At 32.9% G+C, this 288358-nt stretch overlaps 4 protein-coding genes and 1 long non-coding RNA gene across 9 annotated transcripts; 3 read left to right on the top strand and 2 right to left on the bottom strand.

Moving 5' to 3' along the window:
* Positions 1–11381: 11381 nt before the first annotated feature.
* LOC126893232 (14-3-3 protein zeta) lies at positions 11382–31996 on the bottom strand. Of its 4 annotated transcripts, none has more exons than XM_050663211.1 (6): positions 31833–31996; positions 27707–28027; positions 27357–27480; positions 21450–21613; positions 18267–18383; positions 11382–12555 (listed from the first exon to the last, which is right to left on the bottom strand). In XM_050663211.1, exons 2-6 carry the CDS (start codon positions 28007–28009, stop codon positions 12517–12519), a joined length of 747 nt encoding a protein of 248 aa, XP_050519168.1. In that variant the 5' UTR covers positions 28010–28027; positions 31833–31996; the 3' UTR covers positions 11382–12516. The 4 variants fall into 4 exon arrangements, with proteins under 4 accessions (XP_050519168.1, XP_050519167.1, XP_050519169.1 ...); XM_050663210.1 differs by lacking the exon at positions 31833–31996 and adding an exon at positions 31107–31278; XM_050663212.1 differs by lacking the exons at positions 21450–21613; positions 31833–31996 and adding exons at positions 21150–21313; positions 31107–31278.
* Positions 31997–40181: 8185 nt separating this feature from the next.
* Positions 40182–71638, top strand: LOC126893234 (ATP-dependent Clp protease proteolytic subunit-like). The gene is made up of 4 exons (XM_050663214.1): positions 40182–40359; positions 45364–45674; positions 66868–66985; positions 70910–71638. The coding sequence occupies exons 1-4, from the start codon at positions 40330–40332 to the stop codon at positions 71141–71143; spliced, it is 693 nt and encodes a 230-aa protein (XP_050519171.1). The 5' UTR covers positions 40182–40329; the 3' UTR covers positions 71144–71638.
* A 52849-nt stretch (positions 71639–124487) lies between these two features.
* LOC126893231 (uncharacterized) lies at positions 124488–125627 on the bottom strand. The gene is made up of 2 exons (XM_050663209.1): positions 124832–125627; positions 124488–124745 (listed from the first exon to the last, which is right to left on the bottom strand). Exons 1-2 carry the CDS (start codon positions 125412–125414, stop codon positions 124552–124554), a joined length of 777 nt encoding a protein of 258 aa, XP_050519166.1. The 5' UTR covers positions 125415–125627; the 3' UTR covers positions 124488–124551.
* Positions 125628–133442: 7815 nt separating this feature from the next.
* Positions 133443–265141, top strand: LOC126893230 (putative gustatory receptor 28b). Its single transcript, XM_050663208.1, has 6 exons — positions 133443–133507; positions 133656–134044; positions 142003–142294; positions 153351–153413; positions 261113–261202; positions 264615–265141. Exons 1-6 carry the CDS (start codon positions 133499–133501, stop codon positions 264666–264668), a joined length of 897 nt encoding a protein of 298 aa, XP_050519165.1. The 5' UTR covers positions 133443–133498; the 3' UTR covers positions 264669–265141.
* Positions 158256–161823, top strand: LOC126893235 (uncharacterized). 2 transcript variants are annotated; one of them, XR_007701088.1, is made up of 3 exons: positions 158256–158729; positions 159832–159992; positions 161676–161823. It is a non-coding gene; the product is annotated as an uncharacterized LOC126893235 (long non-coding RNA). The 2 variants fall into 2 exon arrangements; XR_007701089.1 differs by lacking the exon at positions 161676–161823 and adding an exon at positions 161087–161234.
* Positions 265142–288358: the final 23217 nt, after the last annotated feature.

Genomic DNA, 288358 nt, shown 5'->3' with positions numbered 1-288358 from the left:
CACTTCCGGGGTCCGGATTAATGTTGCCTGTGTCTGATTGTTTTGATTCGGATTCTTTGCGGATTATTAACAAGAAGACAAATCAGAAGAGTGCCGTGCGAAATTTTTGGGCAGAAATTGTTTAACAAATTTTTTTTTTAAATTCAGTATTTAGTTTTTCAGCCCCGAAAATTTAGTTTCAGCATTTTTGGTTTAACAAAAAAATCTTCATTTTTCTCAAAGTTTATAGATTTCGAGTTTTAAGCGATTAAAATCTGAAAAATGCAAAAATAAGCATTTTCGAAACTTGAAAATTCATGTGTAAATTATTATTTTTGAGGTTCTCAAGTGTGTAAATTGAAGTTTAAACTTAAACATTCAATTTCAATATTCTGATAAGTAGCAGGCGTCCATTTCAATTTAGACTGTTGTTTTGGATTGTTAATTATGCGCGTCCACTTTAGCCGTAAACGGCGCGTCGCACTATATGGTGCATATCGCACTATATGGTGCGTATCACACTAGATGATTGCTGTATTTAATTAGCATATTGGCAATAATTAATTGAATAAATTAATAAATTATTTAAAAAAACTATGTTAATAATATATTATAAAATTTTAATAAATGTCAAGTACTTGTTGGGAATTTCTGGCATAAGTACCTACGTATAATATGTATACGCACCATAACGTGCGACGCGCGACGATTAACCATTAAAAACCAACGATCTATATTGAAATAAGCCACGATTACTCGTTAGAATTTTGAAATTGAATGTATAAGCTTCAATTTAATCACTTGTACACTAATAATTAATTTACACATGAGTTTTCAAGCCTCGAAAATGCGTATGTGTATTTTCGCATTTTTTAGATTTTAACTCGCTTATAACTCGAAAACTATCAACGTTTGAGATAAATGACAAAAGACTTTTTGAGAAAAATGACTTTTTTGTTCAAAATCATCCAAAAAAACCTAAAAATACATTTTTCGGGGCAAAAACATAACTTCTAATTTGTTTAAAAAAATTGTTTCCTCTGTAAAGAAAATGTATAACCTGTATGAAGTTTGAAATGAGTTTAGTGCAATTGATTTTTATTAGGTGAGTTGAGATATTGAGCTGAGAGCTGTACCGATTCTTAATAAAGTTCATTCTTGAAAAAACGGCATCGCATCCATAAGTTGAGCCTAAAAAGTAGTACACAATTTCATGGCCAAAGATTTTCAAAATTGCAAAACATTATATTCTGAATGTAATCGCGGTCCGCACAAAACTAGCCCACGGCCCGGATGCGGACCGCGGTCCGCTAATTGGTGACCCCTGTTATAAAGGGCCAGATTTTGGTAATCGGGGGTTTTTGGGGTCGCTAAACATGAATACGCCATCAGAACCGACCCCCCGGAGCACCTGATGCTCAGGGTCCCTGTTAAGGCACATATTCTTGAGTTTCTAGAATTTTCGGCATTAATTGATGCAAACAGATTATTCGGGGGTTTTTAGGGTAGCTGAGTACAAACACTCCATCAGAATCAACCCCCGGAATATCTGGTGCCCAATTTAGAGGCTTTCCTACACTAAATAGATGCAAACGGAGTACTTGGGCATAGTAGTCACACTGAGCATAATCCGAGGGTCGGTTCTGATGTCAACTACGTGTTCACCAACCCAAAAACCCCCGAATAATCTTTTTGCATCAATTTAGTGCCGAAAGTCCAGATGACGTCGACGTGCCTTAGCAGTGACCCTGGGCACCATGTGTTTCAGGGCCGGGGGTTGGTTCTGATTGCGTATTCGTGTTTAGCAACCTCAAAAACCCCGAGTAATCTGTTTGCATCAATTTAGTGCCGAAAACCTTCGAAACTCCGGAAGATGGCGTGCCTTATTAGCAGTGACCCTGGGCACCAGGTACTTCGGAGGTTAAACCGACAATCGAACTCTCAATCGCATAAAAAGAAAAGAAATATACAGGTCATAAATTTAATCACATATTCTGGGACCAAAAATAATTCGATTGAACTTAACTTACCTTAGTACAAATGTGCACATAAAAAAAGTTACAGCTCTTTTAAGTTACAAAATGAAAATCGATTTTTTCGAATGTATCGAAAACTATTGGAGATTTTTTATTAAAAATGGACATGTGGCATTCTTATGACAGTAGCATCTTAAGAAAAAATTATAGTGAAATTTGGACACCCCATAAAAATTTTATGGGGGTTTTGTTCCTTTAAACCCCCCCAAACTTTTGTGTACGTTCCAATTAAATTATTATTGTAGTACCATTAGTTAACAACAATGTTCTTAAAACTTTTTTGCCTCATGACAAATATGTTAAGTAGATTCTTCTCATCGGTTGTCATCTTTATTTTCAGGATCCTTTCGGTGATACATTCCCAATCCTTAATGCTGCTAGTCAGGTTTTTATTGATTAAACAACCAACCCCTTCTCTTGCTCTTTCTAATTGCGATACTCCGCTGAGGATTAAAAAATGGCCATTTTCTAGGAACTGTGTGTTCTTGCCCTTTCTTTTTGTCTCTGTTATACCTAGTATGTCTATTCTAGCCTTATCAAATTCTTCTGCAAGTTCTGTCTCCTTACCGTTGAGACCTCTTACGTTCCAAGTTCCTATTGTCCATCCTTCGGGTATTTTGGTCTTTTCAGTAGCAGTTGTTTCTATACTTTTGATCTTATTGTTTGCAGCTGTTCTGTGTATTTGTAAGCATTTCTCATCATTCTTACAGTTTAAGTTTCTATCCTGATCGTTGCATATTGCTTTATTTTTACTCGTGTCCTTGTTCATTGCCTGTTGGATTATCGTTTTTCCATTGGCGCTTTTTATTAGTTTTTTGATTTTTCTATCTTATCTTCTTTATTATTTCATTTCCATTCTTCATTATTTACCCAGAGTTTATTTGTACCAATTTTTACCTCATTACCTTTATCTCTCTCTTCTCCTGCGATCATCCGGATAGTTTTTTGTATGTCTCTTTCTCTCATTGTGGTGTATTGTTGATATATATTTTTTCTTCCTTGTAATTTTTTAGCTTGGACTTATTCTTCATGACTTTGATTTTGTCTTCTAGTTCAATCAGACATGTTTGTTCCCAACTTGTATGCATTTTTTATTTTTACCTCAATTTCCATATGTCCTTTGAACAAATTCAGCATCGCCTCTTTTATTGCTCCTTGTTCATAGGTCTTCTTCTTCTTCTTCTTCAGCCTGTGTTCGTCCACTGCTGGACATAGGCCTCTTCCATTTGCTTCCATCAATTTCTACTCTTGGCAATTCTCATCCACTGTTTGCCCGCGACTTGTTTGATATCATCTGCCCACCTCTTCTGCCTACTCCTCGCCTGTTCTCTCTTGGTCTCCAGTTTGTTAGTCTCTGTGTCCATTTTTCGGGATTATCTCGGGCAACATGTCCGACCCATTGCCACTTGAGCCTTGCTATACGTTCTGCGACATCAGTAATCTTTGTTCTTTCACGAATGTCGATATTTCGAATTTTGTCTCTCAAACTAATCCCTAGCATGGCCCTCTCCATCGCTCTTTGAGTTGTACTGAGCTGCTCTAAGGTTTTCTTTGTAAAGGCCATGGTCTCCAGTCCATATGTAGTTACAGGCAAGCTACATTTGTCATAAACTCTACGTTTTAGACACATTGGTATATCTCTATTCTTCAAGATAAAGCTTAACTTGCCGAAAGCTACCCACGACAATTGTATTCGTCTTTTTATTTCGGTTATTTGGTTTTCTTTGCCGATTTTAATGGTATGTCCAAGATATATATAGTGGTCTACATTTTCAAGACTGACGTTGTCAATAACAAGATTAGTTTGTATATTACTCATTATTTTTGTTTTCTGAAGATTCATTTTGAGACCTATTTTATTTGACTGCTGGTTTAGCTCCTTCATCATTTGCTCCAGTTCCTTGATATCTGTATTGAATAATACTATGTCGTCCGCAAACCTCAAATGACTCAAACGTACACCATCAATGTTTAGACCTTTTTCCTCCCAGTCGAGCTGTTTGAATACATTTTCCAATGCTAAGGTAAAAAGTATTGGTGAAATAGTATCACCTTGTCTAATACCTTTACCAAGGCGTATTTTTTCGGTTTTTTGGTCTTCATTGATTTTGATGTGGAATGTGGCCCGTTCATAAATGTTTTTAATGAGTGTAGTGTACCGTGAGTCTATTCGAGCATCTCTTAGGGCTGACAAAAAGGACCAGGAAAGGCTGTTCATAGGTGTCTATTGTTAATCCATTCATTACTACGTTGTTCTTTCTCCGTAATTCCGCAGCATTCATCTCGATGAAACTTGCTGCATTCGATTCGTAAAAGCATTAGGAAACTTTGTGAACTAAAGTGATGATGACGAACTGAAAATTGCATTATTGAACAAGGAAAATGCATTTCGAAATGTTGAAAAATGATTTGTAATTCGGAAATAATTGACATAAATAAATGAGTTCAATATTACGGAGGTTCTTGGGTTCGCTGAACAGGACGATGGTCTCTGAGGCACCAAAATTGCATTGTTGAACAAGGAAAATGCATTTTCCGAAATGAATTTCGAAGCGATGAAAAATTTGTAATTCAGAAATAATTGATATAAATGAGATCCAGGTGGTTCGACGACGCCATGGTCTCAGGCACCGTTGTCATGATATTCGTGTTCAGCGAACCCAAAAACCTCCGAGTAGTAATATTGAACTCATTTATGTCAATTATTTCCGAATTACAAATTTTTCATTTTTCAACACTTCGAAATGCATTTTCCTTGTTCAATAATGCAATTTTCATTCCGTCATCATCACTTTAGTTCACAAAGTTTCCTAAGGCTTTTACGAATCGAATGCAAATTTCATCGAGACGAATGCTGTTAACAAAAGTAAAATTTTTGTAAAGTTTCCAGAATCTTGGCCACTATTTAGTGTAATCTCGTCACTCCTTATTCTTTCAGGTTTCTTGTAATTCTTCTGGAGTATCCTGATTTCTGCTGTTTCCAGACTTCGGGTCTTGTTTCTGATGCATAAGTCATTATTGGTCTTGTATTGAACTTCTTGATTTTAACCTCACAGTTACTCCATACATGTGTTAATGACATCCTGCTAATCTATTTGCTCTTTGTACTTAATCTCTTTTACTCTTTTCAATGTCGCAATGATGCTGAACAATGTAACCCCTAGGTATTTATTTCAATTACTTGCTCAACGCTAACTCCATCTACACGTTATTGTTGAGTACTATTTAATATTTAAGTTTTCTGAGTTGAAATCGTCATGTTAAGGTACTAGTACACTTTAGAAGACCAAAAATGATCATTTTTTTCAAGATTTTTTTCTTAGAACCTTTATTAAAAATGAACATAAAACTTTTTACATATTAATATCTAACTCTTAGGCAGGCCGCACACCAAAGAAACATGAAACGTAAATCACGTTTCATGGAAATAAAACACTGCTAAACAAATAGACGTCCGGCCATTTAAGAAACTTTCCGAAAATAAAAATGTGTTATGAGCATGAATCACACTCGTTTCATTGGTAGGCGGACTTCAAGATTTGTTTAGCCGTGTTTAATTTTCATGAAACGTGTTTAACGTTTCATGTTTCGTTGGTGTGCGGCTTGCCTAAGAGTACAAAAATATATATTTTTTCATTTATGCACAGTACGCTAATATTTTAGAGGGCGCAAAAGTCAAGGCCTCGAAAAATTATGGCAGACAGTTAATCTCAGGATTGGGATATCTGAAACAAAAAAATCGTACTACATTTGAAAAAGGAAGGTTTCTTACGTGACAATTTACCACAATTTGACCAAAAAATAAATATTTTTTAACCATGAAAAACGGGCGATTCCTTCATAAAATTTTTTCATATTTCCGTAAAATCTTCTCTTTGCGGAATTTTTCACTAACGGCGGTAAGTTGTCACGTAAGAAACCTTCCTTTTTCAAATACCGTACGATTTTTTTGTTTCAGAGATCCCAATCCTGAGATTAACTGTCCACCACCGGAACTACTTTTTTTCGGGAACTCGACTTTGCGCCCTCTACAATATTAGTGCACGTGCATAAATGAAAAAGATATATTTTTTGTATTCTCTAAGACAGCGGTGCTCAAAGAGTCGATCGCGATCGACCGGTCGATCGTTAAAGTTTTTGAACTCGATCGCGATTCACGGAAAAAATACAAATGAAAAAGATGTGGACACTATGTACTTTACTTCTGCATACATATGTGAGGTGGTTGAAATAATTAGTCCCGAAATAATTTCTTTTCTAGAAGAACGAGGGGAAAATTTACTTCAAAACGAAAAGCTCAGTGATCTGGCTTTCGTATCAGATGTAGCAAATCATTTGAACCTCCTTAATGTGGAACTACAGGGTAAAAATAACAATTATCGATAATATGATGAGCGCAGTACATTTCTTTGTCAACAAATTGTTATTATTGATTATTCAAATAAATAAAAAGTATTTAAACAACTTTCTATCGTTGACAAAAAAGGTTAACCGCCCATTTGAATTATATTTATTATGAGACGGAGATGCAACTAGTTCATGGCGAGTTTGAAAGATGCTTGGCTGATTTTAAGAAACTGACAGATATTGTAACATTCATGTCTAATCCATTTTCTTGTGAATACATGGAAAAAATTGCCACTGAAATATTAATTACTGTCAATATGGAGATCATTTCCGTCCAAAACGAGGCACTGAAAATAATTTCGGATACTTATATAGGTACACCCAGGGCCGCCGCTACCATGTGTGCATCGCACACAGGCGGCCAACAATAGGGGCGGCCAAAAGCAGGCCACTAATGATACTACTTTTTTTAAAACGCAAATAAGTTCAAATAATTAAATAGTAATGTTTCAGATAATTCTAATTCTAAAGTCTAATATTCCAAACAATAATTATTATTATTATTACCTGATAATACTAAAATGCGCTTCATTTAACATTTATAGTGCTTTTTTCGCGAATCTAAATATTTTTCCATTAAATTAGTATTAGATTGTAGCCCAAATATAACGCACGTAGAACAAATAAATAACAATAAATTATTGTAGTAAGATGTGTTTCAACTTCAACGCCAGTTCGGATATTTTTTCTCCTGAAACTGACGTAACTGGACAAGGTCTCTTTGAATTTATAGAGAATAAGCTTGAAAAATTAAATATAAATTAAAACTAAAACTAAAAACTTCAGTAGTCATCGTTGACCGAATAGATGGTTGATTGGGTCCTCGGGTAGAGTTTCACCATGTTCCCAGAGGTTTAATCCCTGAACATCGGCGTTTAGCCATTTTAAATTTATTTTAACATAATGTAGATCTATTTATAATCACAACCATTGTTTGGTTCTGGGGCTATTTTGCAAGTACATATTCAAATTCACTGATGATGGACCGATAGGTTTGAAAACGTTCTGATGAACTCATTTTATTGAATCCATTGGGATTCTAAAAATTTTTAGTAAATATACCTTTTACATAGAAGTGGTTTTTACTTCATGTTCTAGTTTGTTTAAATATAAATATTATGGATAATATGCGTGGACAGGGTTACGATAATAGAGTCAATATGCGTGGTAGACACATTGGATTGCAGAAAATCCTCAAGAGAAATATCCTCGATCATTTTTTATTCCCTTTTCTGCACATAGTTTAAATCTGGCGGTGAATGATGCAGTAAAATTAAGTTTCGAGTGGGTGGAATTTTTTAATACTGTAGGTACAGCAACTATATGTATTTTTTTCTTCTTCGAATATTTGAAGAAAAATTTTATTAAAGCACCTTCCAAAGTGGACATTAAAAGCATTGTTGGACATGCGATGGGAGACTCTGATCGATGTAATCGCACCATTAAAATCCCAGATAAGTAAAATATATGATGCTTTAGAAGAATTGCAAAATGATAACAAAAGGGATATGAATTTGGAAATTCAATGGATAAACTATTCAATTGTGAGAAAGTGTATAAAGCCCTTACAGACATAAACAGCTCGGAGACTGACATTAGTGCAACCGATTTATATGGAGAAATTAAAGCTATTCAACCATATGTTACCGCAGAAAAACGTCCTGGTAATATTCTTGAATACATTTACGAAATAATATTGTATCAGCATTTCCAAACTTAACTATAATCGTACGTATATTCCTAACTCTACCCTTTACTGTAGCTAAGGGTGAGCGGTCGTTTCAAAACTTAAAATTATTAAAAATTATTTGCGATTTTCAATGAACCAAGATAGACTTTCTGCTTTAGCAATGTTATCTATCGAACATGAAGTGTGTGCGACATTGGATATTAAAAACAAAGACATTGTCAAAATTTTTCCCGAAACCGAAGCCAGAAAAGTTTGTTTTTATTTAGTTTCTTTATGTGTTTATGTTATATATTATTCACGGTTTATTTTAATTAAATGGAAGTTTAAATTAGGATATACAATATACATATAATGGGCGTTGGATCATGGATATTACTCAAATTGTTCAAGTATTTATCTATTTACAACTAATTATTGTTATGCATTTTCTGCACATTTCTTTAAATAATAGTATGTACATACTTCTAAAGTGTTGGAAGGGGGGCGGCAAATATTAAGTTGCACACGGGCGGCCAACATCTCAGCGGCGGCCCTGGGTACACCATAAGTCCAGAGCGGCTGATAAGAAATTTTGGTCTTTCATACCGTATAACAAATATCCATATTCGAGGCAAATAGCTCTAAAGCTCATAGCATTCTTTGGATCAACGTACTTGTGCGAGTCTGCATTTTCCCAAATGAAGGTATAGTGAAATCAAAGTATCATAATCGGCTAACTGACGAACATATCTCATCATGCTTGCATCCGGCCCTAGGCAATTCTGTACCATCATGTGAAAATCGTGTGTATATTATGCAGTGCCATGCATCAACATCCAAATAAAATTAGGATGAAAAACATGACTTTAATTACAACAGTGATACTCAACCTGCGGCCCGCGGGCCGCATGTGGCTCTCTATCGTTTTTTATGCGGCCCGAAGGCTAACTAAAGAACCCTGTGATCAAATTATTTGTCAAATTTCACGTGTTTTTCAAATTATTTGATAGTATGCCGATGCGTTTGAGGCGTGAGGCAGACAATTGAATGATTTTAATTTTAAACTATTTTGTTATTTTTAAGAACTCTGATTAAAAGCAAGATATTATTAACTTTTAATAATAAATTATTAAAGTTAATGAGCAAATATTCATTTTAAAAATAATAATTACTTATTTCCTATATTGCAACGACCCATTTAGTAATCACAAGAAACATTCAGGTCCGGATTAACAAAAAAAAATTAAAATAATTGTGACCTTGAAACAACATTCTGTATATCAAAATTCGTCTGCACATTTGAAAAGAGCACAAAAAACTAAGTTTAATTGCTCGCTTCAATTTTTGCGCAGATAATTTAATGACATTAATTTTGTAATTATATCGAAATTTTTGTTTTGAAAGTTCGAGTTCTTAAAAATTTCGACATATTTTCAAAATTAAAGTCATTGAATTGTCTGCGCAAAAAATGAAAGCTCCATCAAAGCTCTTTTCAAATGTGCAAACGGGTTTTGAAAATTTCAATATACAGGATGTTGTTTCAAGTTCACAATGGATTTATGATTTTGTTTAATCCAGACCTGGATTTTTCTTGTGATTAGTAGTTGGGTGGTTTGGGTTCTAAATGTGACATGTGTGTACCAAATATCAAAATAATAAACAAGGTGATTCTAAAGTTATGTGTCCAGAAAGAAATGGGCAAAATCGATAGAACACACTCGGTTATACAGTCGGTGGAGCAATTAATTTAGTATGTCTAGAACCGCCTCATTTACCTCTATTCACCATTCAAGCATTTTCGTTTCCCAATGAAACACCCTGTATACTACTTCATCTTGATTGCGGCCCGCAATCTGTGGCAATAGCTACTATGTGGCCCAGGAAAGAAAAAGGTTGAGTATCGCTGAATTATAACTTTCTGAAGTTACAACTTTTTATCAAATAGAAATGGGCAACAAAGTTTTTTATGTTCAAAACTATCGTTTTTTACTAGCAGTCAATCGCTGGACACTTGCAATTTATGTGGTAGATCTGACACAGTATAAGTCTGAGCACCACTGCTCTAAGAGTTAGGATATTAATACATATGTAAAAAGTTTTATGTTCATTTCTAATAAAGGTTCTGAGAAAAAAATCTTGAAAAATGCTCATTTTTGGTCTTCAGAGAAAATGATGTTTGTAAGTAAATGCGTATACTTTTTGTAGCAATAGAAATAATGTCATGTAAAGCAGGAAACCCATTATTAACGCCCGGCACGTCCAAAAACCCATTTGTAACGGCCGGCAACGGAAAGATGATCATTTGCCATGGAGACCTCGTCAGAAGAGTAAGTGAAATTTGTGCTGAGATTGAAACAGACGAAAATGCAAAATTACGACGGAAACATCGGTTTTGGGTTCACGAAATATTAAAAAAATAAGAGAATATGGCGACTTTCATCATCTTTTCCCGCACAAAGATGATCCAAAATTTCTCAAATATTTTCGAATGTCTCGAACCAAATTTTATATTTCCATATTTACAAACAACGCGCTAAAAAATCAACAATATATTGTTGATTTTTTAATTGAAAGCGCGTTGTTCTGTTTACTACCAACAATTATGACGCACTGGCGCCAACTGGCCGTTCGACTTCAACGGATTTTATTCTCCTCGGAGAATTTTGGCCGTTCCGTTTGAGTGCTGGACTGTGCCGGGCCGAGCTGGCCGCTCACAATGGGTTACGTTGCATTTAAAACTGTACAAATGAATTTGGACTGTCCTGTGCCTCCTTTGGACTCATGATTCGGCAGGTCGAATTTTGTAATCAGTCTTGTTCAGTCACTGCACTATATTCATATAAACATAGTATTTCTTAAATGAAAAAATAAATCTGTGCTCATTCGAATAGTTTTTAGAATCATAGTAAATCTGGAAACTTGGAATGAATGAACCAAAAACAGATCTTCTAGTATCTATTTATGGAATGAACCCAAAATAGTTTTTCGCTTTACTTCTTTCTCCTTTGAATGCTACATTACTGTTTGAACAACTACATCCATTTTTAACCACATGCGTGTCTACACAAGACGCATTCATTTAGTGTGAAAAATTATGACATCGGTCCGTAGGATTTAGGTAGGGTGTTGTCTTATCCTATTTTGTGAATCAACGCCACCCTTACAGTTAACAATATTGTAAAAATGTAGTGATCAATTAAATATGGAAAATTTTTCTGATATGCGTAGTCATGAACAACGAAAAACATTCACGAAGTGGATATTTTCGGCTAGGTAATTAAAACAATATGTTAGAGTTTTGAAAAATTTATTGATATCTGACATATACTTCGACAGATACAACAGAAAACAAATAGAGCTTGGTAGCAGTTTTTATTTTAATACATATACATTTATATATAGCACATCCAAAGTGAGTGGTTTACGGTAAACATAGGTACTTTAGGGGAAGGGGCAGATATTGGCCCATGTAATGGAGTGCAAAATTAAGTTGGCAGACTAAATGTAATTAAATAACTGACTCAAAATAAATGATGAGGGTAAAAACATACCCAGCGGCTTCAACAAAAGCATAAACTAGTTGGCAGTGTCGAAACAAACCAAACAGCCGTTTTATTTAAGTGATTTGTGCAGTGATCTATATGGTTTTCGAAATGGCTGATATCATGTAATAATATATTTATCTTAATTATTTGAACGCTGCACTAATGTTTTTAAGTATTGTCTATCGACTTCTATAAAATCAAGTAAGGACTACAGATAGACCTTGATCTGCATATTTGTTCTACAAAATATATATTTCACATAACGTAATTCCAACTCTTAAAAAAACTTTTGGTTAAAACCGCTGTATTTGCCTTTACCCCGAGAGGTAAGTTCTGGGGAGAAGTTCAACAATGAACAAATACAAAATAAAAAAGATAACCTAAAACAATGTTATTAAATAATAAATGTAATAGTTAACAAGTTACAACTTAAAAGGTGCTAAAATTTCAAAAAAAAATTTTCAAAATTCTAGAAGGAGATAAATATACATTTAATATATAAAAAATTAAAAACCATTACAGTACTGAATATATATATAAAAAAAAACAAAAGTTGATGCAGAAGAATTGACATTGAATCACACAACAATCACAGAAATGAATATATGTAATCATATTGTTTCGATCACTAAACTATATGACTACATTTGGTTTTTATGGCTTAAATTACTTGTTGCGAAAAGTATGACGGTTGTGTGATAATGTGAAATATAAATTTAACGATTTACATATCTCCTAAAACATTTTAAATATCGAAGTTTCAGCAGGATGAAACTTAAAACTGTCAATGAAACTTCACAACCAAGTTCCACGAATACGTCAACTTACATGAAATTTCATTATTAACGAATAATTGTTTAAAAAATGACGCTCCACACTTTTAATTATCACCAGCCTCTTGAGGCTCATCAGCTTCGCCCTGTAACCAAAAAAACATAATATTAGCACAAAAAAACACGAAAAATAGTTAATACGCATGGCATGAGTGCGAGTAAGTCTTGTCGTATGAAAAAAATTATTTAGGTAGAAGTTGGAAAGGGACCGTTGAAGTATTAAGTAACGCAGGTTGGGGAGGGGGCTAAAAATCTTCAAAAATCGCGTTACGTAATACAGTGGAACCCCGATAAGTCGGCCCCCGATAACCCGGACCGATTTTCATCAGATAAACATTTTGATTTTCAATATTTTGTATTTTTCAATTTATTTGTGGCTTATTTCTCATCAAAATAGTTAATTATCAGACAAACCTTTCAACAATAAAAATGTATGTAATATATTATTTGAGAGATAATGTGTATGTGTGTAATTTGAACTATACGATATTAAAAATGACTCATAGCACACGCCGCAGAAACAACAGCCACCTGTCTGTAGTATCTATTCCTTTTTATTTCAAACTGTCGGCATTGTTTATGAAAGACTATTTAAAAAATTCTTTTATAAACAATGGTCTTTAGGTTTCACTGTTCTTAAATAATAACATTACATCATTGTGACTGTATTGTGTCTTGTATTGTTCGCTTCCATTTGCTTACGTTTGTGTTTGGTGTTTTTTTTTTGGTAATTTTAATGAGTAGGTACTGTGCATATTTATAAATATATTTCATGTTATTTCAATTCTAACGGAGTTTATCTGTAAGTATACCGTATTTTATTAATTTTTACCATATTCTCCGGCTATCTCGGATTTTCGATAACCCGGATCGGTCGCGGTCCCGATTAATCCGAGTTATCGAGGTTCCACTGTACTTAAACGCTTTCAAAACATACAGCTTATTGACAGGATAGAAAAAAAACTTTTTTTTTAAATAACTGCTATCTGGTTTTCTTAGTAACTGTAACTGCTACTGCAATTAATGTAATATATGTTCACATTAAATACCAACAAAAATGCTTTTTGAAACAAATGATTGCTTTTCTTATATCATGGAAGCGTTGAATGTTAAAATATTAAAAAACCAACTGCTATTAAAGTAGCAGCTATTTTTAACTGCTATTTTCATTTAGCAGTTGCAACTGCTATATCAAAATAGTGGGTCGGACACATCGCGAAATGAACACCCTATATACTTTTACATATTTTGACTCCTCTGGATGTTTTCGTTTTTGCAATATTATAGTTTTTCAGTATTATTTATGTGTACCTCCTCTACACATCGGCTGCATATGGATTCGTAATGTTTAGATGGGGTAATTTGATCGTTTGTTGTTTATATATCACGTCGGCGGACGGGTCTGCGAAATATCAGATTGTTGTCGGTTTTCCTAACACAGGTCAAAGGGTTTCGGTGCGAATGCCCGATGCCTCTCCACACATCTGACCTCTACAACACATTAGTTTTCGCAGTGAATTCAAAGTAGATATTGCGTCACCCGAGAATTAACACAGACTGAACGATTTACAGATGTGTACCTAGAGATGTGTGGTCAGCTCGTGATGATACATTGGCAGATGCATCCGCAGACGCAGCTGCCGATGTGTAGAGGAGGCATTATAAGAGGCAGTTTAAATAGATTTAACTGTTATAGTTAATTCAGTTGTTTTCATCATTTACAAATAATTTATATTCTTTTTTATTTTTTATGTTTGTGTTTTATAGTTGTAGTTTTACATGTACCTAAATTTTATATTTTCATTATTATGACAAAAGCTCTGCTTTATTGTATTTTGTATGTATTGGGTTTATCCCGTTAATAAATAAATAAATAAATAAATAGATGATCATGTTTTTTTTTTATATTAATTTCATTACAAAATACCCTGGAGAATAGTATAGAGATATGACATCAAAAAATCTATTTATGTTCAAAAGATTTTTAATATAATCTACTATTGTCTAAAATTATTAACGCTGAACTTTGGTGTATAGGATTGGTCAAAACTTATTGTCAATGTTCGGAACAAACAAGGCACATGAAGTAGAAGAATCAAATGGCATTTTATGATACTTATTATTTCTTAAGCAGTCTATAACTAACTGCTTTAATTTTTAAGTCATTCCTGATTTTTGAGCCCAACATTAACTGCAACAAAAATAAGCTTCAATGTTATTAGGTTGGCCGTGAAGTGCATGATCCTTAAACTGACACTTATGTAAATATTGAAAAGATATCAAAATACCTAAGCAGTAATATTGTTGGTACATGTAGAATATTAATAAAAACCCACAAGATGATATTGCTATTACAACCATACTAAATCAAACTTTTATGCCCATTAACAAATCAACATCAAAGTGAAGTGATGTTTAATATACCAATAAAATGAGATATAATACAAAATATTTACTAACAAAAATAAAATCATTGAATTTATAATAAATGTTCACAAGAGCCTCCGTCAACATTAATACATAATTCAAAACAATCTTTTAAAAGAATGACTTATTACACTAGTTAATACATTTATTTTTAATTATATTTTTTATATATTCTTTAGTTGTAGCTGGTGTTCCATGAACGAATAATAAAATTCCAAAATAAAAGAAGTGAAGTTTTATACATCATATCTTTTATTGGCCTTAAGCTTAAGAAAATAAATAGATTGTTTAGGTCTGTGAGAGGGTGAAGGTCACAATAATTCCAGCAGTTCCTTGTTCAGAGAATCTATACCAAATTTACAATCAAGATGCAGTAGAAATAAACAAACCAAGACACGTTAAATGAAAACTAGGAGCACTCCCGAATCTTAATATGTACATATACATACAATGTATATACATTGTAAATCCCAAATCATGATTTCCAAAGTTTTTACATTGTAAATTATGATTCGGGAGTCCTCCTAGAAGCATTTAATGTGTTTATTTCTACTGCATCTTGATTGTAAATTTAGTATAGATACAAAGTTCCATAAAATAATATGTCATTACAATAATAAAATACAGGATGTTAAAAAAGGTAAATATACAGGGTGAGTCACCACTAACGCGACGGACGATTACAGCGAAATAGTGGTTTGTAAGTTGATAAAATCTACATTTTAAAATTATTTTGAAATATACAGGGTGTCGCAATAAATGGCGGCGTATCAAAGTTATATTTTTTCTTATGGAATACCCTGTATTTTATTACATTTTTTAATTGTCCGCAAAAAATAAGGCTTCCATACCTATGTACAGAGTGTTCTGAGTTATGTCGACTTTTCTTAAAATGTAAAGTTTTAAAAGAAGGCTTATTCTAAAGTTATTTAAGAAATTATTAAAAAATACTTTTACATCTAAATAGTTGGATATTGGTTGAATGTATTTCATGATTCATTATACACATTTATTTACAGGGTGTTCAACATTTACAGTTTCATTATTGGATTATTTTATGTGTCATATGATGCTTATTTTAAATGAAACACCATGTATATTAATTATTAATTATATTAAACGAAGTCACCTCTTTCGAATGGTATATGGATGTCCTATACCTAGGTCTAATAGTTTTTGCGTAATTTACAATTATTTATATTCTTAATCTGTAAATCGATTTTAAAACAAAAGATGTATCTCATTGTATGACATCGTCATTTTATGACAGTACAGTCTGGTAAATATCAAAAATATAAACATCCATGTATGATATTCAAATTTAATTGCTCCTAAAAATGAATAACCACGTTATCTACGGTACTTTGCATTGGGGAGTGTTTGCAAAATTGTATCTTACTTTCTAAAGTTTACGCTCAAAAGTAGGTATCCTGATAGAAGACACCCAAAAAAGGACGTTTTTGAGAAATTTCGGAAAGTTATAAAAATAAACCAGTTATTTGTGATCAAGTCAAGGAAGATGTGACTTTAAGACTTTGGAGCAGATCCTGATTTTTTTTAAATATATTGTATACAGACCAATCTACCTACTTTTCATAATAATGGTCTAGTAAATAGACATAATTTTCATTTCATTATGATACAGTAAACAAACATTTATTTCGTACAGTTTAAAAATCGAGAGTGCATAAATATTATTTTTAAAATCAATTTACCGTTTAAGAAAATTGTAAATTACGCAAACACTATGACTCCTAGTTATGGAACATCCCTATACCATTTGAAAGAGGAACCTGTATTTAGTATAATAATTTATCAGCATACATGGTGTTTTATTTAAAATAAGCATCATATGACACATTAAATAATCCAATAATGAAACTGTAAATTTTGAGCACCCTGTAAATAAATGTGTAATAATCAATCATGGAATACATTAATTGTAAAATAATTACCAGACCGTACTGTCACAAAATGACAATGTCATACAATGCCATTAATTAACTACATCTTTTGTTTTAAAATCGATTTACAGATTAAGAATTTTAATAATTGTAAATTACGCAAAAACTACGACACCTAGGTATAGGACATCCATATACCATTCAAAAGAGGTAGATTTGTTTAGTATAATTATTTATTAATATACATGGTGTTCCATTTAATATAAGAATTATATGACTAATTGAATAATCCAATAATAAAACTGTAAATTTTGAACACCCTGTACATAAGTGTAACAATTAATAATCATGAAATACATTCAACCAATATCCAAATATTTAGATGTAAAAGTATTTTTTTATTTCTTAAATAACTTGAGAATAAGCCTTCTTTTAAAACTTTACATTTTAAGAAAAGTCACCATAACTCAGAACACTCTGTACATAGGTATAGGGAAGCCTTATGAAACTATACCTTATTTTTTGCGGACAATTAAAAAATGCAATAAAATACAGGGTGTTTCATAAGAAAAAATATAACTTTGATACGCCGCCATTTATTGGGACACCCTGTATATTTCAAAATAATTTTAAAATGTAGATTTTATCAACTTACAAACCACTAATTAAATTTTTTTTTCAAGTCTTTCCATTTCGCTGTAATCTTCGGTCGCGTTAGTGGTGACTCACCCTGTATAAAAAAAGATGTTTGTTCCAGCCTCTTAATATTGGTGGCCAGTATGTTTGAAAAATATATATATTTTAACAATGCTTATTCAAACCCTAATGTTCTTGATAACAAAAATTGTGGAATAATAAAATTATGTGCATTTAACAGGTAACTTGTCATGAATTATCAAAATTATTGACATACCTATTAACAACAAATTATATGAGTAAGTCATAAACTAAGCAAAGAATGGTCTATAATTTTCATACTATTTGAGAACTGAAAAATCAAATAAACATGGGTATGAATGATGTAATTGTTTGTCCAATAAACTGACAGAGGTGCGATTTATAATAAAACATTTCATTTAGCATTGTTTAACAGCATCCTTCAATAATGAGATTCTTAAAAATAGTGAATATAAAAATAAGACTGAATTAAAATGAAATGAAGAAAATGTTTTCCGGAAAAATAGAATTGATACTAATAGAAAGACTAAATAAAGGGGACCAATAGACCACTATTTTACAATGCCAGGATAATAATTATCCTATTATTTGGTTCTTATAATTATTATAAGAACCAAAAATTTAGAGTATAAACATCCAGAAAAAAAAAACAGCAAAACTTAATAAAATTATTAGAAGCACTGTAATAATATGGATAAACAAATTATATAAGCAGAGCCTGTCAAGTTCTGTCAAATTGTGGATTTGAACTTAGTTCATGAAGTTTATTATATTTGAATGTTACATACCTGCGTGTCACTCGTCCAAAGTGTGAGGTTATCTCGGAGAAGCTGCATAATAAGGGTACTGTCCTTATATGAGTCTTCGTTAAGTGTGTCCAACTCGGCTATTGCATCGTCAAAGGCCTAAATACGATAAAGTGTTATTATGATATTCTATAAAAAAATCGACGAAGTCGCCTTATTCCACACAAATATTTACAAAAAAAAAAGAAATCAATTTCTACAGTTGCTATTTTATTATCTATATTCAGGAGTAATATTAGAATGTGATTGGAAAACGTGAGATAAAATTTTCAACAGATAAGTCAAATCAGAATTCATAAATTTGTAATATTTGCGAGAGATCTATGAATAGACATTGGATCAAAACAAGATAAGCTTGGACATCACATTAATTTTTCTACAAGGGTATATGTGATAGTTATAGAAGAGAAACCTACAGTTTTAATTAAGCAAATTAACAAACTACCATTTACATACAGATTTTAAATGCTTTAAAACTTATTTATTTTTTATTCAGTGTGAAGTACATTCTATTAGCTTTATTACTCTATTAGCTAATAAAATTTTTACTTTTATAAACTAACTTTTAGGTATAACACTTCTTAAGTTTAATTTTTGCGCCTATTCCCATTTTTGGAAATCGTTTCATTTTTGTACAAGGCCCATCTATAACTCAAATGACATCAAAAGGCTTTTGTCTCAGCAACATTGATTTAAAAAAAATTCAAGCTAAAAGTTGCGTAATTTCTCAGATTACGTAACTTCTAGTCAGTTAGACTTGAGTATCTTGGAGTTACATGTAAGTTTCTTTACAAAATGATAAAAAAATTGAAAGTTCATAAATACAAGGAGTACATAATATGTAAAAGAAACTCAGCTAAGCATTAATTAATAATATTAATTATGAATAAAAGACACAAAAATACTTGTGAGATAGTGATATCAAGCAAATATATGACAGGATACATTAAAGCAAAATAGAAATATAAATTAGAAGAGGTAATGTACAGCTAAAATTGTGTTACTAGAGAACCTAATATATTAAAATATCATCTTGGTTACAGGTATCACTGTAATAGGAAATCTGTTTTAATTTAAATAACCATAAAAAATTGGTTTTAAATTAATTTCTTGGAATAATTATTAATACATTGTAAGTGTTAAACTCAAGAGATTAGTTTTGTGTGGAATCTGACGACATAAAATTTGAAGATGTATCAGAAAAATTACACTATATGTACAAAATGCATTCTTATTTTCTCAAGACACTGGCGAGACCAATACTTTCAATTTTAAGACTATTATATACCAAAAGATCATTTCGACACCCCCATCGAACAAGGTTGTAACTCAAGTTACATCTTTTTTCAGATTTCAACACAGGCGAATTCAGCAAAAAATTGCGCACACGTCAATATAAACGACATAGTTTAATTCTCAATAGTTTGTCTAATAAGAAGTTGTATTTTAAGTTACGTATGCCATTTTACTCCATTTTAGCTTGAAGAAGGCAGTAACACTGGATACTCCCTATGTAAAATATTTACTTTCTTTATACTTGACGATTAACAAGGTTTTTAAATGAGTTACAACTTTGTTGCACGTATGTTTAATTTATAACGTGTTCAAACATATGGTGCATCTCATAAGTCAAATTATCGAAATAAAAGTAAAAACGGATTTACGGAGTTTTTTTCCTTTTTGGTAGATGCAGTGGACAAAATAAGTATCGAATAGTGTTTGCTACGTACTTCTATGTAGTGAAAAAGTTTAATATTAACATTAAACATGTATTTTTAGAAATAGCACATTCACAAAACGAGGGTGATTCAATGCATGCCCTTACAGAAAAACAGAAAAAATATTGAGTCGTATATGCTCCACACCAATGGATAACCATGATACGATATGCCAAAGCATCAGGCAAGCCTAAATCCGTAAATTAAATAAATCAGAAGCAAATTCTAAATTTTAACCCATTTAAGGGCACACATGTGAATTTTGAAGTAGATATTAATAGTAAAAGAGTAAAGTAATAAAGTAAAATGGTTTAAAATTAAATATTTACAGATACGCAATAAAAATGAGAAAAATTTGAGATATTTTATACCATGATTTTTTAATATTGATAGAAGTTGTGTTGAATATTATTGTTATTGTAAAATTTATAATTTCCAATTAAAATTGTGTAAACTGTGAGTTGATATTTTGTTTAAATATACCATAAAAACTAATGTTCTCCTAGCTATATTGCAAATAACTCAAAACATACAACCTTTGTAAAAATAATTAACACAGAGAGTGTAAAATGGTTGTTAGGTGAGTTACAACCTTTTTCTACGAATACTCATGTTTAATCTCAAGGTTGTATCTCAATCAAACTGAAGATTCTCAATAGCTAATAAAATTACAAAGCATACATCTCACCGTAATCCCTTATTTATGTAATAAATATCATATCGCGTTAGTGTAAAAGGGTCTAATCATTTCACTACAAATTTTTAAAAAGTCTTGTTTTCGTTTTTTGCCTCTCCTGTAAAATCGCTAAAAATGAGTTACAACCTTGTTCGATGGGGGTGTCGATTTTACCAAATACTTTTTCAGCATTGAAAAACAAAATGAACTACGAGTGGTTGAGATGTAAATACTAAGATTTTTTTCTGATACAACCTCACAAGCAAACCCATAAGCACAAATCTTTTTGAAACAGAACAAAATCAATTTGCCAAAAATTATTACATTCATGATTGTGGGTTACTGTTCAAGCATTTATGTAGTTAGTAAACAGGCAGAATTACATCACAAAACTGGCAAATGTTAATACTCGCAAATGTAGAACTAAATAGAACCTAAAATATAACACACAAATAAAAAAAAACTAATAACCTGTTTGGCTAAGTGACAAGCTCTCGGAGGTGAATTTATAATTTCGTAATAAAACACAGAGAAATTTAGGGCAAGTCCTAGCCTAATAGGATGGGTAGACTGCATTTTTGACTTAGCTATGTCAAATGCTTCTTGATATGCCTTTTGAGAATCTTCTACAACTTCTACACAAGAAAAACGTACATTACTTTAACACCTACAAGATTTTTTTATAAAAAGATAAAATAAAGAACATGCTAAACAATTGCCTTCCATGTAATTCTGCCCCGCTGTAAAAAAGAAATATATATTAATAATGACCTGTTTAGCTAACTGGCAAGCTTTGTCTGGTGAATTTAATATCTCATAGTAAAACACTGAGAAGTTAAGAGCCAATCCCAACCTGATTGGATGTGTGGGTGTCATTTTCGCCTTAGAGATTTCGAATGCATCTTGATAAGCTTTTTGTGAATAATCGACGACAGCTGGAAGTTAGAATTAAGCAAAGTTTATGCAAGAAAATAAAATTCGTAAGTTTAAATACAAAATAAATAGCAAGAATAAATATGAGGTAGGCGCCACAAGTTTCCTATTTAGCCCAATTTGTTTTTCTTATTGATGTGACAAATTTTTATCAGTACATAAGTTTCAAGCATGAAAAGCATTACATATTGTTTGGAAAGGGGACCATTGACGAATATTTTACTTGATTAGTTTAAAAGAAGAGTTGATATAATTTGTATCATTATTATCATTAATAAATTATTCCGTTATTCTACAAGGTCAAAAATGTATGGAACCTACCTCATAAGGTTGAAATATATGTAAATTAAAATGTTTTTGCTAAATTTGGCTTCAAGTACTTAAAATTATCCTATAAATAGGATACCAGATGGACAATATTCATTCCACTGAAAAATCTGGATAATGGCTATTAGAGAGTTAAGAATTCCATTGCTTAAAAAAAATACAGTAGGGTAGAATTTTTCTCATTATTTCATTCAAAGAATTCTCAAAATGAAACTTACATAAGCTGGGGAGATGTGGCCTTAGAATTTTGCCAAACTGATGAACTAGAAGAAACTGCCAAAAGGGAAAATGAGAAAGTTCACATCCTTTAAATACATGTATACTAAATTTACAATCAAAATGTAGTAGAAATAAACAAACCAAGACACTTTAAATGCTACTAGGAGCAGTCCCGAATCATAATTTACATTTATTTTTACTGCATCTCGATGGTAAATTTAGTATAGGTACATTTACATTTAACACATTGAACACTGTAATGTATATAATATTACAGCTCTCTGGGCCAACTTAGTCGTGGTCCATACAGTAGCAGTGACTGCGTAGCAAGTGGGCATCAAAAAAAATCAAAGCTTTTTGATGGGACGTACACAACAAGTTCGTATCAACAATTATGTTTCTAAAGAATTCCATTGTTGTTCTGGTGTCCCACAAGGGTCTCATTGTGGTCCCTTGCTCTTTAACTTGTTCATTAACGATATTGGTAAGGCTATCAAAAACTCACACTTTCTACTATTTGCTGATGATCTAAGTTATTTCGTTACATACATGATATATCAGATAGAGATCTTCTGCAAGATGATGTTAATATGTTTATGGTCGAAACAAAATGGTTTAAGCCTAAATCCGACTAAATGTTCTTGTATTTTTGGTCGTATAAATAATCTAACAGCTAATAGATATGTTCTTAATGATGTACTCTTGGATTCAGCTACTGAGATTAAAGATTTGGGTATATTATTGGATTGTGCATTGACATTTAGAAGCCATTATCTTATAATAAGAAAACAGGATTTCGCAATCTTGGTTTTATTTATCGCAACAATCATTATCTCTCACCTACTGTATTCAAATTACTGTACTGCTCTCTAGTGCGCTCAGGACTTGAATACTGCTCTGTTGTTTGGTCTCCATTTCATCAAGTTTACATTGATGGATTGGAGAGCGTTCAGCGGAAGTTTTTAAGATCCTTAGCTTATAAAGCACATACTAATATAAGAAATACTGAAAATTTCGTCATAGATTATTCTGGAATAATGTCTCAATTTAATGTTGCTACACTGAAAAACCGCAGGTTGAGAGCGGATATTGTCCCTTGTTACTGGATAATGTGTACAACAGGGATAACAAAAACTCTCAAGGTCACTTTTACCGCATAAACGAATGTCTGTTATCGCTTCTCCTCACAGTTGCAGACAAATTGGTTTTACAATACTTAAACACAATACATAGAACTCGACACACTGCACTCTTTTATATTCATTTTCATAGGACTGAGTATGCTTGTCATTTTCCCTTGTCGAGAATGCTCAGCTTATGCAATGAGATGCTACTTGATCCATTCTGTCCAAGCATTAATGTCTTCAAAAGGCAGCTTGGTAGTTGAATGATTTAAATATGTGATATTTTCATCTTCTGTAATTGGATATACTGTGTTATTTTACAAATTTTATTGTTTAATTGTCTTTTATTCGTTGATTTTTGATGTTTTTTGTACATGATTTTTACTTTTACTGTTTTTTTTGTATTCGTTTGTAAATGGTTCTACCGTCTAAATAAATAAATAAAGTGTGATTCGTGCAGCTGTGTAAGTAAAATAAGTGTGAATCGTATGATTCACACAGCATTCAACGTGTTAAGATATAACAATTTGTGAAAAATCAAAGACTGTCATGGCTGGGACATCTCTAGAGACAAGAAGATGTAAAAACAGCGAAGAAAATATTACAATGGAAGCAAACAGGAAGAAAAAAGGAAGACCCAGAGTGAGATGGTTGGATGAAGTAGAAGACAACCTGAAAACCATAAATGTAAGATAATGAAAGAGAAAGCACAATAGAGATCTGCCGTCTCTATAATCACTTTTAATTTAAAGTTTAAATACATTAATTTTATTATATCTACAATATATCAGCATTAAATACAAAAAGTACTAATCTACCCAAAAAAAGTTGCAGAATGTCTGAAAAGTAATAAATCAAACCATTTAGTTAACACATTGACGGACAGAACATCTAAAGAAGCCCGATTTCCATTGATGTAATGTGACACAACGTCTATAGACAATATTTTTAAAATGATGAGTTGTGACAAAAAATCGGTAGACTGTAAAAATGGTAAAATCATGTTTACGAAAATGTTAACTCATTGTTTCCATAAACTATAAGCGCTAAAAGAAATTCAACAATTTCCCTATTCTACTTTGCAAAATCCATATATTGTCACAACACTTATACTTTTGACGCACTGTCCATCAACATGTTAAGAAATAAAATTGGATCACTATTCAAAATCTTATGTAGTCCCCAAAACTTTAAATAAAAAAAAATCTATTCATACGAATAAAATTATTGTAACATAAAAAATATTTTTAAAGCGTATTGCATTTACTTATGAATGAAATCAGGTATCACTAAAACTTAAATGAAAAATATTTTTAAAGCATATTGCATATAGTCTGTTTCTATTCATATTGCATTTGCCTATGAATGAAATCAGGTATCACTAAAACTTGAATGTAGTTTTCCAAAGTACAACTAAAAAGCAATGAACTCGATTTATAGGTAGCTATAAAATTTTCTAGTTATGAATTGATTGGAATTTAAAAATTAATTTTAAGTACACCAGTTGCTTTCACCCATCTGTTGATTTATGGTAAAAGTTAAAAAAAGTCTACTCGTATTAATGAGGGGGGCCATAGTTGAGTGGCTATGGTAATGACTTACCACACCAGATAGTCCAGGATCGATTCCCATCATAGACACTAGATGTTTATCTAGTTCTAATATAACAGCCCCCACTGGGTCAATCTAAGCCAAGTGGTCCAAAGGTGGTTGCTTGACTATTTTTAATATTTTTTATTTTTCTACCTTCTAAACTTCAGTCTATAGAGAGTACAAAATTGCATTCATTTTATTTTTAAAAAATTTAGTTTGCTGATGACAGCCATTTTTGTTAAAGCGTATCTATCATTTTCACGGAAAACATAGCTTCGCTCTTTAGCCAATATTTTTACTGAGGTTTGTCCTAGAAAAATAAATCAAAAACCAAACTTTTAGAAAAGTACTCTAAAAAATTGTCTATAGCATTATTTAATTTCAAACTACCCCTATAAGGCCTTAAATGAACCTCAAAGTTTGAAAAGGTAAACTGATAAAATTCAATTTTCAGCATTTTTTAACAGCATAGGGCAAGTCAATTATGGTTTGTAATTTTTTTTCTGGAAAAGACATACGTACATACTTTAAATAAAAAAAGTTTGAGCTTTGAGACTTGAGTAAATTTTTTCAAAAAAAATCCCGAAAATATAATTTTTTGAAAAATCTCAAAGTTTGACCCCTTATATCCCTGATGGGCACAGATGAAAAAATTTGAAATTTGCCTGAATGTTAGCCCCTAGCAAGTAGAATAAAAAGTAAAAATTTGGAGTTGCAGACTTATGTCATATAGGAGTTACAGGCCTGACAAAATGGTCAAAAATCAAAATGGTCAAAATTTGAGCGTTTGCCGGCAGGGTAATTAAAATTCAAATAAACCGTCTCAATGAAATAAAAATTAATGTATTTTCACCGATTTCACAGTGAATACAAATTTATACAGGGTGGGCCAAAGAAAAGAGTCCACCTCGATATTTGACAATAGTGCAATAGTTACCTATTAGATTTTAAGGAAATGCTGAAATAGGTCCATTTTTATTATATTACAACTTTTTGGGATATATTTCATACTATGTGATGTCATCCATCAGAGCGTGATGACGTAATCGATGATTTTTTTAAATGTGATTTCACAAATAAACATTTCTTTTTGCTTAAATTAAATCACAAACAGCCTCTCACCTACCTCTTGGCAGTTTGAACATTTAATTTAAACGAAAAGCAATGTTTATTTGCCAAATAATAATTTTTTTTCTATTTTATGACAGCAATAAAATACATTCTTTTTTTTTGTGTCAATTACTTTAATTCAAAAATTATTTTTTGGCCACCCTGTATAAATAATTATATTATTGTTTATACTACTGAACAGAGAATTGAACACTCTTTCAAATGACATAACATACGACCCCTATTCCCATTAAAAAAAATCATCGATTACGTCATCACGCCCAAATGGATGACGTCACTGATGATAACACGTCATGGAGACGTATGAAATATATATAAAGAAATTCTGTTTCGGCATTCCCTTAAAATATAATAACTGCCAAATATCAACGTGAACTCTTTTCTTTGGTCCACCCTGTATATAAATTTGTATTTATTGTGAAATCTGGTGAAAATAGATTAATTTTTATTTCATTAGACACGTTTATTTGAATTTTAATTACCCTGCCTGGAAACGCTTAAATTTTGACCATTTTGATTTTTGACCATTTTTTCGTGCCTGTAACTCCTATATGAGGTAAGTCTGCAACTCCAAATTTTTACTCCTTAATCTACTCGCTAGGGGCTAACATTCAGCCAAATTTCAAATTTTTTCATCGTGTCCATCAGAGATACAATAGGTCAAACTCAAGATTTTTTAAACTACATTTTTGAAATTTTTTTTGAAAAGATTTACTACGTCTCAAAGCTTAAACTTTTTTTACTTAAAGTATGTACGTATGTCTTGCAGAAAAAAAAATTACAAACCATTATCGGCTTGCCTTATGCTGTTAAAAAAATGCTGAAAATGGAATTTTATCAGTTTACCTTTTCAAACTTTGAGGTTCATTTAAGGCCTTAAGGGTAGTTTTTTAGAGCACACTTTTCTAAAAAGTTTGGTTTTTGATTTATTGTTCTAGGACAAACCTCAGTGAAACTATTGGCTAAAGAGCGAAGCCATGTTTTCCGTGAAAATGATCGATACGCTTTAACAAAAATGGCTGTCATCGGCAAACTAAATTTTTTAAAAATAAAATAGGAGTAGTCTCTATAGACTGAAGTTTACATGGTAGAAAAATAAAAAATATCGAAAATAGCCAAGCAACCAACTTAATTTATATTGGACCACTTGGCATGGATTGACCCCACTGTGCTTCGGAGGAGGATACTAACAATCTGATTAGTAATTCCCCAAATAACTGAATAATATAATAAGCCCTAACATAATGAAATAAATTATAAAAAGAAAATACAGCTCATGAGCTTATTCAGAACTTTTGATTTTGAACATTGATTTGAGACCTTAAAAAATACAACAATTCAAACAACTTACTGTTCCTAGTGTCGCCGGTGGCTACTTCTGCGAGGTACCTATAGTAATCTCCCTTCATCTTGAGGTAGAATACTTTGGACTCTGCATTGCTTGCTTTAGGGATAAGGTATTTGTCAAGAAGTCCCTGTAAAATTATTAGAATAACTCACCTGCACACAAATATAATGTGCATTTTACTGTTTGATTATATACTATCAGTTATTTTGTCTGTTGTCATCAATAACACTCGGAAGAACGAAAGTTATTAATATAAGTTTGCATCATATATAAAAAACATTGACTTGTTTCTAAAATAATATGTATCTCACTGTAAGTAAGAAGTTAAGAGAAAACAAACAAAATATACTCACTAAGACGTCATCGCAGATTTCTCGTAACTCTTTTTCAACTTTTTCTCTATATTCTCGAGCCATCTGTTGTTTCCTCTCTGATCCTTCAGTCTTTTGTTCAATTGAAGAAATTACTCTCCATGATGATCGTCTGGCACCAACCACATTCTTATATGCGACTGATAGGAGATTCCTTTCTTCGTTACTGAGTTCCACTCCTGTCTCTGTAACTGATTTCATTGCTGAGGCCATATCATCATAGCGTTCTGCTTGCTCAGCAAGCTTGGCCCTTTGAACTAATTCATCTTTATCAGGAGCAGACATTTTTCTCTAATTCTAAATCTGTAAAAGATAATACAGCAGTGAAATAAATGAAGGAAAGGAGTTCTTAATGTAATTGTGTTATTTATCGAAAGAAATATACAGTATTTCTTGAAGTTAGGAACTGAAAACGCTATTAATAAATAACAGTAGAAGTACAAAAAAAAAACAAAACCTAACTCATGACAGACGTAGAGGTTAGCAGTGAATTGAACCTTTACTTTTGCATAGTGACATAACTAAATCTGTTTTACTCTTTATAATGGGGTTATAAAGTTACTCCAAAGCTACTGCTGCATCCCACATGTTAAGCTTCATCCTCTCCTATCCTGCTGATCATTTTATTCCAAGTTGCTTACCCCCATTGCATCTTTTTTCGATATTTTTGGTCATCAACATTTCTTCTTTTCCAGGATATTTTAATGGGTGATTAATTTTTTCCATGTGTGATTAATTTTTTCCAATCCACAGCTGTCCTCACAAGTTAGAGAATTAAAAGGTTATGAAACTATTTTCTGCTTGGCAAAGTTAAAACAACATGTTTATAGGCGGTTAAAGCATATATGAGGCTTAATCTCATATAAACACAACATTTAGCAGACAATAATTATGTCTAACGAAGATGCCAAAGGTGAAGAACGTCCTGGCTCAAGTGTGGTGCTGTAAGATATATCGATGGCTTAGTGTGAAAACATATCTCATTTTTTTTTTTTCGAAAATGACATTTTGGTGGTTTTAGTTTGAAAACCTTGTATCTCACGATTTACAACTGTTAGAAAAAATCCAAATACACTAGACTATTTTCTACAGCCGAAAAAAGAAACCACGTATATCCATTGCTCTCTTGATTTAGTGTGAATACCACGTATATTTATAACCAAGATTTGGTACTTAATTTGTGTTTGAGAGATTCGACTTGCAGAAATGTTTTCTGTGAACAACAAAAGGTAGTCCGGCATATAGAAACATTTTATGAACCTTAACTCAAAAGACTTGTATTGTATCGACCTAGTATTTGGAGGTGTGCAATAAGCTATGAAAAATGAAAACCTCGTAAATAATAATAAACACAACCTCATTTGAGATGAAAAACACGTGTATCAAGATATATGAGGTTATCATAGTTACTTGGGCAAAGGCTCTATATACTGCGAGGATATTTACGTATTTTTCATAGTTAATATTTGTATTTCCAATTTAATAGCAACATTTAACACTTTTAGCTCTGTGACAATATCAGATATTTGTCTCAATGTGCTCGAATTAAAAATATGTAATGTAATTTTTGTTTTTAGGTTATATTATTCAGAAAATCAGTTTTTTGCCTCTCCTGTAAAATTGTAATTTAATGAGATACGAGGTTTTCACACTAAGCCATCAATATACCAAACTAATTCAGCTGGCCCAAACTAAATTTTATAGCAATATGACCAACAACCTTTAATAAACCAACACTATACGAGAATAAGATAAAAAAGTGCTTGCATATTCATTGAATCCTGGATATATGTTGAAATGTGATCAGACTTTTTGGTACAATAAAGATATTACTAGAACTATGACAATGCAGAACATGGGAAACATTAAAAACATTAGTAATTTTTTAAAGAATAGTACATGGGATTAAGTAACCAATCAAACAAAAAATAAATGTTAACATGTTGATGTTTACATTTACAGTTGATGAATGCTGATGGATAGCAAACAATCGAAAAAAAAAACATTTATGTGATTGCATTATGACTAATAAGGGATTGTATTATGACTAATAAGGAAGTGTGAGATCAGCAACAATGCACTTTCAGTTTTCCAGGTGCTATTATTTAGTTTTCACAGAACACATTCACAGACACATCTTCATATGCAGTCATGTCCCTTTGAAAGTGTCTGCATATGCAGTTGTTTCCACGAATGTGTTGTTTGTATCATTAACAAAATTAATCTGTATAGCTTGCCCAAGAATTGATGTCGAACAGACATTGAGATCCTTATGCATAATGGAAGAGAACAAAATATTTAAAGACAAACATTAAAATATAAGAAATTTTCGCTTTATATCTGGTCACCACCCACCTAAATAGGTGTGCACATCTTGAAATACATAATAAAGATAGTTGAGGCCAAAACAATTGCGAGAATTTTCATTAGAAATGTTTACTAATGTTCCAAAAATATTAAATTAATCATAGATGCAATTTTTCTTTTTGGAGCAATGTTAAAAATAACTACTTCTAATTAGGAAAGGTGAGATTCAAATTCAACTTATTTCTCAATTCAGTATGTTCATACATTTAAGAAGTCTGCAAGTAATCAATATTAGCAATATCAAATTAAGAATGAATGCAAGACTTCGATAGATATAGGTAATAAGAGGAACAGCTCAATTGATTATATTTTTTTTTGGCAATGACTAATAGACGTGGGCCCAATCGCAGGTTATGATATATTTCCACAAAATCAAAATTTTAGTTGAAATCTATTAATAGAACTAATATTTTTACCAGCAAGTAAGTCGATAGTTAAAGTATTTCCACCCTCTGATTGATATTCCAGAACACCGGGCAGAATAATATCTTTCCAGGCAGTAAAACCTATCAAGACAGAAGTCGACTACCGCGCTATATCACCACGCCACCGGCAAGAGATTGACAATATGGCGGCAGCCACACCTTTTACTCTAATGCGTAGTTGAAACATTTTTCATATCGTGAATGCTTTAAATATTTCCTAGAAGCTTTATGATTCTGTGTAAATATGATTCACTGCAGGAATATCGTCAGAAAAGATACAAACACCTTGGGTTATCGATCACCCACTGGATCTACTTCATGATGATGCACGGGAAAATATCATTACTTTCTGAACCGTCTAGAACTTTAACCCTTGTATTAAGATCGTTATAAATAGAATTAGGAAAACTCACACAAAAAAATATTAATGACTACTTTAAAATCTTATCACCAAAAATCAGGAAAGATTTCAATGTTGAAGGTCAATATTTCCCAAGACCATAAAATGTAAGGGCAAAGCTCTACACTAAAGAAAATTACATATTTTCACGTAAAACAATTCACTGACAAAATATTAATCATGTACTTACGGTTTTATTCAATAAATAGTAAGATTTTATAGCAGCCGACGCTATACACACTACTTTCAACAATGAATAGACTAGATCAGCGATCACGAGTGTGACGAAGTGACGAGCGAGAGACGATCGATGAAAACGAAAACTCGTAATGCGCGCGATTCGCCTATTCATCTGACTCGATTTATTTAACGATTCTACCGGTATTCGATTGATAGGTATTTGAAGACGAGGGAAAAAAATAAATTCAATTAATTGTCTTCAAATCACACCAGAGTTGCTGCTGATGTTGAAAATCAGAAAAATAAGAGAAAACCCAGCCATACATCTCAAAATCTATTTAAAGAAATATATCAAAATGTCAGTATTAGTAAAATGATGTTTTAGGTAGTGGAAACACATTTGGATGAAATATTTATTAGGTATAATAAAAGCATATTTCTTTTTATATACCTTAATTATATTTATAACTGTCAACTAGCAGTTTAATATTGACAGAAACCAGATTTTTTTATTTTTAATTTCGTTAATAAATAACTAACCAAAGATCGAAATTCAGCTCCTCTACATAATCAAATTTCGATTGTTGAAACATCGAACAACCTCGAGGAACTAATAAAAACGTCTAAATTTTTATCATGGCGACTGATAGAAAGTGGCCATCTGATCAATATTTTTACAAAAATATAATTGTTACACACATGCATGCATAAAATACATTACATATTTCATACTTACACTTTTATCTTCAAATTATTCAGCTACTTTAGTAATAAATGTTGAATATACTCCTGCTAAGCTCTATTTAACAGCCCGGTAACAAAAACTGAGACAGATGAAAGAACCTACCCCACGAAGAGACTACGAACTACGACACAAACACCGAGTTTACACGAACTGAAGAACTGCAAATTCGAATAAAAAAGTATTCAATTTTTCGATTCATCCGAATAATCCACTGAAGATCGATTATTTTTGAAAAATAAAAATACATAGCAACATGAATTATAAAATACGCTGTGTCTAGATACACGCTAACGTGTACGCAAATAAAAAAGTTAGGTACACGCGAATTAAATTTCATTAAGCTAGTGACGTCATTATTTAGCGTGCACAGTGACTGTATATTTTGGTACACGCTATTTTGATAAGTTTAGTGTTAGATAGAAAAATATTTGTTATTAAGGGAAGGGAAGGGAAGGGAAGCAGAACTATTCAGATATTTCAAACTTAATTGTAATAAATCAATGTGTACCTATATTGTATAAAAGTATAATATACTATAATATACTATTATATTCATATATTAATATATTTAGGTTATCAAAATAAATATTCAGTTGACATGGCATGTATGTACAAAATACTGTTAAAATAATTTTTATACGTAAACGTAAGTTAATTATAACAGTTTATAAACATAAACCAATGCTGTTGTGTTTATTTCTATTTATACAAGGAGTTGAACTTGTTACGATTTTCATACAAAATTGGTTATAACTTTGTAAATACCCTCTGTATAACATACCCAACCTTTATATTTTTGTGATGGGGAAGTTAAGAAGATTTCGAACATAAAATAAAATATAGGGTGTTCCATTTAAAAAACATAATTTTGGTCTGCCACTATGTTATCGAACGCCCTGTAACATTCTAATTAATTTTGTACTATGAAGCTCAAAGTTTGCTACAATTTTTGTTACTAACTATTTATTGCTATCTATAACTATAGCGGATCTACTTAATCACACTAATCAATCGCCCTGTATATATTTTATCTTAAAACATCTGCTACCCTTAATCACGAATTTTTGTCTCATTTATCTTTTTCATACTGTTTTAAAATATTGTTAAACGCATTAAAAGAACTAAATAATGGTCCACACTCCATAATTAATTTAAAAACAAACACTAAAATAAGAAATAAATAAAAAAACAAACAAATAAAAATAAGAAATCTCTTTACTAATCAATATTAAAATGTAAACACAACGCGATTAGACAAATGTGAACCTCACTCTGACTGACGCTCGCGGTATTCTCAAGTTAGCGTGTACGCAAAAAACCAGTAACAGTGCACGCTAAATAGTGACGTCACTGACTTGATGACGTTTCGCGTGTACCTAACTTTTTTATTTGCGTACACGTTAGCGTGTACCTAGACACAGCGTATAAAATATGCATAATCAAAATAATATTTAAAAAAATAGTGCATTACATGTCACATGCACAATAATAAATGGAATTTATATAAAGGAATTTATTAGATTATATTTATTGAGGAATTTATAATGGTCAATGAACGCCAAATCACATTTTATGGCATGATATTTATACTATATTTAAAAATTGTCCAGGCATATTCTATTTTTAACAACTCTATTGGTTATTCTATCAACATTTTGCCAACTGCAGAAACTATTAAAATGTTGCAAATATTTGCACCGTCCATTTTAGTTCTAAAAAAGGTATTCGTTTTTTTAAATAATAAATTTAAAAAAATAATTGCTGCGTTAGCGTAAACTTATGAGGTTCAAACTTGCCTACTTTAACTACAATAGCAAGTAACTGGTTAAATTTTCAAAAATTAGTTTACATCGATATGACACCGCATACAACTTATGGAAAACGTAATGTGACAAAAATCCAATAAAATTTAATAAATAGATTCCTCTCGAAATTACAATCATTTCATTCACTGAATTCAAATCAAATTAATATGTAAGTGAGCTAAAGAGAGAAAAGATATTTTGTGAATCGCCAGTTCATAAATCTTTATGCAGATTAAGGCAGAGGCTTACTCTTATCTTATAGATAATAAACTAGGTATAATTTGGTCAATCGTACCATAGTATATAGTTCGTCTAATCGCCTTAGCTCACGCTGCTTAGCTAACCATTATGTAGGTATACAGAGGTTCACACATGCAGTAAACACAGAGAGCTATATATACTTTATTCCCATAGAATAATTATTGAGACATCGACAGCTAAGGAGTTCTAGTTCAGGTAGAAGATATTAATGATTATTCATTGATAATATTCATTGTAGTATGCGTATCTAGTAGGCACAAATTACAATTTATTCAACCACCTACCTACCCCTACCAGTTACATTAGGATCTTCACTAATTCAAAAACCGAATATTGAGAATGTTAAGACGTACATGCAGTCTATCAAACCTAGGAGCAAAGTTTGAAAATCTTACAATCGTCATAACGCCACATGGTGATTGCAATAGATTTCAAATTTGTTCCTAGGTTTGACAAACTGTACCCTGTTTTATGCTGCATTGTGAGCATGGGCGCCCATACTCATGGGTAGGGGGCCGTGCCCCCTAGCTTTTCGCATGCTTTAAACTATATATATGGTTATCCAAAGTATACAAAATATAATGTGCAACATTTTCACGTCTGCGCCCCCCCCCTGAAAATTTTTATATGGGCGCCGGTGATTGTGAGATTGGCCATGAGCCGATGGGTAGAGGGGATTTGACAGCTTTCGCCAGCGCTGTTAGTGGCAGTTTTGTGCATTTATCTGATAAATTTAAATGACGCGCCATGGGTAGAGCAGAGGGGATTTGACGGTTTTGGCCAGCGCTGTTAGTGCAGCGTTGCCACATTTAGTAGATTTCTACTTTTTTGGTAGATTTTTGATATTTTTTAAAAAATTCTAGTAGGCAATATTTTTTAGTAGATTTTTGGTATATTTCAATATTTTCTTATGACAAAAATAACATTTGCTTTTAAATAGTATTTACCCCATTTCTAAATTAATCTTTAGACATTTTGTTACAATTTCCCAATGTCATTACCGAAAATAAGATTCAGGGGTGAGATTCTGTGTACAATCGCTAACACCGCCGACCGCTTTCTATCAATGTCAATATATTTGAATTTTTAGTTTTAATTCAAATATTTTCTTGTTTTACTAAAGGCTGTATGACACTATGCATTTTCTTATATCATTTCTAATATCGTTTCTGATATGTCAAAAAAATGTATAGTGTCATACACAGATACAAGAAACGATATCAGAAACGGTACAAGAATTTGTGTCAGGCACATATCGGTCAACAAGTCGGTCTTGACGGTCCAGTTAGCTGGGGCTCAGTCGATCGACAAGTTTAGTGGATTTGCGATTTGCGGTCGCTGGTTCGAGCCTCAGCTAGGTCATGAAATTTATAAAAGGCCAACGCCGTAGTATAAAACTCAATAGAGTCTACGGCTTGGTCTGGAATAAACTGGCGTCTGATCGACCTATGGAGGAGCGGTACGGGAAGGGATAAGGGCTTCCGGGTTGGTGATACTCCTCCATAGATCCCTACCGAAGGGCGTTGACGCCTAAGAACGGTGTATATATACATACATACATATTCTTGTACAATAACTGCGCAAAGAGCAAAAACGTAAAACCTGCTGGTAAAACTTCTAAATGTCATAATGGCGGCTGAAAATGAGATCATATGATTTTATGTCTTGATGAATTTATTTGTGTTTTGTAGGTATTATTTATAAATATTTTATTGATACTAAAGGCCGGTACTTTATGTCCCGGTTAAACCTCGGTTAGCTAACCGGGGTTTAATCGGGACAGAAAAGTACCTCATAGGGCCTCTTGCGTTGTAATAAAAGCAATTATAATCATTATTATAATTATTTATGAATATAATAATAAGTATAATTGCGTTTACGTCTATGTTATGCATATATTTCTGTCCCGATTAAACCCCGGTTAACTAACCGGCTGTTAACGGAGACATAAAGTACCGGGCCTTAATATACCGTTTGGTATGGACTACTGTTCTACTAATAACCATATATTTAGAATAACTTTGGGTTTCATATTGCATAATTTTTTAATAGAGGAAAATACAATAGTTCCAATTTGGATTAAATGCAAATATTTTAGCACAAATATCAAAACAAAATAAAAAACACAAATAATCAACAGTCAACGTAAAAATTCTAGTTATTATAACATTAAATTATTTGTTTTTAAAAGTTTATAAATTTTATAAATTCCTTAAAATCAGCTGTAGACGCAGTACTACCATACCAATGTAACGTGACAGGGTGACAAACAAAATTTCGACCAATCACGTGCCGAATTTCATACAGTTTTCGATACAAGAACTTGCATAGTGTCATACAGGGCACAAATGTACGTACAAGATATGATACAAGAAAATGTATACAAGAAACGATATTAGAAATGATACAAGAAAATGCATAGTGTCATACAGCCTTTAGTGTCACTTCAGCATCAACTAGCAAAACTAGAAAATAATTCAATTAAAGCTAAAAATTCAAATATTTTCACGACAATTGACATCGATAGAAAGCGAAGTGTAGATATCTACAGTGCACGGAATCTAGCCCCAGAACGTAGATGATGAATATTAAACAGAAATGAAACTGGATTCTGGTGTAACAAACTTGCAGATTTCAAGTAGCAGTGCAATCAGTACCTATTTCAGGTGTTATTGAAGAGTTCTGGCATTCGGTGAGCCTGTTAGAAGCTAACGATGGAAAACTAAAATATCTATATGTAACTTTGCAAAACAACAAATGTTGTGTTTGCGTGTTTCTAATGTAAAATGCGAAATAATTGTTTAGTTAGAGAATATGATCCAGACATGCAGATGTTAAAATCAGTGGATGACAAAATATTATATACAAATATTAAATATAAAACTGATAAAAATTAATAATAGTTGGTCATTTTTGTTCCCCAGTTAAAATATAAAAAAGTTTGGTTTTTGTTTACAAACAGTCATATTAATTTCTAGTTAAACTCCCTCTGTGGCTCAGTGGTAAGAGCGCCTACCTTTGGATCGAAAGGACCGAATGGTCGTGAGTTCGAATCTCACCAGGGTAGAGAATTTTTCGTTTATTATAAATTAATAAATGAAAATAGTTTCTATCCTTGTGGGATCGGTACCCACCGGAGGGACCGCAGACGTTCGGATACAATTAGCGTCTCTGCAAAGACAATGACATCGATTTTGCAAAGTAACAAGACACTTACTCAACACACACACATAACACTAGCTACCTAATTGGTAAAATCCACTGTACCATCACCATGCCAATGCCCATTAGTTGTCGAGGCATTAGCTAAATAAAAAAAATTTCTAGTTAGTCAGCTGTTATTTTTATTATAAAAAGTCTTAAATTATATACAAATATATTAATAAAGTTTTATGGTATATTTTAGTTTTTGATAAGTAGATTTTAGTAAGCTAAACTTACAGTAGATTTTCTAAATAAAATGTGGCAACGCTGTGTTAGTGGCAGTTGGCAGTTTTGTTTTGTGCATTTGATAAACTTCATAAACTGAAATGGCGGATAATATGGATTTTTCAAAAAAAAAACCAGATATTGCAGCTGTTGTATTGATTCATATAAAAATACTGAATATAACAGTACTGGATGCATTTATTATATTCGGAAACATTGCGTACATGTCCTGCATCAACTAAATCCTTTCCTTTTTTGGTGTTGCTGATTGAAATTGGATATCATGGGAAATAAGACTTGAATCCAGTATAGTGTTTAATATCCATTTTGATAGAATTCAAACAAATTACAATTCATACAAATTACAAATTTTAATAAGCAAATCAGTAAGCACACAAAAATAAACAGAGGTAACATAAAATGTTAAATAATTCATTTAAACTTATTCTTTTCCTCAATGGTCTCTTGCGTAAGCAGTCATCCAGTCGCACGAACTTATATATTAAATATTAAAATTATAATGAATAAAATAAAAAAACATAATTCATTTTACTATTAATTCTGTGTATTCATTTAGTAATCAGGTTACAATAATATTTCAGTTCATAATTTGTGTCTTTCTAGATAAGTATCTATTTTTCTCGTTTTGTATATTTCACATACATAAATTTTATCAGAAAAGTGTAAGTTTCAAACCGCAAGATAGCGCTACCGTCGAAACTCACAGCCAATAGTGGCGCTCACTTCTGTCACTTAAGCAGTCGCGCGTAGAGAAAAAATGTCACAATATGAATTTAAAACAAATTTCTATTTTATAATATTTTTATTTACTTGTTATGTTAAAATTATCTATTTCTAAGAATTTTAAAGCTAAATTGGTTCTCACCAAAGCCATAAATTCCACAAAAAGAAAATAAAATAAATTATTTTTTTTAATACCCACGCATTATATACTACAATCTTCCTCGAGGTACTTACGAGTGGAAAGTTATGTTGCAAAATTTGTCATCAAGTTATCATGGAAAAGGATGTTAGATTGTTAGATTTTTTCTAGCGGCGCGATTGCCCCCGGGTTAAAGATACTCTTCACAATTCTGACAAAGCGGATTAAGCTACAAATGTACCAAAAGAAATATCATACATTATCGTGATCAAGACCCGAAAACCCTTGCACGGCTGCAATTGCACTGAATTCCCCAAATGCCAAAGAAAGCATCCTGATTACTCTTCAAGGTATATTATTCTTATTCGGAAAAAGGAACCAATAAGTTACCAACCAAGTTACCAAATATATATATATATATATATATATATATATATATATATATATATATATATATATATATATAATAGAAATTTTTTTAATTCCTGGGTTTTCGGTCTGATAAAAATAAAACACTTTATTATGGCTTAAACGTTTCGGCTAATTGCCATTTTCAATAAGCACTTTAATGAATAATTGTAAACATTACATAAAACAAAACAAAAGACTAAAATTTACATTGCACTTGTTGGCTTGGCGTTTTGTTGTGGAATTCACAACAAAACGCCAAGCCAACAAGTGCAATGTAAATTTTAGTCTTTTGTTTTGTTTTATGTAATGTTTACAATTATTCATTAAAGTGCTTATTGAAAATGGCAATTAGCCGAAACGTTTAAGCCATAATAAAGTGTTTTATTTTTATCAGACCGAAAACCCAGGAATTAAAAAAATTTCTATTTAATAATTTACGGTCAGGAAATAACTAAACTATATATATATATATATATATATATATATATATATATATATATATATATATATATATATATATATATATATATATATATATATATATATATATATTAATGGCGGTCAATAACAACCCGGTCTTTCACTACTGGAAAAATCATGCTTGGAAAATCACTAAAAGGAAATCACTAAAGGGAGAAGATTAGAAGCACCGAGATAAGACATGTAACGAAGATCAGGGATATCGTGGAAAAATTACAAAAATAAAATGGCGCTGCGGGCAGATCACATAGCCAGATATCGATGGCCTAGAAGCAATACCTCGTAATTACATCTGTCCAAATGTGTGGTTTTTAACAAAAAACTTTGTATCGATGGCCTAAAAGTAATACCGGGTAAGTGCCTAAAAAAAATTCAAAAATCACGCTTTTGGCGCCTCAATACTGATATAAACCTTTTCTACCAATCACCAGATTGGCTAACTTTATAATATAAACTTGCAAAACAAACTTTTACGTTATAACCGCTATTAACTACATAACAAAACAAACACACACGAGGTACCTGCACGCAAAATATTTTGGACGAGGTATTGCTACATGATCAAAAGTACGATATATTCATAGGGCTTTTCGTTCACAGTCATTTGTTTCGAGCTTATGTCATGTGTCACATAATATTAATATATCTACGTCATACTTGCTTTGCGCCTTTATACTTTTGGTGATTAGTAGAAAAGCTTTTGCGGCACCAAAAGCGTAATTTTGAATTTTGGGTACTTACGAGGTATTGCTTCTAGGCCATCGGTATGATGAAAAGGTGAACACGAAGAATCCTAGAATAGAGACCATTGAGGATGACAAGAAGCATGGGAAGACCTCAAAAGAGATGTGAGAACAGTGCCAGGCAAAACGTGGATTAGATTGACACAAGATAGAGAAAGATGGAAGCAATTGGAAAAGACCAACATGCCTACATTCAGGAGCAGATAGAAAATGGTTGATGAAGAAGAACGGTATTAAAAACAAAGTTATCATCAAGTCAAGTTATTTTATAACTGTGCGTCCAACCAAGTCCAACCCAATGTCCAACCATTGTGACTTGTCACTTAACAACCAACTAGGCAACCAACGAAACGATCCTCTTCTATCGCCAACATGTCATTTGTCACTTGTCTAATTTTTTAGCAAAAGAAATGTTAAAAGTAAACATTTTAAATTTTTAATTATTATAAATAATACCGATATAATAGAAACTAAAAATGTTAAGAAATAGTTTAAAATGTTTGTTGGTAAGTATATAAAAATATAATTTTTGAAAATTATTAGAATTAATTGATGATATTGTACAAAAATTTATGCATTAAGGAAATACTAACGCCGGTATATTATGTACTTACAGAAGTACCTATTCATATAGAAAACAGATTACATGATAAAAAACAAAAAGAAAAGGTAGAATATAATCAAGATTTAGTATTAGCAGTAATACAACTTCCTGATGAGGACACAATGCATGTGGTAAAAAAGTATAGAAATATAAATAAACTCATGGAACTAATAACAAGGAATAAAAGAATTGTAAATAAAGGTACATGTATAATATAAGAATTGAGACTATACCCTTTATGTGCGGAGAGTTACTAAAACTGCTATTAATTAATTTGTGTTAAATCATGACGGAAACTGTTCAATGAAACTATTTTGTAATTACATTAGTCTTTACTTCATTACATCAAGCCAAGCCAATATTTACACATTTTTCAGCATAAAGAAGGATTTAATGAAAGAAAGAATAGGATGTATTAACACTTTGGCTGCATTTAGAGATCTTTATAAACTTACATTGAGTGAGTTACGAGGCATATATGTCCTGCCACAGTGCGTTACAACACATTTGACTCAGCCAACTGTTATTGTAATACAAGGTCTATTTGTCTCGTAACGCAGCGAAGTTGTTAACCATTTGAATGCAGTTCACTTTGTTCATTTTTGATCAAATGCAAAAGGTGCACCTGTGCGCTCTTGTCACATTAACTTTTAATTTAAACAAAGTATGGCCACACAGGGCAACTCCCTACTATTGAACAACACACTGAATGGGTTAATGTTACTTTTATTTATTTTTTTATTTATTTATTTTACAAGGAAACCCCATTAACAAATTACAATTAACAAAATAAATAACAATATGTAAACAGATTGAAAATAAACTTAATTCTAAATTAAAAATTTAAAATAAATTATTTCCATTATACATTATCATATACACCCTTAAATAGAGACTAGGTTACATCACGTCATATTGCAATCTAAAAATTTAAGCTCCTTAACTGACTTTTAAAATAATTTAAACTAATACCAAAGACCTCTAGATGATACTGATTTATAATTCTTGCATATCTATCTAAAGGAGAGTAGTAACCATAGTTTGTTCGGTGAAATGGTACAAAAAATGAGATAGAACGATTTCTCCTATTTCTTGAGGGAATCCCAATGTGTAATTGATTCAATAGATCTGTACAATATATTGTACAATTTACTAATTTGTACAGAAATATTAATCCAGCACAAATCCTGCGATCTACCAGGGATTGTAACTTAAGTTGCTTTTCAATTTCACTATACTCATGATCTACTATAATCAACTTAAGTTTATAAGAGCACACCCGCAAGAATTTATGCTGAATGCTTTCAATTGTTGCAATGTGCACTGCATGATATGGAGACCATATCACCGAAGCATACTCTAATCTAGACCTAACTAATGAACAATAAAGAATTTTGAATGTATTTACAGAAAAAGTTTTACAACTCCTAACTATAAAACCTAGCATTTTTGATGATTTCACTGCAATTGTATTAATGTGTTCCACAAAAGTTAAGTTTTCATCAAAAATAACCCCTAAATCCTTAATTTTAGAAACATAATTCAGTGTTATCCCTTGTAATGAATATGAAGTATTCAATTTTCTAATTCCTTTAAAGAAGCTTATGTGACAGCATTTAGAAATGTTTAACCTTAGCTTATTTATCCTACACCATTGATCTAATCTATCAACATCTTCCTGCAGAAGTTTTTGATCCTCCAAACTGCCAATTACTCTAAAAAATTTCAAATCATCTGCAAACCCCAGAGCTTCACAGTTCTTAAAACATTCAAAAATACTATTTACAAATAAAACAAAGAAAATCGGAGAACAGTGTCCTCCTTGGGAACTCCTGAGGTAACATTTATAGAATCAGATTGATACGAACCTATTTTAACTCTTTGCTGACGGTCAGACAAAAAGCTCTTAATCCATTTTAGAGTGTCTATGCTAAACCCAACATTATAAAGCCTATTCGAGTAATGTGTGGTGATCTACTTGGTCAAAGGCTTTGGAACAATCAGTATATATAGAATCCACTTGTTGAAAGTTTTCAAGTGCTTTTGTAATTTGCATCTGATACGATAATAAATTGGTGGCCGTAGATCTACCTGCACAAAAGCCATGTTGGTTATTGGATATTAATCCTCTACAGAGCCAGTTCAATTGATCACTTACTAAGCTATCAAATAGTTTTGGGATTGATGACTGGATACAGACACTCCTATAGTTAGTAACAAGATTTTTTGCCCCACTTTTAAATATAGGCATTATAAAACTATGCTTCCATTTATCTGGAAATATTGAGCACTTCAAAGATTGATTATATAGCAAATATAATGGAACAACTAAAGTGTAAATACAGTGCTTAAGTAAACTGTTTGGTATCGCATCTGGACCTAGTGTGTTTTTATTAGGAAGCTCCAAGATTTTGTTAAAAATTTCTGCTTTTGAAATATAAGTGAAGTTAAAACTTTCAGAAACATTTTCAGGTATCTCTATTGACAGTGAATCATCCTGGTTCCTGGAAGTATATACTGATTCAAAAAAGTTTTTAAACAATGCAACACTTTCTTGACCATTTCTGGCTTCTTTGTCATTGTAAATTATGTTTTGAGGCAGAGAATGATTTGACTTTAAGTCTCGGATATATTTCCAAAAATATCTAGGATTTAATTTAAATTCTTGATCCACCTTAATTAAATAGTGTTGCCAACATATCTCCCTGACTCGTTTACACTCCCCTCGCAACCTAGAAAATTCATTATAACTAGCATAGGATTTTGTATGGACATAGGCTCTGTGTGCTGCTCTTTTAAGGTAACAAAGATTTCTAAGCTCAGATGAAAACCACTTAGGATACGTCCCAGTTTTATATTTCTTTAGAGGCACAAAAAAAGAAATTCCCAAACTCAAGACTTCATAAAAAACCTCCAAAGATGTATTTATATCCTGGTACAACAGACACCGCTCCCAATCTATACCTGCCAAATAATCATTAAGACCCAAGTAGTTGGCATTTTGAAAATCATAGTAATAGTCTTCATAAAATAAACCAAAGGGATCCTGTTTCTTATAAATATTTCTAATAATACATTCATAACTGACATGATGTAAGCTATCTCTGAAAATTTGTTCCCTTGCCTAACTTAATTCTACATCTTTATCATTTGTGAACAATAAATCTAAATAAATGTTTCTTTTATTTGGAATATCTATCTTTTGAAGTAATTGAAGGTAACCAAAAGACTGAGCCACTGGAAGTGCTGAAGAAGTACTAGGACAAACTACTTTAACACCAAAATCATCATTAGACCATTGAGCTTCCGGAAGATTGTAATCACCAAATACATATAATTTATGAGATGGGTAGTTTATCGATATAGTTTCCACGGCATCACAATGAGTTCTATAGTAATTTATGGGCATGCTAGGTGGAATATATACTCCTGAAATTATAAATTTACTTCCCATATACTCACAAGATACAAATAAATGTTCCACTGTGTCTTGAGTTACCCTGAGCCTCTGAGAACAAATTGATTTATTCACAAACACAAGAACACCACCACCACTGGCTTTCTGACTTGTGAGACTTGATATATCCTATCTATATAAACAAAAGTGTGTGCAGTTTAGTTCACTGTCCGAAATATCCATGTTTAAATTCGTTTCAACCAAAATTATAATATCATACATAGAATTATTCACAGCCAGCTTGAGATCATCTAACTTAGTACGTAATCCGCTAACATTTTGGTAGTAAATAGCTAATGGGGTAGTGTTTAATATTCACTATCAAAACCTAATCTAATCTAAAACTCAAAATGGACTTCTTCATGTGCTGTGCTTGATTATCGAGCGTTGGCTTTATTTAGTAATTTTGTTGATGGCAGCTCGGAAAAGGGATACAGAGGATCTGTTACCATTCTCTCAGTTTTCTAAGCCATGACGTTCTTCGACATAGCCCTCTTCTTCTGTCTACCTTGCCTTGTATTATTAAATGGAGTATATAAGTACAGTGGTACCTCAATATACGAGCGCCCTAATATTTGAGTGCTTTGAGATACGAGCCGCTGAGCAAGCGATGTTTTGCTTTGAGATGAGAGCAAAATTTGAGATACGGGGAACCGCTTTTTATTAAAATTCATGCTTCTTTTTGACTACATACCTACTTCTAACTTGTATTATAAAATAAAAGGTAGTTTTACTGGTAATACATCTTTACGGCCCCGCCATAAAGATCATTTTATGGGTCTGTATGTGACTATTACTTAAACCGACAAATTAAATAGACATTGTAAATTAAATCTGACAAAAATTCGTATTCCGCATTCCCATCCCAACCATATTGCGCTCTTGATCTTTGTGTAATTTAGACTGTGTAAATTTTTAGTATAGACCTACTAGACCTCAGTCTGTCGGCTTTGCTTGTTTTCGAAGAATTTTTGATAAAGTTGTTTCACATTTAGTTTTATAATCATGAGTTAGAAGAAGAAAATGATGTCGATTGAATTAAAATGTGAAATCATTGAGAAACATGAGCAAGGTGTACAAGTAACTACTGAGGTGGTTTTTTTGGGACTGGAACGGATTAATGACATTTCAGTTAATTTCAATGGGGAAAATTGTTTTTAACTTCATTACAAACTCTATCCACCCAACTTATTTGTAGCATTCTCCTATACACCCAGATTTCAAAGTCTTGCAGTAGTTTCTCTTGAGAAGTGTATCTGTTAAAGTCCAATCTTCCACACCATACAAAAAATTAGAGAACACATAACATCTCACTAATCTAATTTTCAATTACAGGGATGACAAAATTAACAAGAGATTACTAATAGGAACATTTTAATATTCTAATAAGTAGTTTCTAAATGTCCAATTAATATTTATTGTATTGACTAATATGTAATTTGTTTTTAGAGAGGAAATATCTATTTGGGAAATAAGATTACTAGAAATATAGGACTGGTACCCATAGTAGTAGAACAAACTGGCAGGGGTGACCGTGCATATGATATTTACTCAAGATTGCTCAAAGAAAGGATTATTTGCCTTATGGGACCAGTCCATGATAATATGAGTTCCCTTATAGTTGCTCAATTACTGTTTTTGCAGTCGGAGTCTTCCACAAAACCTATTCATCTGTATATAAATTCACCGGGAGGAAGTGTGACTGCCGGATTGGGAATATATGATACCATGCAATATATATTGCCACCTATTTCTACTTGGTTAGTATTTAAAACTACTACTACATGTAATTTTACAATGTTCTCCATTTTTCCACTTACAATTGCCACTTTGTCCAATTGTTCCATAGGTCCTCTTCCATGTTTCTTTCTCTCAGCTCTTTGTCTATTATTATTGTTATTAGTGTTTATCGTTTGCCATCAGGAGAAGTTCAGAGTTTTCTGTATAAATTACATAATATATTGGAGCTATGCAGTAAGTCACATCATGATATTTATATTTGTGGGGATCTAAACATTGATTATCTTGTCATGTCTAATAATAAGCAATCTTTTAACGAGTTTTTAGTAAGTTATAATCTGAGAGTCACGTCTGAGGTTCCTATAAGAGTTTTCGTAGATAAAGTGGGTAAAACATCATCTACTAAATTGGACTACATATTGACAAATATCGAACCACATTTTTATAAGTCAAATGTTTTCTAGGGACACTTCCCAAGTAGCAATTTGTCGACGCGACAACGTTGTCTACCACGTGGCAACGTTTTGTTACAACGTTGTTATTACCTAGAAGACGACCCTATTCTGCACTAATTTGGTGGACGATTTTTGAGTTGTCTTGACGTTGCCTAGGCAACCTCCTATGAAGCAATATCGTTTCGTAAGCGTTGCATAAGACAACTGAAGCGACTATAAAAAGAACCTGCGCGTGCAATGGTTGCTCAAGGAGTCAGACTAGTTATGTTTTTTTACCTATATTTTTAACACCTGTATGGTGAATGCGAAAACCAAAAAGGTAACTATTTTGACATCGTATTAGGTATTTAAATTTATATAAATACATAAAGGACATAACAAAATTACCTGATCTGAAATTTATAAACGCATCTCAGATTACCGTCAAATATGGATATTTCACCTTTAAAAAACACACACGCTACTTTTTTACATTTTTGACAAAAAATATGCAAATTTAAAAAAATCAAATTTTAATATAAAAGTCAAAATTTATGTTAAAGATGTTCTGTATAAATTTAATGTATTGATGGTGCTTTTAAAGGTATCAGAAAATGCCTGCATTTTTTATATTCTGTGTTTTCATTTTCTTTACATCCCAAAAATCTCAAGTAAAACCAAAATGGTGCATTAAACAATATTACCAATATTACTAAAAAAATACCTTATTACCAACCCTAGACCGATAAGACAACTTAGAAGTCCAATCGCCAACCAAACCCGGCCGCGCTGACTATCCCAACCATTTTAGAATGCACCCTCTTATTGGGTGACAGAGAGGTCATGTGACCAGTGTCAAAAGTGTAGCATTCTCCTTAACAGCGTTGCCACATTTAGGAGATTTCTACTTTTTTGGTAGATTTTTGATATTTTTTAAAATATTCTAGTAGGTAATATTTTTTAGTAGATTTTTGGTATATTTCAACATTTTGTTATGACTAAAATAAAATTTGCTTTTTAATAGTATTTACCCCATTTCTAAATTAATTTTCACACATTTGGTTACAATTTCCCAATCCGAAAATAAGATTCAGGACGTAGATGATGAATATTACAGAGAAATGAAACTGGATTCTTGTGTAACAAACTTGCAGATTTCAAGTAACAGTGCAAGCAGTATTTCAGGTGTTATTGAAGAGTTCTGGCATTCGGTGAGCCTATTAGAAGCTAACGATGGAAAACTAAAATATCTAAACATATGTAACTTTGCAAAACACAGAATATTGTGTTCACGTGTTTCTAATGTTAAATGTGAAACAATTGTTTGAAGAATTTGATCCAGACATGCAGCTGTTAAAATTAGTGGATGAGAAAATATTCTAGTTGTTAAATGTACCTATTCATTTTTTTCGAATCATGAGGAAACTATAATAAGTATTTTTGAAAAATTTAAACGCAGAATGAAAGACTGCATTATTTAGAAAAACCAAAACGTTTCTTTTGAATGAGATATTTGGAATTAAAATGACACTACATTTTGTCTTTTTTTACATTTTGTCTTTTTTTCACCCCTGTAACTTATTAAAATAAACATTATAGAAGTTTTCAGGGACTTTCGGTCCTCGGAATAACTTAATCTTTCTTTCTGCGTTTAAATTTTTCAAAATACTGATTAGTTTTCTCAGGATTCGCAAAAAATGAAAACATTTAAAATACATTGAACATTTTAACGGGCGACATTTTGCGCCTATCCCCTTAAGTTAGCTGTTGTTTTTATTATCAAAAATCCCAAATATATCCCAAAAATCCTTAAGTATATTTTAGTTTTTGATTTAGTAGATTTTAGCTAAAAAATGGTAATTACCAGTTGTTGTTTTGGAATAATTAGGTTTCCAATTTTTTGGAATTCCTCTTGGGACAGCTAAAACGGATATGCAGATTACTGTATAAGTATACTGTATTTACATGGCCTAAAAAGAATCTACTGATTTTGTGAAAGCAAAACTACTGAAAGAGTAAAAACTGACCTGGCAACCCCGTCCAGCAAAGCTGATACAAAGATTGAAAGATTAAGGTTATCAAATCTACTGATAAAACAGTGGACAATGGAATGGAAACCAGCTATTAAAAAAACAAACAAACAGGTTGTTAAATAAATCGAAAATTTCCAGCAAAATAAAACATATAATAATAAGAAAAAAATAAGGTTATAAAGTAAATTCTTTTTCTCCTTCTGAAGTTGCCGCAAAGGTGTCACACACCTAGAACAACACCTAGGGTCGTGACAGACAACTTCAGAGTCGGCCAGAAAACCCAAATCGGCCAGGGCGTAAATTAGTTTAGCATTATAACGTTTTTAAGTCGTTGCGATTGTTGAAAAAACTGAATTGTGATATGTAGTTGTCACAATGGTAATAAATTAGTTGCCCGTATAACTAAAGGTATTACTTAAAGTTGTAACATCGTAATGTCAGTCGGGATAGGGGACGTTGGCCGAAACAACTGAAAATGCTCTCGGGCAACGTTATATACAGTGCATTTGTTTGTACTGACAACCAATGTGTCGAAAAATTGCTACTTGGATTCAGTGACCATAAAGCATTTTCACTTAGTGTAAATTTGCAAGCCAATAAAGTATCGAAAAAAGATAAAAAACCCACCAGTTACAGGGATATGTCAGATGAAAATATGATGATGTTTAAAGCAGGGATTTCTTCTACAGCTTTTGATGAAGTTTATTCCCAATTGAATGCTGAATATGCCACAAATTCATTTGTTGGCATTTTAGATTACAATCTAAATTTATATTGTCCAATAAAAACACGGTATAAAACACACAAAACGAATAAGGCTACATGGGTAACAAATGAGGTAAGACATGCTAGTGAAAAGCTAAAAAAATCTACACTGGATAGCAAAAAATATAGGGAGTCTCGAGTCTCAAGATACCTATAAACAGGCAAAAAAAGAATATAATTCTCTATTAATAAATACTAAAAAAAACTTTCATAGTGACTTAATTAATCAATCTTACAATATACCAAAAACAATTTGGAATTTAGTAAACAGGGAAACTGGTAGGCAAAAGAACAGGTCTGATATTATTCTACATTATGATAATAAAATTATTACCAAGTCTTGCGATATTGCTAATTCGTTTGCCTCATATTTTGCTACAATTACAGAATACAATCTTCAAACTCATTTTGGCACATCGTTGCCTTCTTGTACTACCTCAAAAATGTGTAACCAAACATTTTTCTTTTTACCCGTAACTCCAATTGAAATAAAAAATACAATCGATCAATTAAAAAATAAGCCTAGTACTGGTATTGATAACATATCTGTAAAAATAAATAAACTGATTAGTGAGCATATATCGAATCCTTTAACCCATTTAGTTAATCTCTCAATAACAACCAGCCAATTTCCATCCATATTTAAAATGGCAAAAGTTATTCCAATCTTCAAAAAGAATGACCCTCATGATATTTCAAATTATAGACCAGTATCTGTCCTTAGCATAATTTCCAAAGTAATAGAGAAGGTTGTATACAACAGAATGTTATATTTTATAGAAGAATTCAATTTATTAACTCCAAACCAACACGGATTTAGACCAAAAAAGTCGACACTCACGGCCGCATGCAACTTGTTTGAGCGTATTTATGATGAATTAGATAGTAGAAACCACGTGGCAGGACTATTTTTTGATCTATCACGAGCTTTTGACTGCTTAGACATAACATTTATTCGCAATAAATTATATAACGCTGGTTTTAGAGGGATATTTCTAGAATGGGTAATAAATTTCTTAAGTGACAGGAAGAGTGTTGTGAAAATTAAAGAATCAAGCTCAGAACCATACACGACAAACAAAGGAGTACCACAGGGATCCGTGCTGGGACCATTATTATTCCTAATTTTTATTAACGATCTACCAGATCACATAAGGGCACTTATAATATCAATGTTTGCTGATGATACCTCGTTAATAGTCTCTGCACGTACACTCGAGGAATTAAAAATGACAATGAAGACTGTTGTTGACTGCTTTAGATGCTGGTGTAATACCAACAGACTAATATTAAACATTGACAAGACAGAAATTATTTATTTTCATTCATACAACTCATCTACCAATGACTATAACTTAACCATCCATGATAGAAACAATATGTTATCTTCCACTCACTCTACAAAGTTTTTGGGTGTGTTCATTGATTGTAATCTGAAATGGTCAGAGCAAGTGAATTCAGTGAACATGAAATTGAATAAAGCTTTTTATGCTACATCTAGAATTAAAAACACACTACCCATATCGGCATTAATAAACGTTTATTATAGCCTTGCTTACAGCCACATGTGCTATAATGTAATTTTATGGGGGAACTCAGTAGATGGTGCCAAAGTGTTCATTACCCAAAAAAAAATTATCCGTAAAATTTTTAATTTTAATTATCAACAATCTTGTAAACCAATTTTTATTAAACATCAAATTTTAACTTTCTACTGCCTATATATCTATAATTGTTTACTATATGTAAAAGAGGAAATAAATACATTTCCAGTAAATGCAGACAATCACTATTACAATACAAGAAGTGCTGAATCTTTACGAGTTCCTAAACACAGAACATCCAAATTTCAAAATAGCTTCAGATATATGGGTCTGACCTTATACAACTATTTGCCAAAAGCTGTGAAAGAAATACCACTCTCCACTAAATTTTAAAAAAAATGTTAAAGATTTACTCATAAGAAAAGCATATTATTCGATAAATGAATATCTGGAGGACAAATTGCAGTAGCTTCATATTTTACTTGTAAGAATGTTATTTTATATATTTTATGTTTTGTCAATTTTGTTATACTGTGAATATTGTATTATACACATTGATGTTTTTTTTTATACTGAATTCTGTATTGACGTATCCTATACATTTATTTTGAATGTCTTAAAGGATCAATAAAGTATGACTATGACTATTCCTTTGCTCTAACCTTTTCTCTGTCTACCTTGTTTTCTCTTTTCTTCTGGTTGCCAGTTTTTCCTTTGGTATTCATTGTTCATCCATTCTTTGTATATCTCTGAGCCAGAAAAGTTGTTTCTTTGATAAGTCATCTGTGATTGTTTGTTTGATCCCCATTGTTTCTCTAATGTATTTGTTGGTAATCATTTCTCTTCTAGATCTTCCTGCTGTTCTTCTCCTCAATTTTCTTTGCACTCAGTGTTGCTAGTGTTCTTTCTTCCACTGGCCATACCTCACAGCTGTATATATTTTTTTTACCTCCCAATTTATTTACAATCTGTAAAACAAGTTACAATGAGTAAATGTTGTGACCACTAGTGTAGGTGACTTGGAGAAAATAATTCATTAATCATTTTCTGTACAAATATTTTACATAGATATAAAATTGTTTGTCTCTGGGAATTACGGCATATACTGGGTTGGGATAAAGTATGGAACTAAGCAAATATCTTTGAAATGAAAAGAACAATATTTATGAAACTTAGCATGCAAGTACAGTGATACAAAAGGCATCTGATGACATATTTTTTGTTACTACTCCACTTCCGGTTTCACTGGAAATACCCTTAACTTATTTACTTTTAATAGGACACCCTGTATATTTTTGCAGATTTTAAAAGAACTTGTTATTTTTAATTCATACATACCAAATTTGGAAAAAAAATTGTTAAAAAGTGTCTGTAGATAATTTTTTCTATTAATACAACGTAGCAGGAAATAAATGAGTACCATCTATAATCTATACTGTAGGTAGACTAAAATTGTTGTTTACATGCACTGCATGACTTATTTGAATTTAGTATAGTAGGTAACTGTTAGATACTGAACTAATTGACAGAAATAAGTTGTATTAAAAATGGTTCATTTAAGTGAAAAAGATCGTATTGAAATATTAATGATAATGGGTTATGATGAATTTTCATTTTTTGGAGGTGAATTATCCAAATCGATGGATTGAATGTAGAGGATTCATAGAGTGGCCTGCTAGTTCTCCGGACCCCAACCCGTTAGATTTTTTTCTTTGGGGTTATCAAGCATCACATGTTTACGTTAGGCGACCATTATGCTTGCAGGATTTGAGACAAAGAATAATTGATGAATGTGAACTAATACGTGGAGAAATCTTGCAAAGAGTGACTCAGAAATTTATTTATAGGCTTGCACGTTTTCAGGAGGTGAATGGCGGGCATTTTCAACATTTGAAATGATTTTTTTTATTTTTATTATCAGTGGTCTAAAATAAATTAACCTATTTTTTAACTGTAAAGAGGTTTATTTCTTGTTTTAATAGTTTTTTCTTCCAAACTTGCTATGTATGAATTAAAAATAACAAGTTCTTTTAAAAACTGCAAAAATATACATGGTGTCCCATTCAAAGTAAATAAGTTAAGGGTATTTCCGGTGAAACCGGAAGTGGAGTCGTAATAAAAATATGGCATCAGATGCCTTTTGCGTCACTGTACTTGCATGCAAAGTTTCATAAATATTGTTCTTTTCGTTTCAAAGATATTTGCTTGGTTCCATACTTTATCCCAACTCTGTATAACTAAAATCGCGATGGTAAATCACTAGGTGTATTTCGTCTAAGTCTTCATCTGACTGGTTGTCTCATCAGGTTTCTGGCTAGTACATTTGGATCTTGTGTCAGTCTGTCTTCATATTTGTGTGCGAAGTTAGTAATTTCTTCTTTTACTGTTGCAATTTCTAGATCGCATCTAATAATATTATTTGCAACATACCATGGGGCATTTGTGATTATTCGAAGAACCTTCGACTGGAACCTCTCCAAGATTTCGATATTGGAGTTTGATGCAGTACCCCAAAGTTATATCCCGTAACTCCATATTGGCTTCAAAATTACTTTGTAGACAAGTACTTTATTTTTCATCGAAAGTAATGATTTGTGACCAATCAGCCAATATAGATTGTGTAATTTGAGACCAAGTTGTTTATGCTTCATAAAAATGTGTGTTCTCCAGTTTAATCTTTGGTGTAGGTGCATTCCAAGGTATTTGACTGTTGCTTGGTGTTTTAGTTGGTGGTTGTTGATATATACAGGCGGGCAGTGACCTTTACGGTTTGTGAAGGTAATATGAAGCGACTTTGTTTCATTTGTTTGAAAACGCCACCGTTTTAGCCAAGTTTGCAGTTTGTTAAGGCTGGTTTGCAGAAGTTGAGAAGCTATCCGTGGGTCCTGATGTACTGACATAACTGCTGTGTCATTTGCAGCTGTATCTCAACAAGTTCAGTACTTATCGTGATCAATACAGTCGAGTGATCCGAGGAAAGGTCAAAGCAAGATTCAATTCTTTGCAATCTTTTTGGAATTCCTTTTGTTATGCAGAAGTCAAGTAGATCTGGTATTTTGTTCATGTCGGTTGGCCAATAAGTAGGTTCACCACTAGAAATATATGAGTTTACTATTCATAGCCGTTAGAAGCTGTCATCCTTTTGGGGTGATTAATCTTGATCCCCAATGTGTATGTTTAGAGTTGTAATCTCCTCCAGCCAGGAATCTGTTACCCAATGTTTTAAAAAATTCTTTAAATTGTTCTTTTTTTATCTTGTGTATTGGTGGGTAATAGACTACAGAGATTGTTAGTGAGATAGCTGTATATAGGGATACTTTTCATTATAGTCTCATATATCCTCTTTTTGCTGATGCATTGGTTCCATAAAATACTGTTTAACATTTTGATAGCTTTTCTACCTGCCATATTTCTTTCTCTTATGGCTTTGTCTAATGTTCCATGATTCTAAATATTCATACCTGAGTATTTGTAGTCATAGCAGTGCATTATTTTGGTTATGTCATCTAATGTGAGATCTTTTTGTTGTCCTCCAATGCAGAAGTATTCTGTTTTCTTTTTATTGACTTCTAGACCCCATAATATATCATACTCTTCAAATAATTTTCATGTCATATAGTTTAAAACGTCATAATCTTGGGCCACTATTATCTATCTACTATACCGGGTGGTGAATTGGAAAAGGGGCCATAGGAAACTCAATGTAAAATTCTAAATTGTTGAATTCCTGCTTCCCTAATCATTTTACATCAGAAGTCATGAGAAACTATTTGTAGAGGATTAAAATCTGTATTAAAAACAAAAGTTGAAATTGTTCTACGATTTAAACTGAGTCCAAAATTTTGAAAAATAGAATACATTTGCCATACCTAAGTAAGTGCGTAGAAGTAAGACCACACGTTACTATTTTTGACAGTACGCAAACTATTGACAAACTAACTGAGGACATCTTTTCGACTTTATTGTTTTTTAAACAATAAAAACGATAAAATAAAAATACTGACAGTTCAAAATATTGTTGATATAATAATTTCATTGTGACCGAAGGCAACCTTATACACATTCTTGCACTGTGTGTGGCCTAAATTTGGCAAATACTTTATATATACAATTTAGATACAATTTATTATATTTTACAAAATTTTGGAATGTGTTTAATTCGTAGAACAATTATAGCAATTGTTTTCAATAAAGCTTTCAATCTTCTACAAATAGTTTCTCATGTCTTTTGATGTAGAATAATTAGGGAAGCAGGAATTCAACAATTTAGAATTTTACATTGACTTTCCTATTGCCCGTTTCCCAATTCACCACCCTGTATGCTATCACCAACTAGTGATATCTCCATTGTTCTACATTTTTGTTTTCATATTTTTGTATTTGACCCAAATATTAGAAATAATTAAAAAATAAGTTTTATACGGTTTTTCTTCCATTCCTCATTTTATGTATGGTAATTGCACATTTAATTAAAATGCATGGTGAAATTTGTATACCATGTTTATTTATGATTTTTATTTACTTGTGCAATTGTTCCTTCAAATATATTTAGAGATTAACTCAGTATATAACAAAAACTGGCTAATACATTCCTATAAAGATATTCTAGAAAACAGTCAAAAGTTTGTCAAGTATTCCGTAGTTGCTCGGCAGATAATGAGTTGAGTAGAGGTTCTGGGATTTCCTTGATTTCTGATGTAGGCACTGCAGACATGACTCATTTTTGGTTTTGCCAAATGTACTACTGTTATATGCCTGTATTGTGATGCACTGCCTCTCTTATATTTCACCTTCCAGTTATAGTAGAAGATCCGAACCTAAGTCGACCTTCACCGGGCTGATAATAGAATGAAATATATTTTATAATCAATTAAGTATATTAGAAAATATATTAAAAATAGGTTCGCTAAAAAAATCCTGGACAGACTATTTTTAATTATTTTTTGAAAAATGATTTTTATTAAAATATTGCAATATCAAGATAATAAGAAAATTTTGTCCTGACTGAAAGTGTGAAACGTATAGAATGTGCAGCTATTGGGTTGTCCATTATTTACCTGGCGAACTACTGGGTTGGCAGGTATAAACAGGTATGTCGATGCCAGTTACTTTCACTTGATTGGATAATAGAAAAAATTTTATATCACCATAAGCGCTGTTTTATTACGAACACGTTGATATAGGGTTGTCTGCAAAAAATTCGGTCCTACTAGAGGTTTGCGAATTTTAAAGATTTGAATTTTATCACGCGTGGAAATGTATGACAGAGGTAAAGATCCGAGGTAAATATACAATGTAATAATAAAGGACCCAACATCGCAGTCGCCTGTGATGGGACCCTGAATATAAGAAAGTGCGCATGCTCGGTATGTAAACTGTAGAGGGGAGAGGTACCTCGACTACCCTCCATATAGTACACAGTGCGTATTATTTTGGAGTAGCTATAATATTGGATTGCATCGAAAACACGTGTTATTCTGTATTATTGTGATAAAAAATGACTAAAAAGTGTTTTTTGTGTGGCTCGGACGAGTCTTTAAGTGATTTTACTGATGAAACTTATAAAAATTGTTCGTATAAAAAAACTATATGGAGGGTAGTCGAGGTACCTCTACCCTCTACAGTTTCCCACATAACAATTTCATGTTCTTAGTAGATTCATAGAACATACTTTTCAGAAAAAGTATATACTGAGAATATGCGTAATTACCATTGCGAATGTGCAGAGCACATACTGAGTATATACTACATTACAGTACTTAAACGTTCTATGTATATAATTAGAATGTACTACCGCACTTCTTTTCAGTATATACCAAGAATGTTCTTTTTAGAACATTCCAAGGACGTGCTATAAACCTTCTATGTGTATACTTAGAACATACTACCGCACATCTTTTTAGTTTATACCAAGAAGGTACTTTTTAGAATATTCCAAGGAAGTGCTATAAGCCTTCTATTTATATACTTAGAACGTACCTACTACCGCACATCTTTGTATGGGAAGAATATATATATTTTTAAGAATATTCTAAGAAAGTGCTATCAAGTGCTATATTGCTTAGAAGTATGTTTTCAGCATCACCTAATCTCATCTTAGGTTCTACTGGTTCTACCAAATACTTATTATATTTACATATTTTAATTGCAAATGAGAATGTAGTTAGTACCTACATTCTACAATATTACTTAAAAAGTAAGTACATATTTATAAATTTTAGTCATTTATATAAATCATTATATATTTAGCTAAACTAAACTATGCATAAGTAACTAAAATTTATATAATACTTATATGTACTTACCTATTTAATGAGTTACCAAAATAAATTATATTTTATGTATTTTGAAGCACCGCAAACAAAATAAAGATATTACAATAAAGATATTATATGTATGTTCTTTAGTCCTAGTACTACATCATTCGTCTTCATCCTCAACACTGCATAGATCCATAGATGATACAAATATGTTTTCTTTTTCATGTTTTACGGTTTTTTCCTATCCCTGATCCATTCAGGTAAGAAATGGTCAGATGGGGGATATGAATGTATGTATTGTGGAATAACATCGGTGGTCAGTGTTGCCAAACGGAGAGAAATTTCCCTTTTTGCGGGAATTTTCAACATAAAAGGTGATAAAAGGAAAAAGTTAACTCAAAAGGTAACTTATCCATTCCAAATTGTAAAATATTAAGAAAAAATCAAAATATTTGAAAATAATTAAACATATCTTCTCAGATTTTGTAAACAGGAGGGAAGTTTTTTTTATAAAAGTGGGAATTTTTAAGGTAAGTTGACGGAAAAAGCTTACTCGACGGTTGGCAACGCCAAAGCCTTTGGTTGTGGTTTATTTTATATTCTAAGGGTTGTGCAGTTTGGCACGTTTTGGTTCTGCGAAATGTACCTAAATTCAAATTCCAAGGATATAAAAATACTCATGATTCATGATAAACTCGAAATGGTAAAGTCATTTCAATTATGAAAACGAATTTTTAATAGTATCTATGTAAACGTTAATACAATTAATGTTTAAACTTTTTTACCATACAACAATTTTGAAATGAAATTGGTCCAATACTACCTACATACATAAATTTTATTAATTATTCTAAAATATAACGAAGTTGATAAACTTCCTATACTATACATACATATTATTTTTAAGATATTTTAAAAGTATCTACTTATAAGTATGTGTTAAGAATGTACTTATAAGTATGTGCTAAGAATATTCGATAAAGGTATATTCTAAGAATAGTATCTACTTATAAGTATGTGTTAAGAATGTACTTATAAGTATGTGCTAAGAATATTCGATAAAGGTATATTCTAAGAATAAACTTTTACGAATATTCCGAGTTACTACGTACACGAATGTACTCAGTATATTCGGTACGAGAATATACTTTAAAGTATATGCAAAGAACATGAAATTTAGAATGTTTTTTAAGGTACATGCTATGCTTGTACTACGCATATATTAAACAGAATATACTCCGACGAATGTTGGTAGTATATGCTTAGAACATGATACGAACATCATTGTTATGTGGGTTACATACCGAGCATGCGCACTTTCTTATATTCAGGGTCCCATCACAGGCGACTGCGATGTTGGGTCCTTTATTATTACATTGTATATTTACCTCGGATCTCTCTGTCATACATTTCCACGCGTGATAAAATTCAAATCTTTAAAATTCGCAAACCTCTAGTAGGACCGAATTTTTTGCAGACAACCCTATATCAACGTGTTCGCAATAAAACAGCGCTTATGGTGATATAAAATTTTTTCTATTATCCAATCAAGTGAAAGTAACTGGCATCGACATACCTGTTTATACCTGCCAACCCAGTAGTTCGCCCAGGTAAATAATGGACAACCCAATAGCTGCACATTCTATACGTTTCACACTTTCAGTCAGGACAAAATTTTCTTATTATCTTGATATTGCAATATTTTAATAAAAATCATTTTTCAAAAAATAATTAAAAATAGTCTGTCCAGGATTTTTTTAGCGAACCTATTTTTAATATATTTTCTAATATACTTAATTGATTATAAAATATATTTCATTCTATTATCAGCCCGGTGAAGGTCGATTTAGGTTCGAATCTTAGACTATTATAAATTTGCTGTGTTTATTATCGGTGGTAAAAGCTTCAGGTATTTACAGCACTACATATGCCTTGGGGAGGAAGTAACAATTCATTGTTTTTGAAGGATATCCATCAGAATAAAGCAACACAGTAATATACAGGGTGTTTCATTAAGAATTGTCCATATTGTAACTGGAGAAACCTTAGCACAAAATACGAAGATTTAACCCAAAACACTTAAATAAAATATTCTTCCTTACCGAGATACAGTGTTACAAATCTTCTACAATGATTTTAGCCCGTTGTTTTAATGTTTTTTGTTCAAACTTGACACACAGTTTACTCATGTAAGGATACTTTAACTAGTGTTAAAAGATAGTTTTCCGCTGTTACTAGAGGCGTGCTGTAGGGATATATACTTCATTTTCGCTCCTTTTCCCACCTTAAATCTACGCCACGGTCGTAATAATCATTTCAGCGTGTTTTTTTGATTCTTCGTTACTTTTTACGTAAAGATCATCCTTTTGTCTCAATGCGATAGAGTAAGTAGTTTTCAAGTTATTTGCGTTTTATTGTAATGGATTCAATAAGATTATGTATTTTAAACACATAATTCTATTGAATGTAGTTTAAAATACATAGTCTTTGGAATCCATTATCTTTAAATGCAAATAACTTGAAAACTACTTGCTCTATCGCAATGAGATAAAAGGATGATATTTACGTAAAAAGTAACAAGGAATCAAAAAAACATGCTGAAATGATTATTACGACAGTGGCGTAGATTGTGAGTGGGGAAAGGGGGAGAAAATGAAGTATATATCCCTAGAGTACACCTCTGGTAACTGCGGAAAACTATCTCTTAACACTAGTTAGAGTATCCTGACATGTGTAAACTGTATGTCAAGTTTGAACAAAAAATATTGGAAGGTGTTAAAACAATGGGCTAAAATGATTTTAGAATATTTGTAATAAAACACTCTGTATCTCGGTAAGGAGGAATATTTTATTAAAGTGTTTTGGGTTAAATCTTCGTATTTTGTGCTAAGGTTTCTCCAGTTACGATATGGACAATTCTTATTGAAACACCCTGTATACACCAGTCTCAGAAAAATTTCTTTAAGGTACTAGTACACTTTAGAAAACCGAAAATAATCATTTTTTTCAAGAATTTTTTTCTTAGAGCCTTTATCAAAAATGGACATAAAACTTCTTACATATTAATGTCTAACTCTTAAAGAGTACAAAAAATATATCTGTTTTCATTTATGCACGTACACTAATATTGTAAAGGGCGCAAAAGTCGAGGCCTCCAAAAATGATGGCGGACAGTTAATCTCAGGATTGGAATATCTGAAACAAAAAAATCGTACTCCATTTGAAAAAGGAAGGTTACTTACGTGACAATTTACCACAATTTGACCAAAAAATAAATATTTTTTAACCATAAAAAACTGAAGAAAGATGGGCGATTTTTTCAAATTTCCGTAAAATCTCTTTTTTGTGGAAATTTTCATTAACACTGGTAAATTGTCACGTAAGAAACCTTCCTTTTTCAAGTTCCGTACGATTTTTTTATTTCAGATATCCCAATCCTGATATTAACTGTCCGCCATCGGAACCACTTTTCTTCGAGGCCTCCACTTTGGTGCCTTGTACAATATTAGTGTACGTGCATTAATGAAAAAATATATGTTTTGTATTCTCTAAAGCGCTGGTTTCCTCGAAAGCGGCACCGACAAACAGCGATCATAGCACTGCGATGAATTACGTCAGATTACGGTGAAAAATTCAAGGTTCTTCACTGCGGCAATGGAATGTGCAAGCTCAGCAAGCGGTGGCTTCCAACGCATCTTTGGAAACCAACGCTATTATTTTGCATGGTACAGTTTTTATTGATGTCATTCATCGCGGTGTTACGATCGCAGGTTGTCGGCACCGCTTTCGAGGAAACCAGCGCTTAAGAGTTAGATATTAATATGTAAAAAGTTTTATGTTCATTTTTAATAAAGTTTCTGAAAAAAAAATCTTGAAAAAATGCTTATTTTTGGTCTTCTAAAGTGTACTAGTACCTTAATCAAGAATCAAATCCAGATTTTCCAACCCATGGTTTATCTTTGGTAAACAAAGTTTTTTATTAGGTTATAATTGCACACAACTTTTCTCAAATCAGTTATGTTCTAGATTGATTAATAACTACATAGATACCTCACCTTTAGGTAAAATTAAATTCAGTGTTAAACTCCATCCACTTACACCTCTTTGCCCCTCAAGTCTAAGTACTAACTGGCTGGACGGTGGCGATATTTATTGAAATTTTTGCCAAGATTGAAAAATAAATTTGAGTTGCTTGGCTGGCGTAATAGACAACGATATAAGGGTAGTATTCAGCATTTTAACAAATAATTTTAACGCGATTGTAATCTCTATTTTGGAATTCCGATTTTACTTCAGATAAAACGCTAAAAATTGATTAATAAAAATAGTGAAGAGGTTTCTTAAAAATTATTTAATTATTAATACACTACAAAAAAACAACAAAATAGAAAATACACAATAAAATTAGCAGTGATAATTCACATGTAAATTATTTTTTGCAATTTGTAAAAGAATGATATTTTCAGAACTAATGCGAAATAAACTATTTGAAGTTGATATACAGAATTTCTTTCCAGATCTAACCCATTCACCCCAGGTAAAATATTGCAAAACCTCCGAATTTTAAAGAGTCCATTGGATTGGCATGAAATTTGGTATACACATATATCTTGATAAAATAACAGGGAATTTCCAACATATAAATAGTTGAGGGCCATCTGCCTAGGAACAATAGGTAAAAGCTGATAAACGGACAGGATTAGAAAGTTTAAAACATCACTAATTAGATCATATTTCAAAACAAAGTAAATAAGTATATTTGAATGTTAATTCTTTTCAAACTAAGATAGTAAAATTAAAATTTTAGGAAAAAAAGATATTTATTATTTCTTGTTCTCAAGAACTACTTTCATTATTGACAATATCGAAACATTTTATTATTAAAAGTCGAGAACAATTAAAAACCACGTTCATATTTATATGAAAGTGCTTTAAAAATGAAGGTATATTACTCTTGAGAAGAATTAATATTTTTTAACAAACTTGGTATACGACTCATAATATTTGACATCTGATTCTTTCATTTTGAGTTTTGGGACATGCAAGTTTTTATCAATAATACATTTTTCCCTAAACTGAATAAAAATGTTTCCATATGATTCCAAGGTTTTAAGACATACTGATATTGTTTTCCTGATATTATAAAATACTTGTTAATATCTACTATATATACAGTGAGCACGTAAAGGTTGGAATAAATTCATTTTCTCGAGAATGGACGACTTTGGAAAAAAATCCCGAAACAGGTCAAATTTTGTTTTTAAATTACGACTTTTTGGCATATATATCATATTAGTGACATCACCCATCTTGGCGTGATGACGTCATCAATGATTATTTTAAATAAGAATAGGGGTCGTGTGATAGCTCATTTTAAAGGTAATTTAATTCTCTATTCAGTAATATAAACATTAACATAATTATTTATACAGAACGTCTAAAAAATTTTTTTTAATTAAATTTATTGATATAAAAAGAAGAATGTATTTTATTTATTTAATTCAAAATATATTTTACTGCTCTCAGAAAACAGAAAAAAAATGTTTATTTGAAAAATAATCATTGCTTTTCGCTTAAATTAAATTTCAAACTGTCAAGAGGCAAGTGGATGGCTGCTTTAATATTGAATTTAAGCAAAAAACAATATTTATTTATCAAATAAACATTTTTCCTGTTTTTTAATAGCAGTAAAATGTATTTTGAATTAAATAAATTACACACATTCTTCTTTTTATGTCAGTAAATTAAATTAAAAAAAAATGTTTTTTTGGACACACTGTATAAATTATGTTATTGTTTATATTACTGAATAGAGAATTGAATTACCTTTCAAATGACCTATCACTCGACCCCTATTCTTATTTAAAAAAATCATCGATGATGTCATCACGCCCAGACGGGTGACGTCACTAGTATGATATATATGCCAAAAAGTCGTAATTTAAAAATAAAAATTGACTTGCTTTGGGATTTTTTTCCAAAGTCGTCCATTCTCGAGAAAATGAATTTATTCCAACCTTTACGTGCTCACTGTAAAGCTAATAGTGTAGTTTAACATTCAGTTGAGTCCACGATTATTTACCCGTGCGTCATTAATACCTGACGAGATAAAACACATACTTTTGATCTAGCATCATTCTTTTCCACGCATGAAACTAAAGACGAACCAGCTACCGCCTGTTATTAAGTAAAAACACATGTTTTTTATGAATGCACTAGACTAACTCTATTGCGCACAATAGAGAAAAAATTTTCTAGAGGGTTTTGGTTCAGAAAAGATGTTAAAAGATATGACACATTATATTATTTTTGAAGTTCCTCCCACAAACATAAAACTGACAAAATGGTCCACTGAAAGCCGTGTAGACAGTGAATATTATTTCTCTCTTTCTGAGTTTCAAAAACTTTAATTTTTTTAAAATATTCTAAACCTGCTTTTAAGTTTTCAGTTGACTTGCTTAAAGTTGACATTGGCTTTCTGTTTGGATTACTATCACTACAATATTTGCTGTTAAGACCATCAAAAATATTATTTATAATTTTCAAAAATTCGGCAGTAAGAGAAGCCGTTTTGGTGTGTAACTGCCCTACAGATATTGCTGTTGATATTGCTGAGGCAATTGAGTTGGAAAAAATTTATGCTGCTAATTTTACACGCATTTTTTGAAAATTATTAGGGTTTATATGAACGTTTGTTATTTTCACCATGCATCGTGCTCTTACACTGGTTCTATCGATGTTATATGTGTATTCAATATCTTGCCGCGATATTTGTTTAGAATCGGCAAAAAACGTCAACTGTTTGTTAAGAAAATTATTTCTTAGACTTTTTAATAAGTGGGGTGTATCGAAAACAGTGAAAATCCTCTGATTTCCTATTTCTATTGCAGGCTGATCCTTACATGCGCCTAACAGCTGTAATTTTGAAACAACTTCAACTACAATGTTTTTTAAGTTGTCGCTATGTATTGGACTACCTGTAGCAAGCCGCGCATCATGAAAACCAGACCTGTGTTGACAAGTTTGTTTGTTCTTCCTAAAGCACCTAAATCTTGAAACCCTTCTATAATGTCATCTAATTTATTGTACTCCAATTGTTTTTTCAAAGAAATTTCATCAAACATTAACACACAAATTTTTTCCCACTCATCCATTGTCTCTGCTTTTTTCTTCAACTTGTCAATTAAGGAAATGTTTAAACCAGTTCTTAATTTTATGACACGCAACCAAGTTTGAATTGTTTTTACTGAAGGTAATATAAAGTTAAGAGATCTAATTAAAAATTTTTAACAACTAGGGGACTTATAATAAATGGCCAGAGCTAAATCCTTTTCATTGTGACTCCATTGTGAACGAGTTTTGTGTGAAAACTGCATATTAACAAAAGTGTGCACGTATATGCTTTTATTTTCTAACAGTACCTGTATCATGAATTTGGTTGCCGATTTTCTGTTTTTTGTTGTTCTTCTACAACGCTGACTGTTCTTCTGACGGCACTTCTTCTTTAAAACATTTACTTGATACTCCAATTTTTTTACCTTCTCCGTCAATTCAGTTTCAAGTTTTGTGGGCAAATTAATATCAAAACTGGAAATATCACTGAGACTACTACTTGATATATTATTATTTGTTCCATCGTTTCTTTCAAGACATCGGGCGTAAACACACTTATGCGTTACAGAGGCCATTTTATCTATTATCCTTTTTTTTAATTCTCCTATAACTTGTCACAACACTTGTCACAGATAATACACCTATAGGGTAAGTTCGGCCCTGACACTACTCCTACCTCCTCGCAAGTCAGAGAGAGAATGAGAAATCTCGATACGGTTTTCGAGTAGCGCAGCGTTTCTCAACCTTTTACCCTTTGCGACCCAATCTTCCATAATTATTTTCACCGCGCCCCCCCCCCCTAGTTCAATAATTTTGACAAAAAACAGTAAAATCTTACTTTTTAGTATTAGCCGTGTTCGTGCTGCATGCCCCGAGTATGCCCAGAGGGAGAACGCCTGCGCATTACGTTTTCGGAGGGCAATATTCGACCTTATTGAACGTCCAATTTTGTAATGCGCAGGCGTTCTCCCTCTGGGCATACTCGGGGCATGCAGCGCGAACACGGCTATTGAGTGCTCTTTATGATTATAACTCCTATTCAGTGTTCATGTGTATTTTATTTTTTATTTTGTCAGAATTTTGTTTTGATTTGATTTTAGTAAATTAGTTAATTATGTTGGTATATTTTTTTATATTCTTACGCCCCCCCATTACAAAAAGCGCGCCCCCCTAGGGGGGCGCGCCCCACAGGTTGAGAAACGCTGGAGTAGCGCCATCTAGTTGTTGATACGTCTTTCGGTTACCAAGAGGTGAGCTATCTAGTGGAATATTTATAATCAATGGTTCTAGCTTGTGCTTTCAGTAGTGTAGTGTATCTCTTGGTCGTAATGTACAACAATGATATATTGCCATCTTCTAAACACAGTATTTTACCAACTCTAGGCGGTTACATTTTTGTTGTGAAAATGAGTTGAGAAAATTGTCTTTTTCATATATTGCTACTAATCAATATGCGCACTTTATGGTATTATGGAAATTTTTTCTTGTGGTATCTTAATGCAATTTATTATTTTTATTGGGACTAAGCCACAATTTGATTTTAAAATAACTTTATTTTAATGTTTCGATTTCCACTTTGGAAATAAAAATGTTAAAATAAACTTATTAAGTAAAATTGTTGAAAAAAACAGTGTTGAACCACTTCTCTTGAGTTAATTCCACTATTAAATTTCAATAAGCTATTTTGGGGACCTAATATCACTATGTCATTTTAAATATCGATACCTAAACTCCAAAACCTCTTGTTTTTGATTGTTTTTCCTATTTTGGTCTTTATGTATATAATACACTGGGGTGAAAAATTAACCGGACACCTTAAAATAGGGTCATTTTTGATGTCTCAGATTTCCTGAACCTGTTGTCCGATTTAAGTGATGTTTTTAATATATTATAGCCTTTTTCTTTAACAATATAGCTGTAATAGAATAGCATTGTTGCTAAACGGTTAAATTTTCATTGTATACCGGGTGTACCAATCAAACTGTGTTTTTTTCTCAAAGTTTGCATCACCCTGTGAAATATTCTAGCATTTATAAAATACTGAAATTAAAATCCAACTATAGCGTCATATTTTCTCAATATTTTGTTTTTCGATTCATTCCCTTATATTAGTCCATAACAAAGTTAGGAATACTTTAACAACTAGCCATGTTTTTCATCAATACAGGGTGTTTTTAAATAAGTATGGCAAACTTTAAGGGGTAATTCTGCATGACAAAATAATGACAGTTTGCTTTATAAACGGTATGTCCGCAAATGCTTCGTTTCCGAGATAGGGGGTGTTGAAACTTTTCTTACAAACTGACGATTTATTTATTGCTTTAAAACCGGTTGAGATATGCAAATGAAATTTAGTGGGTTTTAAGACGTCGTTATTGCACATTTTTTGTCATACAATTAGAATTTAATATGCACCATTGGCGTGCATACGGGTAATATGCCGGTTCATATTACCCGTAAGCGCGCCAATGGTGAATATTAAATTCTTACTTGTGCTTGATGATGGTGTAAGTCTTAGTTGATGTTTTTTAGGAGCTCCAGAACCAGTTTTTCTTTCCGCACAGTCCCAGCAGGCTACAACGCATATGACCATTTCAATTGATAAATTGAATTTCTTGAAACACCAATACCACGTGCTGTTGTAATTACAGATGTCCATTTCTCAAATAACGTTGAAGCACAAACTTTCTATTCATTTGTGAGTTTCTTTCGCCCCTTAGCTTTTTCTTGAATTTTTCAAAAAACTTCACATTAACTACTTGTATAAAGCCAACTGTATGTACAGTACAAACGCACAGAATAAACTAAAGAAAATAAGCGGTCAGTAAACAACAGGCATCTGCTGACGCAAGTATACATCATCACCTCTCCCCTTAAACGCTAAACAGGCTCAGACAGAATGCGTGCAATTTTTCTTCGAATTTAATGATTTATTTGGGAATGTAAAGATTTTATTTGCCGGCACTGTAGAGTGTAGATATCTAGTTAGTTGGTTTTAATTACTTAAAAAAAATAGTTATCTATTGTGTTCATCATTATAATGATTAAATTTTCTTTTAAATAGGTGTGTTGGACAAGCTTGCAGTATGGCATCATTATTATTAGCTGCTGGTACACCAGGTATGAGACATTCCCTTCCAAATGCTAGGATTATGGTACACCAACCTTCTGGTGGTGCACAGGTAAGATTACTAATTTCCTGTAGATTGACCATAGATATTCCCAGATATTATGTACATTCCCAGATATTTAATACATTTCATTTCTTGTAAAGCCCTTGATCCAAATACTACCATTAATTATTGCCACTCTTCTTTTCTTGTTATCACCATATAACTTGATATAACTTGATTTATCTGCATTAAGGGTAAGTTTCTAATGATCTAACCATCCCTTCACCAGCTGTAAGTCAAATTCAACATCATTTTTTGTCTGGTTGGGGTTTTTGCTAAAGTATACAATGCAGATATCATCGGCATACATTTGTAGTGTACTTCTTAATGGCAATATTAAAATTGAATTAGTATAAATCAGAAAAGTATAGAAGAAATATAGAAATAAGCTTAAAGAAGGAGAGGTATAAGATGATAAAAAAGAGGAACAAATCAAAACCATGGATGAAACCATCAGATGTAGATAGTTTTCAGCAATGTATTTCCGACATACTTAGTAGTCCTGAAGCAGAAAGTAATATAAATGACTTAAATAATAAATTAACAAAAATGCCTTAGGTACTTGAAAGTCAAAACAAATTCTGTCCTAGAGCTCAAAAAGAAGAGATCAGCCGAAATACAAGCAACTAATGCAGAAAAGAACAGAAATGAGAAGCGACACGGAAACTAAAGCTGACGAACTACAAAAATTAAATAAAGAAATATTTTCGGTATTTGTTTGTAAATAACCAAAATAGTATAACACTAAACAAAGACCCCACAGAAAAATACCGAAAACAAATTAAACTAGCCATTGAAAATTCAAAATCAATACTAAATCCAACAGAACAGAAATACCTTAATATTATGAACCCACAACCCCCTAAATTATACTCTTTTATTAAACTACACAAACCTGACCACCCAATAAGACCTGTAGTTTCTTTTTATACAGCTCCGTCATATAAACTTTCAAAAAAACTGTTAGATATTATTACAGAATACACTAAATTTTCACCTAAATTCACCGTATAAAAATACACTAGAACTAGTTAATAAAATACAACATTTTCAATTGCCCAACAACTCCAGACTAATTTCATTTGACGTAAAAAATCTTTTTCCTAGTGTTCCTCCTACAGAAACTTTTGTTTTAGTTAAAAACCTTTTAGAACATAATAGTACAAATCCGATCATTGCATCTGAAATTTTACACCTTCTTGAAATTTGCATAAATCAAGACTATTTTGAATTAAATAATCAAATTTACACAAATAACAGTGCAGGACTTATTATGGGTAATCCTCTAAGCCCATTACTATCAGATATATTTATGAACCAACTTGAAACAACAATTTCTAAACACCCCGTATTTAAACAGTTCTTATATTGGTGGAGATACGTGGATGGCATACTAGTCTGCTTTACAGGAACTAACAGACAAATTGACCAATTTCTATCATACATTAATTCACTTCATAGTAATATTGAGTTCACAATAGAAACAGAACAGAATAATTCCATAAACTTTCTAGATGTAACTAACGATTACCAGACTACACAACAAACATGAGTTCTCTGTATATCATAAACCTACCCATACTGACACAACTATACACAATTCATCATCCCATCCTACACAACACAAATTAGCAGCCTACCATAGCATGATACATAGACTGACAGAAATTCCTATGACAAAAAATAACTTCGAGACAGAACTAAATATCATTAGACAAATAGCAGTAAACAATGGCTATAACGAACAAACAGTTAACAACATTTTAAACCAAAAACTCCATAAGAAAGCCTTGAAATTAGTGTATCCACCACCACAGAAAGAACCCAGTACCTTCTGCTCTCTCACATATACTGGCAAAATAACAACAAAAATAGCCAGATACATAAAAAAAAAAGATACATAAAAAGAACCAGCTTTCAGAACTAACAACAACTTAAGCAAACATATTAAAAACAATAAAAGCCGAAAGAGAAAGCAACTACAGAGTGGTGTGTACAAACTAACTTGTGGTGACTGTCCGAAAACTTACATCGGTCAAACTGGCAGAACTTTTGACAAACGGATAGCAGAACACAAAAGGGCTTTCAACAATAGAAAAACAGACACTTCTACATACGCACTTCACCTTCTAGATCATAATCATTCTTTCAATGAAGAGTTTCAAATTCTACATATTCAAAATAAAGGCCTTAAGCTATCACTTTTAGAATCAATGGAAATTAATAAATTGAAAAATACAGATATAATTCTGAATGACCAACTCGAGACAAACAGCTCCCCACTCCTCAACCTCTTCAGTTAAAGACTTAAAAAGGCAAACACATTGTAAAATATATCACTTGAGAAAGGCACTTTGCCGAAACAGCTGTAGTAATAACATAGTTGTAACAAATTTTGTGGAAGTATAGAAAACAAACGTTTTTTAGTGTTTTATTGTGAGATAATCTCATATATGTTTTTGGCATTCATGCCTATTCTGTAACTCATTTCGATGATAGGATAGAAGTAATGAAAATCGAATAGAAGTGGCCAAGTCGAATAGAAATAGTCAAAATCGGTATTCCATAACTCCCTCGGAATCTCTACAATCGGAATAGTGAGTAGAAATGACTTCGACACCATTTACCCTGTCGAAATTAGATTTCGATAATCGGAATTGTGTTTGACGCAAGCACATTGTATTTTGTTTTGACGTTTATATTTTATATCTACTAAAAATAATTTATTACTGCTTATTTATCATTATTTATAGTATTTTTCTGTGGTGGTATTTACTTAGGGAATTGTATATTTAATTTAGACATGTACGAGTATGCATCAAACCTAACCTTAAAATTGATTTGGCATCCGAAATTCAGATTCTGAATGCTGCATGTTTGCCAATCATAGTGTTGTCAAACATTTTTTGGATATTTCTTGTATAATTGCAATCAATGGCATAATGTACAAGAATAGATTGTACAAGAACGTTTAAAATATAAAGATATACTTATAGCGTTGATTGATAAATATAGACAAGACGCCGTTTTTGGGAAAAGTTATCAGTTATTTTAGCTGGAATCAAATCTTAAGATTGTATATATTAGTAATATCTTACATTATACATTTTAGCTTCATTTGTCTTTTTTATTTATCAGTTTATCATCTTTTTTATGACAATTTTAATTAACTTTGATTTAAAACCATTTATCATCTTTTGAGGTTTTTGTTTCCAATATTTACACTAACATTTTATTGTTTACTTTTCAAAACTTTTCTTTTTTGTTATTTCAAAACTATTTTTAAAAAAGCAACTGTATGTAATGTGATAATATGAAAAATTGAAGATATGGCAACGGTGTCATATTTAAAATTTAGAACCAGTAACAAACGGGTCACAGAACATTAATTTCGCTTGACAATGCGGGGTTGCCACCCCCGCTTGACCGCGTGAAATAGAAATTGCCGATTTCGATTTAACTTGCTTACGATGTGTAACATGAAAATGACGCGATAGATATCAAACATTCCGATTTCGGGTAATTACGATTCGACTTAGTCATTTCTATTAGATTTGTTAAAAGTTACAGAATAGCGCTGATTAAGGAGTTACAGAGGTCCAAATGTGGATTCAGATCACTGATGTTGAAGCAAAAATATAGTTCCATTGGAGGCAAAAAGACAAGGAGGAGGACCAAAGGACATGGAGAGATGGAGTAGAAAAGGATATTTTAAGAAGCTAAACGTTGTCAATTGGAAGAACATACGATAAAAAAAATTGGAAAAAAATAGTGAACCAAGCTTTAAGCTTACTAAACTTGTAAAGCTTTCAAAATATAATGTTAAATCTTATGCAGCCAGTAAAATTGGATGGTTCCTTAGTCAGGAATTATATTAAAACATTGCAAGTTTTTTTGATACTTTATTTTTAATAAAATTGTTTTTGTTTTTAGGGCCAGGCAACAGATATTCAAATTCAAGCACAAGAAATTATGAAATTAAAAAGTCAAATAAATCAGCTGTACGTTCGACACACCGGACAAGACTTGGCTGTTATAGAAACAAGTATGGAAAGAGATTATTTTATGAGTCCCGACGAAGCCAAAAAATTTGGACTGATTGATAAAGTGCTTGTGAAACCTGCCAAAAATGAAGTAGAGTCAGCTGAAGCTGAAAGTGTAGAATAAATAAATTTTTCATTTGTGTATATATTCTTAGGCTAAGGCCAGACAGGCGATAATTTACGGCGCCGTAAGAGCAGTAAGCGCTGTAAAATGAAGCGGCAGTAGCTGCAGTAAAAAGCATAGCCAGACGGGGATGTAAATTACGGCGTGTCGTGATATGTAAATACAGTGTTTTGGTCGTTGTTGTGGCTAGATGAGCTACAAATTTGGACCCAGGTCCATTCGTTTGCAACACACGCCGAAGATGGGCCTGTTCGATGTTGCTGTGCGATATTTTACAGCTCAGTCTGGCCATCCACTACTCTCACCGTGGACCCATTTTCGCGCTTCATTTTACGGCTCTTACGGCGCCGTAAATTATCGCTTGTCTGGCTTTAGATTTATAATAAGTTACAAAGTTCTGTTAATTTCTTGTTCTCATTATTTGTATTTAGGTATTTGTATTTTCATATTAGGCAAATTTGACATAGTTTAATATAAACTCTCTTTTTCAAACTATTTTATTTCTTTATTTTAAAAAACTATTTTTGTTAAGTCCTTTGTACTTAAAGGACGTAAGTATTTGTAATGAAATAATACTCGATGTAAAATACTTTATTTTAAAGAATTATGCACATGGTTTCCATTTTCTGTCGCAGTATTAAGTATATGACAGCTGTCGTTCAGATGACAGTAGTACCAACCTACATTCATGGTTAAGGGAGTTTTACACGAACATAACACCTCCTCCCTTGACCATGAATTACAAAAGTTAACTAGAAGTAAAAGTACTTACAAATTCAGTCTGGTAACAGGTTTTCTTACTCTAGTGGAACGCCTTAAAATGGGTTCCTCAGTTTCAGTTTGAGCCCCAGGTACACTATTCGAACTTTCCATATTGTTTGAAATTTCGGATTCATCAGTAATCACTTCGGTAGGTGGTGGTGAGACACTGTGCTCTGGAATTGATGCCTCCCTCGGAATCAAATTGTGAGTAAGGGTATCCGGAATGTAACATGTCGGATTATTTTGAGATGGAGTATATTTCCCAATTTGCCGTATTTGGTCTACATGACGTTTCCATGTTCTACCATCATCTAACTGAATTAAATAATGCAATAACCCTAATCTGAGTACAATAATGCCAAATTGCCATTTAGAATGAAAATAATCCCTCACGGAATTTCCCTCAGCGCCAGAATCAATTTCAAAATTTAAAATATTACCATTCACTTTTAAATTTATAAAAAATTTATCTTTGCAATTTCCAGCATTTACTTCTAAGACCTCTTGAGCAGAGTTTACTGAATTTACTTGCCTGTGTGAATTTTGTTGTGCATTTAAACAAACTTTTTGAATGTGTCCGACGTTTTTACAAAAGTTACAGATTAAATGCTTTTTATTACATTTATCGGCTAAATGCGAGGTGTCTCCGCATCTATAACAAGCCCTATTAGGGTTATTTGACATTGTAGAAGTATTATTAGGAGAGCTACTATGATTATTTACTGTATTATTATCATTAAATTTACTAGTGTTTGTATTTTTATGAGAACTTTTTGCTTTCACATTTAAAACATTTATACTTGCCTGATTGTAATTATTGTTGTGAGAAAATTGCTATCCTTTTCTGAAGTTTCCATGCTTGCTGCAATTTCTACGGCTCGGTCCAAGTCCAATCCCTTTGTTTCTAATAGTCTGGCTTGAATCCTCTTTGACTGTAAACCAAAAACAAACTGATTTCGTATAGCACTTTTTAAATATGTGGAAAAGTTGCAGTTTATGGCAAGTTTCTGTAGAGAATGTAGGTATTCTTGTATACTTTCGCCTTCTGCCTGTCTTTTTGATTGAAACCTAAATATTTCAGCAATTTCAAGTGGTGCAGGGTTGTAAAAATTATTCATTAACTTAACTGTATCCTCATATGACTTGTCTTCAGGGACCTCTGGAGCTAGTTTATCACACAGTGTATCGTATGCTTCCGACCCCATGTAATGTAGTAAATAGGGCAATTTCATTTCCTCTGGAATTTTAAAAACTTTGTATGCTCCTTCCAGCCGTTTTACCCACCTGGACCATTTTGTAGCTGTCTGGTTAAAAGGTTCAACGGAAAACTGGAATGTAGAAACTTGTGTAGACATTACTGGAGCTGTAGCAGGTGCAACTATCGCAGTTGTAGTCGAGGAACTCATGTTTGTACCGGCTGTAGTTGGAAGCGTTGTAGTTGATGTAGTGTCTGTAATATTTGTATCCCATCCTCGTCGCCAAATGTTAAGTCCTTTGTACTTAAAGGACGTAAGTATTTGTAATGAAATAATACTCGATGTAAAATACTTTATTTTAAAGAATTATGCACATGGTTTCCATTTTCTGTCGCAGTATTAAGTATATGACAGCTGTCGTTCAGATGACAGTAGTACCAACCTACATTCATGGTTAAGGGAGTTTTACACGAACATAACAATTTTCAATGACCAATTTTAAAAATGTTATACAGGGTGTCCCCGAAAATAGTGCGTTCTTTAAAGGTATAGGTAGAAGGCACCATGTAGAGCAAAAAAGTCATAACATTTTTTTCTAAATGTACGTTTGGCTAAAAAAGACCGGCTATGATGTACGGAATTGAATGTTGGGCAGTGAAAAAGAAAGAGGAACAACGAATGCATGTGGCGGAAATGAGAATGCTTAGATGGATGAGTGGAGTGACAAAGAAGAATACAATTAGAAATATGAGTATATTAGGGGAAGTCTAGGTGTGGCACCAATTGATGCCAAAATGAGAGAGCATAGGTTAAGATGGTTTGGTCATGTTCAACGTCGAGACGTTAATCATCCAATACGAAGAATAGCTGAAGTGCAGATTCCTGGAAGGAGTAGGAGAGGAAGTAGGTACTTTAAATTGAAAATTAAGAGTTTTGTAATAACAAAATCGTAGAGTCCGACCCCCTCAATATGTCACTCTAGCGCGGTAGTTTGTTGTTACACAACTCTTAATTTTCAATTTAAAGTACTTATATTTAATTAATAAAGATTGTTAATCTCTTGTCCGACAAATTTACAGCCGCGTTTCGTTAGTCCGACAGCGTAAATATGTTAATGACGCGGGACGCGGAAACGCGTCCAACCTGCAATCTAAAATGTTTCATAAAGTAGTAGACTCCCTTAAACGAAGCAGTTAAGACCATTTTTAAGACTTTTGTAATCACCTTCCAAAAAGGACGATGTACTGTGGACTAATAGGGTATTAAAAATCATAAAATTGTATACAAAATTATGAGACGAAACACCAGTGTTCTGTATACACTCACCGGCACGAAAAACGGTCACCCCAAAAAATGGGTCATTTTTGATGTCTCGTATCTCCTAAACCTGTTGTTCGATTTAAGTAATTATTTTAATATGTTATAGCCTTATTCTTTAACAATATCGCTGTGAGAATATTGTTGCTAGACAATTTACAAATACAATACAAATTTTCATTGTATACCGGGTGTACCAATCAAACTTGGTTTTTTTCTCAGTTTTCACAACTCCCTGTGGAATATTCTAGCCTTTATAAAATATTTAAATTAAAACACAAATATAGCCCCAGATTTTATTAACATTCTGTTTTTTTATTCATTCGCTTATGTTAGATAATAAAAAAGTTAGGGACTTTAACAACTAGCCATGTTCTTTATTAATACATGGTGTTTCTAAATAAGTGCGACAAACTTTAAGGGGTAATTCTGCATGAAAAAATAATGACCGTTTGCTTGATAAAGCTATGTCCGCAAATGCTTCGTTTCCGAGATACGGTATGTTGAATTTTGTCTTACAAACTGACAGTGGCGGCTTTTGAGGGTAGGCAGGATAGGCCGGGCCTACCCAATAATTTTAAGAGCTTTAAAATTGAAAAACATATTCGAAAATTATGTTAATGCATGTAAATAACTTTTAAATGTACTAAATCACTCAATACATTAGCTTCCGTTAAAACAACTAGGGACATATTATCACAGAAAGCATTGAATCGTATCCAGGCATTTTAAATATCATTAATAGGCCCGTTCGGAGCCGGCCGACCCCGCTCACATAAGATCTACGTACAAAAAGCGTTTGAAGTTAAGCAGCTTGCCGGACAACGATTTATATTGTCGTGTTATGCTTGCTGTTTTTAGGCACCACACGATCGGGCCTTCGCCGACCATCGTTGCCACTTGTAACGTAATTATCGAATTGTAATATAAATTTTCTTTTAAATTATGATAAAAAAATATGTAACATAATCTATAATTGCAACATATTTTTAAATAAAACAACACAAGTGCACGGTTGCGCAAATGAATTTCAAAAATTCGTAAAATTCGAAAAAAAAATCACATTTACATGACTTCTATATCGCCTGATTGTATGCAACTTATACAATGTGGAAGGCACTTATGGAATAAAATTATTTCTGTCCTTGTTTCAAAAACTTATAAAAAACGCTGAGACTCGTCGATTTTTAAATAAAAATGTGCACTTTTTAAACTTAAATATAAATATACAGGGTGATCCTTGCAAGTCTAGCAGAGCCCATATGCTTTATTTTTAATGGAACACCCCATATATTCTTATATTTTTAAAAGCTACGACCTGATTTTAGTGAACTATATCATGTAGGGTGTATTATGAACAATACAGGGTGAAATTTTGAAATTAACAAGTATGGAAACCACTTATGGAATAAAATTGTTTGTGCTTTTATTTTAAAAAATTTTAAAAAATACTGGCATACGTCAACATTTAAATTCAAATAGGCGTTTTACAAACAAAAATTTAAATATACAGGGTGATTCACGCAAGTAGAGTATCGTCCATGAGCTTTAGTTTTAATGAATCCCCCTGTATATTTTTATATTTTTAGAATCTGCTAAAGAACCTCATCTCAAAAAAGTATATCATTATTACATAATTTCAAAATTTTATGTAGGTATTTAATAGGTATCTTTACATATAACATATGACTACTGGATCTCCCTCCTTTACATATAACAATAAGAGGTGAGGCGAGAATGGGCTATTATAGACTGCGAGAAAACCTGAGCAACGTACCAGTTAAACAGGACATAGTAAAATAACGAATGAAATTAATGATGCCGAATGGATGATGATTTCTGACCATATGACATCAAGATATATGCCTGAAGTACCTTTTCAAGTGGACATTTGCCCACGAGACGAATGGGACAGAGGAAACTCTCGACACAGACTGCAGGGTTGCACCTGGTATACGGACGGGTCTAAAACTGCAGACGGTTCGGGCGCAGGAATATTCTACAGTGGTGGAAATTTCAACTTTTCTATTCCACTGGGGGAATGTACCTCCGTATTTCAGGCAGAGATTTTTGCAATCTTGCAGTGTGCAAGAGAAAACAATCTGAGGGCATTCGAACTGCAGCGGGTTAACATATGCACAGATAGCCAGGCAGCCATTGGGGCTCTTATAAGCCCTAAGGTGAACTCTAGGCTGTTGTGGGAATGTCGACAAGAACTTGATAGACTGGCACAACATAACAGTGTTATACTGGTATGGGTTCCAGGTCATCGGGGCATATACGGCAATGAAAGAGCTGATGCACTTGCCAAGAGAGCATCAGCTACAAAATACCTGGGTCCAGAGCCGGCCGTGGGAGTGCCAAAAAGCACCGTCCGCGAACGAAAAAAAGCCTGGATCCGAAGCCAACACAACTCACACTGGGAGAGTGTACCCGGTCAAACACAGGGCAAGATGTATATCGGACGGACATGTGCTAGTAGAGCTGAGTTACTGCTGAAAACAAGCAGGAATCAGCTCAGAGTCATAACAGGTTTCCTCACTGGACATGCGCCAGTTAAGGGTCACATACATACAATGGGGCTGTTTCATGGAGACTTGAGCTGCAGACTCTGTAACAGAGAACCTGAAACAGTCAACCATATCTTGCATGACTGTGAGGCATTGGATCGGAGGCGGCAAACACTTTTCGGAGACATCGAAATGACTCCAAATTTATATGGCACCCACCCACTAGACTTGTACAAGCTGGTACAGGGTTCCAGAATTCTGGAATGGGTTTCATAAACAATGGAAGATGTACAATAAGCCAAGTGGCTGCAGTACAACCGGTTCACAACAGACGGTTTCCAGGAAAAAAAAATGGGTATCTTGACGAAAATTATACATAATTTTAAAATTTCACCTTGTATTATTCATAATAGATCCTACATAATAGGTGCACACTTTTTTGATATGAGAAGGACAAATAATTTTATTCCATAAGTGGTTTCCATATTTGTTACTTTCAAAATTTCACTTTGTATTATTCATAATATATCCTGCATGATGTAGTTAGTTGCAATCAGGTTGCTAAGCAGCTTTTAAAAATATAAGAATATACAGGGTGTTCCATTAAAAATAAATTAGACTTGCAAGGATCACCCTGTACATTTAAATTTATATAATTGATGGATTCGACCGTTACTTGATGGAAGTTCATTTTATCTCACAATAAAACACTGAAAAACGTTTGTTTTCTATACTTCCACAAAATTTATTACAACTATGTTATTACTACAGCTGTTTCGGCAAAGTGCCTTTCTCAAGTGATATATTTTACAATGGGTTTGCCTTTTTAAGTCTTTAACTGAAGAGGTTGAGGAGTGGGGAGCTGTTTGTCTCGAGTTGGTCATTCAGAATTATACCTGTATTTTTCAATTTATTAATTTCCATTGATTCTAAAAGTGATAGCTTAAGGCCTTTATTTTGAATATGTAGAATTTGAAACTCTTCATTGAAAGAATGATTATGATCTAGAAGGTGAAGTGCGTATGTAGAAGTGTCTGTTTTTCTATTGTTGAAAGCCCTTTTGTGTTCTGCTATCCGTTTGTCAAAAGTTCTGCCAGTTTGACCTATGTAAGTTTTCGGACAGTCACCACAAGTTAGTTTGTACACACCACTCTGTAGTTGCTTTTTCTTTCGGCTTTTATTGTTTTTAATATGTTTGCTTAAGTTGTTGTTAGTTCTGAAAGCTGGTGTTATTCCTTTCTTTTTTATGTATCTGGCTATTTTTGTTGTTATTTTGCCAGTATATGTGAGAGAGCAGAAGGTACTGGGTTCTTTCTGTGGTGGTGGATACACTAATTTCAAGGCTTTCTTATGGAGTTTTTGGTTTAAAATGTTGTTAACTGTTTGTTCGTTATAGCCATTGTTTACTGCTATTTGTCTAATGATATTTAGTTAGAACAGAAATACCTTAATATTATGAACCCACAACCCCCTAAATTATACTCTTTTATTAAACTACACAAACCTGACCACCCAATAAGACCTGTAGTTTCTTTTTATACAGCTCCGTCATATAAACTTTCAAAAAAACTGTCAGATATTATTACAGAATACACTAAATTTTCACCTAAATTCACCGTAAAAAATACACTAGAACTAGTTAATAAAATACAACATTTTCAATTGCCCAACAACTCCAGACTAATTTCATTTGACGTAAAAAATCTTTTTCCTAGTGTTCCTCCTACAGAAACTTTTGTTTTAGTTAAAAACCTTTTAGAACATAATAGTACAAATCCGATCATTGCATCTGAAATTTTACACCTTGAAATTTGCATAAATCAAGACTATTTTGAATTCAATAATCAAATTTACATAAACAACAGTGCAGGACTTATTATGGGTAATCCTCTAAGCCCATTACTATCAGATATATTTATGAACCAACTTGAAACAACAATTTCTAAACACCCCGTATTTAAACAGTTCTTATATTGGTGGAGATACGTGGATGGCATACTAGTCTGCTTTACAGGAACTAACAGACAACTTGACCAATTTCTATCATACATTAATTCACTTCATAGTAATATTGAGTTCACAATAGAAACAGAACAGAATAATTCCATAAACTTTCTAGATGTAACGATTACCAGACTACACAACAAACATGAGTTCTCCGTATATCATAAACCTACCCATACTGACACAACTATACACAATTCATCATCCCATCCTACACAACACAAATTAGCAGCCTACCATAGCATGATACATAGACTGACAGAAATTCCTATGACAAAAAATAACTTCGAGACAGAACTAAATATCATTAGACAAATAGCAGTAAACAATGGCTATAACGAACAAACAGTTAACAACATTTTAAACCAAAAACTCCATAAGAAAGCCTTGAAATTAGTGTATCCACCACCACAGAAAGAACCCAGTACCTTCTGCTCTCTCACATATACTGGCAAAATAACAACAAAAATAGCCAGATACATAAAAAAGAAAGGAATAACACCAGCTTTCAGAACTAACAACAACTTAAGCAAACATATTAAAAACAATAAAAGCCGAAAGAAAAAGCAACTACAGAGTGGTGTGTACAAACTAACTTGTGGTGACTGTCCGAAAACTTACATAGGTCAAACTGGCAGAACTTTTGACAAACGGATAGCAGAACACAAAAGGGCTTTCAACAATAGAAAAACAGACATTTCTACATACGCACTTCACCTTCTAGATCATAATCATTCTTTCAATGAAGAGTTTCAAATTCTACATATTCAAAATAAAGGCCTTAAGCTATCACTTTTAGAATCAATGGAAATTAATAAATTGAAAAATACAGGTATAATTCTGAATGACCAACTCGAGACAAACAGCTCCCCACTCCTCAACCTCTTCAGTTAAAGACTTAAAAAGGCAAACCCATTGTAAAATATATCACTTGAGAAAGGCACTTTGCCGAAACAGCTGTAGTAATAACATAGTTGTAATAAATTTTGTGGAAGTATAGAAAACAAACGTTTTTCAGTGTTTTATTGTGAGATTTAAATTTATGTTTAAAAAGTGCACATTTTTATTTAAAAATCGACGGGTCTCAGCATTTTTTATAATTTTTTGAAACAAGGACAGAAATAATTTTATTCCATAAGTGCCTTCCACTCTGTATATTGCAACACTATCGCCGAGCATTAGTTCAATTTTCACTGTTATCTCTGTTATCTGTTATTACTAGTTGCACTAGTAATAAAAAAAGTATGTATTACACACACTGGCGACTATTTTTTTGGAAGGGTCATGGATCTTGAGGGTGATTACTTTTCTCTGATGCAAGGTCACTTTTAGTCTTACCACCAATAGGATAAGTGGGTTTTCAAATATTTTGGGGGGGAAGGTCGTGGCCCCTCCCTCTGGATCCGTCACTGATTACACATAGCTATATGTATTATAGCATTTTCTGGCTTGGCCTACCCAAAATTTTACCCCACCAGCCGCCACTGCAAACTGACGATTTATTTATTGCTCTAAAACCGGTTGAGATATTAATATTTCAATCAACGATGGAATGCACAAAGTCGAATCTGCAGGTAGACAACCGTACCTACGAATATGCCTCCACTTTTCTCTACTATAAATGACAACAACAATAACAACGCCAATTAAGAAATACAACCAAACTTATACGGAATCACCATGTATTTCAAATCAATATTTAAGTCTTTTGAAAAAGAGACAATCAGATAGTACAACTCGGTACGGTATAGGTTATTTGCTTGAGTTGCAAATTGAACGAAAATAAATAAACTAACTTTTGCGTCCAAAAACGAAAATATGCCTCATGTGGGGTTATAGAACTTATAACGGGGAAAGATATTGGTCTTGTGGAGAAAGTAATGTTCTCAGAGGGTCATAGCTGTAGCGCTATGCGTAACAGAGGGCGTTCTATCCAAAACCTATGCTGGGTACCTAACAGGAACTAGGAAAGCTTGAAAATAAAGCATAGGAAAGTCGCCAAAAAGTAATAACGGCTCGCCACGATGGTTTAATTGTCCAATCAGCTGGAAAACACCCAAACATTTCTCACCTGCAGCTCCAAAGGCAGCTTTTGAAAGCTACAGGTGTAACTTTTTGAGTTGAAAAGATAAGAAGAAGAGTTCGTGCCAAGAAGTATACAGCAGGAGACAATTATAAGTTCCCGAGTTATCCAGACAGCACAAGATTGATCGCCTAAATTGGTGTCTTCACCACCAAAACTGGAACATTGGGAATTAACAAAATGTGCTATTTTCAGAAAAAGTCAGGATTGGTGTAAAATCAGATGACCCACGAAATCGTGTACTTACAGGTCGAAGAAGACAAGCAAGAACGAAAACTGTCAGATCTATTCACAAATATACAAGGGGAAGTATAATGTTCTGGAGAGGAATTGTGATCCGTAAAAAAACTTTAATTTTCATCCAATCAAGTTTAACTGCTCACAGGTATATTGATAACCTCTAGTTATAGGCTCTGGAGAGATGCAACGGCGGGAGAAAATTTAATTTTCATGCATGATAATGGACCTCCACATACCATTGGAGTAACTAGAGACATCATTGAAGCAGAAGATATCCCTTGTTTGGAGTGGACTGCTTGCTCACCCGAGCTTAACCCTATAGAGTACTTGTGGGATATGCTTAAAAGAAAAATTAGAGCTCGCCGGGATAATCCACAAAACACCACACAGCTAGTGCAAGCTGCTCTTGAAGAATGAAGCAACTTACCACAACAAAATATTGAAATTTGATTAGGAGCGTGCCCACGCAAACTGAAGCTTGCATAGGACAAGAGGTGATAACACTGACTACAAAAAAAAATTGAAGGCACTCGTGGGAGTGCCGACAGAAGTGAAAACTTTTTACAGTAAATAAATTACGAGCTCAATCCTTTTTCCACATCCAAAAAGAAGTGCTATACATGTATATCATATACGCGATGCGTATGCCCTATGCTATTTATGTATACATACACGTTATATGCGTACAAAATTTATTGCAGCAAGGTGATGACGGTCGCAAATTCAATACTTTTTTCCCATCCAAGAAGTGCACAACGTCCCTAAAGAAATTTTCAATTCAAAAATTTATTTCGTCGAAGCGATGACGTTCCTTAATTTAATACTTTTTCCCCATCCAAAAAGTACACAACGTCCCTCAAGAAGTTTTCACTTCAAATATTTATTTCGTCGAAGCGATGATGGTCGCGATGACGGTCGCTAATTTAATACTTTTTCCCATTTAAAAGTGCACGACGTCCCTGAAGAAATTTTCAATTCAAAAATGTATTTCGTCGAAGCGATGACGGTCGCTAATTTAATATTTTTCCACATCCAAAAAGTGCACAACGTCCCTAAAGGAATGATCAATTCAAAAATTTATTTTGTCGAAGCGATGACGGTCTCTAATTTAATACTTTTTCCCCATCCAAAAAGTTCACAACGTCCCTCAAGAAATTTATTTCGTCGAAGCGATGACGGTCGCTAATTTAATACTTTTTCCCCATCCAAAAAGTGCACAACGTCCCTTACGAAGTTTTCACTTTAAAAATTTATTTCGTCGAAGCGATGACGGTCGCGAAGACGGTCTCTAATTCAATACTTTTCCCCCATCCAAAAAGTGCACAACGCCCCCAAAGAAATTTTCACTTCAAAAATTAATTTTGTCGAAGCGATGACAGTCGCTAATTTAATACTTTTTCCCATCAAAAAAGTGCACAACGTCCCTAAAGAAATTTTCAATTTAAAAATTTATTTCGTCGAAGCGATGACGGTCGCGGAGACGTCTCTAAATACTTTTCCCCTATCCAAAAAGTGCACAACGTCCCTAAAGAAATTTTCACTTCATTAATTTATTTCGTCGAAGCGATAACGGTCGCTAATTTAATAATTTTTACCCATCCAAAAAGTGCACAACGTCCCTCAAGAAGTTTTCATTTCAAAAATCAATTTCATCTAAGCGATGACGGTCGCTAATTTAATACTTTTTTCCATCCAAAAAGTGCACAACGTCCCTAAAGAAGCTTTTCTTCAAAAATTTATTTCGCCGAAGCGATGACGGTCGCTAATTTAATACTTTTCCAAAAAATCCACAACGTCCCTCGAGAAGCTTTCACTTCAAAAATGTATTTCTTCGAAGCGATGACGGTCGCCAATTTAATACATTTTCCCATCCAAAATGTGCACAACGACCGTATAGAAGTTTTCATTTCAATAAATATACGTACAAAATTTATTTCGCCGAAGAGATGACGGTCGCGAAATAAATCCTTTTTCCCCATCCAAAAATAGGTTTTACATTTATTTTAAATTTTAATACTTCTATACAATTTATGTAAACATACACATAATATAGATACGTACAAAATTTATTTTGCCAAAGAGATGACGGTCGCGAAATAAATCCTTTTTCCCCATCCTAAAATAGGTTTTACATTTATTTTAAATTTAAATACTTCTATACAATTTATATATACATACAAAAATAATATACATATAGCATAAGCGATGACGGTCGCAATGACGGTCGCGAATTCAATGCTTTTTCCCCTATCCAAAAATCGCACAACGTCCCTAAAGAAGTTTTCACTTCAAAAATTGAAGGCACTCGTGGGAGTGCCGACAGAAGTGAAAACTTCTTATAGTATATAAATTACGAGCTCAATGCTTTTTCCCCATGCAAAAAGAAGTGCTATACCTATATCATATACGCGATGCGTATGCTCTATGGTATTTATGTATACATATAAGTAATTTATATATGTACAAAATGTATTTCAGCGAAGTGATGACGGTCGCAACTTCAATACTTTTCCCCATCCAAGAAGTGCACAACGTCCCTAAAGAAATTTTCAATTAAAAAATTTATTTCTTCGAAGCGATGACGTTCCCTAATTTAATAATTTTTCCCCATCCAAAAAGTGCACAACGTCCCTCAAGAAGTTTTCACTTCAAAAATTTATTTCGCCGACGCGATGACGGTCGCTAATTCAATACTTTTTCCCCATCTAAAAAGTGCAGAATGTCCCCAAAAGGAGTTTTCACTTCAAAAATTTATTTCGCCGAAGCGATGACGGTCGCTAATTCAATACTTTTCCCCCGTCTAAAAAGTGCAGAATGTCCCCAAAAGGAGTTTTCACTTCAAAAATTTATTTCGCCGAAGCGATAACGGTCGCGATGACAGTCGCTAATTCAATATTTTTTCCCCATCCAAAAAGTGCACAACATCCCTCGAGAAGTTTTCACTTCAAAAATTTATTTCGTGGAAGCGATGACGGTCGCTAATTTAATATTTTTCCCCATCCAAAAAGTGCACAAGGTCCCTCAAGAAGTTTTCACTTCAAAAATTTATCTCGTCGAAGCGATGACGGTCGCTAATTTAATACTTTTTTCCATCCAAAAAGTGCATAACGTCCCTCAAGAAGTTTTCACTTCAAAAATGTATTTCTTCGAAGCGATGACGGTCGCCAATTTAATACATTTTCCCATCCAAAAAGTGCACAACGTTCCCCTAAAGAAGTTTTTACTTCAATAAATATACGTACAAAATTTATTTCGTCGAAGAGATGACGGTCGCGAAATAAATCCTTTTTCCCCATCCAAAAATATTTTTTACATTTATTTTAAATTTAAATACTTCTATACAACTTATGTATACATACACATAATATTATAGATGCGTACAAAATTTATTTCGCCGAACAGATGTCGGTCGCGATGACGGTCGCGAAATAAATCCTTTTCCCCCATCCTAAAATAGGTTTTACATTTATTTTAAATTTGAATAGGTACTTCTATACAATTTATATATACATACAAATAATATATAGCATTAGCGATGACGGTCGCAATGACGGTCGCGATGACGGTCGCCAATTCAATGCTTTTTCCCCTATCCAAAAATTGCACAACGTCCCTAAAGAAGTTTTCACTTCAAAAAATCAATTTAAACATTATTAGTTTTACATTGAATTTTTTGAAGTGAAAACTTCTTTAGGGACGTTGTGCGATTTTTGGATAGGGGAAAAAGCATTGAATTCGGGACCGTCATCGCAACTTTTGGATAGGGGAACAAACTTTAAATTCGCGACCGTCATGGCGACCGTCATCACGACCGTCATCGCTTATGCTATATATTATGTGTATGTATATATAAATTGTGTAGAAGTCTTTAAATTTAAAATAAATGTAAAACCTATTTTAGGATGGGGAAAAATGATTGATTTCGCGACCGTCATCGCTTCGGCGAAATAAATTTTGTACATATATAGGTATATTATGTGTATGTATGTATAAATTGTATAGAAGTATTTAAAAATAAATGTAAAACCTATTTTAGGGTGGGGAAAAAGAATTTATTTCGCGACCGTCATCTCTTCGGCGAAATAAATTTTGTACGTATCTATATTATGTGTATGTATACCTAAATTGTATAGAAGTATTTAAATTTAAAATAAATGTAAAACCTATTTTAGGATGGGGAAAAAGGATTTATTTCGCGACCGTCATCTCTTCGGTGAAATAAATTTGTACGTATATTTATTATGTGTATGTATATATATAAATTGTGTAGGGGTATTTAAATTTAAAATAAAGGTAAAATCTATTTTGGAATGGGGAAAAATATTGATTTTGCGACCGCCATCGCGACCGTCATCGCTTCGACGACATAAATTTTGTACGTATTATTGTGTATCAATTTATCAATCAAAGATAGAATAAAAAAAAACTTTATTAAATCCCCCCTCTCAACCCAAGTGATTTATTTTTTTTAAATTATAATATAAATATTACAAAAACATTCATTTATTTTTTCAAATGGATAATTATACATGTTTTAAAATTACAATATTATATAAATTATGAATTACATAATTTATTTTATTAGTATGGGACTTGGCTAAAACGGGCCAGTGACGCCAGTGTATTTGGAAAAGAGTAATTTATAATCCTTATAAATTAAGAATTAAAAATGATCACAATAAGCATATTTAAAAAATATGTAATCCTATATATACTGTGAACGCATACTTAAGCATCTCCACATATAATTCTAAATTCGTTTGCAGATAACAGATTCGCCGAAAATCTCTCGAAAATTGCGCGCCTAGCAAAAACTATATTAATTCGCCGAAAATATAAATATGTTCACACGCCGCGGGCCGAGAGCTGACCACGAAAAAAGAACACCCTTATTAAATTATTAGTAATTAGTGTATTTTGGGTATTTGGGTATCGATACAAGTAACATCTCTACATAATACTGATTTGTACAGATCTTGTAAAGATCTCAAATCTCAAATAAACGAAAGGAACCAGAAGCTTCTACCGAGAACTTAAAAAGTAAAAAATTCAAATGTCGCAATATACCTGATTATTTTTTTTTAAATCAACGTAATTTGGGTGATAATGTTAATAGTAATGATGATAATAAATATGTACAAGGTACATCTTATCGGATAGATCATACTATGAGACCTACTGATCTTGGATCAAATTTAAGTTCTGAGAGCATTAAAAACAAGTCATGCGATTTTTCAGTGTGTCCGATACAAATCAACGATGATGTAGTGAATACCAATTCTACTTTCGAGAGTTTTATGGAAAAAGGTATGTCTTATATGCATAAAATGTATGTCTTATATACAAGGGCGGTCATATATCTTAATTCAGGGGGGGGGGGGGCATTTTGTACAATTAGATATTAGCTCTCAATTTCAATACAGACACAAAACGCAGAATGGGATGTTTTATATATTGAAAAGAGAAAATAACAATAACTCGAATGAAATGAAATTATAAACAAAAAACTAATACTCTACATGACGAACTCTATGTTTCGGCTCACGTTCTATTATATTGTCTTCGTTAATAACAATGTCCTTGTGGACATGCATTAGTGCAAGGCCAGTTAACCGTTCTTCACCCATATTGGCCCTCAGCCAACTCTTAAGTCTTCTCAGTCCTGAAAAACTCCTCTCTGCAGATGCAACACTTACTGGAAGAGTACACAATATTTTTAAAATTTTATTAATGATTGGATACATCATTTCATCACATTGTATAAGAGCATTTAGATCATCGCTCGGAATTTCCGATTCTTTGCTGTGTTTCCATCTCATTTTCCATAAATGTAGCTCTGCAATAAAAGTTGACTTCAGCACGTCTCTAACTGTCTCAAACAAACTTCCATATTTTGCAATCAAAATTTCTACGGCGGAATGGATGTCATCTTCATTTGAATGAATTAATATAGCAGGAACACATATTTGCAGATTAAATACATCCATGGTTTCTTGCTGGAAACGACACTCAATGTCGGAAATGATACGTTCAAGTAAAGGAATATATATCGTTATTCGAAAGTATTCTGTGGAGGAATGAATATCTGGATTAGGTCGATTTTTCATGAATTTATTCACTCTTGGAATACATAAATCTATATTCAAATTTTCTAGACATGGCATTATTTCTTTAAGCAAAGCATTGAAATTTGTTTCTGCATTGTTGCGTTTGTCTTTCAAAACAAGCAGCGTATTTAGAACAGCATTCTGTGTTGAGCTTATAGCCAAATTTTTTGTTTGCAATAATTTGCTCAGAGGTAACGTTATTGCGAGTACTTCATTTAGACAAAACAAAGTGATAATAAAGCTGCAATTTGATGAGATCGCAAGTATATGCGTCCTAGCTTTACTGGAAGATTCTCTTTCGTTCCATTCGGAAATCAAATTCAAAGCTTGCAAAATTTTTTCAATCGATGCTTTAAACTGCAGAACGGAGTCGTGCCGTTCTACCCATCGCGTTTCACACAATCCAGAGAGCTGATCACCCAATGTTTGTTTGAGGACATAATTGCGTTTAGAAGAGGCTTTGAAAAAAGATATTATTTCCTTCATTACCCCTACAGCATTTCTCACACATTGAACGTTTGATGATTTCGACAAACTCAAATTTAAAGTATGATTGAAACATGGACATCGTACAGCTATATTCATTTCTTTTTGAATTTCTTGGACGGCTCCTTGTTGTTTTGATGTCATTACGCTGCATCCGTCTGTACAAATTCCTACACAATTTTCCAATGGTAAACGAAATTTTTGAACTTGTTTTATCACTGATTTTCCTAAAATAGTACCATTCAAAACCGGTTCCAACGTATCGGGACTGAGCTCATAGTTCTCAGAATGACAATCTATGAATGACACAAAATCCTCCCGCACGTTGTTACCTTCTAAGTATCTAATAACAATCGACATTTGGGAAACATGTGCTATGTCAGTAGTTTCGTCAAACATAATGCTGTAATATTTAGCATCACTAATTTTTTTCACGATAACATTTTGCGTTCTTTTGCTAATATATGTGGCACGTGACGACGTGTTTCTTAAATGCTCTTCTAAAGTTTTGTCTCCTGCTTCGATTCTGAATCGAAGAAGCTCTCGGAAGTTTCCCTCATTATTTGTCACAATGCTTTCTTCTAACAATGGCCCGTCATCTCTATGGCCACGGAAAGGTATACATTGTTTGGCTAAAAAAATTATAGATCGAATGATTGGTTTGAGCCGATTTCGATTATCCTCTATCTGCCTGGCTCGAGCACTATCTATCAAATTTCTTATATCTAAAGATCGGTTTTCGTAACATTTTATAAAATTATCGCTCGATAAAACCGCTTCAATGTGATATCGATTTGTATTATGTTTATCTAGCACACCATCCATTCCAAATAATTTTGCAAATTTTGTAACTGGTGTGGTAACCAAACTTTGCAAACTTGTTGCTTTATTTTTACCACCTGAATTTGCGAAGATAGCACAGTGCTTACAAAAAAGTCCTTTCTTCAAGTCCGAAAACGCAATCCAGTTATATTTTTGGAGATGATCGTATCTCAAGTACCGCTTAACTAACTTGTTATTTTTGTTATGTTCAGAAAATGGAAATGAGTAGTTTTTTTCCGGAACCCACGTATTTTTCAAATAATTATATTTTTGAAAGTCTCCCAAACCACTCAAACCATCAACAACTCGACCAATGTCGTAGTTACTAACTTCATTGGACTTTTCTACAGCGACTTGCTTTAGAGTATTTTCATTATTAACTGATGTTTGTAATGTTGATACTGTTGTAAGTCGTTCTGGCACTACGAGATTCTGTTGAGAAGACGATGAGGAAGATGACCGGGATGACCCATTATCACCCACATCTTTAATTACTTTCTTCGAAACAACAGAAAAATACGAATTCAACGTATTTGTATTGTTTGCCCTCTTCATTTTCTAAAAAAAAAGAACATTTGTGATTCCGGCCAAACGAGAGATGGATATGCCCAGGTTTTTTAATTTGAGCCTAATAATAATTTGCAGTCACTTTTCGTTCAAATCGGAATCTATTAACTTTTGTATTTCGAAATAGCATCCTATATAGCGAACATCTGCGCTGGACGAGAGAAAACTGCAGAGTATTATTTACTCATTGCTGATGTATTCGTTCCGTTAGCAAACAGAAAATTATTCCTAACCTATCTATGGATTTTTACTCACCTGTCACCCTGGAATAAAATGATGATTACAATCCGGCAATATATATATAGTGCACTGCACCTATGTCACCTCTATAACTACGATACGATAGTGTATATCGGGTAGACGATAGATACTTCAGAACGTTCAAATTTCTACACAATACACAACGATATAACTTCCATAAAAAAATATGTACATAGGCATTCTTATGTTTCTGTTTCTACACTGGACGTCGCCGGTGTCGGGATTCGCGCGGGAGGCGATGCACTTGCATTGGCGTAACCAGAGTTGAAGAGAGAGGCATTATGATTAATTATCATTATTACAGATTGCAGTATCTAGGTATTTCAAAATAATTAATTTACAGAGTAAATAATTTAAAATATATTAACATAACATTATCCTGTGTTACTAGACAAGTTTATTTAAGGTGCATTGCCACCTTTGGGGGGGGGGGGGCATGGCCCCCCAGGGCCCCCCCTTATGACCGCCCTTGCTTATATATTATATAAGTTTATTTTATGTCACGTTTGACAGAAGTGAGAAGTGAGTATTTCTCCACGAGTACGATAGATAGTCATTTGTATTTGTATGTCGCGGGATGCAATCATCGACATATAAAATGATGGAAATAAATTAAATTTTAAACTTCATAATATATAATGGGAAAGTACATCATGTGACACCTCGTTTAAAAGCTTTTGAGATACTGATTACAAAAATGTATAGGCAATACTTGTGCAAAATGTCGGTCTAATGCTTTTTAAATGCATTCATTTTTTGATAATCCTGAGAAAACTAATAAGTATTTTTGAAAAATTTAAACGCAAAATACAAGATTACATTATTACCGAGGGTCAAAAGTCCCTGAAAACTTCTATAATGTTTATTTTAATAAGTTACAGAGGTGAAAAAAGGAAAAAATTGAGTATGATTTTTAACACGTTGACGGACAGTGCGTCAAATGTGTTGTGACACTATACGTATTTTGCAAAGTAGAATAGGGGAAAATGCAACCTCTATAGACGTTGTGTCACATTACATCAATAGAAATTAGACGTCTATAGACGTTCTGTCCGTCAGCGTGTTAATTTCAAATATATGATTCAAAAGAAATTTGTGTTTATTCTAATGGACTTTCGGCCCTTGATAATAATGTAATATTTTATTCTGAGTTTAAATTTTTCAAAGATTCTCGTATTAGTTTTCTCAGGATTCGAAAAAAAATGAATGCGTTTAAAAAGCATTTGACCAAAATTTTGCGCATGCACGTATTATACATTTTTGTAATCAGTATTTCAAACAATTTGAAATGAGGTGTCACATGATGTACTTTCCCATTACGAAATAAAATTAAAAATATTTCGACATGAATTTTTTTGCCTTGAAAAAAGTAAAGTATTTTGATTTTTTGAAAATTACATTCTGTTAATTCATTATTACATTTCCGAAACTACTGTAAGTTGTTAACTTATAAGGTCTTATTTTGTATGTTTTTTAAATTTTAATGATAATTCACTACATATATTTTTTTATTTTATCAACTTTATATATAGGGTGTCCCGACCCAAAAGTAGCGGAACCGTTGAATATTTCGCGAAATGAACATCGGATCGAAAAAATGAAAAATACGTGTTCAATAATTTCTAAAAATCTATCAAATGATACCAAACACGACCCCCTGGAAGTGGGATGGGGATGGGGGTAACTTTAAAATATTTAATGGAGACCCCCAGTTTTAATTGCAGGTTTGGATTCCTTACGTAAAAGTAAGTAACTTTTATTCGAGACATTTTTTCGAATTCTGGATAGATGGCGCTATAATCGGAAAAACGATTTATCGTGATACCATGGGTAATAGAAATTGTTTAATATCTATAGAAACACACTCTCAAATGAAAAATCAAAAACACAAGTTGAATATTTTTCAAAATCCTATCGAATATCGAATGCCACCAAACACTCGATAAGTTTTTTCATTCGATAAGAACATTCGATAGGTTTTTGAAAAATATTAAACACGTGTTTTTTAGTTTTTCATTTGAAAGTGTATTTCTCGAGACAGACTATTTCTATATTATTCTATTTCTATTCTATATAAGGAATCCAAATCTGAAATAAAAACTGGGGGTTTCCATTTACGATTTTAAATTGAGCGCCACCCCACCTCCAGAGGTTGGAGTAGTGGGTCGTATTTGGTGTCATTCGATAGATTTTTAAAAATTACTGAACAGGTATTTTTCAGTTCTTCGATCCGATTTTCATTTTAGCCAATCGGCCCCCCCTCTTAACGATGCTGGATCCGCCGGTGTTGTGGTCAATATGGTAATATAAAATAAATAAAATTATTTGACCGTAGATAAAATTGGTGGTATATAAGCCAATTAATTATCGTTTTTTGCTTCTCCTGAAAAGTAGACTAAATTGACTTATACTTCTTTGTACTATTCTTAAATTTGTTGATAATTTAAAAATTTGATCTTTCTTTAATTTTGTAAGTATGTATATTGTTAACATAAGTGATACGTGACAAATGACCTTTAAAAAAAATGAAGAAACTTTTAATAGACCCTTAAAAGCATTTGTCTGCATTAATGGGTGATAAAAGCCATAACAATTCTTAGGTTACGATATTTTGATTAGTGAATTTTTGTTTTTGTCTATTAATCTTTTTTTTTGAGTTATAAATTCTGACTATAGATAGAAATACTTTTCTTATAAACATTACAATTTTATTCAAGTCTTAGCAAAAATGTTGGAGTTAATCAAGTATATTCAAATGGGAAATAAGCCACAATTTTACCTAAAAATGATTTTCTTAACGTTTCGACGCCCAAGTCGGGTGTCGTTGTCAAAATACAAAATAACACTAAATAAATAAAAATGTTGTTGCTTAGTAAAAATTCTTCTAATAATTTATTTAATCTGACTCATTTATATCGGCAATTCAGACACGTATATACATTTTAAAGTAGACGACTTTAAAATGATATTGCCAATATTGATGAGTTGCGTTCCTGGGACGACTTTACTAAAAGATAGTTCATTCGATTACATGAAATCAATCCCAACTCAAGAATATCCGCCACAAAAAATCATAGCATGTGATCTGTCTTTAAAAAGACAACCAAATGCAACGGTGGTACTGAAATTCTCGCGTTAGAGATTCCATAGTAAATCACGAGGGAAAACCAGGAAAAACCTCGTGATACTATCCCGACATCGTAAGTATTTGGGTTTACATTTAGTTTACTCTCAAAACTAATACAAAATTCTGACTTGATATTTTAAATTTTAAATATGTACTAACTCGATATGTTACTGATTTACTAATTGCGGTATTTTCTTTCTATTGACTTCCTCCTTTAATATGGGTAACCACATCCTACTGCATTCTACCGAGGAATTTGCGACACAATTGGTTTCATTTAGCATAATTAGAGCCGCTTCTTTGATTCTTCTCTTTTTACTATCTGCTTCTTTTAGGACTATACTTGAATCTCTCCACTGAACTCTATGTTCATTATTCCATGCGTGTTGACATATTTGAGATCTATCAAATTCTCTATTAACGTCGAAACGTTAATAAAATCATTTTTAGGTAAAATTGTGGCTTATTTCCCATTTGAATATACTTGATTATAAAAATGCCACAAGAAAATAGCTTCAGAACAACATGTTTGAGTTAATTTATGAAATCTAAAAAAAAAATAAAGAATGTAAAAAAAGATTTTATTTTTATATCGGTGTCTCTCAAAATTTGGCGCCCCTCAAAATTTGGAGCACCGGGCGGTCGCCCGGCTCGCCCGCCCCTTAATCCGGCGCTGTAGCTTAAATTACACAATATTTTATTAATTCTGCTACTATTTTATCTTCTCCAGCTGCTTTACCATTTCTTGCTCAATTTATTTCTTTTTGTATTTCTTTCGCGTATGTATATGTATTTATTTATCTTATACCTTTTCGATATACAGGGTGAGTCATGAGGAACTGAACATACTACTACCTCGTATGGAGGACCCTATGGGGAATAACAAATGACCATTAAAAACTGTCTGCTCCCATTTGTTTAATAATATCCAGGGAGAGTTGTTAATTTTTACAGAAATTTGTATTCGTCATAATTTTTTAACGGTAAGATCGATGTGTCTCTTATTTTGGTCAATTGTTACGCTACTACCACCCAATCAACTGATTTATTCAAACTTGAAAAAAAATCAGGCCCGGCTTTAAAAAATTAGTTCGTTTTGGTCTTAGAAAAAATTTCACCCTGTATACGGTTTTTGAAAACTCTAATAATAATTTTACAAATTAGACAAATAGGCAATTAAAATGACATATTTATTTTTCCCCCACATGATTACTTAATTTTTTATAAAAAAATCAAATTTGACTATGAATTAAAAGTTTGGTAAAGTGAACCATAGATTTAAAAAAATTAATTTTTTTGAACAAATATTTAATTTATGAGTTACCACCCAATCAACTGATTTATTCAAACTAGAAAAAATCAGGCCCAGATTTAAAAAATTAGTTCGTTTTGATTTTAGAAAAAATTTCACCCTGTATATGGTTTTTGAAAACTCTAATAAGAATTTTACAAATTACACAAATAGGCAATTAAAATGGTATATTTATTTTTTTCCCCACACGATTACTTAATTTTTTATAAAAAAATCAAATTTGACTATGAAGTTTGGTGAAAAGTTTGGTGAAGTGAACCATAATATATTTAAACAAAAATATTTCTTTTGCAAAATTCATTTTTTTTAACAAATATTTATTTATGCATATTATGTATTAATACTTGTACAGCTTGTGTTATACGTTTTAAATAATAAAACCCTTTTAGCTATTTTCCAGAATTTCAAAAGGAAGAGGTTGTTTTGAATAATACTAAAACATCGCCCTGTATTTGTTTAGTGATTCATAGGTAAATAGTGTCGTTTTATTGAATTGTCAGTTTTATTTCAGAAAGCAAAATACAGTAAATTTATTTTTTAAATTAACGAAAAGAAAATACCTATTATGTAGAACATTGAACATAAACGGATTTATTTGCATGTTTAAGTAAATTTAACAATATGTATGTGTGCACAACAATTTTTGAGATTTGTAGCAGATTTTCGAAATGAAATCCATCTTTGTCGGATCATCAACTGTCTAATAGACCTCCTGAGAGTTAAGGGATCATTTCTAATAATATTACAAGAATCAATAATTTTATCAATTACTTAGTTCTTGTCGCGTATTGATATTTTCTCGATAAACCATTTCTTTTAATCGACCCCATAGATAGGGAATAGTCGACAGGGTTAAAATCAGGTGATCTAGGTGGTCATGCATGAGGCCCTCCATGTCCTGTCCACCTATTTCCATAAGTTCCATGAAGATGTTGACGAACAGCAACTGAGAAAGGTGGTGATGCCCCATCGTGCATAAAGTACATACCTTGGGCGGCTACATTGGCAAGTAGACCAAACTACTTATTTTGTAAAATATGATAATGCAAAAAAGTACAAAGAGTGTAAGAAACACAAATAAATAATAACGATGGCAAACGAAAAGTCAAATTATGTACTCAAACAACGAAAATGTCAAATTTTCATTTTTATACACATACATAGTATTAATTCATGGTGAGAAGGTACTAATGCAAAAAACGACGGGAAAATATTTCTTTGTATTTTTGTTTAATTTAGGTTTATTTGTTTATCTCCTTTTTGACAAACAAATATTATACAGGATGATGTTTTACTATTATTCAAAACAACCTGTTCCTTTTAAAATTCTGGAAATTGGCTAAAAAGGTTGTATTATTTAAAACGTATAGCACGAGCAGTGGTAATAGTATTATTACTGACTTATAAATTAGATAGATATTTGTTAAAAAAAAATTAATTTTTGTAAGAAAAGTTAATTTTTTTTAAATCTATGGTTCACTTCACCAAACTTTTAATTCATAGTCAAATTTGATTTTTTTATAAAAAAAAAATTAAGGCACTCGTGGGAGTGCCGACAGAAGTGAAAACTTCTTACGAAGTAAGCCCCTTCGGGTACACACTCTATCCCTCCTCCAACCATTATATCTTCGGTCGAACTTATTATACGCAATTCAACCTATAGTATATAGATTACTAATATCTGCCGTGTCGATAACGATCGCGAGTTCAATGCTTTTTCCCCATCCAAAGAGAAGTGATATACCTACATTAAACCTACCCATTGGGTGCATCCTATACTATTTATATATACACACATACCTAATACATAAACGTACAGAATTTATTTCGGCGAAGCGATGACGGTCACGAATTCAATGCTTTTTCCCCATCCAGAAAGTATTGTGCACTTTCGCTACAGAAGTTTTCACTTCAAAAATACTTTAAACACTAATCACTTATAATGATTGGAGTAGGCACCGTGTGGCCCCTTATGCGCTTGCTTCGCAAGCTCCTTCGGGTACACAGTCTATCTCTCCTCCAACCATTATAACTTCGTTCGAACTTATACATACGCAATAATTCAACCTATGGGAAAGAGACCGGTTGGAAAGCCAAGATAGCGCTGGGAAGACACAGAAAACAGCGACGCACAAGCGCTTTTAGGAGTCCGTGTATGGAGAAGAGCAGCCACAGACAAGCAAGGGTGGAGGCAAAAAATAAAGGAGACCAAGGCTCAATTTGGGCTGTAGTGCCGTAGGAGAGAGAATTCAACCTATAGTATATAAATTACTAATATCTCGCCGTATCGATGACGGTTGCGAATTCAATGCTTTTTCGCAATCCAAAAAGAAGTTATATACCTATATTATACAAGCGTTGCGTGTGTCCTATACTATTTATATACAGCGTGTCTACTTGAGTTGGAAACATATGGGAAACTTTTTTATTATTAATTTTACGAAAAAAAGTTATTCTTTATAAAAAGTTCTGCATGCCCCAAAACCTAAGATTCAATTATCAGATATCAAATTTTCTCAATATTATACGAGGTATGTCAAAAAATATGAATTTCGGCTAAGGGTAAAGTACCTTTATTTCTCTCAATATCGAAAATTCTTATTATGAAAAGTTGTTTGAAAATAAAAACCAAGCTCAAATATGTAATTACATGCTTCTAATTGGCAAATTTTTCTCAAATTTATTGATACTAACTTCGTTTTTATTCATTACACATACGATAACTCTTTTATTATTACTTTTACGAAAAAAAGGTATTCTTTATAAAAATCTCTGTATGTCCTAAGACCGAAGATTCAACCAACAGATATGACATTTTATTAATTTTATACGAGTTATGTCAAAAAATATGAATTTCACTCAAGAGTAAAGTACCTTTATTTTTCACAATATTGAAAACGGTTATTAAAAAAGTTGTTTAGAATTAAAAACTATGTGTCAATATGCAATTACATCCTTCTAATTGAAATACTGTGAAATATAAAGGTGCTATAATATTGAGCGAATTTCATATTTTTTGACACACCTCGTATAAAATTAATAAAAGTTGATATATCATGGTTGTGTCTTAGATTTTAGACCATGCAAAGTTTTTTATGAAGAATAACTTTTTCTCGTAAAATGAATAATAAACGAGTTATGATATTTGTAATAATTAAAAACGATGTTGGGTATCCATAAATTTGAGAAAAATATTTTTTTTTCAATAAGAAGCATGTAATTGCATATTTCATCTTAGTTTTTAATTCCAAACAACTTTTTATCATAAGAATTTTCGATATTGAGAGAAATAAAGGTACTTTACCCTTAACCGAAATTCATATTTTTTTACATACCTCGTATAATATTGAGAAAATTTGATATCTGATAATTGAATCTTAGGTTTTGGGGCATGCAGAACTTTTTATAAAGAATAACTTTTTTTCGTAAAATTAATAATAAAAAAGTTTCCCATATGTTTCCAACTCAAGTAGACACGCTGTATACATATACCTAATATGTAGGTACCACAAACGCGAAAATTTCAAACCAATAAGCCTGTTGCCACATCCGTACAGAATGCTTACCAAAATAATTACTAACGGGCTATCAAATAAACTCGATAGTTACCAACCTGTTGACATAGTACCATAGGCCATAGAACACCTACAGACAATAACGACACTTATCGCAAAGTGCAACGAATACAATGAACCTCTTCATTTGGCATTTGTGGATTACCATGAGGCATTCGATTCCATAGAAATTTAGACCGTATTAGAAGGAATGAATAACGCAAGGATTGATTATAGATGTAGAATACTCCTCAAATACTCCTCAAATAGAACGGAGAGAGAAGTTAGACAGGACAAAAACAAATAAAACAAAAGTGATGACTAGGGAGCGGATTTATATGCGATCAATTTTGATGAAATATGCGCATATATATGCAGTAAAAAACTACGAAATATGCGCAAGATATGCACAAAAATTCAAAAAATGCGCATATCGAGAAACCACAAATTTTCTGTTCTATTTTATTCCAGGGGGTTCTTTAAGGGAAGGGGCGGCAATCTTATTTATTATCTGTCAAATAAAATCATTATTTTTTATATATGCAATTTATTCACATTTTTTACAAAAACTGATAATTACCAATAGTTACCTATTTAAAATAAAACAACAATATCACTATTATATCTTCGATTATAATTTACTACAAAGTGTTTTTCCAAATTTTCTACGAGGAAACATTTTCTTTGATCAGATAAAATATTTTTTTGTAACTAGAAAAACTCCTTTCAACATCAACAGAAGTAATTGGGCCTATTTAAAATAATTTGTTAAAGCCGAAAATTCTGCACCAAAATCAATTTCAAAATTTCCATTAAAAATTTCGCATATTATGTCCTCCAAAATTTTAAAGCCGTTTAAAGACGGGATCTGATCTAAAGCATGAATATTTCAAATTCCATTAAAATATAGTAAAACTATGGTCAAAGCTGTAAATTCTCTTAACAATAGGGGATTTTAAAGAGGCACCACAATTATAGCTATTAAATTGGGATACAAATTGTACTAAATATAATAAAATTAAATAAAATTCGGATTTCCCGGTAAACCATCATCATTTTAACATCCTACAATCATTTTATAACGGCGTACTATAAGCACTATAAGTAGGTACTTTGTGTAAAGATCGGGTATTTTTTAAGAAAAAATGAAAAGGCAGTGAATGAGCCGTCTCTCTTCAGGTAGTTCTCAAATTAATAGATAGGACAGCCTGTGCGGGGAAATATTTTGTGTCGAATTAAAAAATAATTTTTTTTTGACTTAAATGTTTTTAAATATGTACAAAATATGCATGTTTCTTTAAAAATATGCAAAATTTAGTAAAGTTCTCAAATATGCGAAATAAGCATGCAATATGCATTTAGCATAAAATCCGCTCCCTAGTGATGACAAATCAATATATCACAATCGACTTATGGAAGTGATATCGAAAGTGTCGAAAAGTACCTATATATACTGTTATATTTCTATTTGATATGAAAATTAAATTTTGATAATTATAAACAGAATTCAATTTAATATAAAATATTTTCAATTTTCTCAACCACGGGCATATAAATTTAGAACAACCTGTATACAACAAATTGTTATATTTAATTTTAAAAAGTGATTAAACGAAACTCGGGACAATGCGCTTAAAATAAAACTCAAGTGAAATCGATAATAGGTCATTATCGTTGTTCGCTGAAGGTTCGATCATTAGCCGATGCTAAATAAGACTTAGTGGAAGTAGATAATAGATCATTAAATTTTGTAATTAGTAGAAAGTAATTTTAGAATGGGAATTAACTATTTTTCTTTTGAAATCCATTAAGCATATTTAGAAAGATTAAAAATTGGTTTTGAGAAATACTGCGAATGAGAGTTGGTGGTGGAAGTTTGATTTGTGAATCTGGAAGGGATATTTAGAAAGTAGGGGAATGAATGACAAATAGAGATCAGAATGTTTTGAGCTGTCGAGAAGTGAAGTCCAGTAGTAGACGGTAGTGTACGGAGAGTGAGAAAGCCGGTGTAGTTCCGTGAGTGTGGAGTATCTATCGTGGAACGAGAGGTAGGCCAGGTTGAGAGTAAAAGAACCTCCTTGAGCCAAGAGTTCCCGGTAGCTGATTGCAGTTTCGAAAAAGGTAGAACACAGCATCACGACAGAAGCAGGAAACGAGAGCTATACGAGCTAGTTTCAAAGGAGAACATTACTGGAAGCCAGGACGAGGTTTTGATTGCAGCCAAGGATAGCAGGAAACGGGTTTTGTGTGAAGACATTATCAGTTCACCAGAAAAAGGTCAGTCTCATTTGTTTAGACATGAATGTATGGGTTTTTCGTATTAAATACCACATTTAAAATTGAAGAAACATAATCAATAATATCAGAAAAGCTTCATCAAACTTAAATAGAATTGTTGCTAATAAATCATAATAGTTAAATATTAATAAAAACTTTCAATTGGAAACCAAAAGGAAATAAGATTCCCATGTGTAAATGTTATGTTTAAGAATAATAAGATATAGCAAATAGTAAGCAGTGATTGCCATTTAAATAAAATAAACAATATTTTGATTACAATTGTAACCCATATGTGTTATTATTTTACTCTTTTCTTTCCTATCCCGATTAGGAACCATTGAGAAATACTTAGAAGCCACGTAAGTAAGTAATTAATTTTATAAAAAGCCCTGAGATTGAAAACATATTGATATGTGATCTGGTAAATTAATTAGATTATTATTAATGCATTGATTAAATTAAATGACATATAAAAATATTATCTCATATCAATAATCAAGATCACATCAATACCTAGGTCAGGGGGCGTTCAAGTATTACGTAACGCGATTTTTAAAGATTTTTGGGAGAAACTGGAACCAAATAGCACAAAAAAGAAAAGAATGGAGAACTCATTGGGAGGCCTTTGTCCAGGAGTGGATACAAACAAGCTGAAGAAGAAGAAAAACCTGTTACAACATTTTTAAAATTATGATATCCAAATTGACCTTATTTTTGACTTTAGAAAGAATATAGCTTTAAGCTATGAGCCTGGGAATAAGACTCAAAGTAGAGTTATGAAAAAAGATCAATATTTACAATCTTATATTGAATTGAAAAAAAAGACGACAAGACGTATCTTAATAATTCTTTTTGCGTTCGATTGGTGAATGCGCCAGGAAACTTTGTAACCCAGAGCGATGATACAACATTGAAAAACTGCATACAAAAAATGCATTCTTAAAGTGCATCTTAAACAGACAATAAAAAAAATTCAGAACTCATCAATTATCGGTGGAAATAAGTTAAATTTTGTTACTCGGGGTTTTTGGGGTCGCTGAAAACGAATATGACATCGAAAGTGATATCCGGAGTACCTGGTGGCAAGCGTAATTACTGTTTACCTCGTCTTGTGGAGTTTTCGGCAAAACATTTATTAAAAAATTAGTCAAAAATAATTACTCTGGGGTTTTTGGGGTCGCTAACGACGAATATGACATCGGAAGTGATCTCCGGAATACCTGGAGCCCAGGGTACCTACTTCCTCTGGAGTTTTCGGCAAATTAATTAAAAAATTAGCCAAAAATCATTACTCGGTGGTTTTTGGGTTGCTGACGACGAATATGACATCGGAAGTGATCTACGGAGTACCTGCTACCCAGGGTACCTACTTTTTACCTCTTTTTCTAGAGTTTTCGGCAAATTCGTTAAAAAAGAGGGCGATTAAACGAGCTATGTTAGGTGTATCTCTGAGGGAACATATACAAAATGAGGACGTGCGAAGCAGGACGAAAGTGGAATATGTAATTGAAACAATTGAAATGCAAATGAAACGGACCTGGGTAGGACATGTGACACGACAAAACATCGAAACGTGGACGAGAGACATTGTACATTGGAGACCACGCGAGCACAGTCGTAGTAGAAGAAGACCACAAAAACTATGGCTAGACGACATCAAAGCAAAAATGGGGAGACACTGGCACCAAATAGAACAAAACAGAGAAGAATGGAGAACTCAGAAGATAATATATATACAAACAAAATTTATTTCGGCGAAGCGATGGCGGTCGCAATGACGGTCGCGAATTCAATGCTTTTTTCGCATCTAAATAGTGCACAACGTCCTTAAAAAGTTTTCACTTCAATAATATTACTATTATTATACGTACATTATAATAATTTACGTACAAAATTTATTTCGTCGAAGCGATGACGGTAGCGATGACAGTCGAGAAATCAACCCTTTCTCCCAATCCTAAAATAGATTTTACATTTATTTTAAATTTAAATATTTCTACAAAATTTATATATACATACACATAATAAATATACGTATAAAATTTATTTCGCCGAAGAGATGACGGTCGCCATGACGGTCGCCAAAAAATCCTTTTTCCCCATCCAAAAATAATTTTTATATTTATTTTAAATTTAAATTCTTCTATACAATTTATATATACATACACATAATATATTATATATACGTACAAAATTTATTTCGCCGAAGAGATGACGGTCGCGATGACGGTCGCCAAATAAATCCTTTTTCCTCATCCAAAAATAGGTTTTACATTTATTTTAAATTCAAATACTTCTATACAATTTATATATACATACACATAATGTATATAAGTACAAAATTTATTTAGGCGAAGATATGATGGTCGCGATGACGGTCGCGAAATATATCCTTTTTCCCCATCTTAAAATTTGTTTTACATTTATTTTAAATTTAAATACCTCTACACAATTTATATAATACATACACGCAATATATAGCATAAGCAATGACGGTCGCAATGACGGTCGCGATGACGGTCGTGATGACGGTCCCGAATTCAATGCTTTTTCCCCTATCCAAAAAGTGCACAACGTCCCTAAAGAAGTTTTCACTTCAAAAATTAAGTAATCGTGTGGGGAAAAAATAAATATGCCATTTTAATTAACCATTTGCCTAATTTGTAAAATTCTTATTAGAGTTTTCAAAAACCGTATACCTACAGGGTGAAACTTTTTTCTAAGACCAAAACGAACTAATTTTTTAAAGCCGGACCTGATTTTTTCTAGTTTGAATAAATCAGTTGATTGGGTGGTAATGGTGTAACGATTGACCAAAATAAGAGACACATCGATCTTACTGTTCAAAAATTATGACGAATACAAATTTCTGTCAAAATTAACAACTCGGCCTGTATATTATTAAACAATGGGAGCAGCCACTTTTTAATGGTCATTTGTTATTTCCCATAGAGGCCTGCATACGAGGTACTAGGAGTATGTACAGTTCCTTATGACTCACCCTGTATTATGTTTTATTGTGTAAAAATAAATTACCACATAATAATATTTCATTTATAATGCATGTAAAAAAATCTTAATAAAGTTTATAAAGATGTTTTTTTCATCGAAATAATTACAACCCTCAATCATAGTTGTACATTTTATGTTCACTTCCATAAAAGTTACCACGCCCATTTGACTTCACTTAAGGTTTAAATATATCATTACTGTCAATCATAATGTAGTTAGCATGTTAGAGGGATATATTAACTGGAGTTGAGGTGTCATGGGCGATTTGTCAATTTTCAATATTAATAGCAGCCCTTATATTGTTTATTTAGGGACAGCCTCGAAGGTCTGGGACAACATAATACGGAGTTAACGTCGATGTATAAAAATGTTAAAAATTTTCAATTTCCATCGATGTATCTATCCTATATTTTTTGTTACCAAACTGACAGGGTTTTGTAGTATCCATGTTGAGAAAGATGGTTTTTCTTCTCGGTACTACGGATATGTGTATCCTGTCGTATGTACCATTATTTTTGTCTGTACAGGATGTTACGAAATTCTTACTAGACATACTATTGATAAGGATATTTTATATGCTGCCCTAGATACTATGTCCACTATACATAGTATCGTTAACAATGTTTTGGTATATACTGTAGACATATTATACACTAAAAAGGTAAGACAATTTCATGATTTTTAATATGCAACAATTTGAACGCAAATAAGTTTAAACAGAATTTCCACATTTCACTTCTTAAAATTTGTCCAGAGAAATAAAAGAAAAAGTACCCTGTAGAGAAGTTTGATTATCTGACCAGTTATAGTTATCTGACAAGTTTCTTGCGTTTTTGGATCTAGATAACCAAAATCTCATGTTTCCTGCAGTGGATTCGGAGGACTTTTTCAGTCATTAACAATTTGAGGCCAAAAGTGTTTACGAACTTTCGTCTGCTAGTAAAAAGTAAAACACTTTAAAACAAATAGACCAGGGTAGAAAAATAAATATGAGCGATTTTAGGGTAAAAATCAATACAGGTATTTGAAGGTGCTAAATGGTAGGATGGATGTAGTTAATTAAAAATACATACTGAGGTACTCGTAAATCGACCTCATTTTTTATATAAAAAAGGTCAAAGTCAGAAAATATGGTTTTTGCCTATAGCATTTTTAGTATCATATTTAAAGCAAAAGTTGTTTTACGAAAGTTGTGTATCATGAGAAACGATTAATTTGAATTTTTATAAGTTAAAATCCATAAAGAATTAACCGAGATAATTGCAAAAAAACACGTTTTTTGCACTATTTTGTAACTGTCAATAACTTTTACCAAAAAGGCCGTAAGGAACTTATTGTACCTTGATCACGAGGCAATTATGTGCCTTTATTAGTGTACAAAATTTCAAGAAGATCTGTTTGTTAATTTACGAGTTATGTTAAATGTTTATCCCAGACATCGAATGTTTAAACAATCATTGTTGCCCTAGGAGTATTTTCAGAGCTTTTTGGCAAAGTGCAATGAGTTCTTAAAGACTCAAAATACAAAGAAAGTTAAAAAAAAAGAATATATTTGTTTTTGAAATGTTGTTAAACAAGTCGCTAAAAAATGGTGAGGTTCTTCCCTATAAACAATTAGAATATATTTGTTATTTTTTCTGATAAATAATTATAATTGATTGTATCACAAATCTGGTAAAAGAACACACATTAAAAAAGAAAACCAACTTTCTAGGACCAATAATAGTCAAGTTATACTTTTTTTTTTGAAAAATCACATCTCTATTGTTTATAAATATTATGAGTTGACATTTTTAAAGAATGATAATAAATATCTATATTTTATATTTCCATTGATAAGTACGGAATATCTTATATTTAAAACGAGTAATAAGTAATAACCCTTTAAAGTGAAGTTACACACGCTGACTGAGCTGGAACTGTGTGATGGGGAAGATTGTCGGAGTCCAGTTTCGCGAGTCGAGATTTTGCTATAGAAAGTTCAATTTGGAACGCTTGAAAATTTTGCAATATCTCAGCTTCCAGAGAACGTAGAGCCTTCATTTTTTTTTAAATTGGAGTAACTCGACGAAAGAATAGCAACTAGCTAATTTTCATTTACCGAAAAAATCGGAAAATTCTGGAAAATGCACTTTTTTATTCAACATGCATTTACAACGTTAACACATATAATTTCATAAATATTGTCATAAAATATTATAAATTTGTGAATAAATATTAAAATAAAATTATAATATATATATATATATATATATATATATATATCTATTTATATACAGGGTGGTTCATTTTATTCTCCTTGGTGTCTGTACGGAAAACGACTTGATATAAAAAACATTTCTTCATAGAAATATACCGGGCCATTAACACTGCAATCTAAAAATAATGTGAATTATACAGGGTGCTTCAAAAAAGAGTGGTATATCAAAGATATATTTTTTTATGGAACACCCTATACCTGATGAAATTTATAAATTGATTTTTTTCAATTTTTAGTTTTTGATTTATTTCAATTTTTAGAAAAATGTAACGATTTAGAAAAAAATAAATATTTACAAATCTAAGAATAGGTGACAATTTTTTTCTTGAATCTTCATAATAGACTATTGAGCATATTTAAACAGATGTTTATTGTAACAAAATTTATAATTACTTAATCGTACATTTTTAGATTTAAAAATTAATTGAAAACAAAAACGTTCTCAAATTAAAAAAAAATTATGTATAGATTATAATTATTCATCTTCGTTGATTCTACACAGCTTTTGTACAGGTTCATTAATTTCTTCCATATTTTCCATAATTTCTTGAAATAAATCAATTGTACCGAGCTTTGCATAAATTGCAAATATGACACTGGCGAAAAAAGATGCTACAACATTTTGACAGTTATTATAGATGACGAAAGTGGAAGTTGAAGAAGATTTGTTTCAAAAAATTAGGGATAATGTTGAAGAAATAAGAAATTAATGAACCTGTACATCAACTGTGTAGAATTAACTAAGATCAATAAATATAATCTATACACACATTTTTTTTTAATGTTAGAAGGTTTTTGTTTTCAATTAGTTTTTAAATCTAAAAATGTACTATTAAGTAATTATAAATTTTGTTACAATAAACATCTGTTTAAAAATGCTGAATAGTCTATTATGAAGATCTAATAAAAAATTTGCCACCGACTCTTAGATTTGTAAATATTTAGTTTTTTCTAAAATTTTTTATTTTTGTAAAAATTTAAATGAATCAAAATACCCTGTACTTAGGTATAGTCTAGCTTATTTTTTTAAGGGCAATTTAAAAATTTCATCAGTTGTAGGATGTTCCATAAAAAAATATATCTTTGATATACACTCTTTTTTGCAGCACCCTGTATAATTCACTTTATTTTTAGATTGTAGTATTAATTGCCGTGTATATGTCTATGAAGAATTTTTTTTAAATCAAGTCGTTTTCCGTACAGACACAGAGGCGAATAAAATGAATCACCCTGTATATAAATAGATATATACAGTAGAACCCCTCTAATCCGTCACCCTCGGGACTAGGAGTATGGTCGGAACGCAAAAAAGGTCGGATTATCAGAAAAAGTCATTAAATACGTCTGTACAAGAAAAAAAGCCTGTATTATTCTCTTCAGTGATATAATAACCATACATATGTACATAATTATATTGCATTAAAATGCCAGAATTCTTTGTTATGTATTTATTAAATTAATTGCAAAAAAAAGGTACATATTTACTGAAAAAATTAGTAGTCTACTTGGAAAAAAAGTCAGTGATAGATTTCTGTTTACAAGACGAAATTCTGGACTTAGCTGCAATGTTTCTCCAATTTTTGATCCACAAGATGTCCATCGGTGTTGATGCTGGATTCTGCTCTATGTACTGAAGGCCGGTTTCAAATGCATTCTTGGCATCGGTGTGTGAAATTTGGACAGGAGGCTCGTCAACATCACTGTCGGATTCTGAGTTCACGTTTTTATCACCATCATGTTCCAAAACCGCGGCAACAATGTCGTCATCATTCAGCACTTCACTGGTTTCGCAGTTTTTGTCGCATTGTTCAATCCACTCTTCAACTTCACCAGCAGGGATTGAATTATTCAGGGTTTGAAGATTTTTAACGATTTCCTGCATGTCGTTTTGCTCATCTTCGATCTGGTCAATTTCGGTCATAACTTCTGGCCAAAGCTTACGCCAAGATTTTCTTAGCGTGTCAGGATTCAGTTCTGCCCATGACTCAGCCATTGTATAGATAGCATCTTTAATGTTGAAGGATTTCATGGCTTGAAAAATGTCATATCCTTCTTCGGATTTTTCTAAGATAGAACTTATGTATTTTCGGCGATAACGCCTCTTAAAACATTCTATCACTCCCTGGTCCATTGGCTGGATAAGTGATGTGACATTTGGTGGGAGGAAGATAGCTTTTATATCTCCTTTTACTAAATCCTCCTCAGAGGGATGCGATGGTGCATTGTCCAATCGCAGTAGAGCTCGAACGGGAAGATTTTTCTTTTTCAAATCCTTCTCAACACATGGCACAAACTCGTCAAAAAACCACGATTTGAAAAGATTGCAGTCCATCCAAGCAGATTTTTGATTGCGGTAATAAACCGGCAATTATGATAAATTGATGTTTTTGAAAGCCCTGGGCTTCTTAGATTTGCCTATAACAAACAGGGAAAGTTTGTGTGTACCATCGGCATTGCTACAAGGAGCAACAGTTAACCTATCTTTTAAGAGTTTCGTTCCCGCTACGGTTTCATTTGGCGCACTTAAGGTTTTACTGGGAAGCATTTTGTAATTTAGGCCTGTCTCTACTTTTAGTCTTTAAGAACTCATTGCACTTTGCCAAAAAGCTCTGAAAATACTCCTAGGGCAACAATGACAGTTTAAACATTCGATGTCTGGGATAAACGATAAACATTTAACATAACTCGTAAACTGACAAACAGATCTTCTTGACATTTTGGACACTAATAAAGGCAATTAATTGCCTCACGATGAAGGTATAAGAAGTTCCTTACGACCTATTTGGTGAAAGTTAATAACATTTACAAAATAGTGCAAAAAACCTGGGCTTTTGCAATTATCTCGGTTAATTCTTTATGGATTTTAACTTGTAAAAATTCAAAATAATCGTTTTTTTATTATACACAACTTTCATGAAACAACTTTTGCTGTAAATATAATAATAAAAATGCTATAGGCAAAAAACAATATTTTCTGACTTTGGCCTTTGTTTATAAAAAAATGAGGTCAATTTAGTACCTCTGTATGTATTTTTAATTAACTATATTCCCCCTACGATTTAGCACCTTCAAATACCTGTATTGATTTTTTTCCCGTTTTTATTTTTCGGCCCTGGACTAAAAGTCGGTAGAGTAGAACAGACATGACATTTGACTGGAACATTCGGATCTTTGCCCTTGTAGTATATTCGTCAGACCTCCAAACAGGGTTGAACATGATGAATGCTTGTTGAGCTTTTCATATCCTCATACGAATATCGTCTTCTGTACCTCCGCTTTCTGTTATGACAGTTCCAAAATACGTACAATTTTCCACATTTTCAATCTCATCATCATCATCATCATCATGACGTAGCGCTACAACCCTGGGTGGGTCCTGGCTGACTGTACAACTTTCTTCCAATTTGTTCGGTCTTCCATCAACCTAGGGTCAAATGGAATGTTCATTTTTCGGAGATCTGCTTGAATGTTATCTCTCCATCGCATTCTGGGACGTCCGAGTGGTCATTTGCCTGTAGGAATCTCCTCCCATACCAGTCTTACAAGTCTCTCGGTATGAAGTCTGTGCACGAGGCATGCCTATCTTAGTCGCTGTGATTTAATTTTTAATTTCTTGGACAATATCGGTGTCATTGTAAAGTGCTTTTAATTAGAAGTTGGTTCTGATCCTATACTGGTTTGTGTTAATGTCGTGGTGAGGTCCGAAAATTTTTCTAAGTATTTTTCGTTCAAAACGTCTGAGCTTTTCTTCGTTTGATTTGGTCATGGTCCACGTTTCGCAACCATATGTTAGTACAGGTCTGACGATGGATTTATAGATTTTGATCTTGGAACTTCTTGTAAGATTTTTTGATTTTATAAGCTTATCCAGTGAGAATAGACAGAGATTTGCTGATTGGATTCTGTCTTTTATTTCTTCAGTAACATCGTTGTCACTTGTGATTACGGCCTCCAGATACTTAAAACGTTGTACTCTTTCGAAATTGAAGGTGTTGACCGTCACATTTTGTCCTATCCTGTCTCTTCGTGTCGTTCTATTTATACACATATATTTCGTCTTCTCTTCATTAATACTCAGCCCTACTTCGCTTTGTTGAAAATGGCTTTTGTGGATAGGATGGAGTCTCCAACGAGATCAATGTCATCTGCGTATGCTAGTAATAACTTGGGACCTTGAACCGATAGCAGTTCTGTTTTTATTTCGGCCACCTCATGGCTTTCTCTAATACAAGGTTAAAAAGTAGTGGAGATAACGCATCACCCTGTTTGAGTCCACTGTTGATTTCGAAGCTGTCAGACAGTTTATTATTTACACATACTTTTGATATTCCACCCTCCATACAGACTTTAGTCATCCGAATGAGTTTCTTTGGTATTGAGAACTCCGCCATGGCATTCCATACTTGGCTTCTTTCTACGCTGTCATATGCCTGTCGAAAATCTATGAAGAGATTGTGTATGGGTTTGTTATACTCCCATCCCTTTTTTAGAAGCTGTCTCAGCGTGAATAGTTGATCTATTGTGGATCTGTTTGCCCTAAATCCGGCTTGGTATTCTCCTAGGACATTTTCAGCATAAGGGGTTAGTCTACTAAGAATGATGTTTGAGAGGATTTTATATGCCGTGTTTAAGAGTAAAATTCCTCTGCAATTCGCGCTTTTTGTTTTGTCCCCTTTTTGTGGATGGGCACTATGATGTTTTCCTTCCATCTTGCTGGTATCCTTTCTTCTAACCATATCTGTGTTATTAATTGGTGAATTTGGCGATGTAGTGTTTCTCCACCATATTTCAGAAATTCTGCTGGTATCTCGTCCGTACCCGGCGCTTTGTGATTTTTCAGCTTATTTAAGGCCTTTTGGGTTTCTTCAAGAGAGGGATTTTCGACGGGCATGTCTGCTGTTATATAGATCTCTTCTTTGTGCTGTTCTTCCTGTACGATATTTAGAAGGTCCCTGAAATACCCTTTCCATTCTTCTGTTAGGTCTTTATAGTCGATTATCATATGGCCTTGATTGTCTCTCAGTATATGGATAGAATTGGTTCTATGTCCTCTTTTCTCAGTGGAGATTGCTTTATAGAATTCTCTGGAGCCTGGTTTGGGTCGGTCTCTCTCCATAGCTTCATATTTTTGTTGTTCATAGTTTCTTTTCTTTGTGCATATCATTTTTCTTGTTTCTTTTCGGCAGTCGTCGTATTCCTTTTTACTTTTGTCTGTTTGTAGTTGTATCCATGTGTTCCTTACTCTTTGTCTTTTTCCAGCCGTTTCCGATATTCATCGTCATACCATGTTTTTGCCCTCTTCTGCCTACTCCTTCCAAAGATCTTGTCAGCTGTCTTGGTTATTATTTCGGCAGTCGTTTCCCACAGCTCTTCTATTTCATTGTAAACTGTTTCAGAGTTCAAGGTTTGTTCAAGTTTTTCTATATATTTTTGATGTTTCTCTGTGTTCTGCATTTTGTCCATGTTCCATTGTGGGTTCATTGTTGTTTTGTTGTATTTGTGGCTAGATATTCTGGATTTGACTTTTGCTCTGACTAAGTATATAATGATCTGTGTCTCTGTCTATTCCTCTGAGGCTTCTTACGTCTATGATATTGTTCCCATGTCGGGCATCTACAATGATGTGGTTTCTACATTTTCAATCTGCCTGTTGTTAATAGTAAAATATTATGTTGTTTCTAACATTTATTCTCATGGATTTGGTTTTATTAATATTGATTTTAAAACCTATTTTATTGGCTTCAATGGAAAGCGTTTCCAATTGGTCAGTCACATCCTGTAACCTTTGTCCTAAGAGGCAGATATCATCGTCGTATTGTCGTATTCTAGATCGCTGTGGCGTGTGGTTATTGTCCATTGTCCAAACAGTATACTCTTCTTCTTTAAGTACCGTGCCCAAATTTTTAGGCGTGGGTAGCTTCCATAACAATTTGCCGATATCGTTCTCGATCTTGTGCGGCATGTAACAATTGATCTGCCGATAAACCAGTCCATTGACGAAGGTTTCGGAGCCATGAATATTTCTTTCGACCAATTCCTCTTTTTCCGTCGATCTTTCCATTGAGTATTAACTTCAGCATCCTGTATCTGCTACCTCTCATTATATGCCCCAGATATTCAAGTTTTCTCTTTTTTATCATCTTCATTAAGTCACCTTCGCCTTGACCTACTCTGTCTAAGACTTCTCTGTTAGAAATACGTTGAACCCAAGATATTCTGAGCATTCTACGATATGACCACATCTCAAAGGCTTCTAATTTGTTTATCATGTTAACCTTCATGATCCAGGTTTCACATCCATATAGTAATACAGGATACACATAACATTTTAGGAACTTGATTCTTAGTTGTAAGTTCAGCTGAGAGTTGCTCAGAATAGATCTAAGTTTCATAAATGCTCCTCTTGCAATTTCTATACGAGTTTTAATTTCTTCATCCGGATTTAGTGTCTCGTTTATCCAACATCCTAGGTATTTAAAATGGTTAACTTTTGTTATTGATTCATCACTGACAATTAGTTGCATACGGCCGACGTCTTGTTTACTAACCACAAGTAACTTTGTCTTTGTTGCATTTATGTTAAGTCCGTTATTGGAGCATTCTCTAGTGACTCGATCTATAAGGAATTGAAGATCTTCGATGTTTTCAGCCATGATCGCGGTGTCGTCTGCATATCTGATGTTAATAGTTTCACCCCCGATTCGAACTCCACATTGTCCTTCCAAGGCTTCATTAAAAATTATTTCTGAGTATACGTTAAACAAAGTTGGGGATAACACACAACCCTGTCTGACACCTCTTTGAATGCAAATTTTGTCTGTTTCTTTGCCGTCTACCAGAATAGAAGCTTCTTGATTCCAATATAGATGTTGTAAAAGTCTCAGATCTTTATCATCTATTCCAATCATTTCTAGATATTGAAACAACCTATCATGTTGAACTCTATCAAACGCCTTCTCAAAATCTATAAAGCAGACGTAAATTGGTTTCTGTACTTCCCATGATCGTTGAAGTAATGTTAACATTGAGAACAAAGCTTCCCTTGTTCCCAATCCTTCTCTGAAACCGAATTGTTTGTTTCCCATTGTATCTTCACATTTCTGCTTGATTCTATTAAGAATTATCTTAAGAAGTAGCTTGAGAGAGTGGCTCATGAGACTAATTAGTCTAAAGCCTTTACATGATAATGTATTAGGTTTTTTTGGGAGTGGAATAAATGTAGACTCTAACCATATCTGTGGCATCATTCCAGTCTCGTATATATGGTTATAAATGTTTGTTAGTTGTGAGACATTGTCGTCATCCAGAAGTTTGAGCCAGTCTGATGGTACTTGGTCAGGGCCTGGAGATTTCCCATTTTTGCTCTGTTTGATGGCTTTCTCTACTTCCGCTTTTAAAATACTAGGACCAGTATTCGTATACTTTGTGGTGTTAAGTGGTGGCCTCGTATCCAGGAAGAGCTCTTTTATATAGTTAGTCCATTCTTCCTTTTTTTCATCCAAGTCGAGAATTATTTTACCTTTGGAGTTTCTCATAAAGCGAGGAGTTCTTTTTCTCTGAGTGTAGGTAATTTCTTTAAGCTTTTTATGTATATTAAACTCGTCATGTTTTCTTTGTAGTTCTTCCATTTCACGACATCTTTGTTCCATCCAGTCCTCTTTTGCTCGCTTAACCTCGTACCTTATTTGTCGATATATCTCTCTATACCGAATCTCGTCTTTGTTTTTCCAATTTCTTCTTTGTTGAATAAGGTCTAGTATTTTATCGGTCATCCAATCTCTGCTATGGTGACCATGGCGGAATTCATGGTATCTAGATTTTGACCGATATTTTCTTGTTCAGATCTTTCTAACTGCTCTTTAATCTCACGATTTATCTTATTTCCGAACTCATCTGCTATTACGGCATTTCTTAGGAGTCGAGTATTAGGTTTCTTCTGCGTTGTGGGGGCTTTTATTCTTTTTAGTTTTAGTTTGAATCCAGCACAGAGCAGATTATGGTTAGTTGCTGCGTCTGAACTTGGGTATGTTTTGCAGATGTAATACTGTTTCTAAACCTTCTATTAATGATAATGTAGTCAATTTGATTTCTGACTATCTTTCCCTCTTGATCAGCTGGAGATTTCCAGGTATATAGTCGTCTTTTAGGTTGCTGAAACAAAGTATTTGATATAATGCATTTCTCTTCTTGGCAGAACTGTATTAGTCTTTGCCCTCTTTCGTTCCTTTCTCCAAGTCCATACTTTCCGGTTATATCTTGTGTGATTTCGGCACCGACTTTTGAGTTGAAGTCTCCCATAATAATTGTAGCTTCATGTTTTTTTTGTGCTCCGGAGAATTTGTTTAATTTCGCTGTAGAATTGCTCAATTTCTTCATTAGGTTTGTCAGCTGTTGGTGCATAGACTTGTATTATATTAATATTCAGTAGTTTATTTTGCAGCTGAATCATCATGATACGATCATTGAAGGGGACGAAATTTCGGATACAGTTACGAATTTCTTCTTTGACAATGATTGCGACTCCGTTACGTCTGGGTCCTTCTGCCTTTCCCGAGTGGTATACAATGTATCCATTACTCTCAAATATGTTTGACCCTAGCCATTTCGTCTCGCATATACCTAGGATAGGAATGTCTAGTCTGGCCATTTCTAGCTGAATATTTTGTAATTTCGCACCTTCAAACATAGTTGTTACGTTCCACGTAGCTATCTTGTAAATTTCCACGACACGGGGTTTTCGTTTGTTGACGACCTGAGAGGCCCCGTGGCCTGGTTGTGATCTTCCTCCCCTGCCGGATCTTGGATTCCGAAGTCCATGATCATTAAATGTATGTATAGTTTCCTTATCTGTCATGGGAAGCTGTACTAGAGATATCCACAAGGATCTTTAATGTAGTGGTTTCTCCTGGCCTTCTACATCCTGATGCCGTTGACCATTTCCTGGTTCCTCCGCCTTTGAGACCGATTTCTCGGTCTCAGGACAACAGAGTGCCCTACCACTCACCAACTGATCCGCCCGAAGCCGTTGGTCAGTAAGTGGGGGATTACTTATACCGGCAATCATTCGGTGAGAAGTATTGATAGAAGAAGTGATAGAAGTAGAAAATAGTGACCCGTCTGCTCTCGGAAACCTAATAGCCATTCGGGGTCGGAAAAAGTAAGAATTGGCCAAGTGAGGCCGATAGGAAAGATTAAAGAAATTTTACTCAAGACAAGTTGAGTAACAGTATACAGTTATGTTAAAAAGACACAGAGAAAGCAGGCATCCCTGCCATATCAATCTCTCAAATTCTTCAATCATGAAGTCTATATTCGTCATGGACTGCGTTTGACTGCTATTTTCCCTTGTATAATATTTTGAAGCAACCTGTATTTGGGACATCTTATTACATGTTCGAAATACTCCGGCTTTCTCTTCTTAATGCTTTTTTATAATTTCAGTAGTCTTCCTGAGACGTTCTAGTATTGTGAAGTTTCGCATCTTCTTCACCCAAGAAACTTTTACAATTCTTCTGTAATATTTCTAAAGCCGATTTAGATCAATTTTATTCACAGTCCAAAACTCGACACTATAAAGTAAGACCAAGAATACGTAGCAGCGAAGTAGGCGGATCCTCAATAAAAATTTTAAGTCTCTCTTACATAATACCTGCTTGGACATCCTTCTAAAGGCGGCTCTAGCCTGCTCTATGCTGGATATAATTTTACCGTGATACAATTCTAACTCTATTCTGTGTTACAATTTAACTGATATCCAAAGTAAACAATTTGATCAACTTGCTCGAGTGTGGTACTATTATAACATATTATAGACGGTTTTATATTCTGTACATTAGAACATACACGTATAAGTATATAGATAAAATCAGATAATATACAGGGTGAGTTTTTAGTGCGGGATCGGTCGATAATTCCATTACGGTATAGAATATCGAAAAAGTTATTTAGAATTAAAATGTAGGCAATGATATTCTCCACGCTTGGAAAATATGTCCATTTCTACAGGGTGATCAATAACAGCGTGGTATATCAAACATATCATTTTTTAAATGGGACACCCTATATATTTTTTCATATTTATATTCCACTCATAATTCTTGTTCATATAATATAGGGTTTTGCATTACTATACAGAGTATTTAACAAGTTATGACCATTTTTATTTCGAAATCCCTATGAGATTAACACCCTGTATATAAAGAAGTAATTTATAGACAATAATTTGTTTTATGTAGTAAGATAAACAATATACTGTAGTTTTTAAATTAAGTCCAATTGAAATCATTGACGAATGTTTGTATACAGGGTGAACTACAAAACCAAATTACGATTTTCTCTATTTTTTTAAATGGATCACCCTATATTTTATTTTTCAAAAATATTGTATTTTATTATACTCTTTCATTTTTATATAGCATTCCCTATATCTAAACTTATTACTTTCGGAGATATTTTTAGTTTTCTTCAACTTTCGGGAATACATTCAATTTTTCTAGTAGAAATAAGTTGATATTGAATGATAATTAAACAAAATTATTTTTATTTAATAAATAACTAACACAAAATATAAACCATAGCAATATGCAATGAATGTATCAATAAATGTGATATTAAGGAATTATCATATTTCCCTAATATACAAGAATCATACAATTCCTACAAAAAAAATATAGGTATCTTGTGTATAATAAAATTACAAGATTATTTTTATTTAATAAACAACTCACACAGGACATAAATCAAAACAATATACAACTAATTTAATAGTTTTTAGATTAATATATCAACAGCATTTTAAGCCAAGAAGTTTTTAGTAACACATTCCTAATTGCAGATTGTGACCCGCAGTTATTAATAATATAATTTTCATATTAAATTTCATTAATATGCATCAAGAAATCCCTACTTTGTTAACACTCAAACTAGGTGATCTATAAATATTTAAGGTGATATTGTTAGAGATTATGTGATTGGTCCACATTTTTTGACGGTTGAGGTTTTTATACGACGGTGCTCCAGTTCTTCCAAAATTGATTTTTTTCAAGTGGGGCTATATAAAAAACCTTGTATACCAGAAGCATCCAACAACGCTTGATGATAAAAAAAGCTAGAATAAAAAAGCTTTTAATAATATTGACTTACAAAAATGTTAGAAATGTGTCTCGGTCATTTGAATATCGGTTACAAAATTGCATAGACGTTGAAAGTGGTCATTTTCAACATTTACTTTAGACTTATATCCTTAACATCACATTAATTGGTACATTCATTAAATTTTGTTATGGTTTATTATTTTTTTGTTAGTTATTTATTGAATGAAAATATTTGTTATATTATTACATAATACTTATTTGTTAAGTTATTTATATTTTTAAGAATTGAATGTATTCCCGGCAAATGAAGAAAACTAAAAATATCTCAGAAACTAATAAGTTTAGGTATAGGAGATGCTATATAAAAATGAAAGAGTATCATAAATACAATATTTAAAAAAAATAAAATATAGGGTGATCTATTAAAAAAAATTGAGAAAATCGTAATTTTGTTTTGTAGTTTAAAAGTGATTATAAAAATGAATGTTCTACTAAAACATTATTGGCTTAGAATGCTGTTAATATACCAATCTTAAAAACGTTACATCAGTTGTATATTGTTTTGATTGATGTTTCATGTAAGTTATTTATTGAATAAAAATAATCTTGTTATATTACTATATACAATACAAAGTTTTTTATAGGAATTTTACGATTCTTGTATATTAGGGAAATATGATAATTTCTTAATATCACATTTATTGGTACATTCACTGCATATTGCTATGGTTTATATTTTGTGTTAGTTATTTACCTAATAAAAATAATTTTGTTTAATTATCACTCAATACTAACTTATTTCTACTAGAAAAATTGAATGTATTCCCGAAATTTGAAGAAAACTAAAAATATCTCGGAAAGTAATCAGTTTAGATATAGGGAATGCTATATAAAAATAAAAGAGTATATTAAATACAATAATGTTAAAAAATAAAATATAGGGTGATCCATTTAAAAAAATAGAGAAAATCGTAATTTGGTTTTGTAGTTCACCCTGTATACAAATATTCGTCAATGATGTGAATTGGACTTGATTTAAAAACTACAGTATATTGTTTATCTTATTACATAAAACAAATTATTGTCTACGAATTACTTCTTTATGTACAGGGTGTTAATCTCATAGTGATTTCGAAATAAAAATGGTCATAACTTGTTAAATACTCTGTATAGTAATGCAAAACCATATATTATATGAACAAGAATTATGAGGGGAATATAAATATGAAAAAATATATAGGGTGTCCCATTTAAAAAATTATATGTTTGATATACCACGCAGTTACTGATCACCCTGTAGAAATGGACATATTTTCCAAGCGTGGAGAATACCATTGCCTACATTTTTTTTTAAATAACTTTTCTCGATATTTTATACCATAATGGAGTTATCGACCAATCCCGCACTAAAAACTCACCCTGTATATGTACTTATTATACTTATGCAGTCAGATAATACATACTAGTCCAGAGAAATGGTAGGGGAGCCCAAGCGGAGATTTTTGCAGTTACTCGAGCGCGTCAGATTATCATATGGGGAGAAACCTTGTACCCTGTAAGTGTACCCCTACCATGTTTTGGATCATAATACAGGGGCGTTCGTTAAGGGGGCCCCGAAAAAAAATTTCTATCCTTAAAATAACTCGAAATCGTCAGATTAAGATAAGGTAAGTTAAGTACATGCAAAAGAGTGTATATTTCAAAAATCTGACGGTTCGAGTGGGGTATAAGGAAATGGGCGAGTCACACAGTTTCACAAGAAAAAAGCGAATATTTCGCGAAATGAATGATAGATCGAAAAACTAAAAAATACGTGCTCATTATTTTTCAAAAATCTATCGAATGATACCAAAACACGACTATCCACGGAGAGGGGTGGGGGGTAAATTTAAAATTTTAAATACGAATCCCACGATATTTCGCGAAATAAACATCAGATCGAAAAACTGAAAAATACACTTATTCAATACTTTTGAAAAATATATCGAATGGCATTAAAACCCCCTCGGAGGTGAGGTGGGGGGTTACTTTAAAATCTTAAATAGGAGCCCCCAGTTTTTATTACAGATTTGGATTCCTTGCATAAAAATAAGCAACTTTTATTCGAGATATTTTTTTAAATTATGGATAGATGGCGCTATAATCGACAAAGAACGATTGTTGGAAATGGAAAATTAAATAAAAATGGAAAGTCCCCACTAAAATGGAAAACTTTACTTAACTTTTTTTGGTTTTAGGACTTACTCTTCACAACCCAATAGCTCGCCAAAGCGCTCGAGTGACTGCACATTTAGCATACTTCCCTCCCCTACTAAAATAAGTTAAAAAATTATCCTATAGGATACAGTCAGATTGGCCCGCCAAGGTATCTGACAAGTTTTTTTGAGATTTATGAACCTCGATAACCAAAACCTCTATGTTTCCTGAAGTGGATCCGATGGACTTTTTAAATCATTTACGATTTAACACCAAAAATGCATCATTTGAAGAACTTTCGGCCACCAGTAAAAAGTATCATATCATTTTAAACGAATTTGGAGGTAATTATTTGATAAAACAAACATTTAGAGCACAAAAGATTGGAAATTGACTCGATTCCAGTTGTGTTTCAGTTCCTAGCCATCAGAGTAGATGGCACTTTTGTAGCTGTTCTCCTGAGGTGTGAAGTTTCAAGACATATTCGTTGAACAGTTTGCTTATGAATTCGTACTTACCAAGATACTGACGAGCTAGGGCATAGCGAAACATGTGTATCTTATTGGTACCGATTCATATACAGTGGGTTTAACGAATTGTGCCATGAGTTAAAAATATAGATTGGAAACAGTTTAGTTTTTTTGCATATGGTGCAGTTTTAAGGCTGTAATTTCCAGAAGGTTTTCTTGTGGAACTTTATATTTCATTGTTAGTTTAAATCTTGGCTACCATACAAGGTTTCATTTCTCTCTTATACAGGGTGTTTCATTGGGAAAGTAACATACGTTAACTGTAGAAAGAGGACACTTGGGCGGTCTCAAAAATACCATACTTAATGGGTCTTACTCCATTAATAACAAAGATACTGGGTGTTTTATCTATTTTGCCATTTTCTTAATTGGTTTATAGCTTTTTAACCACACTGTATATTTATTTTAAATTTGACACGCAAATATCATTTAAGGTGTACAATAAATTGCTTTATTTACAATTGTAAAAAATCCAGGTCCGGATTAAAAAATATTGGAAAAATATTCCGACCCAAAAACAACACCCTGTACATTAAATGTTTTTAAAATGAATTTTTCAGCTGAAAATAGGATGAAAAACTAAATTTAGTGGTATACTTTGAATTTTCGGCAAAATGATTTTTCTGGTAAAATTTTGAATTTGAATTCTGAAATTATGTGAATTGCGAGAGCTCTAAGTAGAAAAAATTTAAATACAGCTTACAACTTGTCAACCGCACTGTATATTTATTTTATTTTCACCACGCGAATATTGTTTTTGGTGTCCATCCCATTTCTTATCTCCCTAATTCAAGAAAGGTCTCGAATTCATTCTTTTTAAAACCAGTCGATAACTCTGAACTGACCCAAACAATCAATAGTATCAAAAGCAAATCATCCTGTAGTACTGATGGACTATCTATAAAAATTTTCTCTAATCTCACAGAAAATGTGTTGGAAATCCTCGTCTCACTAATTAATGATTCTTTCGAAAAAGGTAAATTTCCGGAGTGCCTAAAGACAGCCATTATTATTCCTTTTCATAAGGGTAGTGAAAAATCTAATGCCTGCAACTATAGACCTATTTCCTTACTACTGGCACTCTCCAAAATTATTGAGAGACTCATTAAAACTCGACTTATGTCCTTTATCGTTGATAACAACGTTTTATCTCAAAATCAGTTCGGCTTTTTAACTAATAAATGTACCACTGATGCCATGTTTTCTGTACTACATGAGGTTTATCAAGCACTAAACAATAATCTTTATACTGCCACTGTTTTCTGTGACTATGCCAAAGCTTTTGATTGTGTAAATTACGACATCTTGATTAAAAAACTAAATTTCTATGGAATTAGAGGTATTTCTTTGAATTGGTTCCAATCCTACTTGAATAATAGGAAACAACTAGTTAGAGTAAATGATACTGACTAGTCTCAAAAAACATTGTATGTGGAGTACCACAAGGTTCAGTGTTGGGTTCTCTTCTGTTCCTTATCTTTATAAATGACATCACTAATTTAAAAATCGATGGGAAAATTTTTCTTTTTGCTGATGATACCAGTATCACTTGGAGCAACTCAACTATTGCATCTCTTCATGAAACTATAACTTCGGATCTACTGACGATAAAGACCTGGTCTGACTCTAATTTACTCTCCTTTAATATAGACAAACCAGTAGCATTATCCTATAAAGGAGCTCTTCAACCTTTGCCTCTTAATAACAGCCAGATCAGTACCGTTGATTCTGTAAAATTTTTGGTATTTTTTTAGACAGCAACCTCAAATGGTCCCTTCATATCGATTGGTTAAGTAAGAAACTCGCCTCAGCTTGCTATTCAATAAGATCTGTCTCAAGGGAACTCAATTTAGCATCTTCTAAAATAACATATTTTTCGTTGTTCGAGTCTCATCTTCGATATGGTCTTCCTTTTTGGGGTTCTAGTATAGCTGCTCAATTTGATGTTATTTTTAAATTGCAAAAAAGAGCAATAAGATATCTGTTTGGCCTCAGAAGATCTACACATTGCAGAAGTTACTTCAGAAATCACGAAATTCTAACACTTCCATCTTTATATATTCTAGAAACGGTTTGTTTAATTCGTAAACACCTTCATGTCTTTCCAGCACGGCCCAATCATATTTACTCCACCAGAAATTCAATCTTTGATATTTATTTACCGATCCCATCCACTGAGTTAGTAAAGAAATCTATATTATTCTATGTATTCTATATTCTATATATTCTATTACTACAAATCTATATTATATTCCGCAAAAAAACTTTACAACCATCTCCCTTTACAACTTAAATCTGCAACATCTTTCCCAAAGTTCCGTAAAATGACCAAAGCCTATCTATCTAAAAGACCATATTATTCATTAGAAGAATTTCTTAATGAATAGATAACTAAGAAAATTGGGTTTCATACGCAGTAGCTTAAACTGTCAATTCCTAATGTATTTTATTTGTTGTAAGTATGTTCAATTTGCAATTTATATAAATTTTGCAATTAATTGTTTTTGTCTTTGGATTTATATCATATTTACTGTATATTGACGATTTATCTAATTTTAGTAAATTGTAGTTGTTATTTGTTATTTGTTGTTGATATTATTTTTCTTTTGACTGTATGTAAGCTTTGTCCATAAAATTGTAAAAATTTTCAGTGACAATAAAGCATATTTCTATTCTATTCTATTCTATTCTATTCTATTTTATTCTATTCTATTCAATTTATTAATTTACTTACAGTTATAAAAAATCCAGGTCCGGATTAAAAAATATTGCATAAATGTTCCAACCCAATAAAAACACCCTGTATATTAAGTTTTTTAAAATGGATTTTGCATTTAAAAAGAGGATGAAAAACTAAATTTAGTGGTATACTTTGAATTTTAGGCAATGTGATTTTTCTGGTAAAATTTTGAATTTGAATTCTGAAATTGTGTGAATTGATAAGCTCAAAGTAAAAAAAAAATTAAAATAAGACTTAATTTTAATTAATACCATTATTAAATCTAAATTGGTAAAATATTAACATTTTGACACATAACAATAATTTTTGATGGTGGTAATTTTGAATAAGTACTTTAGTTTTGAATAGTTACTATGCTGCAAATTTTAGCTGTTTTGTTATAATTTTTAGATACTTTGTTGATTAAATTGATGTATTATTTATTGACTTTTTATTATTTATTCATTATTTAAAGATGAATATTCGCCATAAACTATTTGTCACACATAATAAAAAAACAATGAAATGTTAATATTTTACCAATTTAGATTAAACAAGGGTATTAATTAAAATTAAAATTAAGTCGCATTTTGATTTTTTCTACTTAAAGCTCTCGCAATTGACATAATTTCAGAATCCAAATTCAAAATGTTATCAGAAAAATCATTTTGCCAAAAATTCAAAGTTTACCACTAAATTTAGTTTTTCATTCTCTTTTCAAATGCAAAGTCCATTTTAAAAAAATTTAATATACAGGGCGTTTTTTGGGTCGGAACATTTTTACAATATTTTTTAATCCGGACCTGGATTTTTTATAATTGCAAATAAATTAATTAATTGGACACCTTAAAAAATATTCGCGTGTTAAATATAAAATAAATATACAGTGCGGTTAACAAGTTGTAAGTTGTTGTATTTAAATTTTTTTCTACTTAGAGCTCTCGCAATGCACATAATTTGAGAATTCAAATTCAAAATTTGACCAAAAAAATCATTTTGTCGAAAATTCAAAGTATACCACTAATTTTAGTTTTTCATCCTCTTTTCAACTGAAAAATCCATTTTAAAAAAATTTAATGTACAGGGTGTTGTTTTTGGGTCGGAATATTTTTCCAATATTTTTTAATCCGGACCTGGATTTTTTACAATTGTAAATAAATTAATTCATTGTACACCTTAAAGAATATTTGCGTGCCAAATATAAAATAAATATATCGTGTGGTTAAAAAGTTATGAACCAAATAATAAAATGGCGAAATAGATAAAACACCCAGTATCTTTGTTTTTAATGTAGTAATACCCATTAAGTATAGTATTTTTGAGACCGCCTGAGTGTCCTCTTTCTACAGTTAACGTATGTTACTTTCCCAATGAAACACCCTGTATTTAGGGCAGTTTGCATTAAGCTAGATATAACTCTATCATGCTTGAACCTAATTGTGACGACGAGGTTATACGTATAATATAAACTCATCTCATGCAACCAAACAACCAAAGCTATTTAACAGTTAGAAAGTCATTGGCAGCCAAATGTCACAGCAGGAGTAATAGCACTCACCCTTGAAGATACTCTTTTGCTGCATCCACAGCAACTGATTTATCTTTAGAGTAAGCTGTAATAAATGTCATCTTATTGAATTTATTGTCAATAAGGCTTATTCCATGTCCTCCATGTCTTGTACAAGAATATGGAATATATGATAAGGAAATTAAAGGAAGAGTATGAGATATGGGAACTGAAGATGATTATGTCTTAGACCGAATACTTATGTATTGGATCCGAGGTTGCAGATTTGAACTTAAGTTTAGAACAGACTATTAGGTAAGAGTTGTAAGACTTTTAAGTACTCACATAACAATGATGTTCGCATCATGTTCAAAGCATATACTACCAACATTCGTCAGAGTATATTCTTTTTAGTATATGCGTAGTACAAGCATAGCATGTACCATAAAAAACATTCTAAATTTCATGTTTTTTGCATATACTTAAAAGAATATTCTCGTACCGAATATACTGAGCACATTCGTGTACGTAGTATCTCGGAATATTCGTAAAAGTTTATTTATTTATCGAATATTCTTTAAACGGATATGCGTAGCACATACTTGTAAAAAGTAGGTACAGTACCGGCGCTATCGTATAAAGCGTCCGCCTGCAAAACTAGCACAGGCACCCTTCGGTTTCTTTTAAATTAGTACATATTTTGTATAGCACCAGCAGAAAAAAGCTCAATTTGGCGCTCCCCAAACAGGGGCGCCCGCCTGCAGTGCATCCCTTGCAGGCCCGTTATCGCCGGCCCTGAGTCGGTACATACATATTTACCTACTATTGGACTAATAGTTCATTTCTTAATTGTTTTAATTGTATGGTAAAAAATATTAAAAAATTAATTGTAGGGTAAGTGCACTAGTAATGGACACCCAAGAGAAAATTTTGTACTATTTTTATTCGTTCTAATGAAGTATTTGACTTACAATTTTTTTTTACTGTGCTAGGATACTAAGAAAGGTATATACTTTCATATACATCCAAGTAAATAACTAAAAAAAAATTGTTTTTCCAAAAAAATATTTTTTGCTACACAAATGCCAAAATCGCCAGTAATGGTCACAAAAACTCTAGTGATGGACTCTCGATAATTTAGTAATGGACACTTTATCAAATATATTTTTATATAAGCTTTTCACTGCGTTACATTGCTGAAATTTTTAACAACCATTCAAAAAAAAACATAGCAAAATGTAAACTTATGTCCCATGGGCGTAGCCAGGGGGGGGTTTCGGGTTTCAACCCCCCCCCCCTAAAAGTTAAATATTAAGATTTATAAAATTTTTCTTATGAATATAAGGGTTATTTTATGTACTTTTTGTCGTTTTATTTTCTTAAACCCCTCCCAAAACTAAAACCTGGCTACGCCCGTGATGTCCTACAAAAAAATGTTTCACTTAAAAATTGTATAACGCACTTTAAAGAAAACTAGATAGTTCTGGTACTGAGTAATAACCCCGTTTGCCTTTAACTAATGGTTCCCTTATAATCTTTTTAATGTCCTCATAAAAATAAAATAATACATCTTCTTTTTCTGGCCATTTCCAGTCATAGCCTGCTTTTTCCATTGACGAAACTTCTGCTCCTTCCTGGTTAGCTTTTATCACTTTTCCTAGAACAAAGAAAAATTTTGATCATTAAAACATAATTCTGTTAGGAGACGGAAACAACAAATATATTATAGTTATAGAATGTTACCTGGATAAAGATTTCCATTGTATTTGATAATAACAAAATCTCCATCATGAATATTCTTGATCGTATAATTTTCAACATCACTCGCATCTAGATCTTCATCACAGTAAGGAACATCATCGGCAGAAGATTCAGATTCGCTTATTACTTTTCTCTTTACTGCAGGCTTTTTTATTTTAATTTGTGATTGTTTTGAAGGGCCACTTTTAGACGTTATATTATCATAATGGGCCCTGTAAAGTGTAGTGGATACAACTGCTGGAAATATTTTTCGTTTTCTTTTGGGTGGTTCTTTTTCAGGAGTCTTAGGAAAAATGAGACATTTTTTGAAAGGAGTGCTAACCACATATCCTTGGTCTTCTTTGTCCTTATACAGCGCAACGTTTTCTAATTTATCCGGTGAAAGAAATGACTCTGAAACATTTAGTGAAGTAGTACTTTTATCTTGTAAAATAGTGCTGTTCCCGTTCTGTGACTGTTCTTCATTTGGAAGAATTACACTCTCTTCTCTCTGCTTACCGTTTGGAGTTGAAGTTGACGCTGTTGGAACTGAAAACGATATTGACATTTCTTCATTTCCTTCCATTAAGTTAGAGTCATCCTCCCCAGTGACATGTTTATGTTTATTTGTTACTAATAAAGCTTCATTTTTAAATTCTGCCCAAACCTTTCAAAAAAAATACCACCAATTCAAGTGGTGGTATTTTTTTCTCAAGTTCGGATAATATATTCCCTTTTGTAATAATTGTGTTTTTAATATCTGATAGATTTGTAGGATCTACAACTTGCCGAGTGGAAACACATTTGGTGTAATCAACATTACTTTTTTCAAACGGAAACAGTCCACATTTTCTAAAACCGTTGCGTATTGTACTTTCCGTTGCATATTTTTTAAAAACCGTACTTAGAATGGTTGCAAATGTATACTTTGTTACATCCTTCGGAAAGTTTTCAAATTTCCATGTTCTTACTATTGTCTGCCAACCAGTTTTCAAAGGTTTAAAAATTGAAACATCGGCTGGTTGGAGAATATGAGTGGCGTTGGGGAAAAGAGCAACCAGGATGATACCACTTGCTTCACATAATTCGCTGACTTGTTTAGTTAGATGGGACCTATGTCCATCCACGAAAAACAAAACAGGTTGTGGTATATTTTTTTCTTTGAGATAGGGCAAAAAATGGTTGCCGAGGCAAAAAATGGTTGCCGATATGCTCATAAAATACTTCCGAGTTCATCCATCCGGAGTCTGATCGTCCCACTGCCCATTCTGGTGGTGCAGAATTAACTATATCCTTTGGTATTTTTTTGTACGGATATATGACCATTGGTGGAACTGCGATACCATCGGCTGAAAAACAGGCCATAACAGTTATTTGCTCTTTTTCTGCATTAGTTTTTCTCTCATAAAAGTCTTCTTCCAATTTCGCCGGCCCAAGGACAATACCAGATTTAGGATCAAGGCTAAACTCGGTTTCGTCTGCATTGTATATCCTATTTGGGTATTTTAGTATGTCAATCATACCTTCTTCTTTTAAATAGTTTTCAATTTCATTAAACCATTTTTCTATATCAGCTTTAGAGACGGCAGCTCTTGATTTTGTAATAGACTCTGCTCTTCGTTTTTTTATCTCAGGATGTCTTCGAAGAAAAACAGCGAACCAAGTTTTCCCGGGCATCCCATCTTTAAAAACAGTCGACCTCCCAGTTTCTTTCATAATTTTATGCACCGTGGAGAGTAGATTTGTTGCATTAACAGGAAAGCCCTTTCTGCCCATAGACAAGATCCAATTAACTAATAATTTCTCTTCGCCTTCTGAAAGAATAGTTTTAGGACCCAGTTTTCGTTTAAGACAATTGTTTTCAAGTCTACGCTTTAAGGTTGTTCTAGGAACACAAAATTCTTTAGCTGCACATTTTTTGGACATGCCTTCATTTTTTACTGCGTCTATGGCAAGGCTCATTTTATCTTCCGTCCATTTAAAAAAAGGCCTTTTCTTTCCTCTCTGGGTATCCATGTCTATAATAATAAGAAATTACAGGTTACTTTAAATTCTTTAAAGCTCTAAATTCGAAATGGATAAAGAGACCATTAATAAATGATTTATTTTAACGATGGCCACCCATAATCAAAAACCTCCACAATGATGTATTAAGCAAACAAACATAAATAAAAAAATAACACATAATTTTTAAAGCGCTAAATGGATCGAATATATTGGTGACCATTAATAGATCATTGTATTTTAGAAATGGACACCCGTGGTGACCATTTCTAAATTTCTAACAGAATTTTCATTCAGTAATGGTCACCCATGATCAAAAACTTTCATAATAATGTTTTTAGTAAATATGAATAAAAAATACAAAGTACTTACCCTTTAAATGTGTAACAACACAAAATAAATATATAAATTTCAATAATACGTTCACGGCACTAATTTCAACCCAACGACTACACAACTTGTCTGATAGATCAAAACAAACTGATTTTTGGCGCGCCAAAGTTTTACGCATGACAGTTAGTCAAAAACCATTGTCAGATGGCGCAGAGTTCGTCCTTGTATTATGGATAGTATAATCAACAGGGTAATGTAAAAATGTGTGGTAAAATGTAATAAGAAATGAATATAATGACGTTAATTGGCTTAAGGTGACCATTACTAGCGGTATGTCCATTACTGGTGCACTTACCCTATTCATGAAAAAAAAATCGTTTTTATAATTGAAATGGATTTACCATTTTATTGAATTATTGAATAATTCAGTTACTTATAATTACTGTTTGCAAAGAATACACCATTCACCACTGTTTCTACCTGAATGGTACGGCGCACATGGATTCGCTCCCAACCCCCTATAAAACCACTTTTATTGTACACGAGTTGGCTCCGAAACTCATACCCGAAAGTTAAGTTATGACCGAAGGGTTAGGTCTTCCTACCTGAACCCGGGAGCGAATCCATGTGCAGCCGAATGGTAGTACCTGCTAAGGGAGGGGTAGGGTATAGGGAACATAACAAAGGCGATGACGAAGGCAAAATATATATAATATGAAGAAAACAGGCATTTGTGTCTATGCTGAGGTTGCTGTGGTCGTGTGGTCTGATGAAGACGAAGGATAAAGTACTAGGACTAGGAACATAACATACCTTTATTTTGTTTAATAAATTAATTTTGGTAGAAATTGGTATTTTCACTCTATTATTTAAATAGTATGTAAGTATATAAATTTTAGTCATAGTTTAGTTTATCTAAATATTATATAATATTTATATTTAGGTATTAAATTTATATATTCAGCATTTTTATTTTGATATGCACATATAATACCTAAATATATAGATACTCACATATATAATATTTATATAAACAACTAAAATTTGTATATTTACAGTTCAAGTTGATTATCCAGTTGAAGTTGACTTTTCCTAGTTCGAGTCGACTCAAACGGCTGGTTTTAGTAAAAGTTGATTATAAATATAAAATGAAGATTTTTATTCAACATTTACTAGTAAAAGTAGACTCCAACTAGTTAAAGTATACTTACTCTTACCAATGCCATTTAGTAAAGTTGATTCACACAAACAACCGATTCTAGAAATTAAATGTTACTGCATATTCTGTTCAAATCGTGATATTTATAGTCCAGACTGTATCGTCGCCCCCGTTAGGTAAATTATTCCAGTTCGATTTTTTTGCACAAACTTACTCAAAAAGAGGTCCTTATAACGAATCCACAGGGTGTCAGGTGGTACCGTAATCGAAAAATTGTTTAAATATTTTTTTTAAACAAATTCACAAAAAAAAAATCACTTCGGCCATTTTTTTTACATCATTAATTTGGGTCATTCGGAGCAAAAGAGGTCTTTTGTGATTTTTCTGTAAAATGTATTGTTCTCGAGTTATACGCGATTTAAAATTTGAAAAATGCGAAAATGACCATTTTCAAGGCTTAATAACTCAGTTAAAAATTATTATTATGAAAGGCAGAAAGTCACCAAACCAAATTTTAACGACCCCCCCCCCTACAAGTTACTGAAGAAATATTTGTCATTATTGTATTACTAAGCTGTTATTTTTAATTATTAACAATGAGCGCTAGGAGTGTATTGAGGCGGCTGTCAATGTGAGTGCGACTGAAATGCACCATTGGACGGTCGGAATGGAGGATCTTACTCGCACTCACATTTACGGCCGCCTCAATACGCTTTTAGCGCTCATTGTTGATAATTAAAAATAACAGCTTAGTAATAAAATAATGACAAAAATTTCTTCAGGATCTTGTAGGGGGGCTTTAAACTTTGATTAGGTGACTTTCTGACTTTCATAATAATAGTTTTTAATCGAGTTATTAAGCCTTAAAAATGGTCATTTCGCATTTTTCAAATTTTAAATCGCGTTTAACTCGAAAACTATCAATTTTAGAGAAAAATCACGAGACCTTTTATTGCTCCGAATGTGTGAAATACTTAGTTATTTATAAAACAGTTCGTGAAGTATGCTTTTTGCGCACGCACGCGATGTTTAGAGCACGAGCGGGCCGAGTGCTATACATCGCCTAAGTGCGCAAAAAGTACTTCACGCACAGTTTCATACAATATTTTATCTACCAAAAAACAAATAAAAAAAAGAATGTGTGTGTACTTTGTACGCACGTAAGAAGTTATACTTCTATTATTATGATTTCAACGAAATAATATACTTAACAGGATATTTGTATTTTATTTAAATATTAAACTAACTTTCTTTACCTACCACTTTTAAAAAAATTTTTATTAAAAGATACCAAAAATATAAAAAAAAGAATATGAATCGTCCGGGATTTGAACCCGGGACCTCTTGATATCCGGTCAACCGCTCTACCACTGAGCTATATTCCTTTTGCTTTGACAGGTTTTCAAGATTTCTCATACAAACTGACAAATTTAATAGACCAAGTGAAGTATACAAAAATACTTTAAATATACTTACTATTATTATAAAATATCTTATTCCCGAGGAAGACAAATCCACAGACACAAAAATTAAAATAAATAATACATTTATGTACCTACTAAGAATACTAATATATCCTTTTATATGATATAATATGACTTATTTGCGCTGACAGCGCTGATACATACATATCTTGAAAGTTTAGCAACGAAACACATACTGTCTGTGTGCGCATGCGCCCGGCATTATAAAATTTCACTCTCGATTGTAAAGACTTCAAGTCTAACTTCAAAAAACTGCAACTCTTCGTCACTGGAATACATTCCTATTTTACAATTTTTTAGAACTTTGACATTTAAAAATTCAAACTTCTCTCAAACCACAAAACTGTCAAAACTTTTTTTGTAATTTATTGCTCACATGTCATCACCATGACAAGGCGAAAGTTAAGGATATTTGATTATATGAAAGTGTGCTAAAAAACAGTGCAAAAAAGTAAATCCCATTTAAAATACATTATTACTCCAGGCACACTTTAAACCCTTCATGTACTGCTATCTATATTTACAATTTTCACACAATAAAAACTTATACATAATATGAGGTAGAGTAGATAAGAATTATTTTTGTGAATTTGGTTAACAAAAATTGGTTAAACAATTTTTCGACCGCGGTACCGCCTGACACTGTGTATTTGTTATAAGGATGTATTTGCTTGAGTAAGTTTGTGGAAAAAAATCGAATCAGAATAATTTACCTAACGGGGCGACGTTACAGCCTGGACTAATAAGTAGTTGAAACGGTCAAAACAAAGAGACGCACACTCATCAAAATGCACGTGAGATTATACTCGTATATATTGTATAATCTACTTTTACTAACAAGAGTTAGGAAGAGTCAACTTCAACTAGTAAAAGCTGATTTAAATTTTTTCAAATCAACTTTTACTGCTCGTTTCAGTTGGAGTTGACTCGAACTGTAACATATACATACTACCTATAAGTAGGTAGGTACGTACTTTTTAAGTAATATTGTAGAATATACTAACTACATTCTCATATGCAATTAGAATATCTAAATATAATACTTGGTAGAACCTATGATGAGATTAGGTGATGCTGAAAACATACTTATGAGAAATATAGCACATCCTTGGAATATTCCTAAAAGTATATTCTTCCCGTATACGAAAAAGATGTGCGGCAGTACATTCTAAGTATATAAATAGAAGGTTTATAGCACTTCTTTATAATATTCTAAAAAGTATATTCTTGGCATATAGGTACTGAAAAGAAGTGCGGTAGTACATTCTAAGTATATAAATAGAACGTTTAAGTACTGTAATGTAGTTGTAACGAAATAGCGATTGACTACCCAGCTAATTGAGATAATATTCGAAAATATAACCTCAACTAACCAAGATAGCCATCGTCACACCCTTAGCTTAGCTCAGTCACTCAGGTGTGTGTTCGTCTTGTCCTAACCTCAGATATGAACTATGAAAATTGGAATGGAAGCAAACAAAACAATATATTTTAACTAATCATGTTTATTGTTCATAAAGATATAATAAATAAAATGACTTGTAAATTGCATTAACAAATATATTCAAATTCTTGCCAAAAACTAACAATTCTGGATTATACTTATGGCTTTTGGTAGCTGATGGTATCTTCTTGATGTCGTATGGTACTGCTGCTGGTTCTGCAACGGGCTCTGGGGTTGTAGGTGTTGTATTCCACCAGGCCTACGGATGTTGGTCGTTGCAGTCTTGGTTATGTGGTTGCAGCCCTGATGACATGGTCCTCGTTGTTGTATCGCCGGCGATTTGAGGGTTGTTGAAACTCCCGGAGGGAGAAAAGTGGTTTCTTTCCAAAAAACTATAAAATAGAGACACATATAAATCATCAAGAAGAAAAACCAACGTGTGCCATCTGCCGTTCTAATCGTCAGAAAGAGTAGCAGATGACAAGAATAAATCAAATTAAATTTAGATGAGAATAGTTAAAATTCTGATTACTAAACGTGCATACATGTAAATTAAAAGATAATTATATTTGAAACTAAAATATCAGAACACATGGTCTGACATTGGAAGTTAGGTTAGATAAAAAACAATTAGAAAAACTGTTAGACGGAGAAATATAATCACAATATAATGTTATCCTTACCCCAAGAGATGATTTGATGAAATAGAAATGATTTATTTTTCGAATTACATGCCTTTTTAAGGATTAATTTTTCCCTTCCAGTGTATGTCAGGGAGTAGGGGGTCAAGTCGATGAAGTGACACTGTCATTGAAAACGACATTTAAAATGACAACCAAGTACTATGAAGTAGCGGCATGTTCCGTATTGAAAATACAGATATTTGGAGAGTATGAATATACGAGGTATGTTCAGTATGATGATTTAAATGAAAGAGATATATTAAATAGAAGATAATAAAAGAGGGTAATAAAAGAGAGCGCCAACCGATTTTTAAAGGGGAAAATGGGTAAACCAATTAGAAGAAGATAATTATTAATGAAATATTAAAGGAAATAAGGTAAAATAATTATTTAAAAATAAAATATCAAAGATGTGACGTTTGTAACGTTACATAGTATATACTCAGCATCTGCTCTGCACATTCCCAATGGTAATTATGCATATTCTCAGCATATACTTTTTCTGAAAAGTATGTTCTATGAATCTACTAAGAACATGAAATTGTTATGTGGGTAGGTATTTAAGGTCAATGATCAGCCGAGACGGTCCGTTATACTTGTATGAAATATATAGAAATAAAAATAGCACGGGAAAAACAAGCCACGAACAACGGCGTAACCAGGATGATCCTAAGGGGGGGGGGGTGGTTACAGTTACAACTACTGAAGAGTCTCTAGGCAGGCGCGGATCTAGAAAGCCATAATAGGGGGGGGGGGCAGTCTTACTGCAAATATATTATCCAGATTTAGCCATACGACTCACATTTACTCTAAGGATAAAATTCACTCATCCCAGATGCCTACGGTATCAAAAGGATTGAGCTCTAGTGGGACTCTTTCCGTGTTACGCATGAAACACTGAAATAGTCCGTGGGGTCATGGGTGGGTGGTGGGTGTCCAATATAATAGGGGGTCCATGGACCCGTTGACCCCCACCCCTGTATCCGCGCCTGTCTCTAGGGGTATGGTGTTAAGCGCGTATAGAGCTTAAAGTTCATCCCAATGGGGGGGCTATAACCCCCAAACCCCCCTGGTTACGCCTATGGCCACGAAAGAATCCATGGAGTGATATGAAACAACACTTAAATCCAAGAAAACAAAAAAGGATCTTTCAGAGCATAGTGCTGAATATTACTCTATATGGAGCGGAAATTTGGCCAATGATAATAACAATAGGTACACAATAAAATATGAACAGTTGAATTGGACTTTATGAGAAGATGTCTACAAATCACCAGAGAAAATAGAATAAGAACAGAGGAAATATGGAACAGAATGGAAGTACAATGCTCACTTGGAAAACAGAGCCCTGCAGTGGTACGGACATGTACAAAGAATGCCAAAGCACAGGTGGCTGAAAAAACTATTGGACTGGGACCCGCCGTGAAGAAGACGGAAAGGAAGAAAACTGCTATGAGATGGAAAACTTACATAGGAAATGATAGATAGAGACATCAGAGAAGGTGGGACTCAATGGGAAAACGCCGAAGAAGACAATGAGGCTTATATGGTTCTTCTTTTCTGATGAGCTTGGTATTGAGTCAAATAAGATATATGATAGAATTCTCGATTTATATGAATGCACTCAGAGCTATTTCTTTTGGCACTTATTTTTTTATTATTTTACTTTTTTTTTACTCAGAATACAGAAGTATCTAATTATTATTTTGTTTATTTTTAGATGGTGATTTGGTTGAACGAGTTAATTATATTTGACAGGAAGATATTGAAATCATATGTGAACATCAACTTTCAACAAGAATATTTAATAATATTCTTAATATCTCTGATCCTTAGTACTATTAGTTTAAGCACAACAGTATTTATTTTCGCAGTAGATATACTGTGCTTTTTTCCTAGTAGTTTTAAAAGCGTATCCGCAAATATATGCTATTGTGCCCCCATAATGGCGACTAATATGTTCTTCTTGAAAATATGTGCAATGTTGTTGATAATGAAGCAAAGGTTTAAATGGATAAACCATGGAATAGAAAATTTAAAGCACATGTCTGATGAAAAATCAGCCTTCTACTACGCGATTCACACATTTGATAAGAATTTTCAAGTTATGTAAGTACATCCTGTACAAGGTTTCTTATCCATTCATAATTCCTAAATTTAACTTTTGTTTTGCTCATATTACTGACTGTTGGAAACATTGTTGTCTATCTTTAACTGTACATATTAGTTCAAATGCAATATATCTTGTCACTTTTGCTACCTGATCATCAGTGGCGTAACAAACTCCGTCGGGGCCTCCCCGCAGAATTGGAAATGAGGCCCCCTTTAAAAAATTACTAATTGCAACATATGTAACAAATAGCTATATTTGTTACAGTCCAGTAAATGAACGTAAAATATGTCGATACCGTGTAATTTTCAGTGTCACCACCGAAGTGGTCAACTCAAGACTTTTCGAGTTATTTATGAGTAAAAATGTTTATTGCTCAACAAAAAACCACGTTGTTAGGCGATTTTTCGCAAATAGTTCAAAGAGTAAGTATTTGATCGAACAGAATATTGTTAGCAAAAATGTATCTAGCTTATAAAAAAAAAAGAAACAAAGATGAAGTTTATCGACCCAGTAAAAGAAAAGTTGTAGCTCACGAAAAGTTTTTCTTATTCGTCAAATTCCAAATCAAATATTTCAACGTGAAATAACCAAAAAATTAAATACTTTTCGGGGAAACTCATTAGAACTTTTTTAAAGTGTTTATAAGAAGCTTTATTTTTTACAAAAGCTTTATTTTCTAGCATCAAAACTAAGCCAGTTACTCTTAAAATACAGTTAGTCTCATTTTTTGGTAAAAAAATTGTAAAAATCTCCCCCTATTTAGCATCCCAAACGAAACTAATCATTATCGTCTTACAAATTACTTAACTTTTTTATATCGCCTGCAAGTTTCACCGGTTCAAAGTGTTTATTTTTAAAAGGGGTCTAGTTGAAAGGGCTTGAACGAGTCACTAATCAGAGTATATGCAAATTTTAAACAGCCATATCTTAACCAATTTTTGTCTTACAGAAAAACAGAATAATGCCAAAATATTTATAAAAGCAAGACCTACATTTCTTTACTGTTTGAGATTTTTCGTATCACTAATACTTATTTTTTAAGTTATTTTTAAAAGAAGGCATTTTTCGAAAATAAAAAAACTTTTTTTACTATGAAACCAAATTTTTTCAAAAATAAAAACTTCGAACTGTTCAAACTACAGATCATATAAACAATAAATATTTAATGTAAATGGTAAAGCGCTAATGATATTTTTTTTTGGGGTGCGAAATAGGGGCAGATTTTCACGATTATTTTTACCAAAAAAAAAAGGGGTCAACTTTATTTGAGCGTAACTCGTATAGTTTTGGTGCTAGAAACTTTAATAAAAAAATAAAAATAAAGCTTTTTTTGAAACATTTAAAAAAGTTTTAATTAGTTTTTCCCGAAAAGTGCTTCATTGTTTGGTTGTTCCAGGTTGAAATATTCGATTTGGAATTGGACGAATAAGAATAATTTTTCATGAGCTTCAACTGTGCTTTTACTGTGTCGACAGACTTCATGAATAAGTACACCATTTTTTTGTATCTTATAACAACAGTTTTGCTACAAATGTTTTTCGATATCTAATATTTAATTCGATAAATACTTATTTTTGAGTTATTTGCGAAAAACCCGTCTGAAAACGTTGTTTTTTTGGTAAAATATTAACATTTGCATTCGCAAATGACTTGAAAAGTATTAACATAGATAAAGAAACTCTATAGAACAAAAGTTGCTTTACTAGTCAATTTATTTAAACATTTAAGCATTTCCGGATTAAACGTACTTATATTTCTCACCCCAAGGAGGGGTGTCACCCCCTCCTGGGGGTCCAACTTTGAAGTGGAGTGTACTAGAACCTAAATCCAAATTGTCCAGCAAATACGTCCTTCGCGAGGTTGATAATTTCACTCCAAAACTGTCATTTACTGAAACTTCATTTTCAATACTGCACTGCTTAAAAAAATTATGTATGCAAATAATATAACAACACATTTTTATATATTATATTAGACGGCAAGATGGGGCCCTTGACATATTGGGGCCCCCATAAGCTTGGTAAGCTTAGGGCGTGGGGGCCTCTGTTACGCCTCTGGATAATTGTATCGAAATACTAAACGTAGGTAAAGATTAAAGAGAAAACCCATTTATAGATTTAGAAATATTGTTCTAAAATTAGGCAAATTGCATTTCTCAAATCTTTCAATAGTCACGTACAAAGCATTATAGTTTATTGTCGTCACGATAAAAGTTCGTGAGACCGGAAAGGAGTAAGTTTCTAGATATGAGATGATTCACTTGCCGAATACGCCTATTTAGAAATTTACGTTTTTAAATTCAAACACACAAAGTGAAATCATATACCTATAACAGTCCCCTGATCGATTGGGGGGCCCCGCAAGCTTCACGCTGCGGGGGCCTCTGTTACGCCCCTGCTGATCATTTTCTAATACCTATTTATTGTGTTCGGATGGTGTGAAATTTGCTACCGGCTGCCAAGGTGTGAGGGATCAGGCACCTGGCAGAAATTGTGCGACTGAATCCAAATTTTCATTTAATTTAAGAAAATGTCAGCGAATTGGTACATGGAACGTCCAGGGACTGATCCAAAATCCTGGAAAGTTACACATAATTGAAAAAGAAATGGCAGACCACAATCTTTCGGTACTGGGACTCTCAGAAGCTCACTGGAGAGGAAAAGGGCATTTTAAAACAACTGCTGGCAACGTCGTCTATTTTTCAGGCCCAGATAACAAAAGTACAAATGGAGTCGCAATAATTGTACCCTCTAAACTTAACGACTGCGTAATTGGATATAATACTATTGATGACAGGATAATATCCCTTAAAATGAGAATATCCACCAATACCCTACACCTTGTCCAGGTATACGCTCCTACAACAGCTGCACAAGAAGAAGACATCAACAGGTTCTATGGTTGTTTAGAAGAAACTGTTCGCGCTATTCCGAATCGTGAACTCGTCATAATTTTAGGAGATTTTAACGCCAAAGTGGGTTCATCTAATGAAAATATTGAAGGAGTGCTGGGCAAAAATGGACTAGGACAGAAAAATGAGAATGGTGACCGTCTAGTGGAGTTCTGTGTAGAACAACATCTTACAATTACAAACACATTATATCAACATCATCCACGGAGATTATACACATGGCGCAGCCCAGATGGACGAACAAGGAATCAAATAGACTACATCCTAATAAGATCAAGATGGAAATCGTCGTCCATCAACTGTAAAACATATCCTGGCGCAGACTGTGGAAGCGATCATCAACTCTTGGTATTGAACGTTCGACTTCGTTTTAAAGTCCCCAAAAGAAGACCCCAGAGAAAAGTCATGTTTCTAAGTCCATCAAAAATCAATGACTTCCGACAAAACCTAGAAGATGCTCTTTCTTTAGACCAAGTAGATAATGACCCTGAGAGCACTTGGATCTATCTCAAAGATAAGGTAATCGAGGCTGCAAAAGACTGTGAGGCAGCGGTTTCCACTGGCCGTAAGCCATGGATATCCGATAATACGTGGACTGTGATTCAACGCAGAAAAGCACATAAAACTAGATACGGAACAAACGATGAATACAGAGCGTTATCGAGAGAAATCAGAAAACAGTGCCGCAAAGATAAAGCTGATTACATCTCTCAAATATGCAGAGAGATAGAGGAACATGGCTGTCGAAATGAACCGAGTGACTTATTCCAGAAGATTAAACTCCTTACCAGAGAGTTTAAACCTCAAACGTGGTCTGTAATAGATAAGGAAGGTAATTTAAAGACCGATACTGATGAAATATTGGAAACATGGCGAAACTACTGTGGCGAGCTATATAAAAATAACGAGGTATCAGCAGAAAATCAGTGGCCTTCTGACTACCCTAGAGAACCTACTGTCTTACTCGCTGAAGTCAAAGATGCAATTAAATCACTAAAGGGAAATAAATCCCCAGGCATTGATTCAATACCATGTGAAATACTACAGTTACTAGGTGACAAAGGATTACATATCATCCATTCTATCTGTGTCGCTGTTTGGAATTCAGGAAAATGGCCATCTGATTGGTGTACCTCAATTTATATCCCACTACACAAAAAAGGAACTACTACCAGATGTGAAAACTACCGCACACTGTCACTAATAACACATGCTAGTAAAATCTTGTTGCATATCATCAAAAACAGATTAAAAACCTATCTACATTACCAAATACCTCAGGAACAAGCGGGGTTTGTAAAGGGTAAAGGTACAAGGGAACAAATCCTGAACCTGAGACAACTCATTGAAAAGTCTAGAGAATTTCAAGTACCTATGATTATATGCTTCGTTGACTACCAAAAGGCATTTGATTGTGTAAGCTGGATAAATCTGTGGTCAATTTTAATAGAAATGGGCGCACCAATGCACCTGGTGACACTTATTAAAAATCTATACCAGTCTAATATAGCGACAGTACGACTAGATCAGAAGTTCTCAAACCAATTCAAGACCGAGAGAGGTGTTAGACAAGGATGCGTGTTGTCACCTGACTTATTTAACATTTATGGTGAACATGTCATGAGGATGGTTTTAGAAGGATGGGCCGGTGGAGTAACAGTAGCTGGTAAGAAAATCTCCAATTTAAGATTTGCTGATGACACTACACTTATAGCAGCAAATGAGCAAGAAATGTTTGATCTTCTGCGAAGAGTTGAGTACGAAAGCAATAGAGTTGGTCTGAAAATCAATAAAGCTAAGACAAAAATAATGGTGGTCGACAGATTTGACACTATTCAACTGACTAACATATTACAGGAATACCAGATAGTAAACACCTTTGTCTATCTCGGGTCTAGTATAACTAACGATGGTAACTGTGAAGCAGAAGTTCGGAGACGTATTGGTATGGCAAAAAATGCGATGAGTCGCCTAACTAAAGTTTGGAAAGACAGATCTATCTCTCAAAATATCAAGATGAGACTGGTGAATGCCCTTGTATTCTCAATATTTCTATACGGAGCAGAGACTTGGACTCTTCGCGCATGCGAGCGCCAGAAAATTGATGCCTTTGAGATGTGGTGCTGGAGAAGAATGCTGCGCATACCTTGGACAGCTCATAGGACAAACGTTTCCATTCTAAACCAACTCAATATTAAAAAAAGGCTGTCCACAATATGTCTGCAACGAATTCTGCAATTCTTTGGTCACGTAGTTCGCAGAGGTGACGACAGTTTGGAGAGATTAATTGTTTCTGGAAACGTTCCGGGGAGAAGATCAAGAGGACGATCACCAACTAGATGGTCTGACCAAATAAAGCATTCAGCTGGAAACTCATTCTGCGCAGCTCTTAGAGCAGCTGAAGATAGAGACCAATGGAGAAACATTGTTAGGAATATTGGAAGAAATCACGATCCTCAGTAATGGGGAAACGACAGGAGAGAGAGATTTATTGTGTTTCCCATATCTAACAGACAATTTGATTTCGTCTTAAACACACATCAAAATATGAGATACGGTTATTTATAGTGCGAGGGTGGAGATGGGGCAGGCCAATCAATACTCAATAGATACTTAATTTAAAAGTTGACGTGTCCCAGTAATTTTTTTTTATAATTTTTAAACGCTTTTCTTTACTTCAATAGTTTGCATCAAATTTTTAGACGTTAATTTGACTGACTTTTCTTCAATGCAAATGAATGAAGATTTGCAGATATATGCACTAGCGGGAACAATACACAAATAGTCAATAAATTTTTTTTATGTTTATTAATTGTTTAAATAAAAAAAAAACGATTTTAATGGAAAATGCTTAAATTCTCTTGTTTTTTACAATGTAGAAACTTGAAACTTTTACGGATTGTAGCTAATGATATGAACTATACATAATTTCACTTTTTACTTTAATTGTTTATGTACGTTATGCTTCATAAATAAACAATAAAGTTTCAAATTTTGAACGCTCATATATTTGTTTATACTTATATAAATCGGCGTTTATTCGTGTCAAATTTCAATACGATACGAAACAAAACTTCAACCAAAACTCGAATTCAAAAAATTCGTGTTTTTATCGTAGTCTTAGAAAAACCACCGGTAGAGACGTTTTGTGCTATAATTAACATTAGAATTCGTTTTGTCGTATTAATTAAACGCTTTTCTTTAGTTCAATGGTTTGGGTCAAATCTTTGGACATTAATTTGACTGCCTTTTCTTCAATGCAAATGACTAAAGATTTGCAGACATATGCATTCGCGAGAACAATACACCAATAGTCAATAAATTTTTTATTTTTAGTCTTTAAATAAAAACCGATTTTAACGGAAAATGCTTAAATTCTCTTGTTTTTTACAATGAAGAAACTTGAAACTTACAGATTTTACCTAATTAGGTATATGAATTACACATAATTTAACTTTTTACGTTAATTGTTTACGTTATGCTTCATAAATAAACAATAAAGTTTCAAGTTTTTTGCCGATTCCGACTACTTTTCATGTTTGTACATCAGATGTTTTATACATATTTTAATAAACATGACGATAATACATTTTAATGTTTGAAAAGTTAAGACTAAAAAGTAAAAAATAAAAAAAATATTTTTAAGAAACGCTTTTCTTTAGTTACGAGTGACTAAAATTAAACATATTATAAAAAGATCAACTAAAAAGCAAAAAATTTTAAAAAATTGAAAAAATCTAACACATTCGTCAAAGAAAAGCGTGGTGCGAAAACCGTTTATTCGATGAAGACGAGCCACGCTTTTCTTTGAAAAATGTGTTAAATTTTTTCATTTTTTTTTTATTTTTTGCTTTTTAGTTGATTTTTTTATAATATATTTACTTTTAGTCACTCGTAACTCAAGAAAAGCGTTTCTTAAACATATTCTTTTCATATTTTTTATCTAAAATAAGGACACAAACAAATTCATTCCATAAGTGGTTTCCATACTTTATAATTTCAAAATTTCACCCTGTATTATTCTTAATATACTCTAATTATCACTGGGGAACAATTTGAAACACAATTTCTGTTGAGTTAGATTTTTTAGCTGTTTTCTATAGAATTAGGCATGGTGGTTTCAAAACTGTTTTTAGTTTTCTTCTATCACGTCACGTTCATTTTCTATGTGGGTGGGGGAATGACTCGCTGATAACTGCAACTGGTCTAGACTTGCCTGTTCCTGTTCAGTTACGTCAGTTATATTGTGGTGAAACGTTGTGTGTCGGTTAGCAGTATTTAGTATTTCGTTAGTAAAGTGCATAGAACTACTTAGTGTGTTTGATCTGAAACGTTTCCTTATGGCTACCTCTGCTCCTACTCGTCGTAAGTGTGAAAAGAGCTCCGATTCGTTTTGTTATATATGTGGCAGTTTTACCATTTCCAGTCAAAGGACAAACATCAGTACATTTGTCAGACAAGCATATTTTGCCTATTTAAATTGAAACTTGGTGATCAAGATAGAGCATGGGTACCTCATAAAGTGAGACATGGGCACCTCAGTTTAAAAAGTTGACGTGATAGACAAAATATGAGGTTATTCTCAGATTCAGACGCCAAAAATTAGTGAAAAACAAGTGTCAGATCTAACTCAACAAAAAATATGTTCCCCAGTGTTATATATGATATAGTTCGTTGAAATCATGCTGTTAAGCAGCTTTAAAAATATAAAAATATAGAGGGTGCTCAATTTCAAATAAAGCTTATGAACGTTGCTAGACTTGCATGAATTACCCTGTACATTTAAATTTATGTTTAAAAAGTTCACATTTATAGTTTTTACAATTTTTTTAAATAATTTTATTCCATAAGTGCCTTTCACACTGTACCTATATGCGCATATTTTTGACTTTTTGGTGTATATAGTCCGATCTCTAGCTAAAATTCCTAGGTTAGGTAATAATGCTGAATGAATGAATTATTAATAACTAAAAATGATCATCGAATTCACTGCAGAAAAAATATATCTATAATATTTTAACGTTAACATTTTTTATTTTTTAGGTGTTTGCAAGAACAGCAAATACATGCATTGGAGGAGTTACGCATCAAACATTACAAAATCCACTGTTTGACCGAAGAAATAAACTCGATGTTTGCTTTTCCTATTCTATTCAGTTTCATCCAACTTGTTTTAGGATTTCAAAATTATAGTTTGTATTTCATAAGAGTTCCATCTACAATGTTTGCTCAAAAAACTACAAAATTGTACTCGTTTTTTGGCAAAGGAATCATTGCAATTTATACAGGACAGTTGGTAGCAATATCTTATATTTGTTCTTGGCTAAACTATGAGGTACCTATAGTAAATTATATGACATACACTGGGGTGCAAAATTAACAGAGGACACTCAGTTTTTCCTAAAAATTGGCTTTTAAAGAAGTTTAAAATGTTCCCAATTAAGTATTTATCTAATAATAAACAAAATTTAAGTCAAATTTAATACAACTCAAGAATATTACACACGAAAAAGAAAAAAATTTTAAAAATCTGAAAATATATGCAAAAGAAACAAAAATTCATTATTTTTAATTTAAACATTTTTTTATGAAAAACAATATTTATAGCCAGTGAAATTCCGACTAACGGTCGTCCTGTAAGGCTAAAAATTTTTCTAGTGATAATTCATAGCACACCAAGGCTAAAAACCATGACCTGGCAGGCCTCAGCGGTGCACGTGTATCTACCAGGTGAATCGAAAAGTGCAAACTTAGGGGGTAAAATAAACTTTCTCCTGTAAGGTTTAAATTTAAGTATGTGTTTGAGTAAGTCATTTAGAAGAAATGTGTACAATGACAGGCGATTCTGAAGAGCATAAGACCTTGCCAGGCGAGGGGAAAGATTATGGGTTTTTCCTAAAATTATTCTTCTTGCATCGAACAAATTTTTTTTAGATTTTTTGAATCATTTCAAACAGAAAACGTCTTTCGTGATTTTTCTCTTAAGTTAATAGTTTTTGTTATATGAACGATTGAAAATTTTGAAAATTGAGAAATCGGCCATTTTTAACCCTAAATCGGACATTTATCTAAAAATTTCAATGTTGCCAAGGTACGTAGATATTCTTTAAACATTAATAATTGATGAAATCCCGAAGAGTTTTTTGGAATAAAATATCGAAAACCCCTTTGTTTTTTTAATTGCTAATCAAGCGTGTGCGACACTGTAGTATAAGTGAGGACGTTTGAGTTTGCATAAATTCATTATCTCGAGAATGGGCAAATTTCAAGAGAAATCCTCAGACAGGTCGATTTTTATTTTTGAATTAGGATTTTTTGGCATATATATAATACTAGTGACGTCATCCATCTGGGCGTGATGACGTAATCGATGATTTGTTTAAATAAGAGTAGGGGTTGTGTGATAGCTCATTTGAAAGGTTATTTAATTCTCTATTCAGTTATATAAACATTAACATAATTATTTATACAGGGTGTACAAAAAAAATGTTCATCTATTTGTCAAATTTAATCAAAGGTCATTTAATAAGAAAAAATTTTTTGTACACCCTGTATAAATAATTATGTTAATGTTTATATTAGTGAATAGAAAATTCAATAACCTTTCAAATGAGCTATCACACAACCCCTACTCTCATTTAAAAAAATCATCGATTACGTCATCACGCTCAGATGGATGACGTCACTAGTATTATATATATGCCAAAAAGTCCTAATTTAAAAATAAAAATCGACCTGTCTGAGGATTTCTCTTGAAATTTGCACATTCTCGAGATAATGAATTTATGCAAACTCAAACGTCCTACTTATACTACAGTGTCGCACCTGCTTGATTAGCAATTAAAAAAACAAAGGGGTTTTCGATATTTTATTACAAAAAACTCTTCGGGATTTCATCAATCAATGTTTAAAGAATATCTACGTATCTTGGCAACATTGAAATTTTTAGATAAATGTCCGATTTAGGGTTAAAAGTGGCCGATTTCGCAATTTTCAAAATTTTCAATCGCTTATATAACAAAAGCTATTAACTTAAGAGAAAAATCACTAAAGACGTTTTCTGTTTGGAATGATCCAAAAAACCTAAAAAAAAATTGTTCGATGCAAAAAGAATAATTTTAGAAAAAACCCCTAATCTTTCCCCTCGCCTGGCAAGGTCTTATGCTCTTCAGAATCGCCTGTCATTGTACACATTTCTTCTGAATGACTTACTCAAATACATACTTAAATTTAAACCTTACAGGAGAAAGTTTATTTTACCCCCTAAATTTGCACTTTTCGATTCACTTGGTAGATACACGTGCACCACTGAGGCCTGCCAGGTCATGGTTTTTAGCCTTGGTGTGCTATGAATTATCACTAGAAAAATTTCTAGCCTTACAGGACGAGCGTTAGTCGGAGGGTTCACTAGCTCTTAGACTATTAGTAGGGTGTATTGACGTCCATTAAGTTAGCAGAATAAAGTCAGCAGAACACAGTTATTATTATACCACAATTAAGTGTACTTAAATAAAATGCAAATTTAATGTTTCAAGAAAAAATTTATTGCTCTTTCTTTTAAAAAGTTATCCCATGTTCTGCTAACTTGATTTCAAGCTAGCAGAACAGTAGTTCAAAAATTGATAAATCATTTATAATAATTGAATACCAGAGTATTCTCTGAATTAAATGCAAATTTTTTTTAATCTTTTTTTTTTAAGTTATCGCATTGATGGTTTCAAACTCACCATGGTTACGTAGAATACGTCGTCCCAAAATAATCCCATGCATGCTCTTTTGGATTTAAGTCTGTGACTCTTTGGGAAAGTACCTACAGTTATTTAAATAATCGCTCTTAACCCTTATCCGGGCAACACATTTTACTTACGTAACCGGGCAACTCGGGTCCGTTGGGCCCACCAGTGTTCTTGAATGTACTATTCATATTTACCCATATATTTCTAATATTCTTTTTTGATTTTTTATTAAAGTTAAATTTAAATTGTCTAGATTAAGTATGCTACTATGCAAGAAAACTTTTGTAGAAAAAATATTTATTCACAAGTAATAAACATTTGGAAGGTTATGTTTTTCCTGATAAATAGTATTTCTGAAAGTTTTTGTTGACTTGATTCCACACATCTCGTTTTGCTGCTAATTTGTCGTTCCTTCTTCGTTCAGACCTCGTGTCCTTATCATCAAATCGAACAAATCTTAGAAAATCCTTGAATCGTTTTAACCTCATGGTAGCTTTAAATATAGTAGGTCCATAAAGTTTACTCCAAAGTATATCTACATTATGGATGTTGGCACTCAGGTGCCTTGCAGTTAGTAGTAGTCCAATAAAGGCATAAAGCTCTGTAGAGTCGGAATATTTTCAGTTCTGTATCCCCAGGACTTTTTCGACTTCTCTATTTGTACACTTTACTATTTCGTTCACAATTTTTTCGTCCACAAACAAACAAAAGGAATCAACAGGATCATCTACACTTTGACCAGGGGCTAACCTTACTTTGTGCACTTTGCTTTTTATTATGTCGCAGGATCGCATACGTCCTGTCGGTTGTGGTTGACTCTTCCAGTTAATTCCATCCTTAGTTTCAAAAAATACATACTCTGAAATCTGGGAACTTGTAGCTACACATTCTTCCTCATCATCACTCAATACTACTTGCTAATCATCCTCTTCACTTGCTTCCGAAAGATGATCTTCAATTTCAAAGTCACTTTCAATGCCACCTGCTTTAGGAGATCCTTCATCATCGGAATACCATACATTATTAGCAATATCTTGCAGTTCTGCAGCTGATAATGGTTTTTGGGACATTTTATTCGCACTATCTACTTTCACTGTAATTCAATATAATTTTAGGAGCTTAGTTCTCGACACTAACATCGATATCAAACGACTGATAGCAGATGCATTATTTATTTCAAAATATGTATAGGTAGGTACCTACCTAACAATATTATTGCATTCCAACAATGATTATTAGTTTTTAAAATTCATTTAGAATAGATATAACACCTATTGTAAGCATCTCTTTGATGTTCACATCAAGGAGATTTTACGTTGTTTGTTACACGTTTAGACTTTATTATTGGATTTCCGGAATCATAAAAGTCGTTTAGATAATCCACAAAAACATTACCTCACTGCCAGATTAACTTCTGTAACAAAGATTTAGACTTTGAGTATAAATACAAATAGGGTCCGACGGGCCCGTGTTGCCCCTTTACGTCACAAAATTCTTTCGACGCAATAATTTCAAAAATTATAATGAATATTTTGAATAGCTCATGACTATGTTGAAGGAAGCATACTTCTAAACAAATTCAGTGATGCATAAAATTCAATAAAATTTTTTTTATCAGTTTATGATAAAAGTATTGGCGTCTCGGGCCCGTTGGGCCCACCTTGCCCGGATAAGGGTTAATATTAAAGAGCTATCTATGACATATAACTTTTATTTGAACCATTTTTCTCTAAAATGTGAAAAGGCGTTTGATATTGCTTCGAAAATTGGCCGATTGCCGCATTGACTACCAAAATATTGCCTTAAGTGCCCGATTTCATGAAGATAACAAAAAGTTCCTAATAGAACGTGGAATTAGACAGGGTGATATGAAATTATCCATGAAATACAGTTTACGTTTACAGCTATACTCGAATACATGTTTAAGCGAATGGAACGAGGGAATTAGGTAATATAAATGGAGACGATCTGAACCACCTAAGATTTGCCAATGACATCGTTTTAATATCTGATAAAAATTGATAAATATATATATATATATATATATATATATATATATATATATATCTCCTGTCGTTTCTCCATTGGTCTCTATCTTCAGCCGCTCTAAGAGCTTCGCAGAATGAGTTTCCAGCTGAATGCTTTATTTGGTCAGACCATCTAGTTGGTGATCGTCCTCTTGATCTTCTCCCCGGAACGTTTCCAGAAACAATTAATCTCTCCAAACTGTCGTCACCTCTGCTAACCACGTGACCAAAGAATTGCAGAATTCGTTGCAGACATATTGTGGACAGCCTTTTTTTAATATTGAGTTGGTTTAGAATGGAAACGTTTGTCCTATGAGCTGTCCAAGGTATGCGCAGCATTCTTCTCCAGCACCACATCTCAAAGGCATCAGTTTTTTGGCGCTCGCATGCGCGAAGAGTCCAAGTCTCTGCTCCGTATAGAAATATTGAGAATATAAGGGCATTCACCAGTCTCATCTTGATATTTTGAGAGAGAGATCTGTCTTTCCAAAGTTTAGTTAGGTTACTCATCGCATTTTTTGCCATACCAATACGTCTCCGAACTTCTGCTTCACAGTTACCATCGTTAGCATAGGCGCCCATACACACGGGCAGGGGGGGCCGTGGCCCCCCCTAGCTTTTCGGGAAAGAAAAAAATTAAATTTATATTACATAAACGTATTTTTGTCAAAACAATATTGGATACTTTTGAGAGATAAATTGGAAACAACATATTTATTAATAAAAAAAATTCACATATTGGGTAGTTATTAATAGTTTAACAGAAAATCTTTGTGTCTGCGACAGTGGTCTGTATGGAATGTGCATAATACACATTTCCCACAATCACGGTATGCTACTAACGAAAACATTGAAAGAGATTAGAGGCGTGGGAAACATATACACTGTAATTGACACCCAAAATTACAAATTAAATGAATCATTTATAATACTGCAAAAAAACCATATCAGCAAGAAATCCGATCTCTGATCGATAATCACTAATGAGCCATTTGTCTTTAACAACTGGTATAAAATAGTAATTATATTTTATATTTTGAAAAAATTCATACTGAAAAATAATTTTTAAAATTTATTGAGCATACTAGTCAAATTTTAGTTTGCAAAAGTATTTTTTTAGTAAGTAGATTATTTTTAAAGTGTTCATTATGATGAACAGAACAATTTTATTTAAATGAAAAACAGGCGATCTTTCATGATGAATGAGTGTTATATACAGGGTGTCCCAAAAGTAGCGGAAAGGCCGAATAATTCGCGAAATGAACATCGGATCGAAAAACTGAAAAATACATGGTCAATAATTTTCAAAAATCTATGCGATGACACTAAACAAGTCCACCACTTCAACCCCTGGGTGTGGAGCGGGGGGTAACTTTAAAATCTTAAATGGAACCCCTAATTTTTGTTGCAGATTTGGATTTTCCTTGTAAAAATAAGCAAATTTTATTCGAGCCATTTTGCGAATTGTGGATAGATAGCGCTATAATCGGAAAAAACGGTATATCGTGATACCACAGCAAAATTATAGAAACGGTCTAATATCTCGAGAAATATACTTCCAAATAAAAACTAAAAAACACGTGTTTAATATTTTTCAAAAATCTATAGAATGACACCAAACAGGATTTTTCATTCCACACTCCGGAGGTGGGGTGAAAGTTAACTTTAAAATCTTAAATAGGAACCCCCGTTTTTTCTTGCAGATTGAGTTTCCTCCTCAAAAAATAAGTAACATTTATTCGAACTTTTTTAGAATTGTTGACTTGACGGATGGCGCTATATTCGGAAAATGCGATTTATTTGCGCCATCTATCAACAATTCTAAAAATGTTTGGAATATCTGTGCATTATTTTTCATAAGGATTCTATATCTGCAAAAATAAAGGGGGCTCCTTTTTAAGATTTTAAAGTAAAAACTTGGTTCGACACATACTCATGGTTAGTCTGCTCGCCAAAGTTGAAGGGAAGGCTTTGCAAGCATTGTATTCTTTTCAAACGGGTTTTAAAGAGAGGCCCAACTTTTGTGGTACCCATGACATTTCCATTTAAAAACTGGGTCTAGTGTTTAAATGTATGAATAATTCCTCACAACAGGGTTCAAACTAGGTTTTTTAGGTGGTTTAAACTACAGTAGACTCCCTCTATAACGAGAACTGAAATGGTGAATTAATTATCTCGTTATAAGCGGATCTCGTTATATCAAACAATAATAATAATGAAATTTTTTGATGCCTCTTACGTAGTTTATTATGTGTCGATGGTCAACCTGAACAGTGAACAATGAGACTTCGCCGCCATAGATTGTAAATTTCCTATAGTATTCAATATCGGTCGATAAACAGGCAGATGTTTATTACAGGTGGCCGAGTTTATTACAGCACTGGCCTCGATAATAAGACAGACGTTGGGCATTTCTATGTACAGGTAGTTAAGGCATTTATTTATTTATGACCATTACAACGCTAAAAACAGGTAAAGACAAGTATTCTTCGATTTAAATTTTCCTCGTTATAACCAAATATGCCTCGTTATAGAGCGTTATAGTTCAATAGGGATTTCATGGGACACCTAATGTACCTCGTTATAAGCGAAACCTCGTTATATCCGTGTTCGTTATAGAGAGAGTCTACCGTATATATTGTCATCCGAGATATACAAAATGTAATGTGCAACATCGTCACGTTTGGCCCCCCCTAAAAATTTTTATATGGGCGCCCTTGATCGTTAGTTATACTAGACCCGAGATAGACAAAGGTGTTTACTATCTGGTATTCCTGTAATATGTTAGTCAGTTGAATAGTGTCAAATCTGTCGACCACCATTATTTTTGTCTTAGCTTTATTGATTTTCAGACCAACTTTATTGCTTTCGTACTCAACTTTTCGCAGAAGATCAAACATTTCTTGCTCATTTGCTGCTATAAGTGTAGTGTCATCAGCAAATCTTAAATTGGAGATTTTTCTACCAGCTACTGTTACTCCACCGGCCCATCCTTCTAAAACCATCCTCATAACATGTTCACCATAAATGTTAAATAAGTCAGGTGACAACACGCATCCTTGTCTAACACCTCTCTCGGTCTTGAATTGGTTTGAGAACTTTTGATCTAGTCGGACTGTCGCTATATTAGACTGGTACAGATTTTTAATAAGTGTCACCAGGTGCATTGGTGCGCCCATTTCTATTAAAATTGACCACAGATTTATCCAGCTTACACAATCAAATGCCTTTTGGTAGTCAACGAAGCATATAATCATAGGTACTTGAAATTCTCTAGACTTTTCAATGAGTTGTCTCAGGTTCAGGATTTGTTCCCTTGTACCTTTACCCTTTACAAACCCCGCTTGTTCCTGAGGTATTTGGTAATGTAGATAGGTTTTTAATCTGTTTTTGATGATATGCAACAAGATTTTACTAGCGTGTGTTATTAGTGACAGTGTGCCGTAGTTTTCACATCTGGTAGTAGTTCCTTTTTTGTGTAGTGGGATATAAATTGAGGTACACCAATCAGATGGCCATTTACCTGAATTCCAAACAGCGATACAGATAGAATGGATGATATGTAATCCTTTGTCACCTAGTAACTGTAGTATTTCACATGGTATTGAATCAATGCCTGGGGATTTATTTCTCTTTAGTGATTTAATTGCATCTTTGACTTCAGCGAGGTTCTCTAGGGTAGTCAGAAGGCCACTGATTTTCTGCTGATACGTCGTTATTTTTATATAGCTCGCCACAGTAGTTTCGCCATGTTTCCAATATTTCATCAGTATCGGTCTTTAAATTACCTTTCTTATCTATTACAGACCACGTTTGAGGTTTAAATTCTCTGGTAAGGAGTTTGATCTTCTGGAATAAGTCCCTCGGTTCATTTCGACAGCCATGTTCCTCTATCTCTCTGCATATTTGAGAGATGTAATCAGCTTTATCTTTGTGGCACTGTTTTCTGATTTCTCTCGATAACGCTCTGTATTCATCGTTTGTTCCGTATCTAGTTTTATGTTCTTTTCTGCGTTGAATCACAGTCCACGTATTATCGGATATCCATGGCTTACGGCCAGTGGAAACCGCTGCCTCACAGTCTTTTGCAGCCTCGATTACCTTATCTTTGAGATAGATCCAAGTGCTCTCAGGCTCACTATCTACTTGGTCTAAAGAAAGAGCATCTTCTAGGTTTTGTTGGAAGTCATTGATTTTTGATGGACTTAGAGACATGACTTTTCTCTGGGGTGTTCTTTTGGAGACTTTGAAACGAAGTCGAACGTTCAATACCAAGAGTTGATGATCGCTTCCACAGTCTACGCCAGGAAATGTTTTACAGTTGATGGACGACGACTTCCATCTTGATCTTATTAGGATGCAGTCTATTTGATTCCTTGTTCGTCTATCTGGGCTGCGCCATGTGTATAATCTCCGTGGATGATGTTGATATAACGTGTTTGTAATTGTAAGATGTTGTTCTACACAGAACTCCACTAGACGGTGGCCATTCTCATTTCTCTGTCCCAGTCCATTTTTGCCCAGCACTCCTTCAATATTTTCATTAGATGACCCCACTTTGGCGTTAAAATCTCCTAAAATTATGACGAGTTCACGATTCGGAATAGCGCGAACAGTTTCTTCTAGACGACCATAGAACCTGTTGATGTCTTCTTCTTGTGCAGCTGTTGTAGGAGCGTATACATGGACAAGGTGTAGGGTATTGGTGGATATTCTCATTTTAAGGGATATTATCCTGTCATCAACAGTATTATATCCAATTACGCAGTCGTTAAGTTTAGAGGGTATAATTATTGCGACTCCATTTGTACTTTTGTTATCTGGGCCTGAAAAATAGACGAAGTTGCCAGCAGTTGTTTTAAAATGCCCTTTTCCTCTCCAGTGAGTTTCTGAGAGTCCCAGTACCGAAAGATTGTGGTCTGCCATTTCTTTTTCAATGATGTGTAACTTTCCAGGGTTTTGGATCAGTCCCTGGACGTTCCATGTACCAATTCGCTGACATTTTCTTAAATTAAATGAAAATTTGGATTCAGTCGCACAATTTCTGCCAGGTGCCTGGTCCCTCACACCTTGGCAGCCGGTAGCAAATTTCACACCATCCGACCCGGAACCGAGATGGCGCCGAGCGTGAGTCGGGTCGCTACACATTCCATCTTCACTTACCAAAATTGTCATCGTTATGGGAAGAAATTCTCTTGGGAAAATAGTGCAGTGGTTTCCCTTTGCCTTCTGCACCGCTGTATATGTGCCGTTTCTGTGGCTATCATTCTCGCCGCATGGTCAGTTTTGTAAGAGCCAGCTGCCACTGTCCAACCTATCACCATGTCTGGCTACCCTCACTTAGTTTAGCCTGCAGACCAATGCAGTTGCCCGGGATGTGGCACGTGGAGCCATAAGTGAGAGTTGAGTGCCTTATGAGGACCAGTTATCAAAAACAATCTCCCGTCTATGACGTTTGATGTGGTCGTTCCAATAAAAGGTGCTACCTCTATAACACACTCGTACACCCCAATGTGTAAAATAATATACGGGAAATAAATATTCTCACCCTCGTCTGTGCTGCCATCTTGAGAACATTTTCGCTGTCTACAGCTCATCAGTCAAGCTCTCAGAACAGACGAAAATGTAGAATATTCCTTCCATATACCCGCGGCCGTAAGACAGCCATGCAGTCCTTATGGGACTAGCGCAATCTGAGTTAGTTAGAAGCAACCTACCTTGCTCGTTTCGGTACGAAACCGATCTGTGCCTCTTTTTTGAGGCCACTAGATGTCACCTCGTATTTATTGAAAAATACCTACGGCGTCAAATAAGCAGGAAATAATCGCAACTTTCTACTTTTCAAAAGTATGAAAATAATATGTAAAATAATATACGGGAAATAAATATTCTCACCCTCGTCTGTGCTGCCATCTTGAGAACGTTTTCGCGAGAGAGATGCCACTCCGGCAGTCCAATTGTGCATCTTACTTGCACTCACATTTACGGCCGCCTACCACGTGCATGGCGTTCAATATTACTTAAAAATAACAGCTTAGTAATAAAATAATTACAAAAATTTCTTCGGAATCTTGTAGGGGGCATTAAACTTTGATTTAGTCACTTTCTGACTTTCATAATAATAACTTTTAACCTAGTTATTAAGCCTTGAAAATCGCCATTTTTCGTTTTTTTCAATTTTAAATTGCTTACAACTCGAAAACCATCAACTTTAGAGAAAAATTATAAGAGACCTTTTTTTATCCATAATGCTCTAAAAAACCTACAAAAAAATTGTCCGGGACCAAAAATATTGATTTTTGCAATTTGATTAAAAAAAATTTTTCACGTGGGCGACTTCTTGAACCTTATTCTGGAATGTCTCACGAATGTAAGTATGCAAAAAAATCTCATGGGAATATTTTTCCCAACGAACCCGCCGTTTTCGTCTTGTCTAATATCATATTAAAGAAACCCACAAAGCATTTAACCCACACTTTAACTCTTGTTGATTCTTGATAATATTTTTAAAGAGACGTATCGATGGCAGTAAAAGACAGGGGAATTGGAAAGATACTGTAAAAATATTCATTTAAAAAAAATACATTAGGGCTTTCAATAAAATATAAATATTTTCATAATTTTTTAGGCACATAGAACCGGAAGCATTTTAGAAAGATTTAAACATATATCCAATGAGATAGATGAATATGTAAGTAGTACTAACTTAGGTTATAATATAACTGGCTTAACCAATACTTTGTAACATTAGTAGTTCGATTAGTTATTGCCCAGAATAATAATCTAAAAAAATCTGTTAAAAATATTTATTTAAGAATGAACTTTTTATCTATGAGGTAAGGTTGACAATTGGTCGAGGTTGATAAAATGATGAACTACATGTACTACGTATTTTCAGTATTACTTAAAAAACCCAACAACAAATTTTTAATATGGATAATTTATGAGGAGCTCTGGCTCCGCTGAAAGTCGTAATAATTGTGGCAGTCTTCTTCTTAGGGTGCCTGTCCGTTCCGAACGTTGGTGATTATTCTGGCTATGATGACTTTGTTGGTTGCTATACGGAATAGTTGTGTTGAGGTCTATCTATACCATGCTCTCAGGTAAGCAAGTCAGGATATTCTTTTTCGTCCCTTTTTCCTTCAATTTTACCTTGTAAAATGCATTGGAGTAGCTCGTATCTGCCTCGATTTCTCATTATATGTCCCAAAAACTGCAGCTTACGGGCCTTCACGATGTTGACTAAATCTGCGGTTGTGTTCATCCTTCGTAGTACTTCTTCATTGGTGACTTTGTCTGTCCATGGTATCTTCAGGATCCTTCTGTACAACCATAGCTCGCAAGCCTGAAGTTTGGATAGTTTCTGCCTTCAATGTCCACGTTTCTACTTCGTATAGGCTCACTGAGTACACGTAACATTTAACGAGCCTTATTTTTGTTTTTAGGGTGAGGTCATGGCTCTTGAACACAGAGCTCATTGTCAAGAATGCACTTTTTGCCTTTCCGATGCGACATCTAATCTCTTGAGTATTGTCCCATGACTCATTGATTATAGCTCCCAAGTAGTTGTATTGTGAGACACGTTCAATTCTCATTTGGTTCACATACAGATTTGCTCCAGTTATGTTTTGCTTGCTGATGATCATTAGCTTGGATTTGTTGGTGCTTATATCTAATCCATATGTTCTACCCACATAACAATTTCATGTTCTTAGTAGATTCATAGAACATACTTTTCAGAAAAAGTATATACTTAGAATATGCGTAATTACCATTGCGAATGTGCAGAGCATATACTGAGTATATACTACATTACAGTACTTAAACGTTCTATGTATATACTTAGAATGTACTACCGCACTTCTTTTCAGTATATACCAAGAACATACTTTTTAGAAGATTCTAAGGAGGTGCTATAAACCTTCTATTTATATACTTAGAATGTACTATCGCACATATTTTTAGTATATGGGAAGAATATTCCAAGGAAGTGCTATATACCTTCTAGTTACATACTTAGAATGTACTAGGGCACATATTTTTAGTATATGGGAAGAATATTCCAAGGAAGTGCTATATACCTTCTATGTATATACTTAGAATGTACTATCGCACATATTTTTAGTATATGGGAAGAATATTCCAAGGATGTGCTATATTTCTCAGAAGTATGTTTTCAACATCACCCAATCTCATCCTAGGTTCTACTAATATATTATATTTACATATTCTAATTGCATATGAGAATGTATAGTTATTGCATTCTACAATATTACGTAAAAAGTAAGTATAAAATGTATAAACTTTAGTTAGTTATATAGGTACCTATGTATAATAAATATTATATGGGTAAGTAGCCTATATATAAAATATAAGTAATATATTTAGTTATTATGTGCACATCAAAATAAAAATGCTGCTTATATAATTATATAATAGCCAAATATATAATATAATATGTATGTAAATTACTAAAATTTATAGGTATCTATATACATTATACATACTTTTACTTACTAGGTATTTAGGAAATATTGAAGTACCAATATGAATTTATTATTTTCAAGCTGCTTTTTATGTTCTTAAAATGTTTTAGTCCTTGTAGCTAGAAATACAGTCGCTTCTTCCTCACAGCGTAGACATAAATGCCTTAACTGTACTGGAAACTATTTTCATATTTTGCCTTTTTGTTACCTACCCCCTTCCCTTGTGCAGGTATAAAATATGCAATGCAAGGGTCAGAATAACAATGAATGGCCGTTTCCGGATTCCCGAAAATTATAGGTAAAAATATTTTTATGGTATAAACTCAAATCAAAATGGTGTATTCATTTCAATTGAAAACGAAACGAGAATTTCTCATTTTTCTTCAATAGAATTAAGTTTTAAACTTTTTTACCATACAATTAAAACGGTTTAAAAAAAATGATGAATTAGATAGTTCAGTAGTACCTACCAAAATACCTAAATTTGATTAATTATTCTTAACGCGAAGTTGATAATCTATAGGCTAACATTATTCTTCTTCCTATAGGTACATACAGTATATTCTTTTTAAGATATTTTAAAAGTATATACAAGTATGTGTTAAGCATATACTTTTGCATATACTTACGCATATACTAAGAATATTCGATTAAGGTATATTCTAAGAATAAACTTTTACGAACATTCCGAGATACTACGTACACGAATGTGCTCAGTATATTCGGTGCAAGAATATTCTTCGAAGCACATGCAAAGAACATGAAATTTAGAATGTTTTTTATGGTACATGCTATGCTTGTACTACGCATATACTAAAAAGGATATACTTCGACGAATGTTGGCAGGATATGCTTAGAACATGATGCGAACATCATTGTTATGTGGGTACTTGTCTCCGTTATTTTGTTCATTAAGTCTTGCAGCTCTTCTATGGTATTGGAAAACACTTTGTATCATCTGCATAGCGCAGGTTACTGAGCTCGATTCCATTTTTATTGAGATGCCTTCATCAATATTTTTTAAAGTTTAGAGCCTCTTCAAAAATGTGCTTTGAGTACAGATTGAATATCAGCGGTGAAATTATGCATCCCTGTCTCACTCTCCTTAAGATTTTGACCTGATCTGTATATTCTCCATCCAATCGGAGTACTGCGGATTTATTCCAATATAGGTTAGCTATTATTTTCAGGTCTCTTTCGTCAATCCCTGTCCTCTTCAGCACTTCCATCCTTTGTTCATGCCGGACTCTATCGAAAGCCTTCTTTTAGTCAATCAGGCATGCAAAAACATCACAGCTGACATCTCTACATTTCTGAAACAACACCTGCACGCTAAATAAAGCCTCCCTCGTACCAACAGCGTTCACAAATCCAAACTGATTGGGCGCAATTTGTTCTTCGCATTTTCGGTAAATTGTGGTAGTAATAAAAGAAAATCTTCCTTTTAAATAATTTTAATCAAATGAAAAGCCGTTTTACTTTATATTTACATGTTAACTTAAATAAAATACTTAATCCATTCCGTCAAAGCTTATTTCGCAAAATTATCTAGCGACAAGTGTACAAACGCCTATGAAAATGCCCGACAAGTCCCAAGCAATTTGACCTTTATAGGATCCACAACAGATTTCGGAACCAATCTCGGTATGTCTTCAAACGAATCAAAAGATCGCCGTCCGTCCGTTGGACGGACAGCCGGTTGGGCGGCAATCTATAAATCGCGCTTAAGTGCCAATGTAATTTTTCAATAATCGTTTTAAAGTATATTTTATGTTGAAACAAAGTAAAATACCCGCTCTTTGGCGATCGGCGCCCCCAACATCCTGGCGCCCGTGTGCACCGCACAACCTGCACAATAGGTAAAGCCGCCTCTAAGTCAACCGAAGCAAGTTTTCATAAGGCTTTCATTAGTTTTGGCCTTAGACACAAGTGTGTATGTGTGTGGAATAAAAAAAAATTCAAATACTTAGAATATTTTTATTTATAAAATCAAAACGTACAGGTATAAAAAAGAACCTTCAGTCATTTAAACTACTCTTTCTAATAAACTAATCTATAAACTACTCGAATATAAAACAGTCTTAAAACATTTTACATATTTTTATCATAAATTATTTAAAAGGTACTATATTTATTAATCACATCAGTGTCATGAAGAATTTTCTAAAACCGAAAAATTCCTTTATAGAAATATAGTGAAGAATTGTACCTCAAAAACGTAGTTTACTTTGGACAAGTTACTTTTTAACCGTTACCAAAAGGGTTGGTAATAATTAAATAAACTATTTAATAACTAATTTAGGTCAGATCAAGAGTTAATGTTATTTATAACTACCTACTCCAATACCATACAACAGTCTTAAAATTTTGTACATATTTTTATAATAAATTATTCAAAAGGTAAGAGATTTATTAATTATATCAGTACCATGTAGAATTTTCTAAAACAGAAAAATTCCTTTATAAAAATATAGCGAAGAGTTGTACCAAAAGCGTAGTTTACTCTAAACATGTTACTTTCTAGCCAATAACCAACGAGTAGGTAATAGGTAAATATACTATTTAATAACAAATTTAGATCAGATCAAGAGTTAAGATTATCTGAAAAATTCTATAACTACTCTGATGTCATGAAACAAATTTAAAATCTGGTACATATTATTATTATAAATTAATCAAAAGGTAAGATAATTATTAATCAGATCAGTACCATGTAGAATTTTCTAAAACAGAATAATTCTTTTTTAAAAATATAGTGAAGAGTTGTACCAAAATCGTAGTTTACTCTGGATATATTACTTTTTAACCGTTAACAACAGAGTAGGTTATAGGTAAATATATTATTCAATAAACAATTTAGGTCAGAACAAGAGCTAAGGTTATCTATAACTACTCTAATATCATAAAACAGTCTTAAAATATTGTACAAATTTTTATAATAGATTATTCAAAAGGTAAGAGAATTATTATTCAAATCAGTACCATGTAGAATTTTCTAAAACAAAAAAATTCCTTTATAAAAATATAATGAAGAATTGTACCTCAAAAGCCTAGTTTACATTGGACAGGCATGTTACTTTTTAACCGTTAACCAAAGGTAGGGTTAGGTAATAACTAAATATACTATTTAATAACAAATTTAGATCAGATCAACAGTTAAGTTTATCTGAAAAATTCTATAACTACTCTGATATCATGAAACAATCTTAAAAGATTGTACATATTTTTATTATAAATTATTCAAAAGGTAAAAGAATTATTAATCAGATCAGTACCATGTACAATTTTCTAAAACAGAAAAATTCTTTTTTAAAAATATAGTGAAGAATTTTAACTCAAAAGCGGAGTTTACTCTGAACATGTTACTTTTTAAACGTTAACCAAAGAGTATGTAATAGTTAAACAAACTATTTAATAACTAATTTAGGTCAGATCAAGAATTCATGTTATTTATAACTACTCTAATATCACAAAACAGTCTTAAAAGATTTTACATATTTTTATAATTCAATATTCAAAAGGTAAGAGATTTATTAATCATCCCAGTACCATGTAGAATTTTATAAAACAGAAAAATTTCTTCATCAAAATATAGTGAAGAATTGTAACTCAAAAGTCTAGTTTACTCTGGACGTGTTACTTTTTAACCGTTAACAAAAGAGCGGGTAATAGCTAAATATAGGTACTATTTAATAACTGATTTAAGTCAGATCCAGTGTTAAAGTGATCTACAACCACTGTAATATCACAAAACAGTCTAAAAGATTGCACATATTTTTATAATAAAATATTCAAAAGGTAAGAGATTTATTAATCAGATCAGTACCACGTAGAATTTTCTAAAACAGAAAAATTCCTTTATAAAAATATAGTGAAGAATTCTACCTCAAAAAAGTAGTTTACTCTGGACATGTTACTTTTTAACCGTTACCAAAAGAGTATGTAATAGTTAAATAAACTATTTAATAACTAATTTAGGTCAGATCAAGAGTTAATGTTATTTATAACTACTCTAATATCACAAAACAGTCTTAAAAGATTTTACATATTTTTATATTTCAATATTCAAAAGGTAAGAGATTTATTAATCATCACACTACCATGTAGAATTTTATAAAACAGAAAAATTTCTTCATCAAAATATAGTGAAGAATTGTAACTCAAAAGTCTAGTTTACTCTGGACATGTTACTTTTTAACCGTTAACAAAAAAGCAGGTAATAGCTAAATGCAGGTACTATTTGATAACTGATTTAGGTCAGATCCAGTGTTAAAGTTATCTACAACCACTGTAATATCACAAAACAGTCTAAAAGATTGCACATATTTTTATAATAAAATATTCAAAAGGTAAGAGATTTATTAATCAGATCGGTACCACGTAGAATTTTCTAAAACAGAAAAATTCCTTTATAAAAATATAGTGAAGAATTCTACTTCAAAAACGTAGTTTACTCTGGACATGTTACTTTTTAACAGTTACCAAAAGAGTATGTAATAGTTAAATAAACTATTTAATAACTAATTTAGGTCAGATCAAGAGTTAATGTTATTTATAACTACTCTAATATCACAAAACAGTCTTAAAAGACTTTACATATTTTTATAATTCAATATCCAAAAGGTAAGAGATTTATTAATCATCACAGTACCATGTAGAATTTTATAAAACAGAAAAATTTCTTCATCAAAATATAGTGAAGAATTGTAACTCAAAAGTCTAGTTTATTCTGGACATGTTACTTTTTAACCGTTAACAAAAGAGCAGGTAATAGCTAAATATAGGTACTACTTAGTAACTGATTTAGGTCAGCTCCATTGTTAAAGTTATCTACAACCACTGTAATATCACAAAACAGTCTAAAAGATTGCACATATTTTTATAATAAAATATTCAAAAGGTAAGAGATTTATTAATCAGATCAGTACCACGTAGAATTTTCTAAAACAGAAAAATTCCTTTATAAAAATATAGTGAAGAATTCTACTTCAAAAACGTAGTTTACTCTGGACATGTTACTTTTTAACAGTTACCAAAAGAGTATGTAATAGTTAAATAAACTATTTAATAACTAATTTAGGTCAGATCAAGAGTTATTTATAACTACTCTAATATCACAAAACAGACTTAAAAGATTTTACATATTTTTATAATTCAATATTCAAAAGGTAAGAGATTTATTAATCATCACAGTACCATGTAGAATTTTATAAAACAGAAAAATTTCTTCATCAAAATATAGTGAAGAACTGTAACTCAAAAGTCTAGTTTATTCTGGACATGTTACTTTTTAACCGTTAACAAAAGAGCAGGTAATAGCTAAATATAGGTACTACTTAATAACTGATTTAGGTCAGATCCAGTGTTAAAGTTATCTACAACCACTGTAATATCACAAAACAGTCTAAAAGATTGCACATATTTTTATAATAGAATATTCAGAAGGTAAGAGATTTATTAATCAGATCAGTACCATGTACAATTTTCTAAAACAGAAAAATTCCTTTATAAAAATATAGTGAAGAATTCTACCTCAAAAACGTAGTTTACTCTGGACATGTTACTTTTTAACCGTTACCAAAAGAGTATGTAATAGTTAAATAAACTATTTAATAACTAATTTAGGTCAGATCAAGAGTTAATGTTATTTATAACTACGCTAATCTCACAAAACAGTCTTAAAAGATTTTACATATTTTTATAATTCAACATTCAAAAGGTAAGAGATTTATTAATCATCACAGTACCATGTAGAATTTTATAACAGAAAAATTTCTTCATCAAAATATAGTGAAGAATTGTAACTCAAAAGTCTAGTGTACTCTGGACATGTTACTTTTTAACCGTTAACAAAAGAGCAGGTAATAGGTAAATATAGGTACTATTTAATAACTGATTTAGGTCAGATCCAGTGTTAAAGTTATCTACAACCACTGTAATATCACAAAACAGTCTAAAAGATTGCACATATTTTTATAATAAAATATTCAAAAGGTGAGAGATTTATTAATCAGATCAGTACCACGTAGAATTTTCTAAAACCGAAAAATTCCTTTATAAAAATATAGTGAAGAATTCTACCTCAAAAACGTAGTTTACTCTGGACATGTTACTTTTAAACCGTTACCAAAAGAGTATGTAATAGTTAAATAAACTCTTTAATAACTAATTTAGGTCAGATCACGAGTTAATGTTATTAATAACTAATTTAGGTCAGATCAAGAGTAAATGTTATTCATAACTACTCTAATATCACAAAACAGTCTTATAAGATTTTACATAATTTTATAATTCAACATTCAAATGGTAAGAGATTTATTAATCATCACAGTACCATGTAGAATTTTATAAAACAGAAAAATTTCTTCATCAAAATATAGTGAAGAATTGTAACTCAAAAGTCTAGTGTACTCTGGACATGTTACTTTTTAACCGTTAACAAAAGAGCAGGTAATAGGTAAATATAGGTACTATTTAATAACTGATTTAGGTCAGATCCAGTGTTAAAGTTATCTACAACCACTGTAATATCACAAAACAGTCTAAAAGATTGCACATATTTTTATAATAAAATATTCAAAAGGTGAGAGATTTATTAATCAGATCAGTACCACGTAGAATTTTCTAAAACCGAAAAATTCCTTTATAAAAATATAGTGAAGAATTCTACCTCAAAAACGTAGTTTACTCTGGACATGTTACTTTTAAACCGTTACCAAAAGAGTATGTAATAGTTAAATAAACTCTTTAATAACTAATTTAGGTCAGATCACGAGTTAATGTTATTAATAACTAATTTAGGTCAGATCAAGAGTAAATGTTATTCATAACTACTCTAATATCACAAAACAGTCTTATAAGATTTTACATAATTTTATAATTCAACATTCAAATGGTAAGAGATTTATTAATCATCACAGTACCATGTAGAATTTTATAAAACAGAAAAATTTCTTCATCAAAATATAGTGAAGAATTTGTAACTCAAAAGTCTAGTTTACTCTGGACATGTTACTTTTTAACCGTTACCAAAAGAGTCTGTAATAGTTAAATATACTATTTAATACCTAATTTAGCTCAGATCAAGCAGAGTTTACTCTGGACATGCTACTTTATAACCGTTATCAAAAGAATACGTAATAGTTAAAAAATATGCTATTTAATAACTAATTTAGGTAAGATCAAGAGTTAATGTTATCTACAACTACTCTAATATCATAAAACAACTTTAAAACATTGTACATATTTTTATATTAAAATATTCAAAAGGTAAGAGATTTAATAATCAGGAATCAGGACAGTACCATGTAGTATTTTCAAAAACAGAAAAATTTCTTCTTCAAAATATAGTGAAGAATTGTACCTCAAAAGCAGAGGTTACTCTGGACATGTTACTTTTTAACCGTTAACCAAAGACCAGGTAATAGGTAAATATACTATTTAATAACTGATTTAGGTCAGATCCAGTGTTTGTTATCTACCACCACTCTAATGTCACAAAACAGTATTGTACCTCAAAAGCGGAGTTTTCTCTGGACATGTTACTTTTTAATCGTTAACAAAAGAGTAGGTAATAGTTAAATATACTATTTAATACCTAATTTAGCTCCGATTAAGCAGAGTTTACTCTGGACATGCTTCTTTTTAACCGTTATCAAAATAGTAGGTAATAGTTAAAAAATATGCTATTTAATAACTAATTTAGGTAAGATCAAGAGTTAACGTTATCTATAACTACTCTAATATCATAAAACAGCCTTAAAAGATTGTACATATTTTTATAATAAAATATTAAAAAGGTAAAAGATTTATTAATCAGATCAGTACCATGCAGGATTTTTTAAAACAGAAACATTTCTTCATCAAAATATAGTGAAGAATTGTATCTCAAAAGCAGAGTTTACTCTGGACATGTTACTTTTTAAGTGTTAACAAAAGAGTAGGTACTATTAGTACTATAGTACTATTTAATAACTAATTTAAGTCAGATCAAGAGTTAATGTTATCTACAACTAGTCTAATATCATGAAACAGCCTTAAAATATTGCACACATTTTTATAATAAAATATTCTAAAGGTAAAAGGTTTACCAATCAGATCAGTACTATGTAGAATTTTCTAAAACAGAAAATTTCATTTATAAAAATATAGTGAAGAAATATACTTCAAAAGCATATTTACTCTGGACATGCTACTTTTTAACCGATAACAAAATAGTACGTAATAGGCAAATACACTCAACCAAACAATGGAATCATCTGATATTTTTTGTTATTTTAAGCGAATTAAAGCTAAATTTAATTTTTTTTCACTGCACCTCTTCGGAGCCTAACTACAGGTTATAGTACCAAATCAACATACCTGCGAGCTATTAACCTTCCGATGACCAACCTTTTTTTGTTACACGGATGACCAAGGGAGGAAAATGACCCCAGGTCAAAAATGACAATTAACAAAAAATGAAGTTTTTTTATGGCATGGACTTTATGTCATTCAGCCAGTCACAACATGAGTCAGTGTCATGTGTAGTGTGTATGTTGAGTAAGTGTCTTGTTACTTAGCAAAGTCGACGTCATTAGCGTAAAACTACTTGGAATTACACGTAATAGACGGTATTTTACTAAACATCAACTTCAGAATATATTTTTTATTCGATAGGGAATTTTTTTCATTTCAAAATATGAGGATATCTAGAATGATATTAAAGTCAAATAAAAAAATAATGAGTTAAAAATTGAAAATACTTTTGAATTTATTAAAGAAAAACATACGCTGGGGTCAAAATTTCCCCCGCTTGGTCATCCGAAGGTTAAAGTAGGCTGGATGAAAATTAAAGGATTTTTGTACCGATCATAATTCCCACGAGATAATGACCCTTTTTCTTTTATATTTGTGAACAAATCTGGCAGTTTCCGTTCTTGCTTGTCTTCCTTGCCCTTTAAGTACAGGAATTCGTTAACGATCTGATTTTACATATCCTACTTTCGTTAAAATAGCACACTTTTCCAATTTCAAATGTTCCAGTCTTGGTGTTAAACGACACCAATTTACGTGATCTTGTACTGCCTGGTTAACTCGGTATCCCGTAACTTTCTCCTGCTGTAAATTCCTTAGACACGGCAACTCTTTTTCTTATCGGTTCAACTAAAATACTTACATCTATATTTTCCAAAAGCTGCAGATTTTAAATACGTGGTGATTCCATATAAGTTTGGTTGAGTGTATACTATTTAATAACCAAAGGTCAGATCAAGAGTTAAGGTAGCGAACTTCGAAAGAATAAATCTGGATATAATGATAATGAACGAGACGAAAGAAAAAGAAAGGAAACGGTACTGAAAAAACGAAGAAGTTATTCTCTGTTGGAGAGGAACAGATAAGAAAGAAAAGGCCAAAGTAGGAATTGTAATTATGCTGAAAAATAAATGGCAACACGCCATCGAAAACTGGGAACCAATAAACGAAAGAATTGCCAAACTTAACCTAAAAATATACGGAAGACAACAGCTTACAGACCAAACTGCAAGAAGATATCGAAAAGAGAAAGAACAATCAAGAAATAATTAATGCAGGTGAACTGAATGGAAGAACAGGAAGAAAAGAAAACGACAGAACAGTAGGTAGATTTGGAGAAGATTTAATAAACGATAACGGGGACAGGCTGATTGAACTATGCGAAATAATCCACTTAAAGATCACAAACGGCTTCTATAAACATAAAGATATACACAAATACATATGGGTACAAAAAACAAGAAAACTGAGGGCTATTATTGATTATTTTATCACGAAAGTTCGATAAAAATAAAGGATGTAAGAGTAAAACGAGGCGCAGAATACGCCACAGATCACAAACTATAGTAGTAGTCGCTTGGATGGACTCAACAGAAACCGACCTTGGGAAATGCTGGTGAATTTACGGCTCCGGCTACACCACTCAATGTGTGCTCAATAAAAGAAAAAAAGTTCAAACTAAACTTACCAGAAGAAGATTCCATAAAGTAATTATTACACTTCTCCAAGAAATTAACGCACCACCTAAATTGGTCATTTTTAATGTCTCGAATTTCCTAAACCTGTTGTCCGATTTAACTGTTTTTTGAAGTTATACTTCTTTAGGCACGAGGGTAAATTTTTGATTTTACTGGGCGCATGCGCACACCGACAGTATGGTACGAAACGTTATACGCGATCTGATTGGGTGTCAAAATCATCTGTCAATTAATTGTTCACAATGGAGATTCTGGATAAACAAAATGTTGTATAGTAGTTTTTATTGTTGTGAGGACAGAGACAAAAAGCAAGTTTATAATAATTGTAGTGACTTTTTAAATAGTTTTTAAAAGCAACAGGTACGTTCCTTATTAGAAATGTTTCAGTACTTATTGTAATAAAAAATTACAAATTAGGTAAATACCTATTTGGAAAATGTACCTACCTAGCTAGTAGGTAATGGTTTGATTTACATAATTTGATTACCAACAATAATATATTGCTTTTTTAGTCTATATTTTGTCGTATTTTAATTCCACAAGAATCAAACTTATTTGATTAAACTAACAGAATAAGCAACTGTCAAAAAATTTTTAAAACGTTTAGTTGCTAGGTATATTTTCCCACGTCATTCACAATGTCTCGGTAGTTAAATTATGCGTGGGGTGAGTTCAAAATAATCCAAACGTGATAGACAGCAGGTTCAATTCCCAATGAAAATTTTTATTTTTGAAGTTATTCTTCTTTAGGCGCGATTCGATTGAGGGTAAAATTGTACATAAATCTGCGCTCCTGCGCACACAGACAGTATGTAGTTCCTTGCTAATCTTTCAAGATAGGTGTTTATGTATCTGTATCCGTGCAAATAAGTCATTAAAAGAATATATTAGTGTTTTTAGTAAATGTATTATTTATTATAATTCTTGTGTTTTTGGATTTGTGTTTCTCTGTAGTAAAATAATAAAATATTTACACTATTTGTCGCCGTGTTGTGTAATTATATCCGAAACTTACATGTCAATTAGAAGGACCTCGCTGGTGTAGTTGCTAGGGCAATAGCTTCGAGATTGGAATGACGCGGGTTCGAATCCTGGGCGATTCATATATTTTTTTTATTTTTGGTTGTTTTAATAAAAAAATTTTGAAAGTGGTAGATAAGAAAGTTAGTTTAATTTTTAAATAAAATACAAATAACCTGTTTCTTTTTTTATACATTTTATGATTGAAAGTATATTTATTATATTTTTTTTTCAGAAAATACGTATTTAGTTAAAATTTTCTCAACAATTGTTCAGAAATAATTTCTTTGGTTTCATTTTTCAATGTGTTTGCGTGTGTTTTATTCTTTTATTTTTTTAATTTTTCGTATTGTTTTAATAAAATTTTTCGGAAAGTAGTAAGTATTAAAATTAGTTTAGTATCTAAATAAAGTATAAATAAACTGTTTAAAGTATATTGATTTCGTTGAAATCATATAATAGAAGTATAACTTCTTACGTGCGTACAAAGTACACACACACACACATTCTTTTTTTAATATGTTATACCTAGCTTTATTATTTAACAATATCGCTGTAATCATATTGTTGTTAGACAGGTAGACAGGTAAATGGTAAATTGTCATTGTACACCGGGTGTACCAATCAACCTGTGATTTGTTCTCAAAGTTCGCGTCACCCTGTGGAATATTCTAGCATGTATAAAATACTGAAATTAAAACCCAACTATAGACTCATGTTTTCTTAATATTCTATTTTTTTATTCATTCGCTTATGTTAGATAATAAAAAAGTTAGGTACATTAACAACTAGCCTCATTTTCCATCAATATAGGGTGTTTTTAAATAAGTATGGCAAACTTTAAAGGGTAATTCTGCATAAAAAATAATGACAGTTTGCTTTATAAACGTATATCCGCAAAGGCTTCGTTTCCGAGATAGGGGGTGTTAAAATTTTTCTTACAAACTGACGATTTATTTATTGCTCTAAAACCGGTTGAGATACGCAAATGAAATTTGGTGGGTCTTAAGAGGTAATTATTGTGCATTTTTTGGCATACAATTAAGAATTTTATGTTTGCCATTTTCGCACATAAGGGTCATATTTCCCGTATGCGCGCCAATTGTATATAAAAAATGCGCAATAACTACCTCTTAAAACCCACCAAATTTAATTTGCATATCTTAACCGGTTTTAGAGCAATAAATAAATCGACAGTTTGTAAGAAAAAATTCAACACCCCCTATCTCGGAAACGAAGCATTTGCGAACATACGTTTATAAAGCAAACTGTCATTATTTTTCATGCTGAATTACCCCTTAAAGTTTACCATACTTATTTAAAAACATCCTGTATTGACGAAAAACAAGGCTGGTTGTTAAAGTACCTAACTTTTTGATTATCCAATATAAGCGAAGAAATCAAAAAACAGAATATTAAGAAAACATGAGGCTATAGTTGGGTTTTAATTTCAGTATTTTATAAATGCTAGAATATTCCACAGGGCCACGCGACCTTTGAGAAAAAATCACAGTTTGATTGGAACACCCGTTGTACAATGACAATTTACCTGTCTAGCAACAATATTATTACAGCAATAATGTTAAAGAATAAGGCCTTATCAAAAAAATTACTTAAATCGGACAACAGATTAAGGAAATTCGAGACATCAAAAATGGCCAATTTTTAAGGTGGTGCGTTAATTTCTTGGAGAAGTGTATAAACGAAGATTAGACCAAAAGCTACAAGAGTCACAAACTATATGAATTACTAGAACAAAAAAATGTATGAACACTTAAAAACCTATATGAAGACAGTGGCCTTAGAAGCTCTTGGAGAAGAGGGCCAAAGATACATCCACCAAAATTTGAAATTAAACGAAGACACACTGAAATTCATAAAAGAGAAGATACAGCTCCATTCAAAATACCTGAACACTAAAAACTATAAAGATAAATACACATAGTTTCAAAAGTTATGCGCCACTTAAAATTATGCTCATTTTCATAGATTTTTTCGTGAACGGATTCCGCTAATTGTTTTTAATATAAAAGATTTTTCTTTCGTATTTACGCAGGTGGGTAAAGGTTTACTCAAACTTATATTTTGAACTTATACCGGGTGGAAGAAAAGATATTATGTTTTTCTGATGTTAAGTTTGAGACACCCTGTAGGGAGGACGAGGTATAAGTGTGGGTATTATAGCCTTATGTTTTATGAATATTTTGTTTCTTGGATTTTCTAAGATTTTAAAAAAAGAAAATATACGCTTTTATTATTTAACATGACGTGTTTTAACTCAAACAAAACTAAATTATTAATAAAAAATAACAGTTAAAAAACAGAAAGGTGCATAACATTAACATTTCTGGTCGACATCTTAAGATTTGAGTTGTCGTCCAAGTGAGCGGTATGACAGCGCAACATAAGAGAGATGAGATTCTTTAAGGGAGGATCTGTGATGTTTTGGGGTGGAATTTTCTTGTAGACAAGGTCATTTAGCACAAAATAAATCGATTTTTAAATACAGCACCTAAAGACGTGCAACATTTTGCATTGTGTTCAGGATGATAGGAAAAAAGTGTACTATAGAAAAATGGGTGGAAATGCATAGTTGCATTTTAAAATGCATCCAAAAGTGCATAAACATGTCAAAATAAGTGTACTAAGGGCCATATTCTGTTACTCACGAGGTTTTTGGGGTCGCTGAAGACGAATACGGTGTGTAAAGGGGTAGTGAAACGCAATACATGATGTCGTATCCTGTTGGCATCACTTAGCCTTTCCTACTCAATTCCTATCTTCACCTCCAAGCTGGTACACACCGGTAACCTGATCAACCCCACTGGAGATTGGTTAACCAACCCCAGTGGAAGGTGGGGTCAGGGCTGACGAAGAAGGGAGTCTTGGTCCTCCGATGAATAGGGGGTTGGGCTGAAGGTTAACTACCTCCTCCTAGAAAAACTACGAGTTATGAACGTGAAAGGAAGAAAAGCCGGACTGATCAAACGACGACGACTGTGCGAGAAAAAGGAATACGATTTGAGGGTTGCGACATGGAATATTCGAACCTTGTATAGATTGGGAGCTCTCCAAAATCTCTTAAATGAACTAAATAGATACAAAATAGACATAACTGCCATACAAGAAATGAGGTGGATTGGAAGCAATATAATGGAAAAAAGAAGCCATACGATTTTCTATAGCTGCGATCCTAAAGATCACGTCTTGGGCACTGGATTCATAGTAAACAAGAGAGTAAAACACACTATAAGAGATTTCAGAGCCATTAGCCCCAGAATGTGTATTCTAAGAGTTAAAGGACGTTTCTTTAACTACAGTCTAATTAATGCGCATGCCCCGACAGAAGAAAAAGAAGATGAAATTAAAGAAGAGTTTTATGATGAACTAGAGTCCGCATATCAGTCATGCCCAAAAAATGATATAAAAATAATCTATGGAGACCTAAACGCCAAAGTTGGAAGAGAACAGCAATTCCAACCCACAATAGGTAGGCAGTCTCGATGAGCAATCAAATGACAATGGCAATAGGTTAATAAACCTAGTAAGATCACTTAACATGGTGATTGCTAGCACATACTTCGCTCGCAAAGATATACACAAGGGTACCTGGAAGTCCCCAGATGGACTGACAGTAAATATGATAGATCATGTTATTGTAGACTCGAGACACCAATCGAATATCATAAACGTCCGCGCCAAAGAGGGGCAAATGCGGATTCTGATCACTACCTGGTCGAAAGTAGAGTAAGGGCTAGAATTTCAAACATCAAAAAGGAAAGAGGCTCTAAACATGAACGATACAAGGTAGAAGGACTCAAAGAAACAAACAAAAATAAAGAGTATAAAGAAAAGATAAGCATCAAACTAGAAAACAGACCAAAACATGAAAACCCAAATAAGGAGTGGGAAGAGTGCAGAGAAATCATAAAAGAGACAGCTAAAGAAGTATTAGGCATAGAAGGTAAAGAAAGAAGAACAAGAACGAATGACTGGTTTGACGAAGAATGTCAGATTATAACAGACAGAAAAAACAGAGCATATTTACTGATGCAACAGGGGCACAGAACCCCACAAGCAGAGGAAGAATATAAACAACTACGCAAAGAAGAAAAGAAAATTCACCGAAGAAAAAAGAGAGAATATATGAACAAAGAACTTCAAGAACTGCAAGAACTAAGTAGATGACAGAGACAAGAAAATTTTATCAGAAACTGAACAAAAGCAGAAAAGACTTCAAACCGAGAACGACGATGTGTAGAGATAAGGAAGGTAATATATTGACAGAACAGCAAGAGATACTAAGAAGATGGACAGAACATTTTACGGAAAAGCTTGAATGAGATGGGAGTGAGACGAACCCTGATATACCATTAGACCAAGCAGACAACAGAGAAAAGAGTCCACCAAAAATAGCCGAGATTAGAACAGCAGTAGACAAATTAAAGAACAATAAATCACCGGGATCGGATCAAGTAGCATCGGAATTACTGAAGGAAGGAGGAGACGCACTACAGAAAACAATACATGAATTGATAACAAAGATATGGTCAAATAAACAGCTACCAGAGGAGTGGAATAGCGGTATTATTGTACCATTATATAAAAAAGGGAATCAGTTAGAATGTGGAAACTACCGTGGAATCACGCTGCTCAATGCAGCATACAAAATAATGTCCAACGTCATTTATGAAGGACTTAGACAACACGCTGAAAAAAATAGTTGGCAGGTACCAAAGTGGCTTCTGTAGACAGAAGTCAACAATAGACCAGATATTTGTTCTGCGACAGATCCTCGAAAAAACAAGTGAACATAACATCGACACACATCATCTCTTCATAGAGTTCGAAAGCGCATATGACAATATAAACCGAGAATTCTTAATAAAAGCAATGAAAGAATTTAATATACCAACACAACTAATAGAACTGATAAAAGAATCTCCAAAAGTAGAAAGTAAAATCCGGATACAGAACGAAATAACGGAAACAATAGATGTGAAAAAGGGACTACGCCAGGGAGACGCTCTATCATGCATCTTGTTCAACATCGTACTCGAGAAAATAATGAGGGACACAACAGTCAATACTCGAGGAACAATAATTAATAAAAGCGTGCAAATACTAGCATTTGCAGATGATGTTGACATAATCGCAAGATCAAGAAGAGAAATGATAGAGGCATTCAATCAAATAGAACGAGCTGCACAAAATAGTGGCCTTAAAATCAACCAGAACAAAACAAAATATATGCAGGTAAGTAAAAACACAGAAATAAGGCAGCCACAAAATATAACAATAGGAGAATACAACATTGAGGGGGTAAAAAACTTTACATACTTAAGATCCCTAGTCACATCTGATAATAACGTAACAGAGGAAGTGAAGAGGCGAATATTTATTGCCAATAAAAGTTACCATGGCTTAATTCGGCAACTAAGATCAGACAACGTCGCAAGGAAAACAAAATGCCAAATATACAAAACCTTAATAAGACCGGTACTCACATACGGCTCAGAAACCTAGACACTCACTAAAAGAGAGGAAACATTGCTAGCCACCTTTGAAAGAAAAATCTTGCGACACATATATAAGGGCACAAAAGAAAATGGAATTTGGCGAAGAAGGTACAACTTTGAACTATACGAAATATACCAGGATCCGGATATCATAACATTCATTAAAATAGGACGGCTGCGTTGGATGGAACATGTAGAAAGAATGGAAGAAGGCGAAATACCAAACAAAATATTCAAACAGATGCCAGTAGGAAAAAGAACAAGAGGAAGACCAAAGCTGAGATATTTAGAACAAATAGAAAATGATATAAAAACCTTAAAAATAAAAAACTGGAGAAAAAAAAGCACGAAACAGATCAGAGTGGAGAAGAATCCTGGAACAGGCCAAGACCCAGAAAGGGCTGTCGATCCAATGATGATGATGATGAAGACGAATACGCCATCAGAACAGACCACCGGAGCACCTGGTGCTCAGATTCACTGTTCACGGCACTAAATTGATACAAACAGATTACTAGGGAGTATTGGGGTCTCTGAACAAGAATACTCCTATACAAGAATACGGTGCACCTGGCGCTCACGAAAACTCTAAACTGCAGAAGATAACATGTTTTAGCAGTGACCTTGGGCAGCAGGTGGTCCTGGTGTCATTTCTGATAGCACATTTGTATTCAGCGACCCTAAAAACCACCTAGTAATCTATTTGAATGCATTTAACGCCGAAACCCTTCGAAACTCCAGAAGATGACGTACCTTAGTAATGACCGTGGACTACAGGTGGTCCGGGGTCAGTTCTGATAGCGTATTCATGTTCAGTAACCCTAAAAACCCCTCGTGTAATCTGTCTGCACCAATTTAGTGCCAAAATCACTCGAAACTCCAGAGGATGACGTGACTCTAGACACCAGGTGCTCTGAGTGTAGGTTCTGATGGCGTATTGGGCAACCCCAAAAACCGCCCGAGTAATCTATTTGCATCATTAGACATAATGAAGCAGTATCAAACATAACTCTAATTCTATCAGGAGTACCCCAGGGCAGTATATTGGGACCAACTTTATACTTACTCTACACAGCAGATATTCCCACAACACCAAACAGCACAATTGCTACCTAGGCAGACGATACTGTTATAATGGCCTCTAGCTCGGTTCCAGTTACAGCGTGCCAAAATTTACAACATCATTTAAATGGTTTAGAGAAATGGTTAAAACCGTGGCGAGTTAAAGTAAATGGCAGCAAATCTGCACATATAACATTCACTTTATGCAGGGAAAGTGATCTGTGCATATAAACAATACTATCATACCCACAAGAAATTATGTTAAATACTTAGGAATACATTTTGACAGCCGACTAAATTGGGGAAAGCACATCTGGAAAAAACGACTACAACTCAGATTAATATACAGGAAAATGTATTGGTTCATGAACAAAAAATGCAAATTAAGTCTAAACAATAAATTATTATTGTATAAATCTATCCTAAAGCCAGTTTGGACTTACGGTATTCAGATATGGGGTACAGCATCTAATTCCCATCTACGGAAACTTCAGCGTTTCCAGTCAAAAGTCTTGAGACATATTACCAATGGACCGTTGTATGTGCCTAATTATGTTATACATCGAGACCTTCAGATCCAAAACATTACAGACACCGTTGTCTCACTCAGTGGAACCTACAAAAATAGACTACTGAAGCATCCAAATACGCTTGCGCAAGACCTACTTAAACGACCGATGAGAGGAAGACTAAAACGCCGTGACCCATTAGACCTTTCTGTACCTGTAATTACTGAAACGTAAATTATATAATTTAATGTGTGTGTATTTTAACTATTGATGTTTTTTTTGTTCGTAAAATATGTATTTGTAAATTTTTATTACATCTCAGATATTTTTATCAGAAATGTATCGCAAAGATTTTCATCACTGGATGGATTTCCACTATGTTAATGTGATAAACCTATTGATTATTGTTTTTTTTAATTGTAGAAACAGATTTCAAAAAATAAAGGATGTTTAAAAAAATATTAATGCCAAAATCCGTCGAAACTCTAGAAACTAAAGAAAAAATAAAAAGCTACAAATTAAGAGAAATAGATAGTAAAGAGGAATACCAGAAGAAGTTAACCAAACAGTTCGAGACTATAAAGGCAACTAACACCGGAATAGAAAATAAATGGAAGCAATTTAAGGAAATCATATTGAAAACAGCAAAAGAAGTATGCGGAACAACTAAAATCACAAACATATATTCGAAGAAAAGTAAATGGTGGACAGCAGAAATACAACGTAAAGTGAAAGAAAAGAAAAAGGTATGGAAAAAGTATCTAAAAACCAAATCGGAGGACGATTACGAAAAATACAAAATGGCCAGAAACGACATTAAACAAGAAATTAAAACGGCAAAAAAGAAGTCTTGGGAAGATTTTGGACACAAAATGAATGAAAACTATTTTAATAACCAGAAATTGTTCTATGGTACATTGAAAGAGCTAAGACAAAAGAAAACACATAGATTAAGAAATATAAGAGATAAAGAAGGAAATATATTAACTACAGAAAGAGAAATAATGCAAAGATGGAAGCAGTACTTTGAAGAACTAACAGAATGGAAACAATATCAACAAGAAAGAAAGGAAGACATGATCGAAAATACAGAGGAAATGCAGCAAATAACAAAAGAGAAAATTGCAGAAGCCATTGACAAATTAAAATTGGGAAAATCTCCAGGCCAAGATGAAATCACAGCTGAAATGTTAAAGTACATGAGTGAAAATTCAAAAGAAAAATTCCGAGAACTACTAAATGAAATAATCACAGCAAAGGAAATACCATCTGATTGGAAAACAGATATAATAATACCACTGTTTAGGGAGACGCAAGAAATTGCGAAAATTATAGGGGTATTACATTGACAAGCGTTCCTGCCAAAATATCCAATAGAATAATTGAAAAAAGGCTAAGGGAAAAACTAGAAATAAAATTAGAAGAATCCCAGCATGGCTTCAGAAAAGGAAGGAGTACCCAAGATCTGATTTTCATATTGAGACAAATAGGAGAAAAACTATTGATGAACGGCAAAGAGATACATATATGCTTTATTGATCTGAAAAAAGCTTTTGATAGAATAAGAAGGGAAGATATATGGAAATGTTTAAAGAAAAATGGAATAGAAAAGGATATGATAGAAATAATTAAAGCCTTATATAAAAATAATAAAATAAAAATAAGGACGCACAATTAAGAATCTGATGAATTCCAGGCAAAGATAGGACTAAAACAAGGCTGCGTACTAAGTCCATTACTTTTCTCAATGGTACTAGATGACGCAATAAAGCAATGCAAGGAGAAATCTAAAGACATGATATTGGGAAAATGGAAAATGAACAATGTACAAATACAAGAATTACTATTTGCAGATGATATGGTATTGTTAGCTGACACGGAAGAGAAACTGCAACAAATAATAAACACATATATAAAGGCCGCGTCCCACCATCAAATAATTTGATCAAACTGGTTTGAGCAAACTGAAAGTGACAGTTAGTGACGTCACATCCTGAGTGTTCATTGTGGATAATAATAAAAAATTTTAATTTTACATAAAGTACAAACAAGTTAGACAACTCAATACAAAAAATTTGATTAAACTAGACTGATAGTGAGAGCACAGATTTTTAGAATTTCAAAAAACTGCAATTTTGACGTCACTTTGACGTACTTCCGGAGTTTGCTCAAACTGTTTGATCAAATTATTTGATGGTGAGACGCGGCCTTAAGAGAACTAAGAAAAATGAACATGGAAATAAACACCGATAAAAGTAAAACAATGGTTATGGCAACTACAAAAAAAGTGATAAAAATTAAGGTAGAAGGATAAGTGTTGGAACAAGTAAACAGGTTACTACTTAGGTACAATTATTGAAGAAGATGATAAAATAGACAAAGAAATAAACAATAAAATAGGAAAAGCAGGGACAATTTATAATACATTAAGAAATACGTTCTTTGGAAAGAAAGAGGTACCCAAAGAAGTCAAAACACAAGTGTACCAAAAAGTGGTTCGACCATCAATCTTGTATGGAAGTGAGTCGTGGACGCTAACAAAGAACAACAAAAGAAAAATCAAAGCTACAGAGATGAGATTCTTGAGAAAAATAGAAGGGGTCACACGAAGAGACACAATAAGAAACGACACAATAACTCAAGCTCTAAAGATAAAACCCATAGAGACAATTATAGGGGAACGACAGTTAGGATGGTTGGGCCACATCCGTAGACTAAACGACACAAGAATAACGAAAAAAGTATATGAAGTCAGAGTACAAGGGGAAAATAAAGTAGGTCGCCCAAGAATGAGATGGGAAGAACAAGTTAGACAAGAAGCAGAGAAGAGAGGACTGCAATGGAGTATGGCAAAACAATTAGCTCAAAATAGAACAGCATGGAAAAGAAGTATCAAAGAAGCACCACAAGATTAAAACATATGGACAGAAAGATGGGTCAAATAAGTAATTTATATTCATTAAAATTGTATTGTTAAAATAAGTATTGTATAATTATTAAAATGTATTGAAACGTAGATAATGAACTAGTTGTAAACAGCCCAACACCGAAAGGTACGAATGGACTTAACTGATTAAATAAAAATAAATAAATAAAAAAAAATGGATGCCAAAATCCGTCGAAACTCTAGAAGATGACGTGCCTTAGCAGTAACACTGAGTACCAGTTATTTTAACATGTTTATGCACTTTTGTATGCATTTTATGCACTTTAAAATACAACTATGCATTTCCACCAATTTTTCTATAGTAACTTTTTTCCTGACATCATTCTGAACATAATGCAAAAATTGCAAGTCTCTAGGTGCTGTACTTAAAAATCGATTTATTCGGGTGTTTTTAGTGCTACATGCCCCGGTCTATTGAGAGTAAGTACGAATTTGGTGTCTACGTGAAGGCTCTTTAAAGAACGAGATGTACATTGCAGAGAACTTTCTGTGAACACTTTCCTTCCGTTCCTTTCGCAGTATATATAGGAAATAATTGCCTGATAAGACATGGCCTCGTCACGTATTACATATCGTCAGTTAAAACACATATTAAAGATTAAAACCGTGTAGTTTTTTTGTTATTAAAGATATCACAGAAACTAAAAAAACAAAATGTTTACAAAATATGAAACTATAACAATTTCGATGTATGTATACCCACCGTTGTACCTTTTCCTCCCTACAGGGTGTCTCAAACTTTTGTTTCAATTAAATACATGCTCAAGAATAAAACCGTCTAATTTTTTGTTTTTAAAGATATCAGGGACATTCAATAAATAAAAATGTTCACAAATCATAAGACTACAATACCATTTTGGTGTATATCCACACAGGTACCTTGTCCTCGCTACTGGTGCCTCAAACTTGACATAAGAAAAACATATCTTTTCTTTCACCCGGTATAAGTTCAAAAATAAAGTTTGAGTAAACCTTTGCCCAACTGTGTAAATATCAAAGAAAAATCTAAAATAAAAAACATTAGAGGAATCCGTTAACCTGTTCATGAAAAATTCAACTCTGACAATGAGCATAATGTTACGTGATGCATAACTTTTGAAACTATGTTTACTAAAACAGATAAATTCCTATATATTATTTATTCCTATATTTTCGTCAAGATATAAGAAATTTGACCTGACGCTGGTGGGATGTGCCTACCGATTTAGTATCATAATAAATAGTTGACGTTACTAATCCCTCAATTGTCTTTGCGACGGGTGGCAATAGTTTTGGAACAGCTACTAGGGCCGTACTTTATATTATTTACAGAACTGACTCGTTACCTATCAATGCAAATAAATTATTAAAATTAAAATTTCTAGACAATGTATTAAAAATTTTGTTTATACTGTAGACGAATTCGTTTAGTCATCTGAAATTAACTTGCTTGGAATCAATTACAAACGATCACAAACAATTTTTATGTCCAATGCGCTCATTACGTGAATTTTATGGAGTTAGATTATAATGTGTTTTATATCGTTTTTACTTTAAACAAAATGGACTTCCGATAATGCAGCTTTCTATCTTTAAATAAAAAAATTAAAGAATCATTAGAAAGAGCATTAGTTAAAGATAAGATATACCTCTAATTATTATTCTATAGCTTTACACATAATTCTCGTGCTTATAGGTATTTAGGTAAAATTAAGTATCATTTATTTATCCAGAAAACATACATTATGGAACATTATGAAAGGGGGGCAAACATATTTAAGTTTGACATTTGCACATTCAGGCAGTTATTTTCTTGCATTTAGATAGAAGGTTAGATCGCGAGTATTCAAGTAAAATGTCTGAAGTCGGTGAAGCTAGTGCTAAGTGTAAAACACGTGTACATTTATCTGATGATGCCAAAGAAATTACTAGGAATGTTTATCAAACTGTGAAAGAAGGTAATCCAAATCCAGAAGACGGTAAATTCCTCATCAAGACAACATATCGACTGACAAGGATGCCATATACAACAGTGTGGAAAATTGTTACGAATAGAATTCAACCTCGTAAAAAGCGGAGTGACTTTTCTACACATAAAGCAGTAAATGAAAAAGATTCTGAGGTAATTAGAAGAGCAATTTACAATTTCTATTCAAAGAACCTAGTTCCAACGCTTAGTATGATCTACGATCAACTTGTTAAAGACTATTCCATTACGTATTCGCCTTCAACTTTATCAAGATTTTTGAATCACATTGGTTTTCGATACAAGAAAATTAATAAGCGATTATCAATAATGGATTCTCCTCGTCTAATTAAATGGAGAAATGAATACTTGGATGCTATATCTAAATTTAGAGATGAAGGAAGACCGATATTTTATCTAGATGAAACGTGGTTCGATACCCACGATACTGCTCAAAAAGGTTGGACAGACGATTCTATTAAATGTGCACCCCATTATCCAATTAATAGAGGTCAGCGAATAATTATTCTGAACATTGGATCCAAAAATGGCTGGCTTGGAGGGGAAAGTTTTTTACTATCGGCAAAAAACATTAAAGATTCAAAGCTGGACTACCATGAAAATATGACGAGTAGCTTGTTTAAGGAATGGTTTGAAAAGAAGGTGTTGCCAAATTTGCCTCCAAAAAGTGTAATTGTAATGGATAACGCAACGTATCACAGCGAACAAATTAGAAAAATCCCCGGTGTAGGTTCGACCAAAAAACAAATATTCTGATTTTTTGTATGACAATGATTTGTACTTTGAAGAAACATATACAAAAAAAGAAATGTTGGAAGTTCTTCACACAAAAGTGTTTGAGAAATAATTTGTTATAGACGAATTAGTCAAACGTGATGGTCATAATGTATTGCGATTACCTCCTTACTACTGTGTCTTCAACCCCATTGAATTAATCTGGAGCCAACTTAAGGAAAGTTTACGGCGAAACAACTGCTATCCCAAATTTAGTAGCGAATCGGTGTCACATGTTGTAGAAGAAATAAAAAAGATTTCCCCAACACTGTGGCAAAATTATGTTTCACAACATTAACCTCACATATTAAACCAATAATTATAACATTAGATAACGATTCTAGTGAAGATGACAGCGATAGTGACATAGAGTTGTAATTTGTATTTATTTTTTTCCGTCTAAACTTCAAATTTTATTTTTCTGTTATTTTTTATTATGTTATCTTTTTAATTCTGATTTTTGCTACCACTCTTTTAATCTTTTATTGTTATTATCATTAATTTCCTTAATTTCTTTAATTTGTTCATTTCTCTTATTTCATTGTACATAATAATAATATACCTATAACTACATAGATATAAATACGTAATAAATATAATGATATGATATTTAAATTTATATTTATTATTCCAACCCCATTAAAATATTATATCTACTTGAAGACTTGAATTTTTTTTGTTAAAGGGATGGGTACGAACTTTCGGCTTTAAGCCGTTACGTTATTACCGAGGGCCGAAAGTCCCTGAAAACTTCTATAATGTTTATTTTAATTAGTTACAGGGGTGAAAAACTAAGAGAAAATTTAGTGTGATTTTTAATTTCAAATATTTCATTCAAAAGAAACTTTTAATTCATTCCAAGGGACTTTCGGCCCTCGGTAATAAAGTAATTTTTCATTCTGCGTTTAAATTTTTCAAAAATACTTACATATTAGTTTTCTCGGGATTCGAAAAAAAATGATTACATTTAAAACACATTGAAAATTTTGACAGGCGTCAAAATTTTGCATTTGTTCCTTTCCCCTTAATTTTAGCGAATCCGCTCCTGGAGGGTTTGTTGTTTGTTATTATGATACTAAATCGGTAGGCACATCCCACCAGCGCCAGGCCAAATTTCTTATATCTTGACGCAAAGAATACAAATATAGTGAGGTGAATATAGTATTTCAAATGCGTATGCTACTTTTAAAAAGTTAGTCAGGTATATTTTGAATTTTTGTAGGTAAGTAAATAATCAGTAAACTGATGTAAACAAAAGAGAAAGTAATACATAAATATACTATACAGTATGGTGCAAATGTTTGGAATAAATTCGTTTTTTCGTAAACCAGCGACTTTAAGGGCACCCGAAGTCCCTTTAACGACACTGTTAACATTATGTCCCATAGCACTGTAACCAAAGCACTTAAGAGACCTAATTTTTTATTTAGGAACTAGATGTACCTATTGTTTAGTCCCGCGTAGATTTTTGTAAAGTTAGAGTGAAAGAAACATTTATTTTAAAATTTTTTAAAATACTCTTGCAAAAAAACCCAAAAAAGTTTAATTTTTTTTTGTTTTACTTGTTTTTGTACATTTTTTAATATGTTACCCGGGACTTGATATTATCTATCTACAACTACTGTAAAAATTTGGAACCTCTATCATCTAAAGATCCAGAGATATTTGACATCAAAAGTTAAAAAACCCAGTATTCGGGAAATCGCAAAAACATAACACACTCTAATAGGCTATAAAGAAAGCTACCGGTACGAGTGGCGTAACCAGGGGGGTATTGGGATAACATCACCCCCATTGTGATGTAGTTTGAGCTTAAATTGGTGGTATTCCATATCCTACAGTAGTTGTAAGCCCCCCCCCCCCTTAGGATCATCATGGTTACGCCGTTGACCGATACACGGTAAGTTGAGTGCAGACGTTCAAAAAGCAAATAATTTTGTAACCATGGATAGTTTCTACTCTAACGTGTTATATATCGTTGGAAAGAGAAGATTTCAGAGAATAATTTTCAATCATAACCCAAAAAAACTTTAAAACTTCAATTTTAGGACTTTTTCTGCCCTTGAGGAAAAATCCTGAAACAGGTTAATTTTTATTTTTGTATTATGATTTTTTAACATATATATCATACTAGTGACGTTATCCACCTGGGCGCGATGACGTAATGGATGATTTTTTTTTAAATGAGATTAGGGATCGTGTGCCAGCTCATTTGAAAGGATATTCAATTCTCTATTCAGTCATATAAACGTTGATATAATTATTTATACAGGGTGTCTAAGAAAAAATATTTTGAATTAGATTAATTGATGCAAAAAGAAGGATGTATGTAATTTATTTAATTCAAAATACATTCTACTGCTGTCAGAAAAGCGAAGAAAATGTTTACTTCACAAATAAACATTTTTTTCGTTTAAATTAAATGTTTAAGCTGCGAAGAGGCAGATGGGTGGCAGCTTAAACATTTAAATTAAGCGAAAATCAATGTTGATTTATCAAAAAATAATGTTTATTTTCGTTTTCTGACAGCAGAAGAATGTATTTTGAATTAAATAAATTACATACATTCTTCTTCTTGTTTCAATTAATTTAATTCAAAAAACGTTTCTTGGACAGAGTTGCAGATTTCTCCGGCATTTTGATAATTATATTAATGTTTAAATTACTGAATAGAGAATTGAATAACCATTCAAATGAGCTAGCACACTACCTTTAATTCTCATTTAAAAAATCATCGATTACGTCATCACGCCCAGATGGATGAGGTCACTAGTATAATACAAAAAATATATGTATATATGTCAAATAATCATAATTGAAAATTAAAAATCGACCTGTTTCAGGATTTTTCCTTAAAGTCACTGATTTACGAAATAACGAATTTATTCCAAACATTTGCACCATACTGTATAATAACCAATTTAGGTCAGATCAACAGTTAAGGTCACTTTGAAAAACCTAAGTTAGTCTTATTTAACGAGAGGCACGCACATTATATAGAATTAACCCGGAAGCAGTCGCGCTCACTTCTGTCACGTAAGCAGTAACGCGTAGAGAAAAAATCTAACAATACGAATATAAACCAAATTTGTATTTTATAATACATTATTTTTATTTTCTTGTTATGTTAAAAATATCTATTTCTAACAATTTTAAAGCTAATTGGTTCTCACCAAAGCCAATAATTCCACAAAGAAAAATAAAAAAAAATTCACCACGCATTACTACAATCTTCTTCGATGCACTTACGAGTGGAAAGTTATGTTGCAAAATTTTTCATTAAAGTTATCACAGAAAATGATAAAATGTTAGATTTTTTCTGACGGCGCGACTACTCCCGGTTTAAGGCTAACTGATTTAACTGGAACTGGAGCTGGAATGATAGGCACGGCGCTTTTCTCTCTGGTGTTCCCTGAGCCATCTAGCCCTCTTCTGTAATTCGTCCTCTCTTGATTGCTTATCTAACACTTGTTTTTCTGTTTTGACCAGCTCCGCAATCTTATCTTCTCTTATTTGTCTATTAAATAATGATTGTCGTCTTTGTTTAAATCGCTCTTTCATAGTAAGAGCTGTACTTGTTTTTGGATTTGATGTATTCTTTAACGCAACGTTTTCTTCAATTTCACTTTCCGAACTTTGATCTGACCGTTTTCTTCCATAATATTTACGTATTGGTGGAGAAACTTCTACACGTTGGAAGTGACCTGTAGAAGTTTTAATTGGAGAATCAGAGCTATTCGAGGAAGATGAGCTGGAAGAAGACTCACTTATACTTCTTGAAAGACCTTTAGACTGCGATGAAGTAGATGGCATTTCGTCTTGTTGAAAACTGGTAATGAATGTAATCTTTCCTACGTTTTCGGGAGAAGGAGAAGGTGAAGAAGGAGAATTTGATTTAGGAGAAACCTTAGCTACCTTGCTAGGAGGACTTAGTTTTCTCTCTAATCTTGCCTCCCTCTTTCTCTCTCTATTTGTAGCCATGTTTCTTTCTCTTCTTCTGATTTTCCATGATTTTTTTTTAGAAAATTGTTTTGGTTCTCTTGCCAACTCGACAGCTTTCTCTTCTTCCAATTCCTTAATTAAAAACGAATAAAAATCATTTGAGCCCATACCATACCGACGACCATGTTCATTCAAATCTTTAGCTTGTGCAGAGCTCATTTTGGAAACGTTTATAGGCAAATCAACATCCAAGTTACTACCTAATTTCTCTTCCTTGGATTTTTTCATTACTTCAACTGCCATGCCAGTGGAGTAGTTGTAGCCTATAGCAGCTCCAGTTTTGACATCTGGTTTACTTTTAAATTCAGCCTGATTTTCTTGCAAATGTAACTTGTTTAAAAAATGTTTTTCAGAAATATGCAAAAAAGAATTTTGAGCGATACTTTTGTACCGCTCAAAATTAAGATGACTTTCATCCTTAGTAATGTTTTCTTCGTTGCACTCTTGCTTTGGTATTGGTATATGGTCTAAGTAGGATCGGGCGTCAAATCTATCTATAATGACCTCGTTATTTCCCTGCCAGGGAATCAGAGCATTATCTGCTGCTGCAGATACGTTTTCATCCAAATGAATGATAGATTTTGTACCATGTACTTCAAGAAATCGGTTTGGATCCATTTCTGCCTTTTCTTGATCCAACCTGAAACAGTATCAAATGTTAATAGAACGAAATTTGTTACTAAAAGAACCTTGGAATAAAATATTGATATTTTAGCTCATGGCGCAAAAATCACCCCAACAGTTCGAATATTGTAAACTCCAAAACAGGTGAATTACTTATTACTAGAGCCAGGATTATATGCAAAATGCATAATACATGCAGCATTCTTTATAAATGCATATGCTATTCATATTTACTTGATTAAGAGCATATTGATATACAGGGTGAGTCACCACTAACGGTACGGAAGATTACAGCGAAATGGTAAAAGATTTGAAAAAAATTTTAAATTAATAGTTTGTAAGTTGATAAAAGCTACATTTTAAAATTATTTTGAAAGTTTATTTGTCCCAATAAATGGTGGCGTATCAAAGTTATATTTTTTCTTATGGAATACCCTGTATTTTATTGCATTTGTTAATTGTTCGCAAAAAATAAGGTATAGTTTCATAAGGCTTCCCTATACCTATGTACAGAGTGTTCTGAGTTATGTTGACTTTTCTTAAAATGTAAAGTTTTAAAAGAAGGCTTATTCTCAAGTTATTTAAGAAATTATAAAAATATTACTTTTACATATAAATTGTTGGATATTGGTTGAATGTAATCCATGATTAATTATTACACATTTATCTACAGGGTGTTAAAAATTTACAGTTTCATTATTGAAGTATTCAATGTGTCATATGATGCTTATTTTAAATGGAACACCATGTATATTAATAAATAATTATACTTAACAAGTTTACCTCTTTCGAATGGTATATTGATGTCCTATACCTAGGTCTCATAGTTCTTGCGTAATTTACAATTATTTAAATTCTTAATCTGTAAATCGATTTTAAAACAAAAGATGAAGTTAATTAATGTCATTGTGTGACATTGTCATTTTATGACAATACGGTCTGGTAATTATCTTATAATTAATGCATACCATGATTGATTATTACACATTTATGTACAGGGTGTTCAAAATTTACAGTTTCATTATTGGATTATTCAATGTTGGTTATTTTATTAGAACACCATGTATATTAATCAATGATTATACTAAACACAGGTTTCTCTTTCGAATGGTATATAGATTTTCTATAACTAGGAGTCAAAGTTTTTGCGTAATTTACAATTTTCTTAAACGGTACATCGATTTTAAAAATATTTATAGTCACTTTCCATTTTTAAACCCATCATCTTGGCATAGTTGTTATAGAGTGTAGTTGTAAATAAATATGTAGGTATATTTTTATTTGCTGATTTGTAAAATAAATTTTTTCATTATTGAAAATAACTAAATACATAACGAAACATATAGAATCTTATTAAAACAAATACATAAATAATACAAAATGAACCACAACTTACTATAAGTAAAAAATTATCAGTTATGTAATACATGTTCAAAATGTTTATACAACAAGCGATTTTAAATGATTTGTTTACATTATTTAACATAGCTGATGTTATAGACGCAAAAGCGTTCGAAATTCTTAATTTCATAAAAATATCATCTGAAGTAGTAGGGTAGGAAGTGTATCATTTACAATATTTTTAATATAACCCCATTTAAAAAAATTCATCTTGGTCAATCCTGGTGACCTAGGTGGCCAAATATAGGTATGGACCGAATCTATCTATCCATTTCTAAATTTTATGTTGAGGTTGTTCTTAACATCACGTCAAAAATAAGCTGGAACTCTGTCGTCCAATTGGAGCCACATGTTTGTTCGCACGTTAAGTGGAAGGCTATAAGATGGATATGGATCCAAAAAACTAGTTTTAAAAAATTTAAAAAAGTTTCTCCATTCAGATTTTCGTCAAAAAAATATGGGTCGATAACGTATTCGCTCAGAATACTGCCCCAAATATTAACACTTCATCGATGTTGGCGATCAACAGTAAAATGTTTGTTTACTGTATCATCAGTAGCTTTCGATAGTGTGCCCACCTATCGAAAGCTACTGATGACGCCTGAAAGGGTAGAAACACTGCCTGTCTAGCTGGTGTGCAACCCTCTGAATCGAAAACAAGCAAAACCATCATTTATTATTTTTATTTCCTTTACTCGGATTTGAGTACTGAAAGTTCCTCTGCTGTCCGTTTTTCCTAGACGAATGAAAGCGAAATGTGATCGTTTTCCTTTCGTTTTCTATATTCGTCGTCTGCTGTCTTATTAATTGAAAAAGTCGCAGATTAAGGATGTACCAGTAAGAAATTTCAAACACGAAAAATCTCAGTTTTAAAATACTATCTACCATTTTAATTTATTAAATTGGTGGATTCTGCATCTGAGATTCTTCAATTTGTTAGTAGATGTCGCTGTATCGCGTCTGATGGGAAATTTGAATTATTTTTCAGATTCCCTTTAAAATGATGGTGGAGCTGTTTTTCGGTTCAGAGGTGGGCACACTATCGAAAGCTACTGATGACGCCTGAAAGGGTAGAAACAGTGCCTGTCTAGCTGGTGTGCAACCCTCTGAATCGAAAACAAGCAAAACCATCATTTATTATTTTTATTCAATTTAAATTTTTTTGAAATCTTTTACCATTTCGCTGTAATCTTCCGTCCCGTTAGTGGTGACTCACCCTGTATAGAGCATATTTTGATATATTTAAAAATATCACATAAATAGAATAATTGATGGATTCGACCGTTATTTGATGGAAGTTTATTTTATCTAACAATAAAACACTGAAAACCTTTGTTTTCTATACTTCCACAAAATTTATTACAACTATGTGACTACAGCTGTTTCGGCAGAGTGCCTTTCTCAAGTGATTTAGTTTACTATGTGTTTGCCTTTTTAAAGTCTTTAACTGAAGAGGTTGAGGAGTGGGAAGCTGTTTGTCTCGAGTTGGTCATTCAGAATTATATCTGTATTTTTCAATTTATTAATTTCCATAGATTTTAATAAAGTTAGCTTAAGGCCTTTATTTTGAATATGCAGAAGTTGAAACTGTTCATTAAAAGAATGATTATGATATAGAAGGTGAAGTGCGTATGTAGAAGTTTCTGTTTTTCTAATGTTGAAAGGCTATTTTTGTTGTTATCTTGCCAGTATAATATGTGATAGAGCAGAAGGTACTGGGTTCTTTCTGTGGTGGTGGATAGACTAATTTCAGGGCTTTCTTATGGAGCTTTTGGTTTAAAATTTTGTTAATTGTTTGTTCGTTATAGCCATTGTTTACTGCTATTTGTTTAATGATGTTCAGTTCCATCTCGAAGATATTTTTTGACATGGGAATTTCTGTCAGTCTATGTATCATGCTATGGTAGGCTGCTAATTTGTGTTGTGTAGGATGGGATGATGAATTGTGTCATAAACCTACCCATACTGACACAACTGTACACAATTCATCATCCCATCCTACACAACACAAATTAGCAGCCTACCATAGCATGATACATAGACTGACAGAAATTCCCATGTCAAAAAATAACTTCTAGATGGAACTGAACATCATTAAACAAATAGCAGTAAACAATGGCTACAACGAACAAACAATTAACAAAATTTTAAACCAAAAACTCCATAAGAAAGTCCTGAAATTAGTCTATCCACCACCACAGAAAGAAGCCAGTACCTTCTGCTCTATCACATACATACTGACAGGATAACAACAAAAATAGCCCGATACATAAAAAAGAAAGGACTAACACCAGCTTTCAGAACTAACAACAATTTAAGCAAATATATTAAGAACAATAAGAGCCGAAAGAAAAAACAACTACAGAGTGGTCTTCACAAACTAACTTGTGATAACTGTCCGAAAACTTACATCGGTCAAACTGGCAGAACCTTTGACAAACGGATAGCAGAACACAAAAGGGCTTTCAACATTAGAAAAACAGAAACTTCTACATACGCACTTCACCTTCTGGATCATAATCATTCTTTTAATGAACAGTTTCAAATTCTGCATATTCAAAATAAAGGCCTTAAGCTATCTTTATTAGAATCTATTGAAATTAATAAATTGAAAAATACAGATATAATTCTGAATGACCAACTCGAGACAAACAGCTCTCCACTCCTCAACCTCTTCAGTTAAAGACTTTAAAAAGGCAAACACATAGTAAACTAAATCACTTGAGAAAGGCACTGTGCCGAAACAGCTGTAGTCACATAGTTGTAATAAATTTTGTGGAAGTATAGAAAACAAACGTTTTCAGTGTTTTATTGTTAGATAAATAGAATAGTTCTCTATAAGCACTTCAAGAAACCACACCAGCAGCTTCTGCAGGACAACATTTTTCAAAATAAATCGACGGGGCAAGAAATGTTTGTAAAAGATATGCAATTTTTTTGTAAGTTACAATATCCCACTGTATAGATTGGATAGCAAGGTGTGTCAAAATTTTTTGAAAACATTGTAAAGTTGAAGATTAGTCAGTACAGGTGCCAAGTTCTTCAACACTTCGCAAGAAATATGTGATGGCATCTTATAAAGACGTTATTGAAGGTATTAAAAATCGGATAAGAGATGAATATCTGTGGATATCTGTCGATGAGACTACTGACGCAAAGGGTCAGCACATCGCGAATTTAATTATTGAAGTTTTAAACCGTTCAGCTGATCACTCCAATAAGTCGTATTTAATCAGCATAAAATGTTTAGAAAAAACGAATTATGCAACAATTGCTCGATTTGTTAATGAATATTTGAGAAATTTCTTTTTACCGAATCAAGTACCTTTGAAAAAATTATGCTAGGTACTTGTTAACGATGCCGCTTCCTACATGATTAAATCTGCTATTAGTCTTAAGATTTTTTTTTCGAATTTGATTCATTGTACATGCTTAGCGCATGGTTTAAACAGATTTGCAGAGAAAGTTAGACTCGAATCTTCATATGTACCTAAACAGTTTAATCAACAGTGTAAAGAAAGTATTTTAAAAGCACCATTGCGAGTAGAAGTGTACAGAGAGATGCTTCCCGATAGCGAATTTACAAAAGCTATACTATTCAGTCATGGGGGCGACTGAATTCGAGTAGGTTTTGTATGCAGAATATTAGTTACATATTTTATACTATTAATAATAATAATAATAATATGTAAGCACTACGAGCCTAGTAGGCCCATGGCTTGATGTACTATTCTTTTCCACTCCCTTTTGTCAGTCGCTTTTCTTTCCCAGTTCCTTACGTTAATTCTTCTCATATCTTCTCTAACTCCATTACTCCATCGTGACCTCGGTCTTCCTCTTCGTCTTTTCCCTGCCAATGCACTAGATAGTACCATTCTGGGAATTCTAGATGGAATCATCCTCTGCACATGGCCCAACCATCTAAGTCTTTGCGCCTTAATTACTGCTAGTATGTTAGGATCTTGATAGAGCTCAGTTAGTTCCTTATTTGTTCTTCTTACCCACTGTCCATTTAAGTTTTTCCCACCGAAGATTTTGCGCAGTATTTTCCTCTCCCAAACTAATAACAACTCTTGATGTTTTTTTGTTGTGACCCATGTTTCAGAAGCATACGTTACTATCGGCCTTATTACGGTCTTGTAAGTTCTTAGTTTTGCTCTTCGTGATATATTTTTACTTCTTAACAACCCATTAAGAGCAAATATAGCGCGGTTGCCCGACATAATTCTCTTTTGTATTTCTTCTTCACAGTTAGGATCTCTTGTGAAGACAGTTCCTAAGTACTCAAATCTCTCAACTTCTTCGAATTTATACTGTGTTCCCTTCGCTGTTGTCATTGTTATGTATTGCCCCCGAACGAATTGCTTATTTGTCCATTCCATATACTTTGTTTTTGATTCATTTATATACAATCCTTTGGTTGCTGCCCTCTCCTCGAGTTTCATGACTGTTTCGATAAGTTCTATTTTGCTCCTAGCCAAGATTACCAAATCGTCTGCGAATGCCAAGCACTGATGTTTTTTGTGGTAGATCAGACCTGTTCTATTAATGTTTGCTTCCTGTATAACCTTTTCTAGTAATATGCTAAACATTATAGACGATAATGGATCACCCTGCCGCACTCCTTGTTTGACCTCAAAGCTTTCTGTTATAGTATTGTTTATCTTGACTTTATTCATTGTTCTTTGGAGAGTTAATTTTATAATTCTAATAAGCTTTGGAGAAACGTCCATGTCTTGCAATGCTGTGAATAACTCGTTTCTTTTCACTCGATCGAAAGCCTGTTTAAAGTCAATGAAAAGAACCATGGTGTCTTTATTATATTCGTAACTTTCAGCCTTTTCTGAACCCACTTTGATATTCTCCTATGCTTTTATCAACCTTCGTTGTTAATCTGTTTGTAATATACATAGCCAATATTTTATACGTTATCTTTAGCAGCGCTATGCCTCGATAATTCTGACAATCAGCCATATTTCCTTTTTTGTGAATAGGACGCAGTATTGCTTCTGTCCATTCCTCAGGTAGTATTTCTTGTTCCCATATATTATTAATTATTTTATGGATTTTCTCTACTAACTGATTTCCTCCAAATTTAATCATTTCAGCCGTTATGCCGTCGCTTCCTGGGCTTTTGTTCATTTTTAATTTATCGATGATATTCTGAATTTCGCTTATAGTCGGAGCCTGATCTTCACCCTGTTGATTTTGTATTTCATTTACTAGATCCTCTGTTTCCTCGTTATTATCGTCTGTCTTTTCAGGTCCATTTAGAAGCTCATCAAAGTACTGCTTCCAGCGTTCTAATATCTCTGGTTCACCCAAATCATTTCTCCATTTTTGTCTTTATAATGTACAGTTTTCGGTTGGTGCCCTCGTTTCTCATTTTTTATCCCTTGGTACAGGTTCCTTATTTGATTATTTTTGTAGCTTTCCTCTATATTTTTCAGTTTAGCTTCATAATGTTTCCTTTTTTTTCTCGTAGTATTTTTTGGTTCTATTTCTTTGTTTAGTGTAATTTTCCTGCGCTTTTCTTGTTCCTTGAGTTATCATTTTTAATCGTAGCTTGGCCCCTTTAATTCTCGCGAAACTAGGGCAACATCAAGAAAAGTGAAATCTTATAAATATGACAAACTCAGATGATACGTATTCAGAGGGAGGAAAAAGAAAAGCAGGGACTTGGGATGATGTATTCAAAAATTCCAAAAAAATCTATAGATCACCAAAAAAACGAGATGATTGAAACCCAGAAATGCTAGCCCAAATGATGGATTTGCTAAAAGGACTGGCTGAGGATACAAAGGAAATAAAAAATCAACAGAAAAAGCAGGCGGAAACCATGAATATGCTAAATGAAGAACTAAAAGAGCTCAAAGAAGAACAAAAGGAGTATAGAAGAGAAATAGGAGAACTAAAACTAGCTAATGAAAAAGCTATTAAAGAGATAAATCAGCTGCAAAACCAATTAAGTAATACGAATATAAGATTACAAATATTAGAAGGAGAAAAACGAAAAAGAAACATTGTGATTCAAGGACTTCCAATTGACACGGACAATCCCAATATACTAAAGAATAAAGTAGAAAGTTTCATAGACAAAGAAATGGGAGTTAAAGTAAGGGTAAACGATGCAAGAAAGCTGGGAGACACAACATGTCTAGTAGAGTTGGATAATAAATACGAAAAGTCAAAAGTAATGCAAAATAAAATGAAGCTTAACCAGCTAAGGGACAAAATATATGTAAATCATGATCTAACAAAAGACGAAAGGGAAATACAAGCCAAAATTAGAATAATGGCTAGAGAGCAGCGAAACAAAGGAAAAATCACAAAAATAGGGTACCAGAGATTAATAGTAAACAATGAACTATGGAAATGGAACAAAGAAAGCGGGCAATTGGAAAAAATAAAAGAAGACATCTCAAAAAACTAGAATTAGATGCAGACGAAGATGGATCAACAAAGACGACACCGCAGGGAACACGGACACAAAAAAAGGAAATCAAAAAACAAATTAATAAAATAACAGAAGAAATGGTAAAAGCAGCAACTTGGAATATAAGAGGATCCTATCAGGAAGGAAAGCTGAAGCATTTAATAAACGAAGTTAAGAAATGTAAGTTTGATCTAGTAGCTTTACAAGAGACAAAACAATTGGGGCAGGGTAGCCAGGAAATAGACGACTATATATTTTTCAATAGCGGAGGAACTAACAGACTGCTGGGTACAGGTTTTATAATAAGTAAAAAATTGAAAGAATTTGTTTCAGACCTTAAAGCAATTTCGGACAGGATGAGCACTCTCAGATTAAAAGGTAAATACCAAAAAATAACATTTGTTAATATACATGCACCCTCGGAGGAAAAAGGAATGGATCTGAAAGAGCAATTTTATAGCAAATTAGATGAAGTATATGAGGCTATACCCAGGTATGATATGAAAATCATTCTAGGAGACGCTAATGCCAAAATAGGCAGAGAAGAAATATTAATGCCCACTATAGGCAAGCACAGTTTACATCCAGAGACTAACGAAAATGGATATTTCCTGGTAGATTTTGCCAAAGAAAAGGGACTTATAATAAAAAGTACGTACCACCAACGAAAGGACATTTATAAGGGAACATGGAAATCTCTAGACGGCCGTACAGTCAACCAGATCGACCATGTTTTAATTGAGAAAAACGAAGAACACTGCATAACAAAGGTGAGAACATATAGAGGACCTGATATGGACTCAGACCACTATTTGGTCGGAATATGGATGAAACAATTAGTACCAACTCTTCGAAACAAAAAGAGATTAAAATACGAAAGAAACAAACCAATTAGATTACAGACAGAATGTGAGCAAACATTGTATGGACAAATTATTAACAACAAATTAGAGAGCATAGTGGATGAAAGGAATGTAGAATACATGTGGGGAACATTAAAAGATGTAATTAAAGAAGCAGCAAATATTTCCAGCACCAATGACAACACAAAGAAAAAAACAAAAAGAATGGTTTGATGAAGAATGTGAACAATCATTTTATACTATTACGGTCCACAAATTAACTGTATTGGTGTAGGATTTGTAAGCGAAATTTTTTATTATTGAGTAAATGTCTATACTGTTTCAGTCATGGACGTATAAATAAAGATTTATACGTTTATATCGCTGGTACCTATGAATAATATGATTCCTAATACATTTCCAGTGAACACAATAACTCTTTGATAAGTGTTGGCGATACAATTCTTTTTTATATGCGTGTCCGCGAAGATTATAACTCCCAAAATATTTATAACGAGAAGATTTAGTTCATAATAGATGCCGACGAAAACAATAATTTCCCTTTCTGTTTCTGTGTCTGCCGAAGAAAACAATTATTTCTGAGAACTTTTAGTAATTATAATTTTCGTGGACCCAAAAACAAAATGATGTTTTTTGCTGATACTTCTCAAAAAATAAATTTTTTCGCTAACACTTTATTAGGGATTATAATTTTCACAATCATATAATCAAAAATAATATTCTTCGCCGGCGTTCATTGAAAGTTCTACTCTTACATGCATTTTTCGGAGTTATATTTTTTGTAGGCGGCGGCGATATAAAGACTAAATACAAGCATCAGATATCAAATTTTATTACAGTCGAACCCGCTTATTGGAATAGCCTTCCTGCCAAGCAAAAGTATTCTTATAACCGGGATATTCTAATAAGCGATCCTCGGTAGCTAGTGGAAACGTTTCGGAACATCAAATTTATATTCCTTAAAGCGGGATATTCCTATAACAGGGATTCTAATAAGCGGGTTTGACTGTAATAGTATATGAGGTAGGTATGTCAAAAATATGATTTTCTCTTAACAGTAAAGCACCCTTATATTCCACAATATTGAAAATTGTTATTATTGAAAGTTGTTTGGAATTAAAAATTATGTTCTAATGCGCAATTACATTCTTCCAATTGAAAAAAAAATTGAAGATACAAAACATAATTTTTATTTAAGTTTGATAACTCCGAAATTATTAATTTTACCAAAAAAAGTTATTCTTTATAAAAAGTTTTGCACGTTCTACAAAATAAGCGTCAATCATAATATTTCACAATTTATCAATTTTATACGGGGTATGTCAAAAAATGAATTTCGCTCAAGAGTAAAGTATTAAAACATTTTATTATAAAAATTTGTTCAGAATTAAATCTTTTAGATCTACATCAGAGTATACAATTACATCTTTTAAATTGAAATATTGTGAACTATAAAGATACTTTACTCTTGAACGAAATTCATATTTTTTGACAAACCTGGTATAAAATTGATAAAATTTGATAAACTATGGTTGTATCTTAGTTTCCAGACCATATAAAACTTTTTATAAAGAATAACTTTTTTTTCGTAAAACTAATATCGGAGTTATCATAAATAAAAATGATGTTGGGTATCTGTAATTTGAGAAAAAATTCAATTTTTCTTTCAATTAGAAGAATGTAATTGCGTATAAGAACATTATTTTTAAGTCAAATTTGCGTAATAACAATTTTCAATCTTGTGAAATATATAAATAAAGGTACTTTACTCTTGAGATGGGTGTCAGGCCATGGAATTTGGGTGTCTATATTGTAAAAATGGCGTGCACCCATCCTCCATGCTATGACATGCTGGACGAGCCATACAGTCTGTAGTCAACACCCCGATGTATGAGCGGGACCACAAAGTGTATCAATACTCATACCCTTATGGAACGCACCTGGCGGATCATAAGGGCCTTCACATTTTACTCTTCTTCAACTTGTCTTGAGTGAAATGTCTTTAATCTTTCCTATCAGCCTCTCTTGGCTTACTCTTGTTTTTTCCAACCCCGAATGGCTATTAGGTTTCCGAGGGCAGAAGGGTCACTATACTTCTTTCTACCATAGTCTTATTCACCGAGTGATTGTCGGTATAAGCAGTCCCCCACTTGCTGACCAACGGCTTCGGGCGGATGAGTCAGTAAGTGGTAGGGCACTCTTTTGTCCTGGGGTTTGGAAACTGGCCCTAAAGGCGGATGAACCGAAATTAATAGGTCAACGGCGTAAGGATGCAGAAGGCAACGGGGAACCACTGCATTCCAGACTCGTAGAGTACCCCTAGTAAAGTCATGAATGGCAAATGACAAAAACAGTAAACAGACTTACTGATTATGGACCACGGAATCCAAGATCCGGCAGGGGAGGAATAGCTGTAGACCACAGGGCCTCCCAGGTCGTCAACCAGAGAAATCCCTGTGCATTTAAAACATTAAAAGTAGCAACCTGGAATGTCAGAAGTCTATATGCAAGTGGTAAATTAGCGAACGTACTCCTTGAAATGGAAAACCTCCAAATTGATGTTCTAGGTATAAGTGACGTACAGTGGCCAAGATCAGGCAAACAAACGACAAATAATGGAACCATGTATTATTCAGGTAACAACGAGACTAATCATCGCTATGGTGTTGCTATCTTAGTTGCAAAAAAGGTCAACTACTCTGTAGTAAGTTTTACTCCTTATTCTGATAGAATCGTATCATTACAACTTCAGTCTAAGACAGGTATAGTGAATTTTATTCAAGTTTATGCTCCGACGGCAGATAAAGAGGAAGACGAAATTGAACTATTTTACCATGATTTGGAACAAGTCTTAAAGTCAATGAAGAGACATCACACTACAATAGTAATGGGCGAATTCAATGCCAAAGTTGGCCAGGGAAGAGTGGATGGATATGTGGGTGAATATGGTCTAGGAAATAGAAATGAACGTGGTGACCGTTTAATACAATTCTGTCAGATGGAAGAATTTGTAATAGCTAACACACTCTTTAAGCTACCAAAAAGAAGATTGTATACATGGAAATCTCCCGGAGACACAACCAATAGAACAATCCGAAATCAAATTGACTTTGTCCTCATTAAAAAAAGATTTCGTAATTCTATACTTTCTGCCAAAACTTACCCTGGAGCAGATATCGGTTCAGACCATAACCCCATAGTAGTCACATTACGAATCAAATTAAAGCTGATTAAAAAACCCACGCAAAGTAGAATTGATGTTAAGAGGTTAAGAGAACCACAAACAAAGGAACAAACTGTAAAAACTCTTACTAAAAATTTACATATTGCCCAAGAACTGAATAAAAGTAGCTATGACATTGATCAGAAATGGGAAAATATAAAACAAGCAGTAATTAAAACAGCCAGTGAAAACTTAAAACCAAAGAAAAGAAAACATAAAGACTGGATGACTGAAGAGATAATATTATTAATGAATGAAAGAAAATCATTCAAAACAAAAAATCCAATTAAATATAACGTAACCGATAGATTAATTAAAAAGAAAATAAAAGAAGCTAAAGAGAGAATGTTACATGAGCAGTCCCAAGAACTGGAAGAATTTGAGAAAAAATATGACTTTTTTAACATGCATAAAAGAATTAGAGAACTAACAGGAATGAAAAAAACACTTCAAACTAGGCAACTAAGAGATGAAAGTGGTGCACTATTACAGATATAAACCAGAAAATGCAGAGATGGACACAATATATAGGACAGCTTTTTGAAGACAAAGAGAGAACAGAAGCACCAAAAGAATTTAAAGATGATACTGGACCTGACATTATACGAGAAGAAGTCGAATATGCAATGAAACAAGCTAAAAGTGGTAAATCTCCGGGCCTGATGAAGTTCCTATCGAATTACTCAAAATTGTGGATACTGAATCTATTGACCTTCTTTTGGATTTATTTAACACCATATATATAACAGGTATAATACCTAAAGAATGGCTCCAATCGACATTTATACTGCTACCCAAAAAACCCAATGCAAAGGAGTGCAATGAACATCGCACCATAGCCTTAATGAGTCATGTCTTGAATGCGTGGTTACGCATGATTGCGTGGTTACGCAATCTCCGTGAATGGTTTGGATGCAGCTCAATTGAACTATTCCAGCGCGTAACGAACAAAATTATAATTGCCAGAATGATTTCCAATCTCCGATAGGAGCGGAACTTTAAGAAGAAGAAGACTCTTGAGATAAATTCATATTTTTTTACTTTCCTCGTATCCTATTGATAGAACTTGATATCAGAATGATTGCATTTTAGGTTTTAGACCACGCAGAACTTTTTGTGAAGAATAACTTTTTTTCGTAAAATCAATAATAAAAAAATTTTTCCATATAGTTCCAACTTACAGGGATATACTGTATATACTCGTACATTAGTAGTTATTCGTTCGTTTTTAATTTTTAATCATATCCAAATATATATTATTCAAAGTAAGTTATCAATCGAAGTAGCACAGAAAACGACAACAAATATCGTTCCCATACCACCAGATTGACAACAGGTGGAATACTTTCTTTGGTTACACCTCCAGCGTAGTAATAGAGGATTGGAATGGACCAATTACAATAACAGCGGTGTATTGCCCACCAAACTATCGAGCAAATAAAGAAATGTTTACAGAATTATTCAGAAATAACGGCAACAGATTCCTAGCAGGAGGCGACTATAATGCTAAACACACTAGCTGGGGATCTCGTCTAACAGCTCCAGGAAGAGGAAGAATACTGCATCAAGTCATTCAAGAACTACATCTAAATCATCTGTCCACCTATACACCAACCTACTGGCCTACAGACCCTCAGAAATATCAGAAATACCCAGACTGCCTTGACTTCTTTGTGACCAAAGGATTCTCCAACAATTATCTAACCATCGAACCTAATTATGATATTGCCTCAGATCATACACCAATAATAGCTACGATTCATACAAATATTCAAGAAAAACCAAAACCACTGATTCTCCATAATCATGCTACCAACTGGAATATATTTAGAGAAATATTAGAAAATGAAGTAAACCTCAATATATCCTTAAAAACACACCAAGAATTGGAAAACCAAGTACAAAAATTTACAGAATTAATACAGTATGCCTCGTGGGAATCAACTCCACCATTGGTCAGAACCCAAAACAGAAGTCACTGTCCTCCTAGTATAAGGGAGAAGATTAAAGAAAAGCGCCACTTAAGAAAGATCTGGCAAAACACAAGACACCCTGCAGATAAAACCAATTATAACAGGGCAGCGAAACGTTTAAAAGACTACCTATCAAGCATTAAAAATGAGAGCTTCCAAAACTATGTCGAAAACCTAACGTCAACAAAGGATACAAATTACAGCTTATGGAAAGCAACTAAAAAATTAAAGCAACCCAAAGAACATATTCCATCGATAAGGAAACATGATGGAAGTTGGGCAAAAACAAATAAAGAGAAAGCAGAAATTTTCGCTACACATCTTGAAACAGTTTTCAAACCTCTCTCAACAAGAGAAGATACAGATGACGAAATTATAGCGTTTCTTGATGCACAAATACCATCAGATGAGCAAATACAACATATTACACCAAATAAGGTACGGTGCATTATAAAAACAGAGCTAGACCCTAAAAAAGCTCCAGGACACGACCTAATCACTGGAAGAATTATGAAAGAACTACCGCGAAAAGGAATACGTATGTTAACCTACCTTACTAACGCCGTCATAAGACTCAAATATTTTCCTGCGCAATGGAAGGTAGCGCAAATAATACTAATCCCTAAACCTGGTAAACCTCAACACGAAACAACTTCATACCGACCAATAAGTCTACTGCCTGTCATGTCGAAAATTATGGAAAAATTACTAGCTAAGAGACTAATGAAAATTATTGCAGAAAAAGAACTTCTACCGATACACCAATTTGGATTTAGAGTCAAACATTCAACAATTGAACAGATCCATCGACTGGTAGAATTAATCCAAGACTCTTTTGAAAGTAAGCAATATTGCTCAACTGCATTCATCGATGTGAGTCAAGCTTTTTACAAGGTGTGGCATCAGGGACTACTCTATAAACTAAAAAGGGACCTACACCAGAACATGTATGACATACTATACTCATACCTAAAAGAAAGATATTTCCAGGTAAAATATGAAGACGAGATAACCGGTCTACATCTTATAAAGGCAGGCGTTCCTCAAGGTAGCGTTCTTGGGCCGATCCTGTATCTACTATTTACCTCCGATTTGCCTACGGACAATAAAGTATATACAGCCACATTTGCAGACGATACCGCAATAATGGCGGTACATTCAGATCCCGTTGTTGCAGCAGACCAACTCCAAGAAAACCTAAATAAAGTCCCGAAATGGACTAAGAAATGGAAGATAAAACTTAACGAATCCAAATCAAGCCACATAGTATTCACTAAATGTCATAGCGATTCTCCTCAAATATCACTCAACAATGCTCCCCTTCCAACGGTAGATACTGTAAAGTACTTAGGCCTACATATGGACAAGAGACTCACTTGGAAAACTCATATATGGAAAAAAAGAAAACATCTTGACACCATATATAGAAAATACTATTGGTTGCTCGGAAGAAAATCCCAGTTGTCGTTGAGAAATAAATTACTAGCATACAATTCCATACTCAAGCTAATTTGGACCTACGGAATACAGTTGTGGGGCACTGCTTCAAAATCCAATCTAGCAATCATGGACCGGTTTCAAAACAAGGTGTTACGAGCAATAACTGATGCGCCGTGGTTTGTAAGCAACAAAGACATCCTACAAGACCTTCAAGTGCCAACTGTGAGTGAAGTGATAGTGTCACACAGTGATAAATATTTACAGCGACTAGAAAACCACCCAAATGTGTTAGCACTAAATTTATTAGACAATAGTCAACAAATTAGACGCCTTAAGCAAAAATTTCCATTAGATTTACCATTCTTAACTTAAGCAACACTAATTGTAAACGTAATTGTAATACTCATGTAGAGTAAATATTTATTGAAATATTTCTCTTCGGGCCATTGTAAATTTCAACAAATGTGTTTATGGTCTGTTTTTTTTTAAACTGATTGCACAGTAAACAAACAATAAAAAAAAACCTCCTGAGATTTTCAAAATTTATAAATCAAACAGGATGCCGAGGAAATTAAGATAAGAGAATTTTATATAATTCACAACTCATCTGCTCAGTGTGGTAAAAGCTCCAACAAGAAATATTCCTTAATACTCCTACAAAAGAGTAAATGAATTAAAAATGTATACACATTTTCAATTTCTTTGCAACACGAAAATGCAAAAGACCTCCGAACCCGGTATAAAACTCTTCCTGCACTCTCCGATTTAACTAGAGTATTATGTAGCTGCTGCATTTTCGTGTTGCAAAGAAATTAAAAATGTTTTTACATTTTTAATTCATTTACTCTTTTGTAAGAGTATTAAGGAATCTTTCTTGCTGGAGCTTTTACCACGCTTAGCAGATGAGTTGTGAATTATTTAAAATTCTCTCATCTTAATTTCCTCGGCATCCTGTATGATTTATAAATTTTGAAAATCTCAGGAGGTGTAACCAAAGAAAGTATTCCACCTGTTGTCAATCTGGTGGTATGGGAACGACATTTATTGTCGTTTTCTGTGCTACTTCGATTGATAACTTACTTTGTTTTTCGGTAGATGGCTCTAGTTCAGTGTTTCCCAAACTTATCTAAAGCGCGACCCCTTTTTGTTAAAAAAATTGTTCACGAGCCCCTACTCATCACCCAAACCAAAATAGCGACAAAAATAGCGTGCCTAATTTACAACTGATGGTTTCTCAAATTTTATTTTACTTTACTGTTTAAATTCAAACTAAATACATTTAAAAAATTCAACAATTATTTTAATAATTGCGATCTGTCCCACTAGTACACTAGTAGTGCTTCTGCCAGACTAGCATTTACAATAAAAATAAATAATAAAAAGTCGACTGCACATTGTACACCATCTTTGTGTCTACATCGCAATACTTTTCCATGATATTCGCGAAGGCTCTACTCCTTACTTCGCTACTAGATGGCACTCTGGAACGTTCTCGTAGCCTCGTTTTGGCTTTATATAAGCGGCGATGTGCAATGAGACCTCAGTTCGAAACAGCACGTTGTGGCGAATGCAGCGGTATTAAGTAATGAGTAAATATTTTGCGACTTACGTATTCCCGTTTACGTATTTACGTCTACGATAAATTACAAATTATGGATAAGTTTTTAAAAAGAAGTGCAGAACCATCTACGTCTGAAAAAGGCAGTAATAAAAAGAAAAACAGACTTTACAGTGATGAATATCTTAAATATGGTTTTACCATTATTTCCAATAAACCACAATGTGTTATTTGTGGAGAAGTATTGTCAAACGAAAGCATGAAGCCATCAAAGTTACTTCGACATTTAAATAGCAAACATCCAGATAAAAAAGACAAACCCGTAGACTTCTTTGAAAGAAAGCTGAACGTCCTTCACAAACAGCAAGATACTTTTCAATTGGCAACCACTACTAACGAAAAAGCATTATTAGCAAGTTATAAAGTTGCTTATCGCGTTGCCAAAACTAGTAATCCGCACACAATTGCTGAAAATCTGATTTTGCCAGCAGCTGTTGAAATGGTACATATAATGATTGGTGAAAAAGAGTCTGCAAAGTTAAAAACAATACCTCTGTCAAATAATACTATCCAAAGAAGAATTAGTGATATGGCAGAAGATATTCAAGCGCAAGTTGTGGAAAATCTTAATAAATGCACGTACTTCTCTCTTCAAATGGACGAATCCACGGATATATCTAACTGTGCCCAATTTATTACGTTTGTAAGATATGATACAAATAATGGCATTCAAGAAGATATTTTATTTTGTTCCCCATTGGAGACCAATACCACTGGAAAATGTTTATTCGACAGTTTTGTGAAACGCACAAGTAAATATGTTATTGACTGGGGAAAATGTATTGCTATATGCACAGATGGCGCTAAAGCTATGACAGGACATCAATCTGGTCTTGTCGTCAGATTACAAGAAATAATGCCTAATGCCACATGGAGACATTGTTTTTTATATCGAGAAGCTCTGGCGTCAAAAGCTTCACCTCCTGAAATGGACTGTGTTATGAAATCCATCATTAAAGTTGTAAATTCCATTAAAGGAAAAGCTTTACAGACCCGTATTTTTCGAAAAATCTGCGAAGACATGGGTGCTATATTTCAAAATCTTCTTTATAACACCGAAGTAAGGTGGCTTTCAAGGGGCAACGTCTTAAAAAGAGTATTTGACTTAAGAGCAGAGCTTTTAATGTATTTGAAAGATGAGAAGTCCCCATATGAAAATCAATTTTCCGATCCTATTTGGCTTTTGAAACTAGGTTTCCTTGCTGATATATTCGAACAATTAAATATTTTGAACAGTAATTTGCAAGTTCGCGACATTAATATAATTACAGCCACAGATAAAATTAAGGGGTTTATAAGAAAAATCGATTTATGGTCAACTTCACTTGGCAAAAAGCAGCTCGATTCATTCCAGTGCGTTCAGGAAATTATAGAAAATGTATGTTACAGTGCTACAAATTTTGAACAAGTTTATGCAGGCATAAAAGTTACTTTGCTTAATTTAAAACAACAGCTCTGTGATTATTTCCCCGAAGAAATTCAAAACAGTTACGACAGTTGCAGATGGATACTGAATCCGTTTTTAGCCGATTCCTTTCAACATGCTGAAATACCAATAAACATGAAAGAACAACTTATTGAAATATCAAGTGATGGAATGTTGAAGCTCCAATTTTTTTCCCAGAACCCGGACGAATTTTGGACCAAAAAGATGCAGGAATACCCTCAGTTGGCGAATGAAGCTGTAAAATGTTTGGTTCCATTTGTAACATCATATTTATGTGAGTTAAGTTTCTCGTCTATGACTGCCATTAAAACAAAAGTGAGAAATCGTCTCGTACTTGAAAACGATATAATTGTGTGTGTCTCAAATACACAGCCTAGATTTGAAAGACTAGTTTCAAAAAAACAGGCGCATGGGTCTCATTAACATTGTAATATTTGACTTTATTTTTTTCTTTTACTTTTAAGGACTTTTAATATTTAGTTTTATGTTTCGTTTGATAATTAATTGTTAATTTTTATTTACGGCTTTATTAAAATAAAAATACATGATTTAACAAAGTAGTGTTTTTGTCTTATTTTGGAAATTTCCGGCGACCCCCCTAGTACCTCATTGCGACCCCCCAGGGGGTCGCGACCCACACTTTGGGAAACACTGCTCTAGTTCATCCGTGACATTTCTTTCTTTGCAATTCGGAAAGGCCCAAAGTATGATACGTGGAGAAATCGGAGAGAAGAGGATATGGGATTACTGATGAGGGGGAAAAGACCTCTCCAATTTAACCAGAGTATTATACAGCTGCTGCGTTTTCGTGTTGCAAAGAAATTGAAAATGTTTATGCATTTTTATATATTATTCATTTTAATTTTTAAAATAGGTATATCTAAATTGTATGATATAATAATAAATCCACTTAAGTAAATACTTGATTAGTTTTATTTACATGACTGAAATAGTATAGACATTTACTCAATAATAATCAAAAATTTCGCTCACAAATCCTACACCAATACAGTTAATTTGTGGACCGTAATAGTACAGAATATGTAACTAATATTCTGCATACAAAACCTACTCGAATTCAGTCGCCCCCATGACTGAATTAGTATAGCTTTTGTAAATTCGCTTCCCGATATCCCTTTGCTACCGGAACCAGTGTTGACTAGATGGGGGACCTGGTTGAATAGTGCCATATTTTTTCCAAATTATATTGGTATCAAAAATGGTATATCAAATTTTGATCTTTCTTTTTGTATTGCTGTTCAGACATGTCAAAAAATGTTTTGTGAGAATTTTATTCAGAATGAAATGATCTATATAAAATCAAATTTTGACATACTTGTAAACTCTATTACCAAAATATAGAGTCAAAAATTATCTCTAATAATATTTGCAATCTAATAATATCATTTGCAATATTTGCATTGTTTATTATTCTGCCAAAGAAAGAATAATAAATCTTTTAGGGACAACTTGAAAAAAATTAAAGATAAATTTTGTGAAGTTTTAAACAGAAATAAAGGCGTTTCTTTATTGAGATCAATAAATAACATGATCGATGGAAGCTTTAACGAAGGTGTTAATATGGATCCCTGGCTAGTGTCAAACTTTAGATTTGCGCCAATTACATCTTGTGATATTAAAAGTTCGTTTTCATAAATAAACGCATATTAACTGATAGAAGTCATAGCATTTCTCTGGAAAATATTGAACATTTTATGATGTAACATCGTAAAATCTCTCTGTAACAGCAGAAAGCAGGACATCTTGAATGTTCATTTATATTTTATTATTAACTGTAGCACTAAGTAAATACCCTCTAAACTCTAGTTATACCTGCTATAATATTTATTTCTCATCCAATCTCAAGCCTTGAAAATTGCAAAATGTTTTTTCTAAAGTGCGTATATAAATGCATATTGCATTATAATAAAGGCATATTTGGTCACTTTTGAAATGCATGTTGCATGCATATTATATACAATATATATACATCATATACATACCGGGTGTAACAATGACAGTGTGTTTTTTCCTCAAAGTTTGGAACACTCTGTGGAACATTCTAGCGTATATAAAATATTGAAATTAAAACTCAAAACTGTTGCCTTAGGCTTTCTTAACATTTTGCTTGTGGATTAATTCGATTATGTTGGATAATAAAAAAGTTAGGTACTTTAACAACTAGCAACGTTCTTCATCAATACAGGGTATTTCTAAATAAGTGCGACAAACTTTAAGGGGTAATTCTGCATGAAAAAATAATGAACGTTTGCTTTATAAACGTATGTCAGCAAATGCTTCGTTTCCGAGATACCGGATGTTGAATTTTTTCGTACAAACTGACGATTTATTTATTGCTCTAAAACCGGTTAAGATATGCAAATGAAATTGGGTAGGTTTAAAGAGGTAGTTATTGCACATTTTTTGGCATACAACTAAGAATTTTATATTCACCATTGGCGTGCGTACTTGTAATTTGTAATATGACCGGGTAATATGACACGCCAATGGTGAATATAAAATTCTTAATTGTATGTCAAAAATGCGCAATAACTACGTCTTAAAACCTTCTAAATTTCAGACTAAGTTTTTCAACCTAATAAAAATATTTGTAAATTAAATATTTTTAAAAGATTTTTAATTGAAAAACTTTATTGGCCCATTTCCTGGTGACAACCTCCAAGGCTTCTACAATATGCAAGCCAAATGGATGCTGCAGTGAAGACTAAAGGGAAGGAATTCTACACTATGCAATTCACAACCCCCGTCTGCAGCGTGGTAAAGTTCCAACGGAAAATGGACCTAGTTACTCTATAGGAGTAATACTAATATAAAAATAAAAATGTATACCATTTTTATTCATTCAGTTGCGGTGCGAAACCAAAACTGTGTTAATTTTTACTCAGATCAGAGAGTGCAGCCAGCACTCTTATCGAAGATTTCACCTCTTGTTAGAGGTTCATCAGAGACTGCATAGGCTGCTTTTCTCTGGCCCAGGTAAAAATTTTCGACATATCCATCTCCCACCGCAACTGACGAGATGGTAGTAGGTGCCTAGCGGCATCTGCTAAATAAAAGTCTAAGTTTTTCAACCTAATAAAAATATTTGTAAATTAAAAATTTTTAAAAGATTTTTAATTGAAAAACTTTATTGGCCCATTTCCTGGTGACAACCTCCAAGGCTTCTACAATATGCAAGCCAAATGGATGCTGCAGTGAAGACTAAAGGGAAGGAATTCTACACTATGCAATTCACAACCCCCGTCTTCAGACGGGGGTTTACAAATATTTACAAATATTTTTATTAGGTTGAAAAACTTAGTCTTTTATTTAGCAGATGCCGCTAGGCACCTACTACCATCTCGTCAGTTGCGGTGGGAGATGGATATGTCGAAAATTTTTACCTGGGCCAGAGAAAAGCAGCCTATGCAGTCTCTGATGAACCTCTAACAAGAGGTGAAATCGTCGATAAGAGTGCTGGCTGCACTCTCTGATCTGAGTAAAAATTAAGACAGTTTTGGTTTCGCACCGCAACTGAATGAATAAAAATGGTATACATTTTTATTTTTATATTAGTATTACTCCTATAGAGTAACTAGGTCCATTTTCCGTTGGAACTTTACCACGCTGCAGACGAGGGTTGTGAATTGCATAGTGTAGAATTCCTTCCCTTTAGTCTTCACTGCAGCATCCATTTGGCTTGCATATTGTAGAAGCCTTGGAGGTTGTCACCAGGAAATGGGCCAATAAAGTTTTTCAATTAAAAATCTTTTAAAAATATTTAATTTACAAATATTTTTATTAGGTTGAAAAACTTAGTCTTTTATTTAGCAGATGCCGCTAGGCACCTACTACCATCTCGTCAGTTGCGGTGGGAGATGGATATGTCGAAAATTTTTACCTGGGCCAGAGAAAAGCAGCCTATGCAGTCTCTGATGAACCTCTAACAAGAGGTGAAATCGTCGATAAGAGTGCTGGCTGCACTCTCTGATCTGAGTAAAAATTAAGACAGTTTTGGTTTCGCACCGCAACTGAATGAATAAAAATGGTATACATTTTTATTTTTACTTCTAAATTTCATTTGCATATCTCAACCGGTTTTAGAGCAATAAGTAAATCGTCAGTTTGTAAGAAAAATTCAACATCCCGTATCTCGGAAACGAAGCATTTGCGGACACATGTTTATAAAGCAAACGGTCATTATTGTTTCATGCAGAGTTACCCCTTAAAGTTTGTCGCACTTATTTAAAAATATCTTGTATTGATGACGAACGTTGCTAGTTGTTAAAGTACCTAACTTTTTTATTATTCAACATAATCGAATGAATCAAAAAGCAAAATGTTAAGAAAATCTTAGGCTACAGTTGTACAGCTGAGTTTTAATTTCAATATGTTATATACGCTAGAATATTCCACAGGGTGTTCCAAACGTTGAGGAAAAATACACTACCATTGTTACACCCGGTATACAATGACACTTATCTGTTTAGCAACAATATTATGACATCGATATTTTTGAAGAATAAAGCTATAACATATTAAAAAATCGCTAAAATCGGACAACACGTTTAGGACATACGAGACATCAAAAATGTCCCATTTTTAAGGTGGTGCGTTAATTTTGATGCTTAGTGTATATGTTACGGTCAATGATGTAAATTGGACATTGACGTTAATGGCCGGGCATTGTCGTGAATGTCCATTTTCCTTGGTTATTAACGACAATGCCCGGCCACAGCATAGAAAACGCAACAGCAGTGACACACTAGTAGGCGGGAAAAGTTCGCGCACTATTACGGCGCAGATCGTCGGCCATTTTGTGCGTAGTACCAGACAATGTAGAAAATCGACAGTGTTGCCGATTTGTACATAATTATCAGATTTACTTAACTTTTATGACATTCTGATAATATTAAATATTTTTTAACATAATTTTATACGTATGCCTGTAAGAATTATGTCAATAATTGGGACATAACACAAAATATTGACGATGAATGGCGATTGTATTGTTAATCTTTTGCATAAATTCCAGAAATTATTCAAAAAGAATCTCTCACGAGTAATAAAGTTGGTGACATCGGCAACACTGATGAACTAACACATCACATCACCACTGAGATGTACTACGCGAAAAACGGCGACCCTGTACTTTTCAACTTCAAAGGCGGCATCAGGGAGTGTCCTTGCTGGTTTCGTTTATTATGCTGTGGCCCGGCCATTAACGACAATAACCTTAAATATTGGCCAATGTTGTAAAAACTTAACGTACAATTAGATTTTTCATCAATAACCGGTCAATAACGACAGTGGACAGAAGCAAATGGCCAATGTTGATAAATCGATGCCTCAGAAGCTAATCGGTGTAAGTCAATAAGTGTTTAAAATGAGATACCTACTTAGATGTTTCTGAAAGTAGTTGCAGAAATATAAGTAGTTATCAAAAACAAATAAAACGTCTGTATTTATCATAATATGGGTAACATATATTCATAAATACAAACAAGGAAATAATAATATTTTTATATACGGTATGGTGCAAATGAAAGGAATAAATTCGTTATTTCGTAAACCGGCGACTTTAAGGAAAAATCCCGAAACAGGTCGATTTTTATTTTTAAATTATGATATTTTGGCATATATGGCATACTAGTGACGTCATCCATCTGGGTGTGATGACGTAATCGATGATTTTTTTAAATGACAATAGGGGGCGTGTGCTACCTCATTTGAAAGGTTATTCAATTCTCTATTCAGTAACATAAACACTTACATCATTAATTATAAAGGGGGTACAAAAAAAATTTTTTTAATTAAATTATTTAACAAAAAAAGAAGAATGTATGTAATTTATTTAATTCAAAATACATTTTACTGCTGTCATGAATCAGAAAAAAATGTTTATTTCACAAATAAACAATGGTTTTTCGCTTAAATTAATGTTTAAATTAATGGTGGCTGGCGGGAGCTGGCTTGACCATTGAATGTCATTCTATAGTGCTTTGTTGTTTTTTAGCACCCGGTGTTCTCAAAATATTTTTCGCTTCTTTAATTTCACTATTATTCGGTATTGTATTCGTCACAGTTTAAAAATTATTTATTGTCATCACGTTTTGACTTGACTATTAAGTTTATATAATAATTATTAAAACGAGTGCGCACATCGTTAATATCCATGATAACACTTATGTATTAAATAAATTTACGAGTAATTTCAGCACGAAAACAATACACAATATACACACATGAAGTAAACAATAGTAAACCTACACTACCTATCTTTAGTACCCTAATAGATAACCTATCTTTTAGTAAAAATTTCAACATTGACCGATTAACAACATTGTCGACATTGACCGGGCAATGATAGAAATGTTATCAAGAATTTAAAATTATCATCAATGTCCAGTTTTTACGGACAATAACGTTAATATCCGGCCATTGTCGACAATGACCAATTCAACCGGCCATTGTCGATATTGGCCGGCCAATAACGTTATTGGCCGGATTTACGTCATTGTCCGTAACATATATATACAGGGTGTCCAGAAACTCTACCGACAAACGAAGACAGAAGATTCTTCAGATAATTCTAAGACAATTTAACCCTATTCACTTAGTCCGAAAGTGCTTCCTAAGGGAGCTAGAGCTCTTTGAAGATGGCGTCTTGTAATGAGTTTTTCTTAAATACCTCCAGAATTCTTCTATTTAGAAAAACAAAAATTGGTACGCGTATTTATCTTCCAGAGATAAATCTATTCCATCCTTTGTGAATTTTTAGTACCGATCATAGGCGTCCGTTTTGGGCAGGGCAACGGTTATTTTATCGCATAACTTTTTTGTCTTTAATTTTTAAGCATTTTTGACACTGCATTATTAAATTGTGAGGTATTCTAGTGCTAAAAGGTACTCTTGTTTGAAGCCGGTAAAACACACCGTTTTCTAGAAAAATCGATTTGAAAATTTTTCGTTCTTTAAATTTCAAAAAAAAAATTCCAAAAAAACCTATTTAGAAAGACGAGAACTGGTACATTCATTTATATTCCAGAGATAAATCGATTTCATTAATTGCGAATTTTTAGTACCGGTCATAGGCGTCCGTTTTGGGTAGCTCAACAGTTATTTGATAGCGTAACTTTTTTGTCCTTAATTTTTAAGCATTTTTGACACTAGAATATTAAATTATGAGGTATTCGAGTACTAAAAGTTACTCGTGTTTTAAGTTAGTAAAATAAATCGTTTATTTTTTCAATTTTTTTCAATTTTTTTCAAATTCCCAATACGAAAAACTTTCAAATCCATTTTTCTAGAAAACGGTGTGTCCTACCGACTTAAAGCAAGAGTACCTTTTAGTACTAGAATAGCTCACAATTTAATAATCCAGTGTCAAAAATGCTTAAAAGTTAAAGACAAAAAAGTTATGCGATAAAATAACCGTTGCCCTACCCAAAACGGACGCCTATGACCGATACTAGAAATTCACAATGGATGGAATGGATTCATTTCTGGAAAGTAAATATGCACATCAATTTTCGTTTTTCTAAATAGAAGCGTTCTGGAGTTATTTAAGAAAAACTAATTACATGACGCCATCTTCAAAGAGCCCTAGCTCCCTTAGGAAGCATTTTCGGACTAGGTGAATTGGGTTAAATTATCTTAAAATTATCTAAAAAATCTCCTGTCTTCGTTTGTCGGTAGAGTTTCTGGACACCCTGTATATACAATCAAATAACTGTATTATTGGTTCACTCATGTAGCTTTTTAACATAAGACAAAAAAATATTGTTGTGTTACATACCCCCAATTGTGATACTGTGCTTTAGCGCAGCCTAGAATATTCTTTTGACTGCGAATGTTCCACGCACGGATGCGGACATGGACATGTTCTCCACTCGGTAACCTTCTGGAATTTGGTATTATTGCGTGGATTCGGTCGCCATCTGTTCTGCTTATATAAGCTCGCTGAGGTGGCCTTTTGCTCCAGGGAAATAAGCAAAAAATAGACCATGTACGGGACACTGAATGATCCAGATATCTGATAATTTTTTTAGTTATTGTAGACCTATTGGAAGAAAACCTACCTGTTTCCTGCGTAGAGTTTAGAGCCGTTTTTTAATTATTAACAATTTAGTGCAAACAAATTAGAAAGTTACATATATTAACATAAGAAAATTTTATTTTTAGAACATTGAAAAGGCTTCAAAATGCTGATTTAAGTCAATTTGTTGCTTCCCAAAGAGCAAAATAAGTGAAAATCGTTATTTGTTAATAACTTTTATTAAAACTAACGTAAAACTTTATTGTTTTATCCAAAGTTGGGTATTGGGATACTTAACAAACCCTCAAAATTTGAGATGCATTGTCCGTTTAAAAAATATTCGTAAAGCTGGTATTTTACACGAATTTTCAAAAATGTATTTCAAATGGTCACTAGTCGTGGTAAGTGAAGGGGGAGCCGGGAGCCCACAAATCCACGAGTTCAAAAACTAAAAAAGCAACTTAAAACTACTATCATTTTGTATATCTCGGGATCTACTCAATGGATTTTGATCTTTCTTTTTTTAATAATTGATATTGAAATATAAGACGCTTCTTGGTTTTGTTTTACAACGAAATTATTTTCTTTTTTTAATTTGTATGTATGTACTTTTTGTGTACATTACAAATATGCAATTTGTCTAGACATATATTAGATAATTAATAAATAGTCTAATTTGTTTAAATACTTTTTTCTCAAAAATCTATTTTTTTTAATAATACTATCATTATTAATCATAAAAAAAGTTAAGTATGCTTTAATAAATAATGAAGATATGGCAATTCTGCAGAGACTTATACCATCAATATGTATGAAAAAAGATAAAAAATTCTTTATTATAGTCAAAAATCCTGATGTCAAATTTCTAAAATTTTGTAGTTCATGAACATTTAGAATAACTTTAAAAAACGATAGAAAACATATTTTTACATATTCGCAAAGCTGGCATTTTAACACGAATTTTCAAACAAAAATTCTTGCCCTAGGTCAATTTGGGTCAAAGTTAGCCATGCGTTTTTTTAATTCACAGCTAATTTGTTTATAATACTTAAGGAATTTCATTGATGCCATTTTAAAGAATGGGATTTTTATTTTTTGTTAAAAAAATTACATAAACATTGTACCTTCACAGGATCCTCTACGAATTTTCAAAAATGTAGTTCAAACGGTGACTAGGAGTAACCTACAAATCCACAGAGTTCAAATACCGAACACGCAATTTGAAACTTGTAAAATTTTCTATATCTCCGGATCTACTGAATGGATTTTGATCGTTATTTTTTAAATTTGTATGTAATTTCTATTTATATTACAAATATGCAGGCTTAGTCTTCTACTTTCACTTGTCACCTGCAGAACTGCTCTATCTTCATTATTTTCTATTTTATGGTATTGCAAAAAATAGGTCTCTGGGATAAACAACTATAATCAGCCGTGTGATGGATGACCGAAGTTATCGTTAACGTAAAGTTATCCTGTAGTTAAGTTATAATCCTCGAATTGGTGTGATGTATCAAATTTAACTTAACTACTTGCGTTATTTCTTGACATTTCTTGAGTTATCTGATATATCAACTGTCACTTTATAACGCGACGTTAAACCTCAAGTTATGAGATAACTCTGTAGTTATGTAAGGTTAGGTTTTCAAATTTAAAATTTTGCCGCATTTTAATAAATTAGTAGTCAAATGAAGAGAACAGTAAACCAAAATTATACTACTTATCAACGAGGGCCCTGGAAATAATTCATAGTTCCTATCGTCTTTGATTATATGAGAGTATAATATACAGTTCTATGTACAGTTACGGTCACTGAATAGTTTACACCTGCATTTTTATATTGTAATACTGTAAAATTGCAGTGTCGTACGGATTTCATAAATGTCAAAGTCAAAAAGTCAATGCTTGTCCAAAATTTCGCTAGTGTTGAAACCATAGATATAACAGAATAGATTAGGCCAGTCCGAAAAATAGCGTAACGCGGAACAGTTCGGGTCGGTGGTCTATCTATCTCTGTCTACCGGCGCTTAGCTTTCTCTCTAGCATATGATGTCTGCCGCCTCTGTGTAACTGTCGTTCCATTACTCCCACCTCTTGGTAGATACGCTCACACTCGCACGACAGACAAAGATAGCTAGACCACCGTCTTTGATATCGGCGTTACACCCCGATGCATTGAGTGGCATATGACTAGTCAGATCTATTGTTGACATATCTCTGGTTGAAACATAAAATAACGATATCAAACTCCTCCAAAATGGTTATAATAAATTTGAATGATGCACAAAAGCAACAGCAATTGCCAAACTCGAAGAAGGTTGATTTTTAAGACAAGTTGCTGCAGATTTCGACGTCAGCCATATGTGTGCATATGGAAAATCAAACAAAGATTGGATAATTTTGGATAGATATAAAATAAAATCGGTATTTTCAAACCAGACTTCCTTGTTTTCATTATTAAGACCATAATCCATTCCATTCAAAAAAAAACTTCTTTCTATACTTTCCATTTTGTTAAACTTTGTAAAATATATTTTTATAGTATTTTTCTTTTTTAATTTTAAATAACCTATTCTAGATACACCACTGTTAACGTCACTTTGACGTAAAAGGTGAGTTTAAACGAGGTAATAATTTAAAAAATCGGCTCCTTGATACGTAAGCCTGTAAACTATTCAATGACCGTAACTGTACATTCGCAAATTTAATTTACCATGACCCCTTAAAATCCTCCATAATTTTCCGCCCCAAAAAAAATCCCACTACAATTTCTGCTTAGAAAAATGTCAATAGACGCTTTCAAATTACCACAAAATTGTGGGAAAATACACCAATCTGGCAACCCTGTTTCTATCTACCGTTTGAAACACCACCGGACCAAAACAGCTGTTTGCTGTTCGGTCAACGACGGGTTTTACTTTTACGGTCATCTACCCATCTTGTAGCATGTTCCGAACAATCTCTCGCTCTCGCTCCAATTTGTAATATTTCTACATAAGATTCTCTTTGTTACTTCAAGCTTTGTTCCTCAAATGTTATTTCTAATATAACGTTGAAGAAATAACTATTTCATAACGGTGACGCATACATCACATCGAGTTTTACCAAAATTGTTATCGGATCGTTATTCCTGAGAGTTATCTTAACTTTAACTCAAACGTTAAAGATAACTTCGGTCATCCATCACACGGCTGAATAACTTTTAAACTAACTAATGGGTCGGTCTCAAATTTTGAGGGTTGTTAAGTACCCCAACACACAACTTTGGGTGAAAACCCAAAGTTCTACATTAGTTTTGATAAAAGTTATTAACAAATAACGATTTTTTACTTTACGGAAAAGGCGTTTGACAGAATCCGAAGAAAGGACGTATGGAAGACACTAAAAGAAAGGGGAGTCGACAGACACATAATAGAAGTAATAAAGGATATGTAACAAAATAATACAAATACAGTAAGAACCAATAACGAGGAATCCAAAGAATTTACAATTCTTTTTTACTTTCAAAAATCAGCAAATTTTTAAACGTTTTCAACGTTCTAAAAAATCAAATTTTGTAATTTTATGACAACTATTTAGCTTTTTAATAGAGTGGAAAAAATCAAAAAAATCGCATTTTTTGCACTAGATTGTTAATAATATTAAAAACGGCTCCGAACTCTGGGTAGGGAACAGGTAGGTTTTCTTCCTATAGGTTTACAATAATTAAAAAGTTGTACTGGCTAATTCAGTGTCCTGAGAAAATCCTTATTTCCCTGGACTATATGATTGTTAGTATTGGCGAACTGTTTTGTAAGCGATATTAGTGTGAATTTTAAGCTATGGTTATTAATGTAGTTAGAATTTGTGATATTTGTAATTTAGTGAGTTACGCTCTGTTTCATAATCAGTTAAAGTGGACTTTAAATTTTAAGTTGGTACCTTTATCAATGCAATTCATATGGGTAAATGTCAACTTTAAAGTAAACTTTAGTTAATGTTTACTTTAAGTTGATTATGAAACCGAGCGTTAAGCAGAATTAGAGTAAAGTTAGTTAAACGACGTTTGGTTCATTTAATCTCTGGACCCACAGAAAATGTAACAACTCGTGTCAGAAGTGGGATAAGTTATTTCCAAGAATCTGGATGGTTAAAACAAGAAGTGAGACCAATATGGAGAAAATTTGAGATATGATTGCCGCAATGGAAAAACAGCAAGAAAAAGAAAAACGTCGACAAGAAGCTGAAGAAAGACGTCATCAGTAACATAGAAAGTTGTTCTCAAGAGTCTTATATAAAAAATAGAGATCTTAAAAGTGAGTAAAGAAAATATGAAAAGAGAAATCGAAGAGACAAAATAAGAAAAGAGAAATCGAAGAGACAAAAGAAGACATCGTTAAAGAAATTGAAGTCACAATAGGTCTAGTGGAGAAAAGAAAGAAATTGATACTAATTGAAAAAATCCAGCAATTGAGAGTTGAACGTAAACCAGATTTATTACAAATTAATGTTACTGCACCTGTTTCGGCAAAGTGCATTTCTCAAGTGATTTATTTTATTATGTGTCTGCATTTTAAAATCGTCTAACTGAATAGGTTCAGGAGTGGGAAGCTGTTTGTCTCAAGTTGGTCATTCAGAATTATATCTGTATTTTTTAATTGATTAATCTCCATATATTCTAATAAAAATAGCTTAAAGCCTTTATTTTGAATATGAAGGATTTGAAACTGTTCATTAAAAGAATGACTATGACCTAGAAGGTGAAGTGCGTATGTAGAATCTGTTTTTCTATTGTTGAAAGCTCTTTTGTGTTCTGCTATCCGTTTGTCAAAGGTTCTACCAGTTAGGCCGATATACGGTTTTTGGACAGTCACTACATTTCAGTTTGTAAACACCACTCTGTAATTGTTTTTTCTTATAGTTCTTATTCAGTTAGAAATGCAGACACATACTACAATAAATCACTTGAGAAATGCACTCTGCCGAAACAGTTATAGTGACATTAAGTTATAATAAATTTTGTGGAAGAATAATTGAAAACAAAAGTTTTCAGTATTACATTATTAAATAATTAAGGCTCCTACATTTGACGGCGAGACCTCCTGGTCAGTGAACAGAAGACAATTCTAAGCCGCTGCACAAAAGAATGGATAACCAGATGAAAAGAAGGCAACAGTTCTCATATTACACTTCTCGATAAAGCAGTCGAAATCCTCCAAAACATCCCAGAGAGCGCAGAAAAGAGTTATGAAACCATCAGATCGACTCTAAAACAAAAGATAGAGCAGCCAATATCTGAAGCAATTATACCCGAGTCAACTGAAAGTGCTTAACCAAAAGTCAAACGAATATGTGCAAGAATACGGAGCGAAAGTAGAAAAGATGAGACGACTACCTTAGAAAGTTCCGAAACAGTTTCTGCACCAATTTACCATCCAATGCTTCCTCGATGGACTTCGCAATGTAGACCTCCAGCATATTACGGTTAGGGAGAGGACGCTACCAAATATTCTAGGTACTAGGTAAGAACTAGGCTGCCCTACTTAGCGAAAAGGGGGTATCTACATTTTATAAAAAAATGAGGTACTACTGTTTAGTCAAATACACCTTCATACATGCTCCAAAACCACACAGAAACTGTGAAACTATATACCTCATAGTGAATTGGAACATACAGTAATAGAAAAATATATAGAATCTTTGAACTCATTCATATATATGAGACAATATATAAATGAGTATCCGAAAAATAAAAATTGCAGATACCCCCTTTTCGCTTAGTTTACGAAGAAGCTCTAACCAAGGAACACCTCCAGATCGAGCACAATAAAGATCCAGATCTGAAGCTAGTCTGATAGCAGGAGAAAGATCTACATCTAAAAATAGTCCCTGGGTGGCTGGACAACGGAAGTAGGCACGAGATTGCAAACTATTGGCAAGCAGTAAAGGGCTATATACTTCAGTCGGACTCCTTGTGTATGTCAGATGACGTCATCACTCGTACATGGGAGAGTCCAGATGGAACAAGAACAGTCACCAAATTGTTCTACCAATGACATGTATAAAGATCATGCTTGCAGAACCCCATGATAACCGCTCCGGGGGACATTTTGTGATCAATAGTTCTCTGGCTAGAGTCCTTGAGATGTATACATTTAATAAAGGACCCAAAACGACACTTGGCGAAAACTCAAACAATACATCACCAGGACTTAATTAAAACGAGTTGCTGTCGACATTCTGGGACCATTTCCAGTAACAACATTAGGAAATAAGTATTTGATGGTTGCCATATTTAAATCAGGGTTGCAAAAAACATGTTTTTTTTTTAATTTTAAACAAATCACATGTTTTTTTGTTTTAAACGTTTTTTTTTTTGTTTTAAACATGTTTTTTTTTGTTTTTAAATTTAATATTTTAAACAAATAAAACTTAGAAGAAAGCATTGTTTAAATCATAGTTTATTAAACATAACATTAATAATTGAAGGTGTTTGATCTATTATTCTACTAAATAATAGATAAGAAATTTCCTGGGGAACCCCAGACTATTTACTATTTATAAATTCGCATTGCAAGTTGGCTTTTGCAATAACGTCTACTGTCAGTTATTTTGTGGTGACCCCATCTCATTTTTTGGCAAATTTGCTTGATTATCGCTTTAGTGGAAATAAACTTATCATCCATCCATTATAAATTATTATCCAGAAGCATTTTAAATTATTATTATTATTATTATTACCAGGGCCTCGATATTTGACCCTTCGCTTCGTTATCGAACGTATTCGCTTCGTATACTAAACAGATACGAAGCGAATACGTTCGATAACGAAGCGAAGGGTCAAAAATCGAGGCCCTGTTTAGTATACGAAGCGAATACGTTCGATAAGGAAGAGAAGGGTCAAAAATCGAGGCCCAGGCAAAGTGTGTACCCTTTAAACCATTATGCTTTCAAAACATCTAATTGAGAATGTAAAACCATTGGCATGGTGGCGGTTTAAGAAAAATATAAATACTTCAGTATTAAAACTTGCTCAACAGCTTCACACAGCTATTGCATCGTCAGCCAACATAGAAAGACTCTTCTCATCATACGGTTTACCATTCCAAACTACGTAATCGGCTAGGCCCACTAGGCAATGTCAGTTTCTAAGTTGGTTTCAATTTTTAAAGAACTTAATTCCATCAGTGATGACGTGGCTGATCAGACTGATGATTTAGACAAGGTTACTATGATACTGAAACAGTTTTGAGAAATTGATTAACTCTTGTATGCAAAATGTTTTAAGTTTTCCAATTTTTTTTTTGTGTTCCGATTATTAATAAATAAATAATATGTATGTTAAAAAGTTTATATAATGTATTTGATCATTTTTGTTTCATTTAAGTGTTTTAAACATGTTTTAAACTGTTTTAAACAATAACTGTTTTAAACATAAACAAATGTTTAAAACATGTTTAAAACAGTTGATTAAAACAAAATGTTTAAAACGAAACAACCCTGATTTAAATATTGGAAAGCAATATTGGTATGCCCTACCCCTTAAGTATTAATATTTCTGATAATCATCGAGATAAATAATATCAACGATGATTTCTTCAGGAGTAAGTACTACCAATATGGTTAAAATATCTAGAAAATATTGTACATTAAACTGTTAAATTTAACACTTGTAATAACTACTTCTAGTGTTAGATTAAGTTTTTAGATGTTATGCTGTTATTTGTTAGTTATAGTTAACTAGTTAGTTAGTTAGTTATATACAGGTAGTTATAATACATATGCATGCCAGTGGCTTCTTTCTGTAAAAATATAAAGTTTCATTCAAATTCGTATGAATAACTTACTTTCAAACCGTAAATCTGAAATATTTCAATAAAACATTAGATACAGTTTTAGCTATCAAAATGTGATGCACATCCCCCGAACCTAGGTATAAATCATGATACTACGACAACCAGGTTGTCATAGTGTTGTCGTAGTATCATGGGTATAAATGCACATAAAGTAAACCATCTGATAATTCACAACTAACACAAGGAATAGGATTTCTTTATTGTCATTGTTGCATGATCAATACATTCCTTCTGTTGCTTTTTGTTATTTAGTCTAGTCGCAACATAGTTGGGTCGCTGAATCCAATGGAAGTGGTCTGGAAGCCCAAATATGGCGCGTTTAATTGTTATTAACAAATTATGGTAAAATTAGGTGTTTTTCAGGTATTATTAGAAGCCCTGTAAATAAATTGATAGTGTTAAGTAGGGTGGGCCGAAAAAACTAAAATTATTTTTTCAAGTCATAATACCGCGGAAAAGTTGCGAATGTATGAGACTAAAAAGAGGTAAGAATTTAAAAAATATCGGTTTATATCTTCCATTCGCGCATGAGCCATAAAGTTTGCCGAAATTGGTAAAAATCTGATTTTTTGCGATAATTTTTAACAGATTAAATTTAGCGTGGATACGTTTGTAATAGCTCATTTTCTCATTCTTAATAACCATACTAACTAAATTTAACCGTGTTATTAAAATCTCTTAACATTTTCCGTTCGCGCATAAGGCATAAAAATAGCCAAAATGTGACAAAATTGCATATTTCATACACGTTTAATTTTTCGCAATTAAGAGTTTAGTTGAATGAAAATAATACTCACAAATACATTTTGTTGAACTTGTATTGAGAACACTTACAATAAACACACTTTAAACACATCATTTTCAGAACTATAGTAGGCTATTATTTAAAAATATTGTTTGTGAATATAGAAAAAAACCAAATTTTTTTACGAAATGCAAGTTTTCAATTCGACAATATGGTCCAATGTCCACCAGTCCATTGTCCGTCCAGTCCATCGTGTATTATTTTAACACCTTTTTGCTATTACATAGTAGAAGGCACTTTGAACTGTGATTTCTGTGTAAAGTCCGGCATTGCAGACCTTGATAACAATGTTGTTCTTATGAAGCCGTCGCGATTCTCAGCTCCGCAAACTTTTCCAGCGGCTTCTGTTACGAGTTTTACACATCGTTCTACTGCCTGTGTATGAACAGGAAATTACTTTAATATTACATCCCAGTTAGGGGCTGAATCACTCTGAATAATTAATGTTATTTACTGTATTTTATTAATAACAAAATAATTGTTTATTCGCCGAAAAGCTCGAAATGCGTTATCTACAGTAAGTTTGTAAGCTTTTTCATAGTATTTTTATACGATAAATCGATTGTCACTAGTCGTGACTAAACGACACTAACTTTAAAAAACGATAGAAAACATCTTTTTACATATTCGCAAAGCTGGCATTTTGCCACGAATTTTCAAACACAAATTTTTGCCCTAGGTCAATTTGGGTCAAAGAAAAGCTCGAAATGCGTTATCTACAGCAAGTTTGTAATCTTTTTCATAGTATTTTTATACGCTAAATCGATTGTTACGAATCGTGATAGCTTAAACCACGTTCCGACTTTGTTATTAATAAATTATTGCAAAAATAGCGGTTTATAGTACATTTACGGTTTTTGCTCTAAGTTTTAAAAAACCACTTGGAATAACATGAAATTTGGCATGCACGTAGCTAACATGTCAAACAAAACAAACGATATTGTGCCGATGTGTGTTTTTACCCTGGGAGTGAGTTTCACCCCGTTTTGTTGGGGGTGAAAGAGGAAACCTTTAAAATAAGTCCGGAACTGGATAAACTGATTAATTCTAAGCAACGTTTGTTTTATACAGTTTTTTCACTAAGTCAATACTTTTTGAGTTATTTGCGAGTGAATATGTTCATTTTTTAAGGTACTAGTACACTTTAGAAGGCAAAAAATAATCATTATTTCAAGATTTTTGAAGATATTCTTCTTTAGGCGCGATTCGATTGAGGGTAAAATTGTACATAAATCTGCGCGCCTGCGCACACAGACAGTATATAGTTCCTTGCTAATCTTTCAAGATAGGTATTTATGTATCTCTATCCGTGCAAATAAGTCATTAAAAGAATATATTAGTGTTTTTAGTAAATGTATTATTTATTATAATTCTTGTGTTTTTGGATTTGTGTTTCTCTGTAGTAAAATAATAAAATATTATGTAGGCATAACATTTTTACACTATTTGTCGCCGTATTGTGTAATTATACCCGAAACTTACATGTCAATTAGAAGTACCTCGCTGGTGTAGTTGGTAGGGCGTTAGCTCCGAGATTGGAATGACGCGGGTTCGAATCCTGGGCGATTCATATATTTTTTTTTATTTTTGGTTGTTTTAATAAAAAATTTTTGAAAGTGGTAGATAAGAAATAAGTTACTTTAATTTTTAAATAAAATACAAATAACCTGTTAAGTATATTTACTTCGTTGAAATTATCTATATAATAGAAGAATATCTTCTTACGTGCGTACAAAGTACACACACATTCTTTTTTTTTTCTCAGAACCTTTATTAAAGATGAGCATAAAACGTTTTACATATTAATATCTAACTCTTAGAGAATACAAAAAATATATCTTTAATCATTTAGCCACGTACACTAATATTGTAGAGGGAGCCAAAGTCGAGTGCTCGAAAAAAGTAGTTCCGATGGCGGACAGTTAATCTCAGGATTGGGATCTCTGAAACCAAAAAATCTTACGGCATTTGAAAAAGGAAGGTTTCTTACGTAGCAATTTACCACCGTTAGTAAAAAATTGCGCAAGAAAAAGATTTTACGGAAATTTGAAAAAAAAATTGTAAAAAAATCGCCCGTTTTTCTTCAGTTTTTCATGGTTAAAAAATATTTATTTTTTATTTTTTGGTGAAATTGTGGTAAGTTGTCACGTAAGAAACCTTTCTTTTTCAAATGCAGTACGATTTTTTTGTTTCAGATATCCCAATCCTGAGATTAACTGTCCGCCATCATTTTTCGATACCTCGACTTTTGCGCCCTCTACAATATTAGTGTACGTGCATAACTAAAAAAGATATATTTTTTGTACTTTCCAAGAGTTAGATATTAATATGTAAACTTTTTATGTTCATTTTTAATAAAAGTTCTGAGAAAAAAATTCTTGAAAAAAATGATTATTTTTGGTCTTCTAAAGTGTACTTACTACCTTAACAAAAAAACCAAATAACTCGAAAAGTATTGACTTAGTGAAAAAACTGTATAGAACAAAAGTTGCTTTGAATTAATCAATTTATCCAGTTCCTGATTTATGTTAAAGGCATCTTTTTCACCCCCGAAAAGGGCTGAAACTAACTCTCAGGGTAAAAGCAGACATCGGCACAATATCACTTGTTTTGTTTGACATGTTAGCTACGTGTATGCCAAATTTCATGTCAATCCAAGTGGTTTTTTAAAATTTAGAGCAAAAACCGTGAGTGAACGTACTATAAACCGTTATTTTTGCAAAAATTCATTAATAACAAAGGCGGAACGTGGTTTAAGCTATCACGACTAGCGGAAATCGATTTAGGGTATAAAAATACTATGAAAAATACTACAAACTTCCTGTAGATAGCGCATTTCGAGCTTTTCGGCGAATAAACAATTATTATTTTGTTATTAACCAAATAAGAACATATTTTGGGTAATCGCGACTAGTCGCATTGATTCAGCGACCAAAAATACATGAGAGAAGACCTTACGACTATCAATTTATTTACAGGGCTTCTAATAATTCCTGAAAAACACCTAATTTTACCATAATTTGTTAATAACAATTAAACGCACCACATTTGGGCTTCCAGACCATTTCCATTGGATTCAGCAACCGAAAAAACCTATAATACCACCATCAAATCGCGGCGAACTAAAAGTGTTCACGGGACCCCCTATGTTGCGACTAGACTAATTCTAAACACGGTTGGAGCTTTACTCAATTCCTTCTTCTTTTTTAAGTGCCGTCTCCCAATCGGAGGTTGGATATCATCATCACTATCTTTATTCTATCCACCGCTGCTCTGAAGAGTTGTATAGAACTGCATTTAAATCAGTCCCTTAAATTCTTCAACCATGACACTCTCCTTCTTCCTATACCCTTCCTGCTCTTATCTTTCCCTGTACTATCAGTCTTAGCATTTCATATCGCTGTCCTCTCATTACGTGTCCCAGATATTTTAACTTTCTTATTTTCATTGTGTTTACTATTTCGTATTCTTTGCCCATTTCTTGCAATACTTCCGTGTTCGCTTTCTTCTGTGTCCATGCTATTCTAAGCATCCTCCTGTAACACCACATTTTAGATGACTGTAGCTTCTTTATGTGTTACAACGTGGAATGAAGTAAACACTTCTGTTGTATGTAGGCATATATGAATTTATTAAAAAATCCTTAAAATTTATCCACGAAAGAGTGGAAGTACAAAACGTTTTCGGTCAGACTGACCATCATCAGTATGAACGTCCAGTGTACAAATAATTGAAACTAGCCACTTCAATAGGTATAAAAACCTCTAAAATACATTATTGTTACATTCTATAATAAAAAGTGGTCGACATTAAATCGATGTCTTAAGATTTAAAGATCACATGTGAATGTATTTCATCCTTGCTCGAAAATTGCACAAGGTAAGTACTTGTGTTCAGGTGAGAGGTTACGAACCAACTGAACCTCTAACCTCTCACCGGAACACAAGTACTTACCTTGTGCAATTTTCGAGCAAGGATGAAATACATTCACATGTGATCTTTAAATCTTAAGACATCGACTTAATGTCGACCACTTTTTATTATAGAATGTAAAAATAATGTATTTTAGAGGTTTTTATACCTATTGAAGTGGCTAGTTTCAATTACTTGTACACTGGACGTTTACACTGATGATGGTCAGTCTGACCGAAAACGTTTTGTACTTCCACTCTTTCGTGGATAAATTTTAAGGATTTTTGAATAATTTCATATATGCCTACATACAACAGAAGTTCATTCCACGTTGTTATATTGAAGGTATACAGCCAACTACAGGGTTTACTCCCTTTTTAAAGTTTTCTTTATGTGTTCTTGCTTCAATGTCCGTCTTTCAAGTCCATATTGAAGTATTGAAAACACAGCATCTCAGAGACCTTAATGATTTAGAGAATAAATTGTTTTTGTTTTTACAAACGGTCTTGCTATTTTTCTCCATCCATCCAATGGCACTACAGTCCAAACCGGGCCTTGGCTTCCTTCAGCAAGCTTCTCCAATCATCTCGATTCGTAGCTGTTTTTAGGAGATTTTTGGCATCCTCATCTACTTCGTCTTCCCATCTTTTTTTTGGTCTTCCAACAGGTTTTTTTCCTGGATTATATCTAATTCGCCAGTTGTTATTTTCGAACATGTCTAATGCATTGGCAGATTTATGTGTTATATAGGGTGTTTCATTGGGAAAGTAACATACGTTAACTGTAGAGAAAGGACACTTAGGCGGTCTCAAAAATACCATACTTAATGGGTCTTACTTCATTAATAACAAATATACTGTGTTTTATCTATTTTGCCATTCTCTTATTTGGTTCATAACTTTTTAACCATACTGTATATTTATTTTATATTTATCACGCAAATATTATTTAAGTCGTACAATCAACTAATTTATTTACAATTGTAAAAAATCCAGGTCCGGATTAAAAAAAATTGGACAAATATTCCGATCCAAAAACAACACCCTGTACATTAAATTTTTTTAAAATATATTTTGCATTTGAAAAGAGGATAAAAACTAAATTTTGTGGTATAGTTTGAATTTTCGGCAAAATGATTTTTCTGGTAAAATTTTGAATTTGAATTCCGAAATTATGCGAATTGCGAGAGCTCGAAGTAGAAAAAAAATTGAAATGCGACTTAAAACTTGTTAACCACACTGTATATATATTTTATATTTAACCCCGAGTATTCTTGAAGGTGTCAAATTAATTAATGTATTTACAATTATAAAAATCCAGGGCCGGATTAAAAAATATTGGAAAATGTTCCGACCTAAAAAAACACCCTGTGTATTAAATTTTTTAAAATAGATTTTGCATCTGTAAAGAAGATGAAAAACTAAATTTAGTGGTATAGTTTGAATTCTGAAATTATGTGAATTGCAAGAGGTGGAATTGAAAAAAATTAAAATGTGACTTAATTTTAATTAATACCATTATTTAATCTTCTAAATTGGTAAAATTTTAACATTTCAGTGTTTTTTATTATGGCGACAGTTCATAAAAAATATTCACCTTTAATTAATGAATAAATAATAAAAAGTCCACAAAAATACATAACTTTAATCAACAATTTATTTATTTATTTAACATGCTCTACAGGCCTTGGAGGCCTAGGGCTTTACAACTTAACAATAACAATTTTACATAATACAAATGACAATATATACTAATGTCTTATATTTGTTATATAATTTGATTTAATGTCTATGTAAAAATTGCTGCACTATGTTTCTCCACTGTATCCTGTTTTTCGCTTTCTCTTTCCAGTCTGTAATTTCCATCGATCCTATATCTTCTTGAAACTTTTCGTGCCATCTTTTTCTTGGTCTACCTCGTCTCCTTGTCCCAACTGGTTTTCTTAATAGTATCTTCTTTGGCATTCTTGACCTATCCATCCTCTCGACATGACCTGCCCACCTGATTCTTTGTGCCTTTGTGTATCTTGTTACAGTTGGTTCCTTGTAAAGCATCCTTAATTCTTGATTAGTTCTTCTTTGCCAACCATCTGCCGTATTTTTTCCCCCGAAAATAGTCCTCAGTACCTTGCGTTCCCATCTCTCTATCATTTCTTCTTCTGTTTTGTTTAGTACCCATGTTTCACATCCGTAGGTGACTGTTGCTCTTATTACAGTTTGGTATATTCTAATTTTCGTCTTTCTTGATACATAATTTGACTTTAATAATTTTTTTAAACTGCCGACCTTTCGGTTACCTTTAGCTATCCTGTGCTTTAGTTCGTTTTGCTCGTGTCCTTTTTCATCTATAATGGCACCTAGATATGTAAAGTGATTTACTCGTTTAAATTTATATTCTTTTCCATCGAACGCTGTTAACTTTAGCATATCTACAGGTTCTCTTTCTGTGTTGCCTAGCACCATATACTTCGTCTTTTCTTCATTTATTTCTAGGCCGAATTTTTTTGCCTCTCTGACCAATCTTCTCATGATTTTCTTTAATTCGGTATTGGTTTTTGCTAGCAGTGTAAGGTCGTCGGCGTAGGCCATGCATTGATGTTCGTTACGGTAGATCGTTTCTTGTGTTTCTATTCTGCTGTTCCTTACAATTGTTTCCAAAACTAGGTTAAATAACACAGTTGATAGAGGGTCACCTTGTCTAAGTCCTTTTTTGACTATAAACTCTTCCGATTTGTGACTGTTCCACACTATTTCGTTAGATGTCATATTTAAGGTAATTCTTATTAACTTGATTAGTTTTTCTGGTATTTCCATTTGCCGTAGGGCTTCATACATTTTTTTTTCTATTAATTTTGTCATAGGCCTGCTTAAAATCTATGAATAGTGCATATAAAACCATTTTATGTTCGTAGCAGCTTGTTTGGATTTCTTTTATGTTAAATATTTGCTCTGTCGTCGATCTATTGTTTCTAAAGCCTGCTTGGTATTCTCCTATTAGTTTCTCTGCGTATACCTCTAATCTTTCTCTTACAATCCTAGCAAATATCTTATAGCACACGTCCAGCAAAGCAATACCCCTGTAATTCTGCACCATCGTTGCATCCCCTTTTTTATGTAATGGGATTATCCAGGCTCTGGCCCACTCTTCAGGCATCTTTTCTTCTTTCCATGTAAGTTCTATCAGTTCATACACCTTTTCCAGTAGTTTTCTTCCCCCTGCTTTTAGCATTTCTGCACTTATTTCATTTGGACCTGGACTTTTATTGTTTTTCAATTTGCTTACAACTCTTTGCACTTCGTCTTTGGTTGGTTCGGCTATTCTTATATCTGCACCCTCTGTTCTGTCTTCGTCCTCTCCCTGATCTTCATCATCACTGTTTAGTAACGTTTCGAAATACATTTTCCATTCTTTCATAACTTTTCCCGGCTCACTTACTAGCTCTCCTTCTATGGTCTTTATGTAGCTTGTTTTGCTTTGGTAACCTTTTTCTACTTTTTTTACCTCTTGATAAAATGATCTTAGAAAAAGTTAAGAATACGTATGTTGACCAACCCTAACGACAAAAACAGAGAAGAGTATAACCACGTACGAAAACAGTTAAAGAAACGTTGCAGGAAGAAAAAGAGAGAATTCAATGAAAAAAAGTTGCAGGAGATAGAAGAAAAATTTAAAAACAATGAAATAAGATCATTTTATCAAGAGGTAAAAAAAAAAAAAAACTTTAATCAACAAACTATCTTAAAAATTAAAAAAAAAACAAAAAAGAATTGCTAAAAAATAACTTATTAAAACTATAGTAATTGTTCAAAATGGCCACCACCTTGTTGAAGGCAAATTCTTGATCTCTTTGTTATTTGTCTGAGTGACTTCTTAATCTCGTCAGGGATATTCTTCATTTCTTGGAAGACGTCTCAAATCCGGTCAAGAAGTTCTTCCCGACTATTTATTTCCTCGTTATAAACTTTGAATTTTAGAAGTTATTTTTCAGCAAATTCTTTCTTTTTTTTTTAATTTTTAAGTTAGTTCTTTGATTAAAGTTGTGTATTTTTTGTGGACTCTTTATTATTTATTCATTAATTAAAGTTGAATATTTGTTATGAATTTTTTGTCGCCATTATAAAAAAAACACTGAAATGTTAACACTTTACCAATTTAGATTAAATAATGGTATTAATTAAAATTAAGTCACATTTTAATTTTTTTTACTCTGAACTCTCGCAATTCACATAATTTAAGAATTAAAATTCAAAATTTTACCAGACAAATCATTTTGCCGAAAATTCAAATTATACCGCTAAATTTAGTTTTTATCCTCTTTCCAAATGCAAAATCCATTTAAAAAAATTTAATGTACAGGGTGTTTTTTTGGGTCGGAAAATTTATCCAATATTTTTAATGCGGCCCTGGATTTTTTTATAATTGTAAATAAATTAATTGATTGGACAGTTAAAGAATATTCGTTGTTAAATATAAAATAAATATACAGTGTGGTTAACAAGTTGTAAGTCGTATTTCAATTTTTTTTCTACTGCGAGCTCTCGCAATTCGCATAATTTCAGAATTCAAATTCAAAATTTTACCAGAAAAGTCATTTTGCCGAAAATTCAAAGTACACCACTAAGTTTAGTTTTTCATCCTCTTTTCAAATGGAAAATCGATTTTGAAAATATTTAATATACAGGGTGTTGTTTTTGGGTCGGAATATTTTCCCAATATTTTTTAATCCGGACCTGGATTTTTTACAATTGTAAATAAATTAATTGATTGTACACCCTAAAGAATATTTTCATGTCAAATATAAAATAAAAATACAGTGTGGTTAAAAAGTTATGAACCAAATAAGAAATTGGCAAAATAGATAAAACACTTTATCTTTGTTATTAATAAAGTGAGACCCATTAGGTATGGTATTTTTGAGACCGCCTAAGTGTCCTCTTTCTACAGGTAACCTATGTTACTTTACCAATGGGTCTGATTATTGTTTATAGACCCGGAGTCTTGTTTCCGGTGTACGTCTCGTGATTTGAATATGTGGCACATCGCTAAATAAGCATTTGTCAGCATAAGCCGTTTATTATTTGCGACCACATCCATTCTGAAGTATGTGAATCTATTCACGTGTCATCGTCTATAGTGTTGTTTTTGTACATGTCTATTTGATCTGGTTTGTATGAGTAGTTTTGTTTTATTTGTATGTATGTATTACTAGCCCTACAACTTCTGAACTCTATTTCAACACTACGTAGGTTTCTTCCGCATCATTCTTTGTTCTGCTCATTATGTTTATATCATCTGCGTATGCTGCTAATTTGGTAGATTTGTTTGTATGTTATTTCCGCTCGCCGTCAACCATCTAATTACATATTCAAGAACAAGATTAAAAAGCGTTAGAGCCAGTCCGCCGCCTTGTTTCAGTCCTTGCGTTATCATAAACGCATCAGTTATCTGTCCTTGAATTCATACATGTGCTTATGTTTCTGTCATTGTCATTTGCACTAGTCTTATTAATTTTGATGGTATGCCAAATTCTTGCAATATATTAGGTAGTATTGTTCTGTCCATTGAATCATAGGCTTGCTTAAAATCTACAAAGATTGTAAACTTCTATGTCATATTCCCATGCTTTGGCTAGTATTCGTTTAATAGTAAATAGTTGGCTGTTGGTAGATCTATTTTGCCTAAGCCCTGCTGGATATTCCCCGATGATTTTTTCAATGAGAGGTCCAAGTCTTCGATTGTTTATGAGTATTTTGTATCCCGAACAAAGTTAAGAGATGCTTCTATATTTCAGAGATAATGCTATTTCTATTATGACTTTTATTCCTGTCGTTTGATCATTATTGTCTGAAATCCAGGTTCCTAGGTATTTGTATTTATCAACCCTTTCTATCGGTACATTGACCAAATGTGTTTGTTTGTATACTTGTTTTCTTAGTTATTATCATGTATTTGGTCTTTTTTATATTCAATTTTAGTCCATATTTTTTACAGAACTATTTGTTTTGTTTAGTAGTAATTGGAGTTGTTCAGCAGAGCTTGTCATAATCACGGTGTGATCTGCATATATCTTTATGTTGTTAATAGATCTAATGTTGAGATAGTGATGCTTCTTCAAATAAGGCTTCACTATATACATTAAATATTAATGGAGACATAATACATCTTCAAATATCCCTCTTTATCCTCTATTTATCTTAATTTGTGCTGTTTGATTCCATTTAAGCTTTGTTATTATTCGTAAGTGCCTTTTGGCTATGTACACACACAATTATATGTTACACAATTCCAGCCAACAACAAATATAGAAGCATATCTGTATATATTTGTTGCAGTCAATATAGATGACTGACTGACCCCTATCGAGATCCTTTGACTTTGTCTACCATAATCAGTGATTACAGTCCATCTTAAACCAAATCTTATAAAATCAAATATAGTATGGCCAGGAAATAATAATAGTGTATACATTTAAGTTTTAAATTTAGGAAATAATTTATTACAAAAGCTGCACTATGCAATGGAAGAGTATAATAATCATTCCAATAAGACTGCCGTCTAAATGTGGAACAAACTACCCCAAATTATTAAAAATAAGTGGAATGTAACTAACTGTATACACCTTTAACGATATTCTGCAAATCTGGGAAAATATGTTAAGTAGAAAGTTATTCAACTGAAAAATTCACTTAACATTGATTGTTGCAGTGCAAGAGGTCAATAAGCTGAACAAAAGGAAGAGCCAAAATAAAGAAGTATTATACGATTTGAATTTAAATTTTAAAAAGAATTTTACCAAAATCTGGAAAATATAAGTATATTTTGACAAAATTTAAACAACTGCAGTACCTAGGATAACATTGTGCATAGCATTGCTGCTTACCAGAATCATGAAAGGGGCAGTACAATATTATTATATCGAAATGATGTGGACATATTATATACAATAACCCTGGTATGGACAACCAAGAAAACGGAAATATTCGTAGCGATAAGAGTAACAGAGACAACAGACACAATACAAACTAATCGTTGGTTCAAAGTAGATATGAAAGAAAACACACAAATTGCTAATCTGTGGGGAATAGAAGCAAAAGAGATAGTGACGTCGAATCTATGGTGGAATATATCTGGCTAAATTAGACGCATATAAAATTTCCAAGATCATATATAACCTGCCTAGTGCCTATACATGATATCACACTAATGCCCCTGTAGTCTTCGCATTTCTTCCTATCTCCCTTTTTATATATCGAGGAAATGTGTGCTTTGGACCACTCATCTGGTATTTCGCTCAGCATTATTAAAGGCATTTTCTCCGGGTCTCCATTTTTTTAATTCTTTTAGCTCACATATTATCATTTATATTCGCGACATGTCCTGCCCAATTCAATTTTAGTGTTTTTATTTTTTCCAGAGTGTAGGTACTTTGGTTCTTCTTCAGATTTTTTGAGTCTGATCTATTAGAGATAAACCCAACATACATCGTTCCATTGCATATTGTGTGATTCGTGTTTTAATACCTGTTCTTTTTGTCAGGGTTAGGGTTTCTGCATCGCACGTGAGGACAGGCAGGATGCATTGATTAAAAAGCTATCATTTAAAAAGATAGCCCTTATCAGTTCTATCATTTGGTGGAGATATCTCTACCTATACGAATTTCGTAGCATAGATATGGTAGTTGCGTCACTAGGGCAGTCTAAATCATTGTTTGGTTCAAAATCTTATTGTCACGGCTTAATTGTTTCAGTCGTAAGACAATTGATATCTGGTTTAACTGTTTCTCATCAGCGATGAATACTAAGGAGTCAGATCGCTAGTTCTACTAAGGTAATTATTAGGTTTGTTCCAACACAACGAAAAACCGTGATGTAATTATCACGCTCCTGGACAGTAAACAAAATACGTACCAACAATACAATGATCGATCATCGCATCGTCCTCCCCATTGTTTAACAGAAATTATGTGTTGGAACAAACCTAATTATCAGTGACTCACCTGTTTCTTATTGAACTTAAACGCAGATGGCAGGGAAATAATGTTGCCAAATCAGCAGCTGGAGACCACAACCTAAAAGAGATATTTATAAATATACAGGGTGATTCATTAGTGTGAGGAAGCTCAGTAGATCTGTTATAGTAAAAATTACAAAAAAAAAGTTATTGACAAAAATTGTAGGCAGCTTTAAACTCCACATTTTAAAATTAGTTACAATCTTACAGGGTGTTCCATATGATGGTGGCAGACCAAACTTTTGTTTTTTTTAAATGGAACACCCTGTATTTTATTTTAAATTTGAAATCTGCTTCACTTCCGCATTACAACAGTGTAAAGTTTTATTATGTTATACCGGGTATTTAAAAAGTTATAACCAATATTACCTGAAAATCGTATCAAGTTTAACTCCCTGTATAATTAAAAAGGAGTATAGGAACATTGATCTATTGCAACCATAGTTTTTAATAATTGTTAAAAATTATATACAAAACATATTTGTTTTCATAATATTCGTTAAATCAAATAGAGGGTAAGTCAAAATGCAAGTACATTATTTTCTTGGTAATTTTAAATAGAACACCCTGTATTTTATATCTCTGTCGAAAAGTACTACTATCGTACTTCAAATTTTATGAAGTACTCCCTATACCTAAAGTTATCAGTATTCTAGATATTTTTATTTTTCCATCAAAGTAATAATTTGGTAGATATTTTAACGTTTACCAATAATTATTGTGAGTTGGCCATGATTGATTTGTCAGAAACTGACAGTTTGACATTATTGTTTATTAATTCAGTATTGGGATACATCGTAAATTAGCAACAATTATTATTTAGTAATTCAGTAATTAATTCAATTTTTATTAGCAATAATGAATTTTACTACTGATGAAATGGTAGATATGATCTGGATTTTGGGGGAATGCAATAAAAATTCATTACTATCAGCTAGAATTTATCAAGAACGGTTTCCAGATAGGCGGCAACCTAGACAAGATACATTTGAAAAATTGAAAGATTGATTTAACCGCACTGGTTCAGTGAATTATGAAAAACATGAACGAACAAAAACTAGTGTGACAGAGGAAAACGAAATGAGTGTGTTGATGGCAGTTACAGAAAACCCACACACAAGTATAAGGATTATTTCCAATGAACAAGAACTTAGTTACTACTCTGTTCAAAACATTCTATCTAAAAACAAGATGCACCCTTATCTTATTCAAAAGCACCAAGAATTAAATAATGATGATTTTCAGAAACGAATAGTATTTTACTAATGGGCCTTAGAAAAAATTAATGAGCAGAGATTTTTTTGATTATGTCCTATTTGGTGATGAAGCTACATTTCATCGAAACGGTTCTGTTAGCCAAGCCGCACACCAAAGAAACATGAAACGAAAAACATGAAACATGAAACGAAAAACATGTTTCATGAAAAGAAAACACTGCTAAAAACATCTCAAAGTCCGCCTACTAATGAAACGAGTGTGATCCATGCTCATGACACATTTTTATTTTCGGAGAGTCTCATAAATGGCCGGATATATATTTGTTTAGCAGTGGTTTATTTCCATGAAACGTAATTTACGTTTCATGGAAATAAACCACTGCTAAACAAATATACGTCCGGCCATTTATGAGACTCTCCGAAAATAAAAATGTGTCATGAGCATGAATCACACTCGTTTCATTGGTAGGCGGACTTTGAGATTTGTTTAGCAGTGTTTTAGTTTCATGAAACCTGTTTTTCGTTTCATGTTTCATGTTTTTCGTTTCATGTTTCTTTGGTGTGCGGCTTGGCTTAAGACGCATAACTTTCACTACTATTCAACAAGTAATCCATACCACATAGTAAGACATAGTCAAACAAGATGGTCTCTAAATGTGTGGAGAGGTATCGTCGGTAACCATGTAGTAGGACCATATTTTTTTGAAGATAACTTAAATGGTGAGATTTATTTAGATTTTATCGTAAATCAGTTACCGATATTATTAGAAGAGGTTCCACTTAATATACGTGAACAAATGTGGTTTTTACATGACGGTGCTCCTGCGCACCACAACGAATTAATACGTGGTGAACTTAATGATCAGTATGGTGAAAGATGGATCGGAAGGGATGGACCGGTAAGGTGGCCACAAAGGTCACCAGACTTCAATAAAATGGACTCATTTTTTTGGGGTTACGTTAAGAACGAAGTATATAAAATACCTCCAACAACAAGGGATGATATGAAAAATAGAATCCGAATTGCATTTTAAAATATTTCTTTACAAATGCTTAGTAATGTAAGCAACTCTTTCAATGACCGCTTTCAAGTATGCATAGATGTTTTGGGAGGTCATTTTGAACACCTTACTTAAGTAAGATAAGTTAAAATTACTGTTGTTTTTTATTTTTCTGTGTTGTTATTTTTTTTTTAATTTTCCGTCGGTTATTTTTTATAAATTTTGTTTGAAATAAATTGTTTTCTTTTCTGTGTCGTTATTTCGTTACTGAATTGACAAATATGTACATGTGACAAATCAATCATGGCCAACTCACAATAATTATTGGTAAACGTTAAAGTATCTACCAAATTAATACTTTGATGGAAAAATAAAAATATCTAGAAAACTGATAACTTTAGGTATAGGGAGTATTTCATAAAATTTGAAGTACGATATTAGTACTTTTCGATAGTGGTATAAAATACAGGGTGTTCTATTTAAAATTACCAAGAAAATAATGTACTTGCATTTTGACTTACCCTGTATTTGATTTAATGGATATTATGAAAACAAATATGTTTTATAATTTTTAACAATTATTAAAAAACTATGATTGCAATAGATCAATGTTCCTATACTCATTTTTAATTATACAGGGAGTTAAACTTGATACGATTTTCAGGTAATATTGGTTATAACTTTTTAAATACCCGGTATAGCATAATAAAACTTTACATTGTTGTGATGTGGAAGTGAAGCAGATTTCAAATTTAATATAAAATACAGGGTGTTCCATTTAAAAAAACATAAGTTTGGTCTGCCACCATCTTATGGAACACCCTGTAAGATTGTAACTAATTTTAAAATGTGAAGTTTAAAGCTGACTACAATTTTTGTCAATAACTTTTTTTTGTAATTTTTACTATAACAGATCTACTGAGCTTCCTCACACTAATCAATCACCCTGTATTATATTTTAAATAACGTCAGAAGAGAACAAAAAGTATATTCTGACAATGGTTTGGGCAGAATTTAAACAACCACAGTACCTAGGATAACATTGAACACATGAAAGGGGCAGTACAACAGTGGCGTGCGGTGACTATTTCGAAAGGGGAAGCGATTCAATAAGGATATAAAAATCATCAAAGTACTTAATTATGTGAGACGTCCTGCGTACAAGGACTCACACACTAAATCCGTGACGCGTGAATGCGTGAGGCACTCGATTCCCGCTATTTCTAGTGACTAGTGACCTATCATTGATCTGTATTGCTAGCTCGAGCCTTGAGTCCTCGCGCCGGGCTTGGTTTTCTGAAGAAGAATCATATTTAAAAAAAATATATACTCCGAGGCATTTTCCACAACACACAACTTTCACTAAAATGACACTTATTTATACTCAAGGTCTATTCTCCTATCAACTTCTGATAATTGTTGAATGCAGTCTTTTTTAATGGATAATAGGGCTAACTTTCAAAGTCTGTCTTTGCTTGTTGAATTTCTTTTAAACTCTTAATTTGAAACTTTTAATGCATCTTAATACTGCAAAACTTCGTTCAACTGATGCACTTGTGGCTGGGATAGTTAGTAGTACTAATTCACACAACTTGACCACTTCACACAGCGACTTGTTTAAACCAGTAGTTATAAAGAAATCCCAGATTTCTGGGTATTTCTTTATCATTCATGTCAGTTGTTTCATAAATGATACTTAACTGAGAATGCAAAGCTGGGATATCAAAAAATTTTCATTATTTAATCGTAATGACATAAATTCCTCTGTGGGAAATGTTGATGAATTATAATTAGAAATATTAAGATTATATTATATAATTATACAAATTTTAAATCGTTAAAATTTTGAAAGCTAGAATTCATTTGTTGTAGAATATTATCAAAAGGTCTCTTTGTTTCCTCTGTTTTCTCTGTCTCTCTGTCTCCGAAATTATCAATCTTCATTATTTTTCTTTCATGTTCAAACCCCATATGTTCAGTTTGATCCCAAATATTTTTAAACTGCTCTCGTTTTTTTAATTATCGTATTAATAAAGTCATCAATTTGTCTTATACAAATTGCAATACCATTTGATTTCTGTAAAATGTCAAATAAAAGATCAGTAAAAGGAAATATCTCTGCAAAAAATTTAAATCGAAATATTCTTTAAGCGAATGTATGTAATACCTAAGCACCCCTTAGCAGCAGTAACAGTCGGAGCATCTCACTTTCGGGAAGGCGATACGACGAGCGCTTCCATGGAATACCAAAATTCGCGCGACTAGTGGGTGCGGTCATTGAACCCTGACCAATTTTAAAAGGGACAACTGCATGACAAGCGGCGATTTTAAGATGCGCTTCTGCCAGGAGTGGACCAAATAGTTGAATTGTGTGCATATTGAGTTCGTTCGTACGCGATTAATTTTTAATATTTTTCAATGCCTATTGGCTAGGTAATATGTAGATTATTTGGATTAGGGAAAAAATTTTATTATTAAATATTAATTAATAATATATTTTCTTATATCGACGAATAAATAGGGAAGCGGCGCTTCCACCGCTTCCATGGACCGCACGCCTCTGCAGTACAATATTATTTCTTCTTCTTCCTACTTTATAAATAGACTCATGCCTATATTACTTCGGTTTTTTAGCCTCAATTGACGTTGTCTGACCATCTTTTCCTCGGTCGTCCCAATGATCTTCTTCCATTTGGCGATTTGTCTCTTGCTATTCGTACTATTCTATTTTCTGTCATTCTTTCTATACAGGGTGTTTGGTAAAGAATAGGCCATAGCTTAACCTTAGATTCCTGAGGTTAAAATAGGTCGATTTAAGCTAACTTACCTTAGTACAAAAGTTGATAATAACCGAAATACAGGGTGTCAAAGGTAAACTTTTATTTTATTTATTTTTGGATATTTCCTGACAGGCATTTGACAACAACACGAAATTTGGTAAGTGGTGCTGGTACTGTATACCCTACTAAATTATGTTAAAAAAACGTTTCTGGCTACTACCAGAGGCTTACGACAGGGGAACGTGAATGGTTGACCCTTCCCAAATTCTACGCCACTGACGAAATTGCTATGTTAGTACAATTTTTTGATTCTCCAATACTTTCTATGTAGATAAAATACTCTTCATTAACGATAAAGCCATTAGTTTTCGAGATATTTGAAGCTAAAAACCAAGGAGCAAGGAGTCTCGGTTCCGCTGATATCACTATCGATTTAGTTTTCTCTGTTGTGATCACCATGTTGTATATGAGCGCTGTGTCTTCGAATTCTTTAATTAATCTTTGTAGGTCATCTTCATTTTCAGCTGTTATTATGGCGTCGTTGGCGTAGCATATTATCTTTATTTTCTTTTCTCCCATTCTATATCCTCTTCTTTTTTAACTTTCTTTATGATTTCATCCATTATCAGATTAAATATTAACGGCTCAGCGAATCTCCTTGTCTAATGGAAGTTTCATATTTGATAGGTTACGATAGGTTTTCTTTACATGTTACCTTTATATACAGGGTGTAACAAAAATACAGGTCATAAATTAAACCACATATTCTGGGACCAAAAATAGTTCGAATGAACCTAACTTATATATATACATTAGCACTTCGAGCCAAGCAGGCTCATGGCTTGGTTTACAATCTTCCTCCATTCTTGCTTGTTCTTCGCTTTTTCTTTCCAATTGGTTGCATTGAGATACTTCAGGTCATCATTAACTTCATGGCTCCATCTGGTCCTAGGTCTTCCTTTTCTCTTTTTACCACCTATTGTAGCGCTTAACATGATTTTAGGCATTCTAACTTGGGCCATTCTTTGGACATGTCCTAACCATCTAAGTCTTTGTGATCTTACAACTGCAATTATATTAGGCTCCTTATACAATTCTTCTAATTCCTTGTTTGTTCTTCGTGTCCACTGATTGTTGATTATTTTTACCCCAAATATCCTTCTAAGTACTTTTCTTTCCCATACTTGTAACATTGATTGCTCGGTTTTTGTCATAGTCCAAGTTTCTGAGGCATACGTAACTATTGGTCGTATCACAGTTTTATACGTTCTTAATTTAGCTGCTTTGGATATATTTTTGCTTCTGAGTATTCTATTGAGTGCATACATGCAACGATTCCCTGACATTAGTCTTTTGTGTATTTCATCCCGGATGTTTGGTTTACTAGAAAATAAGGTCCCTAAATATTCAAATCTGTCTACCTTTTCAAATTTATACATTGTTCCTTCATTCGTTGTTATCATTAAATATTGCCTTTGTTCAAATTTTTTGTCGGTCCATTCCATATACTTAGTTTTTGTTTCATTTATATAAAGTCCTTTTTCTCGAGCTGCCTTTTCTAGTCGTTCTACTACCTCTTTTAATTGTTCCTTGCTTCTGGATAGAATTACTACATCATCCGCGAATGCCAAACATTGATGTTTTTTGTGATATATATGTCCTGATCTGTTAATATTAGCCTCTTTTATTATTATTTCCAATACTACATTAAATAGCAGTGATGACAACGGATCCCCTTGTCGTACTCCTTCTTGCACTTCGAAATTTTCTGTTAGTTTGTTATTTACTTTTACTTTATTTTCTGTTTTCGTAAGTGTAAGCTTTATCATTCTTATTATTTTTGGTGAAACTTCTAGATTTTTTAACGCTTTATATATTTCTTTTCTTTTTATTCTATCAAAAGCTTGCTTAAAATCTAAGAAGAGTGCCATTGTTGGTTTATTATATTCATAGCTCTCAGCTTGTATTTCTCTTAAAGTAAAGAGGTTGTCTATAGTACTTCTTCCTTTTCTAAAGCCACACTGGTATTCACCTATGCTATTGTTAAGACTTCTTGCTAGCTTGTTTTTGATGTGGACTGCTAATATCTTATATATTACATTTAATAGTGCCACGCCCCTATAATTTTGACATTCTGCTTTGTCCCCCTTTTTATAAAGAGGACATATCACTGCTTGCTTCCACTCCATTGGTAGTTCTTCCTTTTCCCATATGTTTTTTAGTAATTTGTGTATTTTGTCTGTCAGCTGCGCTCCTCCATATTTTAACATTTCCGCTGTTATAGAATCACTTCCAGGACATTTATAGTTTTTTAGATTCTTAATAATAATTTCAACTTCATTTAGGGATGGTGCTATATCTTCCGTACTGTCTCTTTGCATATTCATTATTTCGTCTGTGTATCCTTCATTATCGTGATTTATGTGTTCTTCATTTCCATCATCTGTGTCTTCATTTTCTTTTCTCCCATTCTATATCCTCTTCTTTTTTAACTTTCTTTATGATTTCATCCATTATCAGATTAAATATTAACGGCTCAGCGAATCTCCTTGTCTAATGGAAGTTTCATATTTGATAGGTTACGATAGGTTTTCTTTACATGTTACCTTTATATACAGGGTGTAACAAAAATACAGGTCATAAATTAAACCACATATTCTGGGACCAAAAATAGTTCGAATGAACCTAAATTACCTTAGTACAAATATGCACACAAAAGAAGTTACAGCCCTTTGAAGTTACAAAATAAAATCGATTTTTTTGAATATATCGAAAACTATTAGAGATTTTTGTTGAAAATGGACACGTGGCATTCTTATGAAAAGAACATCTTAAAGAAAAATTATAGTGAAATTTGTGCATCCCATAAAAATTTTATGCGGGTTTTTTTCCCTTAAACGCCCCAGAACTTTTGTGTACGTTCCAAATATATTATTATTGTGGTGCCATTAGTTAAATTCAATATTTTTAAAACTTTTTTACCTCTCAGTATTTTTTCGATAAGGCAGTTTTTATCGAGTTGCGGTTTTTTTTTTAATATGTTTACATAAAAATTTTATGAGGGTTTTGTTCCTTTAAACCCCCCAAATGTTTGTGTACGTTCCAATTAAACTATTACTGCGGTACCATTAGTTAAACACAGTGTTTTTAAAACTTTTTTGCCTCTTTGTATTTTTTTGATAAAGCATCTTTTATCGAGATGTGGCTTCTTTTTTAATATGGTTCAAAATATACTTAAAAATGTAAATCATAAATAAATTTTCATATTATTACCAAGTCTCCATAATCGTACTTTACCATATACAAATATGTGGTGGATTTGACAAATATTGAACTATCTCGATAAAAACTGACTTTTGGAAAAGTACTAAGAGACAAAAAAGTTTTTAAAAACTTGTTTTTAACTAATGGCACTACAATAAGGGGGTTTACCAAACCCCCATAAAATTTTTATGGGGTGTTCAAATTTCATTATAATTTATTCTTAAAATACTACTGCCATAAGAATACCACATGTCCATTTTCAATAAAAAGTCTCTAATAGTTTTCTATATATTGGAAAAATTCGATTTTCATTTTGTAACTTCAAAGAGCTGTAACTTTTTTTCCGTGCTCATTTGTACCAAGGTAAGTTAGGTTCAATCGAACTATTTTTGGTCCCAGAATATGCGATTAAATTTATGACCTGTATTTTTGTTACACCCTGTATATTCTCACTGGTTTTTACTAAATCCAGTGATATTCACTTTTTATATAATAAATGAGTCGCGTCCCGAATTCTCACTCTATCAAACGCTTTCTTCAAATTTATTAAGCTGGTTTGCTGGTTTGTTGTACACTCTGGGTCAAAATTAACCGGCCACCTTAAAAATGGGTCATTTTTGATGTCTTATATATCCTAAACCTGTTGTCCGATTTAAGGGATTTTTTTAATATGTTATAGTCTTATTCCTTGTCAATATCGTTATAATAATATTGTTGCTAAACAGGTAAATTTTCATTATATACCGGGTGTACGAATCAAACTGTGTTTTTTTCTTAAAGTTTGCATCACCCTGTGGAATATTCTAGCATTTGTAGAATACTGAAATTAAAACCTAACTATAGCCTCATGCTTTCTCAACATTTTGTTGTTTGATTGATTCGCTCATGTTGGATAATAAAAAAGTTAGGTGCCTTAACAACTAGACAAGTTTTTTATCAATACAGGATGTTTTTAAAAAATTTTGGGAAAGTTAAAGGGGTAATTCTGCATGAAAAAAAATGACAGTTTTCTTTATAAACTTATGTCCGCAAATGCTCCGTTTCCGAGATAGGGGGTGTTGAAATTTTTCTGACAAACTGACGATTTATTTATTGCTTTAAAACCGGTTGAGATAATATGCAAATGCAATTTGGTGGGATTTATGACGTAGTTATTGCATATTTTTTGACATACAAATAAGAATTTAATATTCACCATTGGCGCGCATACGGGTAATATGAGCCATCATATTACCCGTATGCGCGCCAATGGTGAATATTAAATGCTTAATTGTATGCCAAAAAATGTGCAATAACTACGTATTAAAACCCACCAAATTTCATGTGCATGTCTCAACCGGTTTTAAAGTAATAAATAAATCGTTAGTTTGTCAGAAAACTGTCAACACCCCCTATCTCAGAAACGAAGCATTTGCGGACATAAGTTTCTAAAGCAAACTGTCATTATTTTTTCATGCAAAATTACCCCTTAAACTTTGTCAAAAATTTTTAAAAACACCCTGTATTGATAAAAAACATGTCTAGTCGTTAAAGCACCTAACTTTTTTATTATCCAACATAAGCGAATCAATCAAACAACAAAATGTTGAGAAAGCATGGGGCTATAGTTAGGTTTTAATTTCAGTATTCTACAAATGCTAGAATATTCCACAGGGTGATGCAAACTTTAAGAATAAAACACAGTTTGATTCGAACACCCGGTATATAATGAAAATTTACCTGTTTAGCAACAATATTATTATAACGATATTGACAAGGAATAAGACTATAACATATTAAAAAATCACTTAAATCGGACAACAGGTTTAGGAGATATAAGACATCAAAAATGACTCATTTTTAAGGTCGCCGGTTAATATTGGCCCGGAGTGTATATTATATTTTTGTCTTATTACAAAAACTGCATCCGTGCATGATCTTCCTGTCCGAAATCCTTGCTGTTCCTCTTGCAGAGTTATTCGTTCGTTTATTTTTGTCGCTATTATTCTTGTTGTCAATTTGAGTGTTGTATTTAAAAGATTTATTGCTCGATAATTATTGGGGTCTTTCGTATCTCCTTTCTTGAATAATATCAGCATAGTCGTTCTCCTGTTGCAAGAAGTTGCAGTTGTTGTACAAGGTAATCACCTCCATATTTTAAGAGCTTATTTGGTAATTGGATCTTCTCCTGGTGACTTCCTATTTTTTAATTTGTTTATTTCTTGTTTCACATATTTTTGAAAGATTTTGGTCTTTTCATCAGATATTATATTTGGCGTTTCTGGTAAAGATTCTTTATTTTCTTTTTTAAACATTTCTGTCAGGAAGGCAACCCATGTATCCTCTTGTATGTGTTCTATTTCAACTAGTTCTTTCATTTCGCTTCTTTGTTGTCTTATGAAGTGCCATACTTGTTTCTGTTATCCATATAAATCCATCTCTAGTCCTTTTGTGAATCTTAATCGGTGAATATTATTTATTAAATCAAAATGATGTGGAAATAAATATATGCTTGGTCCGATTCCACAATAACCCGAGCATGGGTAAAAAGACAACCAAGAAGATGGAATATATTCATAGAAATAAGAGTAATGGAGACAATAGACACAATACAAACTAATCACTGGTTCAAAATAGATAAGAAAGAAAATACACAAATTGCTTATCTACGGGGAATAGAAGCAAAAGAGATAGTGAGATTGAATCTATGGTGGAATATAACAATCTGGCTAAAATAGAGGATATTAGATATCCAATATTAAAGAGTATTTTCCCATATAACCTGCCTATACATGGTATACGAAATACCATTCATCTGGTATTTCGCTCAGCATTATCAAAGGCATTTCTGTGGGTCTCCATTTGATAATCCTTTTAGTATACATATTATCATTCATTCTCGCAACATGTCCTGCCCAGTTCAATTTTAGGGTTTTTATTTTTTCCAATTGCTAATCAATGGGGATTATAAGCAAAAGGGACAGTGAGGTTGATTCTATGGTGGGATATAACTATCTGGCTATAAACGATATTAGATTTCCAATATTAGAGAGTATTTTCCCATATGACCTGCTCATACATGCTATCACACTAATGCCCCTTTAGTTTTCTCATTTCTTCCGATCTGCCTTTTTATGTATCGAGGTAATAATGTGCTTTGGACCATCCGTCTGGTATTTTATTCAGAATTATTAAAGGCATTTTCTCCGGGTCTCCATTTGAAAATTCCTTTAGTTCACCTATTTCCATTCGTTCTGGCGACATGTCTTGCCCAACTCAATTTTAGGATTTTTATTTTTTTAGAGCATTGTGTACTCTGGTTCTTCTTCAGATTTCTGTTTTCGTGTTCTATTACCTGTTCTTTTTGCCAGGGTTAGAGTTTCTTCATCGCACGTGATGACAGGCAGGACACATTGATTAAAAACCTATCATTTAAACCATGAGAAGAGTTGATGTGAGCATGTCTTGCAGGTTACGAAAGATGGCCCATATCAGTTCTATTATTTGATGAAGATATCTCTACCTATACATATTTCATGGCATAGATACGGTGGCTGCGTCACCAGGGCAGTCTAAATCATTGGTTAGTTCAAAATCTTTTTGTCGTGGCTTCATTGTTTCAGTCTAAAGACAATTTATATCTGGTTTAACTGTCTATCTCATCATCAATGAATAATAAAGAGTTGGATCGCTAGTTCTATTAAGGTAATTTTTATCAGTGACTCACCTGTTTATGTAATTAAAGTTCCAAAAAGCCAAGGTAGACGGAACACCAGATTAAACAACAAGATTCCAAGATGTTAATTTGAACAAATCCAACAGTTAGCTGTACACCATAACCTAAAATAGATATTTACGAATATATATATGTTATAGTGCCAGAAGAGAACAAAAAGTATATTTTAGCAATGGTTTGGGCAAAATTTAAACAACCACAATACCTAGGAGAACACTGCACACAGCATTGAGGCTTACCAGACAGTAGGTATTAAATCCATATGATGTGGAAATATACGCTTGGTCTGACTCCACAATAAGCCTGGCATGGATACAAAGACAACCAAGAAGATGGAAAATATTCGTAGCAATAAGATTAACAGAGACAACAGACACAATACAAACTAATCATTGGTTCAAAATAGATAAAGCTGGGCATTCACGGTTAATCCATTTGGAGCCAAGCCAGGTAGCTTCAGTCTTCCTGGTGATTGCAAAATGCAAAATTAAGGCAAAACCAAAAGAAACAAGAGTAGCGAAAAAGAAATGGTACATACAAAAACTGGAGGAGGATGAAATAAAAGATAGATACAAAGAAGAATTTAAAAGAGGAATACAACACGAAGAACAAGAAATAGAAGAACAATGGAACACGAATTAAACAAGCCATAGAAAAGGCAGCGGATACAGAAATTGGCACAATAAGAAATATCAGAAGAAATGAATGGTTTGACCAGGAATGTAGAGAACAAATAGAAAGAAAGAATAAAGCCAGATTGAAATGGATAAACTCAGGAACAGCAGAAGATATGGAAACATATAGAAGAGCAAGGACAATAGCAAAGCAAACATGTAAAATGAAAAAGAAAAGAAAATTAGAAGAAATAATGATGGACATCGAAAGAGAAAACATGAGAAATAATTCTAAACCACTATGTAATTACTTAAAATTAGGAAAAAAACCAAAACCCACGGTAGCCATAGAAGAAGACATTTCGAGGAATTATAATAAAGCAACAGGTGAGATGACACAGGAAGGGGACATAATAAGGATAAGACAGGACGCGGAGGAATACAAGGAACCTACATACGAAGAAGTAGCAGAAAGTATCAAGAAGATCAAGAACAGAAAAGCAGCGGGTTATGACAACATAAACGGAGAACTCATCAAATATGGTGGAGAAGCTCTAACTAGAAAAATACATGAATTAATTGTAACGATTTGGAAAGAGGAAAGAATGCCAGACGACTGGAAAACGGGAATAATTATAACGATACCCAAAAATGGAGACCAAAAAATATGCAAAAACTATAGAGGAATCACCTTGCTAAATGTGACATATAAGGTCATGACGGGAATAATAAAGAACAGACTAGCAGAGCATACTAAAAAAATCATAGGAAATTACCAATATGGATTCAGAAAAGAAAAATCGACGATAGACGCTATTCACACAATAAGACAAATCATGGAAAAAGCATATGAACACAACATGGAACTGCATATGCTTTTTGTGGATTTTAAACAGGCCTTCGATAAACTAAAAAGAGGAGAACTAATAGAAGATCTAACACGCATAAAAATACCAGACAAATTAATACAGTTAATAAAAATGACAATGAAAGAGGCACAAGCAGTAATAGATTTAGGTCAAAAGACAACAGAGAAGATCAGGGTCCACAACGGAGTCAGACAAGGGGATGCCCTGTCAACTGAGTTATTCATTACAGCTCTAGACTGTGCAATAACAGAAGCAACAAATAACGGAATAATTAATAAAAATGTAGTACAAATAGTAGGTTATGCAGATGATATCGTTACAATAGCCCGGGACAAAAGATCATTAATTAAGGCATTCTCTGAAATAAAAAAAGGGACAAAAAGAAGAGGACTAGACATAAATATGGAAAAAACAAAGTACATGAACGCAAGCAGATTCAAGAAAACAAGACTAACACAAATGATAATAGATAATTACAGATTTGAGGAAGTAGATACATTCAAATACTTGGGAACGATGATTAGTAGAGATAATGAAAGAATAGACCTGAAACAGAAACTACAAGCAGGAAATAGAGCTTACCACAAAAATAAAAAGATAATAAAAGATAAAAAATTAAGCAGAAATAAAAAGATGCAAATATACAGTATGTCCCTGTAAGTTGTATCCATATGGAAAACTTTTTTATTATTAATTTTACGAAAAAAGTTATTTTTCATAAAAAGCTCTGCATGGTCCAAAACCTAAGATTTAACCATCAAATTTCAAATTTTTTGAATATTATACGAGGTATGTCAAAAAGTTTGAATTTCACTCAAGAGTAAAGTAGCTTTATTTTTCACAATATTGAAAATTGCTATTATGAAAAGTTGTTTGGAATTAAAAACTATATTCTAGTAAGCAATTACATCCTTCTAATTGATTTTTTTTTAATTATGGATAACTAACATTATTTTCAGTTATTTCAATTCAGATAACTCTTTTATTATTAATTTTACGAAAAAAAGTGATTCTTAATAAAAAGTTCTGCATGGTCTAAAACCTAAAATACAACCACCTTATGTCAAATTTTATCAATTTTATACGAGGTTTGTCAAAAAATATGAATTTCGCTCAAGAGTAAAATACGTTTATTTTTCACAATATCGAAAATTGTTATTATGAAAAGTTATTTAGAATTAAAAACTATGTTTCAGTATGTAATTACATCCTTCTAATTAAAATATTCTGAACTATAAAGGTACTTTACTTTTGATCTAAATTTATCTTTTTTGGCATACCTCGTATAAAAGTGATAAAATTTGATATAAGATGGTTGTATTTTAGGTTTTAGACCATACAGAACTTTTTAAGAATCACTTTTTTTCGTATAATTAATAATAAAAGATACGAAGCAAGTTTTCAATCCTAATAGCAAATAATTAATATTGAAAAATATCAAAAATCACTAAAAGATTTTTAAATTGAAAACTTACTGGTACATCCCCATGTATACGCCTCCAAGACTTCTACAATTTGCAAGTCATATGGATGCTGCAGTAAAGACGATAGGGAAGGAATTCTAAACCTTGCAATTCAAATCCCCCGTCTGCAGCCGGCTAGGAACTGAAAGATGCACCATAGTTACTCTACTGAGTAATACGAAAATAAAATAATAAAAATGTGTACCATTTTTATTCGGCTGCAATACGAAGGAAAAACAATCTTACTTTTTAATTAGAATAAGGAGAGCAGCCAGTCCCTTTAACTGCAGTTTTCTGCTCTTATTGGAGCGTCATCAGAAGGAACGTAGGCACTGTTCTCCTTAATCCAATCAAATCGCATCGAAAGGTTTTCCCAAATATTGCAGCCAAAGTGATGGTAATGGGTGGCTAGCGCCATCTGGCCGTAAAAATACGAAGCAAGTTTTCAATCCTAATAGCAAATAATTAATATTGAAAAATATCAAAAATCACTAAAAGATTTTTAAATTGAAAACTTACTGGTACATCCCCATGTATACGCCTCCAAGACTTCTACAATTTGCAAGTCATATGGATGCTGCAGTAAAGACGATAGGGAAGGAATTCTAAACCTTGCAATTCAAATCCCCCGTCTGCAGCCGGCTAGGAACTGAAAGATGCACCATAGTTACTCTACTGAGTAATACGAAAATAAAATAATAAAAATGTGTACCATTTTTATTCGGCTGCAATACGAAGGAAAAACAATCTTACTTTTTAATTAGAATAAGGAGTGCAGCCAGTCCCTTTAACTGCAGTTTTCTGCTCTTATTGGAGCGTCATCAGAAGGAACGTAGGCACTGTTCTCCTTAATCCAATCAAATCGCATCGAAAGGTTTTCCCAAATATTGCAGCCAAAGTGATGGTAATGGGTGGCTAGCGCCATCTGGCCGTAAAAATACGAAGCAAGTTTTCAATCCTAATAGCAAATAATTAATATTGAAAAATATCAAAAATCACTAAAAGATTTTTAAATTGAAAACTTACTGGTACATCCCCATGTATACGCCTCCAAGACTTCTACAATTTGCAAGTCATATGGATGCTGCAGTAAAGACGATAGGGAAGGAATTCTAAACCTTGCAATTCAAATCCCCCGTCTGCAGCCGGCTAGGAACTGAAAGATGCACCATAGTTACTCTACTGAGTAATACGAAAATAAAATAATAAAAATGTGTACCATTTTTATTCGGCTGCAATACGAAGGAAAAACAATCTTACTTTTTAATTAGAATAAGGAGTGCAGCCAGTCCCTTTAACTGCAGTTTTCTGCTCTTATTGGAGCGTCATCAGAAGGAACGTAGGCACTGTTCTCCTTAATCCAATCAAATCGCATCGAAAGGTTTTCCCAAATATTGCAGCCAAAGTGATGGTAATGGGTGGCTAGCGCCATCTGGCCGTAAAAATACGAAGCAAGTTTTCAATCCTAATAGCAAATAATTAATATTGAAAAATATCAAAAATCACTAAAAGATTTTTAAATTGAAAACCCATTACCATCACTTTGGCTGCAATATTTGGGAAAACCTTTCGATGCGATTTGATTGGATTAAGGAGAACAGTGCCTACGTTCCTTCTGATGACGCTCCAATAAGAGCAGAAAACTGCAGTTAAAGGGACTGGCTGCACTCCTTATTCTAATTAAAAAGTAAGATTGTTTTTCCTTCGTATTGCAGCCGAATAAAAATGGTACACATTTTTATTATTTTAATAATAAAAGAGTTATCAGAATTGAAATAACTGAAAATAATGTTAGTTATCCATAATTTTTCAATTAGAAAGATGTAATTGCATATTAGAATATAGTTTTTAATTCCAAACAACTTTTCATAATAGCAATTTTCAATATTGTGAAAAACAAAGCTACTTAACTCTTAAGTGAAATTCAAACTTTTTGACATACCTCGTATAATATTCATAAAATTTGATATCTGATAGTTAAATTTTAAGTTTTGAACCATGCAGAGCTTTTTATGAAGAATAACTTTTTTTCGTAAAATTAATAATAAAAAAAGTTTTCCATATGGATACAACTTACAGGGACATACTGTATAAGATTACCATAAGGCCAGTGGTAATGTATGCCATAGAAACCAACACCCTAACGTTAAAAGAAGAATAACAGCTGAAAGTATTTGAAAGAAAAATAATGCGCAACATTCTGGGACCAAAAATAATAAATGAAAACGAAAGAAGACCCTGGATGAACCACGAAAGAGAACAATGGATGGAAGGAGAAAACATCCCATTAAAGTTATTACCAACTGGATACCCCCAAAACGACTTAAGAGTTATGGGAATTCGAAACTGGAAAAAAAGACTGAGAACCGAAATGAGTGGAGAAAAGTAGTGAAGGAAACGAAGACACACCAGAAGCTTTGAGGAGACCTATTAGAAGAAAGTGGACTGATTCCCCATGTCTTAATGGATCATTAAAGTAAAAAACAGCTATAACTTCCACGGGAGTGTACAGCTTATATACATATACATTAAAAAAGAAGCCGCATATCGATAAAAATAGCTTATCGAAAAAATATTAAGAGCCAAAAAAAAGTTTTAAAAACATTGTGTTTAACTAATGGTACCACAATAATATTTTAATTGGAACATACACAAAAGTTTGGGGGGGTTTAAGGGAACAAAACCCCATAAAATTTTTATGGGGTGTACAAATTTTACTGTTATTTTTTGTTAAGATGCTCCTGCCATAAGAATGCCGCATGTCCATTTTCAATAAAAAATCTGTAATAGTTTTCGATATATTGAAAAAAATCAATTTTCATTTTGTAACTTTCATTTTATAACTTTTTTTGTGTGAACATTTGTACTAAGGTAAGTTAGGTTCAATTGAACTCTTTTTGGTCCTAGAATATGTGATTTAATTTATGACCTACATTTTTGTTACACCCTGTATATTAACATAGACTGAGCATACATTAGGTGTTTCCTGATGACAAGACCTCTTGGACTGGTTTGATGCTATCTCTTTTCAGAGCATTGTACAGTAGAACCTCGATTATCGTCAGGGCACCGGACCAAGGGTATGACAGATAATCGAAAAGACTGTTTACAGAACATTAAAAAAAAATTAAAAATTCATAGTACAACTCTCAAATTTCATGTGTATGGTTTGCTTGACAATGTAAGAGCGATTTGTGTTTGTACAATCGAATCAATTTAAAATATTCTGAAATCTGTGTTTGTTCTACTGTTGCTTCACATTTTGCCATGGCTGAATTTCTTAATCGGCATAAGATCATATTAATTGGCAATCTACTTTATTGGCTTCTTCTTGTTAAGAATGCCACTCGATGAATTATTGCATATGCGTTGCAGCTTCTCTAGATTATTTACGCAAATCTTTGTCAGTTACAATAGGTTCATCAACATAGCTACAGTCAAATTACAAGTCTGCAAGTGTTGGCTTCTGAATATGTTTTGTCCGCCTTTGTTGCAATTTGAATGATTTCTTTATCTGTCAGCAATGGATAGCCGTTTGTGTCCTCATCACAAATCACATTAACTTTTTTTTAATTTTTTTACATTAAACTTTTTGCTTATGTAGTCAATACAACTTCTGTATGTACAGGGACGGTTAACAGAGGTGATGGTTAATGGAGAGATGGATAATCGAGGTTCCACTGTATAGAGAAATTAACATGAAGTTAACCATTTAACGCTCTTTGGTAGCTGTATATACCATAAGCTATTACGGCTTATTTTGTCATCAAAATTAAGGTGAAAACAATCCATATAGGCGCAGTCGATACACTGAATGCTTGCTGGTAGGTGTGAATACTGAAAACCTGTATGCGGCGTGGTAACGACATGCTTTTCACAAAACTGGTATGATAAGCTACCAGCGCGCCTTTCTGCAACAGTCTATGTAAAAAATCGTTCAATTTTATTTTTGTTTTTTGCACAAGTGTCATTAGGAATAAACTACTTGGACAAAATATGAAGGTAAGTGTCAAGTGTACTTTTTTTATTATTTTTAACTAGCAGATAATTCTTTAAAAGCACTAGAATAGTTATTGCAAGAATAAATATGTTTTATGAGAATTCTAACCCCAAAATTCATTATTTTTATTTATCTGAGCGTACAAACAATTTTTATTTATTAGTTTTGAAACTTATGCCAGTTATTAAACAATATTGTGGCAACAAATTTCTATAAAAATCTTGTTGTTTGACATTAGCGATAGGAAAATATTTGTAATCATTTTGAGGATTGTACCAAATAAGAGGTTATTTTTTCACATACTAAACCAACAAAATCTCGAGATCATAGTTTACGCAAAATACTAAATTTTTTACGGATACATTAAAGCAAAGTTTAGTATTTATTTGCTAGACAAGGTTCTATAAGACTTTTAATTATTTATTAGGCCTATTTGTCATTCCATTTTTACTAGTACATTATTTAGGTTTGTTTAGATTTTTCCAGTACATTATTCCTATGTTTTTTTAGATGTCTAGAAATCGACCGCTTACAGAAGCTGAACTCCAGTATATAGTAGACCATCTAAGTAAATGATGAAGAATATTGTCTTTTCGAATTTGATGGCGATGAGGATGGCTATGACAATATCTCTGAGACAAGCTCAATTTCCAGAACTCCGTCACAATCCAGCCCGCCGACATGTTCCAGTACTTCAGTACAGCTCTTGAAAAGGGTGCGCCAATGTGTACTCTTACAAGAAAGACAAAAATAATTCTAGCGGAAATGAAGATTTTGGTGATTCGGATCAAGATCCTAACTTTGATCCAGGTGACGGATTTGGTTTCAAAGACAACAAGTTGGCTAGGTTATTTCCTAAAAACATTTTTTCTGATGAAGACGACGAGGATGAACAACTGTTAACATTACCTCGAGCAACAAATTTCCTAACTCCTGCCGATAAAGATGAGAATGCGGAACAAGATCCTGTTCCTTCAAATCAATCTTTTGTGTGGTCCAAGAAAAACCACCCCAATCTTCTTTTCGAATCATTTAATTTTACTGAGTCTTCAATCGTGAATGTTGACATTAATTTGAGAAGCCAATCAACAAAGAATCGAACCTCTACTCTACCCAGAAGAATTCAATACCACTGATACAGAAACTACTGGAAAAGAAAACTTTTGCTTGTGGCACTGTAAGGCAAACAAGAAAATATTTTCCAAAACAAATATTAAGCGTTGATAAAGAGCTTTCCCAAAATCAGTCAGATTCGGTTGGTTCTGGGGAAATATCTGTTTAAAAGTGGAAAGATTGAGGTGTAAAATGTGTTAGTGTTGTCAGCAATCTACATAATTTTCAACAAAAAACTCAGGTTTTGAGAACAAACAAAACCAGAAATAGAGCTATGTACCATGTCCTCAGGCAATAGCCGATTATAACAAATACATGGGTAGAGTAGATCTATTCGATCAATATCATGCTAACTACTCCATCGCATGCAAATCAAGACGTTGGTGGGTAAAAATATTTTACTACCTTTTAGACGCAGCAATAGTAAACAGCTATATGTATCCCGAAATAACCAAAGTACGTGCCTCCTAGCGGCGGGATACGGGCAACAATACATTGGCTTATAGGGCAGTCCTTACAGTAGGGATCCTGGCCTATACAGAAAAATGCAGGCGGGTGTGGGGTAATACTGCACTTTGGTTGCATTGGTGGTGTATTGGCTAAACGTGCAGGGCAGGGTATGGTGCTGATAGAAAAGGCATTCAGGCATCAAATATCCAAAAATCTTTTCAGGCCATAATAATGAAAAGACCTTCTCCAAATGCAGTAAAAACTTATACTGAAATGATGGCATCTCCTGAGGTAAAATGTTCCGGAAGTAAAATGAGCCTCCGTTCGGATCTCCGGGTGAGGACTATCTCAGGGGGAACACCATTGCAGGTTAGAAAAATCAGGATAGGGTCTTGGAATCTTGGTAGTCTTACAGGTAAGAGTCTGGAGTTAGTGGATGCGCTCAAACGAAGAAGAGTTCAAATTGCTTGTATTCAAGAAACTAGGTGGAAAGGACAAAGGGCGAAAGAACTAGGTGAAGGATACAAATTGTGGTATGTAGGGAGTAGTAACACTAGAAATGGAGTTGGTATAATTGCTGATAGTGAAATGAAAGGTAACGTAGTAGAAGTTGTAAGAACGAGTGATAGAATGATGTCAGTGAAATTTGTAATTGATAAAGAGGTATTGAATGTTGTTTGTGTGTATGCTCCCCAAACAGGTCTGGGTGAGAATGAAAGAAGAGCTTTCTATGATCAATTAGGAGACGTACTGAGTGATATTCCAGCAGAGGAGAAAGTTATAATAGGAGGTGATTTCAATGCACATGTGGGCCAAACCAAGACAGGATATGAAACAATACATGGGGGATTAGGCTTTGGAACTAGAAATGAAGCTGGAGATGACATGCTTGAATTAGCAACAGCATTGGATATGGCGATTGTTAACACATTCTTTAAAAAGAGAGAAACTCAACTTATTACCTACAAAAGTGGACAACATCAATCCCAAATAGACTACTTCATGATAAGGAAAGAAGACATACGTGAATGCAAGGACTGCAAGGTAATAGTGAGTGAGACAGTAAGCCAACAACATAAGCTGCTTGTTCTGGACATCGACGTAAAAAGCGAAACTAAACAAAAATATCGGAGAGGACCACAAAAAATCAAATGGTGGCTGCTGAAAGATGAGAAAGAAGGTCTATTCAGGAGAAGAATAGTAGAAAAAATATGTTGGAACATGAAAGGAAGCCCTAATACAATTTGGAGAAAAATGGCCAGTAGTATTAGAGAGACTGCTATTGAAATACTTGGGAAAACGTCAGGAAAAAAGTTTGAGGATAAAGAGACTTGGTGGTGGTCAAACGAAGTACAAGGAAAAATAAAAGAGAAGAGAAAATTATATAAAAAGTGGCAAGAAACCAGATCCGACACAGATCTTCAAAACTATATGGTGGCGAAAAAGGAAGCGAAAGTAGCAGTAGCAAAAGCCAAAGCAGAAGCGTGTTCAAACCTATATGATCAACTTGATACCAGGGAAGGCGAAACGAAGATATATAAAATAGCCAAACAGAGAGCAAGGAAAGCAAAAGATTTTAATCAGATTAGATGTATCCGAGATGAAAATAATAAAATACTAGTTCACGAAAGGGAAGTCAAAAAGAGATGGAGAAAGTACTTTGACAGCTTATTAAATGAAGAATTTGACAGACAGCCTGTAGAGTCAACGGAGACAGTAGCAGCAATGGTCACCAAAATAACCAACGAGGAAGTGGCTCAAGCGCTTCAAAAAATAAAGAAAGGAAAAGCGGTAGGACCAGATGATATTCCTGGGGAAGTATGGAGAGCATTGGGAGAGACAGGAACAAGGTGGCTAGCAGGTCTATTTAATAGAATTATGGAAGTCGGACAAATGCCAGACGAATGGAGAAGCAGTATACTGGTACCTGTTTACAAAAACAAGGGAGATATACAACAATGTACAAACTACAGGGCTATAAAACTGCTTAGCCACACCATGAAAATATGGGAAAGAGTAATTGACAGACGGATACGTGAAGAGACCGAAATATCCGAGAATCAATTTGGCTTTATGCAGGGTAGATCAACAACAGATGCAATTTTCATTATAAGGCAGTTGATGGAAAAATACAGGAGTAAAGAAACAAACGCTCATATGGTATTCATTGATCTTGAGAAAGCATATGATAGAGTTCCTCGAGAGATTCTGTGGTGGGCACTCAATAAGAAAGGAGTCCCTGGTGAATATGTAAAGATTGTGAGGGATATGTATGAGGGAGTAACGACTAGTGTTAGGACAGGTGTGGGAGAGACTGATAAATTTCATGTGAAAGTAGGATTGCACCAAGGCTCTGTGCTTAGTCCGTATTTATTCTCATTAGTTTTGGACCAGATAACAGCGAAACTACAGGGTAACATTCCATGGTGCTTAATGTATGCTGATGATGTCGTGTTAGTAGGAAATAGTGAAAGAGACTTAGAACAAAAACTGGAACAGTGGAGACAAGCTCTGGAGGAAAAAGGTTTAAAACTTAGTAGGACAAAAACAGAGTATTTGGAATGTTCATTTAAAGATGGAGCTACTACAAATAAAATGGTATCTTTGGATGGTGAAATGATTGTGAAAAGCAATAGTTTTAAGTACCTAGGATCGGTATTACAGAGTAATGGAGAAATAGATGGAGATGCATGCAGTAGAATTAGGGCTGGATGGATGAAGTGGAAAGAAGCGAGTGGTGTGTTGTGTGACAGAAAAATTCCAATGAAGCTGAAGGGAAAATTCTATAAAACAGCCATAAGACCGGCTATGATGTACGGAACTGAATGTTGGGCAGTGAAAAAGAAAGAGGAACAACGAATGCATGTGGCGGAAATGAGAATGCTTAGATGGATGAGTGGAGTGACAAAGAAGGATAAAATTAGAAATGAGTATATTAGGGGAAGTCTAGGTGTGGCACCAATTGATGCCAAAATGAGAGAGCATAGGTTAAGATGGTTCGGTCTTGTTCAACGTCGAGACGTTAATCACCCAATACGAAGAATAGCTGAAGTGCAGATTCCTGGAAGGAGTAGGAGAGGAAGACCAAAGAAGACCTGGGGGGAGGCGATAAGGCAGGACATGTTGGTAAAGGGGATTAACATTGATATGACCCAAGACAGAATTGTGTGGAGAAATGCAATTAGGGAAGCCGACCCCGCATAGGGATAAGGCAAAGAGAATGATGAATAGTAAACAGCTATATTTTATATAAGGACACTCTGAAAAAAAAAATTCACGTGCTAAGCCTATGACTGCATTACAGTTCCTAGCATTAGGAACTAGAACTTAGCAGTTCTTAGATAATAAATTTAAAATATTCCTGTATTTAGTTTTTTTATATTTTCAAAATAAAGTATTTTCTTAAAAATTTTTGTAATTATTTTTACCGGTCGCTATATATACCATTGCCCACTAAGTATTAGTTGTTTGTCAAAATGCACACTGGTAGCTATATATACCACCCTTTCCAGCCCTTCTGACACAGAAAAAATTTTTTTAAACATTTTTTGTCTTACTAATCATGCATAATGAACTACTTTTACTATTCAAAAGTATAGTTTTACAAAAACAATAGTTCTGCCCGTTAAAGGGTTAAGTAGGGGTATATGCATGATAGAGGAGACTAGTGTCACAGCTTTACTATATGTAAGAGTGAAACAGCTCTGATAAAAAAAAGTATTGTACAATTATCAGTAAGTGAAACAGAATTCATTGATATAAATTGCATATCCCTAAACTGTGTACCCTTGTTAATTTTCATTTTTAACCAAACAGTGATAAAATCATAGCAAATTTTATTTTCATAAATGCATTCAAAATTCAGTTGTTTGTACATTCTTACAGTGTATATGTTTTATTCAGAAAATAAAAAACAATAAGTAAACATCAAATAAATTAATTAAACTAATAAATCCTTTATTATTTATAATATATACCTAATATTATATTATGAAATAATTATATTATCTGTAGGTGTTAAGTGTGTGTTTGTTTTTCTGCTGATTTTTTGGAATCTTTAATCATAAAAATACAATAAATGTTCTTAGTTGTATTTATGCATAATGACTAGTTAAACTTGGTTAAATCTATGTACGACCATAGCTTATTTTTCAAAGTTTTAAGTTTCATTAAAAATCGTATGAATAACTTTTTACTTTAAAACCATGAATCTCAGTTATTTTAATAAAATATGTACAGTTTTAACTATCAAACATAAATTACTGTAGGAATCCGTAGAAATGTTCTTTCCATTCCAATTCAAAAAACCACTTCACTTTTCACTCAAAAAATTTCAAATTTTTTGGCGTTATACATTTAACCTCAACCAACGATTACTTTTTCTTCTTCTTTTTCTGGCGTATGTCTTTGACAATTTACTCCAATAAAGATTGGGAGATAAATGTCCAGCAACGCTGTGTCTAGGTACACGCTAACGTCTACGCAAATAAAAAAGTTAGGTACACGCGAATTAAACTTCATCAAGCCAGTGAAGATTGATAATAATTCTTAGATTACATTCTTTTCCAACATTTGTTAATATCTCCATCAGCTTGTGCTTTACTTATATTGAACGCTTTATGGTAATCAATGAAGCATGCATAAATATCGCAATTTACGTCTCTACATCGTTGAAAGTTGAAATAGTACTAGTACTTCTATACTAAAGAGAGCCTCTCTCGTACCCACTGCATTCCTAAGACCAAACTGTGTACGGCTGATTTTTAATATGGAGATGACGGCTGCTTTTGATTATTGACGCATATTTCCATTACACTCTATGCTAATAGAATAGAATAGAAATATGCTTTATTGTCACTGAAAATTTTTACAATTTTATGGACAAAGCTTACATACAGTCAAAAGAAAAATAATATCAATACCTAACAAATAACAACTACAATTTAGGGAGCGTTGAAGTATTACGTAACCGCGATTTTTTAAGATTTTTGACCCCCCCACCCCTACGTAACGCACTCTAATGGGCGTTTAACTATTGCGTAACGCATTTTTTGAAGATTTTGACCCCCCCCCCAACCTGCGTTACGTAATATTTGAACGGTCCCTTACTAAAATTAGATAAATTGTCAATAAACAGTATATAAGATATAAAGGCAAAGAAAAAACAATTTATTGCAAAAGGGCCTAGCCGGGTAAGATGATGAAAACTGCCCCCAACTCGATTCGAATTCCATATAGGTCACCGTTTAGCATATATAGTTAAACTCACTTTCTGAAATTGTTAGCCCCCTAGATGGTCATGTGACCCACCTAGAACCTAATTAGGGTTTTTATGTCTTTACTTTTTAATCTCAGCCGCATCGAGAACTAGCGAAAAACTTTAAATAAAAAAATTGTAAGCTTTAAAAAGTTCTGTCCGAAAATTTTTTAAAAATTTTTGGCGGGAAATTTAAATTTTAGAACGATTTTAAAATTTTAAATGAGTGTAAAAAATAACTAAGACATTCGTTTTCACGAAAAAATATATAACGTGTATTTTACATAATATTTCACACTGAATTTTTTCAAATTTTTAAAATTGGTGAAACGCACCTTACAAATTAAAAAACCGCATTTTTTCGGTTTTTTTTTCGTTTTTTGATACAATTTTATACATATTTTTCAAAAAAGGCAACACCTTCACTAAAATAGGTAAAAAACTGAAAAATAGTTGAGGTTTGCTTAATAAAAATTTTTTGTAACACCATCCATTTTCAAGATACATGATTTTTAACAATAGTAGACTATATTAAAAATCATTTGAACGTAAGTAGTTTTAGTTGTCAAACTACTACAATTCTACAGGGTGTGAACATTGCTACGAAATTAATAAAAAAACGTAATTATCTTTTAAAATACCCTGTATAACATTACAAATTCTCATATTTTAAGAAAGAAGACATCGAAGAGAATCCAAAAATGTAAAAATATACAGGGTGTCCCATTTAAAAAAACGAAGTTATAAGCAACTGAAGAAAACAAAATTGTACACATTTTTTACGATTTTGCCGAAACTACTGGCAACATTGTAATTAAACTTGGCGAGTTTTAAGAGGTAGTTATTGTGCATGTTTTGACATACAATTAAGGATTTGATATGCATCATTGGAGCGCATGGGGGTAATGGTCTGAACTTTAAAAAAAAAAAAGATAGTACGCCACTGACATTTCAAATTAACAATAATTTTTGAATTCCTCGTTCAATTTGCGATAAAAAACCTTCTTCTCATTTTTTCATACGACGCGCCGTTTTGCTGCAAAAAATAAAATATCTTAACGCATTCAAAGTATTCGAATTAATTTTTATAATGGATGTATGAGTTTATGTAGATGTAGAAACTACATACACGAATACTTTGTAAGGGTTACGATGTTTTATTTTTTTAATAAAAATGGCGCGTCGTATGAAAAAATAGGAAGATAGATTTTTTGTCACAAATTGAACGAGGAATTTAAAAACGATGTTAATTAGTTAATTTGAAATATTTAAGTGGCGTACTATCTTTATTCTTTAAAAAGTTCAGATCATTACCCTTATGCGCGCCAATGATAAATATAAAATTCTTAATTGTATGTCAAAAATGCACAACAACTACCTCTTAAAACTCGCCAAATTTTATTACAATGTTGCCAGTCGTTTCGGCAAAATCGTAAAAAATGTGTAAAATTTTGTATTCTTCAACGCCCTGTATCTTGAAAATCGATGGCATTACAAAAATTTTTTATTAAGCAAACCCCAATTATTTTTCAATTTTGTTACCTATTCTAGTGACGGTGTTACCTTTTTTGAAAAATATGTATAAAATTGTATCAAAAAACGAAAAAAAAAAACCGAAAAAATGCGAGTTTTTATTTTTAAAGGTGCGTTTCACCAATTTGAAAAAATTCTGGTTGGAACATTATGCAAAAATACACGTTATATATTTTTTTCGTGAAAACGAATGTCTTAGTTATTTTTTATACTCATTTAAAATTTTAAAATCGTTTTAAAATTTAAATTTTCCGCCAAAAATAATAAAAAAATTTCGGACAGAACTTTTAAAGCATACAACTTTTTTATTTCAAGTTTTTCGCTAGTTCTCGGTGCGGTTGAGATAAAAAATAAAAACATAAAAACCCTAATTAGGCTCTAGGTGGGTCACATGACCACTTAGGGGGCTAAAAATTTCAGAAAGTGAGTTTCACTATATATAGGGTGAGGCAGATAACTGGCCTATTAGAAATATCTCGAGAACTAAAGGTAACAGAATCATGAAAATTGGAATAAAGGGGTTTTGAGGGATGATCTATTAAATGAAAATATTTTCATCTCTTTGCAACTTCCGGTTATACCGGAAGTTGCTTATAACTTGGTTTTTTTAAATAGAACACCCTGTATATTTTTACATTTTTGGATTCTCTTCAATATCTTCTTTCTTAAAATATGAAATTTTGTAATACTATATAGGGTATTTTAAAAGATATTTACGTTTTTTTATTAATTTCGTAGCAAAATTCACACCCTGTAGAATTGTAATAGTTTGATATTAAAAACTCTGCTTACGTTCAAGTGATTTCTAATAAAGTCTATTATTGTTAATAATCATTAGTATAGCTTATTTTGAAATTTTAGTATACAGGGTTCGTCGAAACTCGGAATGAATATTTTCTGAGTTTTCTTAAATGGAACACCCTATATTTTAGTATTGTAATGAAATGGTATTTCATAGTACTTTTTTATTTTATAAGTATTCCCTATACCTAACTGCTTTAATTTGTGAGTTATTGGTGATTAAAGCTAAACATTAATTGCAACAAAAAATACGTAAAATTTTATTAGGTTGGCCGTGAAAATATTCAATTACAGATAATTTTTCAGAAATAAATACATATTAATCCAGACTGATCCTTAAAATTACCAATAATTGTTTAGCTATCAAAATACCTACGTAGTTAAGATTGTTGGTGCGACTAACAATTAAGCACAAATTAAAGCAGTTAGGTATAGGGAATGCTTAAAAAATTAAAAAGTACCATAAAATATCATTTCATTACAATACTAAAATACAGGGTGTTCCATTTAAGAAAACTCAGAAAATACTCATTCCGAGTTTCGACCAACCCTGTATACTAAAATTAAAACTTTAGCTATACTAATGATTTTTAACAATAGTAGACTATATTAAAAATCATTTGAACGTAAGTAGAGTTTTAGTTGTCAAACTACTACAATTCTACAGGGTGTGAACATTGCTACGAAATTAATAAAAAAACGTAATTATCTTTTAAAATACCCTGTATAACATTACAAATCCTCATATTTTAAGAAAGAAGACATCGAAGAGAATCCAAAAATGTAAAAATATACAGGGTATCCCATTTAAAAAAAACGAAGTTATAAGCAACTTCCGGTATAACCGGAAGTTGCAAAGAGATGAAAATATTTTTATTTAATAGATCATCCTTCAAAACCCCTGTATTCCAATTTTCATGATTCTGTTGCCTTTAGTTCTCGAGATATTTCTAATAGGCCAGTTATCTGCCTCACCCTGTATGCTAAACGGTGGCTTATATGGAATTCGAATCGAGTTGGGGGCAGTTTTCATCATCTTACCCGGCTAGGCCCTTTATATAAATTGCAAAACATACTTACAACAAATAAAATACGTACAACATTAGGAACTGAACAAGTTTAAGCTACTGCGTATGAAACCCAATTTTCTTAGTTATTCATTAATAAATTCTTCTATTGAATATTATGGTTTTTTAGATAGATAGGCTTTTGTCATTTTACGGAACTTTGGGAAAGATGTTGCAGATTTAACTTGTAAAGGGAGATGGTTGTAAAGTTTTTTTGCGGAATATAAGTAATATAGATTTCTTTACTAACTCAGTGGATGGGATCGGTAAATAAATATCAAAGCTGGAATTTCTGGTGAAGTAGGTAAGGATGATTGGGTCTTGCTGGAAAGACATGAAGGTGTTTACGATTTAAACAAACCGTTTCTAGGATATATATTATTATAAACATGGAGGTGTTATAATTCCGTGATCTCTAAAGTAACTTCTGCAATGTGTAGATCCTCTGAGGCCAAACAGATATCTTATTGCTCTTTTTTGCAATTTAAAGATAACATCAAATTGAGCAGCTTTCGCAATAGAATTTGCGATTTTATTTTTCGGGTGTAACTACATACAATGATATGCAAGAAATTATATTCCATCGCAGATTTAAAATTCGTTTATTTCGAAAACGGTTGAGTTTAGCGAGATGAAGGTGGTGTATCTTTTTTAAGTAAAAGTATTGAGAGAATAAAAATTTTAATTCAAAAAGTATGCAGAGTTGGGTAAAAAAGAGTGGATAAAAAAATTGATCGTATTAAATGAGCACTGAAAGACGTATGTGGCGCCGTCTACGTCTAGGTAATACTTTTTTTTTTGGAGGTGGGAATCTTCTTAATACCGTCTGGGAAGGTGTCCCAGGTGTGTCGGATTCAGTCCGTCCTATCTCTATCTTGCCGGGCCGCCTACCGACTAAACTCACCTCCTCTTTCTCCAGCCGACGGGTCCGGAACCGCTCTTAGCGAGCATATCTGACCCGTCGACCTTACTCATAGCTCTCCTCCGGCACTCCCAGCACGTATTCCACGAATTAGCCGGCCGCCTAATTTAGGTAATACTTACATCATAATTTTTGGTGGGGAGTTTAGGTTTTTCGTCCCAAAAAAATCCCACTTATCAAATTTCGTATTGTTATCCCATGTCTGTCAGGAAATATTCAAGAATAAATAAAATAAAAGTTTAACGTTGACACCCTGTATTTAAGTTATTATCAAACTTTCGTACTAAAGTAAGTTAGCTTAAATCGACCTATTTTTAATCTTACTTCAGAAGCTCAGGGAGCTAAGGTTAAGCTATGGCATATTCGTTATCAAACACCGTGTAGGTATATGGTAGACTTAAAAATATAATTTTATTTTTTAGATACGATTCTTCTTACATCAATTACTTCACACAGAAGTAAATATAACAGCATGTAATCTGTTTACCATCAATGCATCATTAATATTTAGTGTAAGTACCTATGTATTTTATTTTGTTTAATTTTTAAACATTTTCTATATTAGTGGCCTATTTTATAAAAGTCCGTATCTACATAAATTAGCCAAGGTAGTCATGCTTCGATTTCTGACCAATTTGATTCAAACATGAAAATCATACATGTATAGTTAGTTAAAATTAGGTTGTTAAGCAGCTTTTAAAAATTTAAAAATATACAGGGTGTTGCTGTAAAAATAAAGCTTATGTTAAGCTTGCTTGAATCACCCTGTACATTTTATTTTATATCTAAAAAGCGCCATTTGTATACAGGGTGAGTCATGAGGAACTGTACATACTCCTACCTCGTTTAGAGGCCCCTATTAGGAATAACAAATGACCATTAAAAAGTGTCTGCTTCCATTGTTTAATAATATACAGGGCGAGTTTCGCATTTTGACAGAAATTTGTATTCGTCATAATTTTTGAACGGTCAGATCGATGTGTCTCTTATTTTGGTAAATCGTTACACCTAATCAACTGATTTATTAAAACTAGAAAAAATCAGGTCCGGCTTTAAAAACTTAGATCGTTTGGGTCTTAGAACAAATTTCACCCTGTATACGCTTTTTGAAAACTCTAATATGAATTTTACAAATTAGACCAATAGGCAATTAAAATGGGATAATTATTTTTTTCCCCACACGATTACTTAATTTTTTATAAAAAAATCAAATTTGACTATGAATTAAAAGTTTTGTAAAGTGAACCATAAATTTAAAAAAATTAACTTTTATTACAAAAATTAATTTTTTAAAACAGATATTTAATTTATGTTACCACTCAATCAACTGATTTATTCAAACTAGAAAAAATCAGGTCCGGCTTTAAAAACTTAGATCGTTTGGGTCTTAGAAAAAATTTCACCCTGTATACGCTTTTTGAAAACTCTAATATTATGAATTTTACAAATTAGACAAATAGGCAATTAAAATGGGATAATTATTTTTTCCCCACACGATTACTTAATTTTTTATAAAAAAATCAAATTTGACTATGAATTAAAAGTTTTGTAAAGTGAACCATAGATTTAAAAAAATTAACTTTTATTACAAAAATTAATTTTTTAAAACAGATATTTAATTTATGTTACCACTCAATCAAATGATTTATTCAAACTAGAAAAAAATCAGGTGCGCCTTTAAAAAACTAGATCGTTTGGGTCTTAGAAAAAATTTCACACTGTATACGCTTTTGGAAAACTCTAATATGAATTTTACAAATTAGACAAATAGGCAATTAAAATGGGATAATTATGTTTTTGCCCACACGATTACTTAATTTTTTATAAAAAATTCAAAGGACATCGCACACATCTTATGGAAAATATAATGTCACTCAAATTCAATAAAATTTATACGAATAGATTCGTTTTAAATTAACGGTCAAATCTTATCATTGCGCCAACTCTTAATTATGATTAATTACGGCGCAAATTGCAATTAAAGTTTATCGAAATCACATTTTTGGAGTCAGTAAAACTGTCAGTTACAATCACTATTGCTCTGGGTGCTATTCAAAAGAGCTTTAACCCCGCTGGGCCTAAGCGGCTTAGTGAAACTAATCCGCTGATTTATGGAGTACCGACAATTTGGGTATTATAAAATATTTTTTCTCTCTCTAACTTATGTACGTATCCATTTGATTTCAGATTTATTTATATCAATTTCTGCTCTTATTATTGAAAATATGGAGTTGGCGCAATGATAAGATTTGACCTTTAATTTAAAACGAATCTATTCGTATAAATTTTATTGAATTTGAGTGACATTATATTTTCCATAAGATGTGTGCGATGTCCTTTGACTATGAATTAAAAGTTTGATAAAGTGAACCATAGATTTAAAAAAATTAACTTTTATTACAAAAATTAATTTTTTAAAACAAATATTTAATTTATGTTACCACTCAATCAACTGATTTATTCAAACTAGAAAAAAATCAGGTCCGCTTTAAAAAACTAGATCGTTTGGGTCTTAGAAAAAGTTTCACACTGTATACGCTTTTTGAAAACTCTAATATGAATTTTACAAATTAGATAAATAGGCAATTAAAATGGCATATTTATTTTTTGCCAATACGATCACTTAATTTTTTATTAAAAAGTCAAATTTGTCAAAATCGCAATTTTACCATAAAAATAAAAAAATTAAACAACGTTTTTCTTAAAATTAAATTATTCTATAACACGTCTAGATCTAAAACTCCCAATAACACTTCTCTTTGGACTCTATAGTTTAACATAGACGTGATCAAGTAGATAAATTTTAAATTTTTTAATTTAAAATTATCTTAATTTTTGCGATTTAACTTTGCAATTCACGAATATGCACCTTTTATTTTTAAAAATTCATAACTTTTACGAAAAGAAGACTGAAAGTCTACAAAAATTTTCATAGTCTTCACAATGGTAAGAGATATGTGCTGTAAAAATTTCAGAAAAAAAAATATTAAAATGGAACAGAGTTGTAGCGAGTTAAACCGTGATTTCATTTTTTTTTCATTTTTAGGTTAAAATTCCGATTTTGACAAATTTGATTTTTTAATAAAAAATTAAGTAATCGTGTGGGGAAAAAATAAATATGCCATTTTAATTGCCTATTTGTCTAATTTGTAAAATTCATATTAGAGTTTTCAAAAAGCGTATACAATACAGGGTGAAATTTTTTCTAAGGCCAAAACGATCTAATTTTTTAAAGCCGGACCTGATTTTTTTCTATTTTGAATAAATAAGTTGATTGGGTGGTAACATAAATTAAATATTTGTTTAAAAAAAAATTAATATTTGTAATAAAATTTAATTTTTTTAAATTTATGGTTCACTTTACCAAACTTTTAATTCATAGTCAAATTTGATTTTTTTATAAAAAATTAAGTAATCGTGTGGGGGAAAAATAGATATGCCATTTTAATTGCCTATTTGTCTAATTTGTAAAATTCATATTAGAGTTTTCAAAAAGCGTATACAGGGTGAAATTTGTTCTAAGACCCAAACAAACTAATTTTTTAAAGCCGGACCTGATTTTTTTCTAGTTTGAATAAATCAGTTGATTAGGTGGTAATAGTGTAACGATTGACCAAAATAGGAGACACATCGATATGACCGTTCAAAAATTATGACGAATACAAATTTCTGTCAAAATGCTCGTCCTGTATATTATTAAGCAATGGGAGCAGACACTTTTTAATGGTCATTTGTTATTCCCCATAGGAGCATTTATACGAGGTAGGAGTATGTACAGTTCCTCATGACTCACCCTGTATAAAAATCGACGGGTCTCAGCGCTTTTTATACTTTTTTAAAACAAAGACAGAAATAATTATATTTCATAAGTGCCTTTCACCCTATAAGTATATATTTAACGATTCATACACCTTTTTGTTTTAGGTGGCAAGTGCCTTTACTTCATATTTAGTACTTTGTGTACAACTGCACATATAAGCTGACTCTCGTAACAACAGTACCTAATAGTTAGTATCTTAAGTACGTTATGTATTAAATGTCAAATATTTTTATATAGGTAGTTCTTAAAATACTGAATTCAAATAAACACAATATGTCATATAACTAAGAAAATTTTAAATTGATGACAAGCTCCTACTATAATACGGGTGGGGGCGGGGGCTGAGTCCCCACTACCTAAAGATAGGGATATTGAATCGACCTTTGGGGCAGAATTACGAGCCATTTATGAACTTTCGAAGTGGTATAGTTTCAATTTTTGAGCTCATTTCCTTCATCCCCAAACAACCCTTTAATTGATATAACTTAAGAGAATAATGCTGAGAAAAATTCAAATATATCGTATAGCGTATTCTAAGAATAAACTCTTAAATCAAGCTCTTAAACTTCGATTATTGAGCTACAACCTCTCCGCAAGAACCCCATCTTCCCAACATAAAAGAGAATTGTACTTAAAATGAATTAAATTAATTATTTGGCGACTACATATGGTTTGATAATTTATGAGCTCCCAAAATACGCTCATTTAGATCATTAAATTGCAATTCCTTTTGTATAGTGCAATCACTAAAGGTAAAAATCAACTATATATTACCTTCGATTTCGGTGAACCTCCATCGATTTTCACGAAAATTGGTAAGTGGTTAGAAGATACCTCAAGAAACAAAAGTAACATGGTGCCAATTTGCGCTTTTACCCTGAGGGTAGATACCACCCCCTCTCTGGGGTGAAAATTATTTTATTAAAAGTACCTAACTCCACAAATCGATATAGGGACAAATTCTAATCAAAATTTGTTATATAAAGTTATTAACATAAATCAATACTTTTTGAGTTATTAAAGATCAAAGATTTTAATTTTTGTGAAAAAAAGTGCATGCTTTAAAGCGGTTTTCATAGATAACTCAAAAACTGTAAGTTTTTACAAAAAAGTTATCATTGCCAAAATTTAAGCTTTGACAAAACTTTTCAAAATGAGTTATAGGTAGGGTTACGATATGTCCGGATTTTGTCCGAACAGTCCGGATTAACGTCCGGATATGAGAAATGTCCGGATTTTTTTCTTTGCTAAAAAAATGGAAAACATTTGGCCCAGCGATGGGAAATTTCATTCTGCGCAGCATCTAGATAAGTTATTTCGTTCTGTAATATTATTTTCTAGGTCTAAAGTATGTTAAAATATAGGTGTAAGGTGTACCTATATGTATTTTAAACTTTCAGAGATTTTCGATGTTAGTTGCATATTGTAGCGAAACAGCTGTAAGTACTTTTAATTGTGCCATAATATGCATTTCGCATATCGTCGGTGATACGGCAATACGTCCTATGTCAAAAATTTCGGTTATTTGGTTTATCTAACCAACAGTGTTATTATGACCTTGACTATGCTCCTGCAGTACGTCCCATGTAAATATCCGATTACAAACTAGATTTTAAAGCAATTGCAAAACGTTATAAGTCGGCCGGGCGGCTTGACTGACTGCAATATGTTCTATGTGACAACGTATTTTGGTTAAAGATAGTGTTGAGAGTGCAGCTAGCGCTGATAAATATTGAAAGGTACCTGCGTATAATATCAAATATGAATCGAGCTAGGAAATTGGTTAGTTTGGCTCTAGATTCTAGATTAACATCAGCAGGAAATCCTAGATGAGAACACCGGAGAACTGAAAACAAAATTAAGATCTAAAGATTTATCTGACGAAAGTGTATAGAGTGATCCAGAACCTAGCTGGCTCAGAATACTCCTGATGATATTAGCCTGCATTCCGCTCTATCGGATTATAGCTCTACTAAAGAAGAGCTGGATTCTGTTACTGGTGATTTATTTGTAGTTGCAACTAGCAATGGCCGTAAAAAAAACGTCCAAGGAGAGGGAAGGGTGATCCAACTAAGTGGAAACGTGCAAAAAATGCTTTATCTAGGCTTAAGAGTGAATCGTACCTGGGCTTTCAGAAAAACTGCGACGGAAAATAAAAACAAACCAGCATAAAACCAAAAGTAAGTAGAAGAAAAAAGGAAAAGGGGTAACAGAATTTCTCAATAGCTTGCCAAAAGTTGAATCACTGTACTGCAGAGTTTCGCAGAATATTTGAGTCCTGGAAATAAAAAAAGTGATCTATGCGTTAGTGATCTCGTGGGACTTCACTATGATCCAGTGGAACGTATAATAAAATATAAAACTGATTTTAGCATGGAATGGTCAGATGTGCCTAGAAGACCCATGCAATTGAACATCTCACCAAATAAAACACTCTTATATTCAAGCATAAATTTCTACCCATAGAAACATTAAAATTTTTTCATTTACAATAAATGAAATCAATAATATAGTCGGTTCGCTAAACTCAGACACAGCTGGCTAGTGATTTTAGTAAGTAATTTTGCCAATTTGGTAAAATTGGCAAAAAAATTATTACTAAATAGTTAATAATTACTAAATAGTTAGTAATTTTGCCAATTTTGTCAAAATTGGCCAAAAATAAAAAAATTACCGACTAAAATCACTAGCCAGTTGTGTCTGAGTTTAGCGAACCGACTATACCAGGTAATCATCCCCATAGGAAGAAAACAAGTTTCTCGATTAAAAACATTCGTGAATGGACTAAAGATGTCAAATACAGGACAACAATTCCATATTTCAGAAGATCGAGAAGCCTTCGCGATGGTGATCGCCATTTTAGTATGGCACGTGAAGAAGAAGATCACCATTTCTATAATAACCACATCGATGCCTAAATTCATCTACTCGTTTGCATAGTTTATGTTCATATCACCAACAGCTAAACTTAGTTTTTTATTTGCACATGTTTTGTAATAAGTAAAGATTAATTCTACTTACTTATTTCCCTTTCTCTTTTAATCTTTGGGTTTATTTTAACTTAGACCACATCATTTGCAATAGGTTCTATGTCAGCAGCCTTACCTATATGTGTAATATCTATTTATGGCAATACGTTCTATGTGGTCGTAACTCTTTCCACATTAATGCCTTAAAGATAGGTATTATTATTTTCAATATATCCCAAAAAACAAGATAATAATACCATAAAATAATATAACAGTTTTGAAGAATTTTCCAAATATCATGTTTTTAGCCTCTCCTGAAAATTTTTAATTTTTGACATAGGACGTATTGCCGTATCACCGACGATATATGAACAATGTAGAGGTAGCAACACAGTCAAATTTACATTTTACATTTTCTACAACCACTTGGACTACCCCTGTCCGGATTTGGCCTTAATAAATTATGGTAACCCTAGTTATAGGTAATTGAATGTGTATTTTTGTTTTCGGCGAGTACTCAAATCTAAGTATTCCAGCTTAAATAACGGGAAAACGATGCATTTTAGAAGATATATTTAATATATCTACGCTTGTCAAAGTACTCAGGAATAGGTACTTAAGAAGTGAGCTACGGGCGAAGTTAGCATCAAAATAAAGCAATTTACAATGAAAATAAGACGACCCTTTCGATTTTTTTTAGGAAATAGTGAAAAATAAAACATACGCTGTTTTCACAAAAATTAAAATTTTTTATTAATCCCTATCAGACTTTCTTTACTTTGGTATCACATTGTATCTACTGGTATCTAATGGCCTCACATTTTGACCGTTTTGGAATGCATATCTTTGAATAAATATATGATTTAAAAAAATCAGAATTTTTCAAATTTTCGTACATTACATTTTTTTTTTTTTGATAATATCTCCAAAAATACTCCATACACTTAAAAATGATAGACAACGAAATTAGAGCTTTTTGTTAGCAAATAGTTTACTTTTTATTATTTTTGTAGGATACAATATAACCGAGATGGAAACGTTTAAAACCTAATTTTTACTGTCAGAACCATGTAACCGGGGCCCCTTAACCTTTTATCTTAAAAAAATAAGTGATTCAAGATACAAAAGATTAAATTTAATACAATTTTATAGCTCCTGACCTTTCAATTAGTTTTTGGATGAACCTGATATCATAAAAATTGAGTGAGTTATTCTAAATAAAACAATAATTATTGGAAAAATTTTTGAAGCATTTTCAATGTTATCAACTTCTTCTAGAGCTCATTTGATAGGTATTTCTAAGTAATTTGACAAATATTTAGCAGTGTAGTAGTTTCAAGTAAGTATGTATATGTATGTTATAGAATGCATCGTTTTCCTGTTATTTAAGCTTGAATACTTAGATGTGAGTAGACCTACTAGACGAAAAAAACTATAAATTCAATTAACTCTCTTTAAATTAATAGTACAAGATTTTTCAAGCAAGGAGTCTATTCTATTTTTTATTAGTTTCAATTTTGGTAATGAAAACTGTTTTGTAAAGACATAGTTGAGTTATTTATGAAAAACCCCTTTAACATGCACTTTTTTCACGAAAATTAAAATTTTTTATCTTTAATAACTCAAAAAGTATTGATTTATGTTAATAACTTTATATAACAAATTTTGCTTAGAATTTGTCACCCCCGAGAAGGGGTGGTATCCACCCTCAGAGTAAGCAAAAGGCCACACGGGCGATAATTTACGGCCTCCACCACTTACTAACTCCTCCACCAATTTTAGATGAAATAGGAGTTAGTCAACCAATGCCTCGTCAGGTTTACTGCTATTACGGCGCCGTAAATTATGACCCGTGTGGCTTTAGCCTAAAAGCGCAAGGTGGCACCATGTTACTTTTGTTTCTTGAGGTATCTTCTAACCACTCACAAATTTTCGTGAAAGTCGATGGAGGCTCACCGAAATCGAAGATAATAGTTTTTTCCTTTCTAAGAAGTTTTACCTTCGGTGGCTGCACTATACAAAAGAAATTGCAATTCAATGATCTAAATGCGCGTATTTGCAAGCTCATAAATTATTAAACAATATGTAGTCGCCAAATAAATAATTTAATTCATTTTAAGTACAATTCTCTCTTAATCCGGGAAGATGGGGTGGTTTTCTTGCGAAGGGGTTATAGCTCAATAATCGAAATGCGCGTGATTTAAGAGTTTATTCTTAGAATCTATACGCTATACGAATTATGTATGTATATCCGCGATAGGATATATTTTAACTTTTCTCAGCAGTTTTCTCTTAAGTTGAATCTTCGATTCAACGAATGAAGATCAATTCAATATCCCTCCTCAGCCCCCTCCTCCACTAAAATATTAACTTCCTGTCAAGTGTAACCAGCTCAAAATTTTTAATTTGCGGAATATAAAAGCTCAAAAATAGCTCATAAATAGGGCTATTTGTTTTTTAATTTCTCCTAGTGGGTGAGGGGGGCAGCTCAACATGGGTCCTTGAAGGCTATCAAATTAAAGTAAGAATTTGTGATGGATACGACTCAGGGCCCTCGCTACCATATGTGCAAAGTGTGCAATGCACACGGGCGCCATCCTTTAGGGGCGCCAAAACAAAGGGTCAAAAAATGCAAAAATATTTACAAAAAAATCAAAAAGCAAATATTAATTTTAAAATAAAAGTTGTAAAAATTAAATAGTTCAGTTTTACTTTGTTTGGATGACATATGGCATTATTAGTCTTTCTATAGATATAAAATAAAAAATCCCTCTATAAAAATAACAAACACCCATTCTGTAGATAACAAATACCTAACTATACCCTGATTTCGTGGAAAAATTCCAGACATAGCGGTAATTCCATCTCATGGATAAGCGAACGATTATGTGACGCTCAAATAATGAATCGACAAGATTTAAAAATCGCATACCTATCAAATAACTAATTATATCGAGCTGTATCGTCGCCCCCGTTAGCGAAATTATTCCGATTCGATTTTTTGCATAAACTTACTCAAAAAGAGGTCCTTATAACAAATCCACAGGATGCCAGGCGTTGCCGCGGTTGAAAAATTGTTAAAACAAATTCACAAAAATAATATTTTCATTTCGAACAATTTTTTTAGATCACTTGGGTCATTCTGAGTAAAAAAGGTCTTCTGTCATTTTTGACTAAAATTGATTGTTGTCGCGATTTAAAATTTAAAAAATGCGAAAATAGTCATTTTTAAGGCAAACATGCTAACCATTGGTGGTTAGCATGTTTGATTCAAGAAAACACTGATGATGATCGGTCAACCGATTGAAAACTAGTTCTGGTTGTTTTATGATGTAGCCCTGTATAGGGATTTTAACAAATATACCTTTTGAAGAAAGAAGCTGTCTCTGACAGCAGAGATTTCTAAGAAGCAGGCAAAAACTCTTCAAGGTAAAAATGACTCACATGTAACTCAGAATGAAAGCGTAAGTGTTATTGAAAGAAGAACAAATGAAAAGAAATCAAACCATGCACTCAATTCCACCAATGTAAGTCCAGGAAAATTCAAGTGTACTAGGTGTACCAGGATTCACGGCCTTAGAGAATTTCCAGAATTGAATCGCAAGTGTGAAAAATGTGGAAAATTAAATAATTTTGCTGTTGCTTGTCGTGTTCGAATGGCTCGTCAGCTGGAAGAGTCAGTGGAGGTAAGCCCAAATAATTCAAGCCAGGGAGATAATGATAGTGAGTTTTTGATGCAGGTATACTTTATCTGTTATTTATATGTTATATCCAATTCTTGGTTTGAAACTGTAAGGCCGTCCGCACATGGAGCGACGCTCGAAGTAATCGACTCGATTCCAATCGCGTAGATCTCTCTTAATTTCTTTCGTTGTGGCATTGAGCTCCGTACACGGAGCGTTTAGGATTGCAAATCTCCTCGTCTTGTACGACTCTCGTTCCATGCGATCTGAAGCGCAAGAGAAAGTTCGAGTGAGACGCACGTTTACAGTCATTATTTAATTTGTTTGCTTCGTTTTTGATGATTTTTGCCCTAAATTGGATTTCTCTCTGGCCGCTCCACTGAACTTAATTTATTGACATTTACCGACTTCCTTGTGGAATCTCTTGAAGATGGCTTCCAGGTTCATGCTGTATACACAGACTTTACAAAGGCGTTTGACCGGGTAAATCACAAGATTTTAATCAATAAGTTGAGAGGTCTGGGTATCCAGGGTGAACTTTTAGAATGGTTGTTATCCTACCTATCTGAAAGAATACAAGTAGTACGTGTTCAGGGTTTTCAATCGTTTGAAATTAAGGTACCTTCGGGAGTGCCACAAGGGTCACATCTTGGACCCCTTCTATTCAATATCTATGTTAATGATATTGCCTCCTGTTTCCACTTTGCTTTTTTCCTAATGTTTGCTGACGATTTAAAATTATATTTGAAAATCGAGAATGATGGTGACTATCAAAAATTACAATCTGACTTGCATCGGTTGAGCTATTGGTGTGATAGCAACGGAATGGAACTTAATGTTAAAAAGTGTCACTTAATGGTTTTTGGTCCAAATAGAACTCCTACAAATCATATCTATACTATTAAGGATTGTCCTTTAGACTCTGTATCTCGGATAAAAGATCTAGGTGATGTGCTCGATTCCAGCTTATCCTACATTTCCCACATCTCATCTATTGTCTCAAAATCACTTCAACTTTTAGGGTTTATCAAACGTTGTGCAAAAGACTTTCTAAATATCCCATCCATAAAAGTATTGTATTGTTCACTTGTGAGACCTCATCTAGATTACTGTTCATGTGTTTGGTCTCCACACTATAACACCCATATTCTAGCTATTGAGAGAGTTCAGCACAAGTTCTTAAGATTTGTTGCATTTAAACAAAACCAGAGGGTTGATGAAATTAACTATTCTAATATAGAAAAGTCTCTCAACATAACCTCTCTCCAAATCCGACGCATGCATAAGGATCTCACAATGTTTTATAATATACTACACTTCAATAATTTTGGTCCTCAACTATTGGAGAAAATTAGCCTCCATGTTCCCAGTAGACAAACGAGGCTAAATCAACCTTTTTACATTAGACTCCATCGCACTAACTACGGACACAACTCCTTCATGTCCAGAACACCTAGGTTTGCTAACCAATATTCGGAAGGTTTAGATTGTTATAGTTTTCCAAATGAATTTAAAGCTCAGCTTAAAAACTGTATGTGATAACTTGATATCCTTGTGTTTTGTACATTTTTTGTTAAAATGTTTGTTATTTATTTAATGTTCCTAGTTTGTATGATTAAAATTTTTAAATTTACTTTAGGTTAGGTTATAAATCTCTTGTGATTAATGTTTACACTGTATTTTAATTGGGTGATTGCCCGTTGATAAATAAATAAATAAATAAATAAATAAATTAAATTTTAGTCTTTTTAAAGATCGGTGAATGTTATGTTCGTTGATTGTAGTACTAGTAGCTTTGTGGAAATATATTGTTTGTAATGTAAAATTCTGAAAACATTGAACTTCTGTTTCTAGGTGTTTATTATAAAATTCGTTGAGGAAGTAGAAAAATACCCTCAACTGTATAATGCAACTGTATAACAATGTGATAATACCTTACTTTTCACAGATCGAAATAGTCGTTTTGGTTACTATATAAAAAATGCGTTAATTTATAAAAACAGAATCGACTAGTGTGCGGAGGGCAATCGCTTGTGTCGCAGAGTTCGTACAAGACGAGCAAGACGCGCGAACTTCGAGACATGTCTTCGATCGACCCATGTGCGGACGGCCCTAATGTAATAAATAAACCTGTTAATTTTAAGCTAGACACAGGGGCTAGTCAATATTCTACCATATAATGTTTATAGAGAACTCGGTGTAAATCAGCAACTAGAACCAACAATTGTGAAATTAGAAGCTTTTGGGGGAGGGGGGCATTATAAAACCAAAGGGATTTGTAGAATGTAATGTTAAAAATGTAAGTACCATTGAAAAAATTTTAGTTGTCAAAGATATTAGTTTTCCATTATTAGGGATTAATAGTTGTGTCAAATTAAACTTGATAAGTAGAGTAAAGGAAACTAGTATCAGTGATGAGAAAACATTATTTATTAAAGATCACTTAGATCTTTTTGAAGGTACAGGGACGTTTAAGGATAAATGTACAATAGAAATAAAAGAGGGTAGTAAACCAGTTACTAATCCCCCTAGGCGTAGGGGTAGGGGGGTATGATGGGGTAGCTAAGGAAAATAACAAAAATACAACATAATTACTACGTTTATTAATATTACTAATTGATGGCGCGTTACGTCATTAATCTAACTATGATTTGGAATAATCTTTGGAAAATCAACCTATCACATTTTTCAACAATTAGCCATTAATAAGAACATTATGAAAAACCATCTTGCCCCATACTATGGGGTATGATGGGGTAATGGAATTAAGGCATCATGGTGATGCTAATTAATTTTCACAGAACAAACAAAAATGTGTATTTGGTCCAGATCTTCATTGTCCATCCCAGCACAAGCATTGTGAGCTCAACATCCACAGATCTGGCAGCCTACCCAGGGTTCTGACGATGTCACTTTATCTATGGCTGTTTTCATAGCATCTGTCGACCACTCTTCTCTTTTTGTTTTTTTCTTGTAAGTACGTACCATGATATTATCTAAAACAATAATCCAATGTTATTTATTAAGAAATTTAAATTAACCCAGACTTACCACCAATTTCCCATCATACCCCGCACCCAATACCCCATCTTGCCTCAAAAGGTAACTTTGAACAAAAAAAATTCACTAATTAAATGTTTAACGTATTCACATAAACAATATGCCATTATCAAAATAAGAATACTAGTAAACAACGATAAAAAAGACATTAATGAGGTAATCATAATTACCTTAAAATAACGATGGTTGTCCTTGCACAAAATTAGATCAACAGAGCGGTAAAACAGTTTTCCGTTTGTAAACAAAAAACGCGTGCAGTCTCATTCACCATTCACGGTTTCTCTTGCAGTGATCGTTAGTCGAATCAGTGTTGCCAACCGCTGAGTGAGCTTTTTCCCTCAACTTTCCTTAAAAATTCCCACTTTTATGAAAAAAATCCCTCCCTGTTTACAAAATCTGCGAAGATAGGTATGTTGAATAATATTCAAATATTTTGATTTTTTTTAAAATATTTTACAATTTGGACTGGAGCAAAAATTCTCTTTTGAGTAAACTTTTCCCTTTTTTCAATTTTTATGTTGAAAATTCCCTCAAAAAGGGAAATTTCCCTCCGGTTGGCAACACTGAGTCGAATGACTTCCTATTGAGAGTTGCCAGATGCGATTTTCTAAATCCCCCACTTTTAAACTAAAATTCCCCCAAATTGAAGCTCAAATCCCCCAAATTCAATAGCTTTGTTCGTGGAGGCGGTCCATGGCTGATTTCTGACCGATGCGCATGCCCAGTTCCGCTTTCAAGCGCTTAAAAACGGAACTGCGCATGCGAGTCAGTCGGGGCCAGTCGTGGACTGTCTCCGCGAACAAAGCTAATGAATTAGTAGCAGTAGTACACGGTAGTACCCAAATGTAGATAACAGCAAACCAAAATTATACTACTTATCAACAGAGGGCACTGAAATAATTCATAGGTTTTCGCGTCTTCGATTATATGACAGTAGAATATACAGTTCTTTCTATGTATATTCACAAATTTAATTTACCATAACCGTTAAAACTCTCCATAATTCTTCCCCAAAAAATCCCCCAACCACTTTTGCTTAAAAAAATCCCCCAGACGCTTTCAAATTACCCCAAGAATGGGGGGAAATACCCCCATCTGGCAACTCTATTACTGCATGCTATTCACCAACGTGTAGTTTCTTGTTTGTGTGCGGTACCCCGTCTTACCTCGCGACCCCGTCATGCCCCCCATTCCCGTATTCCGTTGTCCCTTAGAGGAGAACTGAAAAACAACTAAAAGAGCTGGAAAAACGAGCTATAATAGAAAGAGTGGAAAATCTGACTGAGTGGGTTAGTAACCTGGTGATAATTGAGAAAAAAGATAAAACACTTAGGTTATGTCTTGATCCAAAAAAATTAAATTCAGTAATTAAATGACCTAAAAATGTTTTAATCCCCACCTTAGAAGATATAACATACTTACAATTTATCAAATAAAAAAATATTGACTGTATTAGATTTAAAAGAAAGGTTTTGGCAAATTCCTCTAACTCTAGATAAAAAATCCAGTGATCTGTGTACGTTTTTAACTCCATATTATGTATGCTTGAAATTTTTAAGGCTTCCATACCTATGGATTAAATATGGCTCCAGAATATTTTCAACATATTAATACAAAAAATTTCTCAGATATTCCGGGAGTAGTTGTTTACTTTGACGATATACTCATAGCTGCTGAGAATGAGCAGGATCACGACTTAATATTGGCAAAAGTAATGACTAGGAATTTAGGTGTTAAATTTAATGTTAATAAATTGCAATTTAAAGTTGGACAAGTTAAATATCTTGGTCACATGTTTTCAGCAAATGGCATGGAAATTGATACAGAACGCATAAGAGCAATTTCAGCTATTAAAAATCCAGCTAATAAGAAGCAATTACAGAGCATATAGGCATGACAAACTTTCTGTCGAAATTTGTAAAACATCTATCTGAATTAACGTCCCCCTTAAGGGAACTTTTAAAAGAAAAAAATGAATTTTTGTGGCTATCTATTCACACAGAAACACTTGAAAAAATTAAACAAAGAATAACAGAGGCACCAGTGCTTGCTAATTCTTCAACCCGTGTTGAGCTGCCCCCCCCCCCCACTTGCAAAAATTAAAAAACAAATAGCCCTGATTTATGAGCTATTTATGAGCTTTCATATTCCGCAAACTAAAAATTTTGAGCTCGTTCCACTGAGCAGGAATTTAATACTTTAGTGTGGGGCAGTGGTGGATTTAGGGGGGGCTAGAGGTGCTGTAGCACCGGGCCCCCAGGTTGAAGGGGCCCCCAGAAGACCTACACATTTGTCTAAAATTACGTATTTGGCATTCTGACGCGCCGTCGTACTTACCCTACCAAACTCCTCTTATTTATTGTAAAAATTACTTTGAAATTATTGTTGTATTGACAATTTCATATAATCTTTTTTCTGAGAGAAAAGGAAATGAACACCCGATAACCACCCTTTTATGACATGACATAAATAACAACAGATTAGCAGGTATACTTTTACATCTCCTTTTCGGAAATCTTACAATACAATGCTTTTAAATCGCTCTGAAAGTTAAAGGTGTTTAACAAAAATAGATGTCTTTCAATGGGTGCCATAAAGTTAAGAAATTAAATATAAAATATACCTACTTTACCCTTTAAGCTTAACAACAAGTAAAGCTTTTGTTTACAACCAAGTAAAGTAGCTGAAGAACGTCAAAGACGACAATTAGTAATTCATACCTACTTGTGTTGGCGTTAGATTTTAGTCATTTATCATTAGGTTGTGACTCGTGAGTTGATGCTGGTGAATTTTATTTATTCGGTTCGGATTAATTTTTAGTTCTAGTGTTTGTGAGTGCTAATTAATATTGTTTAAATACATTACCATTATACGCTTGTAACTACATACCTATAATGTCACTTAAGCAGCATAAAAGCGGAGCCGCTAAGCGAAAGGTGAGTTTATTTACTTAATTTATATTAGCTCAACTTTTAGCCTAATCAAATAAAAAAACATAATTTAATTCCGAACAGTTTTTGTCCTTTTTTAAAACAAAGTTTGGGCAAAATAATAAGATATTTTTGAAAAAGATACGCTTCAGATGACGGCACAATTATTTCAACAAGGAAAAGCAGGTTAATTTTTCTTATACATTGGTTTTTTAAACTTTAGCCTAAATTAATGATTACATAGAGGTTTTTACAATTTTTCTTTAAAAACCTAATGGGACAACCTTTAATTTGAGACTTTGTAAGTTCGTTTTCATGCGTAATTTATTTAAATAATTAACAATAAACACTGAATAATTGGATTTTAAAAATAGGGTAATAGTCGGTAATACACACAGAAAAAAGCTTTTACAGCCTTGCAAGTTGCAATAAGTACGAAAAGTTGTCTTATGTTTTACATGTATTGAAATTTTATTTGATTGGTATATTTAAAGAATAAAAGCATTAAGTAAATTTATTGTTTTTGTTGTGACTCATTGTAACATTGTATGATTTAATAAAAATATATGCTTCAAAACAATCGATCAAAAAGCAGTAAATTTGCATCGGGGTTCGAATCTGTCTATGCAATTTTAATTTTTTTCAGGCAAAAGAAGAAAAACTTAGCAGAGTTCAAAAGTTACCGAAATTGACCATGTTTTTTAAGAACCAAGGAGAAAACAACGCCAAACCTCTGTTAATTACGCACGATGACAAGGAAATAAATGATTCAATTGATGTTGCATCAACAAGCAAACCCCATTTGACAGAAAAAGATGAGTTGAGTGAAAATTCTAACAATGATTCTCATTTGGCAGCGTCCACATCCTCTGGGTTTTTAGTTTCTAATGATGTATCATTGTGGCCAACAAGTCTAACAGATGCATTTCGATCAAGTTGTGTAGAAAAAGGCTCAGAATATTTTCAAAACAATGATGGCGTGTATGTAGCTTCCAAGCGTAACTTCAAAACACAAAATAGAAGTCTTTCCGGTAAATTATTTCAAAAAAGAATAAGCAATGGAGAAACTGTACCTCGAAAATGGATCATGTATTCACCTTCAACTGGAAACATCTACTGTTTCGCGTGTAAGCTTTTTTCGGTAAAAAGTGTAAGTGCGTTTGCTCACCACGGGTTCTCAAACTGGGGTAAAGCAGAAGAAAGCACACTTTCTCACGAAAATAGTGTAGAACATCGTGAGAGTATGTTTTTATTGTTAAACAGACTTAATTTAAAGAATCGTATAGACAAAAGTTTAGCTAATCAGTTTATTCAAGAAACTGAGTACTGGATGAACGTGTTTAGAAGGGTAGTTACGGTCGTAAAATTTCTAGCGGAAAGAGGCTTATCATTTCGTGGTAGCGTAGAAAAATTTGGTGATAGTAGAAATGGAAATTTCATGGGAATACTAGAACTAATTTCTGAGTTTGATCCTTTCCTTAAAACACACATTGAAAGGTATGGCGGTAAAGGTAGTGGACACGTGTCATATTTATCAAAAACTATATATGAACAGTTTACTGATATTATTGGCGGTGAAGTGAAAAACAAGATTATTGGTGAAGTTAAAAACTCTAAATATTTTTCTTTGATCGTGGACTCTACGCCCGATATATCACACACCGACCAACTTTCAGTAATTATTAGATATTGCTCTTCTAATAAAGTTGATGAACGATTTTTGACATTTTTACCTATATTTAGTCATACTGGTGCTTCTTTGACTAGTGTAGTTTTAGAATTTCTAGAACGTCATGATATTAACATTATGAATTGTCGCGGTCAATCTTACGACAACGCGAGTAACATGTCTCGGAAATACAAGGGACTTCAAGCCGAAATTAAAAACAGGAACAACCTTGTATTTTATGTGCCGTGCTTTGCACATTCTTTAAATCTAGTGGGTCAATGCAGCGTAGAGACATCTACAGAAGTATCTCATTTCTTCATGTTTTTACAAAAATTGTACGCTTTTTTTGCTAGTTCAACTCATCGGTGGGATGTTCTTACAAGAAAGATGCAAGAAAATCGTACAAAATTTACACTGAAGTCACTTTCGTCCACCAGATGGTCATGTCGAGAGGATGCTACAAAAGCATTAGAAGCTAGTTATGATCAAATTCACGATGGTCTTACTGTTATTCGCGACGATCGCGATGAGAAAAAGGAAACAAAATTAGAAAGCGGAACTTTAGTAAAAATGCTTGAGAAATTTGAAACTGCTTTTTTAACCGTTTTTTGGAACGAAATTTTAAAACAACTTGGAACAGTTAGTACCATTCTTCAAAAACCTGGTCTGGATCTAAACACTAGCACACTTCTACTACAAGGACTACACAGTAGTATACAAAAACACCGTGAAAATTTTGAATACTTTGAAGAAAAAGCAAAAAAATTGAGTTTATACGTTAAATTTGATTATTCAAAAAAACGAGCAGATTCAAAAAAAAATTTCCAGACGGGGCCTCTTCACATTTAGAAGGTTCAAACAAATTTAAAGTCGAAACATTGTATTTATCGATCGATACATTAGTGACAGAGTTAGACAAGCGACGTGAAGCATACGGTTATGTATCTAATCTTTTTGCATTTTTTGGAAATTTTCGCACTATTGAAGGTGAAAAATTAAAACAATATGCGCGAAATCTTATCGAAACGTACCCGCTTGATATAGATCATGCATTTATCGAAGAGATTATATTTTTTCAAAATTTTATTTTATCTCTTCCTAATTCCGAGAATTCTATAGTAACACCTAAAGACATGTTGGATATTATTATCGAAAAAGACCTTGTTTCAGCGTTTTCAAATACCTATATTGTTTTAAGAATATATTTAACTATACCTATCACGAACTGCGAATCCGAAAGATTATTTTCAAAATTAAGCTTTATTAAAAATAAATTAAGGTCATCAATGGGCGAGAACAGATTAGTTTCGTTATCGATCTGCTCTATTGAGAATGACGTATTGGGGGAAATTGATTTTGAAAGTGTCATAAAAGCATTTGTTGAAAATAAACAAAGAAAAAAAGCGTTACCTTGTCTTAGCCTTGTATCTTCTGCATGATTTTAAATGTACTGAAGTTTATATTGTTTTAATTTTTAAAGTGCCTTGTCAAAAAAGAGTTGGATAGGGCCCTCTATAAGAATTAGCACCGGGCCCACTAATGAATAAATCCGCCCCTGGTGTGGGGGGTTGAGTCAGCGCCCCTGGTGTGGGGGGTTGGGTCAGCCCCCCCCCCCCACTACTTAAAAATAGGAATATTGAATCGGTTTTTGCGGCAGAATTACGAGCTATTTATGAGCTCTTGAAATTATATAGTTTCGATTTTTGAGCTCATCCCCTTCACCCCCAAACAACCTTTTAATTGATTTAACTTAAGAGAAAAATGCTGAGAAAACTTAAAATATATCGTATTGCGGATATAATTCCTATAGCTTATATACTCTAAGAATAAACTATTAAATCACGTGCATTTCGAGTATTGAGCTACAACCCCTTCGCAAGAAAACCACCCTATCTTCCCGGCTTAAGAGAAAGTTGTACTTAAATGCATTAAATTAATTATTTGGCGACTATATATTATTTAATAATTTATAAGCTTCCAAATTACGCGCATTTAGATCAGTAATTTGCAATTTATTTTGTATAGTGCAGTCACTGAAGGTAAAAATCAATGATTACCTTCAATTTCGGTGAACCTTCATCGATTTTCAGGAAAATTGGTCAGTGGTTAGAGGATACCTCAAGAAACAAAGGTGACATGGTACCACCTTGCGCCTTCACCCTGAGGGTGAATACCGCCCCTTCTCGGGGTTGAAAATTATTTTATAAAAAATAATTGCACAAATCTATAAAAGAACAAATTATAAGCAAAATTTATTATATAAAGTTATTAAAATAAGTCAATACTTTTTAAGTTATTAAAGATCAAAAATTTTAATTATTCGTGAAAACAATGCATGTTTTGAAGCGGTTTTTTGGAAAATCATTGAAAAACTGTAAGTTTTTACAAAAAAGTTAATAGTAGTTTAATTCGTATAGCTTATATTCTAAGAATAAACTCTTAAATCACGCGCCTTTCGATTATTGAGCTACAACCCCTTCGCAAGAAAACCATCCCATATTCCCGGCTTAAGAGAGAGTTGTACTTAAAATAATTTAAATTACTTATTTGGCGACTAGATATCGTTTAATAATTTATGAGCTCGCAAAATATATGCATCTTAATTATTGAATTGGCAGTTTCTTTCTATAGTGCAGTCACTGAAGGTAAAAATCAACTATGACCTTCAATATCGGTAAATCTCCATTCATTTTCACGAAAATTGGTGAGCGGATGTTGATGCTATCAACTTTTTCTGGAGCACATTTTTGATAAGTATTTCTAAGTCTTTTGACAAGTATTTAGTACCTAAGTGTTATAAAATGTATCTCTTTCCCGTTATTTAAGCTTGAATCCTTAGATTTGAACAGTCGCAGAAAAAAATATACATTTTATTACCAATAACTTACTTTAAATTATTATTAAAGGGTTTTTCAAGTAAGCAATTTATTATATTTTTTATTAGCTTCAATTTTAGTGATGAAAACTTTTTTGTAAAACCTTACAGTTTTTGAGTTATTTATGAAAAATCGCTTTAAAGCATGCATTTTCTTTCACAAAAATTAAAATATTTGATCTTTAATAACTCAAAAAGTATTGATTTATTAATAACATTATATAACAAATTTTGCTTACAATTTGTCCCTCTCTCGATTTGTGGGGTTATTTTTAATAAAGTAATTTTCAGCCCCGAGAAAGGGTGACATATACCCCAGGCTAAAACCGCAAGTTGTTATTGTCAATTCGTGAAAATGAATGGAGATTTGCCGAAATCGAAGGTCATAGTTGATTTTTACCTTCAGTGACTGCACTATAGAAAGAAAATGGCAATTCAATAATTGAAATGCGTATATTTTGCGAGCTCATAAATTATTAAACGATATGTAGTCGCCAAATAATTAATTTAAATTATTTAAGTATAACTCTCTCTTAAGCCGGGAATATGGGATGGTTTTCTTGCGAAGGGGTTGTAGCTCTATAATCGAAAGGCGCGTGATTTAACAGTTTATTCTTAGAATATAAGCTATACGAATTAAACTACTATTAACTTTTTTGTAAAAACTTACAGTTTTTCAGTGATTTACGAAAAACCGCTTCAAAACATGCATTTTTTTTCAAGAATAATTATAATCTTTGATCTTTAAAAACTTAAAAAGTATTGACTTATTTTAATAACTTTATATAATAAATTTTGCTTTTAATTTGTTCTTTTATTGATTTGTGCAGTTATTTTTTATAAAATAATTTTCACCCCCGAGAAGGGGCGGTATCCACCCTCAGGGTAAAGGGGCAAGGTTGTACCATGTCACCTTTGTTTCTTGACGTATCCTCTAACCACTGACCAATTTTCGTGAAAATCGATGAAGGTTCACCGAAATTGAAGGTAATCTTCAAAAAATTTTTACTCTGCACTTTAATAAATCTAACATCTAAGTATATCTTCTCCCTGCATTAGGTAGATACTTATATTTCTTAGTTAATGGTTCATTCTTCTTCTCATTTCTCCGTTTTCCATTTTTATCGGGCCCATAATAATACGTCTGCGTCTGAGGGTAGGATAGTCGAAATTCGAATCCTTTCGAATATTTTATCTTTTTCTGAGGCAAATTGTTCCAGCTGCGTGCAACTACTGGTCTGATTGCAACTCTTTATATTTTCAGTTTTGTATTTCTGGGTAAGTTCTTATCATTCATTAGCCTAAGCTTATATGATATGCTATCTCCAGTAGGTTTTGTTGCCTGTTCCCTGCATGTTAGCATTGATTAAAAATTATCCAGTGTAGGTAGGTACCTAGTTATTAATCAATGCTGTGCTGTTAGTAGGCTAATGCCTATTCGCTCCGTTATTTCTTCACTTCTTTTATTTTTGCCATTCACAATAATTACTCCCAAATACATACTTAAATGGTCGAACCCTTTCAAGAATGTGTTATAAATAGTCTTCTATCTTGATTTCTCTCGTCCGTTATCTTCTCTTCTATATATAGAGCAGAGTACCTAAATATTTTGTTTTTACTTCCTAAGTAACCAAGTAGGTAACACAAAATTGTTTGTGTTTGGTTCGTCAAAAATTTAGACATGTGTTTTAACGTTTTTCTAAAACTAAATAAACAATAAATTGCGCAGAAAAATCATCCCTAAATTACAAACAAATAGGTAGCTCAAAACCACTGTTTTGCACTTTCGGCTTTTTACCCACCCTCTTTTTATTTATTTTTTACCTTACCAAAGTAGAACTGTCTATTCGATGTAGTAGCATGATAACAGAAATGCGAGGAGACAGGAGACATTTGAGTTAAAATACGTTTTATTAAACACTGGTACCTACAGCTTGGCAAGAATTAAACATTTTTAAAAAATTAATTCCAGACAAGTTGTTTATTAAAAAATATATCAATGGGCAAAAATTTACCAATGCTATTCAGTATATTAGATTTTTATCACTATGTACTTCTTATATAAAAATTTAAAATAATATTACAGTTTTGGTTACAAACTGCAAATAATATTCTGTGAGATCGGCAACACTACAACGAGAATAGACTTTCTGGCGTTAGTGGCCCGGTTACAGTTTCCTTCTATGCTAGTCTGGTAGATTTTTAACTTCTGACGTAGATGGCGCAAAGTTACACTAAATATTATATAAAATATGTACAAACAAAGCTTGTACAAAGTATACGTGAGAGATCTTAGACAAGGAAAGAGAGTGTCTTTCCTTGTCTAACGGAGAGAGACTGACGTTCGTAGCAGAGGCACCCATGAATTGGACGATCTTCACGCGTTTCTGCTATCCTGATATGACGGTTTGTTAAAATTAAAGAATATAAGTACAGTCAAACCTGCCATATCCGGATCAATGTTATGTGGCGACAGACCGATCCGAATATGAAAAAATCCGGATATCAAGACCACTACTTCTTTTATAGTCTCTGAAACGTTTTCTCCTTCATACATTCCAGTAATCAACGCCGTCAATAACTTTCGTCGATAGACACGTTTTAAAGGTTCTTTATTTCGCCATCTTTTAGTGCGTTGTCCAACAGCAGGACTGCCTTTCTCGGTAGATTTCGGTAGATCCGGACGGCGCAGAACCGTCCGGATATGGGGAGGTCCGGATATGACAGGTCCGGATATGGCAGGTTGTACTGTAGTACATTTTATTTAATCGCTGAAACGATCGTCGATGAACAGGTTGCAATTTTGGGGTAATTTTATTGCGTCTAGGGGGTGGGTAATTATGTGGGATTTTAAAGGGGCAATGGTAAATTAAATTTGCGAATGTACATAGAACTGTTATTAATTATACTCTCATTTATAATGGAAGACGATACAGGACCGTATTTAAGGGGGGGTAGGCTGGGCAGCTGCCCGGGGCCCCATATTTTGGGGGCCCCCACAAAGCCCCAAACTTAAAAAAATCAGCACATTATTCAGATAGAATAATTTTTGTCAATCAATTAACTGTAATATTTCGTTATATGGAAGGTTTCTCTGCTATTAAAAATGTATTTTTGGCAAATTACGGTCATAAAGCAGAAGATATATTTAAGACATTCTTACAAGAAGATGATATCGATTTGAAAAGCTGCAGGGGACAGTCCTACGACAATCCGTCAGTTATGAGTGGAAAATACAATGGTGTTCAGCTAAAATTTAGATAACACAATATCTTGGCGTTGTAGATTCCATGTGTGGCCCACTCTCTAAATTGCGTTGCTAAAGCTGCAGCTAAGTGTTGTCCTGCTGCCATAGAATTCTTTGATTTCTTGGAAGGACTATATTAACCCTATGTATTTTTCACTTCCTCTACATGTAGATACAACTTGTTAATCAAATGTTTAAAAACGTCTTTAAGCGAGAGCAACGCCGACCATGTCAGAAATATTATTGTTCCTAAAAAAGAGTAAATACTACTAGATGATCATCTAGAAGTGATGCCGCAAAAGAACTAGTTAAAGGTTATAATCAGATTAAAGGAGTATTATCCAAAATTTCAAAAGACGATGGGCAACAAATTGAAACTCGTAGCGATACAAATGGTTTGTATAATCGAGTGTGTTTACTGAAAACAGGGATATTTGCAATATTTTGGAATGAAATCTTATAGAGGGGACAAACAGCACAAGTCGCATTCTCCAAGATCCAAATATTGACCTTAATTCAGGAGTGGCGGCACTTAATCAATAAAAAATTTATATTCTTTTAAGGAATATTTCAAAGGAAATGACAACATAAGAGAAATTTAGGACTCAAAATGTTATAGCTATTCTAGATCACTTCCTCTTCAAGTCATAGGCTTTCGGCATATGAATACATTTATTCCAATTTGGGATTTTTACATTATTTGGAAAATTTAACTCCCAATGATATTGTAGCTCACTCACTGAAGCTTACCGACAATTATAGCAATGATTTAGATCTAGGTGTCGAACTAGTACAATTTGTAAAATTTTTCAATTCATTTAAAGAGGAAATCGGCTCATCAAATATAAGTAAAGAAAAAAATAATAAATGATGGTTTTGCTAAAAACCCGAGTAAAGGAAATAAAAATAATAAATGATGGTTTTGCACTGTTTCTACCCTTTCAGGCGTCATCAGTAGCTTTCGAAAGTGTGCCCACCTCTGAACCGAAAAACAGCTCCACCATCATTTTAAAGGGAATCTGAAAAATAATTCAAATTTCCCATCAGACGGGATACAGCGACATCTACTAAAAAATTGAAGAATCTCAGATGCAGAATCCACCAATTTAATAAATTAAAATGGTAGATAGTATTTTAAAACTGAGATTTTTCGTGTTTGAAAGTTCTTACTGGTACATCCTTAATCTGCGACTTTTTCAATTAATAAGACAGCAGACGACGAATATAGAAAACGAAAGGGAAACGATCACATTTCGCTTTCATTCGTCTAGGAAAAACGGACAGCAGAGGAACTTTCAGTACTCAAACCCGAGTAAAGGAAATAAAAATAATAAATGATGGTTTTGCTTGTTTTCGATTCAGAGGGTTGCACACCAGCTAGACAGGCACTGTTTCTACCCTTTCAGGCGTCATCAGTAGCTTTCGAAAGTGTGCCCACCTCTGAACCGAAAAACAGCTCCACCATCATTTTAAAGGGAATCTGAAAAATAATTCAAATTTCCCATCAGACGCGATACAGCGACATCTACTAAAAAATTGAAGAATCTCAGATGCAGAATCCACCAATTCTTCAATTTTTTAGTAGATGTCGCTGTATCGCGTCTGATGGGAAATTTGAATTATTTTTCAGATTCCCTTTAAAATGATGGTGGAGCTGTTTTTCGGTTCAGAGGTGGGCACACTTTCGAAAGCTACTGATGACGCCTGAAAGGGTAGAAACAGTGCCTGTCTAGATGGTGTGCAACCCTCTGAATCGAAAACAAGCAAAACCATCATTTATTATTTTTATTTCCTTTACTCGGGTTTGAGTACTGAAAGTTCCTCTGCTGTCCGTTTTTCCTAGACGAATGAAAGCGAAATGTGATCGTTTCCCTTTCGTTTTCTATATTCGTCGTCTGCTGTCTTATTAATTGAAAAAGTCGCAGATTAAGGATGTACCAGTAAGAACTTTTAAACACGAAAAATCTCAGTTTTAAAATACTATCTACCATTTTAATTTATTAAATTGGTGGATTCTGCATCTGAGATTCTTCAATTTTTTTTTATAAGTAAAGAACTTCAAATGTACCGACGCGACGGTTAAAAGAGAAACATGTGAATGATGCGGTTCCAAACGTTGTGGTGACACTTCGTTTATATTTAGTTCTGATGGTAACTAACTTCAGTGGAGAGAGATCATTCTAAAAATTTAAGTTAATTAAAAATCGACTTCGGTCTATGATAGGCCAAGAGCGTTTGAACCATCTCTTTATAATGAGAATTGAACACAATGCCTAAAGCAACTAGACATGCCCGACATAATCAAGGAATTTTCAGTTAAAGAATCTCGAAAAGTACCCGGACTTTAACCATACCATAGTCATAACAACAATTTGTTTAATGGTAGAAGATAGGGACACCAATTCTGCCCAGGGGCCCCCACACCAATTCTGCCCAGGGGCCCCCACTGTCTTAAATCCGGCTCTGAGACGATACGACCTATGAATTATTTCCAGGGCCGTCTGTGGATAAGTAAGTAGTAGATGTAATTTTGGTTTACTGTTCTTTACTTACATAATATGACTACTAATTTATTAAAATGTGGTAAAAATTTAAATTTGGGGGATTTCAACTTCAATTTGAGGGAATTTCAGTTTCTAAGTGGGGGATTTAGAAAAATCACATCTGGCAACAGTGGCAACTCTGTAGCTAAGCGGTGTACTGCTTGTGTGGTTTGTGGTTTGTGTTTCAGGGTTTTTTATCCGAGAGATTTTTAGCAGTTTGTGGAGTGAAGCTTGTTTTTATAAATATGTCGTCTCATTTAATCATTTCCTAATAAATGGTTGTTTATCACAATTTTGAAGTATATATCTTTCTTCTTGTCTTCTTTTAAATATTGCATATTTTTCTCATTTTGCAGCACTTGACATTTCTAACGTTTTTTCTTCGTCTTCTATTTCCTCTGCTCTCAGGTATTTTAACAATAATAATTAACAATAATAAATATTGTTTTCTTTTAATAATAATATTATCTAATATTGTCCGTCTGTCCGTCCGTTCGTAAACACAACTCCTCCGTCATTATACTAGGTAGAATGACAAATGAGGTGTCGAATGAAAGCTTAGAGGAAAGGCACCAAATTTGAGACACTTTTTTTGAAAAACAAATATAAAACAGAATATTCAAAAGTTTTTAAAACATTTATTTCGAAAACTTAAAATTAATGTTTCTAGAACACAACAAAAAAAAATAAAGCGAATAAGATATATATTTTTACAAAAAAAATACATTTAATTTTTTTGCGACATTTAATATTAAAAATAAAAGGTGCCCTAATTTGGGCGCCTAAAAGGCAAATAAATGTGCTGGACTTTATTTCTCCACAGTCTTCATGTGCCCACCTGCCACATGGGTAACACTTTGCCCATCGTTCAC

Source organism: Diabrotica virgifera, chromosome 10 (assembly GCF_917563875.1).
Source record: "Diabrotica virgifera virgifera chromosome 10, PGI_DIABVI_V3a".
Classification (NCBI taxonomy): domain Eukaryota; kingdom Metazoa; phylum Arthropoda; class Insecta; order Coleoptera; family Chrysomelidae; genus Diabrotica; species Diabrotica virgifera.
The sequence above is the reverse complement of the archived record's forward strand: the minus strand, read 5'-3'. Positions and strand labels throughout refer to the sequence as shown.

Bases quoted from the DNA above. Each gene is read 5' to 3' on its own strand.
- LOC126893232 (XM_050663211.1), bottom strand. From the start codon at position 28,009: ATGTCTGCTCCTGATAAAGATGAATTAGTTCAAAGGGCCAAGCTTGCT. The intron at 18,384-21,449 runs GTCATTATTAAT...TATCGTATTTAG, and splicing joins CTTGCCAGTTAGCTAAACAG to GCCTTTGACGATGCAATAGC. The intron at 12,556-18,266 runs GTATGTAACATT...TTTTGGTTACAG, and splicing joins TTTGGACGAGTGACACGCAG to GGCGAAGCTGATGAGCCTCA.
- LOC126893234 (XM_050663214.1), top strand. From the start codon at position 40,330: ATGTTAAGAAATAGTTTAAAATGTTTGTTG. The intron at 45,675-66,867 runs GTTAGTATTTAA...TCTTTTAAATAG, and splicing joins TTGCCACCTATTTCTACTTG to GTGTGTTGGACAAGCTTGCA. The intron at 66,986-70,909 runs GTAAGATTACTA...TTTTGTTTTTAG, and splicing joins AACCTTCTGGTGGTGCACAG to GGCCAGGCAACAGATATTCA.
- LOC126893231 (XM_050663209.1), bottom strand. From the start codon at position 125,414: ATGGAAGGAAATGAAGAAATGTCAATATCGTTTTCAGTTCCAACAGCG. The intron at 124,746-124,831 runs GTAACATTCTAT...TCTTTGTTCTAG, and splicing joins CAATGGAAATCTTTATCCAG to GAAAAGTGATAAAAGCTAAC.
- LOC126893230 (XM_050663208.1), top strand. The intron at 134,045-142,002 runs GTAAGTACATCC...TTTATTTTTTAG, and splicing joins GATAAGAATTTTCAAGTTAT to GTGTTTGCAAGAACAGCAAA. The intron at 153,414-261,112 runs GTAAGTAGTACT...TTTATTTTTTAG, and splicing joins CCAATGAGATAGATGAATAT to ATACGATTCTTCTTACATCA.